General features: G+C 43.6%; 2 protein-coding genes across 2 annotated transcripts; both read right to left on the minus strand.

The window, feature by feature from the left end:
• Window positions 1-9,713: 9,713 nt before the first annotated feature.
• On the minus strand, window positions 9,714-174,279 carry LOC138644533 (prolyl endopeptidase FAP-like). Its single transcript, XM_069733051.1, has 26 exons — window positions 174,149-174,279; window positions 173,844-173,925; window positions 113,829-113,927; window positions 101,627-101,721; window positions 100,611-100,685; window positions 94,813-94,865; window positions 94,644-94,716; window positions 93,432-93,552; window positions 92,372-92,526; window positions 91,617-91,717; window positions 90,768-90,903; window positions 90,181-90,225; window positions 79,128-79,232; window positions 78,508-78,578; window positions 75,901-75,954; window positions 75,116-75,240; window positions 74,986-75,033; window positions 74,774-74,872; window positions 62,895-62,964; window positions 61,771-61,965; window positions 29,418-29,472; window positions 16,418-16,517; window positions 14,043-14,107; window positions 12,208-12,280; window positions 11,858-11,931; window positions 9,714-10,036 (listed from the first exon to the last, which is right to left on the minus strand). The coding sequence occupies exons 1-26, from the start codon at window positions 174,152-174,154 to the stop codon at window positions 9,938-9,940; spliced, it is 2,274 nt and encodes a 757-aa protein (XP_069589152.1). The 5' UTR covers window positions 174,155-174,279; the 3' UTR covers window positions 9,714-9,937.
• Window positions 174,280-182,378: 8,099 nt separating this feature from the next.
• On the minus strand, window positions 182,379-242,826 carry IFIH1 (interferon induced with helicase C domain 1). Its single transcript, XM_069733052.1, has 16 exons — window positions 242,275-242,826; window positions 236,531-236,687; window positions 235,872-236,033; window positions 232,891-232,947; window positions 228,054-228,286; window positions 227,685-227,895; window positions 225,290-225,507; window positions 219,347-219,460; window positions 204,132-204,255; window positions 202,279-202,509; window positions 200,007-200,269; window positions 199,487-199,636; window positions 198,013-198,174; window positions 197,726-197,916; window positions 197,457-197,550; window positions 182,379-185,070 (listed from the first exon to the last, which is right to left on the minus strand). Exons 1-16 carry the CDS (start codon window positions 242,713-242,715, stop codon window positions 184,894-184,896), a joined length of 2,985 nt encoding a protein of 994 aa, XP_069589153.1. The 5' UTR covers window positions 242,716-242,826; the 3' UTR covers window positions 182,379-184,893.
• Window positions 242,827-243,793: the final 967 nt, after the last annotated feature.

A 243,793-nucleotide genomic window follows, 5' to 3' on the forward strand; every position in this document is an offset into this window, starting at 1 on the left:
AGATTAAGGCTGTGTGCACACGTTGCGGATTTAATTGCGGATCCACAGCGTTTTTTTCCATGTGGAATTGCATTAAATCCGCAAAACTAATGGTAGTCAATGTGAACCGCACACTAGATGTGCACATGCTGCGGAAAAATCCGCACTGAAACGCTGCGGGTTTTTTTTCTGCAGCATGTCACTTCTTTTGTGCGGAACTGGAGCGTTTCTGCACCCATTAACTTCCATTGTGTGGGTCCAATCTGCAGTTATACCGCAGATGTAAAAACCATCTACGGATTAGCTGCGGATTTGGGTGTCAAAAACACTGCAGAAGGAAGTGATGTCATGAGTGTGGAGGAAGTGTGTAGGCGGAGTGTAGAGAAAATGGAGTTGTACCGTCGCATGGGGATCGATGTGAGGCGTATGGTGGAAATGGTAAGTATAGTGTCTGTGTGTCTGTCTGTGTGTCTGTCAGTCTGTCAGTAGTGACTTATTGTAGTCATTCGTCGGATGGGACTACTTCTCCCATCAAAATCTGATGATGGGAGAGTTGTCCCATCGTCAGGCGACTGACCACAATGGGTTAAAAACACCAACACATAACATACATGACATACACCATACAACATTTAGTTACATACTCACCACATACGTCCCCGAAGGCCACCATCCACGATGATCCCATTACAAAAAAAAATCCCTTTTTCCGTCGTAATCCATTATAGGTTGTCCCACGACGTCCTCCGGTCATATACTGCAGGAGTTAATCGCTCCTGCAGTGTATCGGAGCTGCCCGTTCGTTGCCTGGAGTTAAATGAACTCCGGGAGCTCACTTTACGGCACTTGAACTACTGTGAAATTTTCTCACGCAGCAGTGTCGTAAAGTGAGAGTCCCGGAGTTCATTGAACTCTGGTAAACTCTCGAACATGCGCAGTCACACTGCAGGAGCTTTTGCTCCTGTCAGTGTGTTTTGGAAGCCGTGGAGAGCAGTCACTGTTCTCCATGGCAGATCGTCGTGGGACACTCGATATTAATGGACTACGTCGGAAAAGACAAGAACAGATTGTGTGATTGGTAAGTATGGTAAAACTTAGAATATTAAAATTCTTTTTTCAGTGTCTTTTATTTTTTAACTCATTACTTTTAGGATTAATAATGGATAGGCGTCTTATTGACACCTCTCCATTATTATCCGGGGTTAAGGTCACCTTACAATGGCAAGGTGACATTGACCCCTTATTACCCCATATCCCACCGCTACTCGGGAGTGGAGAGAGAGGCTAAGCACCAGATTTGGCACATCTTACAGATGCACCATTTCTGGGGCGGCTGCGGGCTGGTATTTGTAGCCGGGGGGGGGGGGCAATATCCATGGCCCCTCTCTAGGCTATGAATATCAGCTCGCAGCTGTCTGCGTAGCCTTTTCTGGCTATAAAATATAGGGGGACCCTATGTAATTTTTTTTCTGTGGTCCTCCTATTTTAATAGCCAGTAAGGCCACGCAGACAGCTGTGGGCTGATATTCATAGCCTGGGAAGATTAACCCCTTCCCAGGCTACAAGTTATCAGTCCGCAGTCACTGGCTTACCCTTTCTGGACACGAAAATTGGGCGTGAGCCTACGCCATTTTTGGGGGGATTAATAATGGATAGGCGTCTTATTGACGCCTCTCCATTATAAACCGGGGTTAAAGTCACCTTACAATGGCAATAGTTATTACAACAATTGACACCGCTACCAGGCAGTGGGAAGAGAGGGACTAGGCCAGGATCACACATGTGATAAACACAGCCAAGTCTCGCTTGTTAATACCCGCCATTGCCGCTGTTACTCATGATTGTAGCCTGCGGCCGCAGAGCAATGCATGGAGCTGCACACTACGCTCTGAAGTGCATGCGCCAAGGCCGGGTATTAACATGCATGACTTGGCCGTGCTTCTCACATGTGTCATCCCGGCCAAGGGCCATCTTAGGCCTCTTTCTATTGTTTCTATCTGCGTTGCCTCCGCCCGACTGACACAGATTTTACGACGGATCCTGCGCACAATGGATGAAACGGATGGTCATCCATCACAATCCGTCGCTAATACAAGTCTATGAAAAAAACAGGATCCTGAAAATCTTTTTGCAGGATCGAGTATTTGAAAAAAACAACGGATTTGGACGAAAGGAAAAAGATGGAAATGTGAAAGAGACCTTACTGATGCGCCTTTCATGTGTTGTCTGTGTGCCGATGTTTTGAGTCCGGTGGTTTTCCAAAACCATGCTACATTGTAGGGTTAATATCTGCCCTCACTAATGCTCTCTATGGGTATACATATGTTTTTATAATATATATATATATGTTATATATCTATATATAACATTTATAGGTGTGTCTAGATTTCTCTATTTTTTTATAATAGATACATTTTATGTTTGTATAACTATGACATAGGAGTATGTTTTTTTAATTAAATTTGGCTATCCATTATAGATAAGGGACATACAAGCCATCTGGGACCCGGCTGATGAGGCCTACAAAGATAAATTTGCAAAGGATAACTGCTGGACAAGGATTTTCTGGGACATATATCCTAATTATGATGGATACAACTGTGCCCTGCAGCTGAAAATTAGTAATTATGTTTTTATGGCCTCTACTAAAAATCATTTTTTAATGGAACGTAATGATCATATAATTTTATTATTTTAGATAAAGATGTCAAACAACGGTGGAGGTCGGTTCGAGACCGTTCTTAAAAAATTCAGAACACCATTGGGAAGAGCGAATCTTCCCCGGCAAAAGGGAACTTTAATCTTTATGAAGACTTAACTTTTTTGTTGACCAGCAGGACTTTGAGGAGGTGATTTGTTATAAATAAAGTGAATGCAGTAATGATGAATATCATTTTTTGTAACAAACTAAAAAATTCCTTGTCTTTGTTTTTACAGCACTGAAGGGAACATTTCGGCTCCGGAGCCCGTAGAGGACGCCACCCAAGATACTTCTGGAACATTAGAGTCAGCAGATGATGTTTCTTCATTTGGCGCAACAGCCTTTATCCCAGTTGTAGCAGGAACTTCTGCTGCATTCTGTTCCAGTTCCTCATCTTCTGGGACGGCTTCAGAAGACCAAAATGATGCCACCCAAAACACAGAAACCTCTGTCAATCCGGTGCCATTAAATGGGCCTCCCCCCAAAAAAAAACAAAACCAAAAAAAAGATGATCATACAACAAAAAGGGTCAACGACACAATAGATCTCCTTAACAAATCAGCAAAGGAGGACTATATGGATTTATTTGGCTCAAGTATAGCGAGCAAGGCACGGTAATTGGCACCGGATAGACAGAGCCAATTTATGACCACTGTGCATGCTCTGTTGGATGCCTTTGAAGAACCTGGACCAATTGCCCCCTTAATGCACATTGTCATGGGGGTCACACAGAGTGTGCGGCCAAAACCACCACCACCACAACCGCAGCATGACCGATTCTTTCACCGGCCTACCAGCCATCATTATTATTACTCTGATAGCAACTCAAAGCTTTGGTTTTGTCCCTGACTATACAAATTTAAATTAGTTGAAAGTGTCACAGACAAGTTTATAATGTAGGTCCATGAGTCTGGCACACTGTTTTTGTTTACCAACACCCAACTTTGTTTTGCAACCAATAGACAAATCAACTCATTTTCTATAATTGTGATTTTTTTTTACAAATAAATTTTATTTTGAACAAAATTGAAGCTAAATTTTGATATTAACTAAGCTCTGACTACGTTGTTCATACAGTATTTCTATGTTTTAAATAAATGTATATTTTCAACATTTCATGACATATTTAATCAACTATAAAATAAGGGGTTATATAACATGTTTTTTATTAATCCAAAAATGTATTTTAAATATATCAATTCCAGAAAATTAGCAGGATTAAAAAAAAAAAAAGGATTCCGGGACCTATTGAAGATACGACATTAAAATATCTTCCTATGCCTACAACTCCTGACTCGTCCCTGATGAAGCCACTATGGTTACCCTTCGTTCACGGCACCGCACACACCACCGCACACACACACAACAATTGGTCCTCATCATTATATAACTTAATCACACAAACAGTGATGGAGAAGAGACAATAATGTGATGGTCTCTTTTTCCCATCACTCAGAATTATACTGAAGAGAAAAATAACAGTATAATTTTAAATAAACCAAAAAATAGTAAGATTAGTAATATTTTTTAATACATGAAAAGATAATACAAATGTTTGGCCAAAAAGTGTAATTATTTTTCTTGGTCTTCGGTTTAGTTTTCTGTCTTCGATTTACTTTTCTGTCTTCGATTTAGTTTTCTGTCTAGGTTTTAGTTTTCGTCCATCCTCTGCTGGTCCGGCTGCACATCACCGACACAGGAGTATTGCCAGTGCACGGCACCTTCTGGACTCATAAAGGTTGATCTCACAAATGCAGCGGAGCTGGATGGTCTTCCCTGACACACGTTGGTCAGTGGATTTAATACAGGCTGCTGGTGCTCCACATCTATGTCAGTGCTGTAGTCACGAGCGTAGTTGTGGAGCACACAGCAAGCCTTAATCACAGTGTCAACGGTGTCAGTATCCAGCTGGATGGGTATGTGAAAGATCCTCCACTGACTACTCATGATCCCAAAGGTGCATTCCACATATCTTCGTGCCCGACTCAACCGATAATTAAAAATCCTTCGTCGGGCATCCAGTCCCCTTTGTGGGTATGGGCGCAGCAGGTTGGTCGTTAAAGCAAAGGCCTCATCCAATATCATCACAAAGGGCACTGGATGTGTGGAACCCGGCAAAGGTCTTGGGGCTGGGAGCGTTCCGCCATCTTGAAGAATTGGCATCCCAATCTGTGATGTTCGCAACACCCGAGAATCCCCAGTACTACCAAGTTTGTAATGGGCATCAGCCCAATTCATTGCACAGATTTTTCTCTCATTTTATTAGCCACCATTTACCAAAAGCATAAATGTATGACTGGAGGCAACTTCCCCAAATGGACATCCTGCAACCAGTTGATCATTGAGCTACATTCATTGCAAAAATGAGTCATGGATAGTATAATTTTGTTTGTTAGAGTCATTCTTCTGCAGTGTATTTTCTTACATCCTCCATTATTACAGCATTATATTCATTTCTGAGCAATATAAGAGACCATATAATATTCAGCTGTCAACATGATTCAGTAGGTTATGATGCGACAAGACCATAGCACCCTCCAGACGCCATGTTCTAGTAATCTGTAGTAGTGTGTGGAGTAACGTGTAGGTAATACCAGTTACGGTACAATATGCATGGAGGGCTGATTGTACTATTTTCCTAAATTAATGCAGATATTCTAACATATCAATAATAACTAATTTGGTTATATTACGCTGTATTCATCAGGGGCAGTGTCTCCAACCCCTCCATCGCACCTCCATGTATATGGCAGCTATCCATCCCTGCTATATTTATATTCCTCTTATGAATACAGCAGGCTTATATAGAAGTCCTTGTTAATTGCTATTACCAAAAAAAACACAATATTTGTGTGCCATTTAGGCTAATAGTAGAACAGTTCTGTCTCCGTAAAATGCTAGTTTTCAACATGGCAGCATAGTACTGCCAAGGTCCCCTTTAAGCTTTGGGGCAATAATCGCTGGTGTTGCCAAAACACTTCTGGCATTCCAAATCTACTTCCCATTCATTACAGGCATTGGATAAGGTATTCTTACAAGAAATAGAATGGACTTTATCTGGATATAAGAAGAATTCAGCAGGTCTTCATTCGGGATACTTGATGATGGCTCTTGAATGAGCCAAAACGCGTGGCCTTTTGTATCCAAATAAAGTCAGTACTTTCTTTTGGACTATTACTTTCTCCAGTGTCTACAATGAATAGGGAGTAGAGGCAACGCTAGAGTTGTTCTGTCATTGCAAGTGATTGTTCACTGTTCCTGAGGCTCTCGATTTGAAGGGGTACCAGAGGACGATAGAACCGGCTTGAATCAGTCTACGTTGCCACATATACAGATGTTGTGTCAATTGGTAACACAACACTAAAAGGTTACTTTCTGAAAAATAGCTATATTGACCTAGGTCCCTTACCTTATTGCTAGGGGTTGACACAGATAAATGAGGGTCATTTTGCATGACTAATGTGTGGACACTTTGGTTTCCTACTAGCAATAAAATACATGTGCCGGCATATGCCTGTACATTATATTAAAGAAGCACTCCTATCAAAGATTTTATCCTCTTAACATATTGCAGTCATCATATTATATAGCACTGTGTACTTACAATTGCTCATTTTTCCTTTCTACCCAGCTAATTCTTCTCTTTCCTCTGCTCTATGTAGAAACAAGAAGTCTATTTTCCCTGCATTTATCTTTCCCCTCTTCAACTCCTGATCCTGCTGCTCCCTCCTCCCCACTACCAAGGGCTTTTTCAGCGACTCTTGGGTCATGCAGGGAAAATTGACCTCCTGTTTGTACATAGAGTTTAGAAGGATCCAGCTAGACAAATTTTTAATCATGTGATGTCATAGACCTAATGGAAAAGAGAAGAATCAGCTGAGTAGAAAGGCAAAATGAGCAGTTGTAAGTACATAGTGCTATATAATATGATGATTGCAATATATTAAGAGGATAAACACTTTGATGGGAGGAGGAGTGCTTCTTTAACTTCAATGGATACGGTCTAAAAGTCAATATTTCCTGTGACTGAACTGCAGGGGAATTAAACATAAACTGTCATGTGAATTGTATAAAGATAATTAGAATAAAAAGACAAAATGAATAAATACCCTGCAGTAAGTACATAGGTATAGTACCTGTAAATAGTATATGGCACTTATTGACACTGCTTTGATAAAAGAAATTGTAAAAGCCATCCCGATGCGACAAGGTGTACCCACTCAGGATGGTCCTATCTCTAAAGTTAAACCTCTTTATGTGGCACCCAACCTCAATAGAAGAGGACAGAGGAAGACCCTTTATGGGCTGTGCTTTTAGTTTGTGTAGCTTTCAACAGACATGTCTTTATACAGTCAGACCTAGGTCCTGCTCTGCCCACATCTATTGAGACTGGTTGGCACATAGAGAGATTTTACTTTAGAGATAGCACTATCCTGAGTGGGTCACCTTGTTGCAGTGAGATTGCTTATATGCTTTTTTTAGCAAAACATTGTCAGCTAAGTACCCCATGTTATTTACATGTACTAGTGCTATTTACTCTAGGTTTTGTTTGTTAATAACCACAGTGTGAATCTCTACACTTATATCAACATGTGTTCAAGCTCATTTCTTTGGTGTTGAATTGTGCAAAAACTGATGTTAAAGGGTTAGTCCTAAGAAAGTATGCTATCCCCTATCCACAGGATTAGGAGTAACTAACTCACCACTGGAGCTCCAACAGCTGGGACATGTTGGAAAGCTTTGATCTTCTAAAGAACTAAAGAAATGTGTATTAAGAAATTTTTCTCCAAAATCCCACCGTAACATAATAATCAGGTGGGCCATTTGGCCAATCAATCATATGTGAGATCTGTTATATAAATGATCCAGCCAAAAACATGTAAGAAAAAAAAAAGGCCAAGCTATCAAGTAAAATCTCAGTGGACTTCTACAAAGTGCTGAATTATTATTCAAATTTGGCTGATAAAGACAAACACAAGATTGGTTGAAGTTTTACAACTTGGCAGTTCACAACAGTCTGCTGGGGTGGGGTAGGTGCAGTGGGGTAGTTGCAGTGCAACAGATAGGCAGGGACCACAGGAAAGTTCAACGCAAATGTCTTTAATGTCCAAAAAAGCTCAAACAAAGGAATGATGTCCTCCGTATCGTTTCCTCAAACACAGTCCAGAACTCAGAACCCATTGCCGTGGACATTGGCACCGTCGGGTATTTTGGGTGCGTCAGCCACCTAGAAGTCCCTGGCTCTGTGTTTGATCCACGCAAACCTGAGTGGCACAGAGTCACCTGCTCTGCAACTTGCAAACTCCAGACTGACGCAGCCAAAGCAAAACCTGACAGATTTACATGGAATCGTGGCCATTGAGCACTTCCAAAACACAGTGTGGAGAGAGGGATTCGCCCCACTACCAAACTTGCAAATCCTTTTAAAAATAAAATCCCTTAACAGGTTTTGCTAACAAACTAACTGAGTCAATACTATCTCCCTCTGTTCTGATATTTTATATTTTGCATTTTGTATATACTTTCTTTTATGTATTTTTCTTTTGTGTATTTGTAAACATCACTTTGTTATATTCACCTTTGTAGTAACTGATGAAGGTCCTGACATAGGACTGAAACGTTTTGGGTACTGCAATTAAAAATTCCCATGAGCATTAAGTTGAGTGCCAGGTTCTTTTCTTTTGAGTTTCACATGGTGCGGGAACCTACCTTGGCACCATTACTAGTAGTGCACACGTCTCTACCTTCCACACTACTTGGACCCAATCCACTCTTTCTTTTATTTTGCCTTGTGACTTACAGGCATCCTGCTGTGAACACAAGGCACTACAGTGGGTTTAATAGGACTTTGTCCACATCTTGGGGGATACATTTCGACCCTCGCACATGATCACGCTCACTGCCTCACAGTATGAACTGCTTAAAGGGGTTGTCCGGTCCAAATCAACAAATCTGCAGTCAGTCTGTGTGACTGCAGACTTATGAATCCCCTCAGTGCATGCAATGTGCGCTGCGGAGATTCGCCGGGTTCTGAGCCGGGACTGGCGGGCACGTAAGCATAATTCATACTCCCAGCCAGAGCCTGACTAGTTGCTCAACCTTGCATTTTTGAAGAAAATGAACAACTTAAAAAAATGATTTGCGAAAATGGTCAATGGTCTTTAGAAGGGGTTGTTCGGTCCAAATCAATGTCTGCAGTGACTCTTTGTGACTTCAGACTTATGAATACCCCTCAGCGCATGTACTGTGCGCTGCGGGAATTTGCTGGTTTCTGAGCCAGAGGATATGTATGCGATATACATACTCCCGGCCAGAACCCATGACTATGCCGTCCAGTGAGCATGGCCGATTAGAGGGCGTGTATCGAGCGAGGCCATGCCTACTAGACCGACTCTGGTCAAGTTACTGCAGACTTATTGATTTGGACCGAACAACCCCTTTAAAGACCATTGTCCACCTTCGCAAATAATATATTTTTTAATTGTTTATCTAACTTAGCGCTCTGCAAAAAGTAATAGAAATCAGTTAAAGCTTCTCCCCTGGATGGCTCTTTCCTCTCCTTCCTGACTTTAGAGATAACAGGAGGGATGTGGAGATCTGCACAGATCTGCAATGCAAAGGTGGGAAAGTATCTATGGTTCTATGAACAGAAAACAGGCTATAGACAGGGAGGAAAGTGCATTGGAAGATAATAATCACAGTATTGGAACTACATAAAAGCAAGTGAAGACAGCAGCACCATGGCCACACACAGACCTCACATCCAGCCTATATTACTGGGAGAGAAACTCCCACAAGAGAAAAATCTGAAAATTGGATTAGAATGAACACTGCATATCAGGGGGGTGGAAAATTAACAAAGAGTGCAGACTAAAACTTAGTGGAGTTTTATTAACTAAAGGTAACCAGTATCACATGTAAAAAAAATTTTTTCACAGGACAAGGGTAGAAAATTCATGTAAAACTGTGATGGGTTTTCATTAATTAAAGAAATGAACGTTTATCCTGTATTAAAAAAAAGCAACATCTCACACAAAGTTTCTATTATTTATTTAGCAGAAATAGTAGTTTTTGACCATATGCATAATTCTATTATCTGAGTTGTATGGTGTAAGACAATGGGAACAGCAAAACAAAGAAAATTGACACAGGGAAGGCATCCTGAAGATCTGTCCATACAGGGAATTATTAATTTGTCAAATTAGTCAACATCCAAAAATATAATATATTTGGGGAGGGGGTGTCAGTGACTATAACTCATGACAAAGAAAAACATTTCTTAAGAAAGTGAGTCATGTGATTGTATAGATGTTTTCTTCCGGATCCACCAATTGAGTGATCCTTGTCTGTGTACCACTGGAGATAAAAAGATAATAAAAATATATGACATGAGAAGAACAATAGCTCAGTACATAACTCTATGCTACTGGTCATAATGTGTAGTATATTGAGATCTGTGATAGATAAGAAGAAGCCAACCATCTTCCTACTCCGCAAAATCCCAGTACTAGAGGCCCTAACCGTGTAAAATGCATTCATATGTACACTGATTGGATCCCAAGGTTTGGGAACGTCAAGATAACTTCCCAGTGCCACTGCTATGCAGAAAGTTCATGATATGACACACAGTAATGGTGTGGAACTGATTTAGCAAGCCTGCGGTTCACTATTTAATAGGAGTATAGGATATAACTTCCGACTGCCGGGTTTTGGGCATATGGTTTAGATTTGGTTAAAGGTTTTGTTGCTGTCTCAACATGTTTGATGGGGAAATAATTCCTTGGACAATTTAATCTATCATTTCCTATGTGCTGATTATGATGTAATTTATATGTTTGGTATGAGTAAGAAAACCTAAGGGGGATTTTTCAGTTTTAAAGGTACCAATGGTGGAGAAAGTGCAACAGATCTTGGCAAATCTGGGTTCTAGATCTCACTTTAGTTTACTTTAAAGTTTCAATAACTGTTAATGAAACTGGAAGTTGTGGTGCCTTTTTATATCCGGCATAAGTGCGGATGATAACTTCCAAACTCTTCTAATGTTACACTCTGTCAAAAAGCATTCAAAGTTAAAGTAGATTATTGCTTTGTCACAAAAATCCAGGTGTAGCTGACGGGATAATCATAGAACAAAGATTGGAGGCCGATCAGCTCAATTTAAATCCTCTTGTTATCGTGCGGTTTGAACTTGCTGCATTCCTGACCAGTTTCTTGATTAACCCTGGACGCTGTCACTGATTTGACACTTGGACTGTCTGACTTCTCTCTGCCTTTCATTCTGTTTGACCTTCTGGATTCTGAATCCGACTTTGTTGCTACCCTTGACTCTGGTTCTGCTGCAACCTGGAGGCCTTTGCAGACAAGTTCATAACCCTGCAAATGGATTTTCAGAACCCAGACAACTTGGGTCTACATTCGACAGATGAGGCAAACTTTAACTTAAAATCTGACTGCATCATATGATATGCAATTGCAATTGGAAACGTCACGTTACATATTGCTACATCTGTATATACATTGATTTGGCCAGTTGGCTGGTGGGATTCTGGACTTCTTTGCCTTTGATTCTGATCGATCTCCTGGATTCTAACTCTGATTCTGATGCAACTTGAGGGCCCATGGAGAGAATACCATAACCCTGGAACTGGGCTTGTAGCCAACTTGGTTACCTTTTTAACAGATGAGGCAAACTTTTTTTGGAAATCTGGTGCATCATGTACAATTGGTAATATTTCTTCATATGCGTAATCATTGACTTGACCAACTTGGTTCTGTACTGCCTGATTACCCTCAACCTTTGATTCTGGTTGACCTCATGGGTTCTGTCTCGGTTATCCTTGATTGCGCATTTGAATCTGATTTTGTCCTTTTCTCTGACTCTCTGGTTCTGACGTGGCTTAAGGCACCCTGCAGAAAACTCCAGATCAATGCATACAGGGTTCAAAAATTCAGCCAAATTGGTCTATTCCCCTAAAGTACCATATGGTAGATGCTATATTTGTATACGCACTAACTTCCTTTAAATATGATGAATGAATCTCTCTAATGGGCCTGTATTGGGCCACTATTTGGCTCGTAACTGATACCTTACCCCATTCAGACACATTATATTACATCACCATCTACCAGCAATAAATTATAGCCTTGACATAAAATCTTTAATATATGGGAATTTACCATTGCTTCAAAATCCACTTGGGCATCAACCAAAGCTTTGGATATCAGAGCAGCTTGCTGGAAATGTACATTATCTATGAGGAAACACATAATCAAATATATTTGCTAACCATATCTAAAATGGATAAATATTTGACAGTTTAGCCATGATGCATTAGGGCAAGATGACTATTGATAAAAACGATAGCATCATCATCATCATCACAGCTTGAGAACCGGTACGACATAAACACTTTTAGGTACTAGTGTCTATCAGAAACTAAGTAGTGTGCTTATTGCTAATCAAACAAAGTTATTCTCTGATTCTGGCTGATTGTTTGCCCTGTAGATTGGCTCTTGATAGCACCTACCATCTGCCGTTCCGTGAATGAGTAGGTAATCTACCTTCCTGAAATTGTCTGCCCTGGACATTACTGTTGAATTCTGAAAAAAAAAGGAAGAAGTAATTCATTAGACGTGATTTGTGATGCACAACTAATATAAAAAGGCTTTGTGTTTGGTGATGGCATTAACTCTTATGCAAGTCTATAAAATTATCTTTTTTTGACAACACTTTAATTTGCCTTTGGAAACTTTAGATTAGAACATTACAATTTTTTCCACTGATTACGGTAAGCCAATTCATTGACTTTGGACGGATGTTTTGCATGTGGCAAGATTAAAAATGGCATATTATTATGAGCAGATAAGATCGGTTGAGAGACAATTAGGGCTTGCTCACACTTAGCACTTTTGCTTTTTTCATATCTGTTTGCAGTGCACTGTATGACCTGTGGGTTTTTTTCTTAAAAATTTAGCACGTCAAATTTTTCAGTGATTTTTTCTGCGTTTTTCCCCATTGAGATCAATGATGTTGAGCAGCAAAAAAAACGCACGAAAAAATGCTCAGAAAACAATTCAAACAGCATATTAAAATGTGGAATTTTCGCTGCGTTTCTCTCTCAATTGTCGGTGGCCCAATACATCTAGACTGATGTTGTTTAGGGTGGCCAAAAATTTTGAGAACACCAAGCGTCAAATACTTTTAACACATCCACCAGTTGCACCAAAATTATACAACTTTTCAAAGTTTTGATGAATTGGGACAAAATTGTGGCCAAAAAATTACAGAAATTCAACTTGTATTTTTTCTATTATTCTTTTACAAAATGGCCCGATTCAGCATTGTCTTTGCGCTTTCATGTTGAGTCTTGTGTGTTTTGGACCTTTTTTTGTTTGAACCCTAATTAATTATTTTATTTGCTCCTTTTTAAGTCTATTTCATATGTGTTTGCCTGTTTTTTTGCTTTTCGCAGTGAGGGTGGAGTTTAGCGATTGGATGAATCATCAATTGTAACTTTTTAAAAAGTCTTTAAAAAACCACAAGAAAAAAGTGACGTAGAAAATATAGATGATGAAATGAGGCCTATGTGCGAAACAACTAAACTAAGCTCAGTTGACACGTTGGCATTAAAACCCAACATGTGTTTACGTGTTATGAGTCTGACACTGACGCTTGGATTTCTTCTACGGAAGTATGCAGTGAGTGTGGCATTTGCCATTTATTCAGACTAAGCCTCAGCTATTCCTTGCAGAAAAGGTAACAGGCAAATTATTTCTGTGACTAAACATAATTCATAGCATGGGGTGCGGAAACTACATTTGAGATGAATCTTGGCACAGGCTGAAAACATAAGCTGTGAAATCTTTAATGTGTGAATGGGGGCCAATTGGTATGGCTGACATCTGTGGAGAACTCCATCATCACCTGCCTTACTATCATTAAAGAGGCATGGAAGACATCTGTTTAAGTTGCATATTTCTAGAAATACAAGAACGGCACGTGCTAGTCTCATTATGGCCGGGGTGGTGAGGGGCTGTAATCACTGCTGCACCCTCGCGATGGCCGTGCCCTTGTAATAAAAAGCTAGTGGGGGACTCTGAAAACTTCTGAACAGGAGTTTTGAAAAGTATGTATTTATTTTTTCATTAGTCATGTGAAACTTATACAAACAATTCTGAAAATTGAAAATCATATTAAGGAGTAATGTCAGTCTTCCAATCGGGGTTGTCATTACCGATTCCGTTGGTTTTAATGTCTAGTGATTTATTTTCTTAGTGATCCACCAGGGTTTGTTGCCAACCTTACCTACAATTCCCAAACTCACAAGCTAAGCCATCCTGCCGCCTTCTAATTCCTGAATACCTGATAATTTTGGAGGTTGTCTGCTTTGGTTGGAAGCCCCATGTATCGCTCTGTGTAGATGGATGCTGGAAGGAATGAGAAAGAGAAATAAAATGTGAACACGACGTTTCTAAATAAAGAGTAATCAAAATGACATCATGAAGAGTATAGCACTATGGCAGATGACCTTTTCTTCAAGCTACTTTTCCTAACTGCCTAATGACCCACAACTCTACGAGGAAGCAAAAAATCTTAAAGATATAGAAAGATTCATAAGAGATAAAGTAAGCAGTTATATACATGGGTTAACTGATGCCAACAAATCTTCTTCTGAGAAGTAAAACCGGCATCCACCCAAATATTTACACTTCCTTATCTCTTGATCTATCATCTCACCATAGGAGTGAGGAGCTGCCAGGTACCTTCAGAACCGTTTTCCATCAGAGCTGCAAATGCTTTAACTCGGTGCAATTTATTGCATATGAGACTAATGGAGAAAGCTAAGCCCGGAGCCTGGCTATTTTCAAAAGTCCCATAGACAAAGCATAGAGGTTGAGCATGCACAGCTCTGCTCCTTTCATTCATACATCCGTATAAAACACATACGTGAAAAAATGGTATGGATAAAGAAAGAATGAAATTACAAAACTTCTCCCATACTTTGCAACGTTAAACACGTACGGCACACCGAAGACACGCGTGTAAAACATCTGACTACACTAAGATGTCATTAGTGTGCAATCCGATTTGGGCGGACTCAGGCAACGGAGAAGATGGAGAAATTAAGTTCTCCATCTTCTCTGCACTTGTGCTACAATTCTCTCATCCAAGGGAATCGGATCGCAGTAAGCTGACACTCTGATCAATCTCGAATCAGAATTTGATCTGAGTGTCATTAGGATAATTGAGACGATTCTTTTGAATGAGAGGATCAACGCTTGTGTGGGCGAGCCCTAAGAATAAAAATCTCATTTAAAAGGTTTGTACCAATTCTGGAAGTCATACTCTATCCTCAGGAAGTTTAACTGCTGGGATCACCATTAGTGATGAGCGAGTATATTCGTTGCTCGGGTTTTCCCGAGCACGCTTGGGTGACCTCCGAGTATTTGTTATTGCTTGGAGATATAGTTTTCATTGCCTCAGTTGCATGATTTACGGCTTCCAGATAAGCTGAATACATGTGGGAATTCCCAAACAGGCATTCCTCACATGTATTCAGCGTATCTGGAAGCCGTAAATCATGCAACTGAGGCAATGAAAACAATATCTCCGAGCAATAACAAATACTTGGAGGTCACCCGAGCGTGCTTGGGAAAACCTGAGCAACGAGTATACTCGCACATCACTAATCACCATCAATCCCAAGAACTAGGGTGCTCAAAAGCCCCATGTGAATGGAGTGATGGTTGACCATGTGCACTGTGGCTACATTCAGTCTTAATGAGCGTGCTGAAGACGAGCTGGATGTAGTGCTCGGCTATCTACAGTGGTCCCATGAAAAATTAATGTAACAGTAGGGTTCATGATTGACCACCACTCTATTCATACAGGACTATAAAGAGCTTTGAATGGTGGGGGTCCCAGCGGAATGACCCACAGCAATCGGAAAGTTATTAAATCATGGAATAGGGGATAACTTCTAAACTTGGTAGAAGTCCTTCAACATCTCGAAAAACTTTACTACAGTAACGACACCTGCTCTCTACTTTTTAACTTGCTAGGATTAAAATCTGTCTAATATAAGCAAGATATAATCCCAGAGACATGTAAGGCAGATTATTGACTTTGAACTGTTCAACTCTAAGGGAATGTGGGAATAGAGAGATCATAAACTGTCTCTTTTGCTCTGGCACCTTACTTATATACTGCTTTCCCTAGTTTCATCCTTACTATATGATTGTGCCCTCGGTATTATTGAATATATATTGTACTATCTCTTGTATATGACTAATGGTGTGTAAATTGTTACCAGTCATTTACCATAATTGATGTTATTCATTTGAGTTCAATCTTTGACCAATTGTCAGGCCTATAGACCTACTGTTATTTTGCTTTTGTGCTTCAACCTTTTCATCTTATCTTGTATTTCACCTTTTTGGACCTTGATGCATATTTTAGAACTGTGCTTTTATATCAAGAAACATTTTCAATATTTAAATAACCCTCTTTTCTTGATCATGGTTTACTCTAGTGTACATCATGTATAGGAGTACTTCTTTATCCTAGGTGCTATGTGGGGGGAACACTTTATTGTAAGGGATTGTTTCCAGCCCAGGTTACTCTTCTTTTGTGTCTTCTCTTTTCCTTGATACATTGATTATTGACAACGACTATGAGAATGACATAATACGGTAGATTTTGTAGGTGATTTACATATAGCAGGATGGTTTACTTACCATAAAATTCCCAATTAGAAACAGGAGCGACAGCCATACCACATTTAAACAGGCCCGTACCCTGGCCAAGGACCATGGACGTTACATAACCACCATATGACTGAGGAAAGAATAACACGGCGGTAAGTAACATCGATGATAGATTACAACACTAATGAATAAGTCCTAAGGTAAAACACTGATAAAGTTGCCCCGATGCCTTTAAATAAAGAACTTGTGGTACATTTCTTAGGTACGCTATAATTCCTAAGGAAAGACACAAAACTAATGTTAAGGACGCTCCAATAAACTCAACTCCAGTGCAGAAATTTTAGGAGAACATCCTCAAGCCAGAGAAGTCAATGCGGTAAGCGGAATGACTCTTATTCCATCTCGGACCTGTTTTGAGAAGTGGGAAGTCATTCTGGCCACGGGAATCTTCTGGACCCAAGAGCCCTGTATTATACGTGAAGACTTTCAATGGGTTTTTAATACAAAATAGGCTTTTATTAGAAAGCAAATCAGAAGTAAAATTCTTTCCTACAGACGTTGCTGTTAATCTTGGTAAATTAAAGGATGATTGTCATATGATATATGTTCAAGGTATAACTATAGGTGCAGGGATTGCAATTTCACCCGGGCCCTGGAGCCTAGAGGGACACAAAAAGTCCCTTTGGCCAATATGAAAATATCATTACTATTAAAGACCTACAGTAATTGGGGGCACTGTTGGGAGTTTTTCGATTGGGGCCCACGAGCATCAAGTTACCCCACTATATATGTTGTTCATATAGACAGGTTTCTACTTCAGTTAGGGGAATGGGTCCAATTTATCATTGGCATATGAAATGCTCCATGCAGAGTTTCAAAGGTAATTTAAGGGGTTGTCTCTAGTCATTCAGAAGAGTTACTCATAGGTAATTCACAGTCAAAATACCAAATGTGCCCCCCCTTTATTTAACAGTTATTGAATGTCAATAATAAAAAGGACTAACAACACGTAAAACACACAACACACAGCAGAGAGTGATGATCCTGGACTATCCCTATAAAATTCTCACGTATGTTCCTGCCCACCAGCGGAGGTTGGCCCCCTGGATATGCGACATTTGCGCCCCGACTCCTCGATGGACAGCTGCCGAAGAGCAGGGGCACCAATGTCGCATATCAAGGGTGCCATCCTCCATGGGTAGGCAGGAACATAGATGAGAATTTTATATGGATAGTCCAGGATCATCACTCTTTGCTGTGTGATTTACATGCTGTTAGTCCCTTTTATTATTGACATTCAATAAAAGTTATATTTTAATAATCTATTATTTTTTGGGGTCTTCCCAAGTGAGCCATTATAGATAGACCCTGACCTTTTCTGATTAAGTATAAACATTTTTTTTACCCCCCCATTTTATTTCCAAAATGTTCACAGCAGGTCTGATGCAACTTTTTTCGGTATTGAGGAGCTTTCCCAGCTAGTACCGCAGCGGGAGGCAGCTGGACAAGATTATAGAATACGGTAATTACACTTATTGTAGACTTTTTGGAGCAAGGGAAGAAAAAATTGAGATGCTAGATTCTAGTATAGAAAAAAAAATATTATGCAGATGGACTAAAAGACAGGAGTAATATATTATACACAAGGCTCTATATGGATTCTCTGAATCTACAGTCATAGAAATTGGTATTTTAGGTACTTAGGTGTAGTTTAGTTAGAAGGGGGCTGGCTTAGCTATTGAAACAAACAGCCAACCAGCCCCCTTCACGCAACACTGGTCAGGTGCTGACATAGGAAAAGCTGTCCTGTGTCTGACACAAACAGAAAGAGGACCTGCCAAGATCCAAGACCAGAACTTATAGCTGAAGAACGGGGCACTTTTCACATGTGAACTATATTAGTAAGCTGTATAATTTGCTAATCTAAGCACATTTAGGTTCAATTTGTTTTAGCTGGACAACCCCTAAAAGTGATTTTCAAAAACAATCTTATTTTTTCATGAATTTTGGATCATCTTGCACATTATGCATAGATATGAAGTAAACATCCTTATCGCGTTGGACATGTTTTCTGCATCCAGATTCAACGTGCTTTTCCAAAAATGTTAATCAAGTTTTTGCAACTGCTTAATTTCAAAGCAAATAAATGTTTTCTGCTCCATTTTATCTATATGTATTTTCTACTTTATCTATTTCATGATTAATCTCAACGATCTAAAAATAAAAAAAACTAATGTCTCACCAAATTCCTGGAGCTTATAAAGCCACTATTGCCTTGAACAAAGTGCAATGATTTACTACCTCTTCACTGTATGTCATGCAGTAAACCAAGTAAAACATTGTTAATCTCTGAGTGTTACATCAATCCGTATGAGGCCTTTGGCACTAGTTAAGCAAAGTACATAAGCTAAAGAGTAGCCTTATTTCTATCATTAAAAGAAAAAAAGTTCTTTACAGTAATGGAGAGCAATATCTCTGTCCCTCATGTTGTCCAAAATTTAGCAAAAATAATTAAATGGATTGATCGGATTCTGAGCATTGATGGCGTTTTGGGGGACTTTAACGGGTGTGAGAGATCAGCTCTGTGGTAGACGCTGGTTCAGACACAAGGTTTCCGTTTGTCCATTCAAAATAAACGGGCGGTTTATTAAATGTCCATAAACAGTCAGGTTTAACAAAATAAAACAGCCTCTTCTGGGTATAAAAGGTATAACAGAACAAAAATGGAAAATAACTAGTGATGAGCGAGTGTGCTCATTACTCGGGTTTTTGCGAGCATGCTGCTAGACAGCCTGAATACATGCAGGTATTGCCTGTTTGTTAGGGAATCCCCACATGTATTCAGGCTGTCTAGCAGCCGCAAATCATGCAGCTGCGAGGACTCAAACATAATCTACGAGCACGCCCAAGATGCTCGGACACCACCTGAGCATGCTCAGAAAACCCGAGTAACGAGCACACTCGCTCATCACTAAAAGTTACCATTCCATATAGAGCACCCATTTAAGCATTAAACTTTCACTCTCACACTCAAGCAGAGTCTGACCAGTGCATACAAGGCCTCCTCACCTTGCCCACACCCAGACATAGTGAGACATCACCAGCTGCCTTAAATCGGCCATCACAAGACCTGGACTAGAGGAAAGTGAGCAGCTGATCCCACCCATCTCTTTCAGCTGCTCTTAAAACCTGGACCCATAATTCGGGCCAATTAAAACACCTCTCAGCACTGTGTGTGCTGGAGCCTGCTTCTCCGGGTCCTACATCACCGAGGCTTGACACCTCGGGGACACATACCTCCCGTCCAAGACATGTCAAGCTGCCAATTTACAAGCGGTTACTGAATAATATAAATTGCATGACCTACCAGCATGTGAACACTGCAGCCAATCATTTCACACAAGGGTCACATGCTAAACTTTTGGGCACCATCCTTGAGGCCAGCAATTGGGTGTATTATTACTGCTGCCATACAACCAAAGATCAATGAAGGTCTACAGATGTTTTGACAATGTGGGAATGTTTTTCTTTCTTTCTTTTCTTTTTGTGTTTCAGATTTTCTTTTTAACTCTGACACAATGACTTTTATATCTATAGCTTCTTCTTGGTATAGGTCAATAACAATTGATTGGTTTGTTGGTTCATACTCTACGTAACTCACCAAAGAAGGGGCCGTGACTCAAACATGAGTGGAACTGATTTGTAGTCAGTTGCGCCAATGATATACAGGGCATGTCTGCGTGGGTAACCAACAAAGTGGATGCAGGGCTCACTAATTGGCAGAATAAAATATTAATGGTCAGCCATAAGGATAGGCCATCAATATTAAAGTACCGTACTTTTAAGACCCATTAAAAATAAGTTAAATTTAGGGCTTTAAAGCCTGTAAATCTTTCTTAATTTTCCAAAATTCTAAATACATTATATCTATATAGAAAAATCTGTTCAGATCTTTCCTGAAGCCATAAAGTAGGACGAAATACAGAGTAATAAATATTACACTTTTTATACTCTTCACTTTCATTCACTAATCGAAAAGATCCATGAATGATCTATGAAATATCACTAGTAATAATATTATGTGCATCCTTAGACGTGAAAACTTAGTTAAATTTAGAAATATTGTAGGAAATTTTTCACCTATAGATAAGCCACTTTTCCAGCTCATGTACTCATCTACGCCTTCCTACTTTGAAGCAATGTGTTCCTATATGTTGTGGGAGAATACTTGGGAGAGGTCTCCCCGTTTTCCAGTAGTCTCCAGGAGATTTGAGAAAAATTGGCAAGTCGGTTTATTTCGCATACATACAACAGCAGTAACACTGATTACTTTTCCCCATTCCAAAGGGATCCATCAAGTATGTACGAAGCATGCATAAGTTATTGTGTGTGGGATCGGAGATAACAAACCATAGGATGGAAAATGACTATATAGTCCCATGAAGTTTCCACTAAAAGTAAATAATGGAGTCCAAATTGAGGTAGGGAATCCAACAAGTCCAAATCATATGTGTAATGCTGCCATCATGCAGTATAGCGCAACCCTCACCAGGGGGTGCTGGTAGAGTAAGAAAGGTTGCACTCACAGCGTAGCACCACAGTACGGCAGCGCGGGCGCCACAAGTGGCGAGAGTGGTCAGACGAGCCGGGTCAGAAATGGTCAGTACCAGAGGAAACAGCTACACACGTGGTCAAGTACGAGGCAGAGAAGTCGGAGCCAGACGGTAGCAGAGATACCGGAAACGTGAGACAGTATAACAAGTCTGAGGTCTAGCCGGGTCAGATACCTGAGGTCATAGCACAGGGAAAAAACACTCAGACAAGTGGGGTAGTAGGAATGGGAAGACACGGGAACTGTGCAAACAGGCAGAGGACAAATCAGGGAGTAATGGGGTCAGCTGCTTGAGCCTGGGCAGGAACTATAACTGACACTGCCTGCAGATGGCAGTGGGCAAAAATAGCCAAAGAGACCCCAAAACGAGGCAAAGAAGATTAACCCCGCATGACCAGACAGGGGAGAGAATAGCAAGAAACAAACCCCAGCCTGGATCATGACAATATGTTTGGGCCTATTTATGACTGGGGATATATGGCAGGAGCATTCCCTGACATATACCTCCGATGGACACATGCAGTGGCATAAGGCGGCCATCGACTCCCATAGAAAAATAAAATGTTTGCAGTGGGTTATATGTCTCCCTCTGTATAGGAAAGTTCAGAAACACTGCCTAATTTGTTCGTCATATGAGAACAACACATCCATACTTTTATTAAATTCTGCTAAGTATTTAATATACTACAAGCTCTAGCAATTATCAATATACTTGAGTAAAAGGGAAACCATAATGTTGTAAATGTTATTGCATCAGGATTAACACAGCAGATATAAACTATGTTACAAGCTCCAGCACTGTCCAAAGTACTAGGATAATCTCTGTAAATTGGGATAAATAGGTTCATAAAACTAAATAGCTCATGTCCTGGAGAAGCTTTATAGTAAAGGAAATCCACATTTAGAAACAAAAATAAGATGTTTAATGGAAGAACACATTGGGTTTGCCATACACCTCTGATAGGGGTCATCTCAATCAACCTGCCCATACACATGCACGCTCACCTCGGCCCAAGACAAGGACAGAGGAAGGCCTCGGTTTGTGACTTTCTCCCAAAAATGAATGCATCTGGGAAAATAACCTAATCTTCCCCATCAGAGGGGAATCAAAAGACTCCCAAAAGAGGTGGTTGGCAGGTCCAGCCAAAACCATAGAGTCTGAGCAATATACTTCTAATGTGTACAGCTGGCCTAAAGGTACCGTCACATTCAGCAACTTTGCAATGAGAACGACGACAATCAGTGACGTTGCAACATGCTGGATAGCGATCTCGTTGTGTTTGACACGCAGCAGCGATCTGGATCCCGCTTTGCCATCGCTGGTCGGAGCTGGAAGTCCAGAACTTTATTTGGTCGTCAGGTCGGCGTGTATCGTCATGTTTGACATCAAAAGCAACGATGCCAGCAACATTTTACATGGAGCTAACAACCAGCGAGAACGATTAGTGAGTCACCGTTACGTCACTGGATCGCTCCTGCATCGTTCTGGAGCTGCAGTGTTTGACGTCTCTACAGCGACCTAAACAGCGACGCTGCAGCGATCGGCTCGTTGTCTATATCACTGCAGCGTCACTGAGTGTGATGGTACCTTAAGGGTACCATCACACAGTGGCATTTTCATCGCTACGACGGCACGATCCGTGACGCTCCAGCATCGTAACAATATCGCTCCAGCGTCGTAGACTGCTGTCACACTTTGCAATGTACGACGCTGGAGCGATAATTTCATGACGTATGTGCGATGTAGAAGCCGTTGGTTACTATGCGCACATCGTATACAATATCGTGCACACCTTTGTCACACCATTCGATCATGCCGCCACAGCGGGACACTAGACGACGAAAGAAAGTTTCAAACGATCTGCTACGACGTACGATTCTCAGCGGGGTCCCTGATCGCAGGAGCGTGTCAGACACAGCGAGATCGCTGGAACGTCACGGATATATCGCTGGAACGTCACAAATCGTGCCGTCGTAGCGATCAAAATGCCACTGTGTGACGGTACCCTTAGGCTAAGTGCACACGTTCAGGAATTCATGCAGAAAATTCCTGTGAAAAACCGGACATTTTCTGCATGAAATCCGGAAGAAATCCGCATGCGTTTTTTGCCGCGGTTTTGCCGCGTTTTTGCCGCGTTTTTGACGCGTTTTTTCCGCGGTTTTTTCCGGACACTTCCCAATGCATTTTGTAGTGGGAAATCCGCATAAAAACCGCAAAAAGAATGAGCATGTCCGGATTTTGTGCCTGATGCGTTTTTTATGCGGAAAAAAACGCATCATGTGCACAAAACATGCGGAATTCATTCTAAATGATGGGATGCTTCTTGTATGCGTTTTTTTTGCGGTTTTATAGCGTTTTTATAGGGAAAAACCGCGAAAAAACCGGAACGTGTGAACACAGCCTAAGACAAGTGTATACACTGCAAACATCATCTAAAATCACCACCAAGGCTTTGTTATCTTATCACACCTTCTGCAGAGCAGCAGATAATCTCCCAGAATGGTCTTTTTTATCTCATTCCTTTCCTAGATATGCTAAATACAAAGTGTTGGGATGTTGAAGTTTGCTTTGCATTTATATTCCAAGGCACGTGAAAGGCTAATTACATACTGTAATATAGCAGTGTGACTGCACTTTTTTTAAAGTGTACATGAAATTTCACATAAAACCAGAGTAAAAGCCTGGTCTTGTGGCTCTCATTCACTACAGCCGAGTTTCCCTACCAGTTGCAAAACTACAACTCTCATCATGCCCTGATTGTTGTCACCTGTCAGGGCATGATGAGAAATACACTTCACAAGTTCAATAAGTATAAAAACTGTCCCTATTCCCAGGGCCGGCTCCAGGTTTTTGAGGGCCCCGGGCGAAAGAGTCTCAGTGGGCCCCCCCCCTTTAACACATACCCGATTTATGATGCACAGATATGGCAGAGAAATGTATAGTACAATGCCAGATTTCACTTCTTACATGAGTGACAGCTATTGTAAATTCTGCAGTGTATATATACAGGACAGGAGGAGTGGTACTGTGCAGTGTATATATACAGGAGGAAAGGTGCTGTGCAGTGTATATATACAGGAGAGGTGCTGTGCAGTGTCGTGAGCAGGGCGTTGTTGTATCAGAAAATCTTTTCTGTTTTGAGTTTTTCTATGAAACAAAGACTTTTCTACATAAACAACGTTGTTTGGTTTTGCGGCCCTAACAGATCTGTGCTACAAAGTAACAGGCGGCTCGGGCATTAATGAGGGACCTGATGCTGAATCCTTTCCACAAACCCTAATGACCCAATTAGTGCCCCGTCATTAGAAGCTCATTAAAGGCCTCCCTGTCCCGAGCAATCATGTACAGTATGGGGGGATCCTGCAGCCCACCCGTGACTGCTCCATACCATACACTGCCCTCTGTCACGCTCACTATTATCCTGTGCATTTCTCCTTCATCGTTACCCCATGTTACACTTGTCACCCCCCACTACAGAGTAGCAGGGCACCAATGTCACCCCGTCCCGGATCCTAATGGCAGCAGGAAATGTCTGCTCCTCTATTGGGTTGGAACCTGATTTAATCAAGGAATAATGTGGATTTGTTGCCGGTGGCTGCAGGGGAAGGGTTAAGTGATGCCATGTCCTTGGTGGGAGCGGTGGCAGCTGCTGGGACCTGGACAGACACAACCAATGTTGCTGTGACTGCACAGTGTGACCTGGAGGAGAGAAGCTGAGACTCCGGAGCAGAAATCACCCACATGCCAGCACTGGGCAGAGTCCCTCCAGTCACCAGCATGGGGCCACGGGGCCCCAACCTACAGCCCACATGGCAGCAGCTCCCCTTCCTCCTGGCATCTGGTTAACCCCATTTATGCGGGTCAGATTGTTATATTTAAGGTTTAGCAATAACCTTCATACAGATGGGAAGGGGTTAAGCTTCTTCCTACCCCACTGGTGCAGGTTTGGTGCAGCATGCATGTATTCTGGGGTTCTGGGAGAGCTGGGTGGCTACAGGCTGCACCCCACCAGCTGCTCCTCCAGACATCACCCACATTTTTAGGCAGCAGAGACAGACAGCAGCAGACTGAGCCACAGGACCAACTGCAATTATTGCTGGATACCTTTGCACTCTGGTAGGACTAGCTCCTCCGGAATCTTCCTGATAAGTTCAGCTCAGCAGCACTGTCTGCAGCCACCCAGGGGGGAGAGCAGAGAACGTGCTCTCTCCGCCCACAAACAGTCACACTGGCTGCCTTCTCTTAACCCCTATGTGCCTGCCTGGCTGCACTGACTGAGTGAGAAGATGCTTGTGTCAGAGCTGGCACATAGGGGTTAAGAGAACGCAGCCAGCAGTGACTTTGTGGGCGGAGAGAGCATGTTATCTCCTGCTCTGCTCTCCCAGCTGCTAGTGGGCCCCCCTTTCTTCCCAAGGCCCCGGCATTTGCCCGCTGTGCCGGGTGCTGACGCCGGCCCTGCCTATTCCCATGCTTTTGAAGTTGCTATCCACTCATTTCAAATTGGTATTTTTCATTGTCATGGTCATTCTGCCAGCACTGTAGGTGTTGAAACCTCTGTTAGTGCACATTGTGCTCTGCCATTGCCCAATTGCTCACCTGTCCTGAACTATAACCTCGCCTCTCTTTTATGCCCATATACAAATTGACTAATCGGAGAATAGAACTATATAGACAAAGACATCCTACTTCCAGCAAGGAGATGAAGACCCACCCCACTTTCTGTAATCCATCTCAATTTAACCTCTTTCCTCTACATGATGTACTGTTCCATCTTTTAGCGAGTGCGGGTGCATTATACCACTATGGGATGCATTTTATTATGGGGTGCATTATACCACCATGGGGCTGCATTATACTATGGGGGTGCATTATACTGCTATGTGGCTGCATTTTACTATAGGGTGCATTATACCACTATGGGGTGCATTATACTGCTATGGGGCTGCATTATACTATGGGGTGCATTATGCCACTATGGTGGTGCATTATACAATGGGGTAAATTATATGCCAATGGGGGTACATTATACCACTATGGGAGTGCATTATTCCACTATGGAGGTGCATTATACTATTTGGTGCATTATACAACTATGGGGCTGCAAAAAATTAATTACTGTATATGACTATGGAGCTGCATTATCTATATATATATAATTGTCTAAGGGTTTTTCCATCTGTCTGTCTTTCTGTCTGTCTGTCTGTCTCTCTGTCTGTCTGTCCTGGAAATCCCGCCTCTCTGGCGGCCTCGACCAATCAGCGACGGGCACAGCATCAACGTAGAAATCCCGCGTCTCTGATTGGTCGAGGCCGCCAGGCCTCGACCAATCAGCAACGGGCACAGTATCGACGTAGATGTCATAATGGTTGCCATGGCGACGATGATGTCATAAAAGTTGCCTCGACCAATCAGCGACGCCGGATTTCTACATCGATACCGTGCCCGTCGCTGATTGGTCGAGGCCGCCAGGCCTCGACCAATCAGCGACCGGCACAGCGACGATGATGTCATAAAGGATGTAGACATCCCGCGTTTCTGATTCAGCGACGGGCACAGTATCAACGTAGATGTCATAATGGTTGCCATGGCGACGATGATGTCATAAAGGTTGCTTCGACCAATCAGCGATGGGCACAGTCTGCCGCGAATTCTGGAATCATCATTGTCCATATACTACGGGGACATGCATATTCTAGAATACCCGATGCGTTAGAATCGGGCCACAGTCTAGTACTATTATATTATGGATGATTATGGGGGCAAAATGGAGAGACATGGGGCAGAATGGAAGGACATGTGGGGTCCAGAATGTGAGATATTATTACTGTTGGGGCCAATGAAAGGATATTATTTTTGAGGATACTGTTTCAGTGTGGGGGAATAGAGATCCTGTTACTGTGCATGGCGACACGGTCGCTTTTCTATTTCATCTGGTGTAGTGTAGAGGTTTGAGAAAAATTGGGGAATGTGCTTTAGATAACTATGTTATTTTCTGCAGGGATGAATCGTAGCTGGAAGAAGTGATGGCGGTCTGAACTAGATGAAGAAGAAAAGCGAAGATGAAGGACTTCAACTAGAGATGTCAACAGTGAGTCAGTGTGTTACCTGTACACTGACACTATATATTGTATACTACATACAGATCTCCTGTGTATAATGTAACGGGTGAGCACTGTATTACCTGTACACTATATACTATATACAGAGCTCCTGTGTATAATGTCACTAGCACTCACTGTATTACCTGTACACTGACACTATATACAGAGCTCCTATGTATAATGTCACTAGTGATCACTGTATTACCTTTACACTATATGCAGCGTTCGTGTGTATAATGTCACTGGTGATCACTGTATTACCTGTACACTATATACAGCGTTCGTGTGTATAATATCACTGGTGATCACTGTATTACCTGTACACTATATACAACATTCGTGTGTATAATGTCACCGGTGATCACTGTATTACCTATATACTGACACTATATACAGATCTCCTATGTATAATGTCACTAGTGATCACTGTATTACCTGTACACTATATACAGCATTCGTGTGTATAATATCACTGTATTACCTGTACACTGACACTATATACAGATCTCCTATGTATAATGTCACTAGTGATCACTGTATTACCTGTACACTATATACAGCATTTGTGTGTATAATATCACTGGTGATCACTGTATTTCCTGTACACTGACACTGTATACTAAGTACAGATCTCCTGTGTATAATGGCATTAGTATTATGTTTTGTTTTTTTTAAATTAATGATCAGTATTGTAGAATTCGGTCACTATATGGTAGTAATATATTGTCTGGTCATGGTGTGGTGGTATTTATCCCTAGTATGTGATATTATTGGTCATTTTAAAAATTGAAAAATAAATAAAAATATATCTAAAATTGCATTGGATATTTTAACAAATGTTTAATAATTTACAGTAGAGTAGAGCCCGGCCAAAAGAGTCTACCTTGTCATGGTGGGGTATTGAAAAATCTTTTGGCCTAAACAAAAGCTGCTGACTATGTATGTAATCTTGTGATGGGAACTGTTAATGTGTGTTTAGTGAGGACTTGATGCAAAAGTGGAGTTTTTCCAAGAGAGGGTGGTGGGACTGTGGAAGGTTTGAGGGGTGGAGGTGGGGCTAGGGTGGAGCCTGGGCAGAGTTTCAATGGGTCCTCGAAAATGTTTCCAGTATGGAACCCTGAATTTTCTAGTGGCAGGCCTGCCTGAACCTCAACACCATAGGACACCATTAGAACTCAAGGTCGTTGATTGTGAGCATGGCCCTCACCTCCAACATCAGGGCCTGACCTCTCAAATACTCTTCTAGATCAATAGACCGAAAATTCCCAAAGACACCTCTAAGATGTTTTAGAAATCCTTCTCAAAAGAGTGGAAGATGTTATAGCTGCAAAGGGGGGACATTCTATATAAGTGATGATGGATTTAGAATGGGAAGCTATAAAAGCTCATGTAGGTGTAATGTGTAGGTGTCCCAATACTTTTGATCATAGTGTTTCTCCCAACCAGCTGTCACCAATGCATTAGCTTAGATCTCATGTCTGCGCTAACTTCCTGCCTAGTCAATAAAGACTGCAAAGCAAATAGCATAATGCTATTTGAAAGAATAATAAACGCAAACAGTAATATCATAAGCCACTTGGCCACAGTTACAGAAAATCCAGGTCTAAATATGACAGAGGATTCAGTTTGATGCCGCGTGGGAAGTGATGACTCACTAACTTAGCGCTATCATCCGGTTATCAGTATGCCATGTATAGCCTCAACACTCAAAAGATAACTCATCTTAGAGTTTAATGGATGTGATAGAAATTTCAGAGCTCGTACCATTGGAAAGTGAAAAGTAATTATATTAATGTGCATCACTCAACAGGACAGATACCTTAAAGGAGTATTATTGTGGCTAAAGGAGTCATATTGTTACATCCGACCACCCTCTATGGAACTTCAGCCAATCTGAAGAATAAAGGGACTAAACTACTTTGAGCTTTTCCTCTGCACAGTGGCATCTACTAGAAACCCTCCACAGGCCGCAACTCTCATCGTAACCACTGGGTGGCCACATATTGACACATGAAGCATAAACGTCTCCCGACAGAGTATCACATCAAATTCATGTATTATTTCCAAGCTGGTTGCCTCGGGATCGAGCCAATAGGGAAAATAAGGAAGGACACATCTATAGATGCAAAGCCAATAAGTCTAATTCATTGGGAAATGTTAGCTGTTAATAACTCTGTATAATAATATTTGACATTATTTTTACAAGTCACTTTGTTAAATTTCGAGTTTTGATAAAAAATAAAGTTGTATTGCCCTGACTGTAGTTCTATGTAATATTTAAGTTGAAAGTGTAATACAATGGGGAAATATACTTACCCAACCCCAAATTGCAATTCGCTGTTCATCTATGAATCCCATTTCAATAAATTTTCTAAAATGATAAAAGTAACAATTATCAGCTGTCAAAACAATAAAACACAATAGCTAAACCTAAAGTATGAGCTTACATTAATGCTGACAGGTACACTGTGGGGGTCCGACACCGGGCACTTCCTCTAATTAACTGTTCATTGCTCCGGTAGCGCCCAAAAGTAAATTGTCAACAGATTTTCTGAGCGAAGCTTCATTCAAAGTGTAGTGACCGCTGGCAGCCAACGCTGGATGAAGCAGTACAGCTCCAGTTCTTTGGCAGTATCCGGTAATGATCGCTAGCAAAGAAACCCTGAGGCCAATATTAATTGCCCCATAAAAAATCAAACGTGCACATCCCCATAGACTAACATTGGTCCCGAGTGCGATCCAACGTTTTGTCAATCACGCTTGGACTAAACATACGATCATGTGCATGAGCCCTAAATCCTTCCTAAATTTGCATATGGCAATCCATAGGGACACCACCCCTGCGCCCAGTAAATTACTATCATGGTCACTACCAGTGAACTGGGAGGAAAAAAATCAGGACTGGTGGGGGAAGCATGAAACATTTGACATAGAATAGAAACAGAATTGAAAATATTCTAGTATTGCAGCATTTTTTATTTTGACCCCAGACTGACTTCTAACTCGTTAAAAAATAATATTTTTTTTACATCTACACAGAACATAAATGGAGAATAAAACACCTATAAGTAATCCAGAGCAAACGCCACGTGAAACTTGCAGATTTGTCGCAAATTTGCTGCTTCAATCAAACTTACAGCATAAATTTAAAATCTGCGCCATAAATTTCTTGCAGAATTTTTTTTGCCAGAAAAATATACCAGGATTGGAAGGAGGATGATCTGTCCAAATCTTGCACCAGGGCCCGTCGGACTCTAGTTACATGTCAAAAGTTGCATCAAAATAGAGTCCTTACAAAACCACACAAAAATACATACCGGTATTTTTTCTGATTAAATTTTCAGAAATTGACTTCTTCAGCCAGAAAAACCATGTCTAATTTCTCCGTTTGAAATAGAGCAAAATACTGATCTGTTTAAGAGAAGGTTCCCTCAATTACCTGTCTAGACCATGAGCAAATTACACGCCATCCCTCGTTTATGAGTCAGCATTGCAATTTAAGTGTATGTGCATCAAACATCTTTTAGGCGTTTTTCCTTAAGTGTCTTCTTTGTCTTCTCAATTGTTTTATTGGTGGCTGTGCCATCAGAGACTTGGTGTTATATATAAAATAGTGAATGGCTTCCGCCTGAAGAACGCACCGCTACCCGACTTTTGAAGCCTTAATTGGTTGAAAGAAACTCAAAAATCCTGAACATTGCCAGTCGTGTTGACACTGCAATGCATACTGTATGTTCATTTTATTCAGCATTCATTAAATGCTTTTTTAAATGGGTTCCTCAGCCACTTGAAAAATCCACCGTTTGAGACTAGGGTTGAGCGAAACGGATCGTTCATTTTCAAAAGTCGCCGACGAGAGAGAGAGAGAGAGAGCACCATCACACAGAAACATTTTGGTTGTAGTGACATGACATGCACTGATTTCAGGCCACAAAACGAGTGTGATCAACAATATTGAAGTCATTCGCCAATTGTTTCCCAGCCTCTTTACACTGGCTGAGGAATAATGATGGGGACAGAATGATCACTAGTAAATCAATCTGACCCCATACAGTATCATCTTAGCAGAATATCTGCAGTTTTAACTGGGCGATGTGCTGATGAGAACAATGACTTTTGATCCGGCATAACCAGTCCAATTACTTGATGAATATCCTGCATTTTGCACTCCCTCTAGTCCTCCATATAGTATAATGCACCCCCATAGTCCTCCATATAGTATAATATACTTCCCCTAGTCCTCCACATAGTATAATACACTCACCATAGTCCTCCATATAGTATAATAGACTCCCCATAGTCCTCCATATAGTATAATGTACCCCCCTAGTCCTGCATATAGTATTATACACTCGCCATAGTCCTCCATATAGTATAATACACTCATCATAGTCCTCCATATAGTATAATGCACCCCATAGTCCTCTATATAATATACTGCACAGTTCATAGTCATCCATATAGTATAATACAATCGCCATAGTCCTCCATATAGTATAATACTCACCATAGTCCTCCATATAGTATAATAGACTCCCCCTAGACCTCCATATAGTATAATAAACTCCCCATAGTCCTCTATATAGTGTAATAGACTCCCCATAGTCCTCCATATAGTATAATACACTCTCCATAGAGTATAATACACTCCCCAGAGTCCTCCATAGAGTATAATACACTCCCCATAGTCCTCCATAGAGTATAATACACTCCCCATAGTCCTCCATAGCGTTTAATGCAGTCCCTATATAGAATATAATTCTGACCTCATATAGTATAACTCAACCCCACATAGAATATACGGTAATTCAGCCCCCTATAGAATATAATGCAGTCGCTCATAGATTATAATTCAGTCCTACAGTATTATGACCACCATGTACTCACTCGCTCACTGATATATACCGTGTTCATGGGCATGGAGAGCAGTGAATATTCATTCCCTTTAGTAGCGGGCACATGTGATTGCCCAGCAGCAGGAAGCCTGCAGCTGCGGCTACTGTGCCCCCTATTAAAGTGAAACGAATATTCACTGCTCTCCACTCCTATAGTCCCACCCATCTCTCAGCGCCGGCGTCAGTGCATAGCGATTGGAGGGACTATGGGAGTGGGGAGGGGGAGCAGTGAATATGAATTTCTCTTTAACAGTGGGCACAGGCTTTAGCCACAGCAGCCGACTCTTGCCTCCAGTCACCCACTGCCCCGCTGCTGCATCACTGACACCGGGCAGGTTACGGGGCCTGACTCAGGGGCTCCATGAATTGCTATGCGACTGCACGCTCCGCTCCAGATTGCTGGCTCCAGAGTCCCGGCCTAATCTTGTATATTGGGTGATCAGATGAGCCCTGGAGGAGGTCAGTTCAGCTGGAGAGGGCTGCAGAACCCACTGTGAGGGATGTGACACAGAGCAGACAGGACTGATATCAGCCCCTCTGGTGCACCTGTGCTGTCCCGTGCAGTGAGCTCCCCCCATCTCTTCACAGTGAGGAGATGCTGCAGCCTGCTCCGATTAGAACAGTGGAGGGAGGAGAAGACACACGGTAAGTCCTGCTCTTCCTCCACTGCTGTCCCTGTGTGCTGTGCGGTGGGGCCCCTGACTGTAGGTGAGTACTCACTAATTGGGACGTGCCATGCAGGAGAACAGACGACAGCCAGTGAACGCTCTCCTCAGTCTGGTCATGGTGAGGTGAGGAAAGCGTTCATTGGCCAGCGTCTCTCCCTGCATGACACGTCCCCCTTTTGAACTCCTGCACTTTACGCCCTGCTCTGTCCCCGGCACTGGGTGTTCCATGATTAAAAGAAGGAGTGAAAGGGACCCGATCCTGCATGATACCAAGCCTGCCTTCAGGGGCCCCCCTCCACCTCTGGGCCCTGGAGCAGTGCCATCAGCAGTATGTCCGCCCCTGGATGGGGTCCCTAGGGCAGTGGGGGCCCTAGGCAGCTGCCTTGTCTGCCTGCCCCTAACACCGACCCTGAATACGGGCATCACCAGTGACATTATACACAGAAGCTCTATATATAATACCAATGTACAGGCAATACAGTGTTCACCAGTGACATTATACACAGGAGCCCTGTATAGTGTAGAGTGTACAGGTAATACAGGGATCAACAGTGACATTGAACACAGGAGTTTTGTACATAGTACACAATGTACAGGTAATACAATGATCACTGGTGACATTATAGAAAGTACCTCTGTATATACAGTGGGGGAAATAAGTATTTGATTTTGTAAGTTTGTCAACTGACAAAGACATAAACCGTCTATAATTTTTAGGGTAGGTTAATTTTAACATTGAGGGATAGAATATCAAAAATAAAATCCAGAAAATCACATTGTATAGAGGTGATGGAAGAGATGAAGGGTGGTGCTGAACTGTGAAGAGCTTTGTGGGTGAGAGTGGTAAGTTCATATTGAACTCTGTAGTGCAGTGTTCCCCAACTCCTGTCCTCAAGAGCCACCAACAGGTCATGTTTTCAGGATTTCCTGAGTATTGCACAGGGGATTGAATTATTGCCTGTGCAGGAGATGCAATTATCACCTGTGCAATACTAAGGAAATCCTGAAAACATGATCTGTTGGTGGATCTTGAGGACCAAAGTTGGGGAACACTGCTGTAGTGGATGGGAAACCAGTGCAATGACTGGCACTGTAGTAGAAGAGGCATCGATGTAGCAGATGGAAAGGAATATGATCCTGTCTGCTGCATTTAGGACAGATTGGAAAGGGAAGAGTTTGGTAAGAAGGAGACTGATTAGTAGAAAGTTCCAATAGTCCAGACGAGAAAAAATAGGAATTACAATAAGGGTTGCTGCTGAGTCAAAGGTAAGAAAAAGTTAAATTATAGAGATGTTTTTGAGGTGTAGGTGACATAAGCGGGTGAGTGATTGGATGTGGGGAGGGAAGGAAAGATCTGAATCAAATATGCCACCAAGACAGCGGGCATGTTGCTGGGGAGCAATGGTGGAACCACAGATGGAAATGGTAATATGGGACAGAGGTAGGTTAGTGGAGGGAGGAAACACAAGAAGTTCAGTTTTTGACAGATTCAGCTTTAGATAGAGGGAGGACATAATGTTAGAGACAGCAAGAAGACAATCATTGGTATTTTATAGTAATGCAGGGATGATGTCAAGAGACTATGTGTATAATTGGGGACCATCAGCATAGAGATGGTACTGAAAACAAAATCTACTGATTGTTTGTCCAATAGGTGTACAAGGAGAAAAGGAGGGAGCCTAGGATGGAACCTTGAGGAACCCCGACAGTAAGGGCAAGAGGAGAGGAAGATGAGCCAGCAAAAGATACAGTGAATGAGCGGTTAGAGAGGTATGAGGAAAAACAGAAGAGAACAGTGCCCGATAGTGCAGAGCATAGTGAGGAGCTGGTAATCCACAGTGTCGAATAACTGCAGAAAGATCCAGAAGAATTAGCAGGGAGTGGTGACCATTAGACTTAGCTATTAGTAGATCATTAGAGACTTTAGTGAGGGCAGTTTCAGTCTAGTATAAAGAGTGGAAACCAGATTGTAAAGGGTCAATAAGAGAGTTATCTGAGAGATAGCCGATGAGGCATGAGTAGACCAAGAATTCTGGGATCTTAGAGATGAAGGGAAGAATGGAGACAGGTCTGTAATTAGCAGCAAAATTCTGGTTGAGGGATGCTTTTTTTAAGTAATGGATGTATACTGGCGTGTTTAAATAAGTAGGAAAAAATACCAGATGAGAGGGAGAGATTAAATATATTAGGTAGGTGAGTGTTAACAGCCAGGGAAAGCGACTGGAGGAGATGTGAGGGAATAGGGTCACTGGCACAGGTAGTAGGGCGAGAGGATGCAAAGGGTCTGGACACTGCTTCTTGCCTGACTGATTCAAAGACAAAAATTGAGCAAGATGCAGTGCAGGAGGGAGGAGAATGCTTAACGTTAGGGGATTGGGAGAACATTTCCTGTTAGATATGGCCAATTTTTTCTTTGAAATATTTGGCCACATCATCAGCGCTGAGATTGGTGATTGGGACCTGCACTCTTAGATTGAGGAGAGAGTGAAAAGTGTCAAATAGTCGTTTAGAATTATTGGACAGTGAGGTGATGAGGGTGTTGAAGTAGGTTTCTTTGCAGAAGTGAAGGGCAGAGTTGTAAGTTTGAAGCATAACCTTATAATGGATGAAATCTTCAGCCAGATTGGATTTTCTCCACAGGCGTTCGGCGCACCTGGAGCACCGCTGGAGAAAACGTGATTGGAGCGTGTGCCAGGGTTGTCGCCGTCTGTGCCAAGTTGTAAGCGGTGCAGTTTCATTCAGGGCACTTTGCAGTGTTTCATTATAATGTTTCAGTGCAGAGCCAGGAATCAGGACATTTGAGCACTGCTGATGACAACTTCATGACACACAGAGTCAGAACTATATACACAGCATTAAGTTTCTTTTGAAATGTAATTTGGCTTATAACAACACCTTCCCTATAACACCAATTTTGGAAAAAGATTAACATTTTTGCTCTTAACATGACACTTCGTACTGTAGATGAACATATAAATTGTATATTAATTACTTTGTTGCAGTGTTTTATGATGTTGTATAATATTTGTATTACATAGTTACTAGGTTATTCTATAATCTTCCCATTCCAGGTCTGTAGTCAGTGCTCTTTTATAGATTCCATATGTTTAGAAAGCACATCACATTTCACTTAAAGAACGATCCCATGACCTGATTGATCTTAACGACCAAGTGATGACATGTTGGATACATTACATAATCTCACAGTTTGCTTAAGAACATTGGAACAGTATCAGATTCAATAGAGAACAGGGTTGTAGTCCCTTGAGGAACCACTGGCACTGCTATTGTAAATCTGAAAAAGTGTGGATTTACTTAATACACAAAATCTGTTAATGAAGAACAAGCCAGATATTCGGATGATTGGTAGCACACGGATAGAACACATCTCTCCATATGCAGCAAGCTGCACATCACTACAGAACTGTGAACATCATGTCCTCTTGTTATATTTGTAAAGTGTTTATTTAGGAAATCCACTTAAGAACCTCTTAGGATATGCGCCTCTGAGTTCAAATGCAAGTTTATGGTCTAGAAATAAAATTAGAAAAATTATTTTTTTACGAAGCAAAATACGAGGAGACTTGAATTACTGCAGTTATTTATTTTCTCCCTATTGACAGAAGATATAGAGTAGTTGCTGCCCCACTGAGTATTTTGGAGTTCCTTCAGTGATGTGCTTGGATATACAGTACATCTCACTGTCTAAATACAAGTTTGTATTCTAAAATTAATATTAGAACATTAGAAATTAGCTGTTTATTTTACAGAAGGAGAGAATTGTTAGACTTGAAATACTGTAGGCCTTTACGTCCTCCCTGCTTAGAAAAAAGTAGATAAAATTGCTCACATGTGCATTAAGCACAACCATCATACCAGTCAACTTTTTAGGTACTTTTTAGCACCAGCTTGCTGGTCTCAGTGCCAATTATAGATTTTTTCCCCTAACCTAGCTGTGCAAGTTACCTGATTTTGATCTTTGCCCATTCACTTGAATTAATCTTTTATACTCTATAACAGGGGTCCCCAACTCCAGTCCTCAAGGCCCACCAACAGGTCATGTTTTCAGGATTTCCTTTGCATTGCACAGGTGATGCAATTATTACCTGGACAAGACTAAGGAAATCCTGAAAACATGGCCTGTTGGTGGGCCTTGAGGACTGGAGTTGGGGACCCCTGCTATAACCACTGTATCATATAACAAACTGTTGTCACCATTAACAAAGTGAATAGTAATGAGCGAGTTTACTCGTTGCTCAGGTTTTCCCCGAGCACGCTTGGGTGGTCTCTGAGTATTTATGAATGCTCGGAGATTTAGTTTTCATCCCGGCAGCTGAATGATTTACAGCTACTAGCCAGCTTGATTACATGTGAGGATTCCCTACCAACCAGGCAACCCCCACATGTACTCAGCCTGTCTAGTAGCTGTAAATCATTCAGCTGCCGCAATAAAAACTAAATCTCCGAGCACTTACAAATACTCGGAGACCACCCGAGCATGCTCGGGAAAACCCAAGCAACGAGTACACTCGCTCATCACTAAAAGTGAACCCTGGAATGTCTGCCCATTTTCCTGACCATATCGTCCATGCCATGAACCCAGCTCTGCTATTTAAATTGGTTGTCCGGCTTTAGGCTACAAATCTGCAGGTACTCTATGTGACTGCAGATTTGTGAATTCTCACTTTGCGCACACTGTGTGCTGTGAGGATTCTCCGGTGTTGGTGCCAAGAGCGGTGGGTGTGTGACCGCCAGTATATAGGCTACATACATGCAGTCACTTGTTGACTAGATATGCGCGACCTCACTCAATGCAAGTGGGCATGCCTAGTCGAAATGTGGACAGACGTATGCAAATCACATACTTAAGTAACATCCCTACCAGAACTGGAGAATCCTCATAGCGCAGAATGCACACAATGTGAAGACTCACAAGTCTGCAGTCACATAGAGTGTCTGCAGGCTTGTACCCTAAGCCCAAGCAACCTTTTTAAATGATAGCAAATGTAGACTTCTTTTCTAGTTCGCTTAGTTCACCTTCCACTGACAATGTCCAGAGAAACACTCACTGGCTGGAGGCAAGGCACTGAAGGCTTGAGGTCAGTTTGACCTTAACCAAAGTAATTGGAAATATGGATGCTATATATGAAATTGTGCCAACAGGTTGTTTATTTCTTTTAATATCATATGAACTAGTACATAATAAATAACTAACACATACAAGCTCCTTATGTCTCTACGCCAAGAGCAAAAATAGTGGAGCTTCTAATAGAAAGGACTGATAGAGGAACTGCACATGAGGATCTCCCGACACCCCTACTAATCAGTTAATACTTTTTCCCACAGCCAGAGGAAGTACACAGTGAGTAGAGCCGGAACAGGACAGCGCCATACTCCATGTAGTGGCCATTCACATGTACTGCAACTCAACTTCCGTTCACTTCTATATCATGAATATCAGAGCTTATATTCAGATCTGGTCTGTATGTGCTCTCCTAAGCATTTGTCATCAATTTCTAAGTCCTAAACAATCCCTACAAATGTTCATCTGCACCCACTAAACAGTATCCCCTGCATTTTTTCTTGTTCAGAAGATGTGTTAATAGCCCTGATCTACATATCTAGTCATTTGTTTCCAGAGGCCTTTTCTGCTCACATTAGGCTTCTTAGAAATGAAATTGACAAAATTAGAGTTTATTGTAGCTAATTAGCATATTGAAATGACCACAATTTGGGCCTAAATCTTATCAAAACCTGAGTGTGTGATTATACCCTTATAAATGTTATCTACATCTTAGTCATCAGGATGCCTTCAGGTGTTTGATACCGTAAAGGATAAAATAATATAACGCCTCAAAAACATAGCTCTAGATTTTTCTCATCTTGACACTTCTAACAAGCACTTGAGATAACATTATACAGCACACTAAAATAATTCATGTCCTTGTGTGCTCTTGAGTGAAACCTATTAATTTTATAAGGGGCTATAAAAACTCAGTACTTTTAACAACATTTCCTAAACTTGTTGACTTGTTTTCTGATATGAAACTTAATAGTCTATCTTATTAGAGAAAGAAGCCTCTTTCCTCACTTATCAGCACTTTTCATCTCCTTGGACTGATCCCTCATTTTCAAACAACTGCTCGAATCTGTCTACAAATCTGTCTTCACTGAGTGATTACATTGTAGCTGGTGCCTATAAAGCTCTGTGGAGAGAGAAGGGTGAGGAACTAAAGGCGCTGCCATTTCTAGAGACTAGACTACTGCTTATATACACTCAGCCACGTACGAGGAGGCATTGATAAATAGTTGGCATTGAATATTTATAACAGACAAAAGTAAATCCAGCTGCTATGGGAACAAGTATTAACTATGACAAGTGCATGTGCTAAGTTTTAGCAGAAAAGGTTATGTCATTTTGAAATTGGCATTAAGAAAAATCAACCATGTCAGGTGAAGATTGGAAGTTCAGCGAAAACTTTTCCAAGGCGTCTTGGCAGGATAATGTGCCAGTCCACATATCTCATATTAACCTTCAAAAACTCAGTGAGGGCCTTGAACTTGTCAACCATCAGCCATATTCTCCTGATTTGGCCCTATCAATTTCCGAAACTCAAAAATTAAGGAAGGACAAAAATTTATGATAAACGAGGTGATAGAGCTTTTCACTACTTTAACTTTTCCGGAGGAAGAAACTGTTATAAAGTAAGGAAGGATGGGTGACTTACCACTCAAATTGTCTACTGCACCATCTGTCTCTGCGAGACCCATAACATGATCACTTATGGTGGGCTGATGGGATGTTGTAGTCAATCAGTGGCATTAGCGATCAGTTAACGGTATCATTTCTGGATCCCATAGGAGACCACTGATGAAGCAGGAAAATGTCAATGCCTTGACCACCGATCACCGTTTGGGCAGGTGCAGACGGCTGTAGATTCTATCATCTGAGAGAATCGGGTCTCTTAGCCTAATCACACTCTGATCACATCCTTATCAGAGTTTGATCTGAGTGTGATCTAATGTTTTGTCGGATCACACTTGGACCAAAAATACGGTCATCCACACCTGCCCTTTTAGTCATCTCTAAGCAATATGCCATAAAATTGAATGGTGGAAACATTTTGAAAGATCATGGGGTCAAATCAATAAGAGAGATGTAGGTCACCCAGTCATAATGAAGGGCTCAAAAGAAGAAAATGTCCAGCTTCACCGAATTAAGGGAGCATAGTCTCCAGAAACGCATTGAATTCTTACCCATATGGTTTGTGCTGAAGTTTGTATCCTCCATGTTTATGTTTGTGAATAAAGAAAACTTTTTTTCACGGATTCGGTTAAGCTGGACATTTTCTTCTTTTGGATTCTACACGCCTGGACACAGCGGGTCCGTGCTCCCGAAATTTGGCATATGCATCACGGGTGAGCTGGTTTATATTCCTTATTTCATAATGAAGGGCTCCCTGGAGTAAAAGGTTTATTAAAGAGATGCACGTCACTTAATGAATTCGGGGCATCTTCTGAGTGGCGTTCACCCCTGTGCGCTGGGCCAGAAATGCTACTAGTGCAAAAATTATGACTTTTCAAAGCTTTTACAACAGTTTTCTAGTGTAAAATCTTTGATGAATCGGCCCCCATACGCACGGTGTGGTTCTCGTCACTGTATGTGACAATTTCCTTGGAATTTATAATTAACAGCTAGCCCTTATAATATATGCATTGCCTGTAATTAAAAGCTGCTCTGTACTTAATTTTGTTCTGCCATCGGACGGACTCCCAACACAAAATTACGGTACTTCTTATATTTTTTTTTCTCTGGAAAGAGCATTATCCCAGCATTCCAGTGCCATATTTAATATTATTATACATAATCTTCTGCGATTTTCCCCAAATCCCTCACCTCTACCAACTGTTATCTGATACAAAGCCTGAAACCTTAGTCCGGATGCTGCGTAATAATGATTGACAGCTGGGGATATTGGGATTATTTTCTAAGCTACCAGCAAAACAGTAACATTTGAACCACTGTAAAAATTGAAGAATAAAAAAAAGTTTCTTATAGTTCTCGCAAAGTACGGATTGTAGTATGCAACAGCAAATGGCACATTACAATATGAAAACTATTAAAAGTAAGAAATCATCATTTGCTAAAATATACATATTTCCTTTCACACATCACAAACAGATATATTAGAAATGATGGGAATTTAAAGGGAATCTGTCATAACAGTCAACCCCGCTCCTTTAGGCTATGTGCACACGTTCAGGATTTCTTGCAGAAAATTCCTGAGAATTCCGGACATTTTCTGCAAGAAATCCGCAAGAAAACCGCATGCGTTTTTGCCGCGATTTTGCCGCGTTTTTGCCGCGTTTTTTTCCGGACACGTCCCAATGCATTTTGGAGTGGGAAATCCGCAAAAAAAAACGGAAAAATAATGAACATGCTGCGTTTTTTGCCGCGATGCGTTTTTTTTCGCGGAAAAAAAACGCATCATGTGCACAAAACATGCGGAATTCATTCTAAATGATGGGATGCTTATTGTATGCGGTTTTTTTGCGGTTTTACAGCGTTTTTATCGGGGAAAAAATGCAAAAAAACGCGAAAAAAACGCAACGTGTGCACACAGCCTTAAAGATAAGCCAATCTATTCCTTAATTTATAAATTCAGTAACCAAAACTGGACCCGAAGACACATACAAAAAATACCGAAAACTTGCAGCACTGAAGTCCCCAAACACTAAATTGGACCTATTATAAATGACTCACAAAAATAATTTGGCCATGGTGTCATATATCATTGACCACACTGCTTTTTTCCTTTTTTCGGGCTTTATGGAATATTTTTTCTTCTTTTAATATTTGTGTACATGATTTATTGTAATTAATAAAGTTTATATTTATTTGTGTGTGTTTTTTTATCTATTTCTTTACAAATTCCGCTGCTCCATCAAAAAGCTCATGTCTTAATCCATTTGCAAATGAGACAGAAGTGCTCTGGGTGTGATTGGAGCACTTTAGAAGTCTCTGCCCCGCCTCTGTTCCCCATCTAGTGCCGCCTCCTTCTGTTTGACCGGTAGCTGACTGGCCAAGCGATTGAGCTGTATATGAGAAAGTTTTATACAAGAACACGACAATACAAATTCTGCACACTGTACCTTTCCTCTGTAATTCCTCTTACAAATTAATATATAAAATGACAACTGGGTGTTACCAGTTACTGACACAGTTCAATCAGTGCTGACAGTCCAAACTGTATAGGGGAAGGCACTTATTAAAAAGTCAATGGCAACACCCAGATGACAATTTATTTAGGAGTAATAATGAAAGAATGATACCATAAAGAATATAAGCCATTAGATTGTCAGAGATTAGGAAAAGTGTCTCAGGCTATGTTCACACATTGCATTTTTGCTACTTTTTTTTTGCTGCGTTTTATAATGCAAATTAAAAGGCTGCTTTTACAGTACCAGCAAGAGCTATGAGTTTTCAGAAATTTCATGCAGACATATTGTTTTTTTTCCTCCTGTTTGATTTGGAAAACTGCAGCAAATCACCCCTTTCAGCATTTTTGCAACTTTTTTTCCCCATAGAAAGTGTAAAAAAAACTAACAGTAAGTTTTTGCTGCTTATTTAGTGAATAAAACTAGCTTTAAACCAGGGATTCAAGCTTCAGGAGGCTAATTTGCATATTCCAGGTGCCTTCTGGGAGAAGCTGAGTCTCCCTAAGCTAGAAGATCGTTGGGTACAGCCGGGACCAGCTGCTTCGAAAGCATCACCAAACCAGGGATTCAAGCTTCAGGAGGCTAATTTGCATATTCCAGGTGCCTTCTGGGAGAAGCTGAGTCTCCCTAAGCTAGAAGATCGTTGGGTACAGCCGGGACCAGCTGCTTCGAAAGCATCACCAAACCAGGGATTCAAGCTTCAGGAGGCTAATTTGCATATTCCAGGTGCCTTCTGGGAGAAGCGAAGTCTCCCTAAGCTAGAAGATCGTTGGGTACAGCCGGGACCAGCTGCTTCGAAAGCATCACCAAACCAGGGATTCAAGCTTCAGGAGGCTAATTTGCATATTCCAGGTGCCTTCTGGGAGAAGCGAAGTCTCCCTAAGCTAGAAGATCGTTGGGTACAGCTGCTTCGAAAGCATCACCAAACCAGGGATTCAAGCTTCAGGAGGCTAATTTGCATATTCCAGGTGCCTTCTGGGAGAAGCGAAGTCTCCCTAAGCTAGAAGATCGTTGGGTACAGCCGGGACCAGCTGCTTGGAAAGCATCACCAAACCGCGCGCCGTAAGGAATTTTTGCCTGTAGGACATTATTGCAAGAGAGCTTGGCTGAGTAGATTACACAAGAAGGAAAACACACAGCAAGTCAGCAGGATCTAGGAGCAACATGGCAGATGTGACAACCTACATGGTGAGCTGCAGCATGTGCTACATGTTCACAGATCGACCAGAAGAAGAATCCAATTTCACCTGTCAGAAGTGTAGACTAGTGGCCCTTTTAGAAGAAAAGGTGCGGGGTCTGGAAGAAAGAATAGCAACTTTGAAACTCATCAAAGAGAATGAAGACTTTCTAGACAGAACAGAAGCATCTCTACTGGTCACAGAAGGTGAAAAAAGTGTCAGAGAACCTCCAAAAGCAGATGAGTGGAAGCATGTGACCAAAAGAAGCAAGAAGACCATGGAGAAATCACCAACCACACAACTGAAGAACCGATATCAAATCTTTGTAGAGGATGAAGATGGCACACCTAAGAATGAAGCAATACCAGCAAGCAAAAAAGAAAAGGGCACACAGCAACAAGTGACAGCAAAAAGTACAGCCAAGAAGCAACGAAGAGTGGTGGTGGTGGGAGACTCACTACTGAGAGGCACAGAAGCAGCCATCTGCAGACCGGACATAACTGCAAGAGAAGTATGCTGCCTTCCAGGTGCGATGATCAAGGATGTGACCGATAGGATACCAAAGCTCTTCAGCTCCAAGGACGTCCACCAATTTCTTCTGATACATGTTGGCACCAATGACACGGCAAGGAAGGACCTACCGACAATCTGCAAGGACTTTGAAGAGTTGGGGAAGAAAGTAAAGGAACTGGATGCACAGGTAGTTTTTTCTTCTATCCTTCCAGTAGACGGGCATGGCACCAGGAGATGGAACAGGATCCTTGATGCAAACAACTGGCTAAGACGATGGTGCAGACAACAAGGATTCGGATTCCTGGACCACGGTGTGAATTACTTGTATGATGGACTCCTCGCCAGAGACGGACTACACCTCAACAAACCAGGGAAACACACATTCGCCAGAAGACTCGCTACACTCATCAGGAGGGCGTTAAACTAGAAGAAGAGGGGACGGGAAGAAAAACATTATACTTGAACAAAGACGACCCAGGAAAACATACTCAGAAGGGAGGTAAGAACATTTCTAAAACAATCCACAGTGAGGAGATTGGAACAAAACAAAATCCTCTAAACTGCATGCTCACAAACGCCAGAAGCCTGACAAACAAGATGGAAGAACTAGAAGCAGAAATATCTACAGGTAACTTTGACATAGTGGGAATAACCGAGACATGGTTAGATGAAAGCTATGACTGGGCAGTTAACTTACAGGGTTACAGTCTGTTTAGAAAGGATCGTAAAAATCGGAGAGGAGGAGGGGTTTGTCTCTATGTAAAGTCTTGTCTAAAGTCCACTTTAAGGGAGGATATTAGCGAAGGGAATGAGGATGTCGAGTCCATATGGGTTGAAATTCATGGAGGGAAAAATGGTAACAAAATTCTCATTGGGGTCTGTTACAAACCCCCAAATATAACAGAAACCATGGAAAGTCTACTTCTAAAGCAGATAGATGAAGCTGCAACCCATAATGAGGTCCTGGTTATGGGGGACTTTAACTACCCGGATATTGACTGGGAAACAGAAACCTGTGAAACCCATAAAGGCAACAGGTTTCTGCTAATAACCAAGAAAAATTATCTTTCACAATTGGTGCAGAATCCAACCAGAGGAGCAGCACTTTTAGACCTAATACTATCTAATAGACCTGACAGAATAACAAATCTGCAGGTGGTTGGGCATTTAGGAAATAGCGACCACAATATTGTGCAGTTTCACCTGTCTTTCACTAGGGGGACTTGTCAGGGAGTCACAAAAACATTGAACTTTAGGAAGGCAAAGTTTGACCAGCTTAGAGATGCCCTTAATCTGGTAGACTGGGACAATATCCTCAGAAATGAGAATACAGATAATAAATGGGAAATGTTTAAGAACATCCTAAATAGGCAGTGTAAGCGGTTTATACCTTGTGGGAATAAAAGGACTAGAAATAGGAAAAACCCAATGTGGCTAAACAAAGAAGTAAGACAGGCAATTAACAGTAAAAAGAAAGCATTTGCACTACTAAAGCAGGATGGCACCATTGAAGCTCTAAAAAACTATAGGGAGAAAAATACTTTATCTAAAAAACTAATTAAAGCTGCCAAAAAGGAAACAGAGAAGCACATTGCTAAGGAGAGTAAAACTAATCCCAAACTGTTCTTCAACTATATCAATAGTAAAAGAATAAAAACTGAAAATGTAGGCCCCTTAAAAAATAGTGAGGAAAGAATGGTTGTAGATGACGAGGAAAAAGCTAACATATTAAACACCTTCTTCTCCACGGTATTCACGGTGGAAAATTAAATGCTAGGTGAAATCCCAAGAAACAATGAAAACCCTATATTAAGGGTCACCAATCTAACCCAAGAAGAGGTGCGAAACCGGCTAAATAAGATTAAAATAGATAAATCTCCGGGTCCGGATGGCATACACCCACGAGTACTAAGAGAACTAAGTAATGTAATAGATAAACCATTATTTCTTATTTTTAGTGACTCTATAGCGACAGGGTCTGTTCCGCAGGACTGGCGCATAGCAAATGTGGTGCCAATATTCAAAAAGGGCTCTAAAAGTGAACCTGGAAATTATAGGCCAGTAAGTCTAACCTCTATTGTTGGTAAAATATTTGAAGGGTTTCTGAGGGATGTTATTCTGGATTATCTCAATGAGGATAACTGTTTAACTCCATATCAGCATGGGTTTATGAGAAATCGCTCCTGTCAAACCAATCTAATCAGTTTTTATGAAGAGGTAAGCTATAGACTGGACCACGGTGAGTCATTGGACGTGGTATATCTCGATTTTTCCAAAGCGTTTGATACCGTGCCGCACAAGAAGTTGGTACACAAAATGAGAATGCTTGGTCTGGGGGAAAATGTGTGTAAATGGGTTAGTAACTGGCTTAGTGATAGAAAGCAGAGGGTGGTTATAAATGGTATAGTCTCTAACTGGGTCGCTGTGACCAGTGGGGTACCGCAGGGGTCAGTATTGGGACCTGTTCTCTTCAACATATTCATTAATGATCTGGTAGAAGGTTTACACAGTAAAATATCGATATTTGCAGATGATACAAAACTATGTAAAGCAGTTAATACAAGAGAAGATAGTATTCTGCTACAGATGGATCTGGATAAGTTGGAAACTTGGGCTGAAAGGTGGCAGATGAGGTTTAACAATGATAAATGTAAGGTTATACACATGGGAAGAGGGAATCAATATCACCATTACACACTGAACGGGAAACCACTGGGTAAATATGACAGGGAGAAGGACTTGGGGATCCTAGTTAATGATAAACTTACCTGGAGCAGCCAGTGCCAGGCAGCAGCTGCCAAGGCAAACAGGATCATGGGGTGCATTAAAAGAGGTCTGGATACACATGATGAGAGCATTATACTGCCTCTGTACAAATCCCTAGTTAGACCGCACATGGAGTACTGTGTCCAGTTTTGGGCACCGGTGCTCAGGAAGGATATAATGGAACTAGAGAGAGTACAAAGGAGGGCAACAAAATTAATAAAGGGGATGGGAGAACTACAATACCCAGATAGATTAGCGAAATTAGGATTATTTAGTCTAGAAAAAAGGGGACAATACAAATATCTCGCTGAGGATCTGTTTATACCAAGGAAGGTGACGGGCACAAGGGGGCATTCTTTGCGTCTGGAGGAGAGAAGGTTTTTCCACCAACATAGAAGAGGATTCTTTACTGTTAGGGCAGTGAGAATCTGGAATTGCTTGCCTGAGGAGGTGGTGATGGCGAACTCAGTCGAGGGGTTCAAGAGAGGCCTGGATGTCTTCCTGGAGCAGAACAATATTGTATCATACAATTATTAGGTTCTGTAGAAGGACGTAGATCTGGGGATTTATTATGATGGAATATAGGCTGAACTGGATGGACAAATGTCTTTTTTCGGCCTTACTAACTATGTTACTATGTTTATTACACATGTATTGTAGACAAATGACCAAAAATGCAACAAAAGGCACCAAAAAAGCAGCCAAAATGCAGCAAAAACACAACGTGTGAATATATTCTTATCCTCTCCATAAATTATGTGATTCACGGTATGACTATTTTAGTGAATCCGCTGAGCTGCCATACCGGTCATTATTCTTACAAAAATCTGGCACTCAAAAAATTTATGAAAAACTGAATTATTATTATTATTATTTTCATTATCCCACGTAATTAATAATGACGCAACGTTTCGGTCTTTATGACCTTCATCAGACAATAGATGCAGTAAATGGAAATACCATGCAGGGACACCACGAGCCGCTCTATGCGGTCAGCAGCGATATCACCACCGGATTCTCTTTTGCGAACTCCTTTTGGAGTCGTATACATATAAATTGGGTCGGTATTTCCGTTTACTGCATCTATTGTCTGATGAAGGTCATAAAGACCGAAACGTTACGTCATTAGGGTTGAGCGAAACGGGTCGAACATTTTCAAAAGTCGCCGACTTTTGGCTAAGTCGGGGTTTCATGAAACCCGATCCGACCCCTGTGCGGGGTCGGCCATGCGGTACGCGACTTTCGCGCCAAAGTCGCGTTTCAATGACGCGAAAAGCGCCATTTCTCAGCCAATGAAGGTAAACGCAGAGTGTGGGCAGCGTGATGACATAGGTCCTGGTCCCCACCATCTTTGAGAAGGGCATTGCAGTGATTGGCTTGCTGTCTGCGACGTCACAGGGGCTATAAAGAGGCGTTCCCGCCGACCGCCATCTTACTGCTGCTGATCTGAGCTTAGGGAGAGGTTGCTGCCGCTTTGTCAGAAGCAGGGATAGCGTTAGGCAGGGTCCATTAACCACAAAACCGCTTGTGCTGCAGCGATTTGCACTGTCCAACACCACCCTCGGTGTGCAGGGACAGTGGAAGTTTTTTTTTTTTTTCCCCCTCAGCGCTGTAGCTCATTGGGCTGCCCTAGAAGGCTCCCTGATAGCTGCATTGCTGTGTGTACGCCGCTGTGCAAACCAACTGCTTTTTTCAAAGCACAAATCCTCTTGTTCCTTCCTTTCTGCACAGCTATCTTTTTTGTTTGTCCACACTTTTTATTTGATTTGTGCATCAGTCCACTCCTTATTGCTGCCTGCCATACCTGGCTGAGATTACTGCAGGCAGGGAGATAGTAGCTGCCTGCCATACCTGGCTGAGATTACTGCAGGCAGGGAGATAGTAATTGTAGGACATTCCCTGTTTTTTTTTTTTTTGGTGGGAGATTAAGATTGGCAATTTGGCATTTCTGCTAGAGTGCCATCCCTGTGTGTGCCATCTCTCTCACATAGTGGGCCATAGAAAGCCTTTTCATTTTTCTGTATTTTTTTTTGTGGGGTGTATAAATTCTCCCTGATAAAAATACAGTGGGAGATTAATATTAGCCTTTGGGCTTGTGTGCCAGTCCTGAGTGTGCCATCTCTCTCACAAATAGTGGGCCATAGAAAGCCTATTTATTTTTTTTTGGTTTTATAAATTCTCCCTGAAAAAAAGGGAGATTAATATTGGCCTCTGGGGTTGTGTGCCAGTTGTGAGCGTGCCATCTGTGCCAGTCCTGAGCGTGCCATCTCTCTCACAAATAGTGGGCCATAGAAAGCCTATTTAATTTTTTTTTTGGTTTTATAAATTTTCCCTGAAAAAAGGGAGATTAATATTGGCCTCTGGGCTTGTGTGCCAGTTGTGAGCGTGCCATCTGTGCCAGTTGTGAGCGTGCCATCTCTCTCACAAATAGTGGGCCATAGAAAGCCTATTTAATTTTTTTTTTGGTTTTATAAATTTTCCCTGAAAAAAGGGAGATTAATATTGGCCTCTGGGCTTGTGTGCCAGTTGTGAGCGTGCCATCTGTGCCAGTCCTGAGCGTGCCATCTCTCTCACAAATAGTGGGCCATAGAAAGCCTATTTAATTTTTTTTTTGGTTTTATAAATTCTCCCTGAAAAAAAGGGAGATTAATATTGGCCTCTGGGCTTGTGTGCCAGTTGTGAGCGTGCCATCTGTGCCAGTCCTGAGCGTGCCATCTCTCTCACAAATAGTGGGCCATAGAAAGCCTATTTAAATATTTTTTTGGTTTTATAAATTCTCCCAGAAAAAAAGGGAGATTAATATTGGCCTCTGGGCTTCTGTGCCAGTCCTGAGCGTGCCATCTGTGCCAGTCCTGAGCGTGCCATCTCTCTCACAAATAGTGGGCCATAGAAAGCCTATTTAAATATTTTTTTGGTTTTATAAATTCTCCCAGAAAAAAAGGGAGATTAATATTGGCCTCTGGGCTTGTGTGCCAGTTGTGAGCGTGCCATCTGTGCCAGTCCTGAGCGTGCCATCTCTCTCACAAATAGTGGGCCATAGAAAGCCTATTTAATTTTTTTTTTGGTTTTATAAATTCTCCCTGAAAAAAAGGGAGATTAATATTGGCCTCTGGGCTTGTGTGCCAGTTGTGAGCGTGCCATCTGTGCCAGTCCTGAGCGTGCCATCTCTCTCACAAATAGTGGGCCATAGAAAGCCTATTTAAATATTTTTTTGGTTTTATAAATTCTCCCAGAAAAAAAGGGAGATTAATATTGGCCTCTGGGCTTCTGTGCCAGTCCTGAGCGTGCCATCTGTGCCAGTCCTGAGCGTCCCATCTCTCTCACAAATAGTGGGCCATAGAAAGCCTATTTTTTTTTTTTTGGGGTTTTAGAAATTCTCCCTGAAAAAAAAAGGGAGATTAATATTGCCCTTTGGGCTTGTGTGCCAGTACTAAGCGTGCCATCTCTCTCTCTCTCTCTCTCAGTCAGTGGGCCATAGAACGCCTATTTTTGGTTTTATTTGTTTTCTAAATTCTCCCTGAAAAAATCATTATATTTTATTTGGTTTCTAAATTCTTCCTGATAAAATCATATTTTTTTTATTATTTTTTTTTCTAAAGTCTCCCTGAAAAAAACAAAACAAAAAAAAAAACAAACAAAAAAAACAGTGGGGGATTAATATTGGCCTTTCTGCTTGTGTGCCAGTCTTGACTCCTGTGTGCGTCATCTCTCACTCAGTGGGCCATAGAACGCCTATTTTTTGTTTTATTAGTTTTATAAATTCTCCCTGAAAAAATCATTTTATTTTATTTGGTTTCTAAATTCTTCCTGATAAAATCATATTTTTTTTATTATTTTTTTTTCTAAAGTCTCCCTGAAAAAAAAAAAAAAAAAACAGTGGGAGATTAATATTGGCCTTTCTGCTTGTGTGCCAGTCTTGACTCCTGTGTGCGTCATCTCTCAGTCAGTGGGCCATAGAACGCCTATTTTTGGTTTTATTTGTTTTATAAATTCTTCCTGAAAAAATCATTTTATTTTATTTGGTTTCTAAATTCTTCCTGATAAAATCATATTTTTTTTATTATTTTTTTTTCTAAAGTCTCCCTGAAAAAAAAAAAAAAAAACAACCAAAAAAAACAGTGGGAGATTAATATTGGCCTTTCTGCTTGTGTGCCAGTCTTGACTCCTGGGTGTGCCATCTCTCTCTCTCTCTCTCTCTCTCTCTCTCTCCAATTGTGGTCCATAGAAAGCCTATATTTTTTTTCCTTGATTTGGGTTCCAAAATCTACCAGAGAAAATAACTACATCAATCATTGGTAGAAAAATATTGGCCTCTGGGCTTGTGTGCCACTCCTGACTCCTGTGTGCGTCATCTCTCAGTCAGTGGGCCATAGAACGCCTATTTTTGCTTTTATTTGTTTTATAAATTCTCCCTGAAAAAATCATTTTATTTTATTTGGTTTCTAAATTCTTCCTGATAAAATCATATTTTTTTTATTATTTTTTTTTCTAAAGTCTCCCTGAAAAAAAAAAAAAAAAAAAAAACAAACCCCCCCAAAAAATGGGAGATTAATATTGGCCTTTCTGCTTGTGTGCCAGTCTTGACTCCTGGGTGTGCCATCTCTCTCTCTCTCTCTCTCTCTCTCTCTCTCCAATTGTGGTCCATAGAAAGCCTATATTTTTTTTCCTTGATTTGGGTTCCAAAATCTACCAGAGAAAATAACTCCATCAATCATTGGTAGAAAAATATTGGCCTCTGGGCTTGTGTGCCACTCCTGATTCCTGTGTGCGTCATCTCTCACTCAGTGGCCCATAGAAAGCATATAGTTTGTTACATTTGTTTTCTAAATTCTCCCTGCAAAAATCTATTTTTTTTTTTTTTTTTGGTGTTTCTAAAGTGTTCCTGAAAAAAATAAAAATAAAAAAAAAATAATAGTGTGACATTAATATTAACATTTGTGCTTCAGTGACAGTCCTGCGTGTGGGGCATCTCTCTAATTTGCAGCCACCAAAAACAGAGTGTGTAACATTGGGCCTGATTTTCGCTGTGGTCTCACCAACCTGTAAAGGGGTAGCTAAATCATACTGAAGTTATAGCTCACCGTGTAAGTTGTGTGACTGCAACAAATAACGTTAGTTTGGTTACGTTTTTAAAACAATGAGGAAGTCTAGTGGAAGAGGTCGTGGCCGGGGGCGTTCATTGTCAGCTGGTAATGAGGGTAGTGGTAGTGGTGGAGCATCAGGTGGTCGTGGGGAAAAAAATATTGCACCTAAGTCTGGAGCTGTGGAGCCAGGTTCGTCGTCCGGCTACACAAGGCCTCGAACGCTCCCTTTTCTGGGATTAGGAAAACCGCTTTTAAAGCCGGAGCAGCAAGAGCAAGTTTTGGCTTATCTTGCTGACTCAGCCTCTAGCTCTTTTGCCTCCTCTCGTGAAACTGGTAAAAGTAAAAGCAGCGCGTCGTTAGTGGATGTTCACGGTCAGGGACAAGTCACTTCCTTGTCCTCTTCAGCAAAAACAACAACAGAGAAGAATGCAGCAGGCGACACAACGGGTTACTCCATGGAGCTCTTTACACATACCGTCCCTGGCTTAGAAAGTGAAGCAGTTAACAGTCCATGCCCATTACAAGTTGAATCTGACATGGAGTGCACTGACGCACAGCCACAGCCAGACTACTATGCTGGTCCTTTGACTCAGACCACAACATTGCCCTCGCAGGGTGCTGATCAAGAATCAGACCCTGATGAGACTATGTTGCCCCATCACGAACGCTATACCACCAAACGACACGGTGACACAGACGAAGTTGCGCAGGAGGTACAAGAAGAGTTATTAGATGACCCAGTTCTTGACCCCGATTGGCAGCCATTGGGGGAACAGGGTGCAGGCGGCAGCAGTTCTGAAGCAGAGGAGGAGGAGGGGCCGCAGCAGGCATCAACATCGCCACAGGTTCCATCTGCCGGGCCCGTATCTTGCCCAAAACGCGTGGCAAAGCCAAAACCTGGTGGAGGACAGCGTGGCCATCCGGTTAAAGCTCAGTCTGCAATGCCTGAAAAGGTATCCGATGCTAGAAAGAGTGCAGTCTGGCATTTTTTTAAACAACATCCAATTGATCAGCGCAAAGTCATCTGTCAAAAATGTTCTACTTCCTTAAGCAGAGGTCAGAATCTGAAAAGTCTCAATACTAGTTGCATGCATAGACATTTAACCACCATGCATTTGAAAGCTTGGACTAACTACCAAACGTCCCTTAAGGTTGTTGCACCCTCGGCCAATGAAGCTAGTCATCAACGCAACATCCCTTCCGGCAGTGTAGGACCACCATTTAGCGCACCACCTGCTGTATCTGTGCAGGTATCTTTGCCAGGCCAAAGCAGTCAGGGTCAGGGAATCACCAGTTTCGTAGTAGGAAACACTGCATCTAGGGCACCGGCGGCAACAATACCATCTCCCACCGTCTCTCAGTCTGCCATGTCCACCGGCACCCCCGCTAGTTCCACGATCTCCAGCTCTCCAGTCCAGCTCACCCTACATGAGACTATGGTTAGAAAAAGGAAATACTTAGCCTCGCATCCGCGTACACAGGGTTTGAACGCCCACATAGCTAGACTAATCTCGTGAGAGATGATGCCCTACCGGTTAGTTGAAAGCGAAGCTTTCAAAGACCTGATGGACTACGCTGTACCACGCTACGAGCTACCCAGTCGACACTTTTTTTCCAGAAAAGCCATCCCAGCCCTCCACCAGCATGTTAAAGAGCGCATCGTCCATGCACTCAGGCAATCTGTGAGCACAAAGGTGCACCTGACAACAGATGCATGGACCAGTAGGCATGGCCAGGGACGTTACGTGTCCATCACGGCACACTGGGTAAATGTGGTAGATTCAGGGTCCACAGGGGACAGCAAGTTTGGGACAGTTCTGCCTAGCCCACGGTCTAGTAAACAGTTGTCTGTAGCCGTTCGCACCCCCTCCTCCTCCTCCTCCTCCTCGTCCTCCTGCAGAAGCAAGAGCTCGTCCACAGACCGCAGTCGCACAAACACTCCATCCGCACCTGCCACTGTTGCACACCAGGTCTCCCATTATGGGGCAGCTACTGGCAAACGTCAGCAGGCTGTATTGGCTATGAAGTGTTTGGGCGACAATAGACACACCGCGGAAGTTCTGTCCGAGTTCTTGCAGCAAGAAACGCAGTCGTGGCTGGGCACTGTAGATCTTGAGGCAGGCAAGGTAGTGAGTGATAACGGAAGGAATTTCATGGCTGCCATCTCCCTTTCCCAACTGAAACACATTCCTTGCCTGGCTCACACCTTAAACCTGGTGGTGCAGTGCTTCCTGAAAAGTTATCCGGGGTTATCCGACCTGCTCCTCAAAGTGCGTGGACTTTGCGCACATATCCGCCGTTCGCCTGTACACTCCAGCCGTATGCAGACCTATCAGCGTTCTTTGAACCTTCCCCAGCATCGCCTAATCATAGACGTTGCAACAAGGTGGAACTCAACACTGCACATGCTTCAGAGACTGTGCGAACAGAGGCGGGCTGTTATGTTTTTGTGGGAGGATACACATACACGGGCAGGCAGTAGGATGGCAGACATGGAGTTGTCAGGTGTGCAGTGGTCGAAGATTCAAGACATGTGTCAAGTCCTTCAGTGTTTTGAGGAATGCACACGGCTGGTTAGTGCAGACAACGCCATAATAAGCATGAGCATCCCCCTAATGCGTCTGCTGATGCAAAGTTTGACGCACATAAAGGATCAGGCGTCTGCACCAGAGGAAGAGGAAAGCCTTGATGACAGTCAGCGATTGTCTGGTCAGGGCAGTGTACATGACGAGGTACCGGGCGAAGAGGAGGTGGAGGATGAGGAGGATGATGGGGATGAGTATATTTTTAATGAGGAAGCTTTCCCGGGGGCACGGGAAATTGGTGGCGTGGCAAGGCCGGGTTCTGGTTTTTTGAGGGACACAAGTGACGTAGATTTGCCTGCAACTGCCCCTCAACCAAGCACAACCGCAGATTTGACAACGGGAACTTTGGCCCACATGGCGGATTATGCCTTGCGTATCCTCAAAAGGGACACACGCATTACAAAAATGATGAACGATGACGATTACTGGTTGGCCTGCCTCCTTGATCCTCGCTATAAAGGCAAATTGCAAAATATTATGCCACATGAGAACTTGGAACTAATATTAGCAACAAAACAATCAACTCTTGTTGACCGTTTGCTTCTGGCATTCCCTGCACACAGCGCCCGTGATCGTTCTCACACGAGCTCCAGGGGCCAGCAGACCAGAGGTGTTAGAGGGGCAGAAATCAGAAGTGGCGTTGGCCAGAGGGGTTTTCTGACCAGGTTGTGGAGTGATTTTTCTATGACCGCAGACAGGACAGGTACTGCAGCATCAATTCAAAGTGACAGGAGACAACATTTGTCCAGTATGGTTACAAACTATTTTTCATCCCTTATCGACGTTCTCCCTCAACCGTCATTCCCATTTGATTACTGGGCATCCAAATTAGACACCTGGCCAGAATTGGCAGAATATGCATTGCAGGAGCTTGCTTGCCCGGCAGCTAGTGTCCTATCAGAAAGAGTATTCAGTGCTGCAGGTTCAATACTAACAGAAAAAAGGACTCGTCTGGCTACCCAAAATGTAGATGATCTAACCTTCATTAAAATGAACCACAACTGGATTTCAAAATCTTTTGCCCCACCCTGCCCGGCTGACACCTAGCTTTCCTATGAAAAGGTCTTGCCTGTGGACTATTCTGAATGACTTTTCCAATCTCGTAATTTTCTTCACCTGATTGTCCAGCATACGACATGTTTCCACCTCACGAAATGGCCAAACTCCCCACACGGGGCCGTGCTATCGCCACTTTGCGCTTGGACCCTTGAGAGTGCTGTTTGTCTGAAGAGGTGGGTGTGGCCGCTTTTGGTCGACGGCACTGCCACTGGGTCCCTCATAGTACAATAAAGTGTCTCTGGCGGTGGTGGTGCGCACCCAACGTCAGACACACCGTTGTAATATGAGGGGCCCTGTGCCTGTACCGCCGGCCACAAGACAGTTCCCCCCCCAGCTCAAACAGTGCTCTACCACTAGCAAAATTATCTCTCACAGCTTCACCAATGTGTAGTCTAGGCGCTGACATCCTTCAATGCCTGGCACTGACAATACCATTGTTTTGACATTTTTGTTATGTTAGGCCTTCGAAGCCTGTCTGCGGTCCCTTCTTTCTACAACTACTACACTGACCAGGCCACTGCTGGCCGTGTTACCCTGGAACCAATTTAAAAGTGCCTACAGTCAGCCCAATTTTGTTATGTTAGGCCTTGGAAGCCTGTCTGCGGTCACTCCTTCCACTAGACTTCCACTGACCATACACTGCTGCCCATGTACCCCTGGAACCAATTTAAAGTGCCTACAGCCAGCCCAATTTTGTTATGTTAGGCCTTCGAAGCCTGTCTGCGGTCACTCCTTCCACTAGACTTCCACTGACCAGACCACTGCTGCCCGTGTACCCCTGCAACCAATTTAAAAGTGCCTACAGCCAGCCCAAGTTTGTTATGTTAGGCCTTCGAAGCCTGTCTGCGGTCACTCCTTCCACTAGACTTCCACTGACCAGACCACTGCTGCCCGTGTACCCCTGGAACCAATTTAAAAGTGCCTACAGCCAGCCCAAGTTTGTTATGTTAGGCCTTCGAAGCCTGTCTGCGGTCACTCCTTCCACTAGACTTCCACAGACCAGACCACTGCTGCCCGTGTACCCCTGGAACCAATTTAAAAGTGCCTACAGCCAGCCCAAGTTTGTTATGTTAGGCCTTGGAAGCCTGTCTGCGGTCACTCCTTCCACTAGACTTCCACTGACCAGACCACTGCTGCCCGTGTACCCCTGGAACCAATTTAAAAGTGCCTACAGCCAGCCCAAGTTTGTTATGTTAGGCCTTCGAAGCCTGTCTGCGGTCACTCCTTCCACTAGACTTCCACAGACCAGACCACTGCTGCCCGTGTACCCCTGGAACCAATTTAAAAGTGCCTACAGCCAGCCCAAGTTTGTTATGTTAGGCCTTGGAAGCCTGTCTGCGGTCACTCCTTCCACTAGACTTCCACTGACCAGACCACTGCTGCCCGTGTACCCCTGGAACCAATTTAAAAGTGCCTACAGCCAGCCCAAGTTTGTTATGTTAGGCCTTCGAAGCCTGTCTGCGGTCACTCCTTCCACTAGACTTCCACAGACAAGACCACTGCTGCCCGTGTACCCCTGCAACCAATTTAAAAGTGCCTACAGCCAGCCCAAGTTTGTTATGTTAGGCCTTGGAAGCCTGTCTGCGGTCACTCCTTCCACTAGACTTCCACTGACCAGACCACTGCTGCCCGTGTACCCCTGGAACCAATTTAAAAGTGCCTACAGCCAGCCCAAGTTTGTTATGTTAGGCCTTGGAAGCCTGTCTGCGGTCACTCCTTCCACTAGACTTCCACTGACCAGACCACTGCTGCCCGTGTACCCCTGGAACCAATTTAAAAGTGCCTACAGCCAGCCCAAGTTTGTTATGTTAGGCCTTCGAAGCCTGTCTGCGGTCACTCCTTCCACTAGACTTCCACAGACCAGACCACTGCTGCCCGTGTACCCCTGGAACCAATTTAAAAGTGCCTACAGCCAGCCCAAGTTTGTTATGTTAGGCCTTGGAAGCCTGTCTGCGGTCACTCCTTCCACTAGACTTCCACTGACCATACACTGCTGCCCATGTACCCCTGGAACAAATTTAAAAGTGCCTACAGCCAGCCCAAGTTTGTTATGTTAGGCCTTCGAAGCCTGTCTGCGTCCCGTTCTTTCAACTACAACTACACTGACCAGGCCACTGATGGCCGTGTTCCCCTGGAACCAATTTTAACTTGCCTACAGCCAGCCCTATGTTATTATGTTAGGCCTTCGAAGCCTGTCTGCGTCCCGTTCTTTCAACTACAACTACACTGACCAGGCCACTGATGGCCGTGTTCCCCTGGAACCAATTTTAACTTGCCTACAGCCAGCCCAATGTTAGGCCTTTGATGCCTGTCTGCCGTCACTCCTTCCACTAGGCCTCCACTGACCTGTCTATTGCTGCCCGTGTACCCCTTGAACCAACATCATTAAATATAAAAAAAATTAATTTGATTATAAAAAATAAGATCGTGTTGAGATCTCAAATGCAGACATTTTAACAATCAAAACAAACACACAACAAATATCTGGAACTGTACTACAAAGGTCCAACAGCTACAATTTCTTTCTCCTGCAAGAAGTTAACTGAAAGTTTTTTGGAGTTGTTAACACAGATATGGCATCCACCGAGTGTTGTCCTGTCGCGTCTCCTTTAAATTATTTCCAATAAGATGTTAAACTATTAATTTAATAAAATCAATAATTAAAAAAATAATTGAGTAAGTCAAAAGCACATTGCAAATAAACATTAATTACAAATCAAGAAGCATGGCGCGTCCGAGGGTGAGTAGATACCGAATAAGAATATAATCACCCTCGGACGCGCAATGCTTATTTACAACAGCCTTCCTTCCTAAGAATCAGCCCTTCCGTGGTGTAGAGAGAGGTTGTGTTACACTCCAAGGTGTTCCCCAGGTTGCCTTTCCTGAGCTTCGATCTTCCGGCTCTCGTTTAGTAGCTGTTGGAAACTACGCTGCATTAGGCCTACTAATTGTGTATGGGTGAAACAGTGGCGCATCTGCGCTCCCTCCTTCCACTAGGCCTCCAGTGACCTCTCTACTGCGGCCCGTGTACCCCTTGAACCAACCTAATAAAATATTTAAAAAATTAATTTGATTATAAAAAATAAGATCGTGTTGAGATCTCAAATGCAGACATTTTAACAATCAAAACAAACACACAACAAATATCTGGAACTGTACTACAAAGGTCCAACAGCTACAATTTCTTTCTCCTGCAAGAAGTTAACTGAAAGTTTTTTGGAGTTGTTAACACAGATATGGCATCCACCGAGTGTTGTCCTGTCGCGTCTCCTTTAAATTATTTCCAATAAGATGTTAAACTATTAATTTAATAAAATCAATAATTAAAAAAATAATTGAGTAAGTCAAAAGCACATTGCAAATAAACATTAATTACAAATCAAGAAGCATGGCGCGTCCGAGGGTGAGTAGATACCGAATAAGAATATAATCACCCTCGGACGCGCAATGCTTATTTACAACAGCCTTCCTTCCTAAGAATCAGCCCTTCCGTGGTGTAGAGAGAGGTTGTGTTACACTCCAAGGTGTTCCCCAGGTTGCCTTTCCTGAGCTTCGATCTTCCGGCTCTCGTTTAGTAGCTGTTGGAAACTACGCTGCATTAGGCCTACTAATTGTGTATGGGTGAAACAGTGGCGCATCTGCGGTCCCTCCTTCCACTAGGCCTCCACTGACCTGTCTACTGCGGCCCGTGTACCCCTTGAACCAACCTAATAAAATATTTAAAAAATTAATTTGATTATAAAAAATAAGATCGTGTTGAGATCTCAAATGCAGACATTTTAACAATCAAAACAAACACACAACAAATATCTGGAACTGTACTACAAAGGTCCAACAGCTACAATTTCTTTCTCCTGCAAGAAGTTAACTGAAAGTTTTTTGGAGTTGTTAACACAGATATGGCATCCACCGAGTGTTGTCCTGTCGCGTCTCCTTTAAATTATTTCCAATAAGATGTTAAACTATTAATTTAATAAAATCAATAATTAAAAAAATAATTGAGTAAGTCAAAAGCACATTGCAAATAAACATTAATTACAAATCAAGAAGCATGGCGCGTCCGAGGGTGAGTAGATACCGAATAAGAATATAATCACCCTCGGACGCGCAATGCTTATTTACAACAGCCTTCCTTCCTAAGAATCAGCCCTTTCGTGGTGTAGAGAGAGGTTGTGTTACACTCCAAGGTGTTCCCCGGGTTGCCTTTCATGAGCTTCGATCTTCCGGCTCTCGTTTAGTAGTTGGTGGAAACTACGCTGCATTAGGCCTACAAATTTGGTATGGGGTGTAGAGACAGGTTGTGTTACACTCCAAGGTTTTCACCAGGTTGCCTTTCCTGAGCTTCTATCTTCAGGCTCTCATTAAATTGTGGTTAAATGGAACAACTGCATTTGGCGTACTAGTTGGTTTGGGGCCTACTATCGGTGTCTGCCGCTCCTTGCTGTTCTCCTGGTTTCCTGTCCTGAAATTCCATTTTCAGCCTCTCGTTAAGTAGTTGTTAATGTTAAACTGCATTTGGCCTACTAGTTGGGTTGGGGCCTACTATCGGTGTCTGCCACTCCTTGCTGTTCTCCTCCACTGAACAAAGCTGTGCCGCCTGTTTACTACGGTTGCCAATTTTGAACTGCATTTCGACTACTTACTGATTTGGCCCTACTCTCTGTGTCAGCCTCTCATTCCAGTTGTCCTCCACTGCAATGCCCCCTGGTTATTCCTGTGTTACCAATTTTGAACTGCATTTAGCCCACTTTCTTCTTTGGGCCTATATCTGTGTTTCCACTTCATCGTGCCCATTGCCCAGCCAGTGATAGATGAGTCTGCTGGTACATTGACCCATAACGCAACATTCCCCGTGCACGCTACACAACAACATTGTGACCCTGCTGAAAGTCAGGTTGCTCTTCCCGCATACCATACCACCTTACACGGGGACAAAGAGGAAGGTGCAGATGAAAGTGCAGGTTCCTTCATCAGGTGGGGGGAGGAATACTAGTTGGCGACGTCACTGGCACAGGGCCTCTCATAGTACGCAAAAGTGTTGCTGCCGGTGGGAGGCGCCCCCGCCGTGCAAACACACCGCTGTACTTTGAGGGGCCCTGTGCCAGTGCCAATGCCAACGAGTGGGCCCCCCCTGCTTGCTCAGGTTCACAGCACTTGCAAAGTTGAAATACTTACCTCTCCCTGCTCCACTGCCGTGACGTGGTCCAGATTTCCTGGGCCCACTAATTACTTGAACCAGCCCTACCCCCCACAACTTTAGCCAAATGACCCCCAATTTCAAATGCCTTCCAATTATTATAAGGTAAATTACGCTTGACAAGCTTCATTAAGAAGAATGGATGGTTTTGACATTAAAATGGGCACTCTAGGTGTTTTCCTGGCCCCCACTCACTGCCGACTATGCTGCCCCATTGACTTGCATTGGGTTTCGTGTTTCGGTCGATCCCGACTTTACGTCATAATCGGCCGATTTCACTCGACCCGACTTTGGACATAGTCGGGTTTCGCAAAACCCGGCTCGACTCTAAAAAGGTCAAGGTCGCTCAACTCTATACGTCATTATTAATTACGTGGGATAATGAAAATAAGAATAAACAGTTTTTCATGAATTTTTTGAGTGCCGGATTTTTGTAAGAATATTGGATTTAGGGGTTGGTGACCCTCTTCCGAGCACCCAATTTACTAAGGAGTGACGTGTCTGATTTTTCAGATTGTGATTGGCCATACCAGTCATAGCCTACAGACAAAATTGGCGCTACTTTTGGAGAGAAAACTAGAAGCTTTTTAGAAATTTAGCAACTTTTTTTCAGCCTTGTCTTAATACAATCTATAAATTGGATAGATGGATCATGACCCCCCCCCCCAAGGAATAAAGTGCTACAAGCCCCTATTGAACCTACTGCAAGAAGCATCACAGCTGTGTAATAGATCTGTCATCCGTACTGACTAATCCTGAGGTCAGAAGTGTTGGGAACCCTGACTGAGCCCCTGGAGGTTATAACCATAATGAACAAAGCCCTAAAAAATGCGCTAATCCTCGTAATGTTATTACACTTGATGACATTTTTTATGGCTTCCCATCATTAGGGCTGTAAAATGATGATGAATGCTTGAAGCCATAATATTTCACAGATACAATTACATAATTGCTGTAAAGTACAGAACTGGGTGTTCTATTATGTCTTGCACTCGTCGTGTATAGTCATGACATAAAGTAATGGCATGGCGCAAAAATACGCCATCACGTATGATTGGTGGCGGTCCAACCTGTGTGACCCCTTTTACCTTTTCTGAGAATGATGGTGCTGCGGCCCCTTCAATCCATGGGCGTCGTGAATTAGGCCTTGGTTGTATGTACGCGGCCAGGTATGTTTGACTCTGAAACGATGCGGCGGTTCAGAGAAAAACACACATTAGAAGCTAGTGGAAAACGGAGTAGGAAAATGTGGTTGCTGTGCAGGTCAGAATAATTTTTTATTATTTTTTTTAACCAGCCATTTGGCTGGATTTGTGCAAATAAAATCCTCAAAAATTCAGAAATTTAGGGGCAATTCGTAAAGAATTGGCTTTGTTTCAAAACGATTCGATCGTCTCTACTGGAGATCACACATATCAATGTTTTATCCTGAAAATCTAATTTATTAAATGTATACCAGCAGGAGGACATAATAGGGATCAACAATGACAAATATAATCACTCACTTCACTGCAAATATCTGGTCGTCAATCTCCAGTGTTCCCAGCTTCTTATAGACAGCGTGCATAAACTTGTCCCCCTGGTAAGCCGTTCCTCTACCATCCACTGACGCCACAATGATGTCCTCAGAGCTTGCCAGGTACGTCCTCCAGCTTATAGAAAATGTGTGATGCACCTCCTGACTGGAGGGCCCCCCATACCTGGAAGGGAAAGACATGAGACGCCGTCTGCAGAAACGTGATAGCTGCGTAGGTCACAAAATTCATCAGGATATTATTAGAATTTAGATACAAATTTTATTATTCCATTTTTTAATTTAAAAAAAACTGGAGTTAGTACACCACTATTTTTTTTTTGCTATGGGCTTAAAAACTAACAGGCAGAAAGTTGCCAACTAGCTGCTTGCTTTTCCCGGTATCTGCGCAGAGCAGTTACCGACCACGGCTGCGGCCAATTCTTCTGCTCAACAGAGCAACTCTTCCACTTCGAGGCTGCTCTGTTGATTTGGGCGTGACTGCCGGCGCCATATGGATTGACAACTGGCTTCCTGGAGTTAGGTAGCGTGGAGTTGGCTGTCGATCAGCATGATGTCAACAGTCACGACCCATCAACGGAAGAGGACGAAAGAGAAGCCATTCTGTCGATATGATGTCAGCAGAAGTCGCTGAATGACCAGCAGGAGTGGTGTGTGACTACTATGTTTTGGCAGAGATCGGCACCGGTCACAACAGATAACAGCTACCTGCCTATTTGTTCTTAGGCCCATGGTAAAAAAATGAAATTGTCCTGGATAACCCCTGCAAAAGATGACATAGCAAAAAGGGACAAAGGCCGTATGAAAAACGCAAAGAAAAAACCCCACAGGTAACCTAATTTACGTAATAGTAACATAGCAACAAAAATTCTTCAAATACTAATTGCTGGAAAGTCGCTTAATAATCACCTTGTTCCCACATTATTTTCTAAAAGGTGATGCGACTTTAGGATTGCCCTCTCCTGTGTCTGTATTCAGATGTAACCATATTGTTCCCACTAGCAAATATGAACTGTTGGAATTTTGACAATTGAAAAATGAAGATTAAACGTAAAAATAAAGTATTTATTTCATACTGATTAACTGATTACATACACATAAAGAAGAAGAGGATATTTCCTTGATTTATGAAAGCGAGGAGGTAGAGTCATCTTGTACCAGAATGCTAGGAAAACAAAGAAACAAAAATGGAATATTTTAGCTAAAAATAACAATTTCAACATGAAGCTAAAAAATATATATTTTTTGCTTTGTGGGTCTGAACACTATGAATTAAATAGGTTACTGCGCACACAAACTGCTATCTACAGACTAATGTCTTGGCTCAGCTTTGGCTATGCTTTGAAAGCTACATTTGCAGTAGAGCGGAGCAAAAATATTTTCAGGACCCATCCTGTCTTGCAGCAACAAAAAAACTTTAAAAAGGCCTTATCATGAAAAAAGTGTTAAAAAATCAATAGCGTGTGTGTAAAGAAGTGCATTTGCTACATACATCAATAAATAAATGAGTGCGGTTTTGTAAATACTTAAAATTTTCATCTGCTACACCGTATGTTTTTGACCTGTGAGTTTAGGTCTACCTCCGGTGGGGGGCGCACATGCTCAGTAGCTTCCCTGCTCTGTTCCTGTTCATGCCATGACATGATAACTGCTGTATGTGATGTTGATGTATCAAATGGAGCCAAGACAGGAGGATGGATAGATAGATAGATAGATAGATAGATAGATAGATAGATAGATAGCAGTCCATCTACCAAGAAACAGTTGGAACATCCAAGGCCTGAACACCTCGGCCTTAGGATGTAAAACAAATGACCCCAACTTCGTACAAAAACTGAAAAATATAGACATTCAGATCCTCCTGGAAACATCGACCAGAACTAAAAATGAATCCCTGGAACCCATCGGAAACAGGGAAATCTCTGTCCCTGCCCAGAAAATTTAAAGCAACAAACAGGGCTGCTGCTCATTAGGAATATTGATCTGGTATAAAGAAGAGCTATGTCTACTTTTGGGCCACCTATGTACCACCACCAGAGTCATCCTACTTCAATCCAGACAGCTTTGAGATCTTACAAGAAGAAGCCCCCATTATTAGGCCCTGGGCAAAGTTCTCATGTTTGGAGACCTCAATGTAAGAACAAGGAGAGAAAAAGACTTTTTGACCGTGGATGGAAACATGTACCGTATATATTTTGAGCAGAGACTGATGGCCACAACTTAGTACACACGTAGAGAAACAGCTATGACAGTACAATCAACAAAAGTGGCAAAAAGCTCCTGAATAGTGATGGGCAGACCCATGGATGTTCAAGACCTTCAGGTTCAAAAAGTTCGGTTCAGGTACCAGAATGGTACGCGAACTCAAACCCGGACCCCATTCAAATGGTGTTTCCCACACTGTCATCTGTGTGACAGCTCAAGAAACAGCGGCTCTGATCGGCAGTAACATTTCACGTTATTGCAGGTCACAACGCTGCATTTCCCATGCTGTCATACAGATGACATCATGTGAACATGCAGCTGAGATCGGAAGTGAAAAAAATTACAGCCGGTCCCAAGTGTCGATGGATGAGAGTTCTACTCCAATCATTGTACACCTGGTCTCGCTGATAGCAGCAAGATCAGGCGTACAATGATAAGAATATACACCAGCCCGCACCTGTCCAATTCTGGCACTTTGCCTGGCTCTTCACACTTGCCCTGGTGCGATGGAAAGTGAGATAATAGTTTTCGGGTTGATGTCAGCTGTTTTATGTCCACTGGCACCAAGCCCAGGGGATAATAATAGAGAGGCGTCTCCATAGTAAAATATAATAAAGACACAGCCAGAGTAAAGTCCTTTAATTGAAATAAACAGAGTCTTTTATTTGAAATAAAAACTCCCCCACCCTCATTTACCCATTTATTCACCAAAAAATAAAAATGAAAAAGAAAAGTTATACTCATCTATCCGCCAATAATCCATTAATGCCCTTGCCCCACGATGATGCGGTTGGTTTGGTGAGCGGTCACATCAGTGATGCAACTGCTCACTACGCCAGCCAGAACACACTGAGCTGAGCACGAGAAGAGCTTCCAGAGACCTTAATGATGTCCCCACCAATCACATGCAGCCACGTTCTCACAATCAGCTCAAGTGTATTCCAGTTGGCTTGGTGAGAGGTGGCTGCAGCCTTTCAACAAGCTTTATTTGGGCTGCCGAACCCTAACAGTAACACAGACTTCCAACAGAAGTCCGTGTTCGGGGTCCGAGCATGGACACTAGGTGTCTAGTACGGATCCCAAACTTTACAGTTTGGGTTCACCCATCTCTACTCCTGATTTTATGTAGAATTTTAGGACTTTAGCACCAAGGGAGACTCCCTAGGAAGGTGTACACTAAACTTCCATGTAGGAAGGAGTGTAGTAGATTATGCCATTACAGATATGGACCTGGCAAATATCACCCAACACATGCACCTGTCAGATCACAGCCATTTTTTTCTGTACATGAAATCTACAAAGAAACCATCCACACAAAAATTTCAGCCAAGCGGACGCTTCAACCTGCCTCCATCCTATAAATGGTCCAAGATGTCGGCAACAAAATACAAAAAGGTTCCAAGCAATATAATATAAAGAGGTCCTCCACCACTTTTACAACTACGAGAACAAGCCTAGCCCAGAAGGAGTGAGTCAAGCTGCAAAAGACGTCAATGATATATTCTACACCATGGCCAGATTGTCCGATCTAAAAAAGTCAACTACAAGAAGCCAGAAGAAAAACAGATCAATGGTTGGTTTGACAGAGAATGCAAAGAACATATGGAAGATTCTGAGAACAGCCTCAAAAAAGAAGCAGAGACCCAAGCCACCTGGGTCTGAGGGATGCCAATGACACCACACAAAGGCAGTTCAAAACTATCCTCAGGAAGAGGTAGAGTTACATCTCTACTAAACTTATCCGACTCCAAGACGACTCCTTCTGGGAACTATGGAACCACATGGGCACAAAAAAGCAAGAAAAACAACATCCATATCCAAAACGGCAACATCTGACTCCAGTACTTCAGAGACTTATATAAAGGCATCCTGAAGAAGAGGATCCTCAGTTTTCTCACCAAACACAACATCCTCAGCAAAAGCCAAGCAGGATTCATGTCAAATAACCGACCACATCTACAGCCTGCACAGCCTAATTTAAAGCCATGTCCACAACACAAAGCATGGGAAGATATATGCCTCTTTTGTTGACTTTAAAAAAATCTTCGACGCAGTATGGCACCAAGGCTTTTTGAGAGGGGAATAGGAGAAAAGACCTATGATGTCATCAAAAGCTCCTACACCGAGAAGTGCTGCAGCGCGTGTGTGAATGGCAGAAAAATGGTTGATTTCCAGCAGTCCCACAGAATCAGACAACGCTGCAGCCTAAGTTCAACGCTCTTCAACATTTACATCAATGAGCTGGCCACCACTCTGGAGTCTTCCACAGCACGAGTTCTCACACTCCATGATGCACAGGTAAAATTCTTGCTGTATGCAGATGACCTACTGCTGCAGTCATCAAACGAGAAAGGCCTCCAAGATATTCACCAGTCAGGGAGATTGAAACAATCCATAGAGACCCTGAAGGACAAGGGCTGCAAAACCTTCTATTCCATCCAAAGGAAACTACCATCTAAAGCTCCCAGTGAGGGACTGGCTAAAAATATTTGATGCGATCATCGCCCCAATCCTCATGTACGGCAGCAAAGTCTTGGGTCCTCACACATACCCAGACTGGTCAAGATGGGTTTCCAGACCAACAGAAATATTCCACCTGGAATTATGTAAGCAACTTCTCCAGGTCTATCGGACCACCACCAACAGAGACTGTCGGGCTGAGCAGGGCAGATTCCTTCCTCACCTAGCAGTTATAAACATGGCGCTGTCTCACCTACATAGTAGCAATCCAAGCTCCCATCACCATAAAGCCCTGCTACATATAGGTGGTTCACACGAACCAGGACTCCCGGAACAGCTCACCCAAACTCAACCAGACCAAAACACTAATCACAGCAGCCTGACAAAAGCCAGAATTAGGAAGATGGTAGACGAGGGCCAGGACAGGTAGGTCAATGACTAGAGGAACGATAACATCACCTCACAGAAACAGACCATGTACCGCATTCTACAGAGAGACTACAGACTAGCTGTATATCTGGACCCAGAGACTCCCAGCTCCTGAGCCGGTATAGACTCAGGGCCCACAGTCTGTCCATCGAATCCGGCCAGCCAGAGCTAAAAGCCCAAGGAGGACAGACTGTGACCACACTGTGACCTGGAGAAAGAGACCAACTCACTGCTACTCTGCACTAAATACTCAGCAATGAGGGACACTTAGTTCGGGAAACTCTCTCTGATCTCTGCCCGAATTTCAACTCCATGAAAGATGAAGAGAAAACATTTATCCTGCTGGGGGAAAAAGAGAGCTTGGTGAAGGTAGCAGCGCAGTATGTGAGCGCATGCCATAGGCTGCAAGAAAGAAAACTATGATATGCCATGGACTTTCATAGCCCCCACCCTAAATGTTACCATCTTTTCAGTTAGCCATTAAAAGGTATCAACCACTGAGGACTCTCAATTCTAAATATTTTACTATTAGGGAATAGGGACTGTGGTGCCCCCACCCATTATCCCCACAGTCCCTATTCCCTAATAGAAAAATATTTAGAATTGAGAGTCCTCAGTGGTTGATACCTTTTAATGGCTAACTGAAAAGATGGTAACAAATTGCAGCTTTCGAGACTACGCAGGTCTCTTCATCAGGCATAGACTAATACAAAATCTGAAGAATCTATCTACTGGCTAACACGGTACAAAGAGATATATATATATATATATATATATATATATATATATATATATATATATATATATATATGTATGTATATATATATCTATAATATAACGCTGGGAGCGTCACTCTGTCCGAAGCCTCTATAGACTGCGCAAGCGCCGGCGCAGTCTGGGCCTCACAGAGCGACGCTCCCGGGAGATCGCGGTGTGCGTTCACACTGAACACACACCGCGATCTCCACCGCAGAAGCAGGGACCGCCAGGAGGGTGAGTATCGGCCTATATTCACCTGTCCCCGTTCCATCGCTGAGCGGCGCCATCTTCCCGGTCTTCGTTCTGTGGCCTTCAGTTCAGAGGGCGCGATGACGCGCTTAATGCGCGCCGGCGCCGCCCTCTGACTGAACAGTCACAGCCAGGAGACCGGGAAGATGGCGGCGCTCAGTGATGGAACGCCGGACAGGTGAGTATAGTAAGTGCTGGGGGGCCTGAGCTGACGGCGATACCGGCACCTGACCCCCCACAGCGTGCCGGTGTCCCCGCCTGCTCAGGCCCCCCAGCACTCGGCGCCGAGCGGGTCAGAGGCAGTATGGGGACGCAGGATGGAGCAGCACATAAGGATGGGGACGCAGGATGGAGCAGCACATAAGGATGGGGACGCAGGATGGAGCAGCACATAAGGATGGGGACGCAGGATGGAGCAGCACATAAGGATGGGGACGCAGGATGGAGCAGCACATAAGGATGGGGACGCAGGATGGAGCAGCACATAAGGATGGGGACGCAGGATGGGAGCAGCACATAAGGATGGGGACGCAGGATGGAGCAGCACATAAGGATGGGGACGCAGGATGGAGCAGCACATAAGGATGGGGACGCAGGATGGGAGCAGCACATAAGGATGGGGACGCAGGATGGAGCAGCACATAAGGATGGGGACGCAGGATGGAGCAGCACATAAGGATGGGGACGCAGGATGCAGCATGAACATAAGGATGGGGACGCAGGATGGAGCAGCACATAAGGATGGGGACGCAGGATGGAGCAGCACATAAGGATGGGGACGCAGGATGGAGCAGCACATAAGGATGGGGACGCAGGATGGAGCAGCACATAAGGATGGGGACGCAGGATGGAGCAGCACATAAGGATGGGGACGCAGGATGGAGCAGCACATAAGGATGGGGACGCAGGATGGAGCAGCACATAAGGATGGGGACGCAGGATGGGAGCAGCACATAAGGATGGGGACGCAGGATGGAGCAGCACATAAGGATGGGGACGCAGGATGGAGCAGCACATAAGGATGGGGACGCAGGATGGGAGCAGCACATAAGGATGGGGACGCAGGATGGAGCAGCACATAAGGATGGGGACGCAGGATGGAGCAGCACATAAGGATGGGGACGCAGGATGGGAGCAGCACATAAGGATGGGGACGCAGGATGGAGCAGCACATAAGGATGGGGACGCAGGATGGAGCAGCACATAAGGATGGGGACGCAGGATGGGAGCAGCACATAAGGATGGGGACGCAGGATGGAGCAGCACATAAGGATGGGGACGCAGGATGGAGCAGCACATAAGGATGGGGACGCAGGATGGAGCAGCACATAAGGATGGGGACGCAGGATGGAGCAGCACATAAGGATGGGGACGCAGGATGGAGCAGCACATAAGGATGGGGACGCAGGATGGAGCAGCACATAAGGATGGGGACGCAGGATGGAGCAGCACATAAAGATGGGGACGCAGGATGGGAGCAGCACATAAGGATGGGGACGCAGGATGGAGCAGCACATAAGGATGGGGACGCAGGATGGAGCAGCACATAAGGATGGGGACGCAGGATGGGAGCAGCACATAAGGATGGGGACGCAGGATGGAGCAGCACATAAGGATGGAGACGCAGGATGGAGCAGCACATAAGGATGGGGACGCAGGATGGGAGCAGCACATAAGGATGGGGACGCAGGATGGAGCAGCACATAAGGATGGGGACGCAGGATGGAGCAGCACATAAGGATGGGGACGCAGGATGGGAGCAGCACATAAGGATGGGGACGCAGGATGGAGCAGCACATAAGGATGGGGACGCAGGATGGAGCAGCACATAAGGATGGGGACGCAGGATGGGAGCAGCACATAAGGATGGGGACGCAGGATGGAGCAGCACATAAGGATGGGGACGCAGGATGGAGCAGCACATAAGGATGGGGACGCAGGATGGAGCAGCACATAAGGATGGGGACGCAGGATGGAGCAGCACATAAGGATGGGGACGCAGGATGGAGCAGCACATAAGGATGGGGACGCAGGATGGAGCAGCACATAAGGATGGGGACGCAGGATGGAGCAGCACATAAGGATGGGGACGCAGGATGGGAGCAGCACATAAGGATGGGGACGCAGGATGGAGCAGCACAAGGATGGGGACGCAGGATGGAGCAGCACATAAGGATGGGGACGCAGGATGGGAGCAGCACATAAGGATGGGGACGCAGGATGGAGCAGCACATAAGGATGGGGACGCAGGATGGAGCAGCACATAAGGATGGGGACGCAGGATGGAGCAGCACATAAGGATGGGGACGCAGGATGGAGCAGCACATAAGGATGGGGACGCAGGATGGAGCAGCACATAAGGATGGGGACGCAGGATGGAGCAGCACATAAGGATGGGGACGCAGGATGGAGCAGCACATAAGGATGGGGACGCAGGATGCAGCAGCACATAAGGATGGGGACGCAGGATGGAGCAGCACATAAGGATGGGGACGCAGGATGGAGCAGCACATAAGGATGGGGACACAGGATGGGAGCAGCACATAAGGATGGGGACGCAGGATGGAGCAGCACATAAGGATGGGGACGCAGGATGGAGCAGCACATAAGGATGGGGACGCAGGATGGAGCAGCACATAAGGATGGGGACGCAGGATGCAGCAGCACATAAGGATGGGGACGCAGGATGGAGCAGCACATAAGGATGGGGACGCAGGATGGAGCAGCACATAAGGATGGGGACGCAGGATGGAGCAGCACATAAGGATGGGGACGCAGGATGGAGCAGCACATAAGGATGGGGACGCAGGATGGAGCAGCACATAAGGATGGGGACGCAGGATGCAGCAGCACATAAGGATGGGGACGCAGGATGGAGCAGCACATAAGGATGGGGACGCAAGATGCAGCAGCACATAAGGATGGGGACGCAGGATGGAGCAGCACATAAGGATGGGGACGCAGGATGGAGCAGCACATAAGGATGGGGACGCAGGATGGAGCAGCACATAAGGATGGGGACGCAGGATGGAGCAGCACATAACAGGATGGGGACGCAGGATGCAGCATGAACATAAGGATGGGGACGCAGGATGGGAGCAGCACATAAGGATGGGGACGCAGGATGGAGCAGCACATAACAGGATGGGGACGCAGGATGGAGCAGCACATAAGGATGGGGACGCAGGATGGGAGCAGCACATAAGGATGGGGACGCAGGATGGAGCAGCACATAAGGATGGGGACGCAGGATGGAGCAGCACATAAGGATGGGGACGCAGGATGCAGCATGAACATAAGGATGGGGACGCAGGATGGGAGCAGCACATAAGGATGAGGACGCAGGATGGAGCAGCACATAACAGGATGGGGACGCAGGATGGAGCAGCACATAAGGATGGGGACGCAGGATGGGAGCAGCACATAAGGATGGGGACGCAGGATGGAGCAGCACATAAGGATGGGGACGCAGGATGGAGCAGCACATAAGGATGGGGACGCAGGATGGGAGCAGCACATAAGGATGGGGACGCAGGATGGAGCAGCACATAAGGATGGGGACGCAGGTTGGAGCAGCACATAAGGATGGGGACGCAGGATGGGAGCAGCATATAAGGATGGGGACGCAGGATGCAGCAGCACATAAGGATGGGGACGCAGGATGGAGCAGCACATAAGGATGGGGACGCAGGATGGAGCAGCACATAAGGATGGGGACGCAGGATGGAGCAGCACATAATAGGATGGGGACGCAGGATGCAGCATGAACATAAGGATGGGGACGCAGGATGGGAGCAGCACATAAGGATGGGGACGCAGGATGGAGCAGCACATAACAGGATGGGGACGCAGGATGGAGCAGCACATAAGGATGGGGACGCAGGATGGGAGCAGCACATAAGGATGGGGACGCAGGATGGAGCAGCACATAAGGATGGGGACGCAGGATGGAGCAGCACATAAGGATGGGGACGCAGGATGCAGCATGAACATAAGGATGGGGACGCAGGATGGGAGCAGCACATAAGGATGGGGACGCAGGATGGAGCAGCACATAACAGGATGGGGACGCAGGATGGAGCAGCACATAAGGATGGGGACGCAGGATGGGAGCAGCACATAAGGATGGGGACGCAGGATGGAGCAGCACATAAGGATGGGGACGCAGGATGGAGCAGCACATAAGGATGGCGACGCAGGATGCAGCATGAACATAAGGATGGGGACGCAGGATGCAGCATGAACATAAGGATGGGGACGCAGGATGGAGCAGCACATAAGGATGGGGACGCAGGATGGAGCAGCACATCACAGGATGGGGAAGCAGGATGGAGCAGCACATAAGGATGGGGACGCAGGATGGGAGCAGCACATAAGGATGGGGACGCAGGATGGAGCAGCACATAAGGATGAGGACGCAGGATGGGAGCAGCACATAAGGATGGGGACGCAGGATGGAGCAGCACATAAGGATGGGGACGCAGGATGGAGCAGCACATAAGGATGGGGACGCAGGATGCAGCATGAACATAAGGATGGGGACGCAGGATGCAGCATGAACATAAGGATGGGGACGCAGGATGGAGCAGCACATAAGGATGGGGACGCAGGATGGAGCAGCACATAACAGGATGGGGACGCAGGATGGGAGCAGCACATAAGGATGGGGACGCAGGATGGAGCAGCACATAACAGGATGGGGACGCAGGATGGAGCAGCACATAAGGATGGGGACGCAGGATGGGAGCAGCACATAAGGATGGGGACGCAGGATGGAGCAGCACATAAGGATGGGGACGCAGGATGGAGCAGCACATAAGGATGGGGACGCAGGATGCAGCATGAACATAAGGATGGGGACGCAGGATGCAGCATGAACATAAGGATGGGGACGCAGGATGGAGCAGCACATAAGGATGGGGACGCAGGATGGAGCAGCACATAACAGGATGGGGACGCAGGATGGGAGCAGCACATAAGGATGGGGACGCAGGATGGAGCAGCACATAACAGGATGGGGACGCAGGATGGAGCAGCACATAAGGATGGGGACGCAGGATGGGAGCAGCACATAAGGATGGGGACGCAGGATGGAGCAGCACATAAGGATGAGGACGCACGATGGAGCAGCACATAAGGATGGGGACGCAGGATGCAGCATGAACATAAGGATGGGGACGCAGGATGCAGCATGAACATAAGGATGGGGACGCAGGATGCAGCATGAACATAAGGATGGGGACGCAGGATGCAGCAGCACATAAGGATGGGGACGCAGGATGCAGTATGAACATAAGGATGGGGACGCAGGATGGGAGCAGCACATAAGGATGGGGACGCAGGATGCAGCAGCACATAAGGATGGGGACGCAGGATGCAGCATGAACATAAGGATGGGGACGCAGGATGGGAGCAGCACATAAGGATGGGGACGCAGGATGCAGCAGCACATAAGGATGGGGACGCAGGATGCAGCAGCACATAAGGATGGGGACGCAGGATGCAGCATGAACATAAGGATGGGGATGCAGGATGCAGCAGCACATAAGGATGGGGACGCAGGATGCAGCAGTACATAAGGATGGGGACGCAGGATGGAGCAGCACATAAGGATGGGGACGCAGGATGCAGCAGCACATAAGGATGGGGACGCAGGATGCAGCAGCACATAAGGATGGGGACGCAGGATGGAGCAGCACATAAGGATGGGGACGCAGGATGCAGCAGCACATAAGGATGGGGACGCAGGATGGAGCAGCACATAAGGATGGGGACGCAGGATGGGAGCAGCACATAAGGATGGGGACGCAGGATGGAGCAGCACATAAGGATGGGGACGCAGGATGCAGCAGCACATAAGGATGGGGACGCAGGATGCAGCAGCACATAAGGATGGGGACGCAGGATGCAGCAGTACATAAGGATGGGGACGCAGGATGGAGCAGCGCATGACAGGATGGGGACGCATGATGGAGCAGCGCATGACAGGATGGGGATGCAGGATGGAGCAGCGCATGACAGGATGGGGACGCAGGATGGGAGCAGTGCATCACAGGATGGGAGCAGCGCATCACAGGATGGGGACGCAGGATGGGAGCAGCGCATGACAGGATGGGGACGCAGGATGGGAGCAGCGCATGACAGGAAAGGGAACGCAGGATGGAGCAGCACATGACAGGATGGGGACGCAGGATGGAGCAGCGCATGACAGGATGGGGACGCAGGATGGAGCAGCTCATGACAGGATGGGGACGCAGGATGGAGCAGCGCATGACAGGATGGGGACGCAGGATGGAGCAGCACATACCATGATGGAGACAATATACCAATATAAATGCTCGCCACCCGGGTGTAGAATGGGTTCAATAGCTAGTATATATATATTCTGTATTCACTAATATACACTTGCTTTGGCAAAACCAATGTGCATTTAGTCCTGACAATGAAGCTTCTTTGAATTGAATTGATAGAACAAGATAAGAAGGACAGCTACACATATATAAATATGAGATAGATAGATATTAGATAATAGATAGATAGATAGATAGATAGATAGATAGATAGATAGATAGCACAGAACTGCACAGAAGAGAGCAACAGCCCCTTGTTTTAGTCCCAGTCCAGTGCTACTTTCTGACATGTCTTTACAGCATGTGAGGAGGTTGGAAAATGTTCACAAACGCACCCGTATGCTTTACTATATTAAAAATTATATAGCGTGACTGCAGACTTTCGTGCCAAACCTGGACAACCCCTTTAATAATTACTTCAGCCTATAGTACCACCTAGTGGTCAGTACAGAAAGTAAATCTATCAGGATGTATATACCGCAGAGGTTTTCTATTCTATTCGTATTTTTAAGGAGTTCATACTCATTCCATTCTGCTTAATGTTCCCAATTTTCTCCGTTGGCATCTGTACTGTGAGAAGATTGGATTGCAGTTTTTGGTTGTCTTGTAGTATCTGGATTTCTGCATGAAATATAACAATTACGGTAATATATTTTTCACAAAAGCAGAGATAATAAAACAAACTCTACAGATTCCAAATCATTGATCTTAAGAAAGACATGTAATACTAATACCTTTATCAGTAGTACCATTGTGAATCGTATGTATGGGAAGACCCGGCCCTGTAAAATAAAGCATGAATTATTGTTCTGATAGAATTATTTTCAATGTCACGTGTTATAGGGGACGGTTCCAGGCTCTCACCATAACAGCTCAGGGAGTAGTACTTAGCATTGGTGCTCAATTTGGCATAATAATATTGGCATCGCTCCTTCCTTAAAGTGCAGGTAAGACATTGCTTTTCTCGACGTTTGCCTTGGAGTGAGATTCTGCAATCAAATTTACACTTTTGTACTGAATTGTTTTAAATTTATGCATTCTTAAAATCCATTGTCTGTTTTAGAAAAAAAACCAAAAAACGTTTCAAAAATACTCCTTAAACGGGTTGACCTTAACGTAGATGGCCTACCCCACAGATCAGACATTGATGTCCTAAGGATAAGCAATTAATGCTAACGTCCTCAACAAACCCGTTTAAAGGGTCTTTCTAATGTTCTATCTCCAGGAGTGTATTGCTCCCGTCCCGGAGCTTCTTGCTTTGCCTATGGCGGTGTGCTCCTGCAAATTTCCATTTCATGGTTGCGCCCATGGTCTGAACTATGCGCTCTCCTGCGCTGGTAGTGGAGGCAGCATGGAAAAAGCATAGGGACAATGAAACTAGATGGACGGATGGATAGATGGACGGATCTGGCAAGCTTCGGTGCACCATGAACAGTCTCTAAAGCACAGATTTATCTAGGTACCGTAAGTGGACACTCTGAGGTTGCAACGTGGCTGGTAGTCAACAAGATGCACACTATAAAATGAAAAATCCCTCCATTTTTGAGAATTAAGAGGTTTTTAATATAAGGTAGAGTAAACTGCAAATTTGCCTTTTTGTAATCCAGCAAATCCTGGGTATAAAATCCCAACACTGGTGAAGATATTACCGATAAACATTTCTCCTTCCCGGAAATCCTTCAAATTCATTACTCGTGTAGTATCTGTAAGACAAACAAACTTGTTATAATGCCAGGGAGCAGACAAAGTCTCCATGACAGTAATATTATATTTTCTATAAGTACAGCAAGATTCCATAAATCTAATATAAACAAGATTGGATTACTAAATATTCCATATCCTTAGATAGTCAATGAAAATGCTGTAAAATAATGACAAAGCCTTAGAAGCTATGAAGGGTTTCATTGTTTATCTTGACCCCTCCTTCTACTCTTCCCTATCAAGTCTTTTTCTGCCAGTTCAAAAGTCCAAAATATTTTGGCTATATATTAATTTAAAGGGGTTCTATATTGGATGAAATATATAATCTTTTAGATTTTGCAAAACGTCAAAATTTTTTAAGTGAATTAATTTAGTTTAAAAAGTTGTGTGCAGGTACAGCAATTATATACTTGTTTTGGCTCCCCATGGTGTTTCCTTGATTCCCTCCCAAGTCCACATAATGTAATGTATCCCGAATATCCCCCATCCTCTAGAATTCCATGCCTTAACATGTCCAATTATGCACCACCCTTGGATCCTTCAGACGGAACCTGAAAACCCATCTCTTCAGGAAAGCCTACAGCCTGCAATAACCATTCTGCCGCCTCACCACCACCCGAGCTGCCGCTTCACCACCACCCGAGCTGCCGCCTCACCACCACCCGAGCTGCCGCCTCACCACCACCAGAGCTGCCACCTCACCACCACCCGAGCTGCTGTCTCACGACCACCCGAGCTGCCACCTCACCACCACCAGAGCTGCCGCCTCACCACCACCCGAGCTGCCGCCTCACCACCACCAGAGCTGCCGCCTCACCATCACCCGAGCTGCTGCACCCCCGACCTTCTGTCTCTTCCCCATTATCCCGTAGAATGTAAGTCTGCAAGGACAGGGTCCTCTCCCCTCTGTACCAGTCTGTCATTTTAAATTTGTTTACTGTAAACGATATCTATAATTATGTACGTAACCCCTTTCACCTGTACAGCACCATGGAATTAACGGTGCTATATAAATAAATAATAATAATAATGTATCCCGTGCTGGTGGTCACACATGCTCAGTTTTATCAACTGAACCGTCTTGTAGAATTATTCCAATTCCCCGAGGATCATGTGACATTGTGTTATGTCACACAATCCCTGAGGCCAGTTAGCTCCAACTTCACTCAGCCATAGCTCTCACTTACTCTAGATGTGAATTACATCTATAGGAGAGGTGTTATGAAAGGCAATTCAGTACTACAATGGACATAGCAGTCAGAGCACATACAGTGATCTGACAATAACCCAAAATCATAGAACGAGCTCTGAGACGTGGGAACTCTGCAGACCGCAATCCCTAATCCTCTCCAAACAACACTAGAGGCAGCCGTGGATTGCGCCTAACTCTGCCTATGCAACTCGGCACAGCCCGAGAAACTAACCAGCCTGAAGATAGAAAATAAGCCTACCTTGCCTCAGAGAAATACCCCAAAGGAAAAGGCAGCCCCCCACATATAATGACTGTGAGTTAAGATGAAAAGACAAACGTAGAGATGAAATAGATTCAGCAAAGTGAGGCCCGACTTTCTTAACAGATCGAGGATAGAAAAGGTAACTTTGCGGTCTACACAAAACCCTAAAGAAAACCACGCAAAGGGGGCAAAAAGACCCTCCGTACCGAACTAATGGCACGGAGGTACACCCCTTGCGTCCCAGAGCTTCCAGCAACAAAATAGACAAGCTGGACAGAAAAAATAGCAAACAAATAGCAAAGAAGCACTTAGCTATGCAGAGCAGCAGGCCACAGGAATGATCCAGGGAAAAGCAAGTCCAACACTGGAACATTGACAGGAAGCCAGGATCAAAGCATTAGGTGGAGTTAAGTAGAGAAGCACCTAACGACCTCACCAGATCACCTGAGGGAGGAAACTCAGAAGCCGCAGTACCACTTCCCTCCACCAACAGAAGGTCACAGAGAGAATCAGCCGAAGTACCACTTGTGACCACAGGAGGGAGCTCTGCCACAGAATTCACAACAGAGAGGAGAATGACGACAACGCTGACAGATAATCAACAATATCACGCGATCCTCAGGGGTGGCATTGCCGACACTGCTGCAATGCAGTCAGCGCAGGAGGATTGTTTTGCTGAGGGGAATCATAGGGATTCAGAAGGGGTTGTCCTAGTACTGGACAACTCTTTTAAGGGAATTATAATGTATAAATATTAGTGATGAGCACACGTGCTTGATTATCCGAGCATGCTCAGGTGTTATCCAAGTATCTCGGGCGCGCTCGTATATTATGTTCGAGTCCCTGCGGCTGCATGATTTGTGGCTGTTAGCCTGAATACATGTGGGGATTTCCTAACAAATAGACAATCCCTGCATGTGTTCACGCTGTCTGACAGCCGTGAATAATGCAGCCGCGGGGACTCGAACCTAATATACGAGCACGCCCAATATACTCGGATAACACCTGAGCATGCTCAGATAAGACGTCATCCGAGCACGTTCGCTCATCACTCATAAAGATGAATACAGTGACCCATAGAAGCAATAATCACACACTTACATAGCTTTGTCTGTAACATATAGTATATAAACCGCTTCCCAGCGTCCTTTCGTAATTTGGACTGCATTAGCCTAGCAGGGAATAAAAGGAAACTGTAAAATAATAATAGGTAGGAAAGTAGGAAATCTCACTGCAATGTTATATTAACCTCGGAAATGTTTTAATCCAAAATAATATCAAAGTAAAGAATATTGCAAAATAGAATGAGAATATAAACTAAGTACACAGCCTTGTAAGATATAGACCCATATAAAAATTGTACTTTTAGTGTAAACTGTAAGCTTAGTAAAGTGCTCAGTGCACCCTAGGTGTGGCCGAGAGGCTCAGTGTACAGTTCTCCCATTATTGTTGCATGCCCCTGCCTCGTTCACTGGTGATTGACAGCACCGGCTTTCAATAAAGGCTCAGACAACCAGCACTGTCAATCACCAACGAAGGAGGCAGGGGTACACACCCAAGAGCACTGTGCTGTTTGGTCCCACCAAGGGTGCACTAAGCACCCTAATTCATATATTTTGTGTTAAACTTTACTTTCTCCACAATGGAGGAAGTTTGGGTGACAGATGCCCCGTCATTGAGTGGTACGAATTCTGGGAATGATTATAGGCAGTGTCACCTACCATGGTGTCATTGACATAATGGATATGTTTATAGCCGTCCTGGTCACTGAGGATTTGGTAGTAGGACATACTATCTGATGTAAAAACTGGGAGAGAGGGGAAGAACTGGAAAAAAAATATGAGAATGATTAAATACAGCAAAACAAATAGTATCACAATAGTAAATAACAGATGCAGTCTGCAGATTAGGACTCTATAGAAACTGAGTAACAATCTCTATCAGTAGTAATGAAATCCATATCAGCTGTTCCCCAAATTATCCAAAATCCCAAATAACTAAGAAATGGGACATTACATTGGATGAGTGCACAGTTGATATACTGTACTCTAGTAAATCTGTATGCAGCCAGCTATTCAGCTCCCTGGGGTGATGACAGCAAGCAGTTAGATGTGTATTAATTTAAGGGAATCTGTTACCAGGCTTTTGCCGCCTATGAACAGTATGATGTAGGGGCAGAGACCCTGATTCCAGTGCTGTGTCATTTACTGGGCTGCTTGCTGTAGTTTTGATAAAATCACTATTTTATCAGCAGGAGATTATCATCAGAAGACTAGTGAACCATCTGCCAGGTAGTCCTCCATTCTCATGAGCTCTGTATAACCAAGTCCCCAAATCTGATTGGCAGTTTTCTGCTTATGCACAGTGTACACAGAAATCTATTATAGAAATTTGATTCCAGCTCACCCAGTTGCTCTATGAGCTCATCCACCTGGGGCTCAGACACCGGCCTCGCCCTGGCCTCGCATCAAGGAAAATAGAAAAAATGGGAGTCCAGCTCAACAGGACTGGATTTTACTTTTTCATGTCGACATGGGTCATGTCGACCATGTAAATTTCTCTTTTGTATGCACCATATTTTCTTTTGAAAAAGAAAAGGAAAATCCAGTCCTGTTGAGCCGGACTCCAATTTTTTCTATTACACAAAAATATGCCAATCAGTAGTATGGGCGGGTTTATACAGAGCTCAGCATTCAGAGAACTGCTCCATCTGCAGCAGAAAAAAACAGGGATTTTATCCAAAATACAACAAGCAGCCCAGTAAGTGACACATCGCTGGAATCAGGGTCTGTGACTCCATATCATGCTGCTCTCAAATGGGGTAGAAAAATTTGGTGACAGATTCCCTTTAATAGGTTTGCCTATGATGTAGTGTGAACATTTTTCTATAAGCAAGGAATATTTTAGCCGGACTGGGACTAAAGAACAGCCTGGCCACATCGATCCCACATGTGTCTTTATTAGGATTCTTTCACAAAATGTTTATTTTATTATTAACATTTTAAAATGATTAAAATGTTTTTTCATTTTATTATTATTATTTTTTTATTTTTTATTAAGACACCCTCCTTGAAAGCCTAGAGGCTTGGCTGCAGGTTTACCTGGCGGTCGCTCACATATAAATATGTAGATGATGAGGGGCAGCATGGTGGCTCAGTGGTTAGCACTGTATGGTGGCTCAGTGGTTAGCAGTGCAGCCTTGCAGCGCTGGGGTCCTGGGTTCTAATCCCACCCTGGACAACATCTGCAAAGAGTTTGTATGTTCTCCCCGTGTTTGTGTGGGTTTTCTCCAGTTTCCTCCCACATTCCAAAGACATACTGATAGGGAATTTAGATTGTGAGCCCCATCGGGGACAGTGATGATAATGTGGGCAAACTGTAAAGCGCTGCGGAATATGTTAGCGCTATATAAAAATAAAGATTATTATTATTATATAACATTGATGGATAGAGGCAGAACATTATGGACCATGAACGTTTATAAAACTTATGCTCACATACCCAGAGAGGAAGATCAGTGCTGAACATACGTGCACCATGGGGTAGACATTATCTGATCACTTATCTGGACCCAATCTGGTCTCACCCTCCACTGACGACATGTAGCAGCACCCTACACTCTGAGAGATGTAAGACCCCAAAACCATAATGCATGCCGATCTGTGCCGTACAGGGCACGCGGTCATTTACTCCGAGGGTCCTGAGCTCTCGTCTCGGCACACAATGTTCTGCATACATGACATTCAATGGTAGATACATGAAAATTAATATTAATATGAAGTACTTTAATATTGATGGCCTATCCTTAGGATAAGGCATCAACGCCATATCGGTGAGGGCGCGACACCCGGTATCCCTGCCAAACAGATGTGACCAATTTCCTTATTTTACTCACCTATATAGCGCCATTGATTCCACAGCACTTTACAGACATTATCATCACTGTCCCCATTGGGGCTCACAATCTAGATTCCCTACTAGAGTATATATATAAACCGGAGGACCTCCACACAAACTAGGGGAGAACATACAAACTCTTTGCAGATGTTATCCTTGGTGGGATTTGAACCCAGGACCCCAGTGCTGCAAAGCTGCACTGCTAACCACTGAGCCACCGTGCTAACCACTGAGCCAATGTGCTAACCACTGAGCCACTGTGCTAACCACTGTACTAACCACTGAGCCACTGTGCTAACCACTGAGCCACCATGCTAACCACTGAGCCACCATGCTAACCACTGAGCCACCATGCTAACCACTGAGCCACCGTGCTAACCACTGAGCCAATGTGCTAACCACTGAGCCACTGTGCTAACCACTGTACTAACCACTGAGCCACTGTGCTAACCACTGAGCCACTGTGCTAACCACTGAGCCACCATGCTAACCACTGAGCCACCGTGCTAACCACTGAGCCAATGTGCTAACCACTGAGCCAATGTGCTAACCACTGTACTAACCACTGAGCCACTGTGCTAACCACTGAGCCACCATGCTAACCACTGAGCCACCGTGCTAACCACTGAGCCAATGTGCTAACCACTGAGCCAATGTGCTAACCACTGTACTAACCACTGAGCCACTGTGCTAACCACTGAGCCAATGTGCTAACCACTGAGCCACCGTGCTAACCACTAAGCCACCGTGATGCCACTTACATAGTGAAACGGCGCAGTTCTGTCAAATGCATAGTGGTTGTAGCTAGTTTTTATTTTCTGACGGAATTAAGAAACCTAATTAGCTAATTATTAACAGAGCAAGGTAAAATTAGACACGAAACACAGGGTGAGGCTTCCGAATTAGTTGTTGCTGTATATACATTTCCGAACGCTAGCAATTAGAAATTCATATATTAGCATATATTATGTCAGATCAAGGCAAGGAGCAATAATCTAGAATTATTCTAATAGGTCACAATTATATAGATGAGGTCTCATCTTTCCTTATTTCCAGAGGATTTTGTATTAAGCTGCAATCGTCTTTCACTTAAATAGCAAAATGAGTAAGTAAAGCACAGATGTTCATTTAGTTGATGCGCTTGCATTTGCTGTAAAAAAAAGTATCACGAGTCAAGACATTCCCAACGCCAAATGATCAATTTACTTGAACAAAGTGCATTCTAATGCTGCTATAATTAAGTTTATGTCTGTACGGCCGTTCAAACAAGTCATTAGACAAGTATTTGCAAATTGCACTAATTAGTGTAAAAATGTCCCCTTAGCACGTAGCGGTTACAAACAGACAGCAATTATCTTTGAATGACGAGTGAAAGTATGAACGGAAAACTAACAACTGGCAGAGAAGATATATAGATATAGATAAAAAAGACATACGCATCATGGCATTATAACAAACATATTAACATCAAATATGACATATATGACTAATGAACATGCATGGCTAAAGGGGTGTCCCATCTCCTACATTTATGGCATATCCATAGGCTACAGGATCAACATCTATCTTATGAATGGGGCCCATACAAATGAAAAGACTTGGTCACCCATGATGAGACCTCATTCTCAAAACAGATTGAGGTTATCTTCCATTTAAAGCATATCCTCTAATAGCAGGGCTGCTCCATGCAGTATCTTCATGCCACAACCACACCTATCCTCAAAAAAACCATCCCTTGACCTGAACGCTATGTCCAGCTATCCCCCCATTTGCTTCCAAATTCCTTGAGCAGCATGTCCATGCTGAACTTTCCTCACACTTTGCATCTAACTCTCTTTGACAGCCTACAATCTGGCTTCAGTCCCCACCATTCCACTGAGACTGCGCTGACCAAAATTACGAACAACTTACAGCCAAAGCTAACAGACAATTCTCTATACTCCTCCTTCTAGACCTGTCCTCTGCCTTCGACACAGTTGACCACTGCCTCCTACTACAGATCCTCTCTTCCTTTGGTGTCAAAGACGTTGCCCTATCTTGGATCTCCTCATACCTTACCAACCGCATATTTAGCGTTTCATACTCCCATACTACATTTTCATCTTGCCCCCTCTCTGTTGGTGTCCCTCAAGGCTCTGTCCTAGGACCCTTACTCTTCTCAATCAATACACTTGGCCTGGGATAATTCATAAAGTCCTACAGCTTCCAGTACCACCTTTATGCTGATGACACTCAGATCTACCTCTCTGGCCCAGATGTCACCTCTCTGCTCTCCAGAATCCCAGAGTGTCTGTCAGCCATATCCTCCTTTTTCTCCTCTCGCTTCCTCAAGCTCAATGTGGACAAAACTGAACTAATTATCTTTCCTCCATCGCGCACATCTTCCCTATCTGATCTATCTTTCAAAATAAATTAAATCACACTTTCCGTTGTCCTGGAAATCCGCTGCTTCGGAGTAACCCTTGACTCTGCCCTGTCCTTCAAACTGCACATCCAAGCTCTCGCAACCTCCTGTCGCCTCCAGCTCAAAAATATTTCCATAGTCCGTCCTTTCCTCAACCCTCACTCTACCAAAATGCTGGTGCATGCCCTAATCATCTCCTGCCTCGACTACTGCAACATCCTCCTCTGTGGCCTACCTTCTAACACTCTCCCACCTCTTCAGTCCATCCTTAACTCTTCTGCCCGACTAATTAATCTCTCTTCTCGCTACACTCCTGCTTCCCCTCTTTGCAAATCTCTTCACTGGCTCCCAATTTCCCAGAGTATCCAGTTTAAACTACTAACACTGACCTACAAAGCCATCCATAACTTGTCTCCTCTGTTTATTTCTGAACTAATCTCTCAATATCTTCCCTCATGTAATCTCCGGTCCTCCCAAGACCTCCTTCTCTCCTCCATGCTTATTTGCTCCTCACCAAATCACCTCCAAGACTTCTCCTGAATATCCCCCATACTCTGGAATTCTGTGCCCCAACACGTTCGGTTATCCACCACATTTGGATCCTTCAAACGGAACCTGAAAACCCACCTCAACACCATCAGAGCTACTGCAACCCCTGACCTACTGTCTCCTTCCCCATAATCCTGCAGAATGTAAGCCCACAAGAGCAGGGTCCTCTTCATGACTCAAGATAATCCAGATCGACAAACCGTGAATACATTTTTATTCACATGAAGTGCATGACAGAGGACAAAATCAGCAATACAGCAAGGTAAAATGCGACATCAACTCGTTTCAAGTCATGATTTTTTTATGATGTGGCTGTTCCAGGCTCCGAACACCATCAAGATGTCATCATGGTGAGCTGGATTTAACTTTGAGTATTCAGGAATGCACTGGTAAATGAAATTACAATGGAGGTGAACAGACCATTATTAGGGTCTTTAAGCTCTACCCCAGCTGTTTTAAGCATCACTGTCTTGGTTCCTTTATTTTAGGATGTATTGGTGTCATTTATCTCTCTACGATTCTGCACTGTCACCAGCAATACAATAGGATTCTCAGCGGGACTGAAGGAGCACGCACCGTAGCGCTACTTGTGTTCATGGTCCGGTCACCAATCAATCACAGTGCTTGGCTGATCGACTGGTCAGACAATCTGGAGATCTGGTAACCTGATCAGTCAGGGCATTTACTATGATGACTTGGCAAATTATAGTAAAGGCTAACTTCATGCATTTGGTATAGCAAAGAGTTATGTTTTTCTTCCCTGGTTTGTCACTAGAGTCTGTTTTTGGATTGCCATCAGACTGTTTAATTACCCTTAACCCCTTCATGACCGGGGGATTTTTCGTTTTTCCGTGTTCGTTTTTCGCTCCCCTCCTTCCCAGAGCCATAACTTTTTTATTTTTCCGTCAATTTGGCCATGTGAGGGCTTATTTTTTGCGGGATGAGTTGTACTTTTGAACGACATCATTGGTTTTAGCATGTCGTGTACTAGAAAACGGGAAAAAAATTCCAAGTGCGGTGAAATTGCAAAAAAAGTGCAATCCCACATTGGTTTTTTGTTTGGCTTTTTTGCTAGGTTCACTAAATGCTAACAATGACCTGCCATTATGATTCTCCAGGTCATTACGAGTTCATAGACACCAAACATGACTAGGTTATTTTTTATCTAAGTGGTGAAAAAAAATTCCAAACTTTGCTAAAAAAAAAAAAAAAAAAAAATTGCGCCATTTTCCGATACTCGTAGCGTCTCCATTTTTCATCATCTGGGGTCGGTTGAGGGCTTATTTTTTGCGTGCCGAGATGACGTTTTTAATGATAGCATTTCGGTGCAGATACGTTCTTTTGATCGCCCGTTATTGCATTTTAATGCAATGTCGCGGCGACCAAAAAAACGTAATTCTGGCATTTCGAGTTTTTTTCCCGCTATGCTGTTTAGCGATCAGGTTAATACTTTTTTTTATTTGATAGATCGGGCGATTCTGAGCGCGGCGATACCAAATATGCGTAGATTTGATATTTTTTTTATTGATTTATTTTGATTGGGGCGAAAGGGGGGTGATTTAAACTTTTATGTTTTTTTTATTTTTTTCACATTTTTTTAAACTTTTTTTTTTAACTTTTGCCATGCTTCAATAGCCTCCATGGGAGGCTAGAAGCAGGCACAACCCGATCGGCTCTGCTACATAGCAGCGATCTGCTGATCGCTGCTATGTAGCAGAATTGCACGTGTGCTGTGAGCGCCGACCACAGGGTGGCGCTCACAGCGACGGGCAATCAGTAACCATAGAGGTCTCAAAGACCTCTATGGTTACCATTCACAAGCATCGCCGACCCCCGATCATGTGACGGGGGTCGGCGATGACGTCATTTCCGGCCGCCCGGCCGGAAGCGGTAGTTAAATGCCGCTGTCTGCGTTTGACAGCGGCATTTAACTAGTTAATAGGTGCGGGCAGATCGCGATTCTGCCCGCGCCTATTACGGGCACATGTCAGCTGTTCAAAACAGCTGACATGTCCCGGCTTTGGTGCGGGCTCACCGCGGAGCCCTGCATCAAAGCAGGGGAGCCGGCATCGGACGGTATAGTACGTCCGATGCCGGTAAGGGGTTAATGATCACTGGACTGTTCATATCTACTTATTCTCCTGCTTGCCATTCTGGTCTTGCTGTGCATCTCCTAGTTTATGCTGCATGGTTTTCCCTCACCACAATCTGCCTCCTCCCTTGGTGTGACACAGTTTTGCATAATCTCCGCACTCCATTTATTGCCTGCTCATGACCACAATTTGCCAACAAGGTGTCAATGACCGGTTTGTGATTTCTCTAGGATTTCTGACATGGTGATTCCTTGCAACAAAGGTCATATTGCTGTCACCTCCCGATCCATAGGTGAACAGAGTCGAATAATCCCTTAAAATGTGAAGACCTGAGACCTATGGCTTCCTTGCACAGTTTATCAATCACCAAGCAAATTATAGTCATTTCTCCATCATAATAGTTGTCCCCTTTACCCCTCAATTTTATACAATGGTTATGCAAAAAAAAAAGCAGTACATTAAAGGGTGTCTCCAGGAATTTACAAAAAAAATGCACCTAAGCACTAACAGGCAGGTAATTACAACTTACCTGCCTGTTGTGCACGATGACGTTCTTCCCCAACACAGAGTAGTCACAGACCGCTCCTGCTGAGGATACAGTTCCCTCTACTGGCGTGACTGGAAGGGACTTCGAGGACATTCTGATTGACGGTCAGCTCCCACAGCTAAGCAGCAGGGATCTGGCTGTCAATCAGAATGACATCGGATGTCCCGCCCCATCGATAGAGTGGACCGGAAAAGAAGTCTCCGCTCTGTAGACGTGACATCAACAGAGGCTTTTGAATCCCCGGAAGGAGCGGTCTGTACCGGGGAAGAACTGTGCCATGCAGAACAGGCAGGTAATTAGCAACTATCTGCCTGTTAGGGTTAGATATATTTTTTCTAAAGTCCCAGATACAGTGCCTTGCGAAAGTATTCGGCCCCCTGAGACTTTTCAACCTTTTTACCCACATATCATGCTTCAAACATAAAGATACCAAATGTAAATTTTTTGTTAAGAATCAACAACAAGTGGAACAAAATTGTGAAGTTGAATGAAATTTATTGGTTATTTTAAATTTTTGTGGAAATTCAAAAACTGAAAAGTGGGGCGTGCAATATTATTCGGCCCCTTTACTTTCAGTGCAGCAAACTCACTCCAGAAGTTCATTGTGGATCTCTGAATGATCCAATGTTGTCCTAAATGCCTAATGATGATAAATATAATTCACCTGTGTGTAATCAAGTCTCCGTATAAATGCGCCTGCTCTGTGATAGTCTCAGGGTTCTGTTTGAAGCACAGAGAGCATCATGAACACCCAGGAACACAGCAGGCAGGTCCGTGATACTGTGGTGGAGAAGTTTAAAGCCGGATTTGGATACAAAATGATTTCCAAAACTTTCCCAAGGAGCACTGTGCAAGCGATCATATTGAAATGGAAGGAGTATCAGACCACTGCAAATCTACCAAGACCCGGACAGTCCCTCTAAACTTTCATCTCAAACAAGGATCGATGTGAATACTTTTCTGCCCACTGATGACAAAAGTATTCTAGGAGTGATACCTTTATTGGCTAACCAGAAAATAATATGTTTGCAAGCTTTCAGAGCACAGTGGCTCCTTCTTCAGGCAAGATTACAAATAGATTAATAAGAAACAAGCACAACATTTAGAGAATACTACAGCAGGACATTTGTTCAGGGGGGTGGGAAAGTAAACCATGACCTTATAGTTCTGATTTGTGTTTGGTACACAGACTATACTTGTTGGTAATATGTGCCAGTCACTGATGGTGATGAGAGGACACTTCTGACAAGCAGATTCCTTAAGTTAGGGGGCTGTTTATAGGAGAGAAGTGGTAGTTCTGGGAATATGTCTTTCAATTTGTGATCTCTATGGAATATGAGTTGAAGATGAGCACCAATTTTCCTTAGGATGATCATGTGGGGGTTGTATGTGACAATACAATTTGTTATTGTACATCATCTCAAACAAGGAGAAGACTGATCAGAGATGCAGCCAAGAGGCCCATGATCACTCTAGAGGAAATGCAGAGATCTACAGCTGAGGTGGGACAGTCTGTCCATAGAACAACAATCAGTCGTACACTGCACAAATCTGGCCTTTATGGAAGAGTGGCAAGAAGAAAGTAATTTCTCAAAGATATCCATAAAAAGTGTCATATAAAGTTTGCAACAAGCTACCTGGGAGACACACCAAACATGTGGAAGAAGGTGCTCTGGTCAGATGAAACCAAAATCAAACTTTTTGGCAACAATGCCAAATGATATGTTTGGCGTAAAGGCAACACAGCTCATCACCCTGAACACACCATCCCCACTGTCAAACATGGTGGTGGCAGCATCATGGTTTGGGCCTGCTTTTCTTCAGCAGGGACAGGGAAGATGGTTAAAATTGATGGGAAGATGGATGACACCAAATACAGGACCATTCTTGAAGAAAACCTGTTGGAGTCTGCAAAAGACCTGAGACTGGGACGGAGATTTGTCTTCCAACAAGACAATGATCCCAAACATAAAGCAAAATCTACAATGGAATGGTTCACAAATAAACGTATCCAGGTGTTAGAATAGCCGAGTCAGAGTCCAGACCTCAATCCAATCGAGAATCTGTGGAAAGAGCTGAAACCTGCTGTTCACAAATGGTCTCCATCAAACCTCACTGAGCTCAAGCTGTTTGCCAAGGAAGAATGGGCAAGAATTTCAGTCTCTCGATGTACAAAACTGATAGAGACATACCCCAAGCGACTTGCAGCTGTAATCGCAGCAAAAGGTGGTGCAACAAAGTATTAAGTTAAAGGGGCCAAATAATATTGCACGCCCCACTTTTCAGTTTTTGATTTTCCACAAAAATTTAAAATAACCAATAAATTTTGTTCAGCCTTACAATTGTGTTCCACTTGTTGTTGATTCTTCGCCAAAAAGTTACATTTGGTATCTTTATGTTTGAACCATGATGATATGTGGGAAAAGGTTGAAAAGTTCCAGGGGGCCGAATACTTTCGCAAGGCCCTGTATACCCTTTAAGAATTAAAAAAAAAAAAGGTCCTTTTCTAATTTTGTATACACTGCTAAACCATGACTGGCAGTAGAGATTTGAACATACCACTGGGCAACCGGCTGCGGGTATTTGTTGCCGGTGGCAAAGTTCTTCCTAGTTAACATTTATCTTAATGCTTTTATATACAAGTTGTGGTGGACTCCACAAGGGACAAGGTCTGGGCCTGGTTTGGGGTTTTAGATAAGGAAATTGTATTTTACTTGCACTTATCTATAAATATTGGTCATAGCGTTGATTAAAGCTCCACTCCAGCATGTTTTTTTAATTTTATTTCACAGCATAAGTGGTATCAAAAATGCACTCATAATTCCCTGTTCCTACTATTATACTTACCAGCCACCGTCTTCTGCTCTTCTTGGCGCCACTCTGGGCCTGATCCGCCATCTTGTGATCACAGCTTATGACAGTGCGGAAGTCAGGGATAACAATCACAAGCTCCCAAGGTAAGTCTTTGAAAACCTCGTTCTGGCCTTGTTCTTGCTGTCATAGACTTACATTGACATGCGACCTCTGGCTCGCCCAGCAAACACTTAGAGTGATCCCACAGGTAACAACCAACAGAAGACGCCTGAAGCCGCAAATTATACTATTTATATTAGAGATACCATTCTAGAAGTGTAATTAAAAAATAAAAAAAACGCTGTAGTGGTGCGAAAAAAAACTAGTTTTCTCAATTGATTCATAAAGTTATTGGCACTTGTTACAGAACACACCTGTATAGGGTATATATATATATATATATATACTGTAAAGATATTAAAGATACATACCACGCCAATCCATCCCGTCTTGCTTGCTTCAACATGTTGATAATTCTTAGGAGACATCAAGAAAAAAATTAGTACTGCAGTGAAGGAATACATAAACTATCGGTAGATATTTTAGTGTATTCTGTTGGTTAATGTAAATAGGCATGAGAAAGAAATAAATAAAAAAGAAATAAAGAAAGTAAGAAAAAGAAAGAAAGAAAGATGGAAGGAAAGAAAGAAAGAGATGAAAGGAAAGAAAGAAAGAAAGAAAGAAAGAAAGAAAGAAAGAAGGAAAGAAAGGAAAGAAAGAAAGAGAGATGAAAGGAAGGAAGGAAAGAAAAAAAGAAAGATGGAATTATAGTTTAGTTCATATATACATACATACACACATATATTTATTTAGATTTATGTGCTCATATAAAAGGAAAAAAAAGACAACAGAAGAGATTATTAAGACAGAGTCCAGACCACAGAGATACTGTATATATGGTATATGAAATAAAAAATGGCAGCACTCCCATTTTGAAAGGGTGAATAAATGGTATTTATTCAAAACTCATTGCCATTTTTATTAGATAGATAAATAGATAGTTAATATCACCATGTACCTTTGGACAAATCCATTTATTTGAGCCTCGCTCATAGTCACATATTGATATAACTGATATGTTCTGTATTCTTGTCACCCACTGTACACCGAGTCTCTCATCCAATATCCACGTCACCCAGCTGAAGCAGTATTCACTGTAGATGAAGCATATATATGTATGTTAATATATATATTGTCAGCCTGCAATAGTCTGTAATAAAGATAGATAGATAATTAGATAGAATAGATAATAGATAGATAGATAGATAATAGACAGTAGATAGATAGATAGATAATAGACAGATAGATATATACATAAATAGATAATACATAGATAGATAATATATAACAGATAGATAATAGATGATAGATAGATAGATAATAAACAGATAGATATATAGATAATAGATAGATAGATAATATATAATAGATAGCTAGATAGATAGATAATATATAATAGATAGATAATAGATGATATATAGATAGATAATAGACAGTAGATAGATAGATAGATAGATAGATGATAGATAGTAGATAGATGATAGATAGATAGATAGATAGATAGATAGATAGTAGATAGATAATATATAATAGATAGATAATAGATGATATATAGATAGATAATAGACAGTAGATACATAGATAGATAGATGATAGATAGATAATAGTATATAGATAGATAGATAATAGTATATAGATAGATAGATAACGGATAGATAGATAGACAGATAGATATATAGATAAGTAGATAATAGATAGATAATAGATAGATATTAGATAGATAGATAGATAGATAGATAGATAGATAGATAGATAGATAGATAGATAGATAGATAGATAGATAGATAGATAGTTTTTTTCTGATTACCTTGAAGAAATGAGTGAAGGTACAGGCACTTGCATTTTGGTATATGATGGATCATCAACCCTTACAATGAACACTTTGACTTCTGGATTTTTCGCTCCTGCCTGTTATTGATAGAGATATAGATTTTTATTCCAGCCTTATGTACATTTCTGCTTTCTGTATAATATATTCTTTCTAGTAGCTGAGTTAATATACGCAACCTTTCCCCACCTGTTTCAATAAAACACTGAAAAACTGCAGCTGCATCTCCCTCCTCGTCTTCAATTTACTTTCTTACGGCACTCATATAGTTTAGAAAAGAAATCAGGTAAAAGTAATTTCTGTGTTGTGGAGTTGAGAAGCTGCTATAGGTGTCTAGTAATGGCGTACGCCACTCTCCCCATTGAGAACATGTGGATGAACAGTTCAGCAGAAAGTGCATGTGTATCTGAGGACGACGACATATATCATTTGTCAGATATTGGTGGTGCATTGCCAGCTTTATCCTTGGCAGATTTAGTTGGGAAACTTTTGAGGTTTCTGAATAATTAGAGAGGAAAAATTGCTTTACGAACGTTATCAGATGAGATCTTAATCAATAGTTCTATTACTAACACGATCCACTGTGTACCTGCACTAATTATTCATTTTTACCATTGTACTAGAATTTCTAAAGTCATGCACTGGGAAAATCGATTAGAAGTTAAAATTCACTTTATTATATTGTATATCGCAGATCTCAAAAATAATGCTCTTCGTATATACAGATTAGTTACCTTTGGATAGGGTATTTTGACAGTTTTTGGATATTGGTCTTCACCATAGAGAGAATATTCTATTAGAGGGACGTCGTTATCATTAAACTGGACAAAAGCAATAAACTTGCTATTTGGAGACCACCAGATAGCGTACTTCGAACCCAGCATTTCCTCTAAAATAAAGAAAATAGGATAAAAGGGGTGAACACCTATCGCAAAATGCTAATTGTATAATTGCCGACGTCTGACGATTAGGACCCCCACTGATTTTGAGAATAGAGGAGCCTCTTTTTGAGTGGGCAGTAGTATATGTGTGTGATGATCGCCACTTCTCCATCAAACACTTGTATGGGACTTATGGACCAGGATTGACAATCATTAAAAAATTCCAGGGCAGTACATAAAAAGAAGGCTTTTTTCCCCCCATCCATTAAAAAAATATAAAGCGTCAGTGATTTTTTTGAAACTGAAGAAACTTTTACAGATTATTATGACTGTAAATATCATGATTTTGCAATTTACAACGAATGCAGCTGATGTCTTCATATCGCAATTAGGCTCCGTAGACATTTATGGTCATAATGATTTATTACGGTTTCCCAATGTGTTCATCAAAAATATTGTATGTCCGTGATTTTTTGATACGCTGTCCAGAAGAAATGAAAAGTCAAGTTGGCAATCATGTCATGGACTCCAGCTAGAAGCAGGAAAAACAACAGAATGGAGAAATGACCTATGCACCCTTCTCATTAGTGGTCTCAGATAATGAAACGATTTTACCACTAAATAGATCCCGATATCGCCGGGATCAGCCGACAGCCCAATGTCTACGGGGATCTTCCGGCTCTCCCCAGACAGATGATGTCGAGGGAGAGAAGGAATGGGCTGTTAGATTTCCAAGGACCAAACCTCCAGGAGATAAGTTACCGGCAGAGGAGTCAGGCCTTCATAGAGAACAAAGGAGAGCTTGATCAAATTCCTGTGTATGGGGGAGTCGGGAGAGAATGCTAACCAATATGTAAATCCTATCCAAATCAGGCTCCTATCAAGAAGAAAATAGATACCGTACATGACTTACCTTCATAGACCCAATCTGGAATTCCATTAAATATTTCATTTTCTTTCCCATCATTGGTTAATTGACTGGATGATTGTCCGGGTTCATGTCTTAAATAAATATTATTATCCAGAACATACACCTAAAAATAATTAAAAAAAGAAAATATAGATACTTTTTTTTTTAAATTATTCTGCAACAGAATAAAAAAAAATTAACCCCTTTCCGACATCGGGCGTAATAGTACACTGATGTCAGGCTCCCTCTCCGACACTGAGCCCGCACCTTTCCGGGCACATGACAGCTGATATATAGAGCTGACATGTGCTCACAACAGCCGCGGGTGGAATCGAGATCCACCAGCGGCTGTTAACTAGTGACAGCGGCATTTAACTCATGCTTCTGGCAAGCATGCTGGAAATCCCGCCCTTCGGTGACCCCGTCACATGATAGCGGGTCACCGATGGGTTGGCATTACAACCAGAGGTCTCCAGCAGACCTCTATGGTTGTTATTGCCAGATTGCTATGATCACCGCCCGGTGGTCGGCGCTGATAGCAAGTGAGCATTTCTGCTACATACAGGCGAGCTGATCATTGTCTGTGTGTAGTAGAGCCGATCGGACAAGTGCAGATTCTAGTCTTTCATGGAGACTATTGAAGCATGCAAAAAGTAAAAAAAAACGTTTTTAAAAATATTTAAAAAATATAAAAGTTCAAATCACCCCCTTTCCCCCCATTCAAAATAAAATAATTAAAAAAATCAAACATACACATGTTTGGTTTCGCCGCATTCAGAATCATCCGAACTATCAATATAAAAAAAGAATTAATCCAACCGCTAAGCGGTGTAACCAGAAAAAAAAGTCAAAACGCTAGAATTACTGTTTTTGGTAGCCGCAAAATTGCATTAAAATGCAATAAAGGGCGATCAAAAAATCGTATCTGCAACAAAATGGTATTATTGAAAACATCAGCTCGGCACACAAAAAATAAGCCATCGCCCAACCCGAGATCACGGAAAATGGAGATGCTACACGTATCGAAAAATGGCCCTTTTTTTTTCTTTCAACAAATTTTGGAATTTATTATTTTAGCACCATTTATTCCACGGCGCTTTATATGTGAAAACAGGGAAAAGTAATAAAAAACAACTACGATACTCTTAAACAATACAAGTCACCAACTGGTACAGGATACATTTTCATTTTATCCCACTTTAAAATTCGACTTACCAATTTGTGGCCAACTGGTGACCAAGATATGTGCTGAATGTTATGAGGTAGTTCATTTGCTTTTATAAATACTCTGTAAAATAGATACAAAAAAATGGTATCACTGACAGATATATATATACAATGTATTATGAAATATTTCCAGTAAAAAAATAAAATCAATACTGACCCATTCTCTATATCGTAAATGTTGTATGTTGCTGTGTAAGAGTATCTCCATTGCTGAAAAGACATTAGAAGGAAACATGATTATTATTATTATCATTATTATTTCAATGACAATTTATTTCCAGAATATAAAGAGAAAAATCATATATATTTGTGTATTTTACTAAAATCATTAATTAGTTTTGATTTTAGATCTTACTGTGAGATCAAAGCCAAATAAAACAGACAATTCCACTGAAATAGGAATTTTACAAATTTGTAAAATCTAGTTTGCTCAATATATGGTTTGAAGGAGTTGTCCACAAGTTTGATATTGATGATCTATCCGTGAGATAGATCACCAGTATAAGATCGGTGGGGATCTGACAATCAGCAGCCCCACCGATCAGCTGTAATCAGCTCTATCAGTGACCAGATATAAACCGTGTAGGGAGCAGAACAGCACAGCCTCGTACTGTTTAATAACTCAACTCCTAAGCAATTGACCGGCCCCCCACCGATCTATCCTAATGGTAGGTCATCAATATAAAACATTAAACACCTTCTTTAAACCTAGAGCTAAAATTAATTTTTACATTAGACAGGGATGATCTCCCACCCCTTCCCCTCCACAAAAGTCAGATACCTGGGAGGAGATCTCAAAAGGGTTGTCTCATGAAGAGGACCTATGTTAGGTCATACAGATATCAAAGAGAGGGTGTACTTTTTTGGACAACCTTCTTTGAGCCAGAATGGAGAGCTTCTCTATGTGAAGTATTCTGGAGGAATCAAGCTACAAATACTGTTCTAAATGATAAAAAAAACAAAAAAAATTGTAATAAAAAAAAATACAGCTAACCGCAGTAGAATCCAAGAAGTTCGTGTTAGCAACAAACGAGCAGTATCAAAGAGGGAAAGGTATCCAGCAACAGATCCATCAGTAAATAATTATTTAAAAACAAAAATCTTAGTTAAAATTATGGTAAAAAAACATTAGTTTAGAAAAAAGGCAACTAAAGGTACCGTCACACTAGACGATATCACTAGCGATCCGTGACGTTGCAGCGTCCTCGCTAGCGATATCGTCCAGTGTGACAGGCAGCAGCGATCAGGCCCCTGCTGTGATATCGCTGGCCGGGGAAGAAAGTCCAGAACTTTGTTTCGTCGCTGGATCTCCCGCTGACATCGCTGAATCGGCGTGTGTGACACCGATTCAGCGATGTCTTCGCTGGTAACCAGGGTAAACATCGGGTTACTAAGCGCAGGGCCGCGCTTAGTAACCCGATGTTTACCCTGGTTACCATCGTTAAAGTAAAAAAAACAACCACTACATACTTACCTACCGCTGTCTGTCCCTCGGCGCTCTGCTTCTCTGCTCTGGCTGTGAGCACAGCGGCCGGAAAGCAGAGCGGTGACGTCACCGCTCTGCTTTCCGGCTGCCCGGCGCTCACAGCCAGAGCAGAGAAGCACAGAAGCGGCCCTGCGCTTAGTAACCCGATGTTTACCCTGGTTACTGGGGACCTCGGGATCATTGGTCGCTGGAGAGCTGTCTGTGTGACAGCTCTCCAGCGACCAAACAGCGACGCTGCAGCGATCCGGATCGTTTTCGGTATCGCTGCAGCGTTGCTTAGTGTGACGGTACCTTAACTCATGGCCTTACGCGTTTCAAACCAATTGGTTCTTAATCTTAGCTCAGAGTGTGAACTATGATTAAGAACCAGTCGGTTTAAAACGCGCAAGACCATGAGTTTCCCGGGTTACTTGCCTTTTTTTTAAACTAATGTTTTTTTACCATAATTTTAACCATGTTCTACATTAAAGATTTTTGTTTTTAAATAATTATTCACCAATAGATCTGTTGCTGGATACCTTTCCCTCTTTGTTCTAAATTATGACTCAACTCTGTGTGCTTGCGCTATGTTTTATACAAAGTCAACCATAATTTTGGCAAAATTTTGATTGGTAATACACTTGTAGCAATGCTCATTAATTTTTAACTTATCTCAGCATGTCTGTATAAAATAGCTGTACATGTGAAGGAGTAATCCAACCATAGATGATCTTTAGACCTGTAAAACTGCATTGATGTAGCCACATTTAAGTGTCCGTATTACACTGGCTACAGCCAGGCTTTTGGAAGTTAGGCTAGACTAAATATTAACCACTATAGAAGCCTATAATGACCAGGGTTGAGTTAATTTGAGCAGTTGGAGATTAAGTGATTGATACATGATCACGTTAATGGAGTCCGTGAGTTTGGACTACTTACAAAATTTGGGAAATATAGGCTGTGGCGCTCTAAAGAAACACTTACTCTCTTCTCTTTTGTGAGTTTTTGGTTCTTGGAAATCTTTAACAGAACATTCTAAAGTTGGCCACACACACTGGATAAAAGTTGTAAGTATGGAAAATTTTGGCAGGATTGGATGATGATCTAATGGACATGTGAGTCTCCTGACTCTTCAGTAATGTCAGATGTTAGAGGGGGAAAAGAACAAAAGATTTTGACATTGCTACTGAAGATAAGGGTTTTGGCCTCAACTTCCATCATTTCCCAACTTAAAAATAAAACATGTAGTCATCAAAAATGGTGAAACTGGAAGAATTCTGAAAAGCTTTGGTTAATTTCCCACCTGGTTGGCTTAGCGTTACATTGTATTTGTCACATGAATTGTTTGTTATATTACTCTTAGCCCTGGCATCTGTACAAGTGGTTTTCTAATAACGACACACTTAAATGACATTAGCAGAGAACATCTTTGGCTAAACATCTTAAATCGACTCCACCTAAACTGAGCTTAAAGAGACTCCATTGTGGGCCAGAGGTTACTCCTCTCATAAAATGCATTACAGACCTATTTGAGACACATTGTGATGAGCTCATGCTACCTTTTTCTACTTTTATGTGGAATTATTTTGTTTTATTTCTCAGAGCAACATACAATCGTGAGAAAAACTAAGTACTCCTCTAAATTCTATGGTTTTACATATTAGGATATAATTTTAAAAAATTCTGGTCCTAGACTGCCTTAAACTTCAGAAAAAACACCCTCAGATGAACAAAAAACACATGACAAATTACACTATGTCACTATTTATTTAACTAAAACTAAGCCAAAAATGCAAAATTAATGTATGAAAAATGAAGATATAGGAAAGAAATATATCTTGGTACCGTGTTAGCCAGTATATAGAAAAATATTTAGAATTGAGAGTCCTCAGTGGTTGATACCTTTTAATGGCTAACTGAAAATATGGTAGCAAATTGCAAGCTTTCGAGACTACACAGGCCTCATGTCACCTGTCTTACCCATGGTTTTTCCCCTTTTTTTCCATGCCATGTTGTGCATAAATATGTGATTCTTCAGAATTTGTTTTAGTCTTTGCCTGATGAAGAGGCCTGTGTAGTCTCGAGAGCTTGCAATTTGTTACCATCTTTTCAGTTAGCCATTAAAAGGTATCAACCACTGAGGACTCTCAATTCTAAATATTTTTGAAAAATGAAGTACATCCTTACTGTTTCCATAGAAATTAAGATGGTAAGTAGCAGTCAGGAGCTGCTAGTCAAATGCCCTTGAGTAATTGCTCATCAGCAAGTATGATCATCTCAATGAAAGCAGAAATTTTGACAGTTTCCTGATCAGGTGCATTCAGCCATGTATTAAAACAATGCCATGCAGGAAAGACATCATGATTCTATGTGTGAAAAAGACTTGGGTATACTAACAGATCACAGACCGCACATAAGTCAACAGTGTGATGCAGCAGGAAACAACCAAACACAATTCTAGGATGTACTAAGGGAAGCATAGAGTCTAGAAATGATTATCCCCCTCTACTCCTCCTTAGTGACTCCTCATCTGGAATATTCGGTCCCATTCTGGGCGCCATATTTTTAAAACGTTATTGAAAAACTGCAGCAAGTTCAGATAAGAGTTACCACGATGGTGTCCACACTTCCAAAAATACCAATACCTGGTTTAAAAACAACAGTATCATTGTGCTTGATTGGCCAGCAAACTCGCCTGACCTTAAAGGGAACCTGTCACCCCGAAAATCGCGGGTGAGGTAAGCCCACCTGCATCAGGGGCTTATCTACAGCATTCTGTAATGCTGTAGATAAGCCCCCGATGTTACCTGAAAGAGGAGAAAAAGACGTTAGATTATACTCACCCAGGGGCGGTCCCGCTGCTGGTCCGGTCGGATGGGCGTCTCTGGTCCGCTGCGGCGCTTCCTATCTTCATTCCAAGACGTCCTCTTCTGATCTTCAGCCAAGGCTCCGGCGCAGGCGCACTTCGTCTGCCCTGTTGAGGGCAGAGCAAAGTACTGCAGTGCGCAGGCGCCGGGCCTCTCTGACCTTTCCGGCGCCTGCGCACTGCAGTACTTTGTTCTGCCCTCAACAGGGCAGACAAAGTACGCCTGCGCCGGAGCCGTGGCTGAAGATCAGAAGAGGACGTCATGGAATGAAGATGGGAGGAGCCGCAGTGGACCAGAGATGCCCATCCGACCGGACCAGCAGCGGGACCGCCCCTGGGTGAGTATAATCTAACGTCTTTTTCTCCTCTTTCAGGTAACATCGGGGGCTTATCTACAGCATTACAGAATGCTGTAGATAAACCCCTGATGCCGGTGGGCTTACCTCACCCGCGATTTTCGGGGTGACAGGTTCCCTTTAACCCCATAGCAAATCTATGGCGTATTGTCAAGAGGAAGATGAGAGACACCAGACCCAACAATGCAGGTGAGTTGAAGTCTGCTATCAAAACAACCTAGGCTTCCATAACCCCTCAGCAGTGCCACGGGCTGATCACCTCCATGCCACGCCACATTGATGCAGTAGTTGATGCCAAAGGAGCCCCGACCAAGTATTGAGTGCATTTACTGAACATACATTTCAGTAGGCCAACAGTTCAGATTTTTAAATCATTTTTCAAGCTGGTGTTCTAAAGTATTCTAATTTACTGAGATATAAATAGCTATGGCGTGCAGTAAACCACGCCGTTTCTATACCCTCAGGGCTGACAAATCAAAAATACCTATGGAGGATACCCACTATATAAAACATAACTTTCAATATAATCAAGTTAAAATCTTGGATCCCAACAAAAACACATACATAAACCAAAAAAAGTGCTCAAGTGAACCAGTGCTCAAGATTAAAAATTGGATCAGTCTTACCAATCTAGACGGACGTATCAAGAAAATGCCTCCCAATTTAGAGTGGTGGTTCCAGAGTAAAGGGCAAATGGTGGGGGTAGGTACACTTCCACTATCTTCCCTGTAGCACCCTTGTAAAGCTCTTGTCCTGACAAGGACAGGCCCCGAGTGAGCCCTACTATGGACACCCACCATCCAATATGGATGGGAGAAGAGAGACATTTGGGTTTACATATTGGATGGTGGGTGTCCATAGTAGAGCTCACTCGGGGCCTTTCCATGTCAGTACAGTTTTCCTCAACTGTTTTTTTTACATAACTGATGATGACATTAGCAGGGGTATGCGAACACACCTTTCACTCAATAAAACACCTAAATTACAGCAAACCCTCTGATAGCTGGACCCTCAAGAAGACCGTAAAATCATAGAATGTGCAACTAGTGTGTAACTAGAGTTACAGATTTCAATCAAACCCTGAAGTCTGAATCAAATATTTGCCATCAATGGGGGAAAAAAACGTATTTATATGCACTTACTACAATAATAGCAATATTACCAGATATTTAAAAAAAAAGTACTTGGACATTTCTATACATGGATACTGAACAATATTCTCTATATCTGTAATCCTGAGTGACATTGAATTGCAATAATTAAATTACTTTTTTGTAGTTGCTTTCGAGGGCAGCAAATTTTCTATCTGGAGATATGAAATAATTTGTAGCATTCACATCGTCCTGTAAAAAGATGAAAATGACAAATAACTAATTTGTGGGTTTTTTGTCACAGATAGGTACCATTCATCTGTCTAATTATCATATGTCTATCATCTATGTATTTTTCTATCTATGCATCAATTTATATAGATATCTATTTATGTATCTATCTTTCTGGCTTGTACATAGAAATATAAAAACCGATAGATATGACAAAGATTAGAAAAAGAGCAGGTGCATCTCACAAAATTAGAATATCATCAAAAAGTTAATTGATTTCATTTCTTCATTAGAAAAAGTGAAACTCATATATTATATAGAGTCATTACAAACAGAGTGCTCTATTTCAAGTATTTCTGTTAATGTTGATGATTATGGCTTACAGCCAATGAAAACCCAAAAGTCATTATCTCAGTAAATTAGAATACTTTATGACACCAGCTTGAAAAAAATGATTTTAAAATCCGAAATGTTGTCCTACTGAAATGAATGTTCAGTAAATGCGCTCAATACTTGGTCGTGGCTCCTTTTGCATTAACTAGTACATCAATGCGGCATGGCATGGAGGTGATCAGCCTGTGGCACTGCTGAGGGGTTATGGAAGCCCAGGTTGCTTTGAGAGCAGCCTTCAGCTCGTCTGCATTGTTGGGTCTGGTGTCTCTCTTTGAGTTGGCTATAAGCCATAATCATCAACATTAACAGAAATAAATACTTGAAATAGAACACTCTGTTTGTAATGACTCTATATACTATGAGTGTCACTTTTTGTATTGAAGAACTGAAATACATTTTTGATGATATTCTAATTTTATGAGATGCACCTGTATCTAAATATGATATAGATATATAGATAGATAGATAGATAGATAGATAGATAGATAGATAGATAGATAGATAGATAGATAGATAGAAAATTGAAGTGAACAGTGATCTATTAATCCGTATATTGGCTTGGTACTTACAAATGTTGTATTCTTCAAAACTGTGGATGTCCTACCAGTGTCCATATTAAAAACTAGGACATTTCCATCTTCATTTCTGTGAATATATTCATTTTCTGTATAAAACACAAGGTCAATTTTATAATAAAAAACATAAACAAAATAAAGCTTTTACATTTTCTTCTATAGCCAATACAGGTGTACACACACAGCGATTACGTGCACAGGCATAAAACACATAGCATCGCTGTTTCTTACCTGATAATATGGTTTCATTTCCAAGTCCATATTATGGACATAAAGCCCAAACCTTCCGTATTTCTTTTGGACTATGTGGATTGTTGTGGTTTTAAAAGAAAGCAGTCATGTTTCTAAAAATACATTTTACACAGGATGATCGTCATAAGAGAATTATTCAAACGAACACTAAAACTCAGTAATTGTGCTGTGTTAACATGCCCAGCAATCAAACAATAAAATGCTAATTTTATCCAGGCATAAAACATATATATATATAGTATATAAATATATACATGGGCATAATGATCGTGGTCGCAGAGGTCGCGATCACGACAGGGCCCATGCGGGTGAGGGACCGACAGACACTAGGTCTGCGCACTGCAATACAAGTGGCCAGACGATCAGAGGCCAGCAGCTGACGTTGGCATGCACGTGACTGGGGGCACATGGCAGTCACATGATGCGCTCCCGTCACTTGCATGCTGAAGTCAACAGCTGGATTCAAAAGAGAACACCGGGCAGCGGGGGAGCAGAGGGGAGGTGAGTAGAATCATTGGGGCCAGGATGACGCTTTGAGCAGGGGGTTGGACCAGATGACCCAGGAGGTCCCTTCCAACTCTACCATTCAATGATTCTATGATATATACCAGCATGGAGGCCATAGGCATATACAGCTCCGGCAAAAATTAAGAGACCACCACATCAAAACCCTGTCATGGGCAGCCCAATCTTCAGACCTGAACCCCACTGAAAACCTCTGGAATGTAATCAAGAGGAAGATGGATAGTCACAAGCCATCAAGCAAAGAAGAACTGGTTACATTTTTGTGCCAGGAGCAGTGTGAAAGCCTGGTGGAAAGGATGCCAAGACGCATGAAAGATGTGAGTAAACATCATGGTTATTCCACAAAATATTGATTTCTGAACTTCTTGAGTTAAACATTAGTATTGTTGTTTCTAAATTATTATGAACTTATTTTGTTTGCATTATTTGAGGTCTGAAAGCACTGTTTTTTTTATTTTGACCATTTCTCCTTTTCGGAAAAAAAATACAAAATGTATTGCTTGGAAATTCGGAGACATGTTGTCAGAAGTTTATAGAATGAAAGAACAATTTACATTTTACTCAAAAATATACCTATAAAGAGAAAAATCAGACAAACTCAACATTTTGCAGTGGTCTCTTAATTTTTGCCAGAGCTGTATACCAGGATGGGGCCAGGATGAAGGACATATATACTAGTATAGACCCAGGATGGGGGACATATATACTAGGAAGGAGTCCAAGGTAAGGGACATCTATATATATAATTGTCTAATGTCCATTTCCGTCTGTTTGTCTGCAATGGAAATCCCACGTCGCTGATTGGTCACGCCCGGCCGGCCGCGACCAATCAGCGACAGGCTTTACTATTGATGTTGCCTATGCAGCATCAAAAGTAAAAAGATATGTTAAAAATAATTTAAAAAATTAAAAATCATGCTATTCTCACCTTCCGGCGGCCCCCAAAGCCTTCCCCATCCTCGTGATGCTCTCGGCAGCTCCGTTCCCAGTAATGCTTTGCGAAATGACCCCAGATGACGTAGGATCTCACGAGACTGCTACGTTATCACGGGTTATTGCCGCAAAGCATCACTGGGAACGGACCTGGCGAGAGCATCGCTAACTCCTGAGCTGGATCCGGGGGCCGCCGGAAGGTGAGTATATAACTATTTTTTGTTTTAATTAATTTTTAACAGGGATATGGTGCCCACACTGCTATATACTACGTGGGCTGTGCTATATACTACGTGGGCTGTGTTATATACTCTGTGGCTGTGCTATATACTATGTGGCTGCTATATACTATGTGGCTGTGCTATACACTATGTGGGCTGTGCCTGTGCTATATACTACGTGGCTGTGCTATGTACCACATAGCTGTGCTATATACTACGTGCAGTGTGCTATATACCATGTGGATTGTGCTGTATACTACATGGGCTGTGTAATATACTATGTGGCTGCTACATATTACGTGGCTGTGCTATACACTACGTGGGCTGTGCCTGTGCTATATACTATGTGGCTGTGCTATATACTATGTGGGCTGTGTTATATACTACGTGGACTGTACTATATACTATGTGGATTGTGCTATATACTACGTGCACTGTGCTATATACCAGGAGCGCTGTGTTATATACTATGTGGACTGTACTATATACTTCGTGGATTGTGCTATATACTATGTGGACTGTGCTATATACTACATGGCTCTGTTATATACTACGTGGACTGTACCTAATACTATGTGGATTGTGCTATATACTACATCGACTGTGCTATATACTATGTGGCTGTTATATACTACGTCGACTGTACTATATACTACATGGATTGTGTTATATACTACGTGGACTGTACTATATACTATGTGGGCTGTGTTACATACTACGTGGGCTGTGTTATATGCTATGTGGGCTGTGTTAGATAATACACGGCTGTGCTATATGCTATGTGGCTGTGCTATATGCTACGTGGGCTGTGTTATATGCTACGTGGCTGTGCTATATGCTACGTGGCTGTGCTATATGCTACGTGGCTGTGCTATATACTATGTGGCTGTGCTATATACTACGTGGCTGTGTTATATAATACGTGGCTGTTATATGCTACGTTTACTGAACAAGTTCTGTCATGCATATTCTAGAATACCCGATGCGTTAGAATCGAGCCACCATCTAGTTACTACATAATGGAGAAGGGGTGCAACCTGTTTGATCTTATAGGATTTAGAATGGGGAAGGGCCCATCCATCTGATCAACATGCTGAGGAGGGAATCAACCTTGTGCCGGGGTCTATCAGACTCTAGTTACGCCACTGTATATATAATGTGTACGCAGGAGAGGAAATTAATATTTGATTGAACCTTCATCATGATTATTATTACATGAAAATCAATGAATGCAGATCGACTTCTTATATCATCGCTTGGCGCCTATTTGGGTATATGTCAACTGCCCCTGTTACTTCGCCAATCATCTCTGACACTATGATGGATTGATCACTGTACAGTCAAAGTCTGAAATTAGGGAACCTCCTTGATCCTGCTAACCAGAGGGACTGTGGTAGCTCGAATTGAGTTTTGGTATTGTTTACATGCAGTTTATTTTTTTTTATTTTAGGTTTTTGCAGATAACTACTATAGAAATTTAAGTTTGCAAATTCTGATGCTGAAATGATTTCTGTAAAGTATCATTAATGATTTATTGTGATCTCATTGGTCCTGAATGTGAACTTTGTATGTATAGAGCAGAGGGATTAGGAGGAGGTGCTGCGTCCATTTACCTAGAGAATATAGACTATTACAAAATGTTTATCAAAATGTGGTGCTGAAGGAAGTCCCCATATTTAAAGAATTCAATTACTGATCACCAAATGCAATTTCAACATTTTCTTTAAAAACAAATATTTTTTTATGTAGCTCCTCACCTTGAAAAGTGCGCAGACACCATCTATGATAATTTACAGAATATTTTTTCCATGTAGCAGATGCATAAAGCTGGTCATACATATCATAGTTTTGGAAGAATCAGACTTCTATCTAATGTGTTAGGGGTCTCTTGACTCTCCTCCTACATCAGATGTTAGGAAAAGAAGGATAGAGCATGTTGTATTTTACCATACCATTTCCTTTATACCCAACTGGAGAAAACAGCCACCAGACACTTCACCTCTTTCTTTTTCTACATTGAAATAAACAGGTATATTTGGTCCGGCATGCATGTTTATAGTGATGGAGTAGTTCCATGGAGTATTTCCTAGCCCTGAGCTTAGACTGTCCTGAAGCATATTACTCTATGAAATGGGCGCTCATGTGTTTCATCGGGGAGAGAGGAGAAAGCCAATGCCAGAGACCTCTGGCAACAGTGTATAATTCCAAAAAGCAAAAGAATCTGGCCTTGGAATTCCAAAAAACGATCCTTTTCTCAGTGACATCCTCTGTTGAGAGAGAGTTCGGAGGCCCCCATGCACATCAGATGGTTTCACATTCCAGCCAAAACTGGCTTCTTCAGAGGTCTTTCATCACATGTACAGTGGGGCAAAAAAGTATTTAGTCAGTCAGCAATAGTGCAAGTTCCACCACTTAAAAAGATGAGAGGCGTCTGTAATTTACATCATAGGTAGACCTCAACTATGGGAGACAAACTGAGAAAAAAAATCCAGAAAATCAGATTGTCTGTTTTTTTTAACATTTTATTTGCATATTATGGTGGAAAATAAGTATTTGGTCAGAAACAAACAATCAAGATTTCTGGCTCTCACAGACCTGTAACTTCTTCTTTAAGAGTCTCCTCTTTCCTCCACTCATTACCTGTAGTAATGGCACCTGTTTAAACTTGTTATCAGTATAAAAAGACACCTGTGCACACCCTCAAACAGTCTGACTCCAAACTCCACTATGGTGAAGACCAAAGAGCTGTCAAAGGACACCAGAAACAAAATTGTAGCCCTGCACCAGGCTGGGAAGACTGAATCTGCAATAGCCAACCAGCTTGGAGTGAAGAAATCAACAGTGGGAGCAATAATTAGAAAATGGAAGACATACGAAGACATACAAAACCACTGATAATCTCCCTCGATCTGGGGCTCCACGCAAAATCCCACCCCGTGGGGTCAGAATGATCACAAGAACGGTGAGCAAAAATCCCAGAACCACGCGGGGGGACCTAGTGAATGAACTGCAGAGAGCTGGGACCAATGTAACAAGGCCTACCATAAGTAACACACTACGCCACCATGGACTCAGATCCTGCAGTGCCAGACGTGTCCCACTGCTTAAGCCAGTACATGTCCGGGCCCGTCTGAAGTTTGCTAGAGAGCATTTGGATGATCCAGAGGAGTTTTGGGAGAATGTCCTATGGTCTGATGAAACCAAACTGGAACTGTTTGGTAGAAACACAACTTGTCGTGTTTGGAGGAAAAAGAATACTGAGTTGCATCCATCAAACACCATACCTACTGTAAAGCATGGTGGTGGAAACATCATGCTTTGGGGCTGTTTCTCTGCAAAGGGGCCAGGATGACTGATCCGGGTACATGAAAGAATGAATGGGGCCATGTATCGTGAGATTTTGAGTGCAAACCTCCTTCCATCAGCAAGGGCATTGAAGATGAAACGTGGCTGGGTCTTTCAACATGACAATGATCCAAAGCATACCGCCAGGGCAACGAAGGATTGGCTTCGTAAGAAGCATTTCAAGGTCCTGGAGTGGCCTAGCCAGTCTCCAGATCTCAACCCTATAGAAAACCTTTGGAGGGAGTTGAAAGTCCGTGTTGCCAAGCGAAAAGCCAAAAACATCACTGCTCTAGAGGAGATCTGCATGGAGGAATGGGCCAACATACCAACAACAGTGTGTGGCAACCTTGTGAAGACTTACAGAAAACGTTTGACCTCTGTCATTGCCAACAAAGGATATATTACAAAGTATTGAGATGAAATTTTGTTTCTGACCAAATACTTATTTTCCACCATAATATGCAAATAAAATGTTAAAAAAACAGACAATGTGATTTTCTGGATTTTTTTTTCTCAGTTTGTCTCCCATAGTTGAGGTCTACCTATGATGTAAATTACAGACGCCTCTCATCTTTTTAAGTGGTGGAACTTGCACTATTGCTGACTGACTAAATACTTTTTTGCCCCACTGTATATGGGGGCATAACTGCTCAATTCACATGGGCTGCATTATTGTGATTGGTGACCCCACAATAAAAGTATCAAGAATTAAGGCAGCATGTCATTCAATAAAACTTATTTATTTATTCCATGTGCAAAGAAAGCTACATTTTGGCTCTAATACTGCGCCTTTCTCCGAATAGAGAAAAAGAAGAGATAGTAGATGAGTAGACAGACAGACAGAGAGACATACAGAAAGATAGAAGCTGGTCTGGCTTAGAGTCCAGCGTCTTAGGGTACCGTCACACATAACGATATCATTAACGATATCGTTGCTTTTTGTGACGTAGCAACGATATCGTTAACTAAATCGTTATGTGTGACAGCGACCAACGATCAGGCCCCTGCTGGGAGATCGTTGGTCACTGGGGAAAGGCCATCACTTTATTTTGTCGCTGGATCTCCCGCTGACATCGCTGAATCGGCGTTTGTGACGCCGATTCAGCGATGTCATCACTGGTAACCAGGGTAAACACCGGGTTACTAAGCGCAGGGCCGTGCTTAGTAACCCGATGTTTACCCTGGTTACCGTTGTAAATGTAAAAAAACAAACACTACATACTTACATTCCCGATGTCTGGTCACGTCCCTCGCCTTCAGCTTCCCGCACTGACTGGTGAGCGCCGGCCAGCCGTAAAGCAGAGCACAGCGGTGACGTCACCGCTGTACTTTACGGCCGGCCCTCAGTTAGTGCTGGCGAGGGACATGACCAGACACCTGGAATGTAAGTATGTAGTGTTTGTTTTTTTACATTTACAACGGTAACCAGGGTAAACATCGGGTTACTAAGCGCGGCCCTGCGCTTAGTAACCCAATGTTTACCCTGGTTACCCGGGGACTTCAAGATCGTTGGTCGCTGGAGAGCTGTCTGTGTGACAGCTCTCCAGCGACCAAACAGCGACACTGCAGCAATCAACATCGTTGTCGGTATCGCTGCAGAGTCGCTTAGTGTGACGGTACCTTAAGTCCACACTCCAGGACATCTGCAACCTCCATACACCCAGCAATGTGTGAGACAAACATCTTTTAATTTACCCAGTGAATCACACCCAGGGGTGGGGATATGGTGTGCAGCCATTCAGCGGCTCATAATCAACTTGTCATAGCCGATTAACCCCTTTTAGCCCTATATGCACTAAAGTATTACTTTCGGATTATCTCCCATCCACTATGTGTCTAACATCCACAGGATGCTCCTATATAGAACAGGATGCTGCACTTTGTGTTTCTCTTGAGAAAGAACGACTCCTAAATCAACTTCTGAGTAGTCCGTTTGGAGTACAAATTCCTTCTTTAAGTTGAGGACTAGCTGCTCACAGGCCATCTCCGCCTGCGACGTCCATTTGGCCATGACAGATTTTGTCCACTTAAGGAGGTCGGTCAGGGGTGCAGCCAACATGGCAAAGTTTGGAATGAATGAACTTCCTCTAGTACCTCTATAGTGTCCTGGAACCAACAATTGTTCCACTATCTCCTCCCTCAGCTTAGTAACCCAGTAAAATAAGTCCCCATTCAACATGAAATAGGGAAACCTGGTGTCAGCCCCCGAGTCTTGTTTATAATGGTTACCTTACAGAACGCTTATTTTAGAGTTAGGGCCCTATGTTGGGGGGAACCCAAAGTTTTCTCTGGTCACCCCTATCTCAGGAATGTTTGCCTCAGCGGATACAACCTCCTCGTCTTTCCTCATTAGACAGAAGTAAAACCCGTCAGACCCTGGAGTTGGTGAGACTTCTTTAGGGCCAACCCATTCCTCATCCAAGCAATTGAGGTCTCCGCCCCTGCATCACAAACAACACAGAGACCCAGCCTACAATAATTCAGTAAATCCTAAGCCTCCACCCTCTGATGGGATCCCCAGTATGGAGTGGGTTGTCTTCCCTAGGAATCGTTGACCCCCTGATACCTTTCAACCAGTCCGACCAAGTCATCGGCATTCCAGGTATCTCCCTGGGCCACCCAAGTCTGCATTGGTAAGCAGCTGGTCCAAACTGTTCACTCTTCCATGCGCACCGGGAGGAAGGTACCAAACCGAAACGTGCGTCGGGGTGGACAGGCGTCCCTTTAATACTCACCATTTGCATCAGGTAATGTGCACGTTACACTGCAGTTACACTGCAGTTGTTGTATACGGTATTTATATTGGACTGCATACTAGTAGTGTGTATACGTTTTCACTGCTCTATGTTTCAGTGGATGCCACCGCTACTGTATCTCATATTTTGCACTTTACAAACCACCTGTTTCTATTATCTTGATTTAGGGATGTACCCTACCTTGGGCTTGGCATGATGTTGGTGACATCCCTTGTCATCTTTTTAGCCCTGCTGTGCACTGTTGTTCTGTTTTTTTATTCTGTTTAATATAATAAAATTATTGTAATTTTGGATTTCATGACTGCTTGGTGCCTCCTTTGACTGTTCCCATTAAGTTTTGCAGTTATCCATATTTCCATGCATAGATGGTGGTGTGATAATTGGACATGTAGAAGTGTGTATAGATATACACATATGTTCTCGGATATCTCATGATTGTGTTGCTTGATCTCCACCATTGATAATGCTCATTGGAATTCTGTTATTTCTTCTATACTGCAAGCAGAGGTAACTTAGTCTTTGCAGCATCAGAGAAGCACAGAGCCATCTCCAGGCAACTTCAGAGCAACACTTGCAAACAGCATAACAAAGAGGTTACATGCACTGTTCTCCTTGCCTCAGAAACTGACCACTGCTGATAAACTCTAGTAGTGACTGGTATAACCTATGCAATGAGAAGTACACAATGGAATTAAAAATTCCTCCATTTTTGAGAATGGAGATTGTTTTTAATAAGATGTAAATTCAGTTGTAAATTTGCTTCTTTTTAAAAGCACTATGCAATTTTACCCATGTATGATGATAAGAAAACCATTTTAAAAGAAAGCCTCCACTAGCCTATATACACTGCTCAAAAAATAAAGGGAACACTAAAATCCCACATCCTAGATATCATTGAATGAAATATTCCAGTTGTAAATCTTTATCAATTGCATAGTTGAATGTGTTGAGAACAATAAAACCTAAAAATGATCAGCGAAAATCACAACAAATATCCCACGGAGGTCTGGAGATGGAATGATGCTCAAAATCAAAGTGGAAAATGAAGTTACAGGTGGATCCAACTTCAGTGGAAATGCCTCAAGACAAGGAAATGATGCTCAGTAGTGTGTGTGGCCTCCACGTGCCTGTATGATCTCCCTACAACGCCTGGGCATGCTCCTGACGAGGCGACGGATGGTCTCCTGAGGGATCTCCTCCCAGACCTGGACTAACACATTAGCCAACTCCTGGACAGTCTGTGGAGCAACGTGACATTGGTGGATGGTGCGATACATGATGTCCCAGATGTGTTCAATCGGATTCAGGTCTGGAGAACGGACGGGCCAGTCCATAGTTTCAATGCCTTCATCTTGCAGGAACTGTTGACACACTCCAGTCACATGAGGTCTGGCATTGTCCTGCATTAGATGGAACTCAGGGCCAACAGCACCAGCATATGGTCTCACAAGGGGTCTGAGGATCTCGTCTCGGTACCTAATGGCAGTCAGGCTACCTCTGGCGAGCACATGGAGGGATGTGCGGCCCTCCAAAGAAATGCCACCCCACACCATACTGACCCACTGCCAAACTGTTCATGCTGAAGGATGTTGCAGGCAGCCAATCACTCTCCACAGCGTCTCCAGACTTTGTCACGTATGTCACATGTGTTCATTGTGAACCTGCTTTCATCTGTGAAGAGCACAGGGTGCCAGTGATGAATATACCAATCCTGGTGTTCTGTGGCAAATGTCAAGCCTTCTGCACGGTGTTGGGCTGTGAGCACAACCCCCATCTGTGGACGTTGGGCACTCAGACCATCCTCATGGAGTCGGTTTCTAACCATTTGTGCAGACACATGCACATGTGTGGCCTGCTGGAGGTCATTTTGAAGGGCTCTGGCAGTGCTCCTCCTGTTCCTCCTTGCACAAAGGCTGCTGGGTTGTTGCCCTCCTATGGCCCCCTCCACGTCTCCTGGTGTACTGGCCTGTCTCCTCGTAGCGCCTCCAGCCTCTGGACACTACGCTGACAGACACAGCAAACCTTCTTGCCACAGCTCGCATTGATGTGCCATCCTGGATGAGCTGCACTAACTGAGCCACTTGTGTGGGTTGTAGAGTCCGTCTCATGCTATCAAACAGTGTTGCTTCCTAAGTGAACAGTTTCATTTCACAGAAGTTTGATTTACTTGCAGTTATATTCTGTTGTTTAAGTGTTCCCTTTATTTTTTTGAGCAGTGTATTTCATATTCCACTGTCTGGTTGGAATGAGACTGGTGCCAACCACCATAAGATGGCATTTCTACTGTATAGTCGGATACCATATTTTCAGGAATTCCACTAGAAGCTGCACCTGCTGCTTGTCCTTTGCATTGTCGTAAACTGGGTCCTGTAAAAATATCTATTCCATAAATAATGAATTTTAAGAGATTTGTTCTCATTAGGGTTGCTATTAACAGCATGATAAAAAATGATCTTTACTGGAGAAAATCCCAAAACGGAATGTCCAAAACGTGAGCAAGAGAGGGAACATTCCCAAACGGCTTCAATTATTATGTAAAGGTTTGGTCGCCATATCCAATATTTATCTTCAGCCTCAAGAACAGATGTAAAGTCTTAGTTTGGCTCCATGCCAGGTAAATTACCGCATGTGCTAACTGCACTAAAACATATGTATTTACTTAGGAAATGTCTATAATGTAGATTAATAACTGGAGAGATACTTCTGGAAGGGCATGTTCATCTATTTATTAGCACCTAGTTTATCAAACTGAACATCTGTTATTGTCAGAAATCTGCAAAAATAAATTTGAACATAATCCAGGATTATAAAAGATAACAGTTTACATTTTACTAAGATCTCAGTAATCTCTCCTGTTGTCTTCACTTATTTTATATGAGCCATAGATAGATAACAACATGTTGGAGACGGGGATATAGATAGATAGATAGATAGATAGATGATAGATAGATAGATAGATAGATAGATAGATAGATAGATAGATAGATAGATAGATAGATAGATAGATAGATAGATAGATGATAGATAGATATGAGATAGATAGATAATAGATAGATAGATGATAGATAGATAGATAGATAGATAGATAGATAGATAGATAGATAGATAGATGGGTGACATAACTAGAATCCTCTTGGCCCCAATGCTAAATTTGGACCTGGGCCCCCACCTACAGGAAGGTTGGTCAGATGACCCTTTCCATGAATAATGTCCCCGACTTTGGCATTTTCCCAGAATAATGTCCATCATCCTGGGCCCTTTACCAGAATAATATTCCCCATCATGGGCCCCTTCCAGGAATGGCCACCATCCTGGGCCACTATAATGTTCCCCATGACATAATAATGTCCCCGTCCTGGGCCCCATCCTGGTATAATTTCCCCCATTTTGGGCCATTTCCTGGTATAATTTTCCCCATCATGTACTAATGTCCAACGTCCTGGGCCCTTTATTTAACAATCTCCTTCATCCTGGGCCCCTTCCTATAATAATGTCCTCAATTCTGGGCAACTTCCAGTAATAATGTTCCATCCAGGCCCTTTCCAGTAAAAATGTCCCCCATCCTGTGCTCTTCCAGTAATAATGTCCCCTATCCTGGGCCACTTCCATTTTTCTCCAGCACATTTTAAAAAGAAACAAGTGTTTCTTCTTACCTTCCCCCGCTCCCAAAACGTGCAGCATCCTCCTCTACAGCCAGAGCAGAGGCCGGCAGCCGACTTCGGTGTTCCGGCACAGGTAGACATCTCTGTCATGGGAAGCAGACGTCGCAGTCGCATACTGTGATCATTACGCTCCTGGTGGGACCCAATTTGGGTCCATAGAGAACCCCCACTCTTCTTTATATAGTAGACCTCAGCTCATTGTCCGGGGGTTTGCACCCAATACTGCAATATTCCAAAACACCAAAGCAGCACCAATCTACCAATGTGGGTGCAAACCTCCGTATCCACTGAGAATTAAACCCCACAATATAAGCAGCAAAATGGAGGCAGAATATCCTTTAATAAAACGTAGAAACATATTTATTTCATGTGCAAGGTATGCAACGTTTCGGCTCTAACACTGACCCTTTCTCAGAATAGAGAACAAGAGGCGATAGTGGACAGACAGACACACAGACAGCAAATATAGACAATAGTCAACAATAGTAAAACTACTTCTTACCTGAAATCCATGTATGATAATATTGCTGGGTGTAAAATGTACTGTTGAACACATCTTCAAAGGTAAATGTGCGGAGGCCATCTTCTCTCTTTGCAGGGCCTAAGAATACGTTATGCATATTTTAGTCAAACTCATTACAGTCTTCATAAAGAAACGTTATTATTCACATTATTATTTCGATCACATATTTGTCCGCTGTTCGGAACGCCAAAGATGCTCCCGTACCACCTGTGAGTCAATGTCCGACCCTCTAATGTGTAACTGTCTCCTAGGCCTTAAGTACATAGTTCCAATTACAATTATGGACAAACAGTTCCACAATATCTTTTACTCTTTCTTTTTTAACTGGAAAAAAAGTCACTATCACATAAAGTATACTATATTTAGTGTATGATTCCATAATGGTTGGTGAGAAAGAGTTAAAAGAAGCATTGTGGTGAGGGGATACCCTTTCAGTGAAGCATTGCCCTGTAAACTCCCTAATAGCAAGTTTCTGTAACAAGATTCTGTGTGTCATGCAATATACAGTGGGGGAAATAAGTATTTGATCCCTTCCTGATTTTGTAAGTTTGCCCACTGACATAGACATGAACAGTGTATAATTGTAAAGGTAGGTTCATTTTAACATTGAGAGATAAAATATCAGAAATAAAATCAGAAAATCACATTGTATAAATTATATAAATTTATTTGCATTTTGCAGTGAGAAATAAGTATTTGATCCCTCTGGCAAGCAAGACTTAATACTGGGTGGAAAAACCCTTGTTGGCAAACACAGCAGTCAGACTTTTTTTGGAGTTACTGATGAGGTCGATTGACAGTCAATTTCTATTTCTTCCATTTTCTTACTATTGCGCCAACAGTTGTCTCCTTCTCACCCAGCGTCTTATGGTTTTGTAGCCCATTCCAGCTTTGTGCAGGTCTATGATCTTGTCCCTGACATCCTTATAAAGCTATTTGCTCTTGCCCATGTTGTAGAGGTTAGAGTCTGACTGATTAATTGAGTCTGTGGACAGGAGTCTTTTATAAAGGTGACTATGTAAGACAGCTGTCTTTAATGCAGAAAATGAGTTGATTAAGAGCGTCTAACTGGTCTGTAGGAGACAGAACTCTTAATGGTTGGTAGGGGATCAAATACTTATTTCACACTAAAAAATGCAAATAAATGTACAGTACAGACCAAAGGTTTTGGACACACCTTCTCATTTAAAGAATTTTCTGTATTTTCATGACTATGAAAATTGTACATTCACGCTGAAGGCATCAAAACTATGAATAAGCATGTGGAATTATATACTTAACAAAAAAAGTGTGAAACAACTGAAAATATGTCTTATATTCTAGGGTCTTCAAAGTAGCCACCTTTTGCTTTGATGACTGCTTTGCACACTCTTGGCATTCTCTTGATGACCTTCAAGACGTAGTCACCGGGAATGGTTTTCACTTCACAGGTGTGCCCTGTCAGGTTTAATAAGTGGGATTTCTTGCTTATAAATGGGGTTGGGACCATCAGTTGGGTTGTGCAGAAGTCTGGTGAATACACAGCTGATAGTCCTACTGAATAGACTGTTAGAATTTGTATTATGACAAGAAAAAAGCAGCTAAGTAAAGAAAAACAAGAGGCTATCATTACTTTAAGAAATGAAGGTCAGTCAGTCCGAAAAATTGGGAAAACTTTGAAGGTGTCCCCAAGTGCAGTGGCAAAAACCATCAAGCGCTACAAAGAAACTGGCTCACATGAGGACCGCCCCAGGAAAGGAAGACCAAGAGTCACCTCTGCTTCTGAGGATAAAGTTTATCCGAGTCACCAGCCTCAGAAATCGCAGGTTAACAGCAGCTCAGATTAGAGACTAGGTCAATGCCACACAGAGCTCTAGCAGCAGACACATCTCTACAACAACTGCTAAGAGGAGACTTTGTGCCGCAGGCCTTCATGGTAACATAGCTGCTAGGAAACCACTGCTAAGGACAGGCAGCAAGCAGAAGAGACTTGTTTGGGCTAAAGAACACAAGGAATGGACATTAGACCAGTGGAAATCTGTGCTTTGGTCTGAAGAGTCCAAATTTGAGATCTTTGGCTCCAACCACCGTGTCTTTGTGCGACACAGAAAAGGTGAACGGATGGACTCTACATGCCTGGTTCCCACCGTGAAGCATGGAGGAGGAGGTGTGATGGTGTGGGGGGGCTTTGCTGGTGACACTGTTGGGGATTTATTCAAAATTGAAGGCATACTGAACCAGCATGGCTACCACAGCATCTTGCAGCGGCATGCTATTCCATCCGGTTTGCGTTTAGTTGGACCATCATTTATTTTTCAACAGGACAATGACCCCAAACACACCTCCAGGCTGTGTAAGGGCTATTTGACCAAGAAGGAGAGTGATGGGGTGCTTTGCCAGATGACCTGGCCTCCACAGTCACCAGACCTGAACCCAATCGAGATGGTTTGGGGTGAGCTGGACTGCAGAGTGGAGGCAAAAGGGCCAACAAGTGCTAAGCATCTCTGGGAACTCCTTCACGATTGTTGGAAGACCATTTTCGGTGACTACCTCTTGAAGCTCATCAAGAGAATGCCAAGAGTGTGCAAAAAAGTCATCAAAGCAAAATGTGGCTACGTTGAAGGGCCTAGAATATAAGACATGTTTTCAGCTGTTTCACACTTTTTTGTTAAGTATATAATTCCACATGTGTTAATTCATAGTTTTGATGCTTTCAGTGTGAATGTACAGTTTTCATAGTCATGAAAATGCAGAAAAATCTTTAAATGAGAAGGTGTGTCCAAACTTTTGGTCCGTACTCTATATAATATATATACAATGTGATTTTCTTGATTTTATTTTTGATATTCTATCTCACAATGTTAAAATTAGCCTACCCTTAAAATTATAGACTGTTCATGTCTTTGTCAGTGGGCAACAAATGGAATAACCCACACCATCTTACATCCATTAGCATCTCAGGGTAGCAATAACTCTAACTACATGGGGAAAAAAAAGTATAAAACATAACCAAAAGTTGTAAAATATATCAGTCTCTGTGCAATGTGTCAGAATAAATTAGAATTATTAATTTTTTAGAATTTGGGTCATTTCTACTGATGAATGAGCGTGCTCGATAAGGTGTTATCCGAGCATGCGCGTGTCCTAATTGAGCATTTTTTGGCGTGCTAAAAAAAAAGCTCAAGTCGCCACAGCTGCATGTCTCGCGGCTGTTCGACAGGCACAACAGATGTAGGCGATCCCTGCATGTGTTGCGGCTGTCGAACAGCTGTGGGATAGACATGCAGCCACTGCAACTCAAACATTTTTTCGAGGACACCGAAAATACTCAGTTAGGACTTGCGCATACTTAGATAGCACCTTATCCGAGCACGCTCGCTCATCAGTAGTAATTTGATTTACCACATTTACATTATAAATCATTTACATGCAGGAATAGTAAAGTATTATGAAATATATTTTGCTACTTTTTTATACTTAGGTAAACAGGCAGGAAAGAAATGAAAAAATAAAAAAGGTTTGGAAAATATGCTTTAAAACGTCTGATTTTTCCATTCGCAAGACAATAATTTAAGAACATAACGTATCAGATGATAAAATCTACAGCAGCAGTGAAGCAGAACATGGAAAGATTTTTTTTTTCCGCTTGAGCGTCTTCTGTACAGACACTATTACAAACTTGTATGACTTCTTAAGAGTTCAATCTCTGTGCTTAGGAGAAAAAAAAATCAAGAAAAATAATCTTCAGTATCAAGCCTTCATTCTCGGGTATCATCTCAGACTAACACCAATAGAAATAATTTTATATCTGGCATTTGTTCAATTTTACTATTAGTGGCAATTAATTAAATGTTCCATATTGCTCTTTTTTTCATGTGACTGTCCATCAGTAAAGGTGGTGAAAAGGCCCATCTGCTAACCATCAGAAAGTGAAATATTAGGGTTGGCTATGTAAAAAAAAAACGATGCTATAAAATGTAGGCACTGGCCATCTGGGTGGCAGGAGTTTTGTTCCTGTCAACTGCAAGGGAACAAACTGCATATGGAACGTGTATTCGTCTGCAGACATGAAAACAGAAAAACAACATTATGAGTTATGTATACTGCTCCCTACAATATCAACATTTTTTTGCTCGGAGGGAAAATTATTTAGCGGTTTTAGAATTAACTTGTATATAGGAAGATGCATCATATTTAATCACGTTTATACTTAAGAAACTGCATAAGATAAAGAAACAAGTGTATAACAAGTGGTTCTTCTCAGTGACACATGCTGCAGGTTCTAATATGCAAAGAACCCAAACCACTTTCTTGAGCTCTGAGCAGATCCATGTAATTAGAGGGGTACATTGAATGTCTAAGGTCCTGTAGCAAAAGTCCAAATTAGGCACACCCATGGACAATATATTTAAAGGGCATCTGTCAGTAGGATCACCACTCCTAAGCCGTCTATATGAGCATGCAGGTCATAGAAAGTTGATTAAAATGATACACTGATATCTGCGATCCGATGTCTTATTCCAGAGAAATCCATGGCTTTCTTAAAGCAAGATTGCTTTGCGCAGGCGTGTACTATGGAGGACAGAGAATGAACTTCAATCCAATATTGCAGCCAGCATGCAGCCAGCGGGTAAGGAAAGGGTGAATCAAACACCCGAAAACTCCGCCCATATGACCCAAAACCAGTCCCGCCAAATTCAGGTGACAGAGTCCCTTTAATATGTAAATGAGCTGTTAAGATCTATGGGCTGGACATAGATCTCCCTGAATATCTGCCTTCAGAGCATATTTTAAAGGCGTGACATATATAGATTAGCAAAGCACACTGTCAGTCATTACATGTCTCACACTGTACTCCAGTTTTGTCCGACACTCCTAAGGCATACAAATCTGGAATTTAGATCATGAGCTCCAATGCGGACAGTGATGATGTGTCATGGGTTTACCACGACAGAGAGGAGACAGAAGACCGCAGCGTCTGATTTCTCCTACTCCTGCACTGATTAGAAGCACTTCCCCTTCCTAATAAACGGTGCAGGTTTGTTTTTATCAGTGCAGTGGTTAATCTGCTCAGTTGAGAGCTCCTGTAAGCTTTCCTGCATTAAGGCTCAGCTGTTCACTTTTAGCAACTCCCAATTCCAATATAACCTGGGCCTTGGCAAGCACTCATTGTCAGAGCTAGCTTATGCTGCATGGCTCGAGAATGTTGGTTGGTGGTTGTTATTTGAGAAGGCGTTTGGTGGAATTATCTTTGACTGTTGCAAGGTTTTGGGTGTGTGCTAATTCCCCTTCTTCTCCTACTTTGGTTTAACCCCATCCTCCATTCTCCAGTGTATACCTCTGTTGATTGTGTGAGTATATTTGTATGATTTATATTTTCCTTTATCCCTGTTTGTATTACCTTGCTAGTCTTGTAGGTGTATTATGGTACACTATTACTCCCCTCTTCCCTGGGTGGAGGAAGGGTACAGACTGAGGGTGGATTCAGGAACTAAGTCATGGATGGTACGTGGCCCCGGAATTTTCACCATCAGAAGTAATCTGATGTACTGTAATACTGTATAAGACTACAGTAATTGAGAAAGCGTGGCACAAATTTTTTTTCTGTTGCATTCCATATGAATGCATCAGAAATAACCTTTTTGCACCTTCATATTAAATAACATTTATATAAAGATGTAAGGGTTTGGAATGGTTCCAGCTATACCATAGCTCAGAACAACCGAAGCTTGTATGGTGCTATAATACAACTGTGTGTATGAACCCATGCGAATAATGGGACAGTAAATGATTATCCTATGTTATTCTATGGACTGGTAGTTCTGTCAATTTGTCAACCAGTGCTCCCATCTCCTTCTCAGAAGAGAAACTTCTCCTCTACACATGTAGAGTATAGTATAGACTTTCGCAGAATTACTCTTATCACTTGTACCATCTTTATCTGGGATTTTCCAAAATATTACATTTTTATAAAGTCTTATTTTAATTTTTCTATGCAATGTGATACCTTTGCCTTATATTTTCTTGAAATCTAGCTTCTTCCTGCATGAACTTTGATGGGAATGTTCACCGTCATGTGTCACCGCGGTAAATATTTGCTTCGAAATGGATATTTATTTACATACAGCTTCTTCACACTTAATCTGCCTGACAGCTTCCTTTGGCATTAGTACTAACAGTGACCAGTGTCAATAGTGAAGCTGACATGTGTACTGTGCTGTAAGTAATAGTCACTCTGGAGCAGAAGTATACGGCCCCATGTACGTCTGATCCAGGAAAGGAGATAAAAGCCTCGTTAGATTTGTCACCAATCACGCTTGCTTGCCTCCGCACAATGGAAAAAAAGACATGCCTTATCTGCTGAAAACGAGATTTTTAGGGTTTATCAATCAGGGACAATTATTAAGTAGATTGCATCATCATAATTATAGACTTATAAAGCATAGTAGGGGTCATGCTGATCCAAGCAGGAGCAGGTTGTGCGTAATAAAATCCATGGTGGACCTTAGGTTAATTGGTGCCCTGTTCCATACCTTCTATGGATCGCACTCCATGGTGCACCATATAGTAATATAATCATTGCTTGTACCGGTACCCATACCGGTGCCCAAATATGATCATCTTTTGTTAGGTTCAGATACGTACTGTGCTCTCCATTGTGGATGTTTCCAGCAGAATCACCCAAAAACAAGATTCTGATGGAAACCCCGACATAGCCATTCACTATTAAGAGGCCGACAAAGTCATTTCGGTGTCCATCTTTTCTTTGACTCAGCAGACTATATTTTTGTTCTGGTCTAAATAAGACAAAAACTGCCAGGATGGAGGCTAGACTCCAGAGTGACTTATGATAGTGAATGGCTCCATCGTAGTACCTGTCGGAATTCTTTTTCTAGTGCATTCCAATGGAAACCCCAAGAGAGATCTCATCAGGAAGTACTATACTGTATGTGTGCAATCCTAGCCTTATAGTTGTCCAGAGTGAGATTGTGAGTGCAATCTTTGGTTGCCCAGGCCCCCATTAACGAAAAGTGATGAACCGTAAGGCCAGTTCTAGGCAAAATTGAGCTGAATCATTGATTTTTTGGGTTTTGCTTTTACTTTGGTCATTGACAGGTAACGCCAACATGATTCTTCAGGTCAGTACAATTAAAGGGAACCTGTCACCTGAATTTGGCGGGACAGGTTTGCGGTCATATGGGCGGGGTTTTCTGGAGTTTGATTCACCCTTTCCTTACCCGCTGGCTGCATGCTGGCCGCAATATTGGGTTGAAGTTCATGCTGTGTCCTCCGAAGTACACGCCTGTGCAAGGCAATCTTGCCTTGCGCAGGCGTGTTCTTCAGAGGACACAGAATGAACTTCAACCCAATAATGCGGCCAGCATGCAGCCAGTGGGTAAGGAAAGGGTGAATCAAACACCAGAAAACCCCGCCCATATGACCGCAAACCTGTCCCGCCAAATTCAGGTGACAGGTTCCCTTTAAAGCTATAACAATTTATTATATACTAGATTGTGGCCCGATTCTAACGCATCGGGTATCCTAGAACATGCATGTCCCCGTAGTATATGGACAATGATGATTCCAGAATTCGCGGCAGACTGTGCCCGTCGCTGATTGGTCGAGGCAACCTTCATGACATCATCGTCGCCATGGCAACCATTATGACATCTACGTCGATACTGTGCCAGTCGCTGAATCAGAAACGCGGGATTTCTACATCCTTTTTTACATCATCGTCGCTGTGCCCGTTGCTGATTGGTCGAGGCCTGGCCAGGCCTCGACCAATCAGAGATGCGGGATGTCTACGTCCTTTACGACATCATCGTCGCTCTGCCGGTCGCTGATTGGTCGAGGCCTGGCGGCCTCAACCAATCAGAGACGCGAGATTTCTACGTCGATACTGTGCCCGTCGCTGATTGGTCGAGGCGTGGCGGCCTCGACCAATCAGAGACGCGGGATTTCCAGGACAGACAGACAGACAGACAGAAAGACAGATAGACAGACGGACAGAAAGACAGACAGACGGAAAAACCCTTAGACAATTATATATATAGATATACAGTACAGTATATATACAGACCAAATGGACACACCTTCTCATTTAAAGATTTTTCTGTATTTTCATGACTATGAAAATTGTACATGCACACTGAAGGCATCAAAACTATGAATTAACACATGTGGAATTATATACTTAACAAAAAAGTGTGAAACAACTGAAATTATGTCTTATATTCTAGGTTCTTCAAAGTAGCCACATTTTGCTTTGATTACTTTTTTGCACACTCTTGGCATTCTCTTGATGAGCTTCAAGAGGTATTCACGGGAATGATCTTCCAATAATCTTGAAGGAGTTCCCAGAGATGCTTAGCACTTGTTGGCCCGTTTGCCTTCACTCTGTGGTGCAGCTCACCCCAAACCATCTCGATTGGGTTCAGGTCTGGTGACTGTGGAGACCAGGTCATCTGGCGTAGCACCCCATCACTCTCCTTCTTGGTCAAATAGCCCTTACACACCCTGGAGGTGTGTTTGGGGTCATTGTCCTGTTGAAAAATAAATGATGGTCCAACTAAACGCAAAGCGGATGGAATAGCATGCCGCTGAAAGATGCTGTGGTAGCCATGCTGGTTCAGTATGCCTTCAATTTTGAATAAATCTCCAACAGTGTCACTAGCAAAGCACCCCCACACCATCACACCTCCTCTTCCATGCTTCATGGTGGGAACCAGGCATGTAGAGTCCATCCATTCACCTTTTCTGCGTAGCACAAAGACACGGTGGTTGGAACCAAAGATCTCAAATTTGGACTCATCAGACCAAAGCACATATTTCCACTGGTCTAATGTCCATTCCTTGTGTTCTTTAGCCCAAACAAGTCTCTTCTGCTTGTTGCCTGTCCTTAGCAGTGGTTTCCTAGCAGCTATTTTACCATGAAGGCCTGCTGCACAAAGTCTCCTCTTAACAGTTGTTGTAGAGATGTTTCTACTACTAGAACTCTGTGTGGCATTGACCTGGTCTCTAATCTGAGCTGCTGTTAACCTGCGATTTCTGAGTCTGGTGACTCAGATAAACTTATCCTTAGAAGCAGAGGTGACTCTTGGTCTTCCTTTCCTGGGGCGGTCCTGATGTGAGCCAGTTTCTTTGTAGCGCTTGATGGTTTTTGCCACTGCACTTGGGGACACTTTTAAAGTTTTCCCAATTTTTCAGACTGACTGATCTTCATTTCTTAAAGTAATAATGGCCACTCGTTTTTCTTTACTTAGCTGCTTTTTTCTTGCCATAATACAAATTCTAACATTCTATTCAGTATGACAATCAGCTATGTATCCACCAGACTTCTGCACAACACAACTGATGGTTCCAATCCCGTTTATAAGGCAAGAAATCCCACTTATTAAACCTGACAGGGCACACCTGTGAAGTGAAAACCATTCCCGCTAACTACCTCTTGAAGCTCATCAAGAGAATGCCAAGAGTGTGCAAAGCAGTTATCAAGCAAAAGGTGGCTACTTTGAAAAACCTAGAATACAAGACATATTTTCAGTTGTTTCACACTTTTTTGCCAAGTATATAATTCCACATGTGTTAATTCATAGTGCTGATGCCTTCAGTGTGAATTTACAATTTTCATTGTCATGAAAAAACAGAAAAATCTTTAAATGAGAAGGTGTGTCCAAACTTTTGGTCTGTACAGTATATTTTCATCTTTTTGTGGTTAAAAAATTCAGGACTTTGTAAAACAAATTTGCTTTGTGTCACCATTTTCTGAGATCAGTAAATTTTTCATTTTTCTATCAACCGTATAAAAAGGTTTATTTTTGTGTGTATGGAGAACTATAGTTTCCATTGAAGTGCATTGTAATGCACAAAACACTTTGATTGCATTTTTTGAGGTCTGTGCGGTGGCCGAAAAACTTCAGTTCAGTCTTTCTATTTTTCTTCTTTTTATGGCGCTAACCTTATAGACAAATACAATTTATAATATCATAGATCGGACACTTGTGGACCAAACATGTAAATTTTCAAGCTCACATATTTTCAAAACTTTTTTCATTATTAATTTTTTCTTTATGCTCAATTTATTTGATAGTCCCTCGATCGTTTGATCTCTTGTGCAATATATTACAACACAGCAGTATTGAAGTTTATAGAATAAATTATAATCTCCTATGAAGTCTGTGGGCGTACAATTATGGCGGTGACGTGGGTCTTCAGTAGGCACCTGGCTGCCATAGCTATCCATCAACATCCTACATCACTGTCTAAATGTTGCTGTCAAAGTCTGATAGCGACATTTATTCAACAAAACATTAGAAATAGCAGTTATGTAATATAAATCCCTATATACTCTTTGGGTAGGAGTCCAGGGAGTAGCTCCACTCATTGATTGACTGGCATCTCTATATGCCCACTTAGTTAGAAAGACTGTCACTCACTGATAAGACCGCCCATTGGACTCCTGCTCTTAGTGAGCTGGGGATATAATAAATATTTACAAGGAGAGATGAGCAAAATAATTGGCAGAAGCCTGGCACAGGGGGCAGGTCAATATTCTGCGGTCTTTGGGCAGGAGCTCTGCAACCTCCTCCTCCCTGATGTCCGAGACTACTCTTTCGATTTGGTGGCCTGGTGCAATGTCATCATTGCAGCGTGGCACGCACAGTGCATCTCACCTGGCCGGCTAATCAGAAGATGAGCCTTGGATGCCGTCAGGTAGGAGGAGGTTCGCATGACTTCAGTCCAGAAGCCATAGAATAGTGACCTGATCTCTGGGGTCTTATAAATGTATTTGCTCATCTCCAATCACAAGATCTACTGAGTCTTTTCCCTTGTAGATTTAACTGCATTTTTAATACAACATGTTCCCTTTAAACAGTTTCCCTCATCATTCTCCTCTCGGTACTCATTAGGAATAATCTGTCTGTGCCTGATGCTTCCTTTATTGAGTCTATGACTTATACATCCTTTTTTGGTTGACAAGTCATGATTAAGAGGAGTCTGACAGTGAATAATACGAGTCTCAGAAATTGTGACTATGCTTACATTAATTTCTTTATTTTAATTAGTAATGAAGTGTCACTATCTAAGCCTTAAAACTTGATGCCAAACCAGCCACAATTATTGAAATGTTTACTTATTCACAACAGGAAATTACTCAGCATTCTAACTTTGCAGATCAGTCAATGACCTAAAAATAGGTGATCTCTATCCGAAAGGTGGTGGTCCGACACCCAACACTCCTGTTGATCAATTTCCTACACCTAGAAAATCCCTTTAACATGGTACTTCTCCACTCTGTAACTTTATTGAGGACCAAAACCAAACCATTACCTACTTGGTGAACTTATTATTTGCAGATGATATTGTGACACCCCAGAGTCCTGGTTGTCACTGTGGCATTGCTTTCCTCACGAGGAGAGTGATGTCACGCTTGGAAGAGAAGGAAGATCTCTTTAATCAGGTAACCACAAAGCACACAACATGTTCACACTCCAGGCCAGAAGGGGGAGTCCAGTTTCTGGGTGGCACATATATACAGTGGGGCAAAAAAGTATTTAGTCAGTCAGCAATAGTGCAAGTTCCACCACTTAAAAAGATGAGAGGCGTCTGTAATTTACATCATAGGTAGACCTCAACTATGGGAGACAAACTGAGAAAAAAAAATCCAGAAAATCACATTGTCTGTTTTTTTAACATTTTATTTGCATATTATGGTGGAAAATAAGTATTTGGTCAGAAACAAACAATCAAGATTTCTGGCTCTCACAGACCTGTAACTTCTTCTTTAAGAGTCTCATCTTTCCTCCACTCATTACCTGTAGTAATGGCACCTGTTTAAACTTGTTATCAGTATAAAAAGACACCTGTGCACACCCTCAAACAGTCTGACTCCAAACTCCACTATGGTGAAGACCAAAGAGCTATCAAAGGACACCAGAAACAAAATTGTAGCCCTGCACCAGGCTGTGAAGACTGAATCTGCAATAGCCAACCAGCTTGGAGTGAAGAAATCAACAGTGGGAGCAATAATTAGAAAATGGAAGACATACAAGACCACTGATAATCTCCCTCGATCTGGGGCTCCACGCAAAATCCCACCCCGTGGGGTCAGAATGATCACAAGAACGGTGAGCAAAAATCCCAGAACCACGCGGGGGGACCTAGTGAATGAACTGCAGAGAGCTGGGACCAATGTAACAAGGCCTACCATAAGTAACACACTACGCCACCATGGACTCAGATCCTGCAGTGCCAGACGTGTCCCACTGCTTAAGCCAGTACATGTCCGGGCCCGTCTGAAGTTTGCTAGAGAGCATTTGGATGATCCAGAGGAGTTTTGGGAGAATGTCCTATGGTCTGATGAAACCAAACTGGAACTGTTTGGTAGAAACACAACTTGTCGTGTTTGGAGGAAAAAGAATACTGAGTTGCATCCATCAAACACCATACCTACTGTAAAGCATGGTGGTGGAAACATCATGCTTTGGGGCTGTTTCTCTGCAAAGGGGCCAGGACGACTGATCCGGGTACATGGAAGAATGAATGGAGCCATGTATTGTGAGATTTTGAGTGCAAACCTCCTTCCATCAGCAAGGACATTGAAGATGAAACGTGGCTGGGCCTTTCAACATGACAAAGATCCAAAGCACACCGCCAGGGCAACGAAGGAGTGGCTTCGTAAGAAGCATTTCAAGGTCCTGGAGTGGCCTAGCCAGTCTCCAGATCTCAACCCTATAGAAAACTTTTGGAGGGAGTTGAAAGTCCGTGTTGCCAAGCGAAAAGCCAAAAACATCACTGCTCTAGAGGAGATCTGCATGGAGGAATGGGCCAACATACCAACAACAGTGTGTGGCAACCTTGTGAAGACTTACAGAAAATGTTTGACCTCTGTCATTGCCAACAAAGGATATATTACAAAGTATTGAGATGAAATTTTGTTTCTGACCAAATACTTATTTTCCACCATAATATGCAAATAAAATGTTAAAAAAACAGACAATGTGATTTTCTGGATTTTTTTTTCTCAGTTTGTCTCCCATAGTTGAGGTCTACCTATGATGTAAATTACAGACGCCTCTCATCTTTTTAAGTGGTGGAACTTGCACTATTGCTGACTGACTAAATACTTTTTTGCCCCACTGTATATATATATATATATATATATATATATATATATATATATATATATATATATATATACAGTACAGAACAAAAGTTTGGACACACCTTCTCATTTAAAGATTTCTCTGTATTTTCATGACTATGAAAATTGTACATTCACACTGAAGGCATCAAAACTATGAATTAGCACATGTGGAATTATATACTTAACAAAAAAGTGTGAAACAACTGAAATTATGTCTTATATTCTAGGTTCTTCAAAGTAGCCACCTTTTGCTTTGATGACTGCTTTGCACACTCTTGGCATTCTCTTGATGAGCTTCAAGAGGTAGTCACCGGGAATGGTTTTCACTTCACAGGAGTGCCCTGTCAGACTTAATAAGTGGGATTTCTTGCCTTATAAATGGTGTTGGGACCATCAGTTGTGTTGTGCAGAAGTCTGGTGGATACACAGCTGATAGTCCTACTGAATAGACAGTATTTGTATTATGGCAAGAAAAAAGGAGCTAAGTAAAGAAAAACGAGTGGCAATCATTACTTTAAGAAATTAAGGTCAGTAAGTCCGAAAAATTGGGAAAACTTTGAAAGTGTCCCCAAGTGCAGTGGCAAAAAACATCAAGCGCTACAAAGAAACTGGCTCACATCAGGACCGCCCCAGGAAAGGAAGACAAAGAGTCACCTCTGCTTCTGAGGATAAGTTTATCGGAGTCACCAGCCTCAGAAATCGCAGGTTAACAGCAGCTCAGATTAGAGACCAGGTCAATGCCACACAGAGTTCTAGCAGCAGACACATCTCTACAACAACTGTTAAGAGGAGTGTTATGACACGGTGGTTTAGGATCAACATGGAACGAGCTCTGAAGGAAGTGGTAACTGTACTGACCGCAGTCCCTAAGCTCAACACAACACTAGAAGTAGCCGTGGGATGCTCCTAACTCTCCCTAGGCACCTCGTCACCGCCTAAGAGCTAACTACCCCTAAAGATAGAAGCAGGAAAACTATCTTGCCTCAGAGAAAATCCCCAAAGGATAGATTAGCCCCTCACAAATAATGACTGTGAGTGGAGAGGGAAAAGACATACACAGAATGAAACCAGGATGAGCACAGGAGGCCAGTTTAGCTTGATAGATAGGACAGGATGGAATACTGTGCGGTCAGTATAAAACACTACAAAAATCCATGCAGAGTTTACTAAAAATCTCCACACCTGACTAAAGGTGTGGAGGGTAAATCTGCTTCCCAGAGCTTCCAGCAGGACAGAATTAATTCATACTGATAACGCTGGATAAACATAGAAAACACAGAACGGATAAGTCCACAATCTGTGAACAGAAAAGAGCAAGCAAAAACTTAGCTTAGCTGAACTGGTCAGGATAACAGGGAAATCCAAAGAGATGTGAATCCAACCAGGAACCATATACAAGTGGCACTAGCTGAAGGACAGAGCAGGCATAAATAGCCGAGCAGAAAAGACGATCAGTGGAAGCAGCTGAAGACAGCTAACTCCAAGGAGCATCCATACCACTAGAAACCACAAGAGGGAGCCCAAGAGCAGAACTCACAAAAGTGCCACTTACAACCACCGGAGGGAGCCCAAGAGCGGAATTCACAACAGAGGAGACTTTGTGTGAATTCATAGTTTTGATGCCTTCAGTGTGAATTTACAATTTTCATAGTCATGAAAATACAGAAAAATCTTTAAATGTGAAGGTGTGTCCAAACTTTTGGCCTGTACTGTATATATAGTCTGGTCTGGAGGGAAAGCGAGAATGAAAGTGCCAGACAGCAGACTTGAGCTGTCTGAGGAGGAGTTCCTGTCAGAGAGACAGAGGGGAAGGAAGCAGAGGGGCCGTGCAGCCACGAGAAAGTGCTGCAGCTCCTGGAGAGTGAAATAGTCAGAAAAGGCCAGAAAGGAGCTTGTCACGGAACATCAGCTTAGGTGGAGCTGGTAAGAAAGGAGAATAGCTGAGCAGATGTGGGGATCTGCAGCTCCTGGCAGAAAGAGACAGAACAGAGAAAGAGAATACAGAAGGAAGAACAGCGTGTAATGAGCATGCAGGAGAGCGAAGCACAGGAGAGTGACAACTGGGGAGAATAGCTGCGACTGAGCTACCTCCCTGCAGGGTGCATGAAACCGGTAGCCGGAAGACCGAGGTTGTGCAGTATTCTACATCACACAGCTGAAACCGGCGGGACACCAGATTGCAAGTTATCTGTCTACCACACACCTGAAGACACAGTAACACATAGAGCCCAGGTCATGATAAAGATCCTGTAAAAAGCCTTGAGTTGCCTGTCATGCAGGTATTGTACTAGCCTTTAAGGGGGACAGAGAAAACAGTGAGGACTTTGTGTGAGGCCTATGGCAGCAAAGGACTACACCACAGCGCTAGTAGGAAGGCTTCTAACTCCACCTGGTAAAGGTGACTCTGAACTTGCTTCCAAGCCGGCGGGACTCTGCCTGCCCTGTGATCTGGTGCTCTGGACTGTGGCTGCCTGAAATCTTCAGTAAACCAGGTAAAGAGACTGCAAACCTGTATCCTCATTCTTTACTGCACCACTCACCATCTCCATCTACACAACGGGAGCCCTGAGGACCTACTTCACATGTGGGAAGTTATACCATCTAGCTGCCATAACATCACCCCCAGTGGACCCCTTTAAGCAGCGTCGGTCCCCACTGACCGAATACCACAGGTGGCATCACGAACACAAACTTTATTCAAAACTCATTTAAAGACTTTCACTTTCCGTTGGGCGCCCAAGGGTACGGACCGGGTCGTAGCCACAGTGACATCCCCTTTAAGTACCGAACCCGGTACCGAGTACCCCAAGGCCCTGGCGGGGCGACTCAATACTACAGTCTGGAAGGTAATCAACACAGAGGAGGATAATTTAATATTACAGAGGGATTTATGTCAGCTGGAAGCTTGGGCTGAGAAACAGCAATTGAGGTTCAATTTACAGTAGATAAATGTAAGGTCATGAACTTGGGCCAAGGAAATAAAATGTACAATTAAGTACTAAATGGTAACATATGGGGTAAATATGTGAATGAAAAAGACTTGGGCGTATGGGTGGACAGAAAACTCAACGTTAGTTACCAGTGCCAGGCAGCTGCTGCCAAGGCAAATACAATGATGGGATTCTTTAAAATAGGCATAGATACTCATGACAAGAATGTACAGTAGCTTTGCCTCCATGCAAGTCACTAGTGCAACTACACTTAGAATACTGTGCACAGTTCTGGTCTCCGGTGTATAAGAAAGACATAGCTGAACAAGAGCGGGTGCAGAGAAGAGCGACCAAGGTTATTAATGGAGTAGGTGGACGGTAATATCAAGACCAGCTATTAAACTTGAGGTTATTCAGTGGGGAAAAACAAAAACTTTGGGCCACTTTATTACAATGTGTAGTAATAGGCTGTAAGCCAGACACTGTGCACTACCTGTGTGGGACTAGCGCCCTATACAAGCCTTTTTGTGTGCAAATTTTGTACTAAGCAATCGCCCCTTACATGAACTGGTAGGTTGTGAGCGGTTGTCTCATCAGTATTGCGTACCTGTGTGGCCACCATCTTTAAGATATGGGTTTGATGCATCCTGGTAGTGCATTAGCTCTGAGACCAGGGCAAGTTAGCACTGATGCCCTTTTCTTGCCATGTTAAGTCTTGAATTTTGGGGGGAATACTAATTCCTCTTATTGTGGCTTTGCTTTTAATTTTATAACGTATAGACATATGAATGGACAGTACAGAGATCTGTGTAATGATCTTTTTACATTTAGGCCTGTGACAGTCACACAGGAACCCTCTATGTCTAGAGGGAAAAAAACGTCATCATAATCATAGATGAAAATTCTTTACAGTAAGAGCAGTGAGATTATGGAATTTTCTGAAAAGGGGGTCTGGATGCCTTTCTTGAAAAGTATAACATTACAGGTTATGGATACTAGATTCTGTAATGGGATATTGATCCAGGGAACTAGTCTACTTGTCATATGTGGAGACAGGAAGAATTTTTTCCAATATATTGGGCAATTAGCATCTGCCTCATGGAGTTTATACTTTCCTCTAGATAAACAAGAAAGGTTGAACTTGATGGACTTATTGTATGTCTACTTTCAGCCTTAAAAACTATGAAACTATTTTTGGTGTCCTTCCATCGACTGAAATTTACGATGTGATATACTTTCTGTGTAACTAAAATTTATGGCACAATTAATTATGTGAAATTAATGAAGTTGCCGAACCCAAACACCAAATTACCCACAATTATACTACAGCCCTGCGTAATTATCAACACTAACATTTTTCTGGACTCACTAAAGTCACAAACCAATTTATCATCTGTCTCATCTGTGCTAGTAAGTGTTCATGTAGATATCCTACTAGATGGCTAATACGTCTCAGTGCACATAGCGTCTGAGCCTATATCTGAAAGTTGGCACAGTCTTGATGGATGCCGCTGTATCGGTCCATCATAGGGACACTTTGCAAAATAACCTATACCGCTAATTTAATTTTGCATGGAATGTCAGGGAATCTCCCAAAAATTAAAGAACTGTCGGCCTCCGAGCACACAAGGCTAGTCCACCTTAAAGGCTGCACTTGTGACCAGGTGAAGCTGCCTGCATACGCCTTAACCCCTTAGCCCCCAAAGCTTTTTTCGGTTTTGCGTTTTTGTTTTTCGCTCCCCTTGTTTTTCTCCCCCCTCCTTCCCAGAGCCATAACTTTTTTTTGTTTTTCTGTCAATATGGGCCATGTGAGGGCTTAATTTTTGCGGTACGAGTTGTACTTTTGACCAACACCATTGATTTTACCATGTCGTGTACTAGAAAACAGGAAAAAAATTCCAAGTGCGATGAAATTGCAAAAAAAGTGCAATCCCACACTTGTTTTTTGTTTGGGTTTTTTAGTAGGTTCACTAAATGCTAAAACTGACCTGCCATTATAATTCTCCAGGTCATTATGAGTTCATAGATACCAAACATGTCTCATGTCTAGATTGATAGATCGGGTGATTCTGAACAGTAGATACCAAATATGTGTATGTTTGATATTATTTTTACTGGTTTATTTTGAATGGGGCGAAAGGGGGGTGATTTGAACTTTTATATTTTTAAATTTTTTTTATATTTTTGAAAACATTTTCTTTTTACTCTTTGCATGCTTCAATAGTCTTCATGGGAGACTAGAATCTGCCACAACCCGATCGGCTCTGCTACATAGAGGTGATGATCAGATCGCCTCTATATGGCCGGGATCACACATGCGAGAAACACATCCGTGTCTCGCATGTGAAATCCAAGCTCTGGCGCCCGGGACTTCAGAGCGGAGCGTGCAGCTCAATGTGTTCTTATGCGGCCGCACGCTCCGCTCCACAGTGCCGGCGCCAGAGCTTGGATTTCACATGCGAGACACGGACGTGTTTCTCGCATGTGTGATCCCGGCCTATAGCAGATTTACTCACTTGCTATGAGCGCCGACCACTGGGTGGTGCTCACAGCAATTCGGCAGTGACAGCCATAGAGGTCTCCAGGAGACCTCCGGTTGTCATGCCAACACACACAATCACGTGACAGGGGTCACCGGTGGGCGTATTTCCGACTTGACTGCCGGAAGCGCTTTTTAAATACCGCTGTCAGCATTTGACAGCGGCATTTAACAGGTTAATAGCCGCGGGTGGATCGCGATTCCACCGGTGGCTATTGCGGGCATATGTTAGCTGTTCAAAACAGCTGACATGTCCCGGGAAAGATGTGGGCTCAACACCGGAGCCGACATCAGAGGTAGTGAGTCTGACATCGTCATACTATTACGCCCGATGTCGGAAAGGGCACGCTAAGACTGCCGTATAAATCGCATTGCAATCCTCGGACTGGCAGTCAGCTCTCCTGACCTGAGCGTAACAGCCTGTATTTCTATGAAGCTGTCACCCTCAGGTCAGCTGACGGCCAGTCCGAGGATTGCAATGAGATCTTCACACGAATAATACAGAAGTCTGACTGCACCCTAAGCAGAAAGCTTCTCTATCCTATATAACACATTATATACTGGCAAAAGGTACTCAGAACAGGCCTCATTTATCACAAAAAAACAGGCCTAAAAAAACAGGCCTCGCTGCCTATAGCAACCAATCACGTTGCAGCTTGTATTTTACCAGCGCGGTTTATAAAGTGTAAGGTGAGCTGTGAGTGGTTGCTATGGGAAACAAGGCCTGTTATGTTAAATGAGGCCTAATGTTTTTTATCTACTGAAAATCCAATTATAATTGTCACTGCTGATTTGAGCTGTACTACTTGTATATGAGAAATTACTCTGAAGTGAATATATGAACCGAAAGGCATATGGAAGACATTAGTGTTACCCTCTGTGTCCTCTCACGTGCACACTGCTCAGCTACTGTTACTGAGATGAAATACAAGGCAGCTGAAGCCATTACTCCTAACGCACTCTTGCGTGGACATGCTTAGTGTGAATATTTTCAGATACAATAGAAACAAATACAGCACATGGCAGTTTATAATTTACAATTAACCCTTTCACTGTCATAGACAACCAAACATATTGAAATTATGTGTAAAACTGTTTAACATTGGCCCAATTTTCCATAAAACTGGTCATGTTTTTTAGTATTTCACTATTAGGCTACATTCACACGTTCCACACATGTGCCCCTCACAGCCGCGGTTGGAATCACGATCCACTTACGGCTGTTAACATGTTAAATGCTACTGTCAATCTCCGACAGCGGCATTTAACATGGTCGCGCCAGAAGTGCATCACAGTGCAATCCCATCTATCGGCCCCACTGTCACATGATCGCGGGACACCGCAACATTGCAATAAAATGCAGTAACAGGTGATCAAAATATCGTATCTACCCCAAAATGATAACGAAAGCATCAGCTCGACGCACCAAAAATAAGCCCTCACCGAACCCAAGAGCATTAAAAATGGAAACGCTACAGGTCTTGGAAAATGGCGCCAGTTTTTTCTTTTGCAAATTTTGGAATTTTTTTTCACCACTTAAATAAAAAAGAACCTTTACATGTTTGGTATCTGTGAACTCGTAATGACCTGTAGAATCATGATAGCTGGTCAGTATTAGCATTTAGTGAACATGGGAAACAAAAAAATAACACAAAAATGTGCAATTTCACTTTGAATTTTTTTCGCGTTTTAAAGTACAATATATATATGGTAAAATCAACAGAAAAAAACTGAAAAAACACCGAGTGTGAACTTATCCAAAATGTACAAGGATAAGACTTGTATAGGAGCCAGTCATAGTGTTTTATTAGTATTGGTTTTCTCATATTTTCCCTTTGAGCCCCTCAAGGGCCTGTGTGTAACTACAACCCTGTACCCATTATAGTTACCTCTCTGCTGAAATTACTCCTGACTTGGCCAATCAGAGGTACATTTAGGGTATGTGCACACTCTGCGGATTTTGCTGCGGATTTCGCAGCAGTTTTCCATGCATTTACAGTACCATGTAAACCTATGGAAAACAAAATCCGCAGTGCACATGCTGCGGAAAAAACAGTGCCGATTTCCTGCGGATTTACCAAAATCAGTCCGGAAAAATCCGCAAGACTTTCCGCAACGTGTGCACGTAGCAATACACTTGAAAGGGCTTGTTCATCTGCAGACCACCCTAATAATTAAATACAGATGATCTGCAATCCCAGACACAAACATAAACATGAGTGGTGCTGTTTTTAACCCCTTTATGACCGCCAATACGCCTTTTAACTGACCTGAGATATAAGAGACTTATATCCCCATACAGGTGACAATCCAGCAGCTGTCGACTGGACACTATAGCTGACAACTTGCTGCATCAGCCATGATCAGTTTTTGCACCATCCAAATCTATTTAACCCCTTAGATGCTGCTGTCAGTAGTGACTACATAATTGTAAATGGTTAATAGAGTGTGGGGGCTTCCTCTTTATCCCAATTGGTGGTCTCAGATCATCATTGTGTGGTCCTAATGTTTTCCATGGCAATTCATGACCTAATAGTGGCCTTAGAGACATTTAGGTGGTAAAAATACACTTTTTCATTTCTGTCATGCCACTTTGCATTAATTCCTGAAAATCACCTGAAGGGTTAACAAACTACCTGACTGCAGTTTTCAATATGTCATGGGGTGCTGTTTTTAAAATGGTATCACTTGTGGGGGTTTCCCTATATATAGGACCCCCAAATTCACTTCAAAAATGGATAGGTCCCTAAAAAAATACATTTTGTAAATTTCCTTGAAAAAAATTTAAATTACTGCTACATTTTTAAACCTCCTAAAATGCTAACAAAATAAAATAACAAAGTCCAATGGTAGAAGAAACACACATCCGCACTGCTAATATGTCGAACCCATTGACCGTATAATACTGCCGGTCTGGCACCTGTGAGAGTTGTCACGGCTGTACATATCCTCCACACCTAACCAAAGGGGTGCCGCTTCCAGAAAATACATGTAGAGTCCAATTAAAAAATAGAAAAAAGGTAGGAGCGCACTTACCCTGGTGTGGATAACATCACTTTATTTGGACAAATGAAAAAACGAACAGCAGGGAGGAACGGGATCAGCTACGGACAACGGCCGTTTCGTGCTCAACGGCACTTCAACGGGTCCAGGTTGAAGTGCCGTTGAGCACGAAACGGCCGTTGTCCGTAGCTGATCCCGTCCCTCGCTGCTGTTCGTTTTTTCATATGTCCAAATAAAGTGATGTTATCCACCCCAGGGTAAGTGCGCTCCTACCTTTTTTCTATTTTTTTTTAAATAAAATAACATTTTGCAAATGATGCTGATGTAAAGCAGACGTGTGGGAAATGTTATTTATTAATGTTTTGCTACGGTATGACTATCGGGATTAAAGGGATAATCATTCAAAGTTTGAAAATTGCTAATTTTTTAACATTTTTTTCAAATTTCTGATATTTTTTATAAATAAACACAAAACCTATCAACCTAAATTTACCATTATAATAAAGTATAATGTGTTACGAAAAAACAATCTCAAAATCACTGGGCTTTGTTGAAGCGTTCCAGAGTTATTACCACATAAAGGAACACTGGTCAGATTTCAAAAATTTGGCTCCGTCACTAAGGGGTTAAAAAAAAGAAAAAAAGGACCTTATTTCTGGTCCAGGACAATTGCTTTAATTTGAATACTTTGAAGGTGTAAATATCTGGGAAAGAAACTATGCTAAAACCGATTTGATCAATGTGATTACTCACAAGACAGCTTTCCGGGCTGTTAATGAGTCATGTTATTATACAGACTATATTGCTGAGCATAAAGTACAGTCAAATGCAAGACACTGTATAGATGAGAAATTAAGATTGCCTTCCAAATAGTAGCTGGAAGCTACAAGCTTTATTGGTCGACTTGATATTTTTCAATGAGGAGGCCACTTAGCCATTGAATGAAATGCTATATACAGGGGATATGTTTGAGCTAAATCATGTCTGCAAAGTATCAGCTGCCATTGGGTCTATAAATTGGGACAGGGCTAATGACCAAAGATCCTTAAAGAGGTTGTCCAACTCCATAATGCTCTTTCAAGTGGATCTGTCAATAGATTTCATAGCACAGACACATAGATTGTTAAATAGATCTCTTAGACTTGATGGGACTGGTGTATTAACTTTGTAAATCCATGTCAGAATGGTTGCATAATCCTGTTTGTAAATGTATTTCAATCTCTGCCCATCAGTCCTGATTGTCAACGTAAACTGGTATAAAACCACAAAAAGAGTTAAATTCACTTTACCGATTTCCTGCCTTCCCATACCAACACATCCAATGGTTCCCCATCGGTCTCTGTTCACCCTAATCCCATCATGATGCATTATGCAACATGTGACCACTGCAGTCAATCGCTGACTGTAGAGCTGACTTGCCATCACCATTGAGATCACAGCTACCACTCATTAACCGTAGCACCCACATGTTGTGTTGACCCGTCATTGCTGGAGCTGTTTGAACAAAGACCTACTGGGAACCAAGGAAGTATTGGCATTGGAAGACAGAGACTTACTAAGGTGAATTTCATGAGTTTTACTATTTTCTACCAGTCTAATAATAATCTTTATGTTTATATAGTGCTAACATATTCCGTAGTGCTTTACAGGTTGCACACATTATCATCGCTGTCCCCGTTGGGGCTCACAATCTAAATTCCTTATCGGTATGTCTTTGGAAAAAAGTCTAATCTGTTGTTAAATAACTTTATAGACAGAGGTTCAATTTTGTGTTTTAGTCAAATCTCTATTAAAAATAAAAAAAGTCTACTTTTTTAAGACAACCAGTTTAGATTGTTTCCTATATGATTAGAGCAATATAACAGTTAAAAACATGTTTGCTTTCTTCCAACAAAACCACTTTTGTCCATGGGTTATGTCTGATGTTGTATCTCTGTCCCGTTCAAGTAAATTATATTTTCAATACCAGGCACTGCGTGTTGGTGAGAGTGGCACTGTTTTTGAAAGAAAGCAAACATGTTTTTTATCATCTCAAACTGGTTTAATAAAATATTCCTAGAGCTTCCTTATTATTTTTGCTGAGACTAAGGATCCTGAAAGCTTCTCCTCTCAGTATTGAAATATATCAGGTACTGCAAAACCCATACCAATGTGCCTGCACTCTTCTTGACCACAGAGCACAGAAATTACTCTATCTTCAGCACATTTTCTGAGGTCAAAGATGAATTCCTCCAGTAATACGAGTTTCCTAGAACAAATTGAATCTGCAGATTTCGACAGACTTACGAAAGGGCTGTCCTATTCAATGATTGACAGATTTTCCTGTCCAGTAGGCCCGAGGAAAACATATAAAAGATGTCAACCAGATGTTTATAAAAATATGACGTATGTCCTTGAGTTATTTTGTACTTCCTATCTACTCAAATTACATTCCTTTTTGTAAATGGGCCCAATTGTTTCTTCTATACTCAAGTATAATTTCATTACAATGGCATTAAGTGGACATTGTGGACTGCCAGCACCTGGGCACAGCAATCATTCTGCTGCCCCTAATCTGTGGACCTTTACCACTACCTGAGCCTCTTCCTATGGAACTCCTTATTCCCCAAGCGCATGTATTTTATTTTAAGAAAATACTCAAGTAATTATAGTTATCACTTACTTTTTCCTGAAATCTAACATATGTTAAAAATAAAATTAATACAAATAATAAAGTTACACATTTTGATAACATTTATTTCATTCTATATTTTTTACATTTTTTATGTTTTTATGTGACTATTTTATTAACCGAGTTCTAACCCTAACTCTAAAGGTACCTTCAGACTGAACGATATCGCTAGCGATCCGTGACGTTGCAGCGTCCTGGCTAGCGATATCGTTGTGTTTGACAGGCAGCAGCGATCAGGATCCTGCTGTGACATCGTTGGTCGGAGCAGAAAGTCCAGAACTTTATTTCGTCGCTGGATCTCCCGCAGACATTGCTGAATCGGCGTGTGTGACCCCGATTCAGCGATGTCTTCACTGGTAACCAGGGTACACATCGGGTTACTAAGCGCAGGGCCGCGCTTAGTAACCCGATGTTTACCCTGGTTACCAGCGTAAACGTAAAAAAAACAATGTTGGAATAAGTTTAAATGCAACAACTCCATTCCTGTTGTAGTCTGCATTGAATGTCTATGAGTGTTCATTTGTCAGCTATGCTGTGATTGTTAAAGTTTGTACAAAAAGGTCAGAGGACTCTCACTGATTGCATCATTCTGCTGCTGTTTCCTTCACAGAGAGACATGTGTTACATGGACTAGATTATATCGGTAGTTACTGTCAAAGCTTTCTTATTTTGTTCCAGTTCAAGCTGCATATATTAAACACAGTTTGCCTTACGTTGGATTCTGCTGCTTATATGAAGTAACACGCGCTGCTGTGGTAATACTCCGGCTAACAGGTTATGGGCCCAGCCACCGGAAAGTAAATGGTAAAAAGCCCAGTCACCGGAATAAGCAGCGAGCCAAGCGCAGACAGCACAGAGGAACCCCCGGAATACAAGGACACCGGAACGCAAAGGTACCGCAGTGTACAGAGCACCGGACAGCGCAGCTTAAAGGGCCAGTAACAAAAAAAAAAAAAAAAAAAAGGTACAAGAGACAAGAATGTCTACAGAAAGGAATGCAGTGAAGTACACAGTGCCAAGTCTCACAAATCACAATTACAGCTCCTGGAAATTCAAGGTAAAGATGTTACTTATAAGAGAGGGTACATGGAAATGTATTGAACAGCCTGTGCCTGACCCAGTACCGGGTGATTGGCTAGAGACTGATCAGAAAGCACAAAGCACTATTTCCCTCAGCATAGATGATAACCAGATTGTACATGTATGCAAATGTGATACTGCAAAGAAAATGTGGGAAGAATTACAGAAAGTGCATGAAAGGTCAAATCTCAGCAATAAGCTATATCTTATGAGAAAGCTGTATCAGTCTAAATTAAGTGATGGCCAGCATATGCAGGACTATATCAGAAACACCCTAGAGATTGTGGAGCGCCTAAGGGGTATTGGTGAAGAAATTAAAGATTTTCATGTTGCTGCATTACTATTAAGTGGTCTTCCAGAAAGTTATGACACGCTTGTGACTGCATTAGATGCCAGACCAGATGATGAACTCACACTAGAATATGTGAAAGGGAAACTTGCAGATGAATACAAGAGAAAGTCAGAGACTATTAGCAATAATATATGCAAAGCAGAAGCAGCATTAAAGACACAGTACTTTTCTAAAGCTCAGAGTCATTTAAAGGAAACTCGTGAATGTTTTGTCTGTAAAAAGCCTGGTCACCTTAAAGCAGACTGCAGAGTGTGGAAAGCAAGAATGAATCAGTTTAAAAAGCAGGACAGTCATCAAAAGGTTAAAACAGCTGTAAAGAAGGAAGATGCATGTATTGCGACTGCATTTGGGGTCAGCACAAGCCCATATGCAAACCATGTTTGGTGTATTGACTCTGGAGCGACTGCTCACATGACACGTGATAAAGATTTCTTCATTAATCTAGATGAAAGCAAGTCTGAAAAGGTAATTTTAGCTAATGGTCACTATATGACATCAGAAGGAATAGGAGATGGTTATCTCCATTGTCAAGTTCAATCCTCAGCACAAGTCAGAAAAATCCCAGTTAAAGACGTGCTGTATGTTCCCAAACTTGAAAGTAACCTTTTATCTGTAAAGAAGCTTGCACAACAGGGAAATATAGTTACATTTAAGGATGACAGATGCATCATTTCAAAGAAGGGTCATACCCTTGCCGAAGGAAAAATTAAAGATGAACTTTATCAGCTGAAATGCAATGAAACTGTTTACAGTGCTAGACAAGATTTTCATAAGGACTGTATTCATGTGTGGCACAGACGCCTAGGCCACAGAGATCCAGAAGCAGTAAAGAAACTAGCTCAACTTGCAAATGGTATTGCAATCAACCAGTGTAATCAAACAATGAAGTGCACAAGTTGCCTAAAAGGGAAAATGTCCAGAAAATCGTTTCCTAAAGTAAGCACTACTAAATCTGCACAGATACTGGATTTGATACATACAGATGTGTGTGGTCCAATGAGTGTTCTTACTCCCAGCAAGAAGAGATATTTTCTCACATTCATTGATGATTATTCCAGATATACTGTTACTTACCTACTTCAAAGTAAAGATGAAGTTCCACAGAAACTTGAAGAATATCTTGCTGCAGTTCTTAACAAATTTGGAAGAATACCAAAGGTACTGCGAGCAGATAATGGAACTGAATATACAAGTGGTAAAGTGCAAACCATCCTGAAAAAGAATGGAATCGTGTTCCAGACAACCGTTCCATACAACCCAGAGCAGAATGGCACAGCAGAGAGAAAGAACCGAACTCTTTGTGAAAGTGGAAGAAGTATGCTATTTGATGGAAACCTACCTACAACATATTGGGGAGAAGCCATCATGACTGCTACCTATCTTCAAAATCGACTGCCAAGTAAAGCTACAAGTAAAACTCCATATGAGCTATGGAACTGTGAGAAGCCCAACCTGAAGCATCTCAGGATATTCGGAAGCAAAACTTTTGTGCATGTTCCCAAAGAAAAACGTTCTAAGTGGGAATCTCATGCAAAGGAAGGAGTTCTTGTGGGGTACAGTGAAACTCAGAAAGGATACAGAATCCTGCACCCACAGACCAACACAGTAACAATCAGCAGAGATGTAGTGATTGATGAAAACTCAGTATCGCTCAAATTTCATGAGGTTACGCAAATAATTCAACCTAAGGAACAAGAATTTCAGTCAGTGATTCCAGACATTGAAGAGAATCTCAAAGAAAATACTGAAGTCTGGATATGCTCTGAAAGTACTGAAAAAGAAACAGAAGAACCAAGCCAACCTCAGGAGATCAGAAGATCAGAAAGATCAAATAAAGGAATTCCAGCTAAACGCCTTTCTTATATGGTCAGATCAATTCCAGAAGAAGAGCCACAGTCATGGCAGGAAATGCAAAAACTGCCTATTCATAAGAAGCAAAAATGGATAAAAGCTGCTGATGAAGAAATGGAATCCCTTCATAAGCTCAAAACATGGGAGCTCACAGAGCTACCTCAAGGCAAGAAAGCAATTGGATGTAAGTGGGTCTTTAAGAACAAATATGACTCCGAAGGTAATGTTCACCGTTTTAAAGCAAGATTGGTCGCAAAAGGATATTCACAAAAATATGGTGAAGATTATGATGCTACTTTTGCTCCAGTTGCCAAGCAAACTACATTCAGAACTTTATTATCCATAGCTGCTGTTCAGCAGATGAAAGTAAGACATTTTGACATCAAAACAGCCTTTCTACATGGAGACATTGAAGAAGAGCTGTACATGACTCAACCAGAAGGCTATGTTAAAAGGGGTAAAGAGAACCTTGTTTGCAGAATGCAAAAATCTCTCTACGGCCTTAAGCAATCAGCAAGAGCATGGAACACTAAGATGAACAAAGTGTTAATCGACGAAGGATTTAAAAGGTCTCAAGCGGATCCATGTTTGTATACAAAAGGTGTATCACAAGATTGGATGTATGTTATTCTATATGTGGATGATGTAATAATAGCGCATCAAGAAGAGAGAGAAATTTCAAAACTAGGTCAAATTCTGAACAAGCATTTCGAGACCAAGGACCTTGGAGATGTGACATACTATTTGGGAATCCAAATCCAGAGAGAGGAAGATGGAAGTTTTCTTCTTAATCAAAATTCTAAAATCTCCACAGTTCTAAACCAGTTTGGAATGTCAGAAGCCAAAGGCATATCAACTCCAATGGATCCATCTTACCTAAAATTGGAAGGAGAAGAAGATCTGCTACCCACAAATGACAGTTACAGACAAGCAGTGGGGGCACTTCTATACATAGCAACCACAACCCGTCCAGATATCTCAGCCACAGTGGGAATTCTCTGCCGACGTGTAAGCAAGCCACGCCAAAGAGATTGGAATGCAATTAAGAGACTTCTTCAGTATCTTAAGGCAACCCAAGAGTTAAGTCTAAAGATTTCTGCATCAGGAGATCTAATTCTCAGAGGATATGTAGATGCAGATTGGGCTGGAGACTCAAGTGATCGAAGATCAACAAGTGGTTACTTGTTCAAGTTAGGACACACTTCAATCTCATGGTCCAGTAGAAAACAAGTGTCAGTTGCATTGTCTTCTACAGAAGCAGAATATACATCAGCTGCTCATGCAAGTCAAGAGTTAATTTGGTTGAAGCAACTTTTGGAAGAATTCGGCAAACCACTAGCTGAACCAACTGTTATCTATGAGGACAACCAAGGATGTATCAAGCTCGCCAGCAGTGAAAGGATAAGTGCAAGAACAAAGCACATTGATGTTAAACATCATCACTTGCGTGACTTAGTAGAGCGTGAAGTTCTAAAGTTTGTTTACTGTGAATCTGACAAGATGTTAGCAGATGTTTTGACAAAGCCATTGTCAAGAGCCAAGTTTGAAGAATTCAGAACTGCAATGGGACTAACAGGATAAGCAGTTGTTGAGTGGGGGTGTTGGAATAAGTTTAAATGCAACAACTCCATTCCTGTTGTAGTCTGCATTGAATGTCTATGAGTGTTCATTTGTCAGCTATGCTGTGATTGTTAAAGTTTGTACAAAAAGGTCAGAGGACTCTCACTGATTGCATCATTCTGCTGCTGTTTCCTTCACAGAGAGACATGTGTTACATGGACTAGATTATATCGGTAGTTACTGTCAAAGCTTTCTTATTTTGTTCCAGTTCAAGCTGCATATATTAAACACAGTTTGCCTTACGTTGGATTCTGCTGCTTATATGAAGTAACACGCGCTGCTGTGGTAATACTCCGGCTAACAAACAAACACTACATACTTACATTCCGGTGTCTGTCCCCGGCGCTGTGCTTCTCTGCACTGTGTAAGCGCCGGCCGGAAAGCAGAGCACAGCGGTGACGTCACCGCTGTGCTTTCCGGCTGGCGCTCACAGTCAGTGCAGAGAAGCACAGCGCCGGGGGACAGCCACCGGAATGTAAGTTATGTAGTGTTTTTTTTTACATTTACGCTGGTAACCAGAGTAAACATCGGGTTACTAAGCGCGGCCCTGCGCTTAGTAACCCGATGTTTACCCTGGTTACCAGGGGACTTCGCATAGTTGGTCGCTGGAGAGCTGTCTGTATGACAGCTCTCCAGTGACCACACAGCGACGCTGCAGCGATCGGGATCGTTGTCTAGATCGCTGCAGCGTCGCTAAATGTGACGGTACCTTAAGGCTAGGTTCACACAACCCCATTTTCTTTCATTGGAGAAGATTGGTCTGATTAGGCTAATCACAATCTGATCAGATTATGATCAAATTTTGAACAGATCTGATTCACAGACTCAAATCGTGCATGCTGCAATTTCTTCTTCATACAGACTCGATCCGAAAAAGAAAAGGGAAATGTGCATGCCCTATAGAATAATATTGGTCCAAGTGCGATCGGATGTTTTGTCGGATTGCACTCGGACTGAAAATACAGTCGTCGGCGCCTACTCTAGAAGTGGTTTCACATTCGGCTTTTGGGAAGGTTTTGATCAATGTTTTAGAGCCAAAGCAGAAGTATTTGTAAAAGGAATGGTTAATATAAAGGAAAGATGTTTATTTCTCATTCTTGCTCGATTCATTTCTGGGTTTGGCTCACAAAACTGCATCAAACAATTGTGTTTTCCTCCAAAAAAGTTTATGAAACGACCCTAAAATAATTACAAAAAGGATTACTCAATACTTCCCTCTCTAGTATTGGCCATGGACAGTCAGTGACTACGCTCTACCATCACTCCTAAAACATACAGTGTTAAGATGCCACAAAACTACCAAGGATGAGCAAGATCGAAAAGTACCCCAACAGGTTCAATTTGATGTTTGGGCTTTTTTTTAACGCAAATTGAGTTTTGACTAAATATATATTTAAAACTAAACATTCTGTAGGATGACTCTGCCGAAAACTGGTGAAAAAAATATTTCCGTAATTAAAATCATTACGCTGGTCGTTGCCACTCCTTACTGGAATAGCTCCTCATACCTAAAATAGAAATGCTATAGTAAAATGTCAGTCAACAGATTTAATCAGGGCCCTTGCTGTCATTTGGCAGGCACGTTGTAAATATCTGACATGCTTCATCATCGTCTAACCGGTGAACCTCTTCTTCACACCACTGTCAGTTTCCATGGTGATAGAATTTCATTAGGAGCATCAAATATTCCCAACAAGTCTGCCAAGGGACAACAACAGCCGTAGGTACATCTGGCCATATACACACAGAACATTTGGCAAAAAAGTCCAGCAACCAATATGTAAGTCGAAGGGTGTACAGTAGTTATAGGAGATGCAGAGGTATCAATCACACCCATATTCTGCAGCCTAAGGGAGGACGTTGCTTTAAATGATGGACTGAGGTCCCGGGAACAATAAGTTACACCGGTGTTCATGGCAAATATGTGCATCTACAGTAATAAGAGGATCTGTTATGATTTTTGGACATATTACTGCATTACTGCTACTGGAACATCCATGTTTCCCTAAGATATGAGACATCTTGCAAACAACGGTATTTTTTTTCTAAACGGTGAAAGCTGAAAAATCTGACGCCTGGGTGATGCCATGTAATGATGGAGCCCTAGCCTAAGAGGAAGAGCTGGCATCCATTCAATATGAGGATACATGCACACAAAGCATTTCCATATGGATACAATGGCAAAAATGGGGCAGAAATTAGCCATAACATGAATCAATATGGTGCAATTTTAAAATCTATAGCGCAATTCTGCTTAAAATTTAGATTTTCTATGTAGCATTTGCATGAGATATGGTACTATCTTATCGAAAGCACAGTAATTGTACAGTAATACAATGCTCCTTGTGCATATGTCCTTAGGGAGATCAGTGCCTGGAAATTAAAGGGGTAGTCCGGGACTTTAACATTGCTAGCCAATCCTTAGGATAGGTCATCAATTTCTGATCAGTGGGGATACAAACCCGGCACCCCCACAGATCAGCTGTTCCTGTTGTCGGCGGCGGCAAGAATTGCTCAGTTAGGAAGCTGATCACAGTTTTTGTCGGAATAGTTTGTCGGAATAGGTTTAGACTGCAGAAAATCTGAAAAACATCTTCCCTGGCAGTGTTCAGACGTGGAGAGGTCAATAACATTGATTTTAATGCATTAAGGTAGAATAGGGAGTTAATAGATCTATTTATTGTTAGTGTTTCTCTGCAGTGTCTACTCCACATATATAGTTTTACAGCACCTTATATATACTCTGACTGCAGCACACACGAATAAACAGCACTTCTGAATACACAGTATATAGAAACTCTGCTCTGCTGCATATACACACATCCAGCCCTGCTACATGTACACACAACTCTGCTTTTATATCCACACAGCTCTCCTACATACACACAGCTCTCCTACATACACACACAGCTCTCCTACATACACACACAGCTCTCCTACATACACACACAGCTCTCCTACATGCACACACAGATCTCATACATACACACACAGCTCTCCTACATACACACACAGATCTCCTACATACACACACTGCTCTCCTACATGCACACACAGCTCTCCTACATACACACAGCTCTCCTACATACACACACAGATCTCCTACATATACACACAGCTCTCCTACATGCACACACAGCTCTCCTACATACACATACAGCTCTCCTACATACACACACTGCTCTCCTACATGCACACACAGCTCTCCTACATACACACACAGCTCTCCTACATACACACACAGCTCTCCTACATACACACACTGCTCTCCTACATGCACACACAGCTCTCCTACATACACACACAGATCTCCTACATGCACACACAGCTCTCCTACATACACACACAGCTCTCCTACATACACACACAGCTCTCCTACATACACACAGCTCTCCTACATACACACACAGCTCTCCTACATACACACACAGCTCTCCTACATACACACACACAAACAGCTCTCCTACATACACACACAGCTCTCCTACATACAAACAGCTCTCCTACATACACACACAGATCTCCTACATACACACACAGCTCTCCTACATACACACACAGCTCTCCTACATACACACACAGCTCTCCTACATACACACACAGCTCTCCTACATACACACACAGCTCTCCTACATACACACACAGCTCTCCTACATACACACACAGCTCTCCTACATACACACAGCTCTCCTACATACACACACAGCTCTCCTACATACACACACAGCTCTCCTACATACACACACAGCTCTCCTACATACACACACAGCTCTCCTACATGCACACACAGCTCTCCTACATACACACACAGCTCTCCTACATACACACACAGCTCTCCTACATACACACAGCTCTCCTACATACACACACAGCTCTCCTACATACACACACAGCTCTCCTACATACACACACAGCTCTCCTACAAACACACACAGCTCTCCTACATACACACACAGCTCTTGTACATACACACACAGCTCTCCTACATACACATACAGCTCTCCTACATACACACACTGCTCTCCTACATGCACACACAGCTCTCCTACATACACACACAGCTCTCCTACATACACACACAGCTCTCCTACATACACACACTGCTCTCCTACATGCACACACAGCTCTCCTACATACACACAGCTCTCCTACATACACACACGGCTCTCCTACATGCACACACAGCTCTCCTACATACACACACAGCTCTCCTACATACACACACAGCTCTCCTACATACACACAGCTCTCCTACATACACACACAGCTCTCCTACATACACACACAGCTCTCCTACATACACACACACAAACAGCTCTCCTACATACACACACAGCTCTCCTACATACAAACAGCTCTCCTACATACACACACAGATCTCCTACATACACACACAGCTCTCCTACATACACACACAGCTCTCCTACATACACACACAGCTCTCCTACATAAACACACAGCTCTCCTACATACACACACAGCTCATCTACATACACACACAGCTCTCCTACATACACACACAGCTCTCCTACATGCACACACAGCTCTCCTACATGCACACACAGCTCTCCTACATACTCACACAGCTCTCCTACATACACACACAGATCTCCTACATACACACACAGCTCTCCTACATACACACACAGCTCTCCTACGTACACACACAGCTCTCGTACATACACACACGGCTCTCCTACATACACACACAGCTCTCCTACATACACACACAGCTCTCCTACATACACACACAGCTCTCCTACAAACACACACAGCTCTCCTACATACACACACAGCTCTTGTACATACACACACAGCTCTCCTACATACACACACAGCTCTCCTACATACAAACACAGCTCTCCTACATAAACACACAGCTCTCCTACATGCACACATAGCTCTCCTACATACACACACAGCTCTCCTACAAACACACACAGCTCTCCTACATACACACACAGCTCTCCTACATACACACACAGCTCTCCTACATAAACACACAGCTCTCCTACATACACACACAGCTCTCCTACATACACACACAGCTCTCCTACAAACACACACAGCTCTCCTACATACACACACAGCTCTTGTACATACACACACAGCTCTCCTACATAAACACACAGCTCTCCTACATGCACACATAGCTCTCCTACATAAACACACAGCTCTCCTACATGCACACATAGCTCTCCTACATACACACACAGCTCTCCTACATAAACACACAGCTCTCCTACATACACACACAGCTCTCCTACATGCACACACAGCTCATCTACATACACACATAGCTCTCCTACATAAACACACAGCTCTCCTACATACACACACAGCTCTCCTACATGCACACACAGCTCTCCTACATACACACACAGCTCTCCTACATGCACACACAGCTCATCTACATACACACACAGCTCTCCTACATAAACACACGGCTCTCCTACATACACACACGGCTCTCCTACATACACACACAGCTCTCGTACATACACACACAGCTCTCCTACATACACACACGGCTCTCCTACATACACACACAGCTCTCCTACATGCACACACAGCTCATCTACATACACACACAGCTCTCCTACATAAACACACAGCTCTCCTACATACACACACAGCTCTCCTACATGCACACACAGCTCTCCTACATAAACACACAGCTCTCCTACATACACACACAGCTCTCCTACATGCACACACAGCTCTCCTACATAAACACACAGCTCTCCTACATACACACACAGCTCTCCTACATACACACAGGGCTCTCCTCCATACACACACAGCTCTCCTACATACACACACAGCTCTCCTACATACACACACAGCTCTCCTACATACACACACAGCTCTTGTACATACACACACAGCTCTCGTACATACACACAGGGCTCTCCTCCATACACACACAGCTCTCCTACATACACACACAGCTCTCCTACATACACACACAGCTCTCCTACATACACACACAGCTCTTGTACATACACACACAGCTTTCCTACATACACACACAGCTCTCCTACATACACACACAGCTCTCCTACATAAACACACAGCTCTCCTACATGCACACACGGCTCTCCTACATACACACACAGCTCTCCTACATGCACACACAGCTCATCTACATACACACACAGCTCTCCTACATAAACACACGGCTCTCCTACATACACACACGGCTCTCCTACATGCACACACAGCTCTCCTACATACACACACAGCTCTCCTACATACACACACAGCTCTCGTACATACACACACAGCTCTCCTACATACACACACGGCTCTCGTACATACACACACGGCTCTCCTACATACACACACAGCTCTCCTACATCACACACAGCTCTCCTACATGCACACACAGCTCTCCTACATACACACACAGCTCTCCTACATACACACACAGCTCTTGTACATACACACACAACTCTCCTACATACACACACGGCTCTCCTACATACACACACGGCTCTCCTACATGCACACACAGCTCTCCTACATACACACACAGCTCTCGTACATACACATACAGCTCTCCTACATACACACACGGCTCTCGTACATACACACACGGCTCTCGTACATACACACACGGCTCTCCTACATACACACACAGCTCTCCTACATACACACACAGCTCTCCTACATACACACACAGCTCTCCTACATGCACACACAGCTCTCCTACATACACACACAGCTCTCCTACATACACACAGCTCTCCTACATACACACACAGCTCTCCTACATGCACACACAGCTCTCCTACATACACACACGGCTCTCCTACATACACACACGGCTCTCGTACATACACACACGGCTCTCCTACATACACACACAGCTCTCCTACATACACACACAGCTCTCCTACATACACACACAGCTCTCCTACATATACACACAGCTCTCCTATATACACACACAGCTCTCCTACATACACACACAGCTCTCCTACATCACACACAGCTCTCGTACATGCACACACAGCTCTCCTACATACACACACAGCTCTCCTACATACACACACAGCTCTCCTACATACACACACAGCTTTTGTACATACACACACAACTCTCCTACATACACACACGGCTCTCCTACATACACACACGGCTCTCCTACATGCACACACAGCTCTCCTACATACACACACAGCTCTCGTACATGCACACACGGCTCTCCTACATACACACACAGCTCTCCTACATCACACACAGCTCTCGTACATGCACACACAGCTCTCCTACATACACACACAGCTCTCCTACATACACACACAGCTCTCCTACATACACACACAGCTCTTGTACATACACACACAACTCTCCTACATACACACACGGCTCTCCTACATACACACACGGCTCTCCTACATGCACACACAGCTCTCCTACATACACACACAGCTCTCGTACATACACATACAGCTCTCCTACATACACACACGGCTCTCGTACATACACACACGGCTCTCGTACATACACACACGGCTCTCCTACATACACACACAGCTCTCCTACATACACACACAGCTCTCCTACATACACACACAGCTCTCCTACATACACACACAGCTCTCCTACATACACACAGCTCTCCTACATACACACACAGCTCTCCTACATGCACACACAGCTCTCCTACATGCACACACAGCTCTCCTACATACACACACGGCTCTCCTACATACACACACGGCTCTCGTACATACACACACGGCTCTCCTACATACACACACAGCTCTCCTACATACACACACAGCTCATCTACATACACACACAAGTCTCCTACATACACACACGGCTCTCCTACATACACATACGGCTCCCCTACATACACACACAGCTCTCCTACATACACACACGGCTCTCCTACATACACACACAACTCTCCTACATACACACACGGCTCTCCTACATACACAGACAGCTCTCCTACATACACACACAGCTCTCCTACATACACACACGGCTCTCCTACATACACATACAGCTCCCCTACATACACACACGGCTCTCCTACATACACCCACAGCTCTCCTACATACACACACAGCTCTCCTACGTACACACACAGCTCTTCTTCATACACACACAGCTCTCCTTCATACACATACAACTCTCCTACATACACACAGCTGTCCTACATACACACAGCTCTCCTACATACACACAACTCAGTCCATACTGTATAATGGCCACACATGATGCTCCATACTGTATAATGGCCACACATGATGCTCCATACGGTATAATGACCCCACATGATGCTCCATACTGTATAATGACCCCACATGATGCTCCATACTTTCCCTCTTTGAAAAAGCAACGCGAAACGCGCGTCAGGGGGTTTTCCAGAGTCACTGGCACTGGTCACCTCACCATGGGTAAGAAATTTTGCATCTGATACGCACCATATATTGGTTTCCCTGCTTACTTTCTGCATGGAGGACACTTGTCCATATAGGAGCTAGTAATATATTTTACCATTGTGTGCAAACATGGATGTTTAGTGATACATACATACCATGGTGATACATACATTCATGTGCCTGTGATTTGGATGTTTTTGTACTAGGGTCTCCCCTTTTCTACATATATAAATGTTTTGTATTACATTGACTCTTTTAAGATTTTTTGAAATAAAATATTGATTTTTTATATATACTTTCGTATAGAACTCCTTTTTTCTTTTGGATTTATGATGCTCCATACTGTATAATGGCCCCACATGATGTTCAACACTGTATAATGGCCACACATGATGCTCCATACGATATATGCACACACGGCTCTCCTACATACACACACAGCTCTCCTACATGCACACACAGCTCTCCTACATACACACACAGCTCTCCTACATACACACACAGCTCTTGTACATACACACACAACTCTCCTACATACACACACGGCTCTCCTACATACACACACGGCTCTCCTACTTACACACACTGCTCTCCTACATGCACACACAGCTCTCCTACATACACACACGGCTTTCGTACATACACACACTGCTCTCCTACATACACACACAGCTCTCCTACATACACACACGGCTTTCGTACATACACACACGGCTCTCCTACATACACACACAGCTCTCCTACATACACACACAGCTCTCGTACATACACACACAGCTCTTCTACATACACACACAACTCTCCTACATACACACACAGCTCTCGTACATACACACACTGCTCTCCTACATACACACACAGCTCTCCTACATACACACACGGCTTTCGTACATACACACACAGCTCTCCTACATACACACACAACTCTCCTACATACACACACAGCTCTCGTACATACACACACGGCTCTCCTACATACACACACAGCTCTCCTACATACACACACAGCTCTTGTACATACACACACAACTCTCCTACATACACACACAGCTCTCCTACATACACACACGGCTCTCCTACTTACACACACTGCTCTCCTACATGCACACACAGCTCTCCTACATACACACACAGCTCTCCTACATACACACACGGCTTTCGTACATACACACACAGATCTCCTACATACACACACTGCTCTCCTACATACACACACAGCTCTCCTACATGCACACACGGCTCTCCTACATACACACACGGCTTTCGTACATACACACACAGCTCTCCTACATACACACACAGCTCTCCTACATACACACACTGCTCTCCTACATACACACACAGCTCTCCTACATACACACACGGCTTTCGTACATACACACACAGCTCTCCTACATACACACACAGCTCTCCTACATACACACACACAAACAGCTCTCCTACATACACACACAGCTCTCCTACATACAAACAGCTCTCCTACATACACACACAGCTCTCCTACATACACACACAGCTCTCCTACATACACACACAGCTCTCCTACATACACACACAGCTCTCCTACATACACACACAGCTCTCCTACATACACACAGCTCTCCTACATACACACACGGCTCGCCTACATACACACAGCTCTCCTACATACACATACAGCTCTCTTACATACACACACGGCTCTCCTACATACACATACAGCTCTCCTACATACACACACAGCTCTCCTACATACACACACAGCTCTCCTACATACACACACAGCTCTCCTACATACACACAGCTCTCCTACATACACACACAGCTCTCCTACATACAAACAGCTCTCCTACATTCACACACGGCTCTCCTACATACACACAGCTCTCCTACATACACATACAGCTCTCTTACATACACACACAGATCTCCTACATACACATACAGCTATCCTACATACACACACAGCTCTCCTACATACACACACAGCTCTCCTACATACACACAGCTCTCCTACATACACATACAGCTCTTACATACACACACAGCTCTCCTACATACACACACAGCTCTCCTACATACACACACAGCTCTCCTACATACACATACAGCTCTCCTACATACACACACAGCTCTCCTACATACATACACAGTTCTCCTACATACACACACAGCTCTCCTACATGCACACACAGCTCTCCTACATAAACACACAGCTCTCCTACATGCACACACAGCTCCCCTACATACACACACAGCTCTCCTACATACACACACGGCTCTCCTACATACACACACGGCTCTCCTACATACACATACAGCTCTCCTACATACACACAGCTCTCCTACATTCACACACAGCTCTCCTACATACACACACAGCTCTCCTACATACACATACAGCTCTCCTACATACACACAGCTCTCCTACATTCACACACAGCTCTCCTACATACACACACAGCTCTCCTACATGCACACACAGCTCTCCTACATGCACACACAGCTTTCCTACATGCACACACAGCTCTCCTACATACACATACAGCTCTTCTACATACACACACAGCTCTCCTACATACACACACGGCTCTCCTACATACACATACAGCTCTCCTACATACACACAGCTCTCCTACATTCACACACAGCTCTCCTACATACACACACAGCTCTCCTACATGCACACACAGCTCTTCTACATACACACACAGCTCTCCTACATACACACACAGCTCTCCTACATGCACACACAGCTTTCCTACATGCACACACAGCTCTCCTACATACACACACAGCTTTCCTACATGCACACACAGCTCTCCTACATACACACACAGCTCTCCTACATACACACACAGCTCTCCTACATGCACACAAAGCTCTCCTACATACACACACACAGCTCTCGTATACACACACGGCTCTCCTACATACACACACAGCTCTCCTACATGCACACACAGCTCTCCTACATGCACACACAGCTCTCCTACATACACACACAGCTCTCCTACATACACACACAGCTCATCTACATACACACACAGCTCTCGTATACACACACGGCTCTCCTACATACACACACAGCTCTCCTACATGCACACACAGCTCTCCTACATGCACACACAGCTCATCTACATACACACACAGCTCTCCTACATACACACACAGCTCTCCTACATAAACACACAGCTCTCCTACATAAACACACGGCTCTCCTACATGCACACACGGCTCTCCTACATACACACACAGCTCTCCTACATGCACACACAGCTCATCTACATACACACACAGCTCTCCTACATAAACACACGGCTCTCCTACATACACACACGGCTCTCCTACATACACACACAGCTCTCGTACATACACACACAGCTCTCCTACATACACACACGGCTCTCCTACATACACACACAGCTCTCCTACATACACACACAGCTCTCCTACATACACACACTGCTCTCCTACATACACACACAGCTCTCCTACACACACACACGGCTTTCGTACATACACACACAGCTCTCCTACATACACACACAGCTCTCCTACATACACACACACAAACAGCTCTCCTACATACACACACAGCTCTCCTACATACAAACAGCTCTCCTACATACACACACAGCTCTCCTACATACACACACAGCTCTCCTACATACACACACAGCTCTCCTACATACACACACAGCTCTCCTACATACACACACAGCTCTCCTACATACACACAGCTCTCCTACATACACACACAGCTCTCCTACATACAAACAGCTCTCCTACATTCACACACGGCTCTCCTACATACACACACAGCTCTCCTACATACAAACAGCTCTCCTACATACACACACAGCTCTCCTACATACACACACAGCTCTCCTACATACACACACAGCTCTCCTACATACACACACAGCTCTCCTACATACACACAGCTCTCCTACATACACACACAGCTCTCCTACATACAAACAGCTCTCCTACATACACACACTGCTCTCCTACATACACACACAGCTCTCCTACATGCACACACGGCTCTCCTACATACACACACGGCTTTCGTACATACACACACAGCTCTCCTACATACACACACAGCTCTCCTACATACACACACTGCTCTCCTACATACACACACAGCTCTCCTACATACACACACGGCTTTCGTACATACACACACAGCTCTCCTACATACACACACAGCTCTCCTACATACACACACACAAACAGCTCTCCTACATACACACACAGCTCTCCTACATACAAACAGCTCTCCTACATACACACACAGCTCTCCTACATACACACACAGCTCTCCTACATACACACACAGCTCTCCTACATACACACACAGCTCTCCTACATACACACACAGCTCTCCTACATACACACAGCTCTCCTACATACACACACAGCTCTCCTACATACAAACAGCTCTCCTACATTCACACACGGCTCTCCTACATACACACAGCTCTCCTACATACACATACAGCTCTCTTACATACACACACAGATCTCCTACATACACATACAGCTCTCCTACATACACACACAGCTCTCCTACATACACACACAGCTCTCCTACATACACACAGCTCTCCTACATACACATACAGCTCTCTTACATACACACACAGCTCTCCTACATACACACACAGCTCTCCTACATACACACACAGCTCTCCTACATACACATACAGCTCTCCTACATACACATACAGCTCTCCTACATACACACACAGCTCTCCTACATACATACACAGTTCTCCTACATACACACACAGCTCTCCTACATGCACACACAGCTCTCCTACATAAACACACAGCTCTCCTACATGCACACACAGCTCCCCTACATACACACACAGCTCTCCTACATACACATACAGCTCTTCTACATACACACACAGCTCTCCTACATACACACAGCTCTCCTACATACACATACAGCTCTTCTACATACACACACAGCTCTCCTACATACACACGGCTCTCCTACATACACATACAGCTCTCCTGCATACACACACAGCTCTCCTACACACACACACAGCTCTCCTACATACACACACAGCTCTCCTACATACACACAGCTCTCCTACATTCACACACAGCTCTCCTACATACACACACAGCTCTCCTACATGCACACACAGCTCTTCTACATACACACACAGCTCTCCTACATACACACACAGCTCTCCTACATGCACACACAGCTTTCCTACATGCACACACAGCTCTCCTACATACACACACAGCTCTCCTACATACACACACAGCTTTCCTACATGCACACACAGCTCTCCTACATACACACACAGCTCTCCTACATACACACACAGCTCTCCTACATGCACACAAAGCTCTCCTACATACACACACACAGCTCTCGTACATACACACACGGCTCTCCTACATACACACACAGCTCTCCTACATGCACACACAGCTCTCCTACATGCACACACATCTCTCCTACATACACACACAGCTCATCTACATACACACACAGCTCTCCTACATAAACACACTGCTCTCCTACATACACACACAGCTCATCTACATACACACACAGCTCTCCTACATAAACACACGGCTCTCCTACATACACACACGGCTCTCCTACATACACACACAGCTCTCGTACATACACACACAGCTCTCCTACATACACACACGGCTCTCCTACATACACACACGGCTCTCCTACATACACACACAGCTCTCGTACATACACACACAGCTCTCCTACATACACACACGGCTCTCCTACATACACACACAGCTCTCGTACATACACACACAGCTCTCCTACATACACACACGGCTCTCCTACATACACACACAGCTCTCCTACATGCACACACAGCTCATCTACATACACACACAGCTCTCCTACATAAACACACGGCTCTCCTACATACACACACGGCTCTCCTACATACACACACAGCTCTCGTACATACACACACAGCTCTCCTACATACACACACGGCTCTCCTACATACACACACGGCTCTCCTACATACACACACAGCTCTCCTACATGCACACACAGCTCATCTACATACACACACAGCTCTCCTACATGCACACACTGCTCTCCTACATAAACACACAGCTCTCCTACATACACACACAGCTCTCCTACATGCACACACAGCTCTCCTACATAAACACACAGCTCTCCTACATACACACACAGCTCTCCTACATGCACACACAGCTCTCCTACATACACACACAGCTCTCCTACATACACACACAGCTCTCCTACATAAACACACAGCTCTCCTACATACACACACAGCTCTCCTACATAAACACACAGCTCTCCTACATACACACACAGCTCTCCTACATGCACACACAGCTCTCCTACATACACACACAGCTCTCCTACATACACACACAGCTCTCCTACATAAACACACAGCTCTCCTACATACACACACAGCTCTCCTACATAAACACACAGCTCTCCTACATACACACACAGCTCTCCTACATGCACACACAGCTCTCCTACATACACACACAGCTCTCCTACATACACACACTGCTCTCCTACATACACACACAGCTCTCCTACATGCACACACAGCTCATCTACATACACACACAGCTCTCCTACATACACACACAGCTCTCCTACATACACACACAGCTCTCCTACATACACACACAGCTCTCCTACATACACACACAGCTCTCCTACATACACACAGCTCTCCTACATACACACACAGCTCTCCTACATACAAACAGCTCTCCTACATACACACACAGCTCTTGTACATACACACACAACTCTCCTACATACACACACGTCTCTCCTACATACACACACGGCTCTCCTACTTACACACACTGCTCTCCTACATGCACACACAGCTCTCCTACATACACACACAGCTCTCCTACATACACACACGGCTTTCGTACATACACACACAGCTCTCCTACATACACACACGGCTTTCGTACATACACACACGGCTCTCCTACATACACACACAGCTCTCCTACATACACACACAGCTCTCGTACATACACACACAGCTCTCCTACATACACACACAGCTCTCCTACATACACACACGGCTTTCGTACATACACACACAGCTCTCCTACATACACACACAACTCTCCTACATACACACACAGCTCTCGTACATACACACACGGCTCTCCTACATACACACACAGCTCTCCTACATACACACACAGCTCTCCTACATACACACACAGCTCTGGTACATACACACACAACTCTCCTACATACACACACGGCTCTCCTACATACACACACGGCTCTCCTACTTACACACACTGCTCTCCTACGTGCACACACAGCTCTCCTACATACACACACAGCTCTCCTACATACACACACAGCTCTCCTACATGCACACACGGCTCTCCTACATACACACACAGCTCTCCTACATGCACACACGGCTCTCCTACATACACACACGGCTTTCGTACATACACACACAGCTCTCCTACATACACACACAGCTCTCCTACATACACACACACAAACAGCTCTCCTACATACACACACAGCTCTCCTACATACAAACAGCTCTCCTACATACACACACAGCTCTCCTACATACACACACAGCTCTCCTACATACACACACAGCTCTTGTACATACACACACAACTCTCCTACATACACACACGGCTCTCCTACATACACACACGGCTCTCCTACTTACACACACTGCTCTCCTACATGCACACACAGCTCTCCTACATACACACACGGCTCTCCTACATACACACACAGCTCTCCTACATACACACACGGCTTTCGTACATACACACACGGCTCTCCTACATACACACACAGCTCTCCTACATACACACACAGCTCTCGTACATACACACACAGCTCTCCTACATACACACACAGCTCTCCTACATACACACACAACTCTTCTACATACACACACAGCTCTCCTACATACACACACAGCTCTCCTACATAAACACACAGCTCTCCTACATAAACACACGGCTCTCCTACATGCACACACGGCTCTCCTACATACACACACAGCTCTCCTACATGCACACACAGCTCATCTACATACACACACAGCTCTCCTACATACACACACAGCTCTCCTACATAAACACACAGCTCTCCTACATAAACACACGGCTCTCCTACATGCACACACGGCTCTCCTACATACACACACAGCTCTCCTACATGCACACACAGCTCATCTACATACACACACAGCTCTCCTACATAAACACACGGCTCTCCTACATACACACACGGCTGTCCTACATACACACACAGCTCTCGTACATACACACACAGCTCTCCTACATACACACACTGCTCTCCTACATACACACACAGCTCTCCTACATGCACACACGGCTCTCCTACATACACACACGGCTTTCGTACATACACACACAGCTCTCCTACATACACACACAGCTCTCCTACATACACACACACAAACAGCTCTCCTACATACACACACAGCTCTCCTACATACAAACAGCTCTCCTACATACACACACAGCTCTCCTACATACACACACAGCTCTCCTACATACACACACAGCTCTTGTACATACACACACAACTCTCCTACATACACACACGGCTCTCCTACATACACACACGGCTCTCCTACTTACACACACTGCTCTCCTACATGCACACACAGCTCTCCTACATACACACACGGCTTTCGTACATACACACACTGCTCTCCTACATACACACACAGCTCTCCTACATACACACACGGCTTTCGTACATACACACACGGCTCTCCTACATACACACACAGCTCTCCTACATACACACACAGCTCTCGTACATACACACACAGCTCTCCTACATACACACACAGCTCTCCTACATACACACACGGCTTTCGTACATACACACACAGCTCTCCTACATACACACACAACTCTTCTACATACACACACAGCTCTCCTACATACACACACAGCTCTCCTACATAAACACACAGCTCTCCTACATACACACACAGCTCTCCTACATACACACACAGCTCTCCTACATGCACACACGGCTCTCCTACATACACACACAGCTCTCCTACATAAACACACGGCTCTCCTACATGCACACACGGCTCTCCTACATACACACACAGCTCTCCTACATGCACACACAGCTCATCTACATACACACACAGCTCTCCTACATACACACACAGCTCTCCTACATAAACACACAGCTCTCCTACATAAACACACGGCTCTCCTACATGCACACACGGCTCTCCTACATACACACACAGCTCTCCTACATGCACACACAGCTCATCTACATACACACACAGCTCTCCTACATAAACACACGGCTCTCCTACATACACACACGGCTCTCCTACATACACACACAGCTCTCGTACATACACATACAGCTCTCCTACATACACACACGGCTCTCCTACATACACACACGGCTCTCCTACATACACACACAGCTCTCCTACATGCACACACAGCTCATTTACATACACACACAGCTCTCCTACATGCACACACAGCTCATCTACATACAGACACAGCTCTCCTACATACACACACTGCTCTCCTACATAAACACACAGCTCTCCTACATACACACACAGCTCTCCTACATGCACACACAGCTCTCCTACATAAACACACAGCTCTCCTACATACACACACAGCTCTCCTACATGCACACACAGCTCTCCTACATACACACACAGCTCTCCTACATACACACACAGCTCTCCTACATACACACACGGCTCTCCTACATACACATACAGCTCTCCTACATACACACACAGCTCTCCTACATACACACACAGCTCTCCTACATAAACACACAGCTCTCCTACATACACACACAGCTCTCCTACATAAACACACAGCTCTCCTACATACACACACAGCTCTCCTACATGCACACACAGCTCTCCTACATACACACACAGCTCTCCTACATAAACACACAGCTCTCCTACATACACACACAGCTCTCCTACATAAACACACAGCTCTCCTACATACACACACAGCTCTCCTACATGCACACACAGCTCTCCTACATACACACACAGCTCTCCTACATACACACACTGCTCTCCTACATACACACACAGCTCTCCTACATGCACACACAGCTCATCTACATACACACACAGCTCTCCTACATACACACACAGCTCTCCTACATACACACACAGCTCTCCTACATACACACACAGCTCTCCTACATACACACACAGCTCATCTACATACACACACAGCTCTCCTACATACACACACAGCTCTCCTACATACACACACAGCTCTCCTACATACACACAGCTCTCCTACATACACACACAGCTCTTGTACATACACACACAACTCTCCTACATACACACACGGCTCTCCTACATACACACACAGATCTCCTACATACACACACAGCTCTCCTACATACACACACAGCTCTCCTACATACACACACAGCTCTCCTACATACACACACGGCTTTCGTACATACACACACAGCTCTCCTACATACACACACGGCTTTCGTACATACACACACGGCTCTCCTACATACACACACAGCTCTCCTACATACACACACAGCTCTCGTACATACACACACAGCTCTCCTACATACACACACAGCTCTCCTACATACACACACGGCTTTCGTACATACACACACAGCTCTCCTACATACACACACAACTCTCCTACATACACACACAGCTCTCGTACATACACACACGGCTCTCCTACATACACACACAGCTCTCCTACATACACACACAGCTCTCCTACATACACACACAGCTCTCCTACATACACACACAGCTCTTCTACATACACACACAGCTCTCCTACATACACACAGCTCTCCTACATACACACACGGCTCTCCTACATACACACAGCTCTCCTACATACACATACAGCTCTCTTACATACACACACGGCTCTCCTACATACACACACAGCTCTCCTACATACACACACAACTCTCCTACATACACACACAGCTCTCGTACATACACACACAACTCTCCTACATACACACACGGCCCTCCTACATACACACACGGCTCTCCTACTTACACACACGGCTTTCGTACATACACACACAGATCTCCTACATACACACACTGCTCTCCTACATACACACACAGCTCTCCTACATGCACACACGGCTCTCCTACATACACACACAGCTCTCCTACATACACACACGGCTTTCGTACATACACACACAGATCTCCTACATACACACACTGCTCTCCTACATACACACACAGCTCTCCTACATGCACACACGGCTTTCGTACATACACACACAGCTCTCCTACATACACACACAGCTCTCCTACATACACACACACAAACAGCTCTCCTACATACACACACAGCTCTCCTACATACAAACAGCTCTCCTACATACACACACAGCTCTCCTACATACACACACAGCTCTCCTACATACACACACAGCTCTCCTACATACACACACAGCTCTTCTACATACACACACAGCTCTCCTACATACACACAGCTCTCCTACATACACACACGGCTCTCCTACATACACACAGCTCTCCTACATACACATACAGCTCTCTTACATACACACACGGCTCTCCTACATACACATACAGCTCTCCTACATACACACACAGCTCTCCTACATACACACACGGCTCTCCTACATACACACAGCTCTCCTACATACACATACAGCTCTCTTACATACACACACAGCTCTCCTACATACACATACAGCTCTCCTACATAAACACACAGCTCTCCTACATACACACAGCTCTCCTACATACACACACAGCTCTCCTACATACACACACAGCTCTCCTACATACACACACAGCTCTCCTACATACACACAGCTCTCCTACATACACACACAGCTCTCCTACATACAAACAGCTCTCGTACATACACACACGGCTCTCCTACATACACACAGCTCTCCTACATACACATACAGCTCTCTTACATACACACACAGATCTCCTACATACACATACAGCTCTCCTACATACACACACAGCTCTCCTACATACACACACAGCTCTCCAACATACACACAGCTCTCCTACATACACATACAGCTCTCTTACATACACACACAGCTCTCCTACATACACACACAGCTCTCCTACATACACACACAGCTCTCCTACATACACATACAGCTCTCCTACATACACATACAGCTCTCCTACATACACACACAGCTCTCCTACATACATACACAGTTCTCCTACATACACACACAGCTCTCCTACATGCACACACAGCTCTCCTACATAAACACACAGCTCTCCTACATGAACACACAGCTCCCCTACATACACACACAGCTCTCCTACATACACACACAGCTCTCCTACATGAACACACAGCTCTCCTACATACACACACAGCTCTCCTACATACACACAGTTCTCCTACATACACATACAGCTCTCCTACATACACACACAGCTCTCCTACATACACACACAGCTCTCCTACATACACACAGCTCTCCTACATACACACACAACTCTCCTACATACACACACGGCTCTCCTACATACACAGACAGCTCTCCTACATACACACACAGCTCTCCTACATACACATACAACTCTCCTACATACACACAGCTCTCCTTCATACACATACAACTCTCCTACATACACACAGCTCTCCTTCATACACATACAACTCTCCTACATACACACAGCTCTCCTGCATACACACACAGCTCTCCTACATACACATACAGCTCCCCTACATACACACACGGCTCTCCTACATACACACACAGCTCTCCTACATGCACACACAACTCTCCTACATACACACACGGCTCTCCTACATACACATACAGCTCCCCTACATACACCCACGGCTCTCCTACATACACCCACAGCTCTCCTACATACACACACAGCTCTCCTTCATACACACACAGCTCTCCTTCATACACATACAACTCTCCTACATACACACAGCTCTCCTACATACACACAACTCAGTCCATACTGTATAATGGCCACACATGATGCTCAATACTGTATAATGGCCACACATGATGCTCAATACTGTATAATGGCCATTGGCCACACATGATGCTCCATACTGTATAATGGCCACACATGATGCTCCATACGATATAATGACCCCACATGATGCTCAATACTGTATAATGGCCACACATGATGCTCCATACGATATAATGACCCCACATGATGCTCAATACTGTATAATGGCCACACATGATGCTCCATACGATATAATGACCCCACATGATGCTCAATACTGTATAATGGCCACACATGATGCTCCATACTCTATAATGGCCACACATGATGCTCCATACTTTATAATGGCCACACATGATGCTCCATACTGTATAATGGCCACACATGATGCTCCATACTGTATAATGACTGCACATGATGCTCAATAGTGTATAATGCCCCCCTCCAATCTTGTATGTATGGCTCATCTCCCTCCCATCCCATATGCATGGCTCATATCCCCCCTCCTGTATGCATGGCTCATATCCCCCCTCCTGTATTCATGGCTCATATCCCCCCCTCCTATATGCATGGCTCATAATTCCCCCCACCTCCTGTATGCATGGCTCATAATTCCTCCCCACCTCCTGCATGCATGGCTCATAATTCCCCCCCACCTCCTGTATGCATGGCTCATAATTCCCCCCCACCTCCTGTATGCATGGCTCATAATTCCCCCCACCTCCTGTATGCATGGCTCATAATTCCCCCCCACCTCGTATATGCATGGATCGTAATTCCCCACCTCCTGTATGCATGGCTCATAATTCCCCCCCACCTCCTGTATGCATGGCTCATAATTCCCCCCCACCTCCTGTATGCATGGCTCATAATTCCCCCCACCTCCTGTATGCATGGCTCATAATTCCCTCCCACCCCCTGTATGCATGGCTCATATTCCACCACCACCCCCTCCTGTGTGCATGGCTTATAATTCCCCCCTGTATGCATGGCGGCTCATACCCCCCCTTCCTGTATGCATGGCTCATATTCCCCCGTATGAATGGTTCATCTCGCTGCAACCCCCGCTTCCCCCGCTCCTTCTCCCATCATGGCACGGGTGGCTTACCATCCTCCTTCATCCCCCCCTGTCCCTCATACTCACCTGTCAGCTGTCCCACGGCCACACTGCGCGGCTGCGCCGACATCCCTCTGGCTCTGTCCCGGCGCAGCACCTTCTTCCTGAGTGAGCGGTCAGGTGGTACTGCTCATTAAGGTCATGAATATGCACAAATTCATGACCTTAATGAGCGGCACCACCTGACCGCTCACTCAGGACGCGCTCCAGATGCTGAGACTAGGCATCGCTGGAGCGGGGTCAGGGTGAGTATTGTCTGACTCTTCAAGGAGGGTGGGTTGTAGGCGGGGGGGCGGTCGGAGGGTGGGTGCTAGTCGGGGGGCGGGCGGGGGCAGGGGCGGTCGGTCGAGAGGTAAAAGAAAAAAACTTGCTCACTTGCTCAGGTGCCGCCCCCTGCATCGTCCTCGCCCTAGGCACGTGCCCTCGAGTGCCTAGTGGCAAATACGGCCCTGCCTACATTCACACACAGCTCTCCTACATACACACACAGCTCTCCTTCATATACACACAACTCTTCTACATACAAACAGTTCTCCTACATACACACACAGTTCTCCTACATACACACAAAGCTCTCCTACATACACACAACTCTCCTACATTCACACACAACTCTCCTACATACACACACAGCTCTCCTACATACACACAGCTCTCCTACATGCACACACAGCTTTCCTACATACACACAGCTCTCCTACATACACACACAGCTCTCCTTCATACACACACAACTCTCCTACATACACACAGCTCTCCTACATGCACACAACTCTCCTACATACACACAGCTCTCCTACATACACACACAGCTCTCCTACATACACACACAGCTCTCCTTCATACACACACAGCTCTCCTACATACACATACAGCTCTCCTACATACACACACAGCTCTACTTCATACACACACAACTCTCCTACATACACACAGCTCTCCTACATACACACACAGCTCTCCTACATACACACACAGCTCTCCTTCATACACACACAACTCTCCTACATACACACAGCTCATCTACATACACAACTCTCCTACATGCACACAACTCTCCTACATACACAACTCTCCTACATGCACACAACTCTCCTACATACACACAGCTCTCCTACATACACACAGCTCTCCTACATACACACACAGCTTTCCTACATACACACAGCTCTCCTACATACACACACAGCTCACCTACATACACACACAACTCTCCTACATGCACACAACTCTCCTACATACACACAGCTCTCCTACATACACACACAGTTCTCCTACATACACACAAAGCTCTCCTACATACACACAACTCTCCTACATTCACACACAACTCTCCTACATACACACACAGCTCTCCTACATACACACAGCTCTCCTACATGCACACACAGCTTTCCTACATACACACAGCTCTCCTACATACACACACAGCTCTCCTTCATACACACACAACTCTCCTACATACACACAGCTCTCCTACATGCACACAACTCTCCTACATACACACAGCTCTCCTACATACACACACAGCTCTCCTACATACACACACAGCTCTCCTTCATACACACACAGCTCTCCTACATACACATACAGCTCTCCTACATACACACACAGCTCTACTTCATACACACACAACTCTCCTACATACACACAGCTCTCCTACATACACACACAGCTCTCCTACATACACACACAGCTCTCCTTCATACACACACAACTCTCCTACATACACACAGCTCTCCTACATACACAACTCTCCTACATGCACACAACTCTCCTACATACACACAGCTCTCCTACATACACACAGCTCTCCTACATACACACACAGCTTTCCTACATACACACAGCTCTCCTACATACACACACAGCTCACCTACATACACACACAACTCTCCTACATGCACACAACTCTCCTACATACACACAGCTCTCCTACATACACACAGCTCTCCTACATACACACAGCTCTCCTACATACACACACAGCTTTCCTACATACACACAGCTCTCCTACATACACACACAACTCTCCTACATGCACACAACTCTCCTACATACACACAGCTCTCCTACATACACACAGCTCTCCTACATACACACAGCTCTCCTACATACACACACAGCTTTCCTACATACACACAGCTCTCCTACATACACACACAGCTCACCTACATACACACACAACTCTCCTACATGCACACAACTCTCCTACATACACACAGCTCTCCTACATACACACAGCTCTCCTACATACACACACAGCTTTCCTACATACACACAGCTCTCCTACATACACACACAGCTCACCTACATACACACACAACTCTCCTACATGCACACAACTCTCCTACATACACACAGCTCTCCTACATACACACAGCTCTCCTACATACACACACAGCTTTCCTACATACACACGGCTCTCCTACATACACACACAACTCTCCTACATGCACACAACTCTCCTACATAAACACAGCTCTCCTACATACACACAGCTCTCCTACATACACACACAACTCTCCTACATTCACACAAAGCTCTCCTACATACACACACAACTCTCCTACATACACACAAAGATCTGCTACATCATTCACACACACTTCTGCTGCAGCCTTTAACACTTTATACACTACCACATTTTGAAGTTTCTTCTAGTTAGGTACCAGGTGGGTAGTATTCCAAGTGCTTTTGTCATGCGCAACTATTAAATGTGAACAAGTCAAAATGGCTTCCTTCACAATTTTTTAGTAGTGTTTTTTGGCTTTTAAAAAGTACTATGCGTTTCATGATTTTTGCTATACTTTTTTGTGGCTTTTATAGCTTTTTGTTTTGCATAATCTAAACTTAAAATGTATTTTAAATGAATACCAAATGCAATAAAAGCACATAAAATGTAACTAAAGAAGCCTCACAAAAATACATTGTGCCTGACACATCAAGACTGGCATTGTTCATGCTGGTTTTGATGAGGAAATGGCCTGGAGTCAGACACTCCTGATTCATAAATGTACTATAATTAAGGGCCTTTGTTGTGACAGGTTCGAGACAGTTTTTAATGTTTTCTACATCAGAGGTCCCCAACTCCAGTCCTCAAGGCCCACCAACAGGTCATGTTTTCAGGATTTCCTTAGTCTTGCCCAGGTAATAATTGCATCACCTGTGCAATGCAAAGGAAATCCTGAAAACATGACCTGTTGGTGGGCCTTGAGGACTGGAGTTGGGGACCTCTGTTCTACATGGATCCCCTTGTTTTAAATTAATTTAAATTAAAGGACTTTTTATTTTACTGGATGGTCATGGCGAACCTTTCCTCCCTTTGTGGTTTTTGCTTATGTTTTTTGCTCCAAATTAATCAAAATGGCATATATAATTGTCCCTTTTTCTTATTTTAACAGGTTTTTATTTTTCTCATCATTGAGAAAGGTCACACGTTTTCAAAATGTCACAAAAAATGTGCCAAAATAACTGGCGTAAAAATCACTCCAGGGACCAAACTGGACTAGAGTTACTCCAAACTTTGCGAGTTTTTAAAGAAGTCACATTTCGTGAACCTGTCTAAAACATCTGGAAAAGCCAAATTGACATAAAAATCTGAAAATGAGCTAAACCGCCAAAGACAACTTGAAAAAGGTGCTAATCATTTTATGAAGTTCTCACAAATAAAAAAGTCACAAAGAAGAGGTAGTCCCACCAAAAACCTGCCGGAAAAGCTATGATGACTATGGGCCTAAACTTTCCATCATTTATTCAGTAAATGCTCTCCATCGTTTATACTCTCTGATTAATGTCCCTTTAGCTACATTAGTAAGATTTTCCTGCTATGACATCAGAAGTTATGAGTGACCTCCTAGTGAGGACAAAATCCTGTAGTCAGGGCACTGAAGGATAAGTCCATGATTTCTTCACTATTAATAGTGGAAAGGAAATAGAGACAATGTGCATCCTACAGTATATATATACCATATATACATATGTATATGAAACATTTTAAACACAAATCTACTGTATGCATTTGAATCAGGTTTTCCCTCCGCCCAGAAACCACAAATTCTGATTTTCCCCATAATCATTAACATAAGGCTTAAAGTAAAATGCCTTTTGGGAAAACTCCAACATTTTTATGAGCTGAACAAACCTTGGCTACAGAAAAGAGCCTGTAAAACTATTTTGTGCAGCCAGTAAGAAAAAGATAGAAAAAAAAAGTAAAAGTATTAAGTTTAATTCTTATTTTATGAATGGGTACATAGAAGAGTTCACAAATGGACTATAACGGTGCCCTCTTCTGGAGTTGGTTCACACCACCACATCCCTAACAGCCTTGCACAAGAAGACTCCTTTCCACCATTCTTGGGGCAATTTCTGAACATTATTTTTCAATTCTCACGAGCATAATGATTCCATGTACCTGTCCTTTCCAAAGTACCATCATCCAATTATCCAGGTCACTGGAGGACACAGACCTAAAAGGTCCCATGTGCAAGAACAGTACATGGGCCCTTTGCTGTTCAATAGTTCAATATAATATACAATCGCGTCTATTTTAGAGGTAGAAATGCGCCCCCTTACCTCTAACAGGTTGCACCAGTGATATGCCCACTCCTGATACTGGTTTGTCCTTGTTAGAATATATACAATACAAATACTTCCAGGTTAGGACCTCCCCGGGAGCAGAGACTTCTTACCGATGCATCATTAGCCTCTGATGATACTGGGGTAGGCTAAACTAGACCCATAGTGTCAACCAGACCTTCATTCTAAAACTGGATGTTCAGATGGGAAAATTCTTTACATGGATCTCCCAATGTCTTACCTAGCTGCATGCAATTTAATATTCATCTGAAAAAGAAACGGACATTCCCCGTCTGGGAATAGCAGCTGATCAAAGTGGTTCTAGTCTCAGGACTCTGTATACACCTGTTACTAAAGGTACCTTCACACTCAGCGACGCTGCAGCGATACCGACAACGAGACAAATGAACAATCTTATAAGGTGACCATCAACTTCAGATCACCTACAACCAACTCTCCAATACACATGAATGCTGGGCCGCATGAGTGTTCATGTGTTTACAGGTACGTTCACACTCAGCGACGCTGCAGCGATACCGACAACGATGTTGATCGCTGCAGCGTCGCTGTTTGGTCGCTGGAGAGCTGTCACACAGACAGCTCTCCAGCGACCAACGATGCCGGTAACCAGGGTAAACATCGGGTTACTAAGCGCAGGGCCGCGCTTAGTAACCCCATGTTTACCCTGGTTACCATCGTAAAAGTAAAAAAACAAACACTACATACTTACCTTCGCTGTCTGTCCTCGACGCTGTGCTTCTCTGCACTGACTGTGAGCACAGCGGCCGGAAAGCAGAGCGGTGACGTCACCGCTGTGCTTTCCGGCTGGCCGGCACTCACAGCCAGTGCAGAGAAGCACAGCGTCGAGGACAGACAGCGGAAGGTAAGTATGTAGTGTTTGTTTTTTTTAACTTTTACGCTGGTAACCAGGGTAAACATCGGGTTACTAAGCGCGGCCCTGCGCTTAGTAACCCGATGTTTACCCTGGTTACCAGTGAAGACATCGCTGAATCAGTGTCACACACGCCGATTCAGCGATGTCTGCAGGGAGTCCAGCGACGAAATAAAGTGCTGGACTTTCTGCTCCGACCAACGATGTCACAGCAGGATCCTGATCGCTGCTGCGTGTCAAACTGAACGATATCGCTACCCAGGACGCTGCAACGTCACGGATCGCTAGCGATATCGTTCAGTGTGACCGTACCTTTAAATGGGAAGAGAGAAGTACGATTCTGCCAGACATCTCTCGTGCCAGCTTTTTTCCTGACAGATCAAGAAGATCGGGGGTCAAGATCCAACAAACCCCATCCTTCTTTCCTCTTACAGATAAGAGTCAGAAAAATACTCATTACAAAAGATAGGTGGCCTCGCATAAAACAGCAGGTCCGATAACTTTTCTCTAATGTGTGTGGGCCCTTTAGTATCTCAGAACAGACATCATGACCACATCAATGATCTACTAAGCAGTAGTGTAGCTACCAGGAGAGCAGAGGAAATCATATATGAAAATAAGCATCAAAGCAACCAGTCATAAAAAAAAATCTAAATTTTATTCATAAATATGTAGAAATAACAAACAGAAAAAAACTTAATAGGGATGTGACAAAAGTGAGCCAAAAAAGGTGGCAACTTAAATGAGACAGGTACCCTCAGATACATATAAGAACAAATCTAGTTGCTCCAACTGGTATGTATACACATTATACCAAGAATTATACCAATCATTATAAAGTCCCAGGACGAACCAAGACCAGAAAATAATAACCACAGAAAGGCTGTATGCCACAACTGTAAAAGGAGCAAGAAGAAAATTGTAAACTAAGATGACCTGTAAACATACCTGAGCGGTACCTGGAGCTCAAAGGTGCCACCGTATAATGTATGTTATGGGGTAGTGGAGAAATCTGAGAGGGAGCAGCATGGGGGTTTGTGTATCATATGGAGAACTGTTGGGGGACAGTATGTACAGGAGGGAGCATAGAGGACAATATATACCGTAAGAGTGGGGTGGACCATCTGGAGAAGTGAGGACATTACAGGGAGGTGTAAGACCAAATGGAGAAATGGGAGCATGGGGGGACCATATGGAGAAGTGGGTGTTCAATATGAAGAAGATGAAGAAATGGGAGAGAACAGGATGAAAAATTGGGAACATCTGAGGACAATATGGAGACGTGGGAGTGTGGTTGGATTGTATGGAGAAATTGGGGCACAGTATGGAGAAGTGGGGGATCATATGGAGAACTGGGGGACATTATGGTGCTGTATTGAGAAATGGAAGCATGGGTGGACCGTAAGGACGAATGGGTGTACAATATAAATAAGTAGGGGGACAGTATGGAGAGGTGGAAGCATAGGAGACAATATGGAGAAATGGGGGTACAGTATGGAGAATTGAGAGCGTGTGGGGGCCATATTGAGAAGTGGGAGTATGAGGGAATCATAGGGGAGCAGTATGTAGAGATGGGAGCATGGGGGAACAGTATGGAGAGGTGAGAGGGTGGGGGACAATATGGAGAAGTGGGGGCACAGTATGGAGAAGTTAGATTCTTGTATTTACAATGGATCTGGTAATGGATTCATGTACTGACCATGGTCCTGATCATGTACAAACATACCAATCCATAATTGATCAGAGGTCATCATCCGGCTGAGGCAGTCACCTTTCTGCCACTGGTTCCCTACTGTGGCTGTCACCTATGCTGCCGAAGTGGGAAAGGTAAGTGCCTTAAGGAGCCAAAGGTTATAGGGACGTTTATTGTATATGAGGGATGTTAGTGAAGGCACAGTATCATATGGGAAGTATGAAGAGGAAGAAAAGTGTGGTTCTACTGCTGTATTCATCTACTGATGGTAGCTCTGGCACTGCATAAATTTACCAATAGTGGTTCTGGTGCTGTATTCATATACTGACTGTGGTTCTTGTGCAGCATTCATGTACTGATGGTTGTTCTGTGTATAGGGGAGCTGTGGCGTGTCAGTAGGATGGATGAAGCGTTTCTGCAGGTTGGGTATATATGAGGACAATGCTGGAAATTGTGAAGTCAAATGTGTCTTTGTTGCAGTCTCTGCAGTGCAGTCATCTGCTGAGGTTCCTCTATACCTACGATAAGGCTTCACCACCATGGTTACCTGGTTATGGGCCCAGTCAAAAAGAGACATGACCTATTTATGACTGGCTTCCAGCAAAGTATCGACTTACTGCAATGTTGTGAAAGTTGTCTATACAAATTAGGATCCCTTCAGCTGCTAGCTATCAAGGGGCTGTCAGGCTCCTTTTGATGTGAACTCTTTTGGAGAAGGGTTTGGTCGTTTTCACAGCTGATTCTATTGTGTTCTCCTCAAAAGTGACGACAGAAGAATATGGGAACTCCCAGCATCATAGGAATTAATATGCACATATCCAAGTCAAACGTTAAAAAACAGAGGACATGGTGCCAAAAACATTTTACGGCTGAAATGATCTAGTGATTCTAGCATATAGTGAGTTTAGTTTATTTCTGTTATTATGTTTTTTTTTTAAGAATAACATTTATAAATAATATAACAATATGAATAATAGAGAAAATAATAAAAAAAATAATAATTGTCCATCCATCTATCTATTTATCTGTAAAATTTGGCAAATAATATAAAATCTACTCACCGGATTTAAGAAGTACAATCATTATGACAGGTATTAAAAGAACAATGGCTGCAGCTATGACAAGAATGACTTTTAATTGAGGCTGCAAAAAGAAAACGTAAAATCAGGAAACAAGATAATAAACAAAATAGCTAAAAACAGAAGAATTCCGCTATCTTCCATTGATCATGATGATACAGTGACCGCCAGAAAGATGTATTAATATATTTTTAAAAAATTCTATAATCAATTTAACATTTTTAAACACTATCAAATAATAGAGAGGTTAATTTCTAAAATAAAAGGCTGCATCTTGAGGAACTCACCTTCATCCTTACTAGAAATATAGGAAACTAAGAGAAAGCTGCTGAGAATTGCTTCTGAATGGTCGTGAAGTGCCAACGTGCAGGAAGTTTCCTTAGGAATCACAATTCCTCCAAAACACTGTTGATTTTGCTCAATACTTTTGGCAACCTTTGGAGATTTTTAAAAAAAAAGAAATTGAAAACAGATTTTATGGGCGTATTTTGCTTTTGGGAATAACAGTGGGTGGCTCCAAACCTCTGGGTCCAGCAGAAATTGAGCTAAACTTACCATCCACCTATGACTCAACAACTTCATATAGAAAAATGTGCAAATAGGTCAAATCCACCACAAAGTAATAAAATCTGCTACAATAAGTTACTTTAAAAGGTAACAGAGTGATCTCAGGAACAGCAACGGATAGAAGTTTAGTAGAAAAAAAAAGTTTGTGTCTGTTTCTTTTTATGATTCATTTCCTGCAAAAAAAAAAACAACAACCCAGGACTGCATGTCACAAGATATGGCAAAGTAATAAGCGCAGTAAGCACGCCGGATAGTTAAGGTCACGTAACACATGGGATGTATAGACAGGCACACTTTGTTTCCTATATTTTTGGGGTGTGAGACATGCAATGCATTGATATTTTTTTTTGTTCACCATTAACAGGATTTTCGGGGCTTAAAATATTGTTTCCCTGTAAAAGTGAACAGCTCAGCTCCGTTCACTGTGTAGTGGCCATTCTCGGGTACTGTAGCTCAGCTCATGCTGAAGTGAATAGTAGATGAGTGGCAGCACATGGACAAAGCCACTACATAGTGAACGGAGGTGCGCTCAGTTTACTATTTACATCCAACCTTCAACGGGGATGACTACAGCTGATGGGAGGGGTGCCGGGTGTCGGACCCCCACCAATCCAATCTGAAGCCGAAATATGTTTATCACCACTGAAATAATAATCATTGATCACCTTTTCTCACTATTGTACTGTTCCTTTATTACAGTTACTGAATATTTCTAAATAAATTTACAACTGGGTATTACCATTCCCATTGACAATGTGACATGCCTCTATAGGCTTGGACTGGCCCACAGGAGAACGGGAGAATTCTCTGGTGGGCCCCTGTGCAGTAGTAGGCCACCACCCTCTTATATGAGCAGTACTTGGCACAATACAATTGATTCGTCATATAGAGACAAAGGCAGCTTCTTATTAATTTAACAATTGACCCAAATTATCACTATACAATTTTATGAATGAGGATAATGTCAGGGGGTTGGACCAGATGACCCAGGAGGTCCCTTCCAACTCTACCCATATTGTGATTCTATATTTACATGTGGCTGAAAAGTGGGCCCCTGGAATTGATGTTACTGGTGGGCCATTGGCATCCCAGTCCAACAATGTGCCTTTATATAGTCTGGCAGTCTCAGGACGGATTCATCAGTGTTGGAGTCTGTAGGTACACACTCCCTACTGGTAACACCCTATTGTCAATTTATGCATAAATATCAGGAAGGAATAGCATTATTAACCAGAGGAAATTCTAAAATAATACAGGTAATATAGAGAGTGAATATAGCTGTGCTCAGTTCTTTGGTTACATACAACTGCCAATGCTGATCTTTGGGGATGCTAGGTGCCTGATCCCTCTTGGATCTGATATTGGTGACCTATGCCAAGCATATTTTTTTTATTACTCTTGCTAATTAGCGCCATTAATTTCCACATTATCATCACTGTCCCCATTGGGGCTCACAACTAAATTTCCTATCAGTATGTCTTTGGAGTGTGGGAGGAAAACGGAGTATGGTGAGAAAACCCACGCAAACACGAGGAGAACATACAAGATGAGGCCCTTGGAGGGATTAGAAGCCAAGACCCCATTGCTACAAGGAAACAATGATAACCACCGAGCACTCCAGAGTTTTACTGATTTGCCTCAAACATAAATGTTTTGAAATATTCTCATCAACAGACCCTTAATAAGGCTGATGATACATACAAAAATCAATACTAATAGTGAGTACATACATATGTAGAAATGAGCAGAAAAGAAGACAATTTACAAAAAAGTACAAAAGGTTCAGAACATATACTGTAAGCACGATCACTATACCAGTTTATATCGCGCTAAGATATATGAAGTCAAACAAGATACTTAAAGCAACCCAAGGTACAAGAGAAATGTCAAGAAGGCTAAATATACGGTAAGTAAATTGCACTTCTTGCAGCGTATAAAAAGGTGATAGTCTCCAAGAGAGTATCGAGTTCTACTGCAGAATGCAAATGGAGGATGAAATATATATATATACATATATATACGTATATATATATATATACCAGGGTGCGTCAAGAGGTCCCGTTGAGAAGGTGCTAAGGGAGGTGTCCTTTGTGTTATGGACCACCAGTGGAATGGAGGCATAAATCATCAGTCATAAAAAAAGCACTGCCTATTGGGGGGTAAAAATAAATGAGTGTCAGTTTGTCTAGACCAGTGTTCCCCAACTCCGGTCCTCAAGAGCCACCAACAGGTCATGTTTTCAGTATTTCCTTAGTATTGTACAGGTGATAATTGCATCACCTGCACAGGCAATAATTCCATCACCTGTGAAATACTAAGGAAATCCTGAAAACATGACCTGTTGGTGGCTCTTGAGGACCGGACTTGGGGAACACTGGTCTAGAAGATATTTTATGTTTGACGGACATCCAATATAGTCCAACCTGGAATACGGTTCTACTTTTCTCTACATATGCAGATACTTGAATGAGAGGTGGCCACCAGAGATGAGCGACCGTGCTCGGATGACGTGTTATCGGAGCATGCTCAGGTGTTATTCGAGTATCTCGGATGTGCTGGAATAATATGTTCGAGTCCCCGCGGCTCCATGATTCGCAGCTGTTACAGTCGGGATTGCCTGTTTGTTAGGGAATCGATATCAAAGTCCTGGACAACCTCTTTATATTGGAATATCTCATTACTCCAGACATACTCATCACAGTCCTCATTCTAAGGCATGGGGTCATCACAATCAAGAGCTGTAAAAATGGTATTCTGGGCTATTTGGCTTGGAACAAGCATATAGAGCATTAAAACACAAATAATCTGACTGTGAGATGGGAGAGAGTTTTCACTTTTTGTCCTTTTAAATGTATTAAGACTTGGGAACGTATAGAATATTCAATAGATATATAGTATTTGGAATAAAAGACAATTAGGTTAGGAAACAGTTATTTTTGGTAAAACAATTTTTTTTTTTTGACAATGTGAAAATTGATCTGGTCATGTAGGGTAGAAAACCATCTGTTTTTAAATAAGGCATCTGCCTGGTCTTCTATTCTCAACACACGTGCATCAGCAGCACTGGAATCCTATGTTTATTAGTTTTATTATTACTATCATTCATTTTTCATCACTTATTTTCTTTTAGTCTATTGTTTTATTATTTTATTTACAAAAGAATTACTGATCAGATGTTCTTTATTTATAGATTGATGAAGGAAAATAAGTGTTTTTTTTTTCCCGCACTGCTGGTGGACTGATAAAAAGGATACCCAGGAACTGTAATATTGCGGTTTTATTATCGACACGTTTTGAAGTCGAGCCACTTCTTAGCCATATGTGGACACAATAACAGATAAACAGATTTAAAGGAGGAGTATTGGAATAAAGGCCCCAAGAGGCACAAGATGTGACAAAGCTCACCTCTCAACTGTTATGACAAAAAAAACGAATAAAAATACCAAGAATAAAAATACAACTGTATGCAGGAGAATTTATATAGAACGGAACCAATTATGATTTGTGGTGTTTGAAGGAAAAAATTATGATATGTATTTATAGTGATGAGCGCGTGTCCTCGGATATTGTGTTATCTGACCCCGCTCGGGTATTATTCAAGTATCTTGGGCATGCTCAAATAATATTTTAGAGTCCCCGCGGCTGCAGGTCTCGTGCCTGTTAAACACCCGCAACACATGCAGGGATTCCCCAACAAACAGGTAATCCCCGCATGTGTTGAGGCCGTCTAACAGCTGAAAATCATGCAGCCGCTGGGACTAGAACATGTTATATAAGCATATCCGAGATACTCGAATAACACCTGAGCGTGCTCGGATATCGTGTTATAACATGCCCTCTAGAATGTAAGCCCGCAAAGCATTGTCCTCGCCCCTCTGTATCAGTCCGTCATTGTTAGTTTGTTTACTGTAAGCGATATCTGTCACTTGTATGTAACCCCTTCTCATGTACAGCACCATGGAATCAATGGTGCTATATAAATAAATAAATAATAATAATAACACGATATCCGAGGACACTTGCTGATCACTATTTATTTTGCATAGTGCTATGGTAAAATTAAAAATATATTGTAAATATATAAACTAATGGATTCGAACTGATGCTTTTGGGATTCCGATGTTTGAGTGATGCTGCTGAGTGAGCCACGAACGATGAATGCGACAAGAAACGGATTCTAAAACAATATAAATAATAATAACATAAATAATTCAATTTACACTTTCACTTTTTTCCACCACTGTTATGTCACACTCTCCAGTCACTACAAATATTAACATTGGATAATCCCACAAGTACCAGTCTGAATCCCATCTCTGCTCTGGTAATAAAACAAATTAGTTTTTCACGCAAAGATAATTTTTTTTAATTTGTTTAATAAATTGTAACAAAATAATCTCCACCACCATCACCTATCATTTTATTTTTTAACCTTATAATTATGCTATTTTACATCTTTCCTCTAAACCTTCTGTGATAATTGCAGAACTCAGTGCTGGGAGACACAGGGTCTATGGTCTTTCGCCCCATCCCCCCTACCCCCTGGTGAGAGCTTCAAAGGCCTGTTTAATTAAAGAAAAATATTGGTCTTGGGGAATCCCAAAGGTGGGGGATGAGTAGTATGGAGCAAGTATTCCTGGGATAAACTACACCTGATAGAGAATCTCATCAGATATCAAAATTATGTTAATTAGATACCCCTTTCCCTTATCTCACCTCAATGCATTTCGCTTCACAAGTGCTGATTGTTTTAGAATCCAAAGCTTGTCACATTCATCTTCCATGGTTCACTCAACAGCATCACTCACAGATACCGGAATCCCCAAAACAACAGTTCAAATGCATTAGTTCAGATAAGTACAGTATATTTTTATTTTTATCCAAATATTACACAAAATAAATAAATAAAATATTTTTTTGCTTCAAATATGACAAATCACAATTGGTTCCATTTTCTATAAATTTTCTATAAATTCTTGTACATACGGTTGTATTTTTATTTTTGGATATTTGTACTTGCTTTTTTTGTTATAACAGTTAATAAGTGAAGTTTGGCAAGTCATGTGCCTCTTTGGCTCCTCCTCCTTCAAAGCTGTTTGCCTGTTAATGTGTGTACATGTGGTTATATCCCGAAGGAGAAGTGTGTCAACTTCAAAACTTAATAAAACCGCAATATTACAGTTCCTGTGTATCCTGGATCCTTTTCATTAGGCCGGGGTCACACTTGCGAGTGTAATGCGAGAAATTCACGCGAGTCTCTCGCATTAATACCCGGCACTGCCGCTGGCACTCGGGACCGGAGTGTGCGGCTACATAGAAATACATGCAGCTGTACGCTCCACTCCGAGTGCCGGCGGCAGTGCCGGGTATTGATGCATCACACTCGCTGACCCCGGCCTTAGTCTACCACCAGCAGGAAAAATCCACTCATTATCCTTCATCATTCTTGTGCCGGGATCACACATGCGAGAAATACGTCCGAGTCTGGCATGATAATACCCGGCATTGCCGCCATCTCTCTGGAGCGGAGCGTGGGGCTGCATATCAATACATGCGGCCTCACGCTCCACTCCTGAGTGAGGGCGGCAATGCCGGGTATTATCATGCCAGACTCAGACGTATTTCTCGCATGTGTGATCCTGGCCTAATTCTGGTTTGGAAACCTGTAGATCTGCAGCAGCTGACGACCTCCAATTCTTCGAAATTGTTGTGCATTGCACAACAGCACCAGGTTAGAAAATTTCCCCATTTACAATTTTTTGCTATCAGATAGCACCCTATTGCTCCCCATCACCGCAACTTTATTTATAAATGAAAAATGGAGAATTCTTAATATTGACGAGATGGTCATCATCACTCTTTGGTTTGAGAAGGAGTAATATATTGGTCAGCCTCTGAAATTTAAAGAAATCTTTTCATCTGTTTCATGCTGCCCTAACAACGAGCAGCATCAATCAGACACCGGCTCCCGCATTAGAAACATCTAGATTTTATTTCAGACAAAAACAAGAGTTGAAAGCGCTGCCAGGCACAAGATGACTAGTCTAAGAAGGCATGTGCTTGTTGGCTTCTCCCCGCCTGCTCAGCGTGATTGACAGGTGTCTTTCCATGCACACACAGACTGATGAGTGTAGCTGAGAAGGCAGGGAGAACCCGGTAGGGACGTGCCTCTCGGACTTGTCACCTTGTACACTTCAGTGTTTCAGAGCAAAACAGATATGTTTGCAACGCAGGAGCCGTTCTGATTCATGTTTTCCATGGTTTGGATACCATAAAACATCTGACAGGTTTTAAAGCTAAAGTTCATTCTATAAGCCTAATTGTTCCCTTTACAAGCTCATATAATGCAGGCGAATGGAAATGCACTGATTCCGGTTTTCTATAGAGCAATAAATAAAAATGGGAACTTCTTTGAGGTTTACATAGGTTGCATTTTCATATTATACAGTGCTGGTTTGTACAGAATGCGATCATAGGTAAAAAAATAAGTTCTCATCCAGGTCAGTGACTGACTGCAGCGCTGTCTACATGAAGTCACTGCTGCAGCCTATACTTAATCACCAGAGTTCCGGACACACAATGCTGGTCCTAGGAATGGTAAGTAAAGTGCGGTTTGTTAATTTTCCACAAGGAATTCATCCAACAGGCACAGGATTTTCTGAAAAAGTACAATCCCTTTAAGTGTAAAAGGGATCTTCCGTGCGCAGCTTTACATCACCTGATTGGTTTCATGGCATCAGCATCTGTCTGGGATGTCACATGAGAGCTGCAGCCAATCAACAGAAGCTGATCGAGTGCAGAATTGACATCTCAAGTGGGCTGATTAGAAGAAACAAATGTCATAGAATCCTAGAATGTTAGAGTTGGAAGGGACCTCAAGGCCATCACGTCCAACCCCCTGCTCAATGCAGGATTCACTAAACCATCTCAGACAGATGTCTGTCCAGCCTCTGTTTGAAGATTTCCATTGAAGGAGAACTCACCGCCTCTCCTGGCAACCTCTTCCACTCATTGATCACCCTCACTGCCAAAAATTTTTTTGTAATATCTAATCTGTATCTTCTCCTTTTCAGTTTCATTCTATTGACATAACCCAAAAATCCTTTTTTACTGCGTTCGGTCTTCCTTGCAAGCTTCACTTCATTATAATGCAAACAGCATTATATTCATTTTTAGATACGCTCCCCTCTTTCCATTTAATGTCATCTAAGCTGAGTGGAAAAAACAGTAGGGATGCAGCATGGAGTATGGCGGAGCATCGACTTAAAAAAAAATGGCTTCCCATGCTAGATATTACACCGGTATTCACATCTTATATATTCACGATATATCCAATGGGATCTGCATCTAAGTCATGAATGGGGTCCGGATTTGTGCCACTGTCAGTACAGAGGTGGTCCGTATTCATATTTATATGTATGGCAAGTCCAAACACCTTTCCATTGACAGGAGTGTACAATAGGACACCATATTCAAGATAGATCCAGGTCCTATTGGTGGAACCTACATCTACTACGCAATGCATATGCCATGAACATACAGTACAAGAACACAACTTTGAAGATATGTTTTGGCATTTTACATCTCACTGTGCAGCTTTGCTGTGTAGAATGGGGCTGGGTCAGCAAAGCCATCTCATTATCATAAGAGGCAGACAGATGGAGGTCTAGATGAGGCAGAATAACAACTCTATATGTTATTCACACAGCTAAGGTGTATAAGAAGCTCCCCAGTCACTCTCTGCTATCTTAGGGTAAGGCCTATACTCCATCTTTTCTTGGAGACTGTCAAAGTGTATTATACACTTTTCTGTCTATAACTTTCCATCCATTGTAGCTGCAATAAAGTGCACACATACTGCTGCCCTGTCTATACAAACAACATAGGATAGAAGTGTGTGCCTCTTAATAAAAAACAGATCCAACATTAAATAAATAATACACACATCTCTTCTTTAAAGACTTACTTTTAATTAATTAAACTAAAATGAAATACTTGATACATGTATACACTTATACTCTGGTCCCTGAGCAGTGGAATTTAGATAGTGGGCTCCATAGTCTGTATTACGCCACCTTTGCATGGGGAGTATGATAAGGAGCAGAGGATTTATCTTCGAAAGGTCTTGCTAAAAAAAGAAAAGGATGCTTAATTGACTTTTCATCCAAAATCAAACAAAGGACAGTTCGTTGAGAAGATTCATTTGTTTCATGTGAAAAATTGTAAACACATAAAAATCAATCTATTTAACCACATAATAACAAATAACAAATTTCCAACACAATTTCTAATTTTACAGGATAGGTTCTAAGGCTAGGTTCACATTGCGTTAATGGGTTAACGCTAGCGGACTCCGTTACATGGCGAAATTGTCGCAATTAACGCCATGCAACGGATCAGTTAGCGCACCCATTGACGCCAATGTGCTAACGGATCTCTAGCGCATGCCATTTTCGGCACACGCTAGTGATGTCCCGTTAGTTTCGGACGGACCGCGGACGCTGCTTGCAGTGTCCGAGGTCCGTTCCTCGCTAGCGCAGATCGGATATCTGCGCTAGCGGGATCGGCAAACGCGATCCCTTTTGGGACACTGCGTTAGCGCAGTCCGTAGCGCTATGCGCTAAACGGACTGCCCTAACGCAATGTGAACCTAGCCTAAGATCGAAACGCCTGAAGGCCGACAGAAGAACGATGGCTATCATTGGTGCTGTGTTTAGTGGTAGGTGTGGTTGGGCGGATTTGTCAAAGAAGACAAAGACACGGGTCTTGATTTGAGGAAACAAGGTGGAGTGTGAGGCTCCTGATTCACTAAGTGACACATGCCTCTTAATGAATCAGTATCCTCTAACGAGTGTCATGCACCTCCATATGCGCCTCACCTCGCCACAATTCTTCCTCCAGTTCCTGCTGAAGTAATATTTGTAGCATACTGAACACCGTAAGTCATCACGAATCTGTCCCACACACTCCAGTCCCATCCCAGATCAGCCCACTGAGCAAAAATGGCACCAAAAGTCATCACATTTTAGGACACCCAAGAGTTGCGCCAAAATGTTAAGACTTTTCAAAGCTTTTTAAGTCAGAATTCTAGAGTAAGAGCTTTGATGATTCAGGCCCTTAGGGTCTCATTTACTAAAACCATATAGCAGAAAAACTGGCCCAGTTGCGAACAGCAACCAATCATAGAGCAGCTTTTTTTTTTTCTTTTTAGGGGACATTAAAAAGAAAATTTGGGGGTCTAGAACTTGCTATTAAAAACATGATATGGCGTCATCCGTTGTTGATTTGATTCTGTCAAACAGTCCACCTAAAGTGACTAGAGATTGAGGTCACAGATGCCTAATAGCTCGATCCCATCAACTGGATCTTGTGCATTTACAAAAAATGTTTTTTTTCACCAGCACTGGACACATTGGGTAGACATTATGAAAAGGAATGAAAAAAAAAACAATGGCGGTCACCATATCAAGGAAATGGAAATAAAAGCTCCAGATGGCACCCTAACAAGTAGATCAGAACTCCAGAGGGCGCCAAAACAAGTATGTAATAAAACCAGAGTGGCCATAACAAGTAAATAAGAACTTCCAGAGGGTGTGATAACAAGTATGTAAAAACGCCAAAGGGTGCCAAGACAAGTAAATAAGAACACCAACGGGCATCATAACAATTAAATAAGAAACTCAGATAACGCCATAACAACTATATAACAACAGCAGAGGGCGTCATGACAAGTAAATAAAACACTAAAGGGTGTCATAAAAATTAATTAAGAACACTAAGGAGCACAAGAACAAGTTTGTACGAACACCAGAAAGTGCCATAAAAGTATATAAGAACACCACAGGGCACAGAACACATTTTTAAGAACACTAGAATTCGCCATAACAAGTAAATAAGAACACAAGAGAGCGTTATAACAAGTATATAAGCTCACTCGAGGGTGCCATAACAAATATGTTACAGCAAAACCTACACATCTAAACATTTTTTTATGAATCCAGTTAGGATTTAACTGAGAATTAGAATTTTTAATTATTAAACAAAACATTTAAGAAGTAATATCTACAATCTGATATGATGTTATGGGTAAGAAAGCCACTTTTTATCTGCTAGTTGACTGTTTTACTTGATAAATATGGGTCATAATGCAACAAAGTCAGCGGGGGGAAGCGGGTGCTTCACACATCTCCACCCATTACAAGCTCTCAAGTAATGTCTAAAAAAAATGGCATAAATCAATTCCTTTACTGGATAAATCAAGCAATTAATCACAGCTGGTCTTATTGATGTCACAGCTGGTCTTACTGATGTCACCCTGTACCCATAGATTTATATGACACTTTACAGAAAAACCTCTCTCATCCCAATAATTTCGAGCTACATAGAATTAAAGGAACGTAACATCAGCTCGTATATAAACACAGTCCCACTTGTATTCAAGTTAGTGTTAAAATAATAGATCTATTTAGTCATCGTCGCTGTCATCAGACTGAAATCTGAATGGTGGGAACTTCATTGGAAGATCTTTCCAAACATCCAAGGTGTCCTTGGTCATCTTCTCGTCCTTATAATTGATGACAAAGTTACAGATTTTCAGGCACGGAAGTTCGGTGCCTTTATGGACCATTATCGTTCCCCATGTCTGTGAAATAAACACAATAGGAACATTATACAAATTAATGAACAAGAAAAGCATGTATGACACCCATACAGAGAAGCCAATTGTTTTCCGATACAGTCTACCAATTGACATCTACTTGGCACAATCAGATTTGTACCCAACACACTCAAGGAATTACAAGATTAAATGCATTGATTCCTTCCTTGCTTCTGTCTTAAGGTACCTTCACACATAACGATATTGTTAACGATATCGTTGCTATTTGTGACGTAGCAATGATATCGTTAATGAAATCGTTATGTGTGACAGCGACCAACGATCAGGCCCCTGCTGGGAGATCGTTGGTCGCTGAATAAAGTCCAGAACTTTATTTCGTCGCTGGACTCCCTGGAGACATCGCTGGATCGGCGTGTGTGACACCGATCCAGCGATGTCTTCACTGGTAACCAGGGTAAACATCGGGTAACTAAGCGCAGGGCCGCGCTTAGTAACCCGATGTTTACCCTGGTTACCATGCTAAAAGTAAAAAAAAACAAACAGTACATACTTATCTACAGCCGTCTGTCCTCCAGCGCTGCGCTCTGCACTCCTCCTGCACTGACTGTGAGCGTCGGTCAGCCGGAAAGCAGAGCGGTGACATCACCGCTCTGCTTTCCGGCTCCCAGCCAGTACAGGAGGAGAGCAGAGAAGCAGAGCGCAGCGCTGGAGGACAGACGGCTGTAGGTAAGTATGTACTGTTTGTTTTTTTTTTACTTTTAGCATGGTAACCAGGGTAAACATCGGGTTACTAAGCGCGGCCCTGCGCTTAGTTACCCGATGTTTACCCTGGTTACCGGCATCGTTGGTCGCTGGAGAGCGGTCTGTGTGACAGCTCTCCAGCGACCAAACAGCGACGCTGCAGCGATCCGGATCGTTGTCGGTATCGCTGCAGCGTTGCTAAATGTGAAGGGGCCTTTATTATTGATAAGATTACACAGATTGGCCTGACTACTCCATAAATGCAATGTCCTTCTTTGATCTGCATTTTATGTATATATACTGTATATATATATATATACATATATATATATATACACATACATATACACAGTGTATATATGTGCATACAGTATGTACAAAGAAAGTAAAGACCATACTATATTTCAGAGCTCCATTTGCAAATTTGTTGGTCATCATTGGAAACAGTCAACAACTTTGTTGTCAGACACCCCCCTGACAACTTAGCTGTTTTTCTACAATGTAGGGGGGCAGTAAAGACCCCATTATATGTAAGATTAAACTTGACTGAAACCACTGATTGGGAAAGAATTTGCCAACTACATGATGTGTCTGGAGGTCTCTTACTTGTCCCCCCGACAAAAAATGGCGGCAAACAAGAAAAATCATAGAGTCTGAATATAAATGCCCTATCCTTTTGTTCCTCTGATCGATAAGCCAATGACGGAGGAATCTGGCACTGGCAAATCCTGCTCTCCTCACAAATAACACATGAATAATTGGCTGTGTATTTATGGGGATTTGGGAGATTGCTTTTGGTCAGATAAGCCTTTGGCAGGGTTGCTATTTAAAGGGTTAGTTCCATCTTCATTAATGGCTATTGCTGGATAGTGCTTCTAAAAACCAGCACTTTTGTAATTTACCACTCTTTAAAATTTGCAGCCATTCTTGAGTTATTAAAACTTTTCTTTTGTTTACAGATCGTTCCCTAGGAGACCGACCACCGCTGCTGCTTAGCTTGTAAGCATGGCACTGAAGCTGGCTGGGATTAGGAGATAACAGTGAGGCCGGCGTCACACTAGCGAGTTTTACGGACGTATAAAATACGTCCGTAAAACACGCATTACACACGGCTCAATGCTTCTCTATGCCCCTGCTCCTATCTGCCGTATTTTACTGATCTGTATTATACGGCTTGCTACGGCCGTAGAAAATCGCAGCATGCTGCGTTTGTCACCGTATTGCGCCAAAAAAAACCCGCCAATGAAAGTCTATGGAAGCCCCAAAAATACGGATTACACACGGACCAGCAGTGTGACTTGCGAGAAATACGCAGCGGTGTTAGAGAGAAAAGCCGGCAATTCATTGCGGTGTACAGTAAAATCACACTGACAGCTTACAATAGAATAGGTAGAATAAATGTGTACACATAGAATAGGTATATATCTATATATATAATTGTCTAAGGGTTTTTCTGTCTGTCTGTCCTGGAAATCCCGCGTCTCTGATTGGTCGAGGCCGCCAGGCAGAGCCGTGAAAATAACATTCACGCAGAGCCGTGAAAATAAAAAAACTTTTTTTTTCCCACAAAAATTATTTTTTAGCCCCCAGTTTTGTATATTCCCAAGGATAACAGGAGAAATTGGACCCCAAAAGTTGTTGTCCTATTTGTCTTGAGTACGCTGATACCCCATATGTTGGGGTAAACCCCTGTTTGGGCACACGGGAGAGCTCGGAAGGGAAGGAGCACTGTTTTACTTTTTCAACGCAGAATTGGCTGGAATTTAGATCGGACGCCATGTCGCGTTTGGAGAGCCCCTGATGTGCCTAAACAGTGGAAACCCCCCAATTATAACTGAAACCCTAATCCAAACACACCCCTAACCCTAATCCCAACAGTAACCCTAACCACACCTCTAACCCTGACACACACCTAACCCTAATCCCAACCATATTCCCAACTGTAAATGTAATCTAAACCCTAACCGTAACTTTAGCCCCAACCCTAACCCTAACTTTAGCCCCAACCCTAACTGTAGCCTTAACCCTAGCCCCAACCCTAGCCCTAACCCTATACCTAGCCCTAACCCTATACCTAGCCCTAATGGGAAAATGGAAATAAATACATTTTTTTAATTTTTCCCTAACTAAGGGGGTGATGAAGGGGGGTTTGATTTACTTTTATAGCGGGTTTTTTAGCGGATTTTTATGATTGGCAGCCGTCACACACTGAAAGACGCTTTTTATTGCAAAAATATTTTTTGCATTACCACATTTTGAGAGCTAGAAATTTTCCATATTTTGGTCCAAAGAGAAATGTGAGGTCTTGTTATTTGCGGGACGAGTTGACGTTTTTATTGGTAACATGTTCGGGCACGTGACATTTTTTGATCGCTTTTTATTCCGATTTTTGTGAGGCAGAATGACCAAAAACCAGCTAATCATGAATTTCTTTTTGTGGAGGAGTTTATACCGTTCCGCGTTTGGTAAAATTGATAAAGCAGTTTTATTCTTCGGGTCAGTACGATTACAGCGACACCTCATTTATATCATTTTTTTATGTTTTGGCACTTTCATACGATAAAAACTATTTTATAGAAAAAATAATTATTTTTGCATCACTTCATTCTCAGGACTATAACTTTTTATTTTTTTTACTGATGATGCTGTATGGCAGCTCGTTTTTTGCGGGACAAGTTGACGTTTTCAGCGGTACGATGGCTATTTAGATCTGTCTTTTAGATCGCGTGTCATTCTACTTTTTGTTCGGCGGTATGATAATAAAGCGTTGTTTTTTGCCTCGTTTTTTTTTTTTTCCTACGGTGTTTACTGAAGGGGTTAACTAGTGGGCCAGTTTTATAGGTCGGGCCGTTACGGACGCGGCGATACTAAATATGTGTACTTTTATTGTGTTTTTTTTATTTAGATAAAGAAATGTATTTATGGGAATAATATTTTTTTTTTCATTATTTAGGATTTTTTTTTTTTTTACACATTTTGAAAAAAAATTTTTTACTTTGTCCCAGGGGGGACATCACAGATCGGTGATCTGACAGTTTGCACAGCACTCTGTCAGATCACCGATCTGTCTCAGAGCACTGCAGGCTTCACAGTGCCTGCTCTGAGCAGGCTCTGTGAAGCCACTTCCCTCCCTGCAGGACCCGGATGCCGCGGCCATCTTGGATCCGGGCCTGCTACAGGCAGGGGGGTAGGGAGACCCTCGCAGCAACGCGATCACATCGCGTTGCTGCGGGGGTCTCAGGGAAGCCCGCAGGGATGCTTCCTTATACCGCCGGCACATCGCGATCATGTTTGATCGCGGTGTGCCGGGGGTTAATGTGCCGGGAGCGGTCCGTGACTGCTCCTGGCACATAGTGCCGGATGTCAGCTGCGATAGGCAGCTGACACCCGGCCGCAATCGGCCGCGCTCCCCCCGTGAGCGTGGCCGATCGTGTATGACGTACTATCCCATCGGTGGTCATAGGGGCCCACCCCACCTCGACGGGATAGTACGTCTAATGTCAGAAAGGGGATATACAGGGCAGATGACACACAGGTATATACTATATACAGGAGATGACAGGTATATACTATATACAGGAGGAGATGACATACAGGGACATACCATATACAGGAGGAGATGACATACAGGTACATACTATGTATAGGAGATGACTTACAGGTATATACTATATACAGGAGGAGATGACACACAGGTATACACTATATACAGGAGGAGATGACACAGGTATATACTATATACAGGAGGAGATGACACACAGGTATATACTATATACAGGAGGAGATGACATACAGGTATATACTATATATAGGAGATGACATACAGGTATATACTATACACTATATCCAGGAGGAGATGACACACAGGTATATACTATATATACGAGGAGATGACATACAGGTATATACTATATATAGGGGAGATGACTTACAGGTATACACTACATACAGGAGGAGATGACACATAGGTATATACTATATACAGGAGCAGATGACTTACAGGTATATACTATATACAGGAGGCGATGACATACAGTTACATACTATATACAGGGGAGATGACACACAGGTATATACTAGATACAGGAGATGACACACAGATATATACTATATACAGGAGGAGATGACACACAGGTATATATTATATACAGGAGGAGATGACTTACAGGTATATACTATATACAGGAGGAGATGACATACAGGTATATACTATATACAGGGGAGATGACACACAGGTATATACTATATACAGGAGGGGATGACATACAGGTATATATTATATACAGGAGAAGATGACATACAGGTACATACTATATACAGAAGGAGATGACATACAGGTATATACTATATATAGAAGGAGATGACACACAGGTATATACTATATACAGGGCAGATGACACACAGGTATATACTATATACAGGAGGAGATGGCACACAGGTGTGCAATATATACAGGAGGAGATGACACACAGGTATATACTATATACTATATACAGGAGGAGATGACATACAGGTATATACTATATACAGGAGATGACACACAGGTATATACTATATACAGGAGATGACACACAGGTATACTATATACAGGAGGAGATGACACACAGGTATATACTATATACAGGGCAGATGACACACAGGTTATTACTATATACAGGAGGAGATGACAGGTATATACTATATACAGGAGGAGATGTGTTGTGAGTTCTGTTTTTGGGCTCCCTCTGGTGGTTACTGATGGTACTGGGTGATTTGTGTTCTGCTGTCTCTGGTGTCCACCTGTTCTATTAGGATTTGGGAGTTTCCTATTTAACCGGGCTTTCTTGTCATTTCCCCGCCGGCTATCAAGGTTATCAGAGTGTTTTGTTACCTCAGCTTCTGGCTTCAGTAATCTTCAGGACAAGCTAAGTTTTTGATTTTCTTGTTCCACGTTTTGCTTTATTTTTGTCTTGTCCAGCTTGCATATAATTGTTTCTTTGCTGCTGGTTGCTCTAGCGGGCTGTAATTGCTCCTCATGTTCCATGAGTTGGAACATGAGTTCAAGTAATTACAGGATGGTTTTTTGAAGGGTTTTTTGCTGACCGCGCAGTTTACTTTTGTATCCTCTGCTATCTAGTTTTAGCGGGCCTCATTTTGCTGAATCTGTTTTCATACTGTGTATGTGCCTTCCTCTCATTTCACCGTCATTATATGTGGGGGGCTGCTATTTCTGTGGGGTATTTCTCTGGAGGCAAGAGAGGTCTGTATTTCTTCTAATAGGGGAAGTTAGATCTTCGGCTGGTGCGAGACGTCTAGGATCAATGTAGGCACGTTCCCCGGCTATTGTTATTTGTGTGTTCAGGTTTAGGGTCGCGGTCAGCTCAGGTTCCATCACCCTAGAGCTCGTTGGTGCTTGTCCTTTTGTGATTCCCTGCCATTGGAATCATGACAGTATAGCCGGCCAAAAATGTTTGGGCTGAAGTAGGAGGAAAAGTAGTCTGAGGAAGTTTTTTTTTTTTCTCCTCTGAGGTTGCTGCCTAGCCCTAATTGCAGCCTGGCTGATTTTTTTTTCTTTTTTCCTCCTCTTAATCCTTGAATGGCTCTGACCTTAGCTGTTTATCATGGACGTCCAGAGTTTAGCTTCCAGCTTGAATAATCTTGCTGCTAAGGTTCAAAATATACAAGATTTTGTTGTACATGCTCCTATGTCTGAACCTAGAATTCCTATTCCAGAGTTCTTTGCTGGAGATAGATCTAGTTTTCTGAATTTTAGGAACAATTGCAAGCTGTTCCTTTCTTTGAAATCTCGCTCTTCTGGAGACCCTGCTCAGCAGGTTAAGATTATTATATCTTTCCTGCGGGGTGACCCTCAAAATTGGGCATTTGCATTGGCACCAGGGGATCCTGCGTTGCTTAATGTGGATGCGTTTTTTCTGGCATTGGGTTTGCTCTATGAGGAACCTAACCAAGAGATTCAGGCTGAAAAAGCTTTATTAGCTCTCTCTCAGGGGCAAGATGAAGCAGAAATATATTGTCAAAAATTTCGGAAATGGTCAGTGCTTACTCAGTGGAATGAGTGCGCCCTGGCTGCAAAGTTCAGAGATGGCGTTTCTGAGGCCATTAAAGATGTTATGGTGGGGTTCCCTGCGCCTACGGGTCTGAATGAGTCTATGACTATGGCTATTCAGATTGATCGGCGTTTACGGGAGCACAAACCTGTGCACCATTTGGCGGTGTCTTCTGAACAGGCACTTGAGACAATGCAATGTGATAGAGTTCAGTCTAGAAGTGAACGGCAAAACTATAGGCGGAAAAATGGGTTGTGCTTTTATTGTGGTGATTCAGCTCATGTTATATCAGCATGCTCTAAACGCACAAAAAAGGTTGATAAGTCTGTTGCCATTAGTACGTTACAGTCTAAGTTCATTCTGTCTGTGACTCTGATTTGTTCATTATCATCCATTTCCGTCGATGCCTATGTGGATTCAGGCGCTGCCCTGAGTCTTATGGATTGGTCATTTGCCAATTGCTGTGGGTTTAGTCTGGAGCCTCTGGAAGTCCCTATTCCTTTGAAGGGAATTGACTCTACACCTTTGGCTATGAATAAACCTCAGTACTGGACACAAGTGACCATGCGTATGACTCCCGTTCATCAGGAGGTGATTCGCTTCCTGGTATTGTATAATTTACATGATGTTCTAGTACTTGGTCTGCCATGGTTACAAACTCATAATCCAGTCCTTGACTGGAAAACAATGTCTGTGTTAAGCTGGGGATGTCAGGGGGTTCATGATGATGCACCTCCGATTTCTATCGCTTCATCTACTCCTTCTGAGGTTCCTGTATTTTTGTCGGATTATCGGGATGTTTTTGAGGAGCCTAAGCTCAGTTCGCTTCCTCCTCACAGGGATTGCGATTGTGCTATAGATTTAATTCCTGGTAGTAAATTTCCTAAAGGTCGTTTGTTCAATCTGTCAGTGCCAGAGCATACTGCTATGCGGGATTATGTTAAGGAGTCCTTGGAAAAGGGACATATCCGTCCATCTTCGTCCCCTTTGGGAGCAGGTTTTTTTTTCGTGGCCAAGAAAGATGGGTCCTTGAGGCCTTGTATAGATTATCGTCTTTTGAATAAGATTACCGTAAAATATCAGTATCCTTTGCCTTTGTTGACTGATTTGTTTGCTCGCATTAAGGGGGCTAAATGGTTCACTAAGATTGATCTCCGGGGTGCGTATAATCTTATACGAATAAAGCAAGGTGATGAGTGGAAAACCGCATTTAATACGCCTGAGGGCCATTTTGAGTATTTGGTAATGCCTTTCGGACTTTCTAATGCTCCTTCAGTCTTCCAGTCCTTTATGCACGATATTTTCCGTGAATATCTGGATAAATTTATGATTGTGTATTTGGATGATATTTTGGTTTTTTCTGATGACTGGGAGTCTCATGTTCAGCAGGTCAGGAAGGTGTTTCAGGTCCTACGGGCTAATTCCTTGTTTGTAAAGGGCTCAAAGTGTCTCTTTGGAGTCCAGAAGATTTCTTTCTTGGGGTATATTTTTTCCCCTTCTACTATTGAGATGGATCCCGTCAAGGTTCGGGCTATTTGTGACTGGACGCAGCCTGCATCTCTTAAGAGTTTGCAGAAGTTCTTGGGCTTTGCTAATTTCTATCGTCGTTTTATAACTAATTTTTCTAGTGTTGTTAAGCCTTTGACGGATTTGACTAAGAAGGGTGCTGATGTTGCTGATTGGTCTCCTGCGGCTGTGGAGGCCTTTCAGGAACTTAAACGCCGGTTTTCTTCTGCTCCTGTGTTGCGTCAGCCTGATGTTTCGCTTCCTTTCCAAGTTGAGGTTGATGCTTCCGAGATTGGAGCGGGGGCGGTTTTGTCACAGAGAAGCTCCGATTGCTCGGTGATGAAGCCATGTGCGTTCTTTTCTACAAAATTTTCGCCCGCTGAGCGGAATTATGATGTGGGTAATCGGGAACTTTTGGCCATGAAGTGGGCAGTTGAGGAGTGGCGTCATTGGCTGGAGGGTGCTAGACATCGTGTGGTGGTCTTGACTGATCACAAAAATCTGATTTACCTTGAGTCTGCCAAGCGTCTGAATCCTAGACAGGCTCGTTGGTCACTGTTTTTCTCTCGTTTCAATTTTGTGGTTTCATACCTGCCAGGTTCAAAGAATGTGAAGGCGGATGCTCTTTCTAGGAGTTTTGTGCCTGACTCCCCTGGAAATTCTGAGCCCACTGGTATCCTTAGGGATGGGGTGATTTTGTCGGCCATCTTCCCAGACTTGCGACGTGCTTTGCAGGAGTTTCAGGCGGGTAAACCTGATCGTTGTCCGCCTGAGAGACTGTTTGTTCCGGATAGTTGGACCAGTAGAGTCATCTCCGAGGTCCATTCTTCTGCGTTGGCAGGTCATCCTGGAATATTTGGTACTAGAGACTTGGTGGCCAGGTCTTTTTGGTGGCCTTCCTTGTCGAGGGATGTGCGTTCTTTTGTGCAGTCTTGTGAGGTTTGTGCTCGGGCTAAGCCTTGCTGTTCTCGAGCCAGTGGATTGTTGTCACCGTTGCCTATCCCGAAGAGGCCTTGGACGCACATTTCCATGGACTTTATTTCGGATCTCCCTGTCTCTCAAAAAATGTCCGTCATCTGGGTTGTGTGTGACCACTTTTCTAAAATGGTTCATCTTGTACCCTTGCCTAAGTTGCCTTCCTCCTCTGAGTTGGTCCCTATGTTTTTCCAGAACGTGGTTCGTTTGCATGGGATTCCGGAGAACATCGTTTCTGACAGGGGATCCCAGTTTGTGTCTAGATTTTGGCGGACGTTCTGTGCTAAGATGGGCATTGATTTGTCCTTTTCGTCTGCATTCCACCCTCAGACGAATGGCCAGACGGAGCGAACTAATCAGACCTTGGAAACTTATTTGAGGTGTTTTGTTTCTGCTGATCAGGATGACTGGGTTACCTTTTTGCCGCTGGCCGAGTTTGCCCTTAATAATCGGGCTAGTTCTGCTACCTTGGTTTCTCCTTTCTTTTGTAATTCGGGGTTTCATCCTCGTTTTTCCTCTGGTCAGGTGGAGCCTTCTGATTGTCCTGGAGTGGACATGGTGGTGGATAGGTTGCATCAGATTTGGAGTCATGTGGTGGACAATTTGAAGTTGTCCCAGGAGAAGGCTCAGCAGTTTGCTAATCGCCGTCGCCGCGTGGGTCCTCGACTTCGTGTTGGGGACTTGGTGTGGTTGTCTTCTCGTTTTGTTCCTATGAAGGTCTCTTCTCCTAAGTTCAAGCCTCGGTTCATTGGTCCTTATAGGATCTTGGAAATTCTTAACCCTGTGTCGTTTCGTTTGGATCTCCCGGCATCGTTTGCTATTCATAATGTGTTCCATCGGTCGTTGTTGCGGAGGTATGAGGTACCTGTTGTTCCTTCGCTTGAGCCTCCTGCTCCGGTGCTGGTGGAGGGAGAATTGGAGTATGTTGTGGAGAAGATCTTGGATTCTCGTGTTTCCAGACGGAAACTCCAATATTTGGTCAAGTGGAAGGGTTATGGTCAGGAGGATAATTCTTGGGTGGTTGCCTCTGATGTTCATGCTGATGATTTGGTCCGCGCTTTTCATAGGGCTCATCCTGGTCGCCCTGGTGGTTCTCGTGAGGGTTCGGTGACCCCTCCTCAAGGGGGGGTACTGTTGTGAGTTCTGTTTTTTGGGCTCCCTCTGGTGGTTACTGATGGTGCTGGGTGATTTGTGTTCTGCTGTCTCTGGTGTCCACCTGTTCTATTAGGATTTGGGAGTTTCCTATTTAACCAGGCTTTCTTGTCATTTCCCCGCCGGCTATCAAGGTTATCAGAGTGTTTTGTTACCTCAGCTTCTGGCTTCAGTAATCTTCAGGACAAGCTAAGTTTTTGATTTTCTTGTTCCACGTTTTGCTTTATTTTTGTCTTGTCCAGCTTGCATATAATTGTTTCTTTGCTGCTGGTTGCTCTAGCGGGCTGTAATTGCTCCTCATGTTCCATGAGTTGGAACATGAGTTCAAGTAATTACAGGATGGTTTTTTGAAGGGTTTTTTGCTGACCGCGCAGTTTACTTTTGTATCCTCTGCTATCTAGTTTTAGCGGGCCTCATTTTGCTGAATCTGTTTTCATACTGTGTATGTGCCTTCCTCTCATTTCACCGTCATTATATGTGGGGGGCTGCTATTTCTGTGGTTCCATCACCCTAGAGCTCGTTGGTGCTTGTCCTTTTGTGATTCCCTGCCATTGGAATCATGACAGAGATGACATACGGGGACATACCATATACAGGAGGAGATGACATACAGGTACATACTATATATAGGAGATGACATACAGGTATATACTATATACAGGAGGAGATGACACACAGGTATACACTATATACAGGAGGAGATGACACACAGGTATATACTATATACAGGAGGAGATGACATACAGGTATATACTATATATAGGGGATGACATACAGGTATATACTATATACAGGAGGAGATGACACACAGGTATAAACTATATACAGGAGGAGATGACATACAGGTATATACTATATACAGGAGGAGATGACACACAGGTATACACTATATATAGGAGATGACACAGGTATATACTATATACAGGAGGAGATGACATACAGGTATATACAATATATAGGAGGAGATGACACACAGGTATATACTATATACAGGAGGAGATGACACACAGGTATATATTATATACAGGAGGAGATGACACACGTATATACTATATACAGGAGGAGATGACATACAGGTATATACTATATATAGAAGGAGATGACATACAGGTATATACTATATACAGGAGGAGATGACACACGTATACACTATATACAGGAGGAATTACATACAGGTATATACTATATAAAAGAGGAGATTACACATAGGTATATACAGGAGGAGATGACATACAGCAGGTATATACTATATACAGGGGAGATGACATACAGGTATATACTATATATAGGAGATGACATACAGGTATATACTATATAAAGGAGGGGATGACATACAGGTATATACTATATACAGAAGAGATGACATACAGGTATATACTACATACAGGAGGAGATGACACATAGGTATGTACAATATACAGGGCCCTGTAGTTTCAAGTTCTCTCTTTGGTAGAGTGATTTCAGCTCTGAAGAATTGTGATTGCAGCTCTGAAGTTTCATACTGAGGCTGAAATTCTGAGCATGCTCGTGTGCTAACAGAGCGTCTGTGGCGTGCTAATATGTTCAAGTCCCTGCGCCTGCATGTCTCGCTTTTGATTGACAGCCGTAACACATGCAGAGATTGTCTAAGAATCAGGCAGTCCCTGCATGTGTTGCAGCTGTCGAACAGAAGTGAGACATGCAGCCGCGGGAACTGGAACATATTTTTTGAGCACACCTTAAGCATGCTCCGATAACACCTTATCAGAGAACGTTCACTCATCAGTAAAGACTAAACACAAATAAATATCAAATATCCTCAATTTTTCAAAACAGTCCAAAAGGAAAAACTTGAGTGCCCATAACAGCCATGAGAACTTAGCTTTCATTTAAAAAAAAAAAAAAAACTTTCATAAAATAAAAGACGTGCTGTGATTGGTTGGTTTCGAGGACAAAGAAAGTTTTTCTTTTAGATAGTTTTGAGGAATCTGACCCACGGACTGCACTTACTCTGCCACAGTTATTGCAAATGATGTCTCCATTTGTTTGGTAATCTGCTAACTTTTCTTGAAGAGTTTTATTTTCTCCCTTTTTGTAGCGTTTCCTGAAAAAAAAAACCCAAATGCAATATATTAGCCGAAGCTTGCTTTTTTTAAAGAATAGATTAATTTGATCTTTTTACTGTGAATCCTCTAATGACACTATAAGATGGTTTCAGCTTTGTTTTTCTTCCTAAATCAATCTAAACCAATCAGGTAAGCAGAACTTAGAATACATACTTGAACTTTGGGTCGGTAACAACGTGATGCATGTTTTCTATCACACGAATGTCGAGTCCACTGCAAACGAGTTTCTGACACTTTTTACACAGAAAGGTAATTTTAGAAGGGTCTTTCTTATAAACTTTCTGCAAGTCTTTCTTCTTCTTAACTTTGTTTTCAACGATACTTTGTGCCTGAAATTCTTGGATCTTCAGAAAAAAAAAATCATGATAATGTACGTATGAATTATTATGTGGAACAGCACAACTGCAATACCCTACAAAGAGAACACTTTCAAAAATCACCTTGTCAGCAAAACTTGCGGCGTCCATCTTCTGCACCTTTTGGATAGCTTTATGCATTAAGTCTTCTCTGTATTCATTAACACTGTCATGATCAATAGCCCCGGATGACCTAGAAGCCACCAATATAAGGGCGCTTTCTTCAGCTCTGGCTCGGCCACGCGTCTAGTGGGCACAGAGAAAACAAACTTATTGTTAATCAATGACTGGATGTAATAAATAAAATATCACTTCGAGGTCCTCCTTAGACCAAAAAGCAGCTAATTCACTTGTGTGTTTTAGTCACCATCTTGTTGCATCGGCCCACACCTCTTCTGCTTGAGGTTATGGCTTACTACACATACATTCTCTTGCAAAGTCTTAGAATTCATTGTTTCCTTAATATAGGGCTGAGCTTTTCTGCACTGTACATAGAACAATTTCCCAGAAACATTATGTAATATTTAGTTCACCATGAACAAACTCCTCCTTAGTAGTGGTCAATCACCAAAGATCACTCCCAGAGAATGGTGTATAATAGTCATTGTGGTCACATAGGAACTCAAGAGATCCCCTAAGCAACTAAAGGCCTATCTTATATTTACTAATGTTACTGTTCATGAGTCCACCATCAGGAAGATACAGCAAACGTGTGCACGGCAGGATTGCAAAGAGAAAGCCACTCCACTACTCTTTATAAAGAGCATTGCTGCCCATGTGCAATTTGGACAACCCAAAAAGGCCACTGGAACATTGTTTTGTAAACGGATGAGACAAAATAGAATTTTTCAGTTTAATTTATAGAAGTAAAACACTACATTTTACAAAAACACACCATACCATATGTGAAAGGCAGTGGTGGCAATGTTATGGTTTTGCGCTTAGTTGCATCTGGGCCATGATGGGTAGCCATCAATGATGCAACAATTAGTTCTGAATTATACCAGCAAATTCTAAATGGAAATGGACATATCATGGACCTCTTTATCCAGAAAATGTGAGTTATGCAGCAAATAATTCTTCAGAAATTTTGTGGAAGGACATAAAGCAAAGAGTTCATAGGAGAAAACCCACCAACATAACAGTGTGGAAGCTGTTTTATAGGGAGCAATGGGCTAAAATTCCTCCTAGCTGGTCTGCAAGGACTATACAACTATTACCAGAAAAGTTTAGATGCAGTTATTGCACAAGGAGGTCACTCCAAATTCTGACAGCATAGGTTCACATATTTGACCACTCACAGACTTGAGATTTTGGATTATTTTCCATATTTAAAAAAATAATGAAGTCTAATATTTTTGACAAATATGTTTGGTTGTTTGATTTGACTCTCTTTATCATCTTTTGTGCAAATCTAATGTAGTTTTAGGTCACAGTTATGCAAAAATGTGGAACATATTGAAAGGGTTCGCACCACTGTATGCTACACAACAGCGTATACATACACTTTTAAACAATATAAACAATATGTACAGTATATGCATACACCAACAATTACCTGCACCATTGCGATTTCATTATGGATTAAGCCATATACGATAACTATGTTGCACTCCTTGATATCCAAACCCTCCTCCGCCACACTTGTTGCAATCAGTAGGTTCAGTTCTCCGCTGCTAAATTTTTGAATTACTATCTTCTGTTCATTCTGAAAGTGAAACAATGACATGTTCTTGTACATATAATATTAAAGGAATCCGTGCATTGCACCTAAGGCTGGGACAGGAGAAGCATTTTTTGGGGTAGAAAACGTCAGCATGTTTTGATGGGTGGCCTAGCAATCTTCCCGACTCCCCCCATTTTGGCGAGGATGATCCAAAGAGACATGAAAGCGCCAAAAGTCACAACATTATTGCAATTTTTCAAAACTTTTGTGACATAAAAGCTTTGATGAATGAGCCCCTTAATCCTTTTTACAGTGTTACAACAGTTCTGAATTGTGACTTTCAAAAAAGTGGATGGAACATCCCTTCTTTTACATGATACTAAAACCAGACATGTCCATATTGGACCAGTACCTGAGTCATGGATTTTACAAATTCACTGTTGCTCCCGGCTCCAATAATGTAATTTGCCCGGATGCCCACTTCTTTAAACTTTTCATTGTCATCAATCCACTGACATAAAGCTACAGCGCTTTGCCGAGTCTTGGTAAATATAATGCCTCTGGCTTTGCCATTCCTCGTGGTGAACTCTTCCATGATGGCTCTTCTTAGCTTGGTAAGTTTCTCATTTTCATACTCTTTTTTCTCAGCCATTTGCTCAAGTGCTCTCTTATGTGCTGCAGAAAAATACAGTAAGTACTTACTAATTGCAAGATGTGAACTAGATTTACCAGCTGCAGCAGGAGATTCCCCCCATCTTCCCCGCCTGCAGTAGGACAGTAAGATGTCTATGCCCCATCAGCTCAGTTTAGGATTACACTTTGGCAACCAGCAACCAGCAAAAAATGGAATTGATCAGCAGGAAATTAACCCTTGGTTCACTACAGGATTTCATACAGAAAATTAGCAGTGATGAAATCTATATTTTTTTTTTAATTGACACATTCATTTCTTGTCTTAACTTGGGGTTTCCATACAAGCTAAGATTTGCTGCAGACATGTCTGCAACTGAAAAATGTATTTCAAACATATGAATGAGGCTATTCTTGCAGCACGTACTAAGATTTCTGCAAGCTCTACTTAGATGAATGGAACAGTCACAAAAATATATGCAGCAATTATTCCGCATGTGAACATATCCTAGAAGTTACTGTAGGACAGTTGCCTGCAGCGGAAGCCTCCCCAATTTGCTATTTCGTCAATAGAACACATTGGCAGAGAATGGCACCACTCAGCAGGTTATTAACAACCATGTGGAATTCTACAAGACTATATCAAGAACTGTAAACTGACAGTTTGGATAAATCTATCTCCTGTCTCCTTGTAGAATTATTTTTTTTAGGTTTAATTGTAAAGACTCCAATAGAAATTAGACAAAAGCTAATCAAACCTATCGATTTTGTGGGATCGGCTGGCAACCTAAAGTGTTAAGGGGCCTCCTGACTCGCCTCCAACAGATGACATGGACCCGGCCAGTTGAATATGAATGACCGATCCGTTTGTTCTCTTTGAAAATAAGATGCCACCTGAAGGAGTCTGCCAGCAGCTCTCTTATAGAGAACAGGAGCGTTCAGACAAGGGTTCCCAGTGTCGGGGAGTAAAAATGCAAATTCCCTAGAGAGGAAGAGGACTAAAACTCTAGTGCCTCCTACTGAAAGTAGCAATCCTAAAAAGTCAATATTGACTCTTTAACGAGCCTTTTCATTATCCCAAGTCATTTGGCAAAGCTCGTTAAAGGGTTGATATTGACTTTTAGGAGTTCATTTCCCAGAAGAGCATGCATGTTGTACAAGTCTCCGCACTCTGACATGCCAGGCCTGATTTGCCTGCCTTCACAAGGAGAAACGTTGCGTGGAGTAAAAAGAGATAGCTGTTTGCTGAACTAACAATTATCTAAAGTTTGTAGGGACTAGTGAGGAGCGAATATACTCGTTGCTTGGGTTTTCCCGAGCACGCTCGGGTGACCTCCGAGTATTTGTTAGTGTTCGGAGATTAAGTTTTCATCACCTCAGCCAGGTACGGACTGGGGCTGAAATTCAGTCCTGGCATTTGAAATCACACAGGCCCATGGTGTCCCCGTCCCCAAAAATCAGATTGGATATATTACTAATATTACCCTGGATGGAGGAAAGAAAGATTTACTACGAGACCAATATTTCTAATTATGCCCACGGCTTGCTGAGGTAAGTGACAGAGTGACCAGATTTGTGCTCCATCACAACTGTTACAGTATGGGTGTCTTGAGAACATTGATTCTGTTAACAACGTAGGACACAAGGCAGCCCACAACCAGACCGGCCCTTCTGACATTTGCCAGAATTGCCAAATGGCCAGTCCGGACCTGACCTCAGCTGAATGATTTACAGCTACTAGCCAGGCTGAGTACATGTGGGGAGTTGCCTGGTTGCTAGGGAATCCCCACATGTAATTAAGCAAACAAATACTCGGAGGTCACCCGAGTGTGCTTGGGAAAACCCGAGCGAGTACACTCGCTCATCACTAATAGGGACCTTAAAAAGCACCGATCTAGACCACAGATATAAAGTTGGCATTTTTGAAGATAAAACGTGACAGTCATGACAGCAGTCAAAGTGGTATTAGATAATTTTTTGTAACTGTTACATTGATCCTATGACCAAGCATTGTTCTTTTCTGATGTATCTCAAACAGATAGATCAGTACTTACCAAAGAATAAGTTGGTCAGAAATTTATCAGTCTCATCAATTTTATCCAAAAGAGAGGAGGCTTCCTCAGACTCATTCAGCAAAATTGCCCTCTTCGTCTCTTCATCATAGAATTTCGTAAGATGGGTTAATGCGTCATTCATGCGGATTGTGTCGTAGATCTGCAGAGCGTCATTGTACTTCTTTAGATGCAGCGCGCAGACATGCTGTTTACGATTCCCTTCCTTGGCAGCTAGAAAGTTGAGATGGTAATATAAGTAATGCTGTCTGGATGCTTGGCATCTAGCTGAACAGGATATTTGAGACTGGGCTATCAGCTGCTCAATACCAATGAGCAGCTCTTGGACTGTTCTGAGAAATGTTGGTTGACTAACCCAGGCTGACAGACTAGCTTTGCCTAACAATGCTCCTACTAAATGTCCTAATTAGCTGAACACCAGAATTAGTGTCCAGTAGAGTTAATGCAAATTGATTCGCAGGATCCGGTCCAGCGGCTACATCAGTAATCTGTGGCCATCGGGCAGGACCTCTGGGAACTGAGTCTTATTTGCCAGCATCGGTGGCTATTCTTTTTATTAACAAGCAAATAAAGTTGCACTCTAGTGCTAAAGAATGTAAATATGATATATGAATAGCATTACTGTTCTAGATAGTAAGAAAAAAATGGAGACACTTAGCACATAATTTGGCCAATTCACGCAAGCCCAGCAACCAACGACAAGGCAAGAGAGTATACAGACATTACAGCAGGGGATCAAAGCTCATTCTTTTTGTGAGGTAAAGCATTTCTCTGCCCATACTGTAATGCTGTATTCCCTTTTGCTTCCTCCCCTGTCCAGGAAACGTTGTATGATCACACCATGTCCCTGCACGGTCAGACGCAGCCATTACACAGTACACAGCAGGGGCACATTTATAAGATGATCTCAGCACAGGAACATTTTATTTAAACATATCCAATGGTGGAAGTTATTATTATTCCAAGATCTATAGATTAAAATTAACTTTTATTTGTGAGGAAAACCCCTTTAAATAGGTATGTTTGACCCGCAAATAGGATAAAGAACATATCTCAGACTATAACAGGCGCATGTCTTATCTGTGAAAAACACATATGAAACACGTACGTGAAGCATAGATGTGTGAATGGGGCCTTATCGGTCAATTCATCAAGCCTTTTTCTCCATAAATTTGTCATGGAAAAGTTACAAGTGTGAATAAGTGAAAAATCGGCTCACCCTTGTGGCGTAATTCCAGTCCAGGAAAGGAGCACAGGAATCCTGCTGTTGCACAGTACTTGGCAACTTGAACAGTGTGAAAATGGATCCAGCTCACACACCAGGGTGTTGATAAAAATCTTTCATTTGGCTTTATTTGGAAAGATTCTTTTTAAAATGGTACAACATCAATTAGGACGTCTCAGACAACATTGCAAATATAAAATAGGGGGTGATGTATAAGAAGAACCATATGTTCTATGAACCAACATCATGTGACCAGTGTTCAAGAACTTTATTGTTCGAAACGCACATTTTCACACTGTTCATGGAAAAGTTACACAAAAATGTTGAGACTTTTGCCATTTTTACACTTTTAAAAGGTTGGCGAAGATTAGCTAGAAGAGCCGTGTCTTAGCAGAGACAGACTGGTACACTATAATGTACGCCACAAAAGTGGCAAAAATTGATAGCAGAAATGTACTCCTGTCTATGACCAGAGTAAATTCGTGGCATTCGCAAAAGTCAGCTGAAAGATGTGCCACATTTGTTAAGGAGGCTCATGTCTCTTAATTAATTTCACGCATCAAGAGAATTACAAACGTTAGACTTGAAGGATATTCCCCCTTTGTTTTACCTGTCTTTTCTTTCTGTACGACCCACTGTTCATAGGATTGGGATCCATGATCATTTGTTGGGCACAAACCACTAAAATCTTCAATACTTTTCATCATATCCTTAATCTTATCACCAAATGGGCTCTGTAAGGTAAAGTAAGGAGCAGAGTCATCAAAATATGTGTCTGCACACTAGTCCAAGTATTAATTAATGGAGACGATGGTGGATTGTATTGACCATTGGAATCAATCCAATTCTGGCTCAGGTTACATGACCCTGGTAATGTCGAGCAGTTGGGGTAGATAAACAGCACAACCCTTCCCTTTTAATAACCCCCCCCCCATAACCCATGCCCTCTTACCCCTAAATAAAGACTCAAACTACATATTCTTGTGGAATAATGTCGGCCACAGCAGCCTTTTTATTTAAATACAAACAAACATAATAAATGATAACATCCAATAACTTTTAAACTAGGAGGGGTCATTGGAGCTCCCATGGATCTGGTGATCAAACACACAGCACAACGTGAACGTTACCAAAACCAAATTACTCCCAGCCGATACCGCCTGGCTCAGGAGCACCAAAACCCCAGCGGGTTCCCTGTTCACGTTACAATTCCCGGGGAACCGACCACCCCCGCCGGAACCCCCCAAGTCACCAGATCCAAAACCAGTTTTAACACAAAATACCGGGGAGCCATAAGCCAATGAATCCCCCCAACCCAATTTCCATCAACTCCAAGGACTCCCCCCAGCCACCACAACAAGGGACTTTGAAACCTTAAAGACCCGAGACCCCACCATTCCGAAACGCTATGGCCTTCTCCACACCTTCCTGCAGCCCAAGTGCCCAAAAATCAATCCCCACGGCATTCAGATGCACACCGTCTGCCAGCCAGAACGCCCCATCACCTTTTTCCAACTCAAAATGCCTTACGGCTACTCCACCATTCCTGGCCACAAACGCGGACACCGCTCTGTTGACCTTGATCCTGGCCTTATTAAGTTTTTCCAAGGACCACATATTCCTCCACCGTTTTCGCGGTACAATCTCCGACCAGACCACCGATATCCCCGGATATAACCGCCACAACCGCAACAAGTCCTGCTTGATGTCCTTAATTAGTTCTCTAAATGGGCACATACCCAAATCATTACCTCCCACGTGTAGCACCAAAATATCCGGTGACCTGTCCAAAACTACCGCAGCATTGATCTCCTTCAGCACCCTGTTCCAGGCCAAACCTCTAAAACCAATCCACCGGACCACTGCTACCGACCGATCGAAATCGAGCTGTCTACCCTCCGACCGTACGTCAGCGCGCAGGGCTCCCCAATGCACATAGGAATGGCCGAAAATCCACACCAAAAACGGTAAGGAACCTAAAAAATACAAACACAAAGGTCAATCCACCACCTAAAGACCGCCATTTATCAAAACGAACCTTTCCAGGACGAAAACACCCCCCCCACTTAACACCTAACATAACTGCGATATCTATTCGACTTCCATCTCCCAATACGCTTGATAGCCTCCGCATCCAAACCTCCCGCAGCCGCATCCGTAGCTGCCCCAATCCGAAAGGAATGAGGAGTAAAACGCGAATCATCCAACCCCAATACATCAAGTGCTCTCTTGAAAATCGTCTGAAACTGATATCTTGACAAAGCAGAACCGTCCTCATGACAAAGTAAAGATCCCTCCCTGCGAGGCCCTAGCCCCCAAAAACCTTTCAAACAACTAACTGGGCACATCAGTGAACCAACTACTGCACCCAACTCAATTTTTCTACCGCGCCCCACCTGATCCGTCTTGGATCGACACAACCAGAACTCCACACGCCCTTCAGACAAGAGAACATCCCTTGCCAAAACTCCCCCAGCTGTATACTTATTAGGAGACACCAGTTCACTAATTCTCATTGCACCAAAATATGCCAACGAGAAAGCCAAACTGAAAAGACGTTGTTCAAACAGTGACCCACAACAGTCCCCCAAAATCTCACCCAATCGCTCCAACATCGCGAAAGACACGGGACGCCGGGAATCCAACCTACCATATTGTCTCCGGAAACCTTTTACGGCTTGCCTCACCAGGAAAGCTTTAGACAAATCACACTGCCCCCTCAATTTGAAACCAAACGCCAAAGCCGCCAGCAAGCGTGATACCTTCGCCCACGACCAACCCTCATCAAAACCACGGCTAATCCAGGACAACAAAATCCCCACCTGATCATCAGCATTAACTCCACCCGGGCAGGATGCCAAGACCCCTTCCCAAGAAGACCAAACCATCTGATAAGCCTCCCATGTTTTGGGAGCCAACGACGACCTTATCAGATCTTCAGCGTCCCCGATGCCATGAGCCAAAGGTCCGCTGGGCAATCCAAACCGATGGTTTCTGCCTCCGGAGCCAAAGACCGGAAACGCTCGAACTGGAAACGAGAAAGAGAATCAGCTATTGAATTCCTCGCCCCAGGCACATGCGTCGCAGTGACCTGCGAATTCAACTCCAAACAAGATAGGACCAATCGCCTGAGAACCCGAACCACAGGCGGGGATGAAGCAGTAAGTCCATTCACCGCACACACCACCCCCATGTTGTCGCAGTTAAAGCGAATGCGCCTGTTGCAAAATTGCTGCTTCCACAAATGAACCGCCACCAGGATCGGAAAAATTTCCAATAGCGCAATGTTATGGACCAGCCCTGATGAAACCCACTCCGCCAGCCAGGGTGCAGCACACCATTGCCCCTTGAAGTAAGCCCCGAAGCCACTACCCCCCACCGCGTCCGTAAACAAATCCAAAGAATCATTGTCGACCGCCTCCTCCATAAACAAGGAACGACAATTGTATGATCCCAAAAAGGAACTCCAAACCGCCAAATCTTCTTTCAGCTCAGCTGACAAACGAATGAAGTGGTGCGGTGCACGGACTCCGGCCGTAGCACTCACCAACCTCCTAGAAAAAACTCTCCCCATCGGCATCACTCGACACGCGAAGTTGAGTTTTCCCAGCAACGACTGCAATTCTCGCAAACTCAATTTCTTTACACGCCGCGCCCGGGTCAAATCTTTCCTCAACCCTTCAATCTTGTCGACGGGAAGCCTGAACTCCCATCCGACCGTATCAATGACAATCCCCAAAAAACTCAAGCACGTACACGGCCCTTCCGTCTTCCCGGGGGCCAAGGGAACCCCAAAACGTTCACACACCCATTCGACAGCCCATAAGAGGCGAGAACAACGATCTGACCCAGCCGGGCCCACACATAGGAAATCGTCCAGATAGTGTATCACCGAATCACAATCGGAAACATCCTTGACCGCCCACTCCAAAAACGAACTAAACATCTCAAACAAAGCGCATGATAGGGAACAACCCATAGGTAGACACCTATCTACGAAAAAAAAACCCTCCCAAAAACAACCCAAAAGCTTAACACTATCAGGATGAACCGGCAACAACCTGAACGCCGCTTCAATATCCGTTTTGGCCAACAAGGCCCCACGACCGAACTTGCAAACCCAAGCAACAGCTTCATCAAATGACGCGTAAACCACCGAGCAAAGCTCAGGCGCAATACCGTCGTTAACAGACAACCCACGCGGGTAAGACAAGTGGTGTATCAGACGGAATTTACCTGCTTCCTTCTTAGGAACCACACCTAGCGGTGAAACCACCAGATCCTCAAATGGAGGAGACAAAAAGGGGCCCGCCATCCTTCCCAACGCGACCTCCTTCTTCAAATTCTCTGACACCACCTCCCCATGTAACACCGCCGACCTCAAATTTTTAAGCGTCCTAGGAACCACAAACGTAGGGGCCGGAATAACAAAACCATCCCGAAAGCCTTGATGTAGCACCCTCGCCGCCTCCTTCCGGGGGTATCTATTTAGAAAGGGGGCCATCTTTTCCAGCCTCACTGGCGTCACCCCCTTGAGAATTCCCAGACCCTGTCTTGGACCTAGCTTTTTTAAAGCATTTTGAGGCCCCATGGGAAGAGCCACTGCAGTGTGAACACAAGTGCTTGAATTTGCAGTTAACCCCGAACTTACATTGCCCGTCGTTGAACTGCCAACACAAGCCCGCTTTGTGACCCCCCGCCTGACTTGACTGTCCTGCCGCTCCCGCAGAACTGGATTGACTACTCTGACCGGAACTACTGCCCCCCCCCCCCCCGAAAGGAATGGCCAAACTAGTACTGCGCCATCACACGCAGCCAAAGCCCGATATCCTTCTGATCCCAGCGAAGCTTTGGACGTATAGCCTTTGTCCAAGTTACATTTTTCTATCGGGAGCAGAGAAAAAATTTCCACATACTCATCCTTCATGATTTTTTCTTTTACCTCCTTCTTAAGATGCGCCCCCAAAGGGCCCTCAAAACATACATAGACCTCCCCATGAGCCCTATCATCTAAATGGACCCGACACTCCTTCTCTTTTTCCGTTTGTACCGAAACCGGCGCCCAGGGGCCCGACGCCACTTCATTCAAACCTGTGACCCTCTGCGACCCCATCCACGCCGCCAAATGCCGTTGATCACTCATTCCCCTCTCCAACCGCACCAACAAATCCCTCACATTCGCTAACACCGCCCCGACACCCCCCACATCAGACCCATCAACGCCACTAACCCCAAAACCCGTCACTGAACCCACCTGTGCCCCCACACGCACAGGAGAAGGCAAACACTGTACAGGTAGCAAAGACATAGACAAACACTCACCAGGCTGCGAGGGAGCTGTGATCCCCCCAGCTGGGGTCCCGGGATCCAGCCGCCTCTGTCTGTGGAGATCTAGCGCGTCGGGAGGCAACTGCCACAGGGGGGTCTGCGTCGCATCTTGCTGTGGTGACGCGGCCCGAGGTGAAGGAAGCGCTGCCTGTATCATCCCTGCTGGCTGGCGCTGATCTGCCGCCCAAACGGCCGAGCCCCCATCCCCACTGGGTGAGGCCGCCGCTGTGTCCATCGATCCAGCTGCAGGGGGAAACCCTGCCGTGGCGACCGGGGCCAGCCCCGCACCCGGACCTGCAGGGCCACCCGCCACCGCTCCTCTCCCTCGTCCTGCTGCAGGTGAGGCAGAGGCAGGCCGCATGGCAGGAGCATCACCGCCGCGGCCCCCCGATGTATTAGGCCTCAGACGCTGACCGGCTTGCGCTGGCTCCGCCCCCACATTGCCGCGAGGTGAAGGCCTCGCAGCCGCCGCCGAACCCCGCCTGGCAGTAGGATTCCTCCCAGGTCGGGGCCTGCTGGCGCTGCTAGTTAAAGGCGCCCGGCCTGGAGGGTCCCTGGAGGGGCTCCTGCGCCGACGATGGGCCCGGGGAGCTGAATCAGGCGACAGGCGATCCGGAGGCCTGCTCCGACGCGCGCGCCTCACCGGAGACGCCGCCGTCACTGCTGCTGTCGCCGCCGACCCTCCGCTCCCGATAATTCCTGCCACCTCCTGCTCCAGCCAGCCTGGAGGGTGCGCTGCTGCCGCGGCCCTCAGGCTCTCCAGGATTCCGTCCACAGTGGCCATGGTAGGTGTCCACTTGTTGCCCAGAGAGCGGGAACTGACCAGGCCACACACCCCCACTGCCTGGTTAAACTTACAGTTCCCTCTGTTCCCACCTCTTGAACATTAACCCCTCCCTCCATCCCATGGTCATGATGGGCCTACCCTTACGCCGCGGGGGAGGGGCGGCTCCAGCTTCGGCCATTACTAAATCAAGGCAGGGATCCGATTGGTTTCTATGGATAATGCAATGATTGTACTAATAAGATAAAATAAGCTATTTTTAGGTACCATAGATCAAAATAATCACATTCAATTCATCATGTGCATTGTCACCTTATACATTGCGCTCTTTCTCCAGGTGTCTACAAATATCTCCTTTAATGCATTAAAGGCGTTTTATCATGTTCTATCTTCAGGAGAGTGCGGCTCCCTGCCTCCTTGCTTGCTGGAGGGTGATGTGCTCCTCATGATTGACAGTTCAGGCCAGCGGCATGGCTGTGTCAGTGATCAGTACTGTGCGTCCTCTGGTGTCACTAGCAGAGGCAGCGTTACCTCTGCAGCATTGGAGAGGAGCAGCTGCACTGAAGGTGACCAGGATTTAGTGATCTGGATAGCTTCAGAGCAGTGTAATCTCCCCTCCTCTTCCCAGTGTACTTCTCTGCTCAAAAGTAACAAAATAAGAAAATAGGGATTTTGTGTACTCACCGTAAAATCCTTTTCTCCGAGCCATTCATTGGGGGACACAGACCATGGGTGTATGCTGCTGCCACTAGGAGGCTGACACTAAGTACTACAAAGAAAGTTAGCTCTTCCCCTGCAGTATACACCCTCCTGCTGGCTCTCAGCTAACCAGTTCGGTGCAAAAGCAGTAGGAGATCAATAACAATATATGAGCGTATAGCATGTCATATTATATATGAGAGTATAGCATGTCAGATTATAAAAAACAATCATAAGCTAATAACAGGGTGGGAGCTGTGTCCCCCAATGAATGGCTCGGAGAAAAGGATTTTACGGTGAGTACACAAAAATCCCTATTTCTCCTTCGCCTCATTGGGGCACACAGACCGTGGGATGTCCCAAAGCAGTCCCTGGGTGGGGACAACAATAGATCAGGCCCTGTGTAACCGCTACTTACAAGTGCGCCACCGCGGCTTGCAGAGTCCGCCTGCCCAGACTCACATCTGTGGAAGTGTTGGAATTATAGTGCTTCAAGAATGCATGCAGACTGGACGAATCCGCAAGCTTGCAGGCGTGCCTTGCCGACGCCTGGTGCCTAGAACCCTTGATAGACAGGGAGATAGGCTGACATCTAGCACGGAAGGACTCCTGGATGGTGGAACGAATTCACCATATTATCATGGTCGATGAAACGGCTAAACCCTTCCTGAAAATGTCAGGAAGCCTTCCTCTACTGTCAGGAAGCCCAAATAAAGCGTCCAACCTTCGGAAGGATGCCATCCTCAAGACGTACCTACTCAGAGCACTCACTTCGTCCAGAATATGGGGGAACTCATTCCATTTTGTGGACTGGTGCCAAAAGAGATGAGGGAAGAACTATGCCCTCATAACAGTGGTAATACAGTACCACCTTGGTAACAAGGGATGGGGATGGCCTGAGGACAACCTTGCCTCGAAGGTAATAAGGGAAAAAAGTCTGAAAGAGCAGAGCAGCTAGCTCCGAAGACTCGTCAGAGTGAGAATATTGCAGAGGAAAAAGGGGCGACTTTCCCTGATAGCAAAGTCTGCCCGGATGAAAAGGAGCCTACTGTAAGGCTCCTAGGAATAATAAGGTCCCAATGAGCTAACGGTATGCGATAGAGAAGGACTACGTGTGAAAACTCCCTGTGAGAAAGTCCCTACTTGCAGTTTTGCTGCGATAAGGCAAGAAGATACTAGCTCCGCAAACAAAAAACGGACGTGGTCAGTGCGGATCTCCGAGGATCACTGGGGCCCCTTTCTGCTTCCGAAAGGCTTTCGGAAGTAGTGGAAGGGGAGTTATGAAAACTGGTACCACGGCAGAACCAGAGCATGGAGTGCGATGGCTCTTGGATCTTGAGGCCGAACCACAAACTCGAGTACATTGGCCTTCAGTCTGGATGTCATCCCACCTACAACTGGACAGCTCCAGTAAGGGCAGATCTGATGGAAGACTTCGGGGTGAAGTTCCCACTGACTTGAGGCGGAACCCTGACGGCTGAATTTGTTTGCCGTTCAGAGTTCTACTCCTGGGATATATACTACCGAGATCACCGAATAATAGACTTTGGCCCATCAGAGAAAGTGAGGTACCTCGGTCATGGTGCCTGACCGTGGGTACCTGCTAGATGACTGACGTATGGCACCGCCGTGGCATTATCCAATTGAATTCGGATAGGGAGACCCGCCAGAAGGCAGTGGACCTGCTGTAGGACTACCGTTCGGATCTCCAGAACGATAGGTAGAAAAAGACTGGCATTGGTAGTTACTAATAACCATTGAATCGGGAGAAAGGCCCTGGATGAAGAAGGAGCTCAGAGACTATTGTCTGAAAGTCTGTTTGACTTGCTGAAAACGAGCGGCGCGAAGGAAACCGCTTCCATTGTCGTCACCATTTTTCCTCAGAATTCTCCTAGTAAATCGAATGAAATGAGGGGGTGAGTAATCAAGTCCTCAGAACTCTCCTTGCGCGAGCTCCCTGTTGAAGGGCCATGACCTTGTCTCGAGGAAGAATTACCATCCTTCTAGAAGTGTGCAGGATCATCCTCAAAAATGATATCTGCTGGGCTGGAAATGAGGAAAACTTGTCTAAGTGTAGCTGCCAGCCCAGGTGAGAAGGTATCGCAAGTGATATAGACGACTCAGCGTAGTCCTGGAAGGGCGGCTAGACAGTCGACCACACAGGGCAGGACGAGCACGCCTCTAGAGTGCAAGAGAAACATGACATCTGCCATGACCCGTGCGAACACTCTGGGTGCGGAAGCAAGGCCGAAGGACAAGGTTGTGACTTGAAAATGCTGTTGATGAATGGAAAGGCGAAGGAATTTTTGCAGAGGGTAAGCACCCCGAATATCGATGGATGCCGGAAACTGCATCTTTTTCTGTTGAAGTAATGGCTGAGCGGAGGGACTCCATCCAAAGAAGGAGGACCATGTCAAAGGTTGTTAGAAGTTTGAGGTCCAGGGTCGATCTTACTTTTCGTTCCCCTGTTTGGAACCAAGATCCCTTAGATCTAGACTGTGCTGGACAATCCTTATACAATCCTTTGTCAGTCGCCCACTCAAAGGATTTGATTGGACAGTTGTTACTGGTGTGAATCAAGGTAGTTAAGGTCTCCAGCCAGGAGACCATTGCTCTAGCAATCCATGCGGCCGCTAGGGAGGATAGAGCGCCGAACCCGAAGATGGAACTAACCAGATTTGCTATCTGACAGTCCGTGGTATTTTTAATTGATGACCCATCGGGTAGGGATACTGGTAGGTATACCAAAGGAGATTCTACCTGGTTAATCTGCCCCATGGCAGAATGTGCGGCTGCATCCAGCAAGTCATAGTCTCTTGCCATCGCCGCTCTCTTTTCACGGTGCAGAGATAAAAATTAGGAACCCTCGATCCATCAACCTCTTAACAGGGAAGTGGAGAGGAATTGTCTGCCTTCTTGCATCTTCCGCTAAATAGCGGTGATGCAGAGGGGGGTGCTCGTACGCCAAAAAGGGTGCCTCTGTAAGTCCACAGAGTCCAGGTCTCCGGGTGGACAGGACAGGTTGTCTGGCGTTAGGCCTGGATGCAGATGAGGAAACATGGAGGCGACACTCCGTGTGCTCGTCTGTTGATGGTGTGGGGAGATCGGTGCCCTTTAAAGGACCCGTCGCCCTTAAAAAAACAGGCCAGGCATGGCATCCCACGTAGAGGCTTCTGTCCAGTGAATCGCTTATCTGAATTGAATGGCAAATGCTCTCGAGGGAGTTTAGTCTCTGAAGCTCTGGCAAGTTCAGGCAATATCCAATCCATATTCAGAGCCTTGTTGTCATCAAATCATTGGTGAGGGAGCAAGAAACGAAAAACTTCCGTTTTCTAGATGCCTGTATGTTTCTAGACGCCTGCACGTTTCTAGAATACTTGCGGCCCCTGCTAGCCGACGGCTCCCATGTAGGATAGGGACCATGTATATTGGTCCTGCGAGCACTCCAAACACAGAGGGTACACAGAAGGATTCAATCTCTTGGTCAGAGAACCATGGATTGTGGTCAGTGAAGAAGTCCACTGAGGGGAACTAGAGGATAAAGCTGGGGTCGGCGGTGGAGGGCTCCTCGGATTGATCAAGCGCCTTTAAGACCAGGGAATACTGGTCATGCACCTTTAAGACCAGGGAATACTGGTCATGCGCCTTTAAGAACAGAGAATACTGGTCATGCGCCTTTAAGACCAGGGAATACTGGTCATGCGCCTTTAAGACCAGAGAATACTGGTCATGCACCTTTAAGACCAGAGAATACAGGCCATGCGCCTTTAAAACCAGGGAATACTGGTCATGTGCCTTTAAGACCAGGGAATACTGGTCATGCACCTTTAAGACCAGGGAATACTGGTCATGCGCCTTCAAGACCAGGGAATACTGGTCATGCACCCTTAAGACCAGGGAATACTGGTCATGCGCCTTTAAGACCAGAGAATACTGGTCATGCGCCTTTAAGACCAGGGAATACTGGTCATGCGCCTTTAAGAACAGAGAATACTGGTCATGCGCCTTTAAGACCAGAGAATACTGGTCATGCACCTTTAAGACCAGAGAATACTGGTCATGCGCCTTTAAGGCCAGAGAATACTGGTCATGCGCCTTTAAGACCAGTGAATACTGGTCATGCGCCTTTAAGACCAGGGAATACTGGTCATGCACCTTTAAGACCAGAGAATACTGGTCATGCACCTTTAAGAACAGGGAATACTGGTCATGCGCCTTTAAGACCAGGGAATACTGGTCATGCGCCTTTAAGAACAGGGAATACTGGTCATGCGCCTTTAAGACCAGGGAATACTGGTCATGCGCCTTTAAGACCAGAGAATACTGGACATGCGCTTTAAAAGATCAAGGAATACATGTCATACGCCTTTAAGACTGGGAATACTGGCCATATGCTTTTAAGACCAGGAAATACTGGTCATGTGCCTTTAAGACCAGGGACTACTAATCGTGTGCCTTTAAGACCAGGTACTTCCTTACCCGGGTACTGATGTAGAGTCGATGTGCCTCTTTAATGCAAAAAACCTGTCACCCCAGTGTGAGCTGGCCGGGTGGACCAAGATGGCCACCGGGAGCTGCAGAGTTGATAAAATCTCGGAGAGAGCGAGAAGCGCCAATTTGGGGGGCGGAGCCACAGACACGATGTTGAATAGGCCCAAGCCGGGGCCTAAATTTCTGTAGCCGGCGGACGTCACCAGTGGGTCGTTCCAGGCAAGACTTCCAGGATGCGGCCTACAAATCGGCCGAAGCCAGGGGCTAAATTTTTGCAGCCATCCAGAGTGTTACCTCAGAGAGGTGGGCCACAGGGAAGTGGCTGAGGCTGCCTGTCAGCATGTGAATATCCCACTGAAGATGGATCCACTCACCATTGGTGCGCGTCCCGGCATGGAGCCGCTGGGGATGTGGGTTTCAGCGCTGTTCTGTGCAGCGTGGACGGTGCAGGGATAAGCCTCAATCCATCATCCGTTTGTTAGGGAGGTAGAGAGGAACCGTCCGCCTCCTTGTGCCATCCGCTTTCACAGAGGTGGGACAGTGGGGGCTGCTCGGACGCCATAGAGAGGGGCCTCTGTACATCCACGGAGTTCAGTCCGGGTGGACAGGGCCAGTTGTCCGGCAATAGGCCTGGCTCCAGGAGAGGATACATGGAGGCGACATGTGGTCGCCTGCTGCTGGTGTGGGGAGATCGGGACCATGAAAGGAACCGTCGCCCCTGAAGTGAGCTCAGGCATGGCTTCCCACGTCGCAGGAGAGGGTACGGGGAGGTATACTCGCCGTGCTCGCCTGTTGATGGTTCGAGGGAGATCGGAACCTTGAAAGGATCCGTCGCCCCCTTCACTCCATTAATTAAAAAATAAAAATTTACAGAAAATTAAACAATAAAATAAAAACATTGGGGTCTGAACCAGACCTACTGTATGTGCCTCCTACAGACACTAAGCAAGAACTGATTAGCTGAGAGCCAGCAGGAGGGTGTATACTGCAGGGGAGGAGCCGAGAGCCAGCAGGAGGGTGTATACTGCAGGGGAGGAGCTGAGAGCTAGCAGGAGAGGAGCCGAGAGCCGGCAGGAAAGTGTATACTGCAGGGGAGGAGCTGAGAGCCAGCAGGAGGGTGTATACTGCAGGGGAGGAGCTGAGAGCCAGCAGGAGGGTGTATACTGCAGGGGAGGAGCCGAGAGCCGGCAGGAAAGTGTATACTGCAGGGGAGGAGCTGAGAGCCAGCAGGAGGGTGTATACTGCAGGGGAGGAGCCGAGAGCCGGCAGGAAAGTGTATACTGCAGGGGAGGAGCTGAGAGCCAGCAGGAGGGTGTATACTGCAGGGGAGGAGCCGAGAGCCGGCAGGAAAGTGTATACTGCAGGGGAGGAGCTGAGAGCCAGCAGGAGGGTGTATACTGCAGGGGAGGAGCTGAGAGCCAGCAGGAGGGTGTATACTGCAGGGGAGGAGCTGAGAGCCAGCAGGAGGGTGTATACTGCAGGGGAGGAGCTGAGAGCCAGCAGGAGGGTGTATACTGCAGGGGAGGAGCTGAGAGCCAGCAGGAGGGTGTATACTGCAGGGGAGGAGCAGAGAGCCGGCAGGAGGGTGTATACTGCAGGGGAGGAGCTGAGAGCCAGCAGGAGGGTGTATACTGCAGGGGAGGAGCTGAGAGCCAGCAGGAGGGTGTATACTGCAGGGGAGGAGCTGAGAGCCAGCAGGAGGGTGTATACTGCAGGGGAGGAGCTGAGAGCCAGCAGGAGGGTGTATACTGCAGGGGAGGAGCTGAGAGCCAGCAGGAGGGTGTATACTGCAGAGGAGGAGCTGAGAGCCAGCAGGAGGGTGTATACTGCAGGGGAGGAGCTGAGAGCCGGCAGGAGGGTGTATACTGCAGGGGAGGAGCAGAGAGCCGGCAGGAGGGTGTATACTGCAGGGGAGGAGCTGAGAGCCAGCAGGAGGGTGTATACTGCAGGGGAGGAGCTGAGAGCCAGCAGGAGGGTGTATACTGCAGAGGAGGAGCTGAGAGCCAGCATGAGGGTGTATACTGCAGGGGAGGAGCTGAGAGCCAGCAGGAGGGTGTATACTGCAGAGGAGGAGCTGAGAGCCAGCAGGAGGTGTATACTGCAGGGGAGGAGCTGAGAGCCAGCAGGAGGGTGTATACTGCAGGGGAGGAGCTGAGAGCCAGCAGGAGGGTGTATACTGCAGAGGAGGAGCTGAGAGCCAGCAGGAGGTGTATACTGCATGGGAGGAGCTGAGAGCCAGCAGGAGGGTGTATACTGCATGGGAGGAGCTGAGAGCCAGCAGGAGGGTGTATACTGCAGGGGAGGAGCAGAGAGCCGGCAGGATGGTGTATACTGCAGGAGAGGAGCAGAGAGCTAGCAGGAGGGTGTATACTGCAGGGGAGGAGCTGAGAGCCAGCAGGAGGGTGTATACTGCAGAGGAGGAGCTGAGAGCCAGCAGGAGGGTGTATACTGCAGAGGAGGAGCTGAGAGCCAGCAGGAGGGTGTATACTGCAGAGGAGGAGCTGAGAGCCAGCAGGAGGGTGTATACTGCAGGGGAGGAGCTGAGAGCCAGCAGGAGGGTGTATACTGCAGAGGAGGAGCTGAGAGCCAGCAGGAGGGTGTATACTGCAGGGGAGGAGCCGAGAGCCAGCAGGAGGGTGTATACTGCAGGGGAGGAGCTGAGAGCCAGCAGGAGGGTGTATACTGCAGAGGAGGAGCTGAGAGCCAGCAGGAGGGTGTATACTGCAGAGGAGGAGCTGAGAGCCAGCAGGAGGGTGTATACTGCAGAGGAGGAGCTGAGCGCCAGCAGGAGGGTGTGTACTGCAGAGGAGGAGCTGAGCGCCAGCAGGAGGGTGTATACTGCAGAGGAGGAGCTGAGAGCCAGCAGGAGGGTGTATACTGCAGAGGAGGAGCTGAGCGCCAGCAGGAGGGTGTATACTGCAGAGGAGGAGCTGAGCGCCAGCAGGAGGGTGTGTACTGCAGAGGAGGAGCTGAGCGCCAGCAGGAGGGTGTGTACTGCAGGGGAGGAGCCGAGAGCCAGCAGGAGGGTGTATACTGCAGAGGAGGAGCTGAGAGCCAGCAGGAGGGTGTATACTGCAGAGGAGGAGCTGAGCGCCAGCAGGAGGGTGTGTACTGCAGAGGAGGAGCTGAGCGCCAGCAGGAGGGTGTGTACTGCAGGGGAGGAGCCGAGAGCCAGCAGGAGGGTGTATACTGCAGAGGAGGAGCTGAGAGCCAGCAGGAGGGTGTATACTGCAGGGGAGGAGAGAACTTTCTGTGTATCACTTAGTGTCAGCCTCCTAGTGGCAGCAGCATACACCCACAGTCTGTGTCCCCCAATGAGGCGAAGAAGAAAAATGACCACAATTCTCTTTTAAAAAAATCTTAGGAAAAAAAGTTGGAATTCAATGGATGTTCATAAAGCTAATAGAAGAAATCATAGGATCATATGTCCACAACAGGTAAAAAAAAATTCAAAGTTTTTTTGAAAAAATTAAAAGTGAAAAAAATGAGACAAAACCTCTTTACCTTACTTACAGTATATTCCTTACTTAAATAAATAATAAAAAATGTACATGACTGTTATCATTACATACGTTATGACGTATATAATAAAATTAACATGGTATTTATCCCGCATAGTAAATTGAAAAAAAAGAAACCTTAAAGGGAACCTGTCACCCCGTTTTTTGAGATTGAGATATAAATACTGTTAAATAGGGCCTGTGCTGTGCGTTACTATGGTGTATGTAGTGTACCCTGATTCCCCATGTATGCCGAGAAATACATTACCAAAGTCGGCGTTTTCGCCTGTCAATCAGGCTGGTCTGGTCAGGTGGGCGTGTTCACAGCGTTCTTTTCTTCCCCAGGTTTCCGTTGGTGGCGTAGTGGTGTGCGCATGTCCAAGGTCCGGATTCCCTGTGCCCACGTGAAGACACAGCGCGCGATCTGCGCTGTCATTCCTTTCATCGGTGCGGGCGGCCATCGGCAAACTCGGCTTTGGGAAAATGGCCGCCGCGATCTCTTCTGCGCACGCGCGGCATCCCGCGGCCATTTTCCTGAAGCCCCGTGCAGCAGAGCACTACATCTGCGCACGCGCGGCCCCAGGAAGATGGCCGCCCGCACCGATGAAAGGAATGACAGCGCAGATCGCGCGCTGTGTCTTCACGTGGGCACAGGGAATCCGGACCTTGGACATGCGCACACCACTACGCCACCAACGGAAACCTGGGGAAGAAAAGAACGCTGTGAACACGCCCACCTGACCAGACCAGCCTGATTGACAGGCGAAAACGCCGACTTTGGTAATGTATTTCTCGGCATACATGGGGAATCAGGGTACACTACATACACCATAGTAACGCACAGCGCAGGCCCTGTTTAACAGTATTTATATCTCAATCTCAAAAAACGGGGGTGACAGGTTCCCTTTAAAAATCAATCCCAGAATGGCTGTTTTTGGTTGATCATGCTCAAAAAAATTATATTAAAAAATATTTTGTGCACCGAAATGAGTACAAGAAGTGCTACAAGACGGCTCACTTTACCTTATTGTTATCTTCTGCAATCTCAACTTTCTTAAATGGATGTTTCACTTGGTTCTCTAACTGATGACTGAATTCTTGTACTGTCTTGATTCTTGAATCAAGGTTAGCGCATATCTAATAGAAGGAATAATAAAGCATATTATGTATATAGACTGATATCCTATAACCTACTTATAAACTGGTATAAATGAAAAAAATATTCCATAAAAGTATTTAGGTGACCTAGTATTGCCCCTGGAATATGCGAGGCACAGATTATAAATTATAAACTTGGAATAATTCTAAATGCCTTTACTAACGTGACAGGTGGCAAAGTGCTTAGTGATAGCAGCGCGGTCCTGTAATAGGAGCCACCGGTGTAATAAGGTCTTTCATGACATTTTGTCCCTCCTAAATATTCCCCCATCACCTGTGACTGATATTATTGAGAAGTGGATAGAATCGCAGCAACACAGCCACGAAGTGGAGACCACAAAACATTACAGAGCGGGGGGCCGAGTGCTGAGGAGCGGAGGGCAGAAAAGTCACCAACGCTCTGCTGACTCTATAGCTGCAGAGTACAGACTTCCTCTGGTATTACCATCGGCACAAACACTGCGCCCGCGACGGGAGCTTCACGGCTGAGCAGCTTCATGCAGCCTTACATTACCAAGTAAAGTACTGTCGGATGGAGTGGTGTAAAGCCGCCACCACATGTATTCCCCCACAATATAATTCCACACCGGTGTAAGTATATGTGCATATATATATATATATATATATATATATATATATATATATATATACAGTGGGTGGCGGGAAATGGGACAATACAATAGACATCATTCCCCCACACCTGACTGGACACACCTCTCTTTGGGCTTGGGGTAAAATCTCACAGCTAGCGACATGCTCTCTCTTATTCCACCGGCAGTATGGTCTAAGTATACTTCCCTGTAACCCCTACTTAACAGGCCTTAGGGATAGCGAGTGATAGGCAGGTGGGTTGATATTGCATACGAATTTGGGTAATTTGGGTTTTGTGGGATAATTGTGGGTTTAAAGGAGTGACATTATTTTGCTATTACTGTATTAGGGTACGTGTCCACGATCAGGATGGCCGGCAGTTTTGTCGGAGCTGCAAACCCGCTCTGCGCTAAGCTCCGCCCCCTTTCTGGGCCATGATGATGCCGGATGTGTTCATAGCACACATCCGGGATCATCGCACCCCACCATAGGGCCCTGAGTTATACCTTGCGGCGATGCAGCGTCGCCGCAAGGTATACGGACATGCTGCGATCTTAAAAGACGCGCCGCGCATCCGTTGTCGCAGGGCCGCCACGTGCGTGTTACCACACATAGTGGAGATGGGATTTCATTCAATCCCCTCCACTATGCTGTAACATCTGGACGCTGCGTGTTTGACGCTGCGGCTCTATGCAGCATCAAACACGCAGCGTTTCCTGCACGTGGAAACATACCCTTAGTGTTGTAGTACCATTATTTGTGTGTATATATAAATATATATTGTAGCGTGGCTAAAGGTTGTATAGTCAACGAGAGATATGTGTCACATAGGTGGCTTGTCGCTGTAACATAACCCTGCCTATCTATGTGTGTTTCAGGACCTGTGGTGATGTCGTAACCACATGTCTAATCATGTGATGGGTTCCTGGGTGTGGTTAGTCCTATAAAAGAAAGGCTAATGTTTAACACAGCAGATATGTGTGTGTTAAGGCTCCAGGACTGAGCCTGAAGGACTGTACACTTGTATTTTCTGTTCCTGAGCTAAAGGCTATTTGATTTCTGTTATCTGCTATGTGGTTTATGGAGCAATAAACCCTCTGAACTTTTAATGGAACGTGCCTCCTGAGTGTCAGCCGTCGCACCTGAGCGAGTGAAATCCCTACAATATATATATATATATATATATATATATATATATATTCACCAGCTTGGGTATAAACATATATGTATGTAATAGACTGTAGACTTGTGTGTGTAATAAATATCCTTTATTGGTACACTGTTTTGTCTCAGTTAGTATATAGTATAAGGGACATATAACATTAAGGCCACTAACACTAAGTGGTTATTAATAGTCGAGTTTGACGTTAATAGTTAACATTGGAACCCAATAGAGGTGCAGGTAAAGTTCCCCCTTTAAGAATTAGACTTTTATCTGGGAATCTTTTTCCCTTTTTCACGCACACTTTTCTGCCTGGTGTCTTATGGATGAATTTGGGTTAGGCTAGGTTCAGATTGCGTTAGTGCAATCCGTTTAGCGCCTAGCGCTAGCGGATTGCGCTAACGCAATGTGATATAAAGGGGTCGCGGTAACGTCTCCGATCTGCGAGAGCGGGGAACGGACCGCGGGCGCGCCTCGGACGCTGCAAGCAGCGTCCGCGGCGCGCCAGAAAACACCGGCGCTTTGCCGTGAATGGGCGCGCTAACGGACGCATTGCACGGCGTTAATTTCGCCGTGCAACGCTGTCCGTTAGCGCGGTCCCATTAACGCAATGGGAACCCAGCCTTAGGTTAATGCCAGGAGAACGTTACCCGCCTGACTGCATTTAGCCAACTGTAAATGTTGGTGGGGGAGTGATAATCATATGAGATTTTTTTTCAGGGGTCAGTCTGGGTCCCTAAGTTCCAGAGATGTGAAATCTAAATGCTGCAGCAAATCGATATATCTTGGACAATTGTAGTCTCCAACTTTGCAGGAACAGTTTGGGGAAGGCCCTTTTGTTCCCTATTACTGTGCCCGGTGCACAAGGTCCATATAGGCATGGTTGGGGGCATTTGGGTAGATGAACTTGACTGGCCACATAGAGCCCTGATATTAATCTTATCAAACACCTTTGGTATGGACAAGAAGGGACATTGTGAGCCCGGACCCTCCTCCAACATCATTGTCTGACCTAACAAATGCTCTCCTGGATGAATGGGCAAAAACTCCTAGAGACACCTCCAAAATCATGTAGCAAGACTTCCCAGAAGAGTAGGAACTGTTACAGCTCTAAGGAGGGAGGGACTTAAGGTACCGTCACATTAAGCGACACTGCAGCGATATAGACAACGATGTCGATCGCTGCAGCATCGCTGTGTGGTCTGTTGTGAATTCTGTGGCTGAATTCACTCCTGTGGTCACAAGTGGTACTGCAGCTTCTGAGCTTCCTCCCTCAGGTGTTCTGGTGAGCTCGTTGGCTGCTTTGTTATTTAACTCCGCCTGATTCTGTCTTCCTTGCTCCTGATCAATGTTCCAGTGTTGGATCTGAGCTTCTGGATCTTTCCTGTGGCCTGCTGCTCTGCTTAGATAAGTGCTTCTTTGCTTTTGTTGCTGCTTTTTCTGTCCAGCTTGTCAATTCGTTTTGCTGGAAGCTCTGAGACGCAAAGGGTGTACCGCCGTGCCGTTAGTTCGGCACGGTGGGTCTTTTTGCCCCCTTTGCGTGGTTTTTTGCTTTAGGGTTTTTTGTAGACTGCAAAGTTCTCTTTGCTATCCTCGCTCTATCTAGAATATCGGGCCTCACTTTGCTGAATCTATTTCATCCCTACGTTTGTCTTTTCATCTTGCTAACAGTCATTATATGTGGGGGGCTGCCTTTTTTTTGGGGTATCTCTCTGAGGCAAGTCAGGCTTGTTTTTCTATCTTCAGGCTAGTCAGCTCCTCAGGCTGTGCCGAGTTGCATAGGTAGTGTCAGGCGCAATCCACAGCTGCCTTTAGTTGTGTATAGGATAGGTTCAGGTTTGCAGTCTACAGAGATTCCACGTCTCAGAGCTCGTTCTATTGTTTTTGGGTTATTGTCAGATCACTGTATGTGCTCTGATTTCTGGCACACTGTGTCACTGGATTGCCTACATAACAGTGGTCGCTGGAGAGCTGTCACAAAGACAGCTCTCCAGCGACCAACGATCCCGAAGTCCCCGGGTAACCAGGGTAAATATCGGGTTACTAAGCGCAGGGCCGCGCTTAGTAACCCGATGTTTACCCTGGTTACCGTTGTAAATGTAAAAATAAAAAACACTACATACTTACATTCCCGGTGTCTGGTCATGTCCCTCGCCGTCAGCTTCCCGCACTGACGTCACCGCTGTGCTTTACGGCCGGCGCTCACCAGTCAGTGCGGGAAGCTGAAGGCGAGGGACATGACCAGACACCGGGAATGTAAGTATGTAGTGTTTTTTATTTTACATTTACAATGGTAACCAGGGTAAACATCGGGTTACTAAGCGCGGCCCTGCGCTTAGTAACCCGATGTTTACCCTGGTTACCAGTGAAGACATCGCTGAATCGGCGTCACACACGCTGATTCAACGATGTCAGCGGGTGATCCAGCGACGAAATAAAGTTCTGATCTTTCCCCAGTGACCAACGATCTCCCAGCAGGGGCCTGATCGTTGGTCGCTGTGACACATAACAATTTCGTTAACGATATCGTTATGTGTGACGGTACCCTAACTCCATAATAATGCCTATGTGTTTAAAATGGGGGTCATAAAAGCGCCTGCCGGTGTAATGTGTAGGCTTCATTGGGGCCTCTGTGCATCCTGCAGTGATTTGGTATTGTAACCATGTACTGGTAAATATGGCCTTTTTCAGTGATGTGAAAAGTGTAAAAAAAAACAAAAACAAACAAGTTTGTGATACTCTGGAAGGAGATGTTTATACTATACTACATGGTGGCCCGATTCTAATGCATCGGGTATTCTAGAAGGTGTTTAAATTCCACGTCAATCACTGACAGGCGCAGTCCAGCCACGAATTGGCGCGGGATTTCAACCATGCTTCGTTGATTGGTCGCGCCCGGCCGTCCACGACCAATCAGTGACATTAGCGCAGGATTTAAACACAGTGCGCGACAAATCAGTGAAGCGGTGTTTAAATCCCGCGCCAATGTCGCTGTTTGGTCACGGCCGGGCCGGGCCGTAACTGCGCCTGTCGCTGTCATCTTGGGTCATTACCGCAAAGCATTACTAGGACCGGAGCATCGCGAGGAGCGGGAAGAGCTGCCGGGGACGCCGGAAGGTGAAAATATCAAGATTTTTTTTTTTTTTTATTATTTTTAACATTATATATTTTTACTATTGATGCTGCATAAGCAGCATCAATAGTAAAAAGTTGGTCACACTTGTCAAAAGCGGTGACGGACCCGGAAATGCTGCAGGCAGCGTTTCTGGGTTCCTCACAGAATGACGGCACATCGCTAGCGCATGCCCAGTATGGCATGCGTTGGCGATGCGCCCGGTAACAGAGTTAATGGCAGCGGTAACGGACTGCGTTATGCAGTCCGTTTAACAAACTGCTAAAATGCTATGTGGGCGCTGACTGGAGGGGAGTATGGAGGGGGACTGACTGGAGGGGAGTAGGGAGGGGCCAATTCGCGGCCGGACTGTGCCTGACGCTGATTGGTCGCGCTCAGCCAGCCGCGACCAATCAGTGACGTGGGATTAACACTACTTAAACACATTGCAATGAGGTCGCTATCGTTTATAAGGTGCCAGGAATAGATCTGTTTGGAATTCACTGTAACTACCATATATGAGGCCCAGAATGCAAGGGAATGAAGAGAAAGAAGAGCTACATTACTCCTAGGTTGGTTCACTGCACTCTCATTTCTCATGAACCAAAGTATGTATAGTCCGAATTTTAGTATAATAGATCGTCTTTTTTAGAAGTTACAATTTTTCCAGGTAAAGTAGCAACGGAATCCCCCTGTATAAGATTGCGTTCTAGGGTGGACACAAGATTTAGGCCGGGGTCACACTTGTGAGTGCAATGTGAGAAACTCGTAAGAGTCTCTCACATCAATACCCGGCACTACCGCCGGAACTCGGGGCTGCATAGAAATACATGCAGCCGCACGCTCCGGTCCCGAGTCCCGGGTATTGATGCAAGAGACTCATGCGAGTTTCTCGCATTGCACTCGCAAGTGTGACCCCGGCCTTGGATTAAGAAATGCTTACTTTTAAGATGTGCTCCTCAGCTTTTTTACTGTTATTGGCTCCACCCACACCTGGCGATGCTGTTAGTCCCAGGATTTGTGGAAGCGGGACCGTTGGTTCTTCCGACTTAACCAACCTCTTATTCTTCTTTTTCTGTTGCAAATACCTTATCATGATGTTGTTATAGACATCACCCTTCTGAGTATGGTGACACTCATCAATGATGAGGAGGGAAAAATCTGAAACGCAAAGGCGGAATGAGTTAAGTCAAGATACAACAGTCAACAGATGCCTACACCTAAGGGAGATGTTCCATGAATAACATTAATGATAATGTTACAATTTGGCTTCCGGTCACACCACTCCACTGAAACTGCCCTAACTAAGGTCACCAATGACCTCTTAACTGCCAAGAGCAAGTGACACTACTCTGTCCTCCTCCTCCTGGACCTGTCGGCTGCCTTTGACACAGTGGACCATTCCCTTTTATTACAGACCCTCTCATCCCTTGGCATCACAGACTTGGCCCTATCCTGGATCTCATCATACCTAACAGACCGGACATTCAGCGTCTTCCACTCACACACCACCTCCTCACCTCGCCCCCTATCTGTCGGAGTCCAACAAAGTTCAGTCCTAGGGCCCCTGCTCTTCTCCATTTACACCTTTGGCCTGGGACAGCTCATAGAATCTCATGGCTTTCAGTATCACCTCTATGCTGATGACACACAGATCTACATCTCTGGACCAGATATCACCTCCCTACTAACCAGAATCCCTCAATGTCTGTCCACTATTTCATCCTTCTTCTCCGCTAAATTTCTGAAACTTAACATGGACAAAACAGAATTCATTGTCTTTCCCCCATCTCACGTGACCCCCCCAACGAACCTATCCTTTACAGTAAACGGCTGCCCACTCTCCCCAGTCCCACAAGCTCGCTGTCTTCGGTGTAATTCTTGACGCTGATTTCTCCTTCAAACCACATATCCAAGCCTTTTCCACTTCCTGCCGACTTCAACTCAAAAATATTTCACGAATCCGTTCATTCCTCAACCAAGAATCTGCAAAAACCCTAGTCCATGCCCTCATCATCTCTCGCCTCGACTACTGCAACCTCCTGCTCTGTGGCCTACCCTCGAACACTCTCGCACCCCTCCAATCTATTCTAAACTCTGCTGCCCGACTAATCCACCTGTCCCCCCCGCTATTCCCCAGCTTCTCCTCTCTGTCAATCCCTTCACTGGCTCCCCATTACCCAGAGACTCCAGTACAAAACCCTAACCATGACATACAAAGCCATCCACAAGCTGTCTCCTCCATACATCTGTGACCTCGTCTCCCGGTACTTACCTACACGCAACCTCCGATCCTCACAAGATCTCCTTCTCTACTCCCCTCTTATCTCCTCTTCCCACAATTGCATACAAGATTTCTCTCGCGCATCACCCCTACTCTGGAACTCTCTACCATAATATATCAGACTCTCACCTACCATCGAAACCTTCAAAAAGAACCTGAAGACCCATCTCTTCCGACAAGCCTACAACCTGCAGTAACCCCCGATCGACCAAACCGCTGCATGACCAGCTCTATCCTCACCTACTGTATCCTCACCCATCCCTTGTAGATTGTGAGCCCTCGCGGGCAGGGTCCTCTCTCCTCCTGTACCAGTTATGACTTGTATTGTTTAAGATTATTGTACCTTTTGTTATTATGTATACCCCTCCTCACATGTAAAGCTCCATGGAATAAATGGCGCTATAACAATAAATAATAATAGTGATATAGTCACACGACAGATGAATCGAGGAGGTCCGAGTGCTGAACTGCCCACTGATTTTGAGTATGGAGGGACAAAACTTCTGCGTGTGAATAGAGCCGTAAATAAGCTGGTGACGGTGCATGCTCCATTCACAGAGAGCTTTAGACCCCCCTGGTTTTGAGATTTGTGGGGGTCCCAGTTGTTAGACCCCCCAGCAATCATACCTTTAATCACCTTTTCTGTGGATAAGTGATACATGCTGTTTATGGGACAGTAACAGTAGCTGCCCTGTAGCACAGACAGACCCCCTTGCTTGTCTCCATGCTGTCATTTTAGAGAAGTTCTTCTTAAATCGTGAGGCTAAATTGAGAATTACACATAACGTGGAGAAATCGGGTCTGCCAGTGCGAGATCTGTTTTTTCATTAGGACCACTGGGTTCTGGCTACTAGAAAATGGCCACCAGGGGATAACCCACTGTGCTTAGATGACATATTTAAAGGGGTTGTCTTAATAAAAGTTTCTCAGAAGGAAACCCCAAAACTATTAGCCAAAATTGATCCTACGCACTGGAGAAACTCGGCATCGTTCATAATATCCAAAGGCAATAGGAAGTACAATGTGGACGTCATTCATTTAAGAACCAACATACCTGACAGTTTGACACCTTCTTCTTCATCGTCTTCTGCCTGCATTAAGGAATTTTCCAGGATCTGGGCTGTACAGATAATGATATCACTATTCTTCACTGTTTTAGGGAATGAAATCTTCAACTGGCTGTCTCCACTAATTTTGGTGACACAATAGCGATCTCTCATGTGTGGATGGAACTCATTGCGGAAATGCTGGTCAACCAAAGGAACCTGCGAAAAATATCAACCTTAGTGGTTTGGGTCTTCAGCCTCTCACATTTATAGCATGCTCATGATCTTTGCAATAATCTCCATCATGTATTTTTTAATTTAAGTTTTTTATGTAAGATTATAAATAACAGGACAGAAAATAAATTTTCTAGTTATACCTTGTTCACCAAGACGATAACTTTTGCTGCCAAGCGTTTTTTATTTCTTTCGTCCAGATGGTTGCGTGCGATGTACACCGCTACCCTGGTTTTCCCACTTCCTGTTGGCAAGCATAAAATGATATTCTCTCCATCTAAAGCAGGCTTGGCCACTTCCATCTGGTAATCGCGAAGTGTCATTTCAGGGACTGGAGAGGACCGGTCTTCGCTCATCCTGTGCTCATCTTCTTCCTCTGTAAATGAGACATGAAGGCATTTTCAATAAGATGATTCTATCTTAAAAATGTCAATGCTATCATGTGCAAGGTTGGAAGTTTCCCTCACCCACGTCCCTTACATAAAAGCTCTAAATTGGCTTACGATTCTGGAATTAAAAGATATCTTTAGACTGAGGATACCGCTTGAATGGAAAAAATGATTATTTCATATATTGGTGTTTACTATTACTTAATAAAATTACACTAAGGGTCAGTCTGAAATCTTCATTGCTTTATTCTGTTTGCAGCCTGCTCTGAGTTTCAGATTTTTCTCATGTGGGAGTATTTCTCCCAGTAATACAGGCTGGACGTCAGGTCTTCGTGTATTTAGTGTGCTGCTGTCTTCATTAGCTCAAGGATCAGCACAGCTTCTATCCCGCACTTATTTCCTCTTCATGTTCTTTCCTCATTGTATATAGCCTGTTTACTCTGCTTTCCTGAAATACTGCATATTTTGTACAACACTCTCCACCTTCCTTCTGCTATCTCTAACATAGAGAGAAGGGAGGGGAAGACCAGAGAGCATTTGGAGATCATGACGGATTTCTTCACTTTACAGAACACTGAAATAAAGGACCTATATACAGTCTGCCGCAACTAATTGAGAAAATTACTTAAAAAGAGAGTCTGCGTCTTCAGCCGGCCTCTCTCCACATCACTACGGTTGATTGACAGGTCTCTCCTATGTGTGCACATAAAAAGAAACCTATCAATCAACTGGAGTCTGATTCATGCTGACCGTCCTTTGGGCAGCATGAATTGAGTGACAGATTCCCTTTAATCTTTTTATCTTAACATGGCTGCCTATCTATAGGGACCTGTACGTCAACGCAAACTCATAACAACCGTATTAGCCTAAAATGTTATCAGAAGCAGATACCGCCTTGAAGTGGGAGAATAAACCTATATACAACTCAAACCTTTTTATGTTAGGGGTCCTTACTCATTAGTAGCCAAAATATACAGGAAAGATATATATCTTTGTACCGTGTTAGCCAGTACATATTTAGAATTGAGAGTCCTCAGTGGTTGATACTCAACCACTGAGGACTCTCAATTCTAAATATTTTTTTAACCAAAATATAATAATTCATCCCTTTTTCACTTTACATATTATTATCGGTGCTAAAAGTTTTAGGGGAGAGCTGCAACCTTACATCTGACTTTAGTGACCTGTCTGTTCATTGGAAGTGTTGCTGCTGCTAAACACTGACAGCGGCAAAAGGATGGTAGACTAATCTGTTGTGGGCATGAGCTTTCCGCTGCATTGTGCATTGACATTAACTTATAAAGGACGCACGTGGAATTATCACCCCCACATTATCGCATACTGTATCCTAGGCATGAAATGAGTCATACAAAATCATGAATCCTAGTAGTCTTCTGCACTATTTAACAGGCTCAGTGCTTAGCACAACATATATAGGCCACACAGCTTACAAACATGATCTCTCTTTCCTACCTGTGAAGAACTCGTAGGTTAAATGGTTATTCTGAATAGTACAAGTTATCACCCAGCTACAGGACATGTCCCATGGGAACATAGCGGTAACAGCGCATTGCCACCCCTCCATTCATTGCTGGGTATCCACATTCGGGACCCGGTCCTACTCAGCCCTTATTCACACTATATTTTAATACTAGAGGTTTGGACCTTCCCGATTTGGGTACACCTTGACGCTGGTGGGGTGGCTTTTATGCTTTTTTTTTTAAATGAAAAACAATGTTTACTAAGTACCCTATGTTATTTATATGCACAATTGCTTTTACTTATTTATTTACAGCAGGGTCTGTGTTCGTTTTGTTTCTGTCTTAGGTTTTGTCTGTTTACAGGTCAGTGTGAACATGCTCCTTATTTTGCACTTATAGCCCGGCTCATCAAGAGAGGAGATAGTTGAGCACAACGGACAATTAATGGAGCTGCAGTGTCCATGTGTGGCCACTGTTACTTTTAGACATTGGGATGTTTGAAATAACCATTTTGGTGATGTTAATATTACTGTCCGTTCATTCTTTCCTCCACACTTCTCCCTGTCTTCATGCTTTTAAAAGACAAAATAAAGGGGATTTTTTTTTTTTTAGCAAGAATGATGAGTGCCACCCTTTTTCTTCTCCTGGACTTTAATATTAATTAGCGTTGATGGTTGTGTGCCACTCCACAATATTTCCTCCGCAAAGTTCATTGATAATTAGATTTCGGACTGTGCACTGGATCTTCTCCTCCCTGTCTGTAATTCCCCGGCTCCTCCGCTGCCTCCGGTCTTTGAATGTCCGCTCACTGCTAAGATTTCAAAGAGAGGAGTTAGGTCATTCATAGGCTGAAGGCAGGTGGAGGGCTGGGAAATCGCAGACGGGGAGGAGAAGACCCAGTGCACAGTCCGGCCCCTGTGCACCGAAATCTAATTAGCAGAAAACTTCAAATGGAGATTACTGAAGAACAACAAATCGGATTTCTTCACCAAAAGTATCAATTTAATCTGCATTATATCGGCATGTCTTTACTTTATATTGAAAAATCGTGATGCCAGATTTTCTTCAAAATAAAGCTATCCAAAAAAAACAAAACACATTGCATTTGCAAAACTGAGGAAATAAACGTTGAATGCTGAATAGGCAAATGCACTTGTAAAAACAAGTCCTGAAAGGACACAGGGGTTATATGGAGAGAACTTGGTACTTAACAGGAACTGCTCCGGCTAATTATGAGGCAGCACAGTAAAAGCCTCCTTTAGTTTCGTAACTCACTTCTTATAGACATTTTATGTTATTTTGCAACTTATCCCACAGTCTGGAGACAGTTTTACCAGATTAATTCTTCACTGTTCATATTAATTACATTTATTTATTTCCAGTGGACGCTACATAAGTAGAAAATATATATAACGATAGGGGGAACACATTTTTTTAAGAGTTATGTCAGACAACTGTTCTTAATTAATTTTTGGATGCTGAATCCAGAAATGATCTCAGTTTTTCTCTATCACGTCAAGTTTTTGAACTATAGGATTTTTGTCTTCTCAAAACTATGTAAACTACTGTACCTAAAAAGTGTTTTGTTTTTTTTATTAAATAGTACAAATATGAACAAAAAATAAAATATATAAGAAATAGGCATGACAAAGTTGTGACTACTCTTACAAGTTGCCACGTAGCTCTATATGAGTCGAATTGTAATCAGATAACAAGTCTTATTACAGATATCAGTGCAATTGTGCTTCTCTGGCAGGTAAGTTGTGTAGGAAAAACTTGACGTGCTAGAAAAAAACTGACTACATTTTTGGAATCAGCATGCCAATTTTAGCATAAATCAGCTCAAAAACCTAACTCAACAGAAAATGTTTTTCAAGTTGTTCCCCTGTGTAGTGAATTGAAGGAAATGTTTCTCGCCTTTCTCCCCTAAGGCCAGTCTCACACGTCCAGATAATTCCGGTACCGGAAAAATCGGTACCGGAATTATCCGTGTCCGTGTCTCCGTGAGCTCCCGTGGTACATCAGTGTGGCACACGTACGGCACCGCCCGTGTGCCGACTGGGTACCACACGGAGCGTGCAGGAGACAGCGCTAGAGATAAGCACTGTCCCCTGCATCTGGTGCTGAAGCCGCCATTCATATCTTATCTCCAGCGAATGCTGCTGGAAAGAAGATATGAATGGCCGCTTCAGCATCACGTGGGAGGGACAGCGCTTACAGTAGCGCTGTCTCCTGCACAGCACACGGACTGCACATGGACAGTGTCCGTGTGCGGTATGTGTTTTACATGGACCCATTGACTTTAATGGGTCCGTGTAATCCGTGCGCTCCCACGAACACTGACATGTCTCCGTGTTTTGCACACGGACACACGGTCCGTGAAAACACGCTGACATGTGTAGTGACACATTGCTTTCAATGTGTCTACGTGAGTCAGTGTCTCCGGTACGTGAGGAAACTGTCACCTCACGTACCGGAGCCACTGACGTGTGAAACCGGCCTAAGATCTAGTTGTTTTGCCTGCACAAGACATCTTTCTTATCCAGATTCTGCCACAAAAAATGCTTGAAAATGCTCAAAAGAATGAAAATTTCTGTGTAAACACAACTTGCTGTTCTTATATTCAGGCTTTTGAGCGTCTTTTAATCACCTCAGGGTTGTAAAAACATAAAATGGCTAAAAGAAGTGACCGGCTCATTGTTGAACTCGGTGAGCTCATAGGCTTAGGGTATGGTTTACACGATGCATTTTTGCAGAGTTTTTTTTGTGAACCAACATCCGGAGTGGTGGCAGGAAAATTTACAATATGCACTTTTTTTGTTGCATTTTTGCCACATTTTTACATTAGATTTTTTACTGTTTCTACTTTTGTTATATGTATAGGTAAAAAACACACCCTTTGGTTGTGGCTGTGGCTGTTGAACAGCCCTGAGACATGCAGCCGCGGGGACTGGAACATAGTATTTGAGCACGCCGAAGACACTCAGTTAGCACTTGAAAATGGTCAGATAACACCTTATCCCAGCACGCTCGCTCATCAATACATAACATCTAACATAGTTTGAACTGATGAACGATGGAATCATCAATGCATTAGTATTAAGTTTTACCAGGTTCCCTGCAGAGTTTGGGGCTTTCCATCGACTTGTTTACACTTGCATCCAAATCTAAAACGAAACAAAAAAAAAAACAAAACATAAAACACAAGAGCATTCCGAGATGACCTTCGGAGAGGGGTGCAATTTAGTTTTTGCTTTGTGTTAGTTGAGATGGGAGAGATTTTCTATGTTCCCAAGTCCTGTCCCCTTTTCCCAAAATCTTTGTTTCTTAATTCTTTTTGCTGCCTGCAGTCAAGAAATATGAGAACAGGGAGAAAACATGGAAACATTGGGAAAATATAGAAGAATTTATTTAAACTTTCTAGTCTTATTACAAACAGAATTCGATCAGAGGAGGATAACGCGGCGTGGAGAAAAGATGCCAATGCTTTTTAGTTTTTAGATTTTTAAATTTTACTTTTTCTTTAATGTTAAAGGGAACCAGTCAGTCATTTGTTTAAAGATCCGGCCGGGGAACTATAAGGAGAGACATGACTAATCCGGCACGGTCCCTGGTAGGCTTCTCCCTGCACCGCTGTAGTTGATTGACAGGTCTCTCCCATTTGTGTACAGCGGGAAAGACCTGTCAATCACCTGGAGCTGCTCATCAGGCAGCACCAGGGTGCAACACAGATTAGCATCCATGCGCTTTCTGATTGTTATCTAAGGCCCGTAGACTATAATGAGTTTCCATGAAAAAGACAGATTGAACAGATACAAGAAAATCGGACATGTGAAATTGGCTACTTCAGAATTTAGTAAATGTGCTAAAGTCGAATAGATATGGAAAAACACCATACAACAGCTACGTTCAAGCTCCGGGTAATACATGGCCATATTACAGCCCCCCAAAGCGCCGATTTCCTCCAGTCTTATATATCTTGTTTTTTTTCCTGTTGGCTCCTCTTCTTATAAACTGTACTTAGTATAAAGACGCATGATAGCAGCACCCCCTGCTGGCACATTTGAGATATTTTAGATTCTTTTAAATTAATTAACTTTATTTACAAAGTATCTGTCACGTTATTTCCAGAGTATCACACATCTAATCTCCCCACTCTGTTCACTCCTTCATTCACAGTTTCTATAATAAAATATAGCTTTATATAAGGCAATATGGCAAAGTACTAACACCAATAATGACCAGTTCAGACCCTTGCAGTCTCAGCACGGTCGCTCCGGTGGTCCCCGTCTTCTGGTCCAGTAGTGGTGACGCATTGTACATAGCAGAATCACCACTGAGGCACTCAGATAATATACACTCAGATAATATACAGCACCGGCCATTGCAGGGGTTTAAAGGGAACCCGTCACCCTCTGTATTGCTATGTTAGTAGCGTTTAAATCATGCCTTGCTGCCTTACTGAAACAGCGGCTGCAGGGAGAAAAAGCAGCAGTATTCCCCCTGTAGCCACTGGCTACTAGTAACAGGGGCCATGCAGGGAGCTGTTACAGTGGGTGTGCTGAATGTGTGTGCAGCGTGTGTGTGTGTAACATGGGTGTGCAGCATGTGTATGTGTAGTGTGAGTATGTAGCGTGGGTATGCAGTGTATGTGTGCAGTGTGTATGTAGCGTGGGTGTACAATGTATGCATGTAGCCTGGGTGTGCAGTGTGTGCATGTAGCATGGCTTTGCAGTATGTATGTGCAGCATGTGTATGTAGCGTGTGTGTGCAGTGTGTGTATGTAGTGTGTGTGTGCAGTATGGGTGTGCAGTATGTGTGTGCAGTGTGGGTGTGCAGTATGTGTGTGCAGTGTGGGTGTGCAGTATGTGTATGTAGCATGTGCGTGCAGTGTGTGTATGTAGCGTGTGTGTGCAGTATGGGTGTGCAATATGTGTGTGCAGCGTGGGTGTGCAGTATGTGTGTGCAGTATGTGTATGTAGTGTGTGCGTGCAGTATGTGTGTGCAGCGTGGGTGTGCAGTATGTGTGTGCAGCGTGGGTGTGCAGTATGTGTATGTAGCGTGGGTGTGCAGTATGTGTGTGCAGAGCAGGCTGTCAATCAATATCTAGGGCAGTGATTACACAGTATAGTGCACGGTGACTGTAACATCTCCCTGCACCATCCCGAACACTGGAAGTGAGCGGCTGCAGGGAGAATATAAGTTTATTGCTCATTTTTTTTCCTGGTAGCTGCTGCTCCAGTAAAATGACTAATCAGGATTTAAGCTATTTACCTGCAGATTACTCCCATATCTGTACGAAATTAGCATTTCTGGGGGTCACAAGTTGCCTTTAAACAGGTGAGTATTGAATTATTTTTTTTAATTAACTTTCCTAAACATATTCCAACTGTGTTAGATCCTGGACCACCCACCACTCCTGTAGTTTGAGATATTTTAGTTTGCCAAAAACATCTGATAGTGGCAGTGCCCTATGCACATACATAGAGGGAGACCTGTCAATCAAGGACAGTGGGGCAGGGAGTAGCCTGTTTTGATATAGTCTTTCATGTCTCAGAGTCCCGAATATCACCGAAATGTGCAGCGTTTCAGAACAAGACATACACAACTGCAATAACGCATGAATCTCCTATCAGGTTCCCTTAAAAAATAACCCCGGCCTTAGTCGGACAGGACTAAAAAGGTTGTTCCCCCAACCTTTAGGATCTCAGCTTCTTCTACACTATGTACACAAAGTTATTTACATATATATACTGCTTCAGTGCATCTACAACTTCACAATCGTCTACCGTTTTATGTATACAGCTCCCAAGCATTTCTATGTGACTTTACAGACGGCATCAAACACTATGTGCAGTCTGATGTCTGATCCTTAGGTCATCAGATATTGCTTTCCATCCGCCCACTCTTTTTGATGACCCACTGTCTGCATAGGAGCGGTGTACATAAAACGGTAAGATATTTGTAATATTTGCGGAGTTGCTTCATTTTTTTGGGGGGGATGCACAACGGCGACAATCATGGATGCAAAAAAAAAGCAGCTAAGCTGCAGTGGTTTAATGTGTGGCCGTATGTATCACTCATTACTTACCTGATTGACCAGAGCAATCGAAATATGATGCTTCTGATACGCTGCTCTCGCCTGTCACATCATGGCTGTCATTCTGCAGGTCTGTCACTTCTGAATTCACACTGTCATCTAGGCCATTGCTTTCTTGCTTTGTACACGCAGCTTTCGTTTCCTTCATCCCATCTGGTAACAAAGCAATGTGTAATAATTCAGTCCTCAGTATTTTATAGACTTATCTTATAATCATACATTTGATTTACAGTGCAACCCCTGAGGATGCACGACACCAGGAAACAAAGAAATGCACCCTGAGAACCACTGTTTGGTGCATCACTCCTTCAAGTCCCGCAAGCATAATATCCATCAGGAACGCTCCAAAAACAAGGGGAGAACTCGTGGAGAGCTGGCAAATCTTCCAGGCACCGGGAAACCTTTTCTAAAAGGTTTATGCTCGCACCGCCAGACGCTCCATCATTAGAAGAAGCTCCAGAGCCCAAACACATTTATAGAGAGTGGAAAATGGGTTCAGAAGGCTGCAGGGGAGGATTGCAAAAGTAGAAGTCGCATCTGTGCTTTGGTGGTGACCACACAGGCAATGTGCACATAACGTACTGCGGTCAAGATCAGGGCCAGTCCCTGATATGGCCAAGATAAGAAAACCAGTAGAAATATCCAGTTACCTAGAAATTCCTCATAGGTGCCTCCTGTCAACTCTATAATCAGCTCTTTTTTTCCCAGGTCGTGTAACACATCCACAAAATGTCGAAACCAATCCTTCTTCTTAGTAATCCTGCTGAGAAGTTCCCTGTTGGCGTCGTGATTGTGCTTTCCGTTTATCTTAAAAAAAAAAAAAAAGTAACAGTAATACACATATAAAAGCGGACTCAAAACCAAAAAACGTACTTTACCAAAAAAAGCATAATGGGGATGTCTCGGATCGCATTAAATTGGGACCAAGACAAGAAATGCTTTAAAATAGTAAAACAATTATTAGTTACTTGAAGCCCCTGCCACTCCGGCTCTGCTGCCCCCCCGATAGTTTTTTGTGCACAGGACTGCTGCGGTGACATCCCGTGTACAACATGTGAGCGCTGCAGCCAGTCACTGGCCTCAGCGGTCTCATGTCATCTATCTGGGCATTGATTGTCCAATAAAGCACTGCAACAGCTTTGCTTGAGCAAACAGTGGTGGGTTTTTGGAGACTGGGTGAGGGAGCTTGAGGAGTCTTGGTGCCATATTAGGCTACGTTCACATTTGCGGTGCGTCGGGCGCAACCGCGGCGACGCATGCATCATGCGCCCCTATATTTAACATGGGGGCGCATGGACATGCGTTGTCTTGCGTTTTGTGACGCATGCGTCTTTTTTGGCGCAGAGGACGCAGCAAGTTGCATTTTTTTTGCGTCCAAAATCGGCCAAAAATGGACGCATGCGTCACAAAACAATGCGTTTTTGCATGCGTTGTGCGTTGCGTCGCCGACGCAACACACAACAACGCAAATGTGAACGTAGCCTAGTGTTCTGTAAACTGGAGGGACTTTTTAAACAAAACACACGGTGCCAGCCAAAATTTGAATCCCAATTTGGTCACATGGATTTCATTGTGAAGGCAGCCGTTCATTACATGGTTAGACACTGGTTGAATAGCCGCCATTTAATGCTTCTTCACTGGGGCTTAGAGAAACCTTTCTCGTTACCATCTTCTGATCACCGCACCAGCTAAAAAGAAAGATAACCGCTGCTACTTGGCTCCGTTGCAAACTGGGTAATAAAATACGGTTCCTAGTACTGTCTCCATTGGGGTTTACCACACTGTTTTCTTACAATTCTCCACTTATACTGCTACGTAAAAAAGCAGGAAACTCGGTAAAAACTTTTGCAAAAGGATATTTAACCCCAGAACGTATTTAACCAAGAAATTCCTGTATAAAATAATCAGCTTGGTGGACAAGAATCACGCTAAGGACCGAGGTGTGTCGACTGTACCGCCACCCAGGGTTGCCAACCATCCAGAAATTTGACGACAGTCCATAAAAATAGGGTACTTTCTATAAAAAAAAATTTGAGGCGTCTGTGATTTTTTTTTTTAAGCTGAAAAAACTTTTCCAGGTTATTTTGACTGTAATTATCATCATTTTACAGTTCACAGTGAATGCAGCCGATGTCTACATATCAGAATTATGGGCTGTAGACATGGATCACTCAATCTTATTGATTTATTATGGTACTAGATGGTGGCCCGATTCTAACGCATCAGGTATTCTAGAATATGCATGTCCACGTAGTATATTGCCCAGTGTCCGTGATTTTTTGATAAACTGTCCAGAAAAGAGAAAAACTTAAGTTGGCAACCCTGCCGGAACCTTGACTTGACTTGTATGTTGACATGTTACTCAAATCAAAGATATTTTTCTGCCTAACATGAAAAGCCAACTTTTATTATGTTTCCTAAATGTATGGAGTATTGAACTCAATACAGAATTCTAGAATAGCACATTTATTTGCAAGCAGCAGCATCTGCTGGTCATGGAGGATAATACCATATGTAAAAAAAAAGAGCAAAAAAACCCAATCATGCCAACTAATAGTACTGCAATCATTAAAGTTTTAATGACATCCCACTGCTCATATGTTTGAGACGCCCTTCTACAATCCAGTTTCTTGGTACAATCGGCTCCTGTTGGGGTGGGTGGGCTTTTTACATGGATGATCAGAGAGGAGCAAATCGGTTCAAAGTAACTCAAATTTGCCTTGATTTCTGCAAAGAATTCGGATTTGCCTGAATCCAATTTTATTTGTGATTTGATTTGAATGTATCCATGAGCCATTGTCCGTCACTTTGCTCCTCTTCCTCAGTTCCTCGCTGGTTACCTCTTACTCCGGTCTCTTCTGTTCTTCTTGTGATGTAATACTGTACCCTCTTCTGCGTCTTCTTTCACAGCGCTGATGTTTCCTACAGATCCTCAGGCGACATGCAGTACATCAATTACGTCTCAGGCAATGCACATCGTGATATCACAACTAGCACGCCCAAGGCCTACTCAGGATGTTACTTGCCATGAAAACTAGAAAAAAACAAAGTTGGAGGGAGGCGGCGGTAAACCGGGTGGTTTGCTGCCATGAAGACCAGAAGGGAAAGGTGAGTGGCGAGAAGAATATACGGTACTATTTTTTTAAGCCCTACATTTGGTATTCCCCAGGTCCCGCAGAGACCACAAGGCACAGTAATGCACACTTATTTAATGAAAAATAAAATTCCTTGGCAGATTAAAACTATTCATTTGGTTTGTCGCCATGTAACCTTAAAATTCCACTGCAGCCGGAGAAATGCCTGTCTGGTCACAACACCCCCTGGCAGAATTAGTTGTCAGCCAGACTTGCTGGGAGCTGGACCCAGGGCAATCAGTTGAGTCGCTTGAAGGGGTGTTCGATCAGGTTTATATGGCCCCGATTCATAAAGGATGCCTTGTCAGAAATCTTAACTCTAGTCCCTAACTGGAGTAAGATTTCTGGCGTAAGGAACAACACAGCTCATCATGAAGTAGACAAACTGAGCCTTATGCTGCTGATGTGCCACAGCTCTGCCCATTTTGGGGTCAAAGTGCCAAAAACTGCAAAACTTTTGAGCAAAAATCTTGAGACTTTTTCTAAAAATAAACGCACCATCATGACATAACGCGATGGTCCCTGTTATAAGTCAATGTGGCATGTCGGGCTCCATTATTGTGCGTCAAACAATACAAACTGCAAACATTAGTAAAATGATCTATTAGACCTGATGAACCTGAAGTACTTACTTTAAAAATCCGTGTCAGAATGGCTGTGTAATCCTTTTTGAAAGTAAAGATAAACTCAATCTCTGCCCATTTAGCCTGACTGACAGCTCCTCACCAAAGCCCCTTTTCTCTGCTGCTGCTGAATCTCCACCCACTTAGCCTGACTGACAGCTCCTCCGTGGCCTCCTTCCCTGCTGCTGCTGCTGAGATCTCACACTGTACAATATACACGCTCAGTGGCGTATCTGGGGGGGGGGGGACAGTCGGCATGGGGCGCAGTCGGCAGGGGGGGCGCAGTCAGGCCGCCTAAAGCGGCGGTCTCCAGTGTCTCCCCCGGGGGCTGCTTTCTGCTGCCCCCGGACTGGGAGTCAGCTGTTCTCTGTGCCGACTGTCAAGCTGACAGCCGGCACAGAGAAGCTGCAGCGCGCCGGGTCAGAGCGACGCCAGCTGCGTGATCAGGTCATGTGATCACGCTGCTGACGTCACTCACCCGCGCTGCAGCGCAGAGCCGGAGACGCAGATCGGTGGTAAGTGTTCCAGTGGAGCTGAAGACACCGAAGGTGCAGGGGGGAGATTTAATGTGAGTGGGGATGGGGGGATTTATTATTGGATGGGGAAGATTTAATATGAGTGGAGATGGGGGATTTATTGTGTGTGGGGAGAATTGGAGTGGAGATGGGGGATTGAATGTGTGTGGGGGGAGATTTGTCATGGGGATGGGGGTGTTTAATGTGTGGGGAGATTTGGAGTGGAGATGGGGTTATTTATTGTGTGTGGGGAGATTTGTAGCTACAGTATGAGTAGCGATGTGAAAAATGTATGTGGACAGAGTACGGGGAGTGAGGGTGATGGGATGTGTGCATGCGTAGCATGGGGGACAGTGTAAGGGCACAGCCAGGAGGGGACAGTATACCAGGAAGGGGGAGTGTGCTGAGAGGGTACAGTATAAATACTGGGCCCTATAGGGGGGACACAGTATGAGAGGACAGTGTGAAGAGGGGGCTGGTATGGAAAGGAGAGGTCAGTGTAAAGAGCATGTACCATAAGAGGGACAGTGTGGGGGTCATCTTTAATGTAGACAATATAGTGAGGGCCAATTTTTTATTCCGGAGCATTATAATGACACTTGTATCTTTAAGGGCGTCATGTGGAGATTTTCTGCAAAAGAGCGGAGAAGATGGAAGTCTGCAGAGACGGCTGCGGATGAGAAAACTCATCATGGGGTCTGGACAAGATGAAGAAAAGGAGAACGACTCCAGAGACGACGTCATCTATAAGGTACCTGGATGTAAATGTTATTTGTGATACTAACTAACTCTCATGTTTTATTTATGTTAGGAGCTTTAAACGGAATGTCCAGGTTTGTAATGAGTCTGCAGTCATTCTTTGTGACTGCAGACTTCTGACTTCTCACAGTGCGCACTGCACGCTGTCAGGATTCTCGCGTGCTGGCGATTTACATACATGCGGTCATGTGGTGACTAGACATGTGTGGGCTCACTCAATGAAAATGAACTGAGCGAGGCCGGGCACGTGTAGTCGGAATGTGGTCAGAAGTATACGAATCGCATGCTTGTGCTGACATGACGGTCCACCGGTAAGGGAGAATCCTAAAAGTGTGCAGTGAATGCGTTGTGAGAATTCAGAAGCTGCGATGTTCAGGATTCAGCTCTGCAGGTTCCAGTAGTCGTCACATGGACACTTCACGCCAAACTGAATTCTTGCCCTGGGTGCCAGAAACCCTAGATACACCTCTGTACACACTGCAGCCATCAGGCAGGGAAGGCAGACATTAAATACAATTGAACTCATTAGCTCTCAGTCTTCTGTTGGACTCATCAATAGTTCATCCTAATGTCTGTCAGGATTATACAGCCATTCTGATAAAGATTTCCAATATAGGCACACCAATACCATATACACTTACTATACTGATAATGTATCTTTAGGATAGGCAATCAACTTCAGTTTGGTGGGAGTCAGACACCCAGGACCCTTACTGATCAGATGTTTTCTGCTCTGGTGGTGGTCAGATGTAAACAAAGATGAACCCCAGAGCGCCGATCACTGTGTAGTGGCCGGCCTCAGGTACTGCAGCTCTGCTTATATTGAAGTGAATAGGAGCCGAGATGCAGTACCTGGGAACGACCACTACACGGTAAACAGTGCTGTGCTTTCCGGCTCCGTACAATGTTTACATCCAGCCAGCACCCGAGAAGAGCGGATCCCTGTGGGTGCCGGTGATCAGACCTCCACAGATCTGATATTGATGACCTATCCTAACGACAACAACCAATATCTTAAGCCTGCAAAGAAAAAAACAACTTTTAGCAATATATGCAATTTGCATTGTGAAGATCCACTTTATGTTTTTTCAATGTTTTATTGATCAATTGAAATATGGATGCTTTCGAAATAATTCCTTAAATATATTTTTCTCTTAGGTCTATCTGGATATTAATGAATATAGCTTACTGTGACTCAGCTTTTATAGAATCCTATATAATTGTAAAGTGCTGCGGAATATGTTGGCGCTATATAAATAAAATTATTATTATTATTATTATTAATCCTGAAAGAAAAATGTGTCAAGCACTATAGGACGATCGACGCTAAATTCCTCTAATTTAAAAAGTTACAAAAACTTACAATGCCGACATCCTCGATGGTGCATATTTTTTTGCTGAGGCACTTCGCAGTCATCTCTTTAGCGTCCAGCTTTTCAATCAGCTGTGGATATAGGTAAGAGATCAGCTCCTTACAGTAGTCTTGCTTCACCTCTTCCTGGGGGGACGGTAACTTTTCGGGGCTCAGGTACAACTCCGCTTGTTGGCATTCTGCCACCCTGAGAGCGGTGACGAGCTCGGCGAACCAACCACGCGCCCTGGGTTCTCTGAGGACCCGATCTAGGAGCATTCTGGCCGCCTCCTGGTGCTCGGCCGCGGCTTTCGCTCTTAATGTTTCCTTAAACTCCTGATCCAGACTGAGCATGCTGTCCAGCACCGGTATCACCTGGATATGGCTGCAGATCCTAGTTTTGAACGTTTCTATCATGTAGACATGGACTTCCTCGCTATTATCTGGCTCCATGGCTTATTTTTCGATAACGTGGCTAGCTTCTATAAAGCGTAAGAATTCTGCCTTCTCCCAAGCTAGGAGGAAAGTCCTATGAATTGTCTCTGCCTCAGTCTTGTAGACTCTGTTCCTGATGTCCCAGCCCCCAGCTTATATAGGAAGCAGGAGGATGATTTTCAGTTTCGTTTCTCTGTTCCATTATCTCACAAGTCCTCAGTCCTGCCCTGTAGATCTCAGCTGAGGTTTTCACTCACTGCAGCGTCACCAGATGGAAACTAAAACTGCCTCCTATTATAGGAAAGAAATAAGTTTCTGTTCTGATCCATAGACATTCTCCTAATTACAGCATTGCATAATGAAAAGATGTTCAGTTTTCTAATATAATTTAGGAATCAAACCCTTACAATCTTCAAGACCAACTTCTGAATGTGATGGACACGAGGCTTCCGTGTCTTCAATGGACCTCAATTCATCTGAATACCCTCCATGTAATACAAATATTTAGAATTGAAGAACCAGAAACACATGAGCTACTTGCACATTGAACAAGTCTGTAGGAACATGTTCACACACCACCAAGAAACTTGAAGACACAAAAGAGCACAGTGAGGTCAAAAATACTCTGTTGTAAAAAAAAATCACAGTAATAAGTGCTAGTCAAAAGATGGAAAAAAACAGGGTATTTAGTTGATACTTTTTTTGCAAAAAAATGTATACTAAGCTGCCTCCACCAATCGTCAAGGTATACCCATATAGAGAAGTCCTAACTAATGTATATAATCCCTATCTGATGTATTTAAAAACCTGATCATCTGTATAGTACCTGTATAAGCAGGGTTCAGAGAAGGAATATCCACGTGGACCTGCTAGATGGAACAGCTTTAGTGCAAATGACCCACAAGGGAGCGGTGAACTCCCCTGTCTTGTAGAAACAAGAGAACAATTATAGAACCAGAAACACATGGGCTACTTGCACATTGAACAAGTCTGTAGGAACATGTTCACACCACCAAGAAACTTGAAGACACAAAAGCGCACAGTGAGGTCAAAAATACTCTGTTGTAAAAAAAATCACAGTAATAAGCAAGTGCTA

The sequence above is a fragment of the Ranitomeya imitator genome, chromosome 7, assembly GCF_032444005.1.
Source record: "Ranitomeya imitator isolate aRanImi1 chromosome 7, aRanImi1.pri, whole genome shotgun sequence".
NCBI lineage: Eukaryota > Metazoa > Chordata > Amphibia > Anura > Dendrobatidae > Ranitomeya > Ranitomeya imitator.

What these genes read in the sequence shown, in the direction of transcription:
- IFIH1 (XM_069733052.1), bottom strand. Translation starts at nt 242,715, where the DNA reads ATGGAGCCAGATAATAGCGAGGAAGTCCATGTCTACATGATAGAAACG. An exon ending in CAAACTCTGCAGGGAACCTG is followed by an intron (nt 228,287 to 232,890) that starts GTAAAACTTAAT and finishes TCTCATTTACAG; the next exon opens with AGGAAGAAGATGAGCACAGG. An exon ending in TTATCGTCTTGGTGAACAAG is followed by an intron (nt 227,896 to 228,053) that starts GTATAACTAGAA and finishes TATTTTTCGCAG; the next exon opens with GTTCCTTTGGTTGACCAGCA.
- LOC138644533 (XM_069733051.1), bottom strand. An exon ending in TCAAAATACCCTATCCAAAG is followed by an intron (nt 91,718 to 92,371) that starts GTAACTAATCTG and finishes TATCAATAACAG; the next exon opens with GCAGGAGCGAAAAATCCAGA. An exon ending in CAATGGTACTACTGATAAAG is followed by an intron (nt 74,873 to 74,985) that starts GTATTAGTATTA and finishes TATTTCATGCAG; the next exon opens with AAATCCAGATACTACAAGAC.